Genomic DNA, 288358 nt, shown 5'->3' on the forward strand with positions numbered 1-288358 from the left:
ACCCACAAGCCCCTTTGAGGGCAAATATAGAGTGGCTGAGGCATGCACACTGTGTCACCCCCTTATGTTTCTTCATTCCAGCTCAGCTATCTAGACTATTTCAGCCACAGTCCACTGTGAATATTTCCACCATGTTGCGTAAGAAAACCATTTTTGGGAAATTCCATTTTTGAATAGGATTATTATTAGCATAAATATCGCTCAAAGTTTATACATTTTTAATGAAATAATCACTTTGAGTTGACATTTCCCCCTTTGGTTATTCCAGTGCAACATAACTTCAAACCCGCAGAGCTGTTCCTCACACATTTTCAGACAGACCAGCGGGGCCTCGGATTGGTCACAGTTAAGCTTCAGTGCTTCTGGGTAACAGAGTTTGTCATGCCCAACACCCAGACTGATATTATGAAAACATGGGATTGTGAGAGCACTGCAAATCAAGAAAGAGCACAGTTGTTCTCAGCTACCAGATGCCCTTGAAGCAGCTCGTACACACATATATGAGACGGTGAGATCAATTTGAAAATTTATTTTCATATAAAAAAGACACTATGAAAACATTAGAGGACTACTTTGTACAATCTTATGTATAAAAAAGAACAAAAATGAGGGACAAAAGGAAAAGGAGGGGTTTTCAGTAGTAAATCAACTGGAATGTTGGATGGTTGAAGCAGTCGGCTAACACGTTAGCATCGAAAGCTAAAGGGTGAATGTGAAGGTAAGCGTAGTAGGGTTTTAAATTTGGCATCCGCCTATGTTTCATATCTCTTTATGGGCTTCGGCGCTTGGTGAGCTTTCAACACACACAGGATAAAAGACGACAAAACATATTGAGACCATCATGTGTTAGCATCTGCATCATACTGAAGTTAATTCAAAGAAGAAGAAAAAAAGAAAGGGGGAAATTGCAAGGATGAAAAGATGATCCTTAGTTCCGTTTGTTTGAGTGCAGTGTTAGAAATCTGAAAAAAAAAAAGTAAAACTGCTAAAATGAAACACTGACATTCTTTCCTCTTTCTTTTATGTTGTCTTTCTTTGAATCTCATTTTTAGCATAGGTTAAAGGCTTCTTTGAAGAATTCCTCGAGAGTTCTCTCTCAAAAATGCTCAGTTTTATGAAATAAATAAATTTAGTTTGTTGATGTAAGGGTCAAATCTGTTTCCCCTGAGACTGATGTTTCCTTCTGCTACACCACATGGACTGTAACCGTGTAGCCTTGCCCCGTTCCGTGCAGACATGCTTTACCGTACGATCCTGATTCTTACATAAGGTCAGGTTAAATGTGACCTTAGCGGTGCTACACAGGGGCCTGAACCTCCCTCACTCCTCCTCCTCAGAGAAGGGAGCAAGCTGTAAGGTTTGTCTATCAGCTGATTAGCTTGAAAGGTTAGCAGGGCCGCACTCTTGTCTCAACCATCTGCGCTGTGCTGCACTAGCACCACATTAGGGATCTTTAAACAGATGGTTCGAGGGCTGCATCTGAAAATGTCAGGACAAATCGCCATCCCCGGATAATTGCTGTTTTGAGCATTCGCCTTCTTAATCTGCATCTCTGCCTGCCTCTAGCTTTCTCATTATATATATTTTTGGATCTTTTTGCTTGGCTACAAGTTTCTCATGCACTTCTCTCTCTCTAAATTGTCTCTCATCTTCATCTCAAGGCTGTTAAATTAATGGGAGCTGCTCTGAAAATGGGCGAACACGTTATCAAGATGCCTATTGAATTCATCCTGCACTCTGACACTCTTTTTTACAGCAGTGTGTGGAGGACTGATGGGCTAATGTAGCAACAGAAAAAATATAGTTGTCATGTTTTGGAGACTGAAGTAAGGATGTTGAATATCAAGCAAGAAGCAACATACTTCCAGCTTTTCCTCTTTACTTTTCTACACCGTAGCCTTTTAACCTCCCTCTGTATGTTTTTTTTGTGACACTACATACTTCTGTTGCTAATGTGCTCATGAGCCTGGAATCCAGTCACACGAGAGAGAAAGAAATCCTTGTGATCTTTTAAATGTACTTCTAACTAAACAGGAGATTTATTGTATCTGACATGATGCTATGAAAGTAGGTGGAAGAGAAACATGAGAGAAGTTTTCGATAAAGTAGAACAACTTGGCTAATGTGGTGTCAAGTTTCAACATATAATTGTCTGTAAAAGCCTTTTCAGGTCAGGGAAAGTTTAAGATTTTTCTTCTGAAACTGGTGAAGAGGAAGTTGCCAGCTTAACTGATCAAGTCTTCACTCTAAGCTGTATAAGTTAGCGCTTTGGCGGAATAAGAGATGCTAAACATAGCTAGCACATATTCCATCTGGGCTAAAAATGACTGAGATATCCCCTTTTTATGGTATTACTATGATTGGCGATGGCTGAGATGGATTCAGATGGAGCAATCTTTAAAGGCTTATCTCCGAGCAGTAGGAAGAAAGGGGATGCTGAAATCCGCATGACAATCACTTTTCTTCTTTCCCTCATGGGCAGATAAAACACAGCACACGTCCCCTTAGAGAGCAATGTTGCATTTGCGTGCTGTGTGAGCTCTAAGTTATGCTTTCTTTAAAGTTCTGCATGGGTTAATTCTCACATGAAAATGAAAAAAAAGAGAGAAATGAAAAAAAGGCAGCAGCACAAGCACAATCCAAACCATTTTGAAAATAAATCAATTCCTTTTGAACAGTAAGACCATAGAACACAACTCCGTTATTTCTCTCAATTGTATTATTTTTTCATTAAAAGTTTCAAACCAAAGGGGAGAACATTTTTGAACCAAAGAGTAGAAAATACATAAAAAAGAGGAGTATGTTGTTGACAGAGAGGACGTGAGAGGAATGGAAGGATGGGATTGTTGAACTGGAAACTTAAAAATAAAAAGAAGAGAGGATGGCACATATCAATGAGCAGCTCTTTCCCTGTCCCCCATCCCCCAACCATCCACAATGACGAAAAGAAACAAATGAAAGTTTAAAAAAATGCTTTCGTCATCTGTTTAAAAGAGGAAAGGGATATAAATGAAAGCAGGGTGCCTAGGGGGGCTACCAGTGTGAGAAACCTTAGTGAGATTTTTTTCCCCCTTTGCTATAAAAGGAACTGAACGGTGCAGAAATATTTTTCTCCCCCCCACCCCCACCCCTGAAATCATCAAACAATTGAAAGAGATTTTCTTTTTTTCTCCAGAATAAAATCAAGACATTTTTCTCTCAGAAATAAGTTTTTCATAGTTTTTTTTTTTAGTTCATTTAAAAATTATTCTCATTCACAGACGTGTCAAGCTCCTGTTCTTTCTTTTCAATAGTCTTTGCGAAAATATAGAGTAGAACAGTCTTCTTTCCATGTCTGTCCACTGCAGCAGTAAACAAATAGAGAATGGGATCCGACAGAGCACGTTGCAGGAGACAGGGAGCGTTGTGTGTGAGATCTTTGCGGGAAAATCATGTACGTATGTATAGCTTTTCAGAAGTTCAGTATCTCAATGTGCATCTGGATCTCGGCATCATCGCGTTTGTATTCAAGTGAGTGTGTCCACATCTGTGTGTCTTCACACTTCAGTCTGGAAGTCTCCTTCAGACGAGTCGGGTGTGTTGGCAGAGGAGGAGTCCCAGTTCTTATTGTGCAGCTCCATCCGGTCCTTCTGCTCCCCAGGCACGATGGACAGCTCAGGGGTCATGGTCTTGAAGCTGTCCCAGGAGCTCTGGTCCTCCGGGGTGGACTTGTCCTGATGGGAAAGGAGGACAAGGAAGGGGGCAATATAAGGAAAAATAGGCTGCAAATGAAAGCAGTACGATGACTTGAACAAGAAAAAAAGTTTGGATTTTGACAGACTTGTTCTTATTTTTCATACTGATAATATTTAAGACATTTATGACTAAATAAAGAGTTTTTTTTCCCAACATCAGTCTCGGCAAACCAACCAACCTCTTGGAAGTCCAGAAAACCAGAGGCCAAATTCCCCGGCGACTGAACTGTCAACTTACAACTTGTTGTAAACAACAAATACAATTTTTTCATCAATACAGGGACATCTTTATTTTTATATTCAGTGGATTTTATTTTTTTCACCTTGGATCCTCATTGACCTCACTTAACTTCCAAAGGATTACTCCAAGAACTGCATATTTAATGAACACTGTGGCTGACGTATCCTTGAGCTAGCTTAAATCAGAGATCCAGTAAGCTAACTTCTTTAACTCCACAATAACCTCATTTGTTTCCTCAATACATGTTTAATCTTCAGCCTTACACGGTGCTAAGACAATTGACATTACTTGAGGTAACTTGCCTGATTTGTCACTGGTTCCCTCTTCTTTCATAACTTACTAAACACATGTGACTTCCCAACAAAACATCCATTGTTTGCTGTGTTAAATTTGTGGTAGCTCCTTTTAAAAACTTCAACTGTGCTATTACTGTATTTTTAGTGAATACACTTTCTTCTATTCACATGACAACCATATTAACTTTGGGTTGTCCAAGTAAGGGCCCAGAATTCAAAGCATGCCCTGAGATACCCTTGGGGGTTTACACATCTCTGACTTCCTGCATCTGACCCACTTTACTTACCATAGGTGTGGGAACAGAATGCGTTCCTGTGAATTCATAAATTATTACAACATGCTTTTTGGTGCTCTCATTTTTTTGGTTTTATCTCCAAATAAAGTCAGTTACATAATCTGGCTGAACTGTTGCTTGTTCCAGAAATGTCTGCTCGTTGCCACACTGGACTTAATAGAATTGATATTTCCAAAAATTCTGCTGCTATATTTTGAGAGTGAAGAAGTATCATAATGAATAAATATGAGCCATGTTTTCATAAGCTCTTTTAATTACACTCTTGCAAACCATTGCCCTGAGAAGTTTTTCCAGTACTCAGATTTGGAGACAGATACACAGAAATCCACAGATGATAGTTTTGGTCTTTTGACTCTAACTCTTGCAAATATCAACAAAAAGAGACAGTATGTTGTAATATCTTAACCTCACAAACACTAAAAGCCTGACCATACATACCTGAGGTTTAAAGCACATATCCACCTCTCTATAAGCAACAACAGTCTGCCTTTATCCACCATCTCACCCATTAGTATTTTTTTTGATAACTGGTTAAAGCTTGAAGGCTTTTCCAAATTAGTCAGTCGTCTCTGCATGTGGTCTGCAGATGAGCCCACCATGCATGTAAAATACATGTTCAGGGATTAGCTCCAACCCGAATTAGAGGTAAAATTATGCATCAGATAAGGGCCATTATTCAAATTCGGACTCATTATCTTGCAGAGTTAATGATTCCACAGATACGAGCAGGGGAAGACACGAGAGATCGCAGGCCCAGATGACTCTTGGTGGAGGGAAACATACAGAGATACAGGACAGACGACTTGGAGGTGCGTTTTAGAGACATAATGGACCCAGCTGCTGGATGACATGAGGCCGAGTATTCATAATCTAATAATCACGGGACAAAATATCTTAAAATGAGTGCTTTGGGAAGTCTATTCAATGAAAATACCATCTGCCTCTCCTCGTATGAATGAGTATCTTCATCTTTGTGCATGTTCCTTAGACTGTACAAATAAATGGACAAGATAGCAGCCCTCCAAAAGTGAAACCAAATCATTTAGAGCCCTCTCTACAGACCATAGACTGTAAATAAAAATGGACAGCGTTGCTCCGCCTCTTCCCGTTGTACAGTTCTGAAGCCAAAAAATCCCTCTCCTGGGCGCAGCCATTGTGCAGCCAGAGCCTGCGAAGCCTTTGTAATAAGCTCCGCCCTACAGCGTAACGTCACAAGACGCTGTGTGCCCTTTGAAGTTTCGTTCTACGGCGGCTGTGAATCAAAGGAAACCCGGAAGTAAAACCCTGTTTTTAAACTCTAATAACTAACGAAAAATAAACTTTTCAGAAAAAAGAGGCCTTGGACACAAAACAGTCAAATACTAACTACATATAACCACAGCATACGGATGTGAGAAACATTCGTACGACGTGTATTTATTTTTTTAAAGTTTGACTGCTCCCCCATTCAAATGAATGGGGGAGACGGATTTTTTGACCTATACTGCAGCCAGCCACCAGGGGGCAGTCACACTGCTGAAAGCCTCACCACCAGGGCCGTATCCGGCACGCTTGCTACAGACAGGCTGTGGTACATATTCTAAAAAAACACCCCCTACATGTAAACAGATGGGGTGTGGGTTGTACTTTAACGGCAAAATACACGTCAAATAAACGTTTCCGAAACATAGATTCTGTCATTAAATTTAGTCGTTATCGTAATGATTCATGGCCAAATGTTGATTTTTATGAGAAGTATAATTTTGATGAGTTATTTGATTTTCAAAATATAGTATAATGTCATGATTGGAAGCTCTGTTGAGAGATGCTTCTCCTGTGCACTGGATTGGAAGTTAAGAAGGAATGGTGTGAGGATATTTTAAGAACTTTAACACAAGAGACATCAAAGAGACTGATTCAGATTGATTAAAAATACTTTAACATTTGTATCGTGCCGACCTGAGGCATCTTATCGTATTGGTTTTTTTTTGTCGACAGCTTTGAGCAGCAAGAGGAGGGCAAAAGTTCATGCTGCAGCTCCGATTCCTATTGTAAAAAATGGCTTCAAATGGCATCACCAGCCACCAGCACAAGATTTAAGCAACCGCTTTTGTATGTTTTGGCTTCACTTTTGTGCAGTAAGGAAGGGGAGACGCATTGTCCTTCTTTATAGTTGTACACGTGTTACATAACAAAGAGAGGTCCTTCTTTTATGCTTCCTTTACTGCACCAACTCTTACAAAGCATTCACACATAATTCACTTTGAGTTACTCACACATCTTTGTCCACATCACACACACACACACACACATTCGAGTCATTGATCTGCAGCAGCACCACCACCCCCCTTGCAGTGTGATGATTGTCGCTGCAGCGCTAGGGGGCAATATCTGCCTGATTATCATTCTCCCTGCGTCACAGACTGACAGTTGGTAAAATGAATACAAAAGGCATAATCTGGGAGCCAATTTGCATGCTAAATGCCGGCGAAGGAACATTTTGTAATGCAGGAGTGTGGGTAATGCTGCAGTTAAGCCCAACTTTATCCCTGCGAGACTGGGCTGACGCGGTTGTGCTGCCACTGTGTGTCTGAGCCTTCCCTTTTGCCATTTCTGCCTGCCTACGTCCCCTCCTTTCCCTGTAGCCCTATCTCATCCCCCTCGTTCTCTCTCTTTCTTCCTATTTTTTTGACAGGAACCCCTCTACTTACACTCGACGAGTTCTTTTCACCTCCGGCAGACGAAATGCTCCATCGCTTTTCCCTCTGTGGTGATGAAATGGGAAGGAGAAGACAAGGAAGGAGAGTGACGGGAGAGGGAGAGGGAGAGACAGTGAAAAGAAAGAGACAGAAGAAGGGGCAAGGGAGTTGTGGGGAGTTGAGGGATGGTGGAGGGGGGATCACAGTCACTGACAACTCTGCCCTGAAACAATAGCATTGTTCCCACACCTTTCAGCAGGTGAACAGGCAGTTGTTGCTTCGTGCTTACACCTCGCCTCCTCCCTCTCTCTCTCTCTCTCTCCAGCTCTCTCACAAGAAAAAATATGTAACATATGCACACATGAATAGAAACCGTGCAAACAATGATTGAAACACGTATAATTGAACTGTGTGGGAGCAGGCAGTATTTTTAACATCCTGATCTTAGAGACCAACAGTGGAACCAAAGACAGAGTGACTGTGAGATTCAAAATGCTACACTAATACCAGCTGCAACTACTATAAAAGGGGATAAAAGCAAGGATCGCATGTGGGCGTTGAGTAATCTGATTCTAAAAGCTTTAACAGTGGAATCTACTGTGCAGCGCCAGAGGCTTTGAAGCTCATGTATTCTAAATAATGTTGAAAAAGGATAACTAATCAGGTTAGTAGTGCATGGAAATGCTATCTACACCATCTGCATTATTGATTTGTTACAGTATGTGTTAACACAACACATAAAATAGTTAAAGCAAGGCTATAAAGTGGACATTGCTGACTCTGTATGTTCCGCCTCTGGCTTAAACACATAAACCCTCTTACCCTGCTGTAGCTCTGCAGTGTAATCTATCGGTTTTTTATGGTCTTCTTTTTTCTAAGCAAACTGCTGCTTAGGGAGGCTTTCTAATGTAAGGGTGGTCTGCTGTGTTTTGCTCCCTTTTTTTCAAAATGTACAGGTAGTCAGAAGTCACAGGTGTATTCCCATCAAGCCTTCCTGCTAATGAGTTTGAGAAACCCAGTGTAAAAATGAAGCGAAAAAAAGTCAAAAAATTGGAAGATAAAGGTTTGGAAAAACAAGTATGTGTCATGAAGTATCTGGTTACTAGGGGGCTCTCATTGGTTCTTTCCAAATCCCAGGCCGTCACATGTCTGGGCAAATATTGATTCCCAACAGTGTCTCAAAAACTTGGCTTATATTGACTGTATTGACTGGACCTTTGGTTTCGTTGACTTTCAAATTCCAGAATGTTGTAAAAGAAAAGTTTCTATAACAGTGAGTTGTAAGTTAATGCCTTTTTCCCCTCTATCTGTTCAGAGCAGTAGACAAAAGTCCATATAATTCTTTATTTTTGAGTGAGTGCTAAGAAGTGATGTATATCAAACACTCAAAGTTTTTGGTTGTGGTGTTTTGTAGCATGTCATTTCATGAACACATTTCCCTGTCATTGGTTTTGTTTGGGATTGTGTTGATTGTCAGTCTTGTGGAATCCATAACCTGTTTCTTATAAAAGGAATCATTTGTGTGGTGCAGTGCATTTGCACTTGTAGGCACTGTAGTTTTAGAACTCCCTTCTCGTATTTAAAAATTTCTGTGCTGTAGCACGTTGGCTATTCTTGAAAACCAACTGTGCTTTTTAACTAATTTAACCCACGTGTTCAACATGTAAAAAAGTTTAAATTTGATTTTGGTGTACAAGTAATTTAAGCTGATTTGTTGTCTGCTCTAGCATTGGTAGAGATGAAGCTCAAAATTTGAGTACCGTAAAACTACAAGACGCTGTCTCTTTGTGGAGTCTCTTAGATGGTAAAAAAAAAAGGTTCATACTGTCTGCCTGCATTACGGCTCTCATTGTCTTCAGCGAGTCTGTGCTGCTGTGTAGCTCTTTCACATACCATCTGTTTTTGTCATGTTGGGTTCGCCATCCTGCTAGCTATCAAATCCACTGCTTGAGACCAATTCGCCCCGAGTGGCATCACCTATCTTGTCTTAGTCTTTTTAAATCAAACCAGCACTCCACAGGGTTTACTTACTCAATAGTATGCCACAGTTTTCTTTAAATGCATGGTTATGACTCAATGAGGCAGAAAAGCTGTTAGAAGTTGTGCTGCCAGCCTGGTCAGTGTTGTTATTCATCCAAGCATGCTTTGAGCAGCAAAGCAGCCGTCGCTTAGAGCTCCATCTTTTGGGTAAAATAGCTTAACACAAAAACACCTCTCTCTGCATTTTAAACTGGTGTACTTGTTGCAGTCAAACCTAGTATACAGGGACATGGCGTCTTTTATACCAAATTTGACAGTAAATACACTCAGTCATGAGTCATCTCTTTGGTCAGTATTTTCTTTCTATGTACTTTCCCTGTCTTATAATATCATATCATTTCAGCAGTTTTTGTCTTTTATTTGCTTTCAACATATGCCAGCCTTGGTAGAAGTTTTTTTAAAACCTTGGGAAAAGTGAATAAAAAGATATCAAAGTTGGGCGACAGGATGGAGATTGTCAGTCTGATTTGTGGCCACCACTTTTCTTTTCCTGCTGGTTTCAGTGTCCATAATTAGTGCCTTTATATTTCTGTGGGAGCTTCATCAAAAGCATCAAATAGGATTTCTTTTTAGCTTCTTGAAGTACAGTTGGAGCACCATCAGTGTTGGCACTGGAACTGGTACTGGTACTGTGGCCACATAAGACCCGATACACTGTCTACCACTGGTTTTAGAAGGGTACCATGCAGGCTTCGCTTTTAATTTTTGTCTTAATGCCCCACACTTGAAGTGCTCGGCACAGTACACTGCTTTGGAGAGAAAAGTCTGCAAGTTGTAAGCACACTGCTTTTGGAGAGAAAATGTGGAAAGCTGTAACAAATCTAAGTAAAGAAGACATGTTTGTGGGGAAAGTAAATTCTACAAAGAGAAGCGACTAAAGCCATCTAAAGCAGCCTCCACTACAGTGTTGGTGGAAGAGGCCCACTCTCTGCCACTCACAGTCCCTCTCAATTGGACAATGGAATGGAAATCGTGTCTGGTGGTGAGTGAGCAATGTGTCAGCTTGTTTATTATGGTAGATGATGGGAGAGGACAGGTGGATTGTGGGTAAGTGGGTTAACTTTACCTTTGTCGACTTGGATGCCCATGTATCTGCTGACTGTCTGGCTAGATTCAAACTGGGACATGACAACAAGCATGCAAAACGAAGGCCGGTCAGCCAACAAAGGACAGAAAATAAAACAAAACAGAAATCAATCAAATGGCAGTATGCAAAGAAAAAGAAACAAGAGTGTGAGGCTTACATAGAAACAAACTTAAATCACACTTAAACATGAGAAGATGAAAAGAACACCAGGAATAAGTGGATACCAGATAATGATTTATGTGTTAGAGCTGTCAGTGGGCTGAGAATCGTTCACTGTATTCACATAGCAAACATTTTTCTTTGGCAATATGCTCAAAGTAAGCTGCTCATATGTTACTACAATGTCATACAGCTATGCTATGATACGACAGGGAACGTTTGAAGGTTGAGTCAAACGAGTCTGGTTGATTCATACAAACTGTTAAAATTTCACCGCTTACACTACAACGATAAACAACTAAAAGACAACAGAGCATTGCTGAAGGGACATCTGGTCAAATATAAGTTGAGGCATATGTTGAATAACCCTACCATCATCAATCTTATTCTGCCACTTACATGCTATTTGCATTGTTAGCTGACTAGCTATTATCAATGTCAGCTATTAAGTGGCTGAATGCTAATATTATCTTTTTAAAATGTTTTAGGAATAAACTTCCATGGAACTGTAATGTTAGCAAGGAAGGAAGCAAGCTAACATTGTCTGTTGCCTGATGATAGCTTTGAAGCTAACTTTAGCTGTTGTCTCACAGTAGGCTATGAGTTATCAACATACTTTGAAGTATGGACTTATGAATCTTACTATCCACTGTCTTTTCGAATACTTGTGAAAAAGGAAGCTTTGAAAGAACAACAATTGAAAGATATCCTAATTCTATGGAACTTACAACATGGAAGTAGCAGACGATTATACATTTGAGCTTCCCACCATGAGTATGATGTCGGAGGAAAATGGATGCCATGTAAATATGGTCAGTTGTGCCACATTTGAATTTCTATGAAAGTTCCGTTGTGTTTCTTTCATTACATCATCAACATAATGATAGAACCCTGATTGCCTATTCAGCACCATCACAATTTATCATTAGGGCGCGAGAAAAGACTAACTGGGCATTGCTGGCTTTAGCACCATTTACCCTTTTAGCTGGGAAGGAATCTGTGTCACAAGTAATAAGGCCCTTCAAAGGAGCAGAATCTGGAGAATGTAGGGCAAATAAATTCCATTAGTGCAACACATTGCAAACAAACGAGCAATCAGACACACTGGCTTGGTTTCCTGCTGTCTGGGCCATGCAACGCAAGGCCAGTTCTCTTATAGTGAAAACAGTTTCAGCTAGCATTTTCACCCCCTTTCACCTCTCTTTAATTGGCCCAAGGACACTAAATGAGCTAAATTAGTATTGTGCTTCTTGGTGCACGAAGCCAGTGTTAGGCTCGTTCCGCATGGGCTAACCGTCCCCTCATTAGGAGCCACTGATAGAGGCTGTGTGCTATAGAGCCACACTTCGCCAGCCCTCGGTTTTCATGGGCAATTTGTGAAGAAGGGTGAAAACAGTTGATGAGTTTATACTCGGTGGGGAGAAGGGGGCAAGGAAATAATTAAAAACAAGCTAATGAGAGGAATTAATTATTCAATTAATGCCTCAAACGTGCCACGAGGGCTGAGTTTAGAGGCAGAAATGGGAAAATGAGGGAGACAGTAAGAGAGGAAATGTCACGCCGTGAGGATGAATAGAGGGGGGAGTGAGGTATGAAGAGGTAGAAGAGGGGAGGACTTGCTTTATTGCTGGAATGTTAAATTGAAGCCCCTTAGCTTAATGCCAGCAAATTGACTATCAGGACCTACAGGGGTTTGCGAGTGCCAGCAAATTGCCTTCAGTGAATCAACAAATATGAAGTCTTTGTCATTTAAAATTATACATCTTCATTTTTACATCAGGCATCCTCAAAGCACACACATTACCGTTGCAAAATATTCCTTTCAGTAGCCTGAAATATTGCCTGATATTAATAACAGCCACTGTTGTTAACTGTGAATGCTAAAAAGACAGCACAGTGGTCTCTGTTCTTCTTCATGGAGAAAGCTGATGGAAGAACCCTCCAAGACAATACGATAATATCTTTCCATACGGAGCCTGACAGACAAGGATTTCATCATAGAAAAACATGATCATCCAAAAACACGCCTCAAACCAAGATTGAATTGCAAATACATTCTTCATAATCAAAAAATTTGGTCGCTGTCCTCGCTCTGATCTAACATGAGTGAAACTTGTTTCCTTTGTCTTCTTCTCCAACCCACTGCCTTCCGCACAACTCCTCACTGTCTATCTTGAGAGGGAAGCCAAGCACGCTTCATTTAATCAAGAACACAGCCGGCAACGGGATGGAAATATATCCCATTTGAGAGCTAAAAAATGCATCAGCCAGACCATTACGCAGTGCGAACACCCCCCCTCCCCTCTCTCTCCTCTCTCTCCCTCCCGCTCTCTGTCTCTTTCACACTCACCCTTCATCCCACACACAGAGAAGCAAGACATTGCATCATTGGGCACTGCATGTGAATTTATGTTACGACCTCCTGAACCCTGCAGAGAGGATAGTAAGCGGCAGGCTAACTCCATAGCGATGGAGGCCAAGGAGCTTTTTGAAATCTAAACAGTAGCGCAAACAGTAACACTGCATTACATACACACACACACACACACACACACACACACACACACACATACACACAAAAACCACTCTGTTTCTCAGTAACCCTGCTGACTCCATTTGTATCCTGTCTCCATTATGAGGGACACAATGGAAATGGACTCCATCCCTCCTGCTGGCCATTTGGCCTCTGCCAGAGCATCCAGTGTACTTAAAACAGAATAGGGTTTGAATGTTTTTGCACTAGCATTAATGTAAACCCACTTCAGCTGTGAATAAAACAACAGTTTCCCTGTCAAACATTGCTCTTGTACGGAGGCGGACAGTTATATATATCTGTATCATACACTTAAACGTTTTGGTATAGATTACAATGCAATGTTGGCAGATTTTAAAGAAGTTCACAGATGTTCAACTCAAAAAGAAGCATATGTTAGTGTTACAGCCTGCTAGTGATGTTTGTTGGCCTTAAATTTCAAATCAACCATTTTGCAGAGGGGAACAAAAGATCATATGATAGTGTTTAAAAAATATTGCTGGTATAAGCAACAGAGGGCAATGTGCACCTTTATTTTCAGACTGCTACAATAATAGCTCTGCTAGCATCAGCAGCCTATAACAAAAGACAGACAAGGTGATTTCCAACATTGAGGTTAATGGGGACATGTGATGTAGTGTCTGCCGCCCCCTTTCTTTCTGGTCACGTCTTTCCCCGTCATTTCCATCTATTAGGAGTAACACCGAGTCAATACCTTGTGGAGGTGGTGGCTGAGAGGAGAATTATGGCCAAGCTGTCGTCTCTGATGGACATTTTTTTTCTATATACAGTATATTCTTGTTGGAATTATTGTACTGTACACCTTCTTGTTCGCTGCTGCAACTCTGTGAATTTTCCTGTTGCGGGATGAATAAAGTAGTAGAGTATCCTATCTTATCTCATCTTATTATTTAACAGCCTCCAGTTATGAGGATGGTATATAAAAAGATGACCAGTTACCGGATAACTTGGCGTCAACAAGTGTGAGTAGGTGGAATGGAGAGATATGGAAAGACAAGAAAAGCAGGAATTAGGAGATTGAAGAGTGTAGATTCTGCCCGTGGTGGCACATGTGATGTCCATGACCACTTTAAGCCCACTGTGCTTACACTTAAATTGGATAAGATGTGAAAGTAGAAAAAAAAAGTGAGTGTGTGGGCATTTTCTGGTATCCACTCATCTCCTCAACACAACCAACACATAAATCCTACCTTTCCAGGGAAGTAAAAATAGATCAGGTATCATCTGACCCCATAAGCCTTTGTGATATTTCCTAGAGTCTGTCATCAGCACCCATAAAAAGTGCATCGTGTTTGGCCCTTTTTAGTGCCAATGAGCTGGTTTATGAGCAGAATTACGTGGTTTATGAGGTGATTATAAATCGGTTTGAATGGGTCATTGTCTTTATGAAGTGATTTATCACTTGGTTATGGTTGTTTAGAGGTTGAATTCAGGCACTGAAATGGGCACATTGACTACATGGATGGTCACAACACAAAGTGGTTCTACTGTGAAGGAAACACTACCCAAAAACAGCAAAACAACAACAAAAAAGTCCTGTGGTTTCGATGGTGGAAGGGGAATCAGAATTCATTAAATGAATGAGGTAAAAGCTGTGAAGCACTGAACTGTTACACCATCACACCACTGGGGGAGCAGCTAATATTTAGGCTCATCAAATATAGTCACTTCACTATGAGACAGCGCTGACAGGAAGTGAATGACTAGCTATGTGGAGTGAGCTCATAGCTTGGCGGTATCTGTGTGACTGTAACCACAAATAATTGTAATGTTGCAGGCTCTTCAGTGTCAAATGACCTCAAACAATTAGTGGTAAAAGTAGAAATATACTCTTAATTGACAGTTCTCCAAACCTCAGCCCTCTTGCTTTTTGTCTAGGCCTGTCAAACCTTCCACTCTTGCATACAAGTTGCAAATTAGCAGAGCTGGCATCTAACTTCATTGTAGTTTTTAAAAGTGTGTCCTCAAAATTTTGACAGAGGTAGATAAAAGATGTTTTTCTTTTTTTTGAGCTGGGAACCCTCTACTTTGATTTCCTTTGTGACAACTTTGACTTGCTTTTTTTGTAGCAGAAGAAAGCTTACTTAATGAGCTAGCATAAATGTTAGCTCCATGACTTGGCAGAATGGGCTGTCTAAAGATCTTAGCTTGGCAGATAATTCTTATTGTAGATGACTTTTCGATTTATTTACTAACTTGTTTAAAAAAAAAAATTGTCCTAGAGTGGTCTTAAATGTGTATTCCATGGCTAAATACTACTACTTACAGCATTTATGTTGTCTAGTGGTGGGTTCTATTAGCCAACTGTCATAAATGCTACAGAATGAAAAATAAATGTCAGAATTGACTACAAAATTATTTTGATTGAATTAAACTCATATGATTTCTCCTGTAAAGTCTGGTAAGCATATTACACCAAAGACAAACAATGCTAACCTTGGCCTTCAAAGCATCTATAAACAGCTTGAAATATTAATGTACTCCCCTGCCTTTTGTAAAGGTTAGCATGTTAGCTAGACACGCTCGATTGCAGCATACGCAGGAGCAGCTTAATCCATCGTTAAATCCATTCCTTGCGCTTTTACACTTCTATTTTTGGTTTGACTAGTAAAAAAGGCACCACTCTCTTTCACTTTTAGTTCAGCCTGTTGCACAATGTTTAAAAATGAGGGTTAAATTCCAAACTCTGAAAATTGCTTATTGGGTTAGAGGTTTAGTAAACGGTCAGTGACATGTGAATGGACATTTTTGCAGCACAGAGACACAGATGTAGCAAACTATGAGATACACACTGTGACATGAAGTGGGTCCACTCATGAGCCTTAGAGTGAGTTATAGGGGCTCTACAGCAGGAGCTTTATGTGGAGTTTAGCATGCCTTACGTTGACTCTCTTTGTAAACGAGCGACGTTCTGCGCACTAGTGATGGCTCGGTGTTGTGCCTAGGTGGAGGGGGAGGGGGGACCTGTGGTGGAAGTACACCGGCCAGGGGGTTAAAAGGGGTTAAAAGTTGTTTAGTGTCTTGGTTAAAGTACTGTTTAAGCACTTTAGAAATGCCTGTAAAAGTGAGAGGGGTTGATGAGCTTTTATTATCATTCCTCATAGATGACTTTGTATTACAGGTTAAGGGATCTTTAGCTTTTCCTTCTACTAGTTTTATTCCAGACTGACTTTCCCCTCTCGCCCTTTAACATGTGAGATGCTCAATAGTTGCCTGTCTCGAAGTCATTAAGTAAATTGGCCATTTAAAGTCAAGGCTGCTTATCAACTTTCTGAGTACTTTGTGTGTCCATCGCTGAGGAGATATCTAAGTGAAAAGCAATTATGTTTCCTATTGGATCACAGATATCATGTAGCTGATGTGAAAATCACTGTCATTGTCTGTCATATGGCATAGAAAGGAGGTTATTAAAGTTATTATGAAATTATCCAATCAGTACTCATGCATTTATTGTCTCCTAACACAGTATATGTGCTCAGACACAAGCAGTGCAACATTCTGATCTCAAACATACAACAGATAAACACAAAAAAAGAAGAAGAGTACACAGAAAGATACACATAAACATATCTCCACAAGCACACGCTCTCGCATAGGCATGGAGCCACATGTTGGCACTCCGATATGCAAGTGTATGGACACGCACACCCACTCACACCCTTCTCATCTCCATAATTACTGTATAGTCAGCATGTTCGTGTCTGGGGGTGACTCTCAAAGTGAGATGTTGACAACAGCAGAGCTGAACTCAAGCTGGGTCCTGTCAAAGGCCTGACACTGATAGCATTATCCGTGTAATTATTCACAGTTAAGTGAACTGCCTACTTACTTTTAACATAATGGATTTGGATGAGTAAGCCACATCTATGCTGGCCTCTCATTTCATAACTTATATGACACTGCAAACCCAGAGGAAATGTGCCTTCCAATTTGTCTTAATTAGTTCTAATATGGCCTATCTATTATTTGTGGCCGGACTTTTCTCTCTTGTACATTTGGGCACTATCTCAAAGCACACCTGAGCTCCCTCAGAGCCACATTAGCATGCTGCAGTGCAACTGTTGAGAACTAAGACTTCTAATAAATGGCTCATGCCTCTGCAAGTGGCCTGCCATTTTTCTTCTCTTACATAAAATATTTGCTTGGCCAAATGAATGGAGAGTTGCCCGGCGCTTCTGAAAATCTTGATCAAGACGTGGTGCAAATGAGGAGTGAATGCAAAAAAGCCGGCAGTCTGCCGTTGGGGAAATGACTGCGTTTGCGTGTGTGTACAGCACGTGTGGCTACATGGCATGGGGAATGTGAGAGATGTCAGCCTGGCCGCTGTTCCTCCTCTGGCAGTGTAAATGAGATGTGAACCAGCATGCTGCCCATGCCAGAAGAAAGCATACCTATCGGGGTTGACTAACTCATCATGTTCTCTGCGCTAAAGCTTTGGCAGATGAGAGGAGTGTGAACGAGTGCACATGTGTTTAAATCTTAATAAAACTGGCCCTCTGAAGGTCAGCACGGAGCAAGCAGGGACTCTTTCGTCTGCTGCTAATGGCGCATTAATGATTCAAAGAAGTCTCATGCTCACAGGTGCCCACCCAAGCACCCCACTGACATACAGATTCACCTAACCACCCACGCAGACACACAAGAAAAGACACTGTCACATGCAGTACATAGACAAAAAAATCCAATTAAAGAGACAAATGAACCAGTTGACATGGGCATAGACAAAGCACTTTTGTGTGTAGGCACGTTATTATTGTGCTTGATTTAGTGTTTTACAGTTCTCAAATTGCAGAATTTGGCCTCAATAACCGGCTCTGATTGATAATCCTGCAGCAAACTGCTCATTTGAGCAACTGGCAGACAATAATTTTATACATTTCTACAATTAGACCAATTAAAGCCGGTATAATAAAGTTATTGTTTTATGTTTATTAAAATACAGCTACAGTTATACTTGGTGGTATTAGGTGGTAGATTCTTAATGGATGTGTTGAGTACAAGCAAATAAGGTTCATATAATTTCCACGTTAAGCTTTCTTCTTAGAGCTAACAATGATTTGACATTATGCAGCAGCACTAAAAAGAGGTTCAATAATGGATAGAACTCTTTTAAAAAAATTACCTTATTTTTTTTTTTATAACCCAAAGTTCCTAAACCATAATCATCTAAAAGCTGCTCTTACAAGTAAATACAATGTTACTGTAGTGCTGATAAATGTACTCAACATCGGCCAGTTTCTTGGAACCACATAACTGCAATTTAGATCTGCAGAGACGTCAGTGTTGGCTTTTTAAGGTCAGTTCTTTAGTGATTCAAGGGGTGGGTTTTTAGGGTTGTGATAAAGTGTGAAGGGAGTCTGGAAAGTGCGTGGGTACAGCTGGTTCGCATCCCTGCATTTGGGCAATGGTCTTACCTTGACTGTGGACATGGCTGGGTCCCTGCTATACCTGTCTATGGTGTGGAACTTGGACGAGTGGTTGAGCTCATGGTACAGCTCAGAATGTCTTTTGCGAGTGTGCATCACTTTCTGGAAGGGAAAGAAAGGAAGGGACAGCAAAAATGAACCAAACAGAAAGAAAACAAAAAAAAAAAAGCAAATGGAAAAGGGGCCAACAAAAGGGCAGGCAGGTGGAAAGGGTAATGGGTAAAAGGCTGAAGGACTGCAGTGATGCCAGCCATGAAAAGGGTTAGAGAGGTACGCAACAGATCGATCGATTCTTGGCTCATGCTCATACATCATCCACTTCCTCAGTCTTTAAGAATTCAGCTACTGGGAGAGCTGCAGAGTTCTTTAAGTGAAAATTTGGCGAAAATGACTGACAGAAATGCTATTGCTACAGACGTCTGCCTGTTAGCTGGTGGTCCTGTTAACTGAGGATTCTGTCTAACTCATTAAATGTCGAACAGATGGGCCGGAACGCAACTTTTGCCCTAGCATAAGGATATTGACAAAAACTGCCTTCCCCTGTTCTGAATACGCCCATCTAGAAAGGAGAGCTGAACCCAGATCTTTAATTCTCTGACAGCAAACTGCATTCGTCAGTGACACGGCTGTTGTCTCTCTGTGCTAATGGGCAGTGCGCGAGCTGCTCAGCAGTAGCTAATCATCAAAGCAGCTTGCGAGGTTGAAAGTGACACAGGGGCAAGATGCCAGCACTCACACCCGCACACTTACTGGCCAGGACTGGCGCTTAGCACTGGCACCAATTACTTCAGAGTGGGCACTCTCATCTCTGCTCAGCTAAGAGGGTGCAACCAGTTCTTTCCTTGGTATCTTTTGTTGCTTTGTCTTCGGCATTCTTTTTCTCTTTTTGGCATTCCCTTGTTTGAGTCATGACATTTTAAATTTTTCATGAAAGTCCAATGACATTTCTTTCATTTCGTCCTGCTGCAGGAACTATAAGGTGAGCGCCAAAGATTTAAGTCAAATAACATCCTCCATTTGTCTTGCTGATTTTCAGTTTGATTACCCCAGCTTGGTTTAGCAACTTAAGAAAAAGCTGTCATGTTTGAAAGAAGTGGACATTTTTGAGAAAGGAGGGATCAAGCATTTTAGAGCCACAAGGAAATAAATGTAAGCATCTTAGTTTACAGTCCATTCCAAAGTATATCTTGCAAGTCGCCAAACTTTTAGTGCAGTTGTAAATCACTGGAGCACTTCTTTTAGTTTCCAGACAGTTATTATTTCCCCTAAAAGGCCACATTCTTAATTAAATTAATAGTTGCTTAGAATGCTACAGATTAAGCATGTATTAAAAGTTAATTTTGTCCGTCTAACAGGAGAGGTAAACTTAATTAAAGAAAAAAAGCATGGATGAAAATTGGTTTACCTTCCATTAAATAATGGCAGTGTACTCTTCCCCATTTTAATGGTTCTCCTACGCCAACCACTTTCTCAAAAGTCAATAATCATTTAATGAGTAAGGATTTGATTTCCAAGAGAGCCAAACTCCTTGGGCGAAATTCATGCAGCGGCCACAAAGGACTCACCAGTAAATTTGCCAGATATGTAAAACAATAAGCCATCGTCACTGTTAGTAGCTAGTCACCACACAAACTTTCAATATGACAGATATATCTCCAGGATGGAGGGTGAATGTCCAGTCTTTAAAAGCAGTCTGAATGGAACTGAATTCCCACCAAAAGGCAGCGATGCAAAAGGTGGCACTGGCTTTTATTGTGAAGGGATACCCGCTATAGACTGGAGATTCACAGGACACCAAGGGCCTTCTAACACAAATATACTGACACACTGCCAAACCATGTTGTTCCAACAGATATATAACCAGCCAATCGACTACCGCCACATTCAAGTTGACCGATAACTGAATTACTTGAATTCATTCAGACACAGAAAGCACTCTACTTTGCTGTTTCTTCAACCAGGACCCCAACAATGACATGACAGCATAGCTTGTGCATGTCAGTGGAATGTTTCCAGGCAATTTACTGCAAGAAATAACATATTGAGGCAGCTAACAAGAAGGGATATGTTTAAGGCCATTGTTGGAGAAACAGCATATTATGTAAAGAGGGGCTAAAATAGTTCCTAGTTCGAAATGCAAGGGAGGAACAGGTGCTTAGGAAGGGGTTTAGCGATGCTTTTTGCTCCTCTATGCGTTACTCAAGTCCTGGCAGAAGCACAAGAAAAGCAGAGACAGGCTGATGACAAAGGGGGGGAGGGTCCGAGATCTTACCTCAAAGTCCAGCTCAGAGTACCGTACTCTTTTCCTCTGGAAGAGGAGGGGGGCAAGGGGAGAGAAGAAAGCATCAATGACCGCCCCTTGACCGCTGTTGGAGTTTAAGACCTTAGTAAGGATCTGTGGATCTCCCAGTGCCATTGTTCAGTAACAAGTAGATGACTAATACGCCCTGCCTCCCAAACATGATACAGATATTCTTACAAATGTCAAGGCAAAATGCAAATTATTCAGCCTATTTCAACGTAATGAGATTAGTGAAGTGGAGTAAGGCAGAATTAGAATGAAATAATAATTTCTCGGCTCACATACCCTCAAATACAATCATTACAACCCCAGCATAAATCATCCCCTTTTCTATTTTTGTAGAATTTGTTGGAGACACCCCGATTAAAAAAGCTGCAGAAAACTCATGAGAGATTGGTTTTCATCCTCTAATCTTGTTTGGACCCCTTCCGCTTTCCTCTTAAGTGCCTCCACAGCTATAGCAAGTGGCACGCAAGCCACCAATTTAACAGCTGCAGACATTTCCAACTCATCTGGCTCTGACATTGCATTACGTTCCATCTCTGACTTCCTATCTAGCTATTGCTGTCTGTTGCCAAATTTGCATTTGGCAGGCAGAGCGGCTGCTCTCCACAGTTAGTTAAAAGCTATATTCGTTCCTTGAAAGGGCAGAGTTGCTGATCTGAGTCTACAGCGGCCAAGGTTTTATAAAGGTAAAGGAATGCAAACAGATAGAGTTTCTCTCTGGAGATGTCCTATTTACTTTGTGAAGTTTGCTGCCCTCAAAACATTCTGCAGTTCCAACCCTCAAGCGTGCAGAAATCCTTACCTTACCTGGAAATTCCGTGATTGACTTTGCTTTTACAAATGGCAGACATGCAACATGCATATACAGGTACTGTATATTGCATGTTTTGGTGGAAACACATAAGCAGTCATTAACTCACTCATACAATATTCATAAGGAATCTTTTAGTTTTCCCCTGCTTTGATGGTATTATGGTCCTATAGCCAACCACAGTTGCATCATTGTGTGTGTTGTCAATGATAACCTGAGCTCTTTTTCAGTTTTCTGCTAAGAGATACAAATAATTTAGATTTCAACCTCCCTCCACTGCTTTAGAATAAACTAAGGATAAAAGGCTCCATGGTACTTCCTCACACCTTGACTAAATCATTTAGAGTCTGAATTTATAAGCCTAACTAAAAATCAACAGTGAAATGAGCACTGTGAGTACATTTGTGTGATCCCTCTATTAGGCGTCACCATGTTTGAATTAGGGAATAAAACACTGCTGTGATTTAATCTTGAGAGGCATGCTCTGATATCCATCTCCAAATCAAGCATATTCAAACAGGGTGAAATTACAGCAGTAAATTACGTCCCGCAGGTTCCCGAGCAGAGGTTTTTCAAGAGTGTGCTCGTAGCTTTTCTGGCAGTGATTTTTTATGACTTTTAATAACTGGTCCTTAACGTCCCAGAGTGAAGCATCTGCACTTTTTCAGTGAAAGCATCGTTTCCGTCTCTTTCATCAACCTTGTGAGTCAGCAAGATGCCCCAGAGGGAAGCATGCATGTACACGTGTGTTAATGTGTCCGTGGGTTTGTTATTGTTCTGAGTGTGTGTGTGTGTTAAAATGAGGTAGGCTTAAAGGCCAGGGGTGTTTCTTCTGTCTGTCTAAGTCCATCTGCTAGGCCACCTTGTGCCTTTAGGAGGGGTTTTCACACACATCACACACCATCACTTGTTCTCACAAACTGATCCAGGAAAAAGCTGTCTGTCAGAAGGAAAATAACAAATTTCAACGCTCATTGTCTCCATCAGAGGCAGTAAATACTGCTCAGCTGAAATAAATGTCAGTGGATTTTAACACACTTCTCCTGAGGCACACAACGATGACATTATCAACCTTGTTGGGAATGTTCTCATAGAATATCACAGAAAACATGTAGCAGTGACTGCTTGAATTGTTTGAAGGCCATGCTTGTGTAATTATATGGATATCAAGCATACAAGCTGACTATAAATATTATGAACAATTCATCAAGCCTGATATAGATTATGTGTTTTGGCAACAACATGTCTCTGTTCATGCCAATAAAGCACATTGAATTGAACTGATTATTGCATCTTATTTTTCTTAGGGTAAAAATAAATGTTGATTAGATGAAATAGTTTTTCTCTTTATCTAAGAGGCACATCATTAAATGCAAATGTTCATATTTGCATCTTTTTGTGTTTAAAGTATAGGTGTTTAAAATCCTCACACAGACAAAATGTCTCACTAAGTAACTGAAACCTTTCCACAGAAAACTTTCTTTCTCAATACTTCTCTCTTTGTTACTCCTTTCATGAAGCAGCGCAACCACCACATCCTTAACTCTAAAACTTGTGTGCTCAAGTCAAAGCTGAACATACTGAGGGAGCTTCACCGCCACAGGGAACCCCTCTTATCCTCATCCCACAACCTCTCACCCACCTCCAGGGATCCTGCAGAGAGGCTGGTGTTGGCGTTGGTGCTGCCCAGGTTGCGTGGCAGAGTCCTGGTTCTCTCCACCGTTGTTCCCCCAGTCAGGATCTGCCTGACCGACGGCCTCTGGCCCGGCTTCAGCTGGAGCGAGTGCCCGTGGGAGTGCATGTGTCCTCCGTGGGAGTGTACAATACCTCCCTGAGCCATCATGTGGCCGTGCCCGTGGGGCATGGTTTTAATCGTCCCGTAGGAGCGGTTCAGGTTCATGGCAATGTTCATGTCCCCCACGCTGGACGGCACAAAATCCGCCGGGTAGGCCTCGCTCTCGGCTGGGTGCAGGGTGAGAGGGGAGGGAGGGGGAGGGAAGGGGGGATCATCCACTGCAATGTTGAGGGGCTTGTCCTCGCCCCCCAGTCCCAGGCCTCCCCCTGGGGAGGAGGATGCTGGAGGTTTGAGACTGACCGTCCTACGAGGTAAGACCATGTAGTCTCCCTCTCCGCCTCCACCGCTTCCTCCTCCCCCTCCTCCTCCGCTTCCCCCGCTTCCGGCACTACCGTCCTGGGACGTGTTGGAGGAAGTTGGCGGTCGAGCCCAGCCCAGGCCGCTCTCAGTGCACAGGTAGATGGGAGCACCGCTGCGTTGCTGCCCCTGCTGTCTCTGCTGGTCCACGTTCACCTCCTTCTTTAGCGGCGTCTCGCTCAGCTCGTTTAGACCGCCCAGGGTTGGAACCTTGAAGATGAAAAGGAATATTTCTGCTATACCAGTGTTTCCTTGAAACAAGATAATCTTATTTGGATAATCTAAAGTGAGTTACCTTCTTCCGGCATGATCTAATTTTTCATTTGTGAGCAATCCTGCTAGGCTTTATAATATCACAGTACTTCTGTCTTTCACCTTCCTCTATAACTCAATTGCAGTTTAACTTTAAAGCACTTTATGAATACTTTAATGTAGTTATTGCTTCTATTGAATTTCCCTCCTTCTAAATGAGGAGAATTGTTAGAAATTAAGTTAAAACAAAGTGTTTTTAAGCTTTCAGGCTGCTAAATCAGAATCAAATCATGTCTAATGACTGAGTGTGTTGTTCTTGGTGGTTTATAGTAACCAAAGATACACTAAAATGAACCTTGATCAGAAGACATAACAAAAACTTGAAGGAATTTTCCATAAAATATGTACAATACAAAGTATTATACAATACTAAGTATGGTAAAAGAGCCACATAGTTCCTACTCTGTCTCGTGGTAAACTTCAGATCTGTACCTGTACAATGAGGTTGGGAGGGGGGATGTTCCCAGGGAGGGAGCTGAAGTTGACCCCCACTCCCCCCTCCTGATGGGCCGCCAGCTTGGGGTCATCCTCGTCGTCCAGGGAGATGCGGGATAACGTCCCGGTGATGGTTGCTGGGTTGCAGGTGTTCACCTCCTTGAATATGACTGGAGGAAGACACGGGGTAGACCAGGGAAACCGTGGAGAGGGTAGTGAATAATAAAAGGAACATTAAGAGGGAGAAAAAGGGATGGAGAGTGAACAGAGAGGAGATTACATACTTTATTCCAGAGAGGTGAGAAAAATAGCATCATAAGATATGGCTCAGGTACTGATGGGAGTTTGTTTAGAGCTTTCATGTAGCTCCACAAAGATGTTTATTTCTCATTTTGGACTTACATGCCTCACAGTAACTAAGAGGAGTTGTTTTTTCCTGACACTGTGACCTAAAGTCTTGCTCTATCTCAAGATTTGCTGCATGTCAGGATTTTTATGAGCTTTAAGAGAGCCACAGTGGAAAAACTGTGCTCTTGATAAGAATGGAGCTACAATCCCTCACTCCTTAATTTTTCTCACAATCTTATTGTTTCTTTTTTGTAGAAAAGTGAGATTATATGTGTTTTTATCTGCTTTAAGTCATGTATTAATAATTGAGGTTTTTCTTTTATTACTTAATGACATAAATAAATCAACATAAATGTCCTTACAGTGTTTCTGGGTTTAGTTTTTCATGCACTTTTGAAGGAGAACAACTATAAACAGATACTACACATTTCCAAAACAGGATATCTAAAATTAACTATGACATGCTGTAGACAGGCAATGTTAAATCACATCCTTACATCAATCTATCATCACGCTCAAACACAACTCAAACTGTCTGGAGATTCATGCTTGATTTCATGCTCATTCTGTCACCATCACAGGGAAAAATATTTATTGCGGCCCACAAAGCCAGTTCTAGAGCAAAGCATGTGGAGCAGACCATTTCATGTGAACTGCATTGATGTGACAAAACGTCAAGATACACGTTTTATAAGAAGTTGAAATTGGATCCTGCTGATTCTGACTAACGAGCGAGGACACTGGCTGAGTACAGAACCTAATAGTTTCTCTGTTTTGCTGTCTGTTGGTGTGCAGTGATGTGAAAGGACTGGACAGTCTGACCAATCCGATTCATTCACCTCTGCATCCAACAGAGGAAACACAGAGAGGGACCTGTAGACGGATCCGGTGGTTGTTTTATCTGCTGCTTCCTCAAACACTCCCGTGGTCTGTGTGTAACTGGAAGTTATTGGGCGTCCATGCAAAATGCCTGAAACTGATACTACAAAGCGTTCACGTGAAAAGAAAGTGCACATACTGCTCCTGTTCTTTCTCTAAAGTGTGGATGTCAAAGTGTTAGCTCGCTCAAACCAGGATAGCGTGACCATATACCCTGAGGAACTTTAATTTTGAGTCAACTTTTGCGACAAAAGGGTACATTACACATCTTTGCTGATCTTGTCCTGTACAAATACAATTATTATTCTCTTATTTTACGTGTGGTCTGGTCTGTGTTGCCCTCACTTCTGATTGCACTCTACCTGAGTGCAATCAGCCCTCCAGCTCCAGGAAGAGGATGTAATTAAGGCCGTCCACACATATGTTAATATTTTTGAAAACTTTGCTTCTCCTCTACGTTTTGGCCTTACATCTACAAGTAAAGAGAGTTTTAGGTCACTGAAAACATACATTTTTCAAAAACTTGTATTGTCATATTCGTGTGGACGGCATAAATGAAAGTATTTGGAAATGCTGACGTCATTACCTCAACTTGCTCATTAAATTTGATGATTACATGCATTGCACATGTGCCAGGATGGTGGGCAACCGGTTCACATCTACTCAATATTGTTAGGTTTAATTGCAGGCTTACAAGAAAAAGTAGCTTCACTTCATCAGTACACCACAGTGCAGGGGTGAATAAATACATCACTTAATGGTTCTTATTAAAACCAAAATAGCTGTAGTTGAGTTAATGCTTGTTACTGCCGTTTACAAATGTCCAACTTGTGCTGCAGTAAATGGCAACCTGTGCACTTCCAATCCACAAACCGGATTCGTCTACAGGTCATGCTGAAGTCTAGGGATGGACCAGGCAGTGTGATAGAGGTCAGTTTGGTGCAAAACTTACATGGGTGTCCTCTCTCTGCAGGGGTGGAGGGGGGAAAGTGATGGTGTTAATTTTTCAAAGCACAACACAAACTGAGATTGTGAGACATTTGTAACACATCCAAAAGCACACTGGCACACAGGTCCATTGTGAAACAGGTCTAAACACACGGAGGGGTGTTAGCATCATGCACAATTAAACACAGTTCTCATCCAAACATATGCTCGCTGAACACTCATAGGGCAGAATCAGTGTGATTGATAAAGCTTAATAATTTGTGAACAACTGTGCGGGAATGTAGCGCATCATCTCCTGTCAGTGTATCAGCATGCACGGCAGCGAGCTAAGAACGAAACAGACTCTTTGCTATGCTAATACGGTGTTTGACAAAAGAGGAGACAAAGGAAAAGGGGAAAAGGGAAAAATCAAGTGGAAAGGAGAGCTCACCTGTTTGACATGCCAAGTCCACATCCTTTTCAAAATCCGTCTGAGAGCAGGAGGCATGGTAGGAAGAAAAGAGAGACAATGAGTGTGCACTAGTTATTACAATTAACACCTTAGTAGAGGAATAGGCCTGATTAGGGATTGGCTCTAGAATGATAATGCTGTATTTGATGACGCTGATGGTCTTCTTTCTCCATTTAGAGAAGTACGTGATAATTGTGACTTGTTGCATCTCAGTCCAATAGTAATGCCCTCTACTAACATGAAAAAAAAAGCGACTATAACCATTATTTTGAGTCAAACTTTGCGTCCCTTGTTCTACTTTTATATGAGTAGTAGTATTCTATAACAATAGACTACTACACTTTGAATGTTATGCCTAAGCTGTACTGCAGCCAGGGCTGTAGCTCCGGTCAGTGGCTACTGCCTTAATGCTACAACGCTCCACCACCCAGATGTTAACCAGCACAGATGACAGATAGATAAAGTACTATGGAGGCTGTGTCATATGACCACTTGACCCAGAGCAATGCATAACAAGCACAGGCATGTAGACGTTGATATACAAGGACCAGGGCTGGTGGTGCTTGCTCTGCTAGTGTTAGTGTTAGGCAAACCAATTTGACATCATTGACACCAGCAGATTCTCACCTTTAGACTAGTTGATTTCTTTTAATTCAATTTTCCTCTGAAAGGTCTAACAAATAAAACTATTCAGATCATCCGTTCTTGTAACAGCCAGATATACTGACAGTGAATCTTTACTCCAGGGAATCTAAATAAAGGCATTTCAACTTTGGGATGAAAAAATTATTTACTATTAGTGAATGATCAGTATTTTTGCTGATCTTGTTAGCTTTTTCTTGCAAATATAGAGGCATAAGCAGTCACTTCAATCTGTTTCATATCCACTTAAAAGCTACTCACAGGACCATTTATCCCCCCACAATCTCAATTTTTAAAATTGTTATGCATATTCCCCTGTGTTTGATGGTCCCTGGTAACTCAATTTGAGGCTAAAAGTTGTATTTAATAAAACTGAAATTCATTTAATTAAATTAGTGCTTGTTGCTTGACTTTTCAATTTTCTTTAGTATCATTTTTAGTTTTCATATGCTTCATAAGCCATCAGAATGCCTCACAGGAGCTGTAAGTGCAAATCGAATTGATCATTTTTTCTTTAATTATAGGCAGCTTTGTCCAGTGCATCTTGAAACCACAAAAACGCAGTGAAAACAATGTGATGACATGCTGCTGTTTGGATTATATCTGTCAATCACAGCGTCACATCCAGATGCAGTGTTTGAAAGACAGAGAGAATACTGTGGACTTTTGCCAAGTATTTCATGCGACTGTATCCCTCATTATTCACCTCCCTATCGTCTGGGATGGAAAACAGGGACAGAAGTTTACACAGCAGCAAAACTATTATCTGCTGTGCCAGTCCAAGCAAACTTTGCTGGCTTCTAGCACAGCTTCCCTTAGTTTGGTAGGAGTAATATGCAATGTGAGAATAGAAATACTACTGCTGTTCATTCACACTGGTGACCAAACCATTGAAGAAGCTTGAGCTTTTACCTGCCGTCACTACCCAGGTTTCATATAGATAAGGTTTTTTAAAGAAGCAAAAATAGGGTGTTTATATGCTTGGATGTGGAATTCACTTGAGAAGAGAAGGATGGTGTTTCTCCATGGGGTTTTAAAAATAACCCAGAGGGCAGTGGGTAAAAAGAAGAAAAGTGTTTTCTTCTATACGGCCACCCCTCAAGTTTCCAAAACTTTAGTGAAAGTGAAGCTCATTGCTATGCAGATGTGGTCCTCTCTCTCACGATAGAGCCTCCTCCCGTCCTCGGCGGGATTCACTTACAAAAGCCTTTGTTTGGATAATAAACTACAGATTTTAGACAGTTTGGGCACGCCACAGAGGCAAAGAGAAGGGGAAGGGAGGGAAATGAAAAACTGAGAGAGACAGAGCGAATGTGTGAGGGTCTCAGAGGAGCGGAAAAGCTCTTAGTACGCAAATCACCCGCAGCTCCATAAATGGGTCTCTGCTAAATGGACGAATGCGGTTATGAAAAAAAAAAAACTCTCTTTCTTGTTCTCTCAGTCACTCTCTCATCCAAAATGAGAAAAACAAATCATCTTTATTTTAGCTATGGAACGTACTCTCTCTGCAACGGCCTCACAGGTTAAGTACAGTGAGTCATCAATGTCAACTGTTGAGGGAACAAAAGCACCAAAAGGGAACACAGTCCTTTTGTTGAACCTTAATGACTGAGCAAAGATCCTGTAGCACACAGCAGACTGCGTGAGGTCACAGGTACAACAAATATGAACACCAAAGAAACAATCATCTCCTTCATCAAAATATAAAATGCCCTAAGAAGAACGACTCAAATATTTTGGGCCTGTATTGCTACACTAGAAGTTGTAATTTATATTCATACATCACAGCTAAACCTGCTAATATATATAAAGGTGAAACATGTAATCAAAACAAGATGGAATAGAAATTGGTTTATCTTTATTCACTTTTTTTCCTTTGAGTTAGAAAAAAAGTTAGATTTTACTCTCATGTCTACATGCTAAACATGTATTTTTAACTTGCAGTTGATTAGCTTAACTTATCCAGTAGACAGCAGAAAACAGGTAGCTTAGCACTATCTGTATATATGCCTACCTCAGTATTCATCTTGTCTTGTCTTTAGCTTTTCTTGTTTGTATAATCAATTCCAAAGCCAAAGAATCATAAATCAAACAAATTCTATACACATTTTCAAAAAGCTTAAATATTTAATTAGTTAGCTTAAGCCAACCAGGTGCTAGCCATAGCTACATATTCAACCCATGTGAGACATGAAAGTCTTAAATCCTTTCATCCAACTCTTGGAGAGAGGGAAAATATGCCAATCTTTTACAAAGCTGACGTTTGATTTTATATTTGTTGCAAATAATAGTTTTACATATTCCACCTTTCTACATCTACGGACTTGACTATTCATAACAACAACACTTTATCTTCTATGTTGGACATACTGGTTGGCAGCCGATGTGGTTGTGGTTGTGGCCGTGGTTATGGTTGTGAACATGGTTATGGGTATTGTTGAGGATGGGTGTGTGCTCATGCGCGTAGTTGAGGGAGTGGCTGTGCTCGAGCCCATGGTTGCTGCGTGGCAGACTGTGGTGACAGGCCTGCTGGCACGCCGGTGAGAACGTCTGCAAGTGGCAATTCAACAGGCTTGTTGATGTGCCGTATCGCAGAGAGCCACACTGCTGCCCGCATTGGCTCACAATTGGACCCTTCTGATGGTTTAAAAAAGTCAATGGAAAACATAAAATTGAAATGTTAGAGGAAGACATATTAACAGTTTTGAAGTAGAGGTTAACTAATCTAACTTTTTCAAAGTGGCCTCGACTTAATTTAATAAAGAAGGTGTAGCTAGAGCTCTACATCTTTCTCATGTCAGGGGTTTTACTTTCCAGTGTGAATATTGCAGAAACACCTTTGGGGATGGCGTTCACAGTAATTATGATGGAGATACAACTGGTAGCAGCCATGCTAAATTATCCATCACAATTACCGTCCTCAAGGGTATTGTGTCTTTCATTCAACAGCTCTCGAAGAGTATGTGCTCTCTGAGAAGGTTTCCTCTAAGTCGCGCACATTAAGACAAAAAAATTCACACAAACTTAGAGGTTTAACAGCTGTCTGCCTTAATAGAGCAGCAGTTGGCATAGCAACTAGCGTTCTCTTCGAACTGTGTGCAAGGTAGCACACGATGCATTTAACCAAAAATAATTTGAAAAAGCTCAGTTAGACTGTAAATGTTCCTCTCGGTTATGAAAACAGAGATGGAGAAAGTGTCATAATGACTTCTCTGAGCAGAATGATGGCTCTGAAGTTTAATCTTGATAACCTCAGAGGGGGCGTTCAGGAACCCATAACCGTTACCGCAAACGGGTCTCAGGGAAAAATTGAGGGAACAGCGCTGGGAGAGTCGCTCATGCTCTCATAGTAGTAGTGTGACCGCTCTGACATTGGCACAGCAGTCCAGGTCTGAGTGATTTATCACACTATTAGTCACATTTGGAACACACGCAATAACCTTATGGGTGCGCTGTGCTCTTCAAATAAAAACAAAGAAGTTTAGCTTTAAACTAAATAAAGTGCTGAATGTCCGGTTATCTTAATTCATTAAATGCTCACAGCAAAAAAACATCATTCTTAATTAAAATGAATCCTAATTCCCACAAGCTATTGAGTCTTTAAATCTACCTTATAAAACTACAGGAAGTAGTTAAGTTTCAGGCCGGGAATGAAATGTTGTTACAATTGACCTCATTCACATTTGCTTCTGTCATCACTCTCAAGGTGGGAAGCTATAATCTGTTATCATGTTATGCTACTATGTTACAGGTTGTAAGTAATATCAGTCTTTGATATCTGACATATCAAAATGAGTAGCAACTCAAAATACATTTGAAAGTAAAACCTGGATGCCTTATTAAAAGAGACAGCATTATCTTAAAGCACATTTGCTATTATTCACCAAAAGCTTAGAGCTAATACTCGCACTAACAAGCTTATATCATTGTTAGCGTGATAAGAATATTGAATCCTCCAGCATGGACTGCAATTAATGCAGCAATACAGCAAATTTAATTTAAGTTTAAGTTTAAATTCAGTTAATATTAGTGATATCAGAATGTGAACTAGGAATTTCCTAAGCTGTGGAGTGGTTTAATGCTAACTGTAGCTTTTAGCTAATGGTAGCTTTATGCGCTAAAAGCAGTGAAATGAAAATGTTGATTTATTTTAAGCCTCTGTGTGGAAGTTTTAGCTGGTTATGAAACAGACTGAAATTAATACTGGTGTGTCCTTATGACTTACCAGAGCAAACAGGACCATCAGAATAAAGATTGATTATTTGTATATGTTTGTATTATTCTTAATGTCTAAAGCAGCTGGTGTGAGCAGCTATAGTGATTAACTGTAGATGCTAAAAAAGCCTTTTAAAAGTTTTTTTTATTTATCCATGACAAAGACCGACAATGAGTCTTATATTTGAAAGTTAAATTAAGCAAGGTAAGAAATATATATATATATTTTTTAGGTTTAAAATACTGCTCCCTCATTTACAGGACAAAACCAGGAATGAGATAAGATGCACCGCTTTGTTCACAGGGTGCGTAACAAACCAAAAGTTACTCGCAGGATCTTTTACACATTTAAACAAGTTGCAACCTGGGAAACAGTAGTATAACATTATAACTTACATGCTAGCTTCCCACATTGAGTCACTCTCACTTTGCAATAAATATCGCAACTGTGCTAAAGGTGGATGGTGAAAAAAGTCAAGCATTTGTGGGGAAATAAAATGAGTATAATAAGAGGAGTAATGAATCCCTGTGCAGGAAAACATGGTTAAGGAGAAGTCTGGGCACGTAAATAATGACAATCATGCTTCCTGCTGTTGAAGCTGCAGCTTCCAGAGAGCTCCAGCTGTTTCAATGTTAGTCTAATGGATACGATGTGGGATGAAATGGAAATGCTATTCACCATGATCTGCACCTGTCCATTCTTGCAGGAGTCGGGTGAGTTTTCGCTGTCGTCTTTACATCCCCCCATCCGACAGCGCACCGCATCTTGCACCTGAAGGAGTGGAATAGGGAATGATGGGAGAGAAAGGAAAGGAATGCAGAGAGGGGAAAAAAAGTGATAGGAAGGGGGGAAGAATAATGCAGGGTTGATGCAAAGGAAAGAAGTTAGTGGAGGAATTTTTACTTAAGTTAGTTTGGCAAATGTTGGAGCGTTGGGAGCTCACTCTCAAGACACTTTAAGTTTTTCTTCATCACTGCAATGACAGATGTTCAGTGAATATTAAATTATGTGAAAACGGTAAACAAAGCCGCCGCTATATTCTTCTTACAGTAGCTTAGCTTGTGGCTTACATAACAGACAGCCGAGCAGTAAAGAAAGCTTGAAAGTGGCCTGTTTGAACCTTTGAGATCAGTGGTGAGCAGTCCTAATTAAAACCAACAGCATGGTATATGGATGCTCTAACCTCTGGGCCTTCTTCCCAGTGTCATAATATTTTTCTTTATCTTCCCACATATGGCGCCTAAGCAAACACACAATAGCCCACTTTTAAAGAACTAGTTCTTGGGACGCAGCTCAAAACAAATGGATCAGTGTGGATTGTGTTTCACAGCCCACTCTGAGATGTTTCTCTCTGCATCAGATGCTTTATTATGGATAGCCTGGTTACTTCCTAAGGAGCAGCATCATTCCTCAATGTTGCCGCTGTCAAATCCCATAAGACTCTTGTGGTAGGAAACAAGATCTCTTAAGCAAGAATGAATCAGAGCATCTTGACTCATGCTGGGTGGTCTCATCTACATTGATGTGTCTGTGTCTGTGTGTTCTACACATGGAGTGAATGGGAGAAGCAGCCATGTCTGATTATTACTGCATGAGATGGAGTAGTGCCTCCATTGTCTCCTTACATCCATCTCTCGCTTGTTGTCTACAGTCATACCTCAGTGGTGTTTTTTCTCTGTTTCCTGTCAGTGTGTGTATTGGCACCTGATGCTGCTTATTTCAACTTCAAAGTGAAGAGCCCCACTATGTGTCCATACCTCCCTCTCCATTTCCTCCTCCCCTACTATCATCCCCTGCTACACTAGTGAATCACGATTTCCCCCCCATAGATCTCCACATGCCTTTTTTCCTTCTCTTTCCTAATTTAACTCTATCCTTTCCTCATCTTTCCTCACATTAAACCCTCTCCTTCCTTCACTTGTTGTTTCCTATCTTGCTGCTTCCTAATCGCAACACCTCTTGTATTACATTCGCTCATTCACTAGCCCCTTTCCTTGACTGATCTCCGCAGGCTGCCTTTGCTCGCCGTGGTCCTTTCATTCTCCGCCGCACCTTTCAAACAGCAAGTGCTATCTAGGAGCACTACATGCTACTGTGCTCCCCAGCACATTCTGTGTCTGTTGTTTCTTTCACATAATATCACACTTTGTACTGCCTTCTCTCTTGTTTTTGCACCATAATGCTTCCTCTATCTTTCCCTTTTTTGTTACCCCTCCCCTTCTCTCTTCCCGTGCGGCACTCCCCACTGCCATTGTTCTGCAGCCACACAGGATTTAAGCTCCGTCTCTCTCTCTCTCTCTCTCTCTCTCTCTCTCTCTCTCTCTCTCTCTCTCTCTTCTCTTGCAGGAGATTCACAAAAACATTCAACATAAATAATTCCTGGATTTACTTTACCTTGATCCCTGCTGCTTTTGTGTTGCAGCTCAGCACTCAAAGCATTTCAGTATCACATACAATATGCACTAGTGCATTCAATAAAATTATGATCTCTTGGATAAAAGCAAGGCTGTGTGCAGTGTGCATGCATCAGCAACAGGTGGCTTATTTACAGTTAAGGGAAACAAATGGTTTCCATTAATTGTAGCTGGTGAAAGGATGAATTTGCCCATGGCTAAATGAGTGTGTGTAAATGTCTAGCTCAAGGGCATAACTACATGTGTGTGCACAGTGGGTTTAAAATTCTCAGGGGGGGGGGCAAAGCCTGTGGCAAACAGACACCAGGGGGTATTAGTTAAGGTCTTATCTTCTTATTCCATACAGCATCTTCATAAGCTCCTTAAAGCCGCCTCAGATCAGACGGACAATACTCCACTATTACACTACATTATGAAGAAGTAGTGCTGGACATAAATACCACACTAATCCTTTTCATGTCTGATCTGCTTGTGTTCTGCTGTCGTGTCTCTCTAAACTGACCCGGAAACTAACATGACATTTGCCGACATGAATCCCACCTGTCTCAGGGAGCGGATGTCACTAAGGTCACTGTGTGGTGCTGAATTAGAAACATAAGAGCTCAACATGTCTGGGATCCACACGGCAGCTTATAGGACTCACCTCTCGGCGCATTGCACAGTGGACGGTGATGATGACGAAACCCTGGACAGAGTCAAAGACAGCAAAGAGAACCTGGGAGAAACAAAAGACGTGTGCTTGTTATTTTCTTGCACTTTCTTTAAAGATCTATATATAAAAAGTATTTTCCCTCTACTCACAACAAAAAGCCTTGAGCGTATACTGCTGCTGACATTGTACGGAGTGATTTTAGCTTTTTTTGGCCAGAAGGTTCAGCTGTCTAAAAGTGTGTCAAGGACTGAGATGTATCAGCATCTCTCTGTTTGCATGACAAATCCTTCCATCACTGCTGTGACAGCTCATGTTTCTGACTTCTGTGCATCTGAACTTTTCATGAGCAAGAAAGCATGTTGTGTTACAATGAAAACCAGCAACTGAGTGCACAAAAAAACCTTTTTATTTTTGTTATTTAACTACTTATTCACAAATACTTTTCTTTGTTTTAATACCTTTAATCAGACCCATTCTATAACATTTGATAGATGTTGCATTTTTTCAGTGTCATAAAAAGTTTGAAAATGTTCTGTGAAAGACAAAGAGGAATTTTTTGACAAGCTTTAAGTGTCTTTGAGGCACTACTTTGAGATTGTTGATTCTGCATTGCTGTATCTGCAGAGAAATCATTAGAGAGGCACTGATATGGGAATAAATGAGTCAGCTGAATCATGTTTATTCATCATAAATCATCACAGTTGTTCTTTTAATAAGTCTGTGAATAAAATGAGACTCCCTCTTGATCTTTGATCAACTTTATTTGAATGTTTATTTCATTAAAAAGATTCTGATGTCTTGAAATTGTTTTCAAGATACAGTTATATTTTACTTGACTTTACCCACTTTAAATACCTTAATGTCAGGTCAGATATTGTCAGGCTAAAACCTTATATCTCCAAATGGAAGCTTTTCAGGAGATAAAAAAAAGGCTGTGTCACAAGCTCTTTTAAATGCTTTTCGTTGGCTGATATTTTGTAAAGCACACTGACAAGCACTAAGGGTGACCAAAAAGATTATTTATTGAAAAAATAATAAATAATAATGAAATATGGAGATATGAGGTTTCTGGCTAACAACAGCACTTTTTAACTTTATATTTGTTTGTTTTTTCAGTTTTATTTACCCAGTGTAATGGGTTTCATGTTTAATCTCTATTTCATCTGAATTAATTTTGCTTTTCAAATTTTCAAATTTTCAATATTGTTATTGCATCTGAATGTTTTAACAATTTAACATTATCATTAAATACATTTGACTTTTTCCTTCAAAGTTTTGCACTGTTCCTTGTTTTAATGTTTATTCTGTCAGTATTCATGTTCATATAAAGCACTTTAATCCTAACATATTGCATGGCAGTTGCTGAACAAATTAAGTTGACTACTATTTATGATTCTTATGTTTAACATTATTATCAGTAGCATGGTAAAGAGTAACAAAATCTCACACACAGAGGACCCTTGATTTCAGCAGAGAAAGTTTTAGTGTTTAGGATGTTTGTAATATTGTGCAGCATTAATAAGCAATAATTGAAAAAATAAGTGAATAAATAAAAAATAATATTTTATCATCTCAGATTTAAAGCCTGTTTCAACCGCACCCTGTTCTTAACTTCTTTTAACATGAGCGGCCAGTTTGTGACTGATGTCTCTACATGCAACATCCACATTTTGAAGCCGCACACCCTTTTTCAGAAGATATTCTATGGTGCATCACAAGTCACGCTCTTTGAGCATCTGATGGTGTTGTGAGATACATCACCTGGAAGAGAGTGGAGCGCCGGTCCGTTATGGCCAACACGGCTGACATCCAGGTTAATGCTAGGAGAGGAAGAACGACACAGGAGCTCCACAGAGACGCCCTGTCAGAGAAAGAGAAAGAGAAACAGAGGAGGAGGGGGAGGGGGTAGGAAGGAGAGGGAACAAGGGGTTCAGTCTAAAACCAGACCAGTCAGCTCTGTTAAGTCACATAACTCCCCTTTTTACTTCCTCACACACATACGCACACACACACACATGGATCAGTAACAGGTTCAGTGGTGGGCAATTTGCGGCTGATTGGCACACTGAGGTTCATATCAGACTTAATATTCTAACAGAGAGGTGGAAGATGATGTGTAATCATGTAGATAGTTATGAGACTGACAATTGCTCACAATTACATGGTTGATGCACTCTAAGTGTCATGCTGGTGGACTGTGAGACGACAGGCAGTGGGGCCAACAGGGAGGGGGGAGACAGGCCATTGACAAGTACTGACATGGTGGTTTCTGAGGAGTTTGTGTGTAAGTGTGTGGAGTGAGACACCAATTTGAAATGTTCATGCTGTTTGAGCACATATTTATGGTTTTATGTCCATCAGTCTGACAGATAGACAGCTTTGTGTAACTACACTAAGAAATATTTGCGCCCCTTGGTGGCATGTGGCCAAAGTAAAATTATAAGATCACAAAGGGCAATACAGCTAAAATGTGCTGTCGAACTATTAATGTGGAAAGTTTTCAGCTGTTGTGTGTTTGCTGGTTTTAGCTATAAAATTGGCTGTGGTTCAGAAACAGCCCATATTCTATGTGGAGGCTTTTGAGGCCCCCCATGTAGTCCATAAAAACCCTTTAATGGACAACATTTCAAAGGGAATTATCTTTCAAATACCATTACCACTTGCTAAAGAAAAAAATAAGACTTTTATATTCAGGTTCTTTGGTTTGGGATACAGATTTTTTTTTACGACAAGCTGCAATCTACTTGTCCTGGATAAAACCCAAAACTTAAAATAATACCTGCAATGAAAAAAATAATAAAACCGCAAAAGTTATGATGCAAGAAAACTGGTCGACACTAGTCCAGCTAATAACAGGTCTCGGGTACAACTCGGCAAGATATGTTTCTACTCTGCTGCATTGCTCATAGTGTGTTTGGCTCAGTCTTGAGCTAATCAGTATGCTTCTAAGCCGAAAAGTAAAAATCACTTTGCCGAACAAGATATAGTATGAGGTATAATTGGACAGTACGTTTAAAAGCAAGACTAGGTAGATTGTGCTCAAGCTTGGTTATTTGCCATCAGCTAATGGTATGGAAGTCAGATTAGAACTACACTGAGTAGGTATCATTCAACAGTTTATTTAAGATTCAGGCTAGCCAGCTAGCTTGTGCTTTGATTCAGCTATAAGCTGTTATGAAGCTAAAGGTAGTAATATTAAAATATACAGTAAGTAGAACTTGACAGTTTGTTTAAGGTCAAGACTAGCGAGCTAGCTTGTGCTTTGGTTCAGCTTTTAGGAAGCCTTAGGTATGAAGACTAAAGCAACAAGTGAGTATAAATTGACAGTATGTTTAACAACAAGGTTAACTAGCTGAGCAGAAATGTCATTGTTTCCAAATTCTCATCAAGATTTAATTTAAAGTTATTAGAGTTGATATCACAGACCATAAAAGTGCTAAAGAGTTGCTTTTAGAAACAAGTCCCCTATATCCACTGGTGTGAGTTGAAAAAGCTATCCGACTTAAGATATGCCACAGGTAATGAAAGAGGGTATTATAGTACGAATATGTGTTGACAACTGAAAGCTTGTGTTTTACAGCAATGATACTGCAGATATAAAAATAATTGCAAATACAGGAACAAAAAATGACAATATCATATAACAGACCAAATGTAGATTCAGCAAAGGTATTGCTGGGTCTGAGTTTTACTAAACTGTGTGGAAAAAAGTCAATAATGACTGTTGTTCTCAGTGACAACGAAAAGACAAAAAAAAAGACTGATGCAAAGCTGTTACTGCAAATAGGCAATCTCATCCCATTACCCTCCAATCACAGTGTCCAACGATGCAACAGCACAACTAAGAACAGAGCTGTGGCTTTAAATGGAGCGCTCATCCAAAACAAACACAAAGCCGTAATGAGTGATTTGTACGAGGACATAGTTAAATATGGACAGGATTGTTTGCAACAGTAAAACAGAATGAGGGTCTTTCATTAATAGACTGGCTGCACTGAACATGAAACCATGACAACCAACCCTCTTACTGAGAGCAAAAGGACGTGTCTTAGCAAAAAATTTAGTCTTTCATTTTTTTTTTATTCTTTACACATTCTACAATGACACCAACCTAAAGGTGAAGCACGCTGGGAGATTCAGAGACTCCTTTTGTTCATGTTCAATAATACGGCGCTCTAAGAAAAATAGTGTAGAATTGTAATTGTGTTGCATCTACCCGCCAATGTTTTTTAAAGCTAGAGAAATACAACGCAAAAAATTTAACAAATAGAATATTTAAGTATTTTTTGACTGCATTTGCAAAGTTTGGAGATTTCAAGGAAGCAGAATAAAGCAGGAGTGATAAAAGATAACTCAAAATCTAGGCCACATTCAAACTTTTAGATCTTAAAATGGGACTAAAGTTCCCAAAAACCCAATGAATGAGTTACATTTCCTAAAATACAGCTCATTGAGCTTGTATTCTCTGAGCTGAAGTGTAGTTCCAATATTGTTGTAGTAATTTTTCAGACTTGACAAAGCTCCCTCCAGAGTTACCAAAGACATTAAAAATCTATTTCCACAAGCTGTGTAGCTCTCCACACATCTGGCAAATGAATTTCTGCGGCTACTTCCCAGAAAGTTGCATCCAAAAACAAACAAAAAATGAGTCCTAATAGAATCATTGATATACTTGTGCCTCCCATGTTCTTGTAATGTGATTGTATTGTTGGGTGTCTGAAAGGCTCTACTAGTTTTCTGTTTTTCAAATATGATGCGTTCACTGTCACTTAGAGTTCAAAGTAGGAATTGCTCACCACATGAGATAATATAATGAGACAAATCTAGACAATTACAGCAGTGCATTACTGACATTGTGCTGCCCTGTTGCGTTAAAGCCTCTGCAATAGCAAACTACAAACAAGTTAAAACAAACTCAAAAAACGATTCACAAATAGTGTTTGACACGGGTCAGGTTTGCACAGTGCGACCTGAGGAAAATACGCTTTGGATCAAAACATGCTCTCATTAAACAGTGCCGGCTTGCAGTGCAGGTGTTTTTCTGTTTTTTTTCCTATCATTAGTTTGTTTTCGATTCCAGACAAGTCTGAATGTCATCCTGCATCATTACCCACAGTCAGAGATTAAAAGGATGGAGGAGAGAGAGAGAGAGAGAGAGAGAGAGAGAGAGAGAGAGAGAGAGAGTAGAAGACAGAAATAGAGAGATAGACACAGAGAGAAAGATGAAGATGGACTAACATGGCGCTGCTGGCAGTAGAGCTGGACATAGCGGTGCTCGAGATCACGCCACACTTGGAGCATTTCAGGAGCAGTCGGCTACGCGCCTCCGCTGGGACACTTTAGGACATGTGCACACACACACATAGACACACACAAACAAACAAAATACACCCAACCATGGAGGGGAGAAGGGGGGAGTGGAGATTAGGGAATGCATGGAAAGACCGGTTCCAGATATGGCAACAGGTGAAAGTGCAGGTGTCGGAGTTGCAAAAGAAAAAAAAAGGAAAAGAAAAAAAAAGTGGAGACAACAAAGAGAGGAAGGGGAAAAGAAAAAAGAGGGAAGGGGAGAGGGAGAAAAGAAAGAAAGGCAAATTAAAACCAGATCTTAAAAAGTAGCAGTGATGAATAACTGTCAGATTGATCCAGAGCAAGTAGAAAGTGAAAGACGGACATTGCAATGTTACAACAGAGTCATGTGGATTAACAGATTACAGTGACACAGACAAGGTAGTACACCCAACAGGTGTGTGCGTCATTGTTGTGTGCGTGTGACTGTGCACAATGAAGCTTCAGAGGGGTGTAAAAGGAGGGGGAAAGAAGACTCCTGTGGTTGTTTGCTTACAGTTGAATACTCAGAGAGAAAGTGTATCTGGGTGTATACTGTATATCGATGTAGAATGATGGGGCCATGCATGCGCTATGCTACATTAGTGCCCCATCACAGCTCATTGCCTTAGCACCAGTCACATCCCCAAGGCTTCATATGAAAATACATTACGCTAATGACAGCCCGTCCTGTTAGCAACATCACCGTCTATTATAGCACCGACGAGACGTGCATGTGCGTGGAACACACACTTCTGAGAATTTGAGATGAAATGTGCTTAATAATCGGATAACACTGATGACTTTTCCTGGAACAAAGAAAGGTACATCTGTTTTTGTGTGTGTGCGCGGGGGCGTGTTTGTACACATCGAATGGTTTAATCTCAGTTGAGTCACAGGGAAACAAAAGCTAATTAACCCCCCGGAGAGCAAGTCTGAGCTGTTAACCCTTGCAGCATTACACACATTATCAATTTCAATTTGCGCAAAAGAATCAGACATTGAAAGGTATGGAATGAGAGAGAGAGGAGTGTTTAAAAAAGAGGGAGAAAACAATGAAATCAATAGGTATGGAAATGAAAGCATGGATTTGCTCGCAAGAGCTGAGGAAAACTCCGCTCTGAGGATTAGTAAGGATGATGAACAGCCTGCATGTGCTTGCATAGAAGTAATGGTGAAGGTGGATGCATATGCATGCATGTATGGTATATATGCACACCGTGTGTGTGTGCATGACTGTCTAGAGCATGTTATTGGATTTCAATACTGCATTAGGTTTCATCCACCTAATCCTGGTGTTTATATTACATAATTAGGGTTCCATCTGCAATTGGTTTTCATATCCAATATTTGTCTGTGCTACTGAGACAACTAGATGGAGACTGTATTTATGTGGGATTAGTAGTTAAATTGTGATAGATTTCACAAAAAAACACAACATAACAGATGCCTTTTATTTTGACGCCAAAATTGGAATGTGTTTTTTGAATGGGGCACAGGTGTACACAAAGGTGTGTGTTCACAGACACCAGAAAAAATGGTTCGAGTAACCATGAAATTGCTGTCTCCCTGAGATTGTGTCCGACAGACGGTGAAGTTTATCTAATGCAGCAAATTTGTCGTAATTTCCAACTAAAAATTGAGGAGACGGATGAATGTGCGTTGTGGGACTGTGTCTGTGTTAGGTGCAGAGAGTTTAGGAAGTTAACTTACCCCGCTCGCTGCTTTTTAGACTTGTCTGAGATGCCGTCTCGGGACATGAGCTTGTTAAACACCACGATTCCAATGAGCATATTCACCTGAATGAAGAAGAGAAGAGTTTGATCAGGAGCTTGGTTGCCAGCAGGGATTTGACTCACACACTCTGTAACAGATTTTCAATATTTTTAAGGTGATTGAAGATGACATTTTAATTGTCTTACAGACTTGAGACTGAAAGTGACAGGGTTTTAGCTGTAGGATCCCAGGCTGACTCGCTTCTTCACAGCAGATGCCTTAATATCGTCTCAATCACATTTTACAGAGAGTTGCACATTTATTTGGAGTAAAAAATGCACAGTTTTTCAGCACTTTATACTAGAGCATTTCAACTTTTTGTATGTATTTTTTATACCATGTTCTCAAATGTAGTAGGGTTTAAATTCTCATCACTAACTCGTTTGTATTTGACAGAAACAGTTTTTTGAAGCATTTTTTAAAACATTTCATACACATCCATTTTCGCTTGCTGAGAGTCTTCCTCTTAATGTCTACAGGAGCATTTTGCATTTCTCTGTATACTACTGCCACCAACCCTCCTTAGCGGAAAAGCATTCATCCCCTTAGAGTTCTCCTCAAACCTGCTGTCGTTCTTTAGTTGTTGTAAACTCTCCTCTTACTCCCGCACTATTTAAAGGGGCAGCAGTTGCTCAGTCCAGAGGTCTCTGGTTCAAGTCCCGGTATGGGCCAAGTATGGAGCCTGGGACTTGTTGCTGGAAAGGCGCCAATTAACTTCCTGGGCTCGGCCAGGGCACCAGACGCCACAACTGCTCGATTATGTACTGCCCTCACTCTAACATCTGCATGCCCAAATGATCCTGTTTGCATGTCTGTGAGTATTTTTTTTGGCTAGCGTGTTTAAGAGCAGAGCGGAAATAATGGAATTTCCAGTGTTTCTAAGTTTTCAAAGCTGAAAATGAACAGTTCATTTTCTGGACAATGAACTTGGTTCAAATTTAAAATAACTTTGAGCTAGCACATGCATAGTGTTAACTTGCACAACACTGACTTCTATTGTTCCTATGGGGAAATCTGTCTTGAACTTTGAAATTAGCAGCATAAGTTGAGTTCACAAGCAGGGCAGCATCACCTGAAACGCCCCGCCAATAGGAATCACTATCGTGGCCTAATAGTATCATATCACTGTTTATACCCATGCCAACATTTCAGTTTCACCTCACCAACCTTGCTCTTGTTGTTTTTGCTTTGTTGGTCTATCCTAGATTTATGTTCTTGTTTGCTTGTATTTTATGGGATTAGTTCTTGAGGCAGAGCTCCTATGAACAGCAGGAGCTTTTATTACAAATGTTTGACTTTCTTTAAAAAAAGGAGGGGGGAGAGGTAGATTTTTTGCATCTCATCCTGGCTTCCCTTACTAATGAGGACTCCACAGTTAAGTCTGTCAAACATCTGGCTATAGTGACCCAGTGATCAAGATTCTATTAGATTCACTGACGCACACACAAATCGGAGCCAAGGTTTGCCACATGCGGACCTCTGCCTTGAATTTCTGCCCATTTTGGAGATTTTCCATGCTGGCGACATGTTCCTTCTAATCCTTCCAACATTCACTCATACTCTTTCTGTCACCCTGTGTGGGCTCCTCTGCGGATTCTCTGTGTAGTTATTCATGTGTAAGAAGTAAGGTGCATTGAAGAAAAAATGTCAGTCACACATACATATACTGTGTATTCAATGTATTTCCATTCTAACAAGGTCCTAAAGTGAATGTCTGCCTGGATTCCTTTCTTCATCTGTCACCAAAAGCAGCATCTGGCTAGGCAGGAGGATTTTATAGATTCTGAGCACGACAGCCAGAAATCCTAAAGGAAAGAGCATTTAAAGTCTGACTTTCATGTGGTCAGTTGAATTTCCAGTGCTGCAGAAGCTGGATTTTTTACTTGAAGCCTATTCCTTTGCTACACCTAGAGTACATCTGGCAGCTTTCGCAAATTGCTAAAAACCCCTTCCCTCTCATCTCCTGTCCTCTCATGTGTATGCTGCTGAAAACTACCCACAATCTGCCGGATTGCAAGAGTCTTATTGTCATGCCAGTCATGTCTGGCCTCAGCTCTGATAGTCAGCATCATCCTGCTCTGCTATTTGCCCAAGGCCAGGTTCATTAATTAGAGAAGATTCCTGTGGGAAGGTCTGTGTTTCTCTGCCCGATGTCCCACTCTCATTACAGCTGTTTGTCAGAGTCGGGCCCCAGCAACAACACCGGGGGGCCGGGGACTATTACAGCAGCTGGGGTGTAGATTGTACATTGACATTGTGGAGGTAGTGATGACGGGAAGATGGAAGCACTCCAAGACACATGAGACGCTGACAAACAAACAAATGAGTGCAACTGTGCTTTGATTTATAATATAATAGCTGTGACCTTTTGAACTCTTGTATAAAGAAACTATAAAGAAAAAAGAAAAACTTTTTTCAAAGCCACTGGAAGTTAGCATACAATGGCTAAAACAATATGCCATATCAAAGTATAAAGGCTCATTAGACTTGAACTAACACCAACATGACAATAAATACTTGGAAGTATTCGGAAATGTCAGCTAATCTTGCTGTTTAGACCATTTTAGGGGTTTGTTGTCCTTACGTATCAGATTCTGACTTTTACCTGCCTTGAGTTGTCTGATGACAGAGTAAAACTAGAGGAAAAAGGAAAATATTCACTTGAATTGGTCACTGAAGGGTGTGTTGTAAATGCTCTGCTTTACCTATTATAGTTTGCAGTAAGCATACACACTTAGCTAAGATTAAACTAGATTACAGCTATGTATCTTTAGCTATAGTGCTTTATCATCGTGGAGCTTAACCTCCCCAAGCAGAGCTCAACACCCTCTGGTGAAAAACAGAGCATCAACTTACTGCACTAAACTGTTGCAGCTGTAGAATGGTAAACAACAGTCAGCACTTAATTAATGCTAATTGTGAGATGCTTACTATTGTGTACATTAAAAACCTCAAATTACTGTGTTATGGCAGTACTCACAACAAAATAATCAAGCTGGCTGTGGCCCAATTCCTCACTTCTGACAAAAGTATGTGAAGTCCTGATTTTTTTGATGGTGCTTTATGTTACCTTGACAGATTTCCCTGCTTCCATAATGTGCTCGCAAGAATTGGTGTGTGTGTGTGTGCTTTATGCTATTATGGATTTTGGATTCAAATGGCTCCAGTAGAATGTGTAGGTGTGAGTGTAAATAAATCTGTACAGGTACATTTGATTTCCTAAGAAAGAGCACCAACCAAACTTTTTTTTATGACTAACATTTTAATAATAGTAGCATTTGAAGCCAAAATATTATCATAATCATGAATATTCATCACCCATTAATCCCATGTCACCTTGCACCCACAGGAATGACTTCAAACATGCATATATCTCTCTGCACACCTGTGACGCTGTTAGAGTCACACATCCTCCCTAATATGTGTTTACAGTGAGTGTGACAAGAGACAAGAAAAAAAACACCTTATGCACGAGTAAATACACCCGTATAATGACAATAGCTGTTGCAGCAATTACCAAACTAAAATTCAGTACCCCATCCAGGCTTAATAGGTTAAGCTGTGGAAGTATCCACCCAGGAATTCATTTGGGGGAAATTAGCTAATCCTGGAAACAGCCACACACATCAACAGATGATTAAAACACCACTGAGATGCAATCAATGCGCCCAATTTTGCTGCTGAACAAAACAGCGACATTTACTTGTAAGCATGAGAAAAGAGTGTTTAAGCACAATTGGCAAAAAACACAAATGGACAAAATTATGTGACTTAACCTCCAACATTATTATTACAATGTGACAATCTCCATATTTGGTTGTGTCAAATTTATCAGCCACAGTAACTCATATTATGTAAGTTCACATAAGAGTGAGATGTTTGACTGCTGGACTAAAAATCTGTCTAGTGTTGCATTGCCTGGAAGCTTCTGTCTGCTGGAGTGCGTTTTGTAGTCTTTCTGGCCTGACATTTCAAACTCAACGATCAAAGTGCTCGTGTCATCATTTTGGCGTGGACACCCCAGGGTAGAGGGGGAGAGGAAACTCCTCAGAGGTTGGCTTCAGCTGCTTTAAAGCTTTTGGCTTGGAAGCTAACTTAGCAAAATATTTGCAGAATTATGCAATGTGAACATATAGTGGTGGAGGCTAGTTCGTCTTTGTCAAGGGAGAGTGTGTTTGTTGGAACTCACCAATACGATGACAGCAGCAGGCCCGACAAAGGCATAAAGCAGCCCTCCCTCCAAGGATAACCAGCAGCTAGAGCAAAAACAGAGAAGTGTTTTGAGCACAGAACACGGCAGTCACATAATTACCCCTGTACAAATCATCACTTTAACACATTCAGGTCTCCTGTTTCACTTGCTGCGAGCGCCAGGTACTTAACCACAACAAATACACAACCAATTACAGGGATCACATTTTCTTGAATCCTCTAAAGGAGAGATAAAGCAGTCACTTTTGAGGCTGGGTAAGTGCATGTTTCTGCAAATATTGCCCTCAGTGTTGAACACATTTATTATGTACATTACCTAAAACATGTCCTCAAACTGTAAATGGTCTTGTGAAATTCCATTTAGTGGGAGCTATTGAGAGTTAATGAGTTTAAATGTGTCCTCCAGTGATGTCATCAGAGCGTACTGAATCCCCTCTGTTGTCTTAATTGCAGCTCAATAAAGAGGAAGATTAAAACCACACATCCCAAAAGCTAATATGCAGCCCTCATATTAATGGGATGTTAACTACAGTGAGAGGGAGTTCATTTGTTAACATTTTCAAAGTGCTTTCATTGATTCCCTTATATTTACTGGGTAACAAAGCCCAATAGTAAGTGTTAATACAGCTTTTTTTTAAACATCCTGCTAATAACAGTAACAGTATGATCTTACACATCCACACTTGATGCATAAGCTTGTCGCTGTTCATCATTAGTTGAGAAAAAAAAAGCTTGAAATCCACATCTCAGAAATGAAGGTGGTTTGACTTGTCACCTCTAATAATTTAAGCTTAAATGAGCTGGAAACCTTTTACTTTCCTCAAACAGCTTCTCATCCAGGGACAAGGGAGTTAGAACGGTTAGCTAAATGCAAGATGTGTGCACTTGTGCTTTTGTCCCTGCTGTACTCAGTGTATTAAAGTAGGCTGTGTGAAGTGGCTTAGCTGAAGTAATCATAGTTGAGCACCGTTTAAACAGAAATGTGTAGATAAATCTAAGGTTGCTGCTTACAAATCTTGCCAGCTTTAATACAAACTGTTCAGGCGTAGCAGAGTTTTAACTTTTACTTTCAACAAAATACTCCATGATGTTTATCTCAGTTGAATTTAGAATGTGTAGACTCATCTGCAAGGGAGCGAGGTGGGGGAGTGGCTTGTATAAGAGGGTGTGGCTTGTATAAGAGTTGATTGGCACAGGTGTTACTCATCGACTGATTGTTCTCTTTCCTCCTGCAGTAGCATGCTGGACCTGAGACACACTGGCTGTTCCGAAATCGCCTACTATACTAGCAGTACGTACTGATATGTCCAAAATTCAGTATGTAGTATGTAGTATGTGAACAAGAGCAAAATCTGCAGTAAGCCAAAACTCCCCGGATGTCTACTGATTCGGGAAAATATCTCAGTGTGCATCGGACCAGTCTGCCTCGCGTACTGTTTCCCATAATGCACAGCGCTCGTTCTGCTTTTTCTTTTTCCTCATTTTTGACGGGAGGAAATCTGTTTTTGGGTGCTGTGAAAGTTATCAAATTACATATAAACCACTTCCTAACTTTTTAAATCATAAATGGATGCTAAATAAGCATTTTATTTATCGCTTCGCCGTTGTTTACTTCCGCTTTCCGAAACCGGAAATCCAGCGAAGTCTGGCTCAGCATGCTGCATAACAGATCGAACAGAACAGTCATACTACATACTAAATTCAAACGCAGTATGTAGGAGGCAATACCTACTGCCTACTACATTAGTAAGTAGTATGTAGCAGGGCCGTTTCGGAAACAGCCACTGTCTTTTTTGATACTGCCTTCTACATGCTACCTAGGCATACTGTGTTTGAAGATAGCATTTAGTATGACTGTTCTGTTGAATCTGTTATGCCGTATGCTGGGCCAGGCATCGCTGGATTTTTGGAAAGCGGAAGTAAACAATGATCAAGCTGATGGAAAAACTGCTTATTAGCACAGTGTTTTTCAACCTTTTTTGAGCCAAGGCATTGACACTGATGTAGTTTTTCTCATAAAAAGTTGCCTTTTCCACCACCCATATTACGCTCTTCATCCAGGTCAGAATTTTGTCCAGGGCCCAGTTTGGAGTTTCATTTTTTCCTTTTCGAATATTTATCCATCGCCGTTGTACACCTGCGTCTTATCACAAACACCTCTTGCGCGCATCATTAATTCTATTGTCTTAAATGAACAAGGTCATTAATGGGCTTTATTGCCACCCAGTGGGTGGGTAGCGTAGGTCAGTACATGGACGAGTACTGAATTACTCTGCCAGTCACTACACTGCAGGCACAGACGTACTCCATGGCAAATTGTTTGCAGTATATGAATAACATTTTTTTGGACTAATTAAGTGAAATTGGAAAATGTCCCACGGCACACCTGATGATCTGTCATGGCACACTAGTGTTTCATGGCACATTGGTTGAAAATCACTGATTTAGCATCCACTTATCATTTAAAAAGTTAAGAAGTGGTTTATACAGAATTTAATAATTATCACAGCACATAAGCACTGAATGCTTTCGTCATATACGAAAAAAGGAAGAAGCTGAACATTAGTGCAGTGCATTATGGGAAATAGTATGTGAGAGAGACTGGTCTGCTGCATACTGAGAAATTTTCCTGAATCAGTACGACATCCGGGTAGTTTTGCATTCTGCAGATTTTGCTCTTGTTAACATACTACATACTGACTTTTGGCCAAATCAGTACGTGCTGCTAGTATAGTAGGCTGTTTCGGAAACAGCCATCCCCTTGACCTAGGCAACATCTGAATGCACTATGTTTGCTGACATGGAGAGTTAATATACACCTGGAAATACACCGCAATTAATTAACACGATAGGCATAGTTTGGACTTCAATTTTAGGGGTTCACAGAAATAAAGGATGTGTGATGTGAACAGCAGAGGTAAAGTGATGTAATATTGTGGGAATTACGCCTACCACCATGAAATCCAATAATGAATTAGATGCAAATCCTCAGCTGTGAGTGTTCCTCCAGACATGAGCCTTGTGGGTTCGGTTATAGACCAACCCCTGGCATCTATAAATGTTAGCATATATGGTAAAACACAGAAGGCTCTCTCTAAACGCAGAAGAGAAGGGCACAAAGAGATTGTGCCACCGTGCCCACGAACACACAGTTCACCGTATGAATCATGTCAATGCATTGATTGTAGTTATATCTACAGAGACAGTCACACTGCACTGCATTACAGATTGGGGTCTGAAGATGAGTGTCTTTTTACATGAAGAGAAATGCTGTCTTCACGCACGTAGCACATCAGCATAACTCCATTAATTGTTTTAAAACTATATAAAAGGTAGGGTGTAAACATTTATTTACCTTTTCTGCTGCAATGGTTGTATTTGAGCGTGCGTTTCGGTGACTTCGTGTTTTAGAGTCAATGCACATTTTAGAACTTGGAGTCAGTGTCAGGGCTGTAGAGGGTTGGAGTGTATGGCCCATGTAGGACTGAGGGGAAGCAGGTGTGTGGGGGAAGAGGGATGATGGTATCCTAGTCTCCTGCATTCCCAGATAGGCTCCACCGAGAGAAGTAACATGATGTAAGGAGATGAAGGCGATGAAGGACACAACATCCCCGAAACCTCTGTCCCAATAAAGAAACTCAGTTTTCCATTGCTTATATTGAGATATGGTATTATCTGGCTTCAACTTGTGAACCTTAAATCACAAGCTTCTAAGAATGTGTAAGTAACTAAAAAGGCTACACACCCACATGGGGAGCAGTGTGTGTGTTTCATGCTGAGGCACACCCTGTAGCACAGTCACGTTACGCAAAGATATATTGAGATTTCAAACTTGTTTTAAAGAGATATTACTCATTTTTCATACTTTATGAGCCCTGTTACAACTTTCATTCACAGCATTTACTTGTTTCCCAAACAGGGAGTTTGTGATGCTCTAAATTTTATCGGCTTGTAGTCTGTTGTTCCTTCTTTAATGTGATTTTTTTATACTGCTGTCTTGGCAACCACTTGCCTATAAAAGATTTTGTGTCTTACTGAGAATATTTTGTTAAAAATAAAGGTTAAATAAATAAATCAAGTTTAGCTATTTCTGTCGTCTTTACCTCTATGGTGTGAAAAAAAAAAAAAGCCTGTGCTTGACGCTGATCCTCCTCGCACAACTCTGGAAAGCAGCTAAATCTGTCGTTCTCCAAGTGCATGAGCTGTCGTTTGACACAGTTGGTTTAGTCATATTTCTTTTAGCTGAGTCTAGGGTTGAGTAAATGAAGCAACATTGGACCTGGGTTGCTTAGGTGCATATTTTTCAGCATAAACACAACAGAGTTTATATATTCAGCTGCACCTCTGCTGAATCATTGACCACCTCCTGTAGGTTACAAGATAAGTGGTACAGATATACAAATTTATGAACTGGACCCCTGCTTTAAACCCTGAGGGCAGAGATACTATTTCAAACAGTGAAAGGAGAACTTGGGTAAGCATTAAATTCTAAGCAGCAGGTACATTTTTAAGGCACTGTGCCTTCAGCCTACCCAGGCACATATCAGAAGTAAAAACGTATGATTAAGTTATGATATCCAAATGGAGTCCTGAGGAAGGGGTTTGTAAAGAGGTACTCACTAGCTGGCTGTGCCGTAGCCTCTCGCTCTGGTGAATCCTACTGACACTGCTACGACTAGAGCTGGAAGACCTGCAGACAGAAAGAGAAACAGAGAGAGAGAGAGACCATAAGGGTGAGACAAAGGAGAAAAGGAAGCCTTAATAAGGACGACAGGGCATGTCTGCTAAATAAGGTCCTCTAGTGTGCCATACGCTTTTTCTTATTCAAATGCCTAGCAGTCATGCAATAGAACGTAACATGGGCATGTATGATTGAAACTGACTGTGTGCTCTGTGGACGAGCCCGAGTGCTCCCTGACACAAAGGTCTAGCTACATGCATGAAGACTGGGCTTAGATCCCAGTTTTCTGCCAGGGATTTAAGCTCTGATTAAGCATTTCAGGGCTTCCTTGTTGCATTGGCCTATTGTGTACATTAACAATGCCATAGTTTAACCTATGTGGGGGGAAAAAGTTCATAAGAAAGTGAGGCATAGCTTGGAGCGGTCAATAAGTCATGCATTAATTAGCGAAATCAAAAGATGTGCGTGTCTCTGTATCTGTGTATAAATGAGGAAGGAAAGAGAGTGAGACTGAGCGTCACAGAGCGTGTGCCAGAAAAAGAAGGAAATATGCTCGGCCCCCGTAATGAGCTTGGCGCTGAAATATTCATGTAATTAACAGAGCTGTGATTATGGCTGCAAATGAAAAGCAATTAGAAAAAGTCACATTAACATTAACAAATAAGACGGTGGTGGGAGAGCTAGACTGGTCTGCAAACCAGCTACGCTCAAAGTTTCAATTAGACAGCAACAACATCAATCCGGCGTTTCACCGATGTATAATACAGCAAACACGCACCTTATACATAAGGCATACGCGCACAGCTGCTAATCTTACACAGATCCCGTCACACCCCAAGTCTCCTGTTTCCATGGCAACTGATCCCAATCACATAATTTTGGGGGAAAATTGCAGAATGGACATGCCGAGGATAAGCTGTTTGATCTCCTCAACTCAATGTTTCATGCAATTTTATATGCATTTGGAAGTATGATCATACATCTCACACTACACACACACACACACACACACACACACACACACACACACACACACACACACACACACACACACAGAGTGTCGATATCTCTCTCTCTCTATCTGTGACTGTACAACAATCCATACATTGTCCCTTCTCTGTATCAGGTAAGGGCATCAGTGACTTGGCAGATTAGACTTGTGGGATCGATATGATGTGAAATGAACAGACAGTGTGTGTCTAAATGTGTGTGTGTGTGTGTGTGTGTGTGTGTGTGTGTGTGTGTGTGTGTGTGTGTGTGTGTGTGTGTGTGTGTGTGTGGTGATAGTGTTGGCTGTGGCTTTAATTTCTCTGGCTATCACAAAGCATCTCCCCAGTGCTGTTCTGATCTTATCACATGTTTTGATTATCCTTTAACATCCCTGGTGCCTGCTGCGTCAAGTTGTGGTGCATTGAGAGGCCAGCACAATGGAGAGGTGTAGAGGATGATGTACAGCAGAGATTACCTTGACTCTGAATGCACACTGATCCCATTGTGACTGTGTGTGTCACAAAAAATATTGTCTATCTTAGGCTTTATAAAAGATCGCATGAACATACTTAAAGAGTGTAACAGTCAGTGTATAGCAAATGAAAGCTGTTATTAATGAGTAATGTGCAAAACAAGTCATTAAAGCAGAAAACACTTTAAGCACCACAATATAATATTGTATTAATTTTTCGCATTATAAAACGCATGTGTTGCCGCTCTCCATCACCAATTCATGTCACACAACAGTGGTTCAATCAGCACCCAATTCATTAAAGCGGCTTCATTTGCTATGCTGAAAATCCTCTGGCACAGAAGGACAATTTATTTTTCCAGACACAGTAGAAGCAGGAACTTCCACTCCAGTTTATTTTTAAGACAAGCACGTTACTTAACTGTATCCCCACTAATCCAAATCATACACAACACACAACGTTGTGACTAAATGATAAACTGACCATTAAGCTCTTGTAAGTTACTTCAGAAATACACAATGTATATAAAACTAAACACTAACCTAACAGCACTGTGAAACATGTATCAATGAATTAGCTAATTAGCTTCTGTGTTAGCTTAATTTGTACTGTTCAGATTCTATCCAAAAACATGCACACACCCTTGAATTTAGTTTGTTCTAAATCAGGAAAACTGTATCTTTCCCCAGTAAGAATACTTTTTCTCAGAAGCTGATTTACCTGCTGGACCTTTCAATAATCATCTCTCTTTTTCAGTCACTTTTGCTGCTAGTAATGTTAACTAAAGTTATTTGCCAACTTTGAGGGCAGGATAATGTCATGGACTAAACTTATTCACTGTCCCACTGATAATTAGACAAGAATCAGCGACAGAGGACCAAGAGTTTATCACCAAAAAAGCAATGAAGCATTTCAAACGATGCCAAAATATGCTAGCATAACCGTGGAGTGCAGCTGATGCTAACATAACTTCAAGATAGCTTTCTTTTGTGTTTGTGGGTATTATTTCAGGAGTTATGCAGCCTCTAACTCATCTAAACCTTCTACTGAATATTAGTTAAAGGAATATTTTCAGTTTTTATCCTATCCAAACAACATGTTAATCATTAAGACAGTGAAAGCAGCTTTTGTTCTGTGTAAGTGAGTGTGGGCATGTCGCAAAACACAAAAGTGTACTGACTGAACTGCTGCTCAAGCAGCCTAAGTTTGGGAATGACAACTGCGATTATGGAGAGGAGAGTCAGTTTTACTTCCTCTGACAAGAATTACTTAATCTCTATGAGGACAATGTGTGAACCATTACTGGCATAAACTGGCAGACAGTGATTAAAAAAGGAAAAAACACCTGTAACTTTGGTTGCTGTGATCAAAGATATGCTGTCGCTATTTTTTATTACAAAATGAGACATTTAGAGAAAAAAAGTGTTTTTTTTTGGTTGGCTGCTCATAGCAGTTCTTAAAATCTGAAATTTGGACAGTCATGCATGTTTCCTTCCAAATATAGAATGCCTGCTCACACCTGAATTTTAACAACAATGTTTTTTCTATGATAATAATAATGTGTGCACTCACCCCAGCCGAGGCACAAGAACCGCTTTCGAATGAGTCGTGACCTCATTTTGCCAATAACAGCCAGGTAGGACTGCCACGCCTCCGTCAGCACCCAGCAGAAGGACGCCAAAAAGAAGAAATGCAGGAAGGCAGCGGTCACAGTACAGAGGCCCTACACAGGGAAAAAAAATGTCCGATAGAGAGAAAGGAAGGTAAAACTGTTTTACAAAAAAAAGTCGTTTTGTGAGAGGTGTCATAATGAATCATCTCTTTGGACTAGTCAGCACAGGAAAATGAAAGCTCTGCAAAATAAGGAGGACAAAGAGAAAAAGGGAGTCTGACAAAGCACACGGTGTGGAGGAATTAGATTTGAACCTAGCTCTGCTGTACTGCTCATTCTGATCGATACTGACCAACACACGAGCGAGCTTGCTTAGTCAGAGCACTTAAAGTAGTGTGTGCCAAAATTCTGGCGTGCCACCCTAAGAACTACGCTGCATTACTTTTATGTAACAGATTTGTTTCAAGGCATAAAAAAGGTTTTATTGGAACACTATATTCTGGAATAGAAATACGTCAACTGGGTTTTCTGTTAAGATATGTTTAGGAATAGTATGTTCTGCCTTACCTTGCTAAGCGTTTGAGATTGTCCCACCAAGATCAATAAATTGGAGGCCAAGATGGAGAGGCAAAAATTCACCAGAATGATGGATCTCTCCGAGCGTATATACCTACAGAGCAGAGAGCGAGACAGTGACACAGGGAGGTAGAGGAGGAGAGAGAGGGGGACAGACATGTGCGATAAGTGTTAATGACAGATTGATGGACTGATCTTTTTGGACATTGCAGAGTCATTAGCTTCATTTTGCCATCTGTCATGTGTGTTACCAAAAATCTAATCACCACCCCCTGCTGCAGTTGAACCATTTGTTTCTTATTAGGCCTCATTGGAGTGTTGGCACAGCAGAGGACAAGCATAAATTGCACTTTTTTTATGTACTGGCAGGAGCACCAAACAGAGAGAAAAATCGCTACTGTCTGCTCAGGGGGATGTATGAGGACAAGCATGACATCATTGAGTAAACGTGTGCAAGTACCTCCAGAAGGCAGCATAGATTAGCAGCAGGATGAGCAGAGCGGTGCAGGAGACCCCACAGCCCACCATGAGGGGCACAGAGGGCATGCTGGTAGGACCCATGTCCTGGTGAAGTAAAAAGAAAGGAAGGAGGAGGGACAGGGAAAGAAAAACGAAGTGTTAACATTTACTGCAAGCCTTTTTCAACAGATGAACCTCACCAAGACAAAGCCTTTATTTCTCAGAGCAAAAGGTTATTTCAAGAGAAATGACAGTCAGAGCATCTTCAGCTGCTGCCATGTGAGATACTTTAGAGAAAAATAGAATAAGTTGCGGGATAAAATAAGAAGAGGGATCTAAACCACTACCGCAATCTACAAGCTAACAGTCATGACTGGTATAGTATGTTGGGCATGATTAGCCAACGCTGATCTGCTCATTATAAGCTCACTAGCTCACTATTAGCTTACATGAATGCTTTTTGAAATAAATTTTACTCTTGTTCTGTCTTGTTTGTTTTTCTCTTTGTTCTTCAAAGACATGTGACCATGGCTGGCTAGCTAAACAGCCAGTCATGGTCATATGTCATGCTGTATCAAAAGCTCAGCACAAACACTGTAATGTACCATGCTGCACCACACATGGTATAAAACATGGACCAGACTCAGTGACATCACATGTTGGTTTTGAAGCTGTATCATGAAGGAAATGTTGACTCAAGCTAACTTCTCGCTAACTGGTAATGAGGTGGAGTTGAGGCCACAGCCTTGCTGCCTGGCAAAACTGTCACAATGTGCCCACTTGTCATTCAAGACCGCCACTAACTTTGCCAAATCCTGCTTTACTCTCAGCCTTTATATACTCAAAATCGATGGGTCAACAATTTTCCGATGTAGAATTTTCAGGAAATACAGAAATGACATAAAGATACTATTTTTTTTACCATATTGTAAGCATGTTTATGTCTAAAGTAAATACTGGCATTTTGATATGGAATAAGATTAAAAATGAAATGGAATGTTCTTGGCTTTTGAGTCAGCCTCTGGTGGACGTGCATGTAACTGCAAATTTTTCCCTTCCATATTGGCTTTACTTTTCAACACTGGAGGGTGCTACTTGTGTCCACCATAGGAACAAAGATGGAGGGCAAGTCTCATCCCACCTGAAAGTTGGGGTTTGTGATAGGATAGTATTAGATCATGAAGGATTAGAATATGTATCTGTTCTGCCAATGAAAAGATTGTAGTATCGGCACATTCTATCCAGTGCAGTTCTATGCTCATACACATGATATTTTTATGCGCTGACCAAGTGCTCAGATGCAGACCACAGGGTAAGAAACCTCCACCACATTTAGTGAATCTGGTGCATTATTAATTTGCTCAGGCTGAGTATGAGAACAACGTTCCAAAAGTTTTCCTGTGTTTTTTGATAAGCTGTGTATCCCTAAATGGTGTCTAACAGATTATACATATGGGGTGCACTGCAAAGATGATAAACGCATCAGCTGCATGTCATTCCCTCTCTATCCAATGTTATGTCCTTGTAAAATATCCCTAAAATAATCTTTAAAAAAAGATTTGCACCAACAGGGTTAAAAAAAAACAAAAAAAAATCTTTTTGTATTACTAAGACAGAAAAACTTAGTATTTAAGAAGACAACTGTTGTTATTGATTGTAACAGGAAACTGAGGCTTTAGCTGGGATAAAAGGGAAAACAGTGGGATAGTGACACTCACTTGTTTGGTGATAAAAACTGTAAAAGTTGAAGCTAAGCTATACAGAGCTTTGTGCTAATCTTTGATAAGCTTCATCTTAGCCAGTGGATCAATCAACTTGCTTAAAATGTCAAGGTATTTAACTTCTGGCCATCCAGTGGGATCATGTCTCCAAGAAAAACAAGATAAAGAGGGACACTTGGAATACCAGACCAACAGTATTGAGTTTTTCCATGTATTAGGTCCTCTTTGAAGAACAGAGCATTCAAACAATCCTCTGACAAATACTACCTTCATTTTTAAGCCAGCTGCATTCATTTTGTGAGCATTTCAGCACTTGGCTGCCATTCCTCATGGCCCTGGGGTGCGATTTACAGAGTATGACATGTTTCGCTTGGGGTCTTGAGGAGATATAGTAGCTCACAGCTCCATACACATCTTGATAAAAAGACAGATAAATATCTAGATGTATGAGGGAGACTACTTTCTTCTAGAGGTCTTTTTTTAAGCTGTTGCCTATATAGATTAAAGTAACTGTTGGCACATTTCCTGCTTTGCACTTATATAATCTATCAACTCTTGCACTTCCCTTTGATAGCCCCTGTTAATTACTTTCCGTTAATTGTATGCAATTACCTTTAATTAAAATCACAAAAGTCTGTTTGATTGGGCAGGATAATACCACATAATTACACTATTCTAAAAGTTGCTGCTTGTTAAAAGTATCTCCACAAATGTAATGTCATCTAGGCTATGTCACTTTCAGCTTTATACCTTGTAATTATAATAACTATAGTTTAAATTAAAATGAGGGCACATAAATTACCTTTTCCAGGAAGTGAGTCAAACTCCCACTGAGGTGTAAGTACACTGGGATACTGCTGTGAACCCGTTTACGCTCATTGTATAATTCCTCATGTACAAGTTAAAAGCACGAGACCACTGCACATAATTAAATGATCTAGGCCATGGCTTACAGTGCACCTCCGCTTCACCTCTCTCCTGAGGTGTGCCTTTGAAAGGATGAAGCACAGACAAATTAAGCTGCGGCGGGAGCATGCACCCCATCGTGTCCCAAATGGGCTAAATGTTGGCCTGCTTTTAAGTTCTCAATCACACAATTTACCTCAATTTACCTCCTAGAGTGGCCAGCCTTTCCCTTCAACCCGAAAATTAATCACTTCTCTCACACACACAGGCACGCACACATGTACGCACACACACAGCACAAGGTGTCTCTTTACTGCAAACAAAGTACATACTCACAAACAAAGGCACGTCCAGGAAGATGCGCCAAATAATTGGAAGTCAGGGTATAAGCTGAGTGTGCGTGGGTGTGTGTGTGTCTTTTCAAGTTGAGTGCAAGGCAGAGGAAATCCAAAACTTGGTATGTGTGTGTGTGTGTGTGTGTGTGTGTGTGTGTGTGTGTGTGTGTGTGTGTGTGTGTGTGTGTGTGTGTGTGTGTGTGTGTGTGTGTGTGTGTGTGAACTTTTGGAGGGAGTAAAGAAAGCAAACTGAAAAGAAGGAGTAGGAGATGATTCAGAGAGAGACGCAGTGGGAAGAGTTAAGGACATAAGAGAAAGCTGAGTGTGGGAGGAGAAGGGGGAGAAAAGAAAACGAGGGAGAGTCAAAGCTTCTGTTTTAGTGGTTCTCCCTGGCCCATCAAAGGAAGCCGGTTTCTCCAGAGGAAGGTGGAATAGGCTGGAATACCAATACTGTACTCACACACAAACACTTGAAGGGGGGAATGGGGGTGAGGCATAATTCAAAACACCTCACAGAAAGAGTAAAAAAAAGAGATATGACAAGCTTCTAGTAAAAAAAGGAGAAGGCCCGGGAGAAGAGTCAGAGAGTTTGATATTATGTAGAAGGGAAGGTCAAAGGATACACAGCCGATTGTGTTTTTTGAGCTCTGACTGATCAAACGTGGATGATACATCAGGGACGACAAGCACACACTCACACACATTTACGCAAGCCTGTTGAATTTCCTTTTCCTTCTCTCCTGTACTTTAGCTTAAACAGACAAGTACTGGAGTAAATCACAGTTATTCACTAAACATACATCCACAAATTGTCCCCAAGCTCTTTATTGTGTCACTTTGTCTAATGTTGTTTCCTTAATTGGTTTGACTAGGTTATGTGTGTGTGATAAGATAAGAGTCTAATTTCATAATGTGGAAGGATGCGACAAAGTAGGAAATGAAATAATAAGGGGAACACCCATGCAAACAAACACACACAGCACACCCGAGGCTACAATATCACACAAATGCCTCACTCTAGATAGATACTGTGATATTCTGTTGGAGAGGGTGTGTGATTGTGTTTAGTGTGTGCATGGTGTGTGTGTGTCTGAGAGGAGAGAGACTACAGATTAGAAAGAAGAGTGTGCTGAGGCTCTGCTGTATATGGCCAGGCTCCCCTGGGCAGCTTGGCTACCATGTGATGGAGAAGATAGCTATTTTCAGCTCAGCAAGTTTAACCTACTTATCTCCTCTCACTGACACCCCTCCTCCTCCTCCTCCTCCTCCCTCCACTCCTACCTATCCTCCCTCTCTGTCTGCCTCTGTGTCTCTCCCATTCTTCCCACACTAGCTTTAGCTCTTACTCACTTCTCAGCAGTGGGTCTCATGCTGTTTTTTCTTCTCTTAGTCCATCTGTATCTTACTACATCTGTTACTTTTCTATTCTCTTCTCTTATTGAAGATTTATAGTATGCTGCAAGAAATTCCCAACATGTATTATCTGCATACAAAAAGAAACCAGGGACTCAGAGTAAACTGTATAACAGCTTACAAAGTTTGTACATTTTAGCTCCATATAGGCTTTATAAATGTCTCTTGTGAAAGCCTGAGAATCGTCCATTGAGTTATAGAATGTAACCAAAGTTCTTCAGATTCTGAAATGTTAGCAGTGTTTGTTCCCTTTGGCTAGAAATAATGGCTAAACAGGAGTGTAGCTTACCACCATGCTAACAGCTCTGTGGTGCTGTATTGTAGCTCCAAAGTCAGCCTGCTAGCTTGGTCACAGGGGCAATTTTAATATTATGATGCTAATCAGGTATATTGCTTACCATTTTGTCCCCTTAAGTTTGAGAAATACAGTATGTTAATATTTGCTATCTTAGCATTACTCGCCACATACAGCGTCACAGTTTGAGTTAAATGCTAATGTTGACAAACAAGTGTTTCTCATTTTAATTTTACAATCAATAACTTTATCGTTTTACAAGTGAAGTCAAAATAATTTCAAAAGTAAAGAGGAAAAAAAGAACATCAGATGCTACCTGTAGGATACAGCAAACAAACATGGTCTGTAAGTAGCTAACAGAGCAGCTAGAGGCTACAGAGCCAAATAACTCCCTCAGGAGTCGTTTGGACCAAAACAGAGGAAAGGCACAGTGAAAATGTGTACCTGCATTAATGAGGTGTCGTCTTCAAATGAATGCTTTAGTTCACAAATTTTGGAGCAAGATGTGTAAATAAGCCAATATTTGCTATGAAACTCTGGGGATCAAATTTGAAAATGACAACTGGTGACCTCAAGTTGCCTGAAAGAAATAAAGTGCAGGTTTTAGATTTTGGAAAAAAGGATGGCAGTTGATGCTAAGAAGGTGTCAAAGTCACAATATTGTGACTCATGCCTTCACCTTCAAGTCATAACTTAGCTTCCAAACTATGTTACTACTACCTTTGCTTTTAAGCGAGAGAAGGCCTAAACTTGACTGCTTTAGAAGCGAAAGTTGTTTTCAGGCATTTGTAAACACACCAACGCACCATCAAAATAGCAGTTTTACAGAAGAAGCAAATCTCTGACTATGAGTACTCAGAAAACCATCTGTACACACTTGTGATATTCAGCAACACTCATGGAATGTTTTTATCTGTTTGTTTATCCCCGCGTAGGACGTGAAAATCCTTTGCCTCTTGTAGAGTTCTGAATTCTGAAGATGGCATTTTTAAAACTCCCCATATTTACTTTTAGCGGTCATATGCTCCTTTTGTCCCCACGTAAGTACAAGCATACACACCAGTGTGCACAAGCAGAGTGTGCCTCTGCAGGGATATAAAACTCTACATCTTGCTAATATAGTGTTCCTGCCTGTTTTGCTGTCATGGCACTAGGTAAATATTGCCTGCGATATGCTTCAACTGAATCAATTCATCCGAACCCAGAGGGTTCACCTTGACAGGCTCTGGCTTCAGTGGCCCCAAGACAAACCATAAGTCTCCTGTCAGTGCGTGACAACCTGAAGGGCTGACATAGTGACTTCAAATGTAAAGTCATCATATCAAGTGCCGACCTTGTCTGCTATTTAATACATGTTATTTGAAGTCTGTGCTGCTTGTAGCAGCAGAATGTATCAGCCTACTGCCACACAGAGTTTAAAGTGACAAAGCCAGTAGCAAAAAAAATGAACCTTTCTTCAAGGATAGTGTCAAAAACATCTTGGTCCTATCTTAGATTTATTAAATCAGGCAGTCTTGTTTTTAAAAAAAATACTGCCAGATTGTGGAATGGGTTTACCAGAAGGGCACGTTGCTGTACAAATATTGGCTTAGGACAAAATTTGTTTTCCACATAATGTCAAAAAATGCCACCGCAGACAAAACAAACCCTTTCACACTTAAAAATATGCCATTACCAAGTAAATCTGTCCCCGCGACACCCACACTCAGCCATTATGCATCTCCAGCCAGCAACACACAGCTAAATATTTTCACCTGTTTACTCTCTCATCATCTCCCTTGTCACTGACTCACCTTCAATTAAGTCGACAAGGGATCCAAAGGAATCTAATGTGATTCATGAGTCCCTCTCATAAATTTTAGCAGCCCCTCGTCCTTTAATTACAGTTGACAAGCACAACATATTTGCATACTGTAACCTTGTAGTGGGGCTTCATCTAGGGCAGGCCTTGTTTTCTTTTGAAACACTGTCTTCAGTTAAGTTATAATAGGTTGAAATATGAGCTGCCAACTTGGAGTGCCTCAATCACCCCTTCCGTCGCTTCAAAGACAATCAGGCTCTTTGGCCAGTCTTAATAATTAATGGTCTCAAAAATAGAGTGTCTGGGAGACTTTTCCATTATAATATGAGCACTAATATCACAGAAGGAAATGGACTCAATTTATTTGAGGTTAGACCCAATGATATCATGAAGAAGACTGGGCCAAAAGCAGTTAGCCTCGCAGGTAAAAGAGGAAGTTACTGCTAATATTAGATACATTTCTATAACTTTTATTATTGGCCCTGCAGGAGTGTGTTGAACCAGATGTGTTTTTGGTTTCTCCTGTACATTCCTGCGTCTATTTGCAACCTGTTTTGCTTTGAGAATACACCACAGAACCCAGAAGAAGCTCTGCCATCACTCTGCCTTTGTGCTTTTACATTCAACCCTACAATGGTGTAATATTGGTGTACTAGTGCTGCGTTACGGCATTGTGGGAGCACGATAGGTACAATGTGTAAACAAACAGCATCTGCCACACACACACACACACACACACACACACACACACACACACACACACACACAGGGCTGTTCTCTCCTGCTGACTCTGATCCTCACAGTGACGCCGACTCATCTTTTGTACGCCTCTTGTTGCTGTCTCCGATAATTGCCCAGTGGTGGAAAAGCCTTTGCCCCACCATTTCGGCTCTGTGACTACAGTCCAGTCTTGAACAAGCAACCCAAAATCTGTATTATCCATAGCTATTTTTCTTACTTTGTGTAAGTGTCCTTGTCTGTCTGGTGGACTCTCTCTCTTCCTCTCCCTTTATCCCACTGTCTCGGCCCGTCTAGTTTTGGTGGTAATGAGTCTGGTTCGGCTTGAGGTCTCCGCTTGTTCAAAGGACCTTTTCTATTCGCCACTTTTGCCAAGTGCTTTCTCGTGGTGAATCTTTCAGAGTAATAATAACAGTGTAGAGAGTATACTTTTTAGCATTGAACATTTTCTTAAGATAAGTTTTGTAATGATTTAGCAGTATTCAAATTGAAACTGACTAATCTCTTATTAGATGCAGTTGCTTTTATGCAGGATTTGGCTTTTGGTTTGTGTCGTTGTTTGTGAACTCTGCTAGACTGACCCAATCAAGGTCTCAGGTGCTGCTTGAACCTACAACCTTTCATTTCTGATTACTCGCTTAAGCAAGCACTTGCCACAAATCCAACTGTAGCTGGGAGAGTAAGTTTGGGGGTGGTACTTGAAAGGCATAATTAATTCCCCGTCAACATGGCTAGCACAGCAGCCATATCTGCTGACGAAACTTAAGCAGAGAAGGTAAAAACCGGCTTGATTAACACATGTAAAATATTAAACTGACTTTTATGAAGCCAATACGCCCCTTTTACTTGAAATCCCACGACCCCGGTGAGAACAGTAAGGGGAAGAGTACAGTTGTATCCGCAGGGTTTGAATTCCCACTGCAGTCATTTTAGGAATTAAGTGGTTTGGTTTATTGTTTGGCTTCGTGACCTCCCTCCATCACATCCTCTTTCTTTACCTCCCTCTCCTCTGTTTCTCTTAAGTAACAACCTCTGCCTTGTGTCTGATAGTGAAGGTCCTTCTATAGACACACACTCACACACAGACAGCAGGGTACTTGCACACACACACACACACACACACACACACACACACACACACACACACACACACACACACACACACACACACACACACACACACACACACAGAAATCTCAGAGGCTATAGAAAGTAAACAGGATTAACTGGCTATCCCTCGCTCCACTGTAAACGGCCTGTAATGGCAGCACTGCTTCTAAATCCTTCCATCTCTTTCTCCCCCCCCTCTCCCTCCCCCTCCTCTCTTCCCTTTTCTATTAAACATGGAGGTTAATCCTGAGCCCTCCTTGTCCCTAGCGCCGTGGCCTGGGATAAGCTGTCAGAGCTGGGCTGCTGATACTCAGCTCTGCTCCAGCAGCCACACAGGCTGGACGCAGCATACGAATGTGTGTTTTGAGCTGTGCATGCGGGCTTGTATGCATGCACGGAAATGTTGTAGTCCGTGTTGGCATGTCTGGATGTGACTGGGGTTTTTTATGCCTTGCCAAATTCAATCCGTCTCTCATTCCTCTTTTATAAAATCCAATCTCCTGCTGGAACATAGAGCTAACTCTAAAGGACCCTAAAGCTACAAAGTGCACTCAGCACTGGCCACAGCAGCTCCTGACTGAAAGCCACAGTCAGCAACACTCTGACCCATACCTCCTGGTCCTCTGCACTGGGTCTAATGGTGGTACCAGGGGCTGAATAGTGAGTCACTAATGACTAACCCACTCTTCACAGATGCAACAAATGTCAAAAAAAGTCAATGTGTTTCCTCTTTCACTCTACATGGACGACCTGGTTGCTGTAGCCGGGGGAAAGTCAATATTTTTCAGGAAAAGAGGAGTCACAGGAACCAGAAATAGCAACTGGGATGACCCTTTCAGCTTAAAGGTTGCAGCCATAGGGTTTTTCAGTATAATGGTAATTAACTTTTCCCTGGATTCTGTAATGGGTTTCAGACCCCTGCAATGTAAGTCGAGCTTAGGGGAACAAAAAATGAAAACTTCAGTCACTGAAATGAAAGCCATCACCTTATTTTGACCCTCTTTACATTCAATAAAAAGAGGATGGGGATATCTGGGGGAAATAGAAAAGGGAATCAAATAATAACTCTCACATTATGGCATTGAGATCCAGTCTTACAAGCCACCATAAAATCTGAGGTCTTTGATACCTAGGGTTTTTTTGCATGATGGGTGAAAAGTTACAGCAGCAGTTAGTGAGTCTCACCAACTCATCTCTTGCTCCCAGCTGTGTCACTGGGGACACCAGCAAGTTTCAACATGGCTTATCCAAATTTGGATGGATTAAATGACTTGATCCATCCCAGTGGAAGTTCAAGGCAGTTACCCGCATGGCCTTTCCCAGTACGATCGCCTTATGGCTCTGCGGAACCTTTAACATCCCTGGAGTGCAACCTATGTGACACTGTTCAAGTGCCTTCTGTGTCAAAAGATCATCTAACACTGCAGCCTGCTTCTGTGTAAATTCTGTCTCTGTGTTTGTCCATGTATGATGCCAGTCCTTGCTTTTGGGAAATGAGCATCTAGACATCAAGTATGAACTTATGTTTTGTGCACTGACAGTTGAAGCACTTCAAACCAATCAAACCAAACTTAAAGAGACAGAATGCTAAAATAAAGTTGGCATGCTGTGAAAGACTGTCCTCTTTATTAAAAAATAATCACATTTGTAAAGTGGGAGGCACTATTTCTGACACACTTTGCTCTGGAAGTGACAGTTTTAATCTTATTCTTTTTCAAAATGTCTGCTTCTTGGTTAATAAAAGGCCAATGTTAGGGCAGCAGACAAGTCTTGGCTCTTTATTGGTTCCCCTGCTCACTTCCTCTCACATTTCCTGTCACTTTCTTTGGCTGTGCTACCTAATAGAGGCAAAACTGACCCAATAACAATAAGGCCAATACACAAAGAAAACTTCTTGCCTTTAACTTTGATGGTTATTTTGGAGCAGAACATCCAAATTCTGCTGTCAGGAAAAAAAACGCAATATGAAGCATTTCAAATTGGTTTTGGCTCCAATGTGTGTTGACTTGAATGGGGACAGATGTGTATGTGTACTGCAGTACATAGTAAGTAATGGACAAACAGTATTCCTTATCAAAAAAGCTGCAAAAAATATGACTTATAACCATGGCTTTTGTGTTCTTTGCGATTTGATTGAGGTTCCAAATTTACATCTTTCAAAAAAATGTGTGCTATTTTTTTCCTTTCAATTAAAATTGCAATGAATCGTGATTAACTTTTGAAATTCAAAGATTAATTGCGACAGATCCATATTAGGGACACTGATTCCTAGTTGCGTCTCCAGGAGACCCAACTTTACAGTTTGTGTTTGGAGAGAAAATAACAAGACTCCATAAAAAAATCTGACTTATAAAAAGAGAACAGGCTATAAGTGTGCCTTCTTTAAGAGATTTTGTCTGTATTTAAAACAAAGAGTATGTAAGGACAGAAACACTTTTGACAATAATTTGTAGAGAAAAAGAAAACCCTCAGGAGGAGTGAGTTTAATATGGAAGCAGTGTTTACTCTGAAAAGGTTACACAGGGATAGATGTCCGCATAAGCCTGCAGCTCTTTATCTCAGCAACACTGGTTGTTAATGCATTATTACTTAGCGCAAACATCTCCCCTCCATCTCTCTGTCCCCTCTCTTCTCTTCCACTCTCTGTTATTCTCTCTCTCTCTCCCTCTCTGTCTATCTCTCTCTCTCTCTCTCTCTCTCTCTCTCTCTCTCTCTCTCTCTCTCTATCTCTCTCTCTCTCTCTCTCTCTCTCTCTCTCTCTGTTCCAGCCAGCTGAGACCAAGCCTGCCTTTTCTGTTTGGTTGAACATATCCTCCCCAAAATCCGCCATTCCTCACAATCACTTTCCATTTCTGTGACACCTGGAGTCACCCTCTAGTGCTTACAAGGGATCTGCTTTGCTGGCTCCATTTACTAAACCAAAGAAATCAAACACCCACACACACAGATACACACACACACACACACACACACACACACACACACACACACACACAAACACAAACACACAAAACTCCTACAGATTCTAGTGCGTGACAACAAGCTCTACAATTTACTTTCGCTGCCTCATTATTCATTCGCTGTCCTCGTGGGCATTAGGTGCAAAGTAGGCATAGAGAAAACTTTGCAGCTAAAGCTAAAGGGAGCATTATGTGTCAACAGCAGTCAAGGAGCAAAAAGTGAAGCGTGAAAGTGTTAAAAAGGTGAGGAGTAGTGTGAAAGATGTGCAAAAAGCTACATGCTAAGGAGAGAGAAAATTAGAATTGGCAAGAAGGCAAACTAGGGGAAGAACGAGGAGAATAAAAAGGCAGGAAAGTTAAAAACTGGGTCAAGTGTGAGAAAAGAGAAAGTGTGAAGTAAATAGAGGTGTTAGACAGCAAATGAATCGAGGTCTGTTTGATGAGCATAATGGCTGTTCGAGGAAGGTGGACTAAGAGCTGTCAGGTCATTGGATGTCCATTAGCGCCATTCAGGAGAATGGGTCAATGTTTTAGAACAGGCATTACCCTCCTCTCCTATAAAAGCCGTCTTTAATCATGTCAAACACACACTGCAAGCCACGTGGACTATTTATAGGAGTGCAGGTCACTTGCTGAAGAATCTGACCTGTAGTAGGTTTAAGCTGAGAAAAGTGGTTGAATAACAGGAAGAGTGACAGGTGATCAGCATATAATTAGAGATGCAAAGAGACACTCGTCACAACATTTAGAACTGACAGCGTCTTCTGGGTGCACCTGTTTTCCTTTTGACAGTGTTGCAAAGAAGAAAATAGGTGTGCAACCTCATCTCTATACTTCACCTATCACACCATTCCTATTTCTCTATGAACGCCAATCTTAACAGTCTTGAATGCCACCTTAAATCACGGATTAACAAGTCATCAACCCACTGACCTGGCCCATGTTGGTAGTTGACCTGTCAGCTCCCAAGTTCCCCAAGAGTTCATCAGGCTGTGCAAAAAGTGACTCACCGGGTCTTTAGCTTGCTGCGCTAACACGGCGTAGGTGGATATCTTGCTGCACAGGCATTTGGTGTGGATGGTGGTAGACACGAGCGTTTGGCAGCCTTCTGTGCCCCAGTTTTCTGCGCCAGCTTCCCTGGAGGAGGTAGGGAAAAGGGGGTGGGTGCAGAGGGAACAAAAGCAGCAAGTGTGAGACAATTATACACAACAAATGTATCATATGACATAACGTATCTGTTGGAAGTCCAACTCAAAGGGGGTAAACGAGGGACCGGATGATTTGAAGACATTGGACATCATTCACCAACCATTTTAGTAAAAAAAAATCCTGTCTTAAAGCTTTTATCTGGATATAAAGTGTAAACTGTAAGCAACATCACTGATATTGTCAATACAGTTCATTTTTTTGTTTGGTAGCACTGCCGCTGAGCAGGCATCAGTCAAAGTGAGTTACATAGCAGGGGGAGATCCTTCATTTTATGAGCTAGACATGCACATGACAACTTTGTCCACAGGGGTCGCAAAGTTGACAAAAATCTAAAGTGTCTCAAAGGAGCTTTTAAATCCATGTAGGCAATTTTCAAAAAAAGTCAATCAAAGTTTTCATATCTGGGATTTTTCCTTATATAAAGCGAAATCTACTAACTCTCTACTACAGATTTGAATGCTAACCAGCCAGTGCAAATATATCATCTTTTTGTTTTCGTAATTTCTGTCCCCGAATATTATCGAGTAGCACATATGAAATCAAGTTTAAAATTCAGCCCACTTAGATTTTTACTTTGACAAAACCAAAAGCATTTTTTCCCTAAATCATATATTCTCCACAACAACATGACTGACATAACTGACAGTACAGCATAGCTACAGAACATATTTGAGGGCTACAATTTTTTTGACTCAGCTGACATATATAGAGTCATATAGCAAACCGCAAGAAGAGAACTGAACATGAAATAATTCAGATTTCCAGTGTCCAGTTTTCTGCCTGCTTGTTCTTGAAGTATCTGACAGGAAATAAGTAACTGACGTAAAACAAGTCAAGGAGGAACCTATATTGTCCCAGACTCTCAAGGAAATTTAGTTTGTGACCCTTAAGCCAGCAGAGCCAAGGAGAGTACAATAAATGATTAGATGTTAACATAAGTTTGGGCTCTGTAGTAGGCTATGTCACTGGCTCGCAGACTTATAAGAGGCGCTGGTAAACTGCAAACAGCAAGACACAGATTGACACGGTCTTCCAGGAATTTCGCGGTGCTTGTCTGATACTGGTATTGTTTTCTTGTATTAAATGCATTACTAAACAAGCAAGCCAGTGTCACGAAGATTCCGTCTGCATCTACCCATCACGGGCGGTCAAGATACGACATTCTCACTGAAAAAAATAAGCATGCCCACATGGTTGGGTGTCAGTCCAGAGCGCAACCAGGTCATAATCAGTCTAGCGACAGAAACGCCTGCTCAGAAGGCACCGATGTTGCTGTTATAAGGAGATACTTGCATCCTAGCTTTGTCAGTCCATTGACTCTGCTCTGGATTTCCCCCAGTTTGTCCGCTTTGTACCCAAAGATGGGGGTATTATGGTTTCTGATGACAACATTCCCTGAACAGGGGAAATCAACAAGTGTATATATTTGAATTATATATTTTGTATCCACTGCTGACACATCAATTACAATAAATAAGCTCCCTTGATGGTCACATCCAGCAGCACTACCTCCATTTCAGAGTCTTGTGCCTTTTTGTGTCCACTAGAAGTTCCATGTGCTTACTGGGAACAACTGGCACAAGCTTCTTTCTTTTAAGAGGACATGGTATTCATTGAGTACACAAGTGCAAACCAGATGTTCTGTTTTGTGACTCGGATCCCATATCTGGCTTGGAAATGACTGAAAACTTTATCAGGAAGAGAAGAAGAAGGAGGAACATATCAGTGTTTAAAGCCTCATCTTCACAATAAAGCCCACTAGGTTCAGTCCTTCACACTATGGGTTTAAAATGCAGAGATCACCACTCACACACTGACAGGCTCCTTTACCCTGCTGCCAATTTCACCTAACTTGTTCTTGAGTCCGTGTTTAGCACCCTTAAACACTCTCTTTCTCATCTAACCTTCTTTCTATTCTATCTCCATTTTCTTGGAAGAACACCTCAGGAGACTTGGACTGCCTCAGATAACACCAAACAAAGACCAGTGCGGATTAAATGCTGTATGGGGATTATTCAGCTATAAATGGTCAACTGCCTTGACACGCAACAAGTTGCTGAGAAACAGAGTGCCCAGAATTGCCATACAACAGCGCCTTGTACTGTTTATTGTCCTACATCTTTCTTCTTTCCTTTACATGGTCCCTGCTCTTCCACGTCGCACTAAACGCCCTGAATAGAAGGTTGAGTGAGGAGGTCGATCAATAGGATTCTAAATGAACTAATTACTCTGGCGACTAACACCACACATTAACCTTACATTTAACCCAGGACATCCTTCTATCCCAGCCAATAGAGACGAGCAGAGACATAGCAGGCGTGTAAGATACAGCTGCAGAGGAATTCTGATGGGGTCAAGAAAGGCATCTGCTACATGACTGATCAGCTAAGAGGCAGAAAGAAAGTTTTCCAACTGGTGCTAAAGTCCTAGAAAAACAGGCTATTACTGAAAATGCTCGAACACTGTTTCTAATTTTCTTGTTTTGGTGGGCGAGGCTGTCACAAAAAGACAATGTCATATTCTTTTGTGCACCAATTACGATTATGTAACACTTGAATTTAAATCTGGTGACATTTGTGGGATGTTTTGGTCAAATCTAGAAAAAAAACACCCACAGTGTCGTGATAAAGCAAATTTGATTGTTGTTTTTGTGTAACTCCTTTTAAATAACACCCACAGATGCTTATCAAGCTTTGACTTATGGATATTAAATGTAATAACTGAATATTAAATAACTCAGGCAACGTTTAACTGGCTTTTATGTGGGGAATTAACATCCTTAAATGGGGATGTTGTGTAAGAAAAAACTATTTTTTACTGATTATTTTGCTGACAAACAAAACTACTTCACTGTAATTTTTTTAACTCATGTCTAACTTGCACTTATGATGCTATAGGTATATGGAAGATGGAAGTCTAAGTGAGGTAAATAACAGTTTGCAACAATTTTGGAAAGGATAACATGTAATTATACTGCAGACAGCGCAGTATACACTGGGCTCTGACCGCTAAAGCTGCATGTGGATAATGTAATTACCCCCCTCTAAAGTTAACAGCCAGGAGCACCCTTAATATTAAATGGAGAGTCAATTAGTAGCTTGTTGACTACATAGCTAAAGAGGTGCTTAATTTTAGGATTTGCATATGGTTTGCAATAAAATCACTCTATAAACTGAAAGTATTCAGGCTTTGACTGGCAATGTTTTATATCAGAGTAACAGGAAATTCTCTCTGTTAGCAGTAGGGGTGTGTCCACATCTTTTGATTGGGGTGGTCCATTTCAGGGGCGGACTTATGCAGGGGTGACATGAAGTATGTGAGCACACTGGAATGGTCGACTAAATGAGTAAACATCATCACCCTCACTAGTCAGCACCAGGATCACTTATCAGTTAATCTAATTATCATTTGCATAATTGTAGACCCAACAGCCAGTCATATATTGTGTCTAATGTGTAGCAAAGCCCTCCAGTACTAGCCGAACCTGTAGCCTTGGTTAATGGCTGATGCTAAAATGCTCTACTACCTGGAACTAAACAAGCACAGATGACATATGGCATCTTGTATCAAGGTTTTGCAGTATTTTGATCTATACAATTAAGATAAAGTTGTATGTAAGCTGTGTCTGGTTAAACTGGCATTGATGTTAACTACAGAGGTGGTGGCAGCTCTGCAAATGTAGTTACACTCAGCAAACCAATATGAAACTGGTCACTCATAGACTTCGTCATTCCCCGTCAAACTGTGTTTAATAACTTGCGCTAAAATCTGACTGTTTCTTGAGTGTCTTCTTACCATTAGACTTGTACTACCTTGAGATTAGCTAACCAGAATATGGATTACTCTTAAACAACAAGGAGACTCAGTCGCTTGCAACTTCTCTTGTGCACACACACTAATGAATGACAAGCAATTACTTGCCCTCTCCGTCTCCAATAAGCATATCCAATTTGACTACAGTAAAGTATCTGACCTGTAGTCCTCTGACAGGACAAATAGCCAATCATAGCTTAGGATTTTGGGGTGCCCAATCAAATTTCAAGAGGGGGCGATGCAAGCCCTAGCCATCCCTTTGGTCATGGCCCTGGGTATTAGTTTTACTTTGTGAGATGCAACAAAATAGCCTTTTAGGTGTTGTTTTTAAGGTATATTTCAAAATCACCCTACCTTAAAAAAATAATAACTCCACTCCACCCCCCTTCAATTTGTAAACTCAAACTAATAGACACCACTCTATTTGCAGTATGATTACTGATTTCCAACCTTAATTCTTCTGTTAATCTATATTGTAATAGGATCCAAGCAAGTTAAAATATCACATATGAAGATATTTGTCATGAGCTTATCATTTTGACACATAATTAACACTTAAAATATGCAGCTCAGGATTATGTCTTTGTAAGCATTGTCTTTTTAGGCTGTATTGTTCCCCTCCTGCTGTAATGTCATTGCTGCACACGTATCTCTGATCAAATTATCTCAAAACGTCTTCTCTTTGGAATCTACAATGAAACACAAATGAATAAAGATGCACTTTTGCAATTTGTGCTTTTATTTTGAAGGTTAAATGATAAACCAGCAGTCTTGTTTAAATATTCTTCGCCATCTTTGCACATAGTTATAAATAGAAAAATGTCTTGACTTTAGAAAAACAAACAAACTGATATTGCTTCTTTTTTTGCTGTCAATCAATTAAAGCAAACATACGGTTATGGAATACACAAACCACCCACCAATCACAACACATGAACCAAGGCGCACTAAAATATGTCACTCAAAAATAAATATACTTCCTGTGTGACAGACTACTCAAACAATGTGAGAATGACACCTAATGACAAGGAAGTATTAACATTTATATTTATATTTATATTTATACGTGAATGTGAACATGAGGAAATACACACACGTCAAATGAACACACACATACGCACGCCATTCAATTCATAATGTCAGTAATGAGATGTGAATACAATTCCCTGATGACAATCATCTGCACAGTGACACTTCAAAGACTGAGCATCGGAAAACGAGTCGCAACAGTGAAGGCAGCTTGACAGGTGACAACATGGTGCAGGATGTTGTGTGTTTGTGTGTGCGTGAGAGTCAAGAATAGATTGAATGAGAGGATGTATGCACTTGTTACCTTTCACCAGAAAATCCTGAACACTTTGAGTTTATGTTTCTCACTTTTTCGGTTACAATTACATAAGTTACATACAAAATAATATGCATAAAGAATCCACTGAGTCCACAGTAATTCCATCAATGTTGCATGCATACATGAATACAGAACATGTGAGTTTTCTGTGTGAACTCCCAGGAGATGTCAAGTAAAGGATTGACAAATGGATTTGTTCACACAAGTAACACACAGCCATATGGACTGCGACTACACATGCATTAATGATTGTGTTAAATGGGCAGATAGAGAGGGGATGCTGTGCAGTGATTTATGCATGTTTATAGACTTCTCGGATTGTAGATGCACGTGTGAAAACAGGCATGCAATTCGTTAACTGCCACAAATGGTCTTACTACATCCAACAAATGCCACACACAGACACACAGACACACAGACACACACACACATTGTACGTGTGCCAGTCTGGCTGCAAACTGGAAGTTCGAGTAATGAGAAACTGTCTGACAGCTCACAACAGGGGGTTGATAACAAGCTGAAGATAACACCAACACACACGCAGACACACACACACATTATCTGTGACCTCTTTGTTTTCACTGCAGAATTTCAAGCTTAATTGACTGCTGACCCCATCTAGTTTAGCTGGATTTGATCGCTGGCAAAAGGACAGCTTTGACTTTTCTTTTGTTTCACCCGCAATGTTGGAACTAATCCTGTTTTTTTTGTTATGGCTGTTACACTTCAGCCACAGAGAGCAAGTGCTGACATGCTCCCCACTGGGCTCATTCTGGTGTTAGATTATCAATTGGACTCAGATTAAGAGAATATAACTTTTGTTTTACTTTTGCACTTGAGTGGTCCCACTGCTGTTGCTGTCTACTCCTCTTATCGTGGAAAACAGATACCAGATGTACAAACAGGTGTACATATCAGTATAGTCAATTTTTAGGCTGTGGATCCCAAATGTATACTGCAAAGATATCAGCCTGGCAGAATCCAAACAAATGTTAAGGTGTGTAAATATACACACCCGCATCCAGTTTGCTAGCATTGCGATAATCGATACATCTGTTGTTTGGTCTTGGCTTTGATAAGGTATAAAGTTTGATTTAATGGATGTTAGAATTGGCTTCATTCTGACAGGTAGTGATCCTTGAGTGCATATGAGGATTACACAGTTATATCTGAGCTACCTCAGCCAAAGCCATAAACAGTATATACAATGAACTTAGCATGACTTGGAGTCTAGAGCAGTGCTGCTCTGTGAGGCTGGAGGCAAAGCAGTGTTGGGAGATAAATGCTACTGTAAGAATGCTCACATGCTGACATAAAGAAGGTGTTTTGCTAACATGTTAATTGTCTGTTATTAGCCTGTTAGCATGTTCAAATGCTAAGTGCTCATTAGTACACTGGCACCAAGTGCAGCCAAGGCAAATTGGAATTCATCTATGTTAGCACTCTATAAACCAAAGTAATGGGCAATCTAATTATTTGATCCAATGCGGCCAATAGGCAAAAAGGCAAGGATTTCCAAGGATACAAATTTGTGATTAAAATTCTGAAGTAAAGTCAGAGAATTACAAAATTTACAGGGATGTATCATCTGGAATTATGTCTGAACATAATTATTGGCCATCCATTTTGTATGTCTTAGTTAATAAATTACCTTTAAGAATTAACACTTTTACCTCATGAGACCCAAATGTAGACAAAATGCAGCATTGTTTTCACTCACCAGATGTCATAAATCAAGAGGCAGAGCAGTGATAGGAGCTACAATATGATCACATAAACTCTGCATGGCAGATTCCAGTGATGGCAGATCTAGGAAGCTGGAAGCATTGCAGCACTCAGAGCGAAATGCTATATTGTCAAGACGTTTACTGATATGCTATCCTCCTGAGGGTTAGCAGGTTTAATGGTGACTATAGTTTGTTAGCGTGGTACAATGTGAATATTGGGGCCTTACACAAAGTGCAGCTGGGGCTGATGGGAATGCGACTTTCCAGGATGTGAAGTGAAGTGTTGTTAATTTGAAGATTTGATCTGATGATGTCATTAGACTATTGGCATAGAGGAGGTGAAACAAATGTAATTTAAATTCAAAATGTGGGAGTCACTAAAAGTTTTGGGATGTATCATCTGGAAATCATGAAGGTCAGTACAAATGTTTGGGTTATTCCACTTCGCATATGTTAAAACTACAAGAGCAAAACTTTAACATGCTATTACCAGTAGATAAAGAAGTAAGGAAACCTTACTTTCAGTCTGATTCATCCTCTAGGGTTCAAGAATTTACAAATAGTTCTGGAAATCCACCAAGATGTTATGGACACAGTTCAGTTGGTCCAATATAGTGGCCTTACCAATTAAAACTGTCATCTCTGCAGTCAAACTGTTAAAAAAAATTAAAGTTAAATAAACTACAGTTCTGACCAACAAATCCTGTTCCACATTTGTTCCCTAATTGATTATTATAATGATGTTGCAGCTGTTAAGGAAAATAGGAAAAATACTTCCTAACCAACAGCACAAATTGACCTTTTATGTCTACTGAGAATAAATTGGCACCAACTCTTGACTGAAAGGGCAGCACTATGAAAGCCAATTGCACCCTGTTAAGAAACAAAAAAAGGTTAAACATGCTTTGAATTCTTAAAAGTGGAGGGCTTGATGTGGGGATTTGATGTGGCTGTATAAAAGAAGAGTCGTTGAAAAAGCAACCCCTCCATCTGCCTGGCACATAGACATGAATAGTGATGCGCTGCTGATGTCTTTCTCTAACAGCAACCTTTTAACCTCGGCGGGAAAACATGACAAAACGTCAGGAAGGTGAAGGGACGGGGAATACAGGCAGAGATGAAAATTAAGCCTCATTACACAGCAGCCAGTATACTGTTTGATTTAAGTTCTTAGAAATGACCAGAAATTAAATGTGTCCACACTTTTACATGGAGAAAAATGTTGTCCTACATAACTGTCATCTATGTAATGAGGATTAACATTATCAGCTAATTTTAGCTGCTGGCGAACGCCGTGAGAACTAATTAAGACTAGATGACTGCTGCTGCAAAATAAGTTTAGAAGCAAAATCGCATACCCTACTCTTTTTGCCATCAAATCTGGGTGTGATTATTCTCTTTTGTGTCGACAGTGGTGAGATGTGCAGAGAAGCAAAGCAGTCACACAGAAATGAAAATGCTGATGAGCTAAAGCAAACAGCAAAAACATACTATAAATGATGAAAGAATGGAGGGATGGCAAAATTATTTCACACATAGACTGAGCTGAAAAGCATGTAAATCAGAAAAAGTTGCATCCTCCCTCTAAAGTGAATACTTCTATTTCAAATTGCTATAAACTCAGCATTCAGGTTTGATATGTTGTGCCTGATTTCTAGAAAGACAGTGAGACATTTGCCAAGGTTACTGTCTTCTTTAAGGAAAAGAACAACAGTCCTAAAGAGGTTACACAGCATGTAAACACAGAGTTAATGATGAGGGATGGAAAGGGTTTGTTGTAGTAGAGGGATTTCCAGGATAATGGTCCTAAGAGGCATGTAAGCGGTGTTTTACAAACACCAAAAGGTTACAGGTCACTGTAGGTCAGAACCAATAATACTCCAGGGCAACAATAACAACCTGTATTTTTGATTAAGTATGCAAAATACATAGAGTATTACAGCTGCCCTATTTTTCAATTTTTTTAAGTGTACTGGTTTTCTGTTTCTACCTGAGACATGCCTTCTGCCATAACACGCACATCCTTCATGCACCCAGATACTTTAGGTACTATTTTTAATTTGTCTGAGGTATCTTAGGAGCACATTACAGTTGTTTGCTTGCTCACCGTAACACAAATGAAGCGCCTCAGAGAAAAGCACATATTTCTAGTGCCCTTAGCAACACTGAGGCTTTATTCTGTGAAACCTGTAAATGTCTGCTGTGGAAAAAAGGCCTTTTGACATCTCATATCTTTGCCTCCTTTCAACCTGTGCAGAGGTTAATCAGCCTGAAATTGTTGCATAATGGCCACTGAGCTTTTTCTCCTAATATGGTGAGACAAGGTTTCTGAGTTACTGCCACAAGGCTTTTGGAAACGGTACAGTAGCTCTGACAAGAAAGATTCACGCTCAGTGAAATATAAGTGGTGAAAAACTGGAGTTGTAATTGGGATTTATCGTTTTAAGTTTGTTTTCTTGCACTTTAAAGCAGAACACAAGGGCCGTATTGCCATCCTGTCTGCCCAGCTGTTATATGCAACATCACTGAAACTTTGGCTGGCCTGCATTGTCTACCCATTGACTAAATCACTGGAATGTCCTTATTTATAAGACCATTTTTTACTTGCTTCCCTCTTATTTATGTAAGTCCATTCATTTGGATGAAAAATGCTGGAAGCTACAGTCTTCATTCTATGATCCATTCACAATACTTATTAGATTTTTTGCTCCCAGGCTGCACCTTGACAGGGGGAGAAGAGTTTTAGGTATGCTACTCCTGCAGCCGGGAATCTACTGCAGGAGGATTCAGGTCTGGTGCTGCTGGTCTCCTTAAATGTTTTTAAAAGTAGACTGAAGGTGTTGGAGGAAGATGCATCAGGTTATAGATGCTTTGACTGGTGACTTTCTGTTATGTGATCTAGGATACGTTGAAATGTGTTTGAAATTATATGGCTGTAACTTTGTTGGAAAGAGCCCATAACACTCTTTTTTAAATAGGTTCTTAATCTCCATGAGGTTTTCCTGGTTAAGTAAATTTAAATGAAAACAATGCCAATGCTTGTCTGTTTTTTTCCATAGACTGTGCAAAATATTAATGTAGTCTCACTGATGCCAACCATTGGTCTTGAAGCAGTGTCATGAAGCCCAAAGATGGCCTTTGCCACATTCAGAATGCTGACTTCAACCATCTTATCTAGAAATCGGCACTGAGGTGGGATTAAAGCCATAGCCTAGCCTCTTGGCAAGCAGCTACATTGTGCTAACCTGTCAGTCAAATCAGCCACACCCCTAAATATGCCTGATCATGCATAACTCTGGGTTATAAAAAATGTACCCCAATTCAGATGTGACAAATAGATAAAGAAACCAAAACTGCTGCTTGTACCTTACAACTAACAAAACTTGAACTTATTAAATATTTAACAAGCGGAAATTAACATATTTATTTATGTTGTAAAACTGGGCATTTCATCAGATCTACAGGGTTCACCTTGGCTTCTGGAGCCAGCCTCGGCAGGACACTTGAGGAATTGCAATTTCTTTGAACATTTCATCATTGGTCTCTTTTTCCTACACTGAAAATATTTTTGTATATTTTGTGTTCTTACATTGTTAAAATGTGACATGCAAGGTAAATAGTTATCATTTTAAAGACCTTTTTTCATTTATACCTTGATTTCACATTTGCTAACTGTGACTCTGAGTGTATAGCAAGTCTCTCACATCAGCCCAGATATTTCTTAGCTGTTTATAAAGTGCCACTAGTCTGGCCAAAGACTGAATCGAAATTTGGGAACCAAACTTGGCTAAAGAAGTGCTTTATTGAGTAGTAGAAGTGTCTCTGGCTCACTAAATTTATTATAACCTTTATTTCCCAGTCTGCCTAAATCTGCTAAGTTTAAAGTCCATTAATCTCATAAAACAGTGTTTTCCACACATACTGGATGCCTCTGCGCCAAAATCTTCATATTTCAAGAACCCAATCGATAGTGGTAGGTTGGTGTTTTAGTACGCTCTGTCCCTCTGTGAACATAAATAGTATAGAAGCCTCACTAGAAAGCTTGGAGTTTGATTTTATGATTGAAGCCACTGAAAGAAATGTGAAAAAACATGTGGAATAGAACATCTATTTCTGCTGATGGAGCCTATACCAGTAGACATTACATCCCTGATCACCAGGGAGCCAGAATACACACTCACCAGGAGCTGTGCATATTGGCCTTTTCCTCTCAGTACAGCTAGAAACCACTGAAGTGTATCTTTATATGACACAAATCACCTCTATTACTCAGCCCTTCATAGCACCTATTGTGGGGCACTGACCACATTTAGGTCTCAGTATTCACCGCGATGTGGGCCCATGTTTGCATTGCAGCACATGTGTGTGTGACTGCATGCATAAATGTATTTGACCCAGATTTGAAGTTTGGCTGGACTTAAGCTCTGCTGGCGTAAAGATGGGTTTTAAAAGCACAAGAACACGCTGTGAGATTATCTGAGGCTTGCTGTCATGTTTACATGCAAAAGTACAGCTCATGTTTAAAACATGTTATCCCTGGTGCATTGATTAAAAAATGAACTGTATAATCTAGATGCAAGGTAAATGTGCACTGCTGTGATTAAAGAGAAAATATGAACACATATTTAAAAAAAGAATGCAGAGAGAAGTCATCACTAAGCTAGAGATGTGCTACATGGGATGGTGCAGATAGCTTACAACACCATTACTCCTCCTGTGCACGTTATTCTCTACCTCACTTACACTCAAATTGTATCTTGATTAGGTCTGTGATAAAGACAAGTCTACTGTCCTTGCCTAATCCTACTTGGCTTTCTCGTGGCTCCTGTCATGTGAGGTTGTCACTTCCAACTTCTTGCCTGACTCTCGTGTGAACAGGATGCTTTGTCATTGACCCACACAGCTCCAATCTGCTCTCTGGCGTGGCCACTGGCTAATTTATAAGCTTCTTTCCCCGGGATTATCTTTCTTCCTGCTATTGCAAGCTACAGTACGGATAGTAGGAAAGCAGAGATACACAGCTCTGCTGCATCAGTACATGGCCTCTTATCCTGACTGTTTGCATTTTTGGGATAATGTGTCTCTGAATAAAGAGCTCTCACACCGAAAATGGATCATAATCCTAAAGCTACAAAAAGCACTTTCATTCTTATTGTTTTTTTCTTTAGCTTTTGCAGGCTGACATTTTCAAATGTGACAACTTATGGAGAAATAGCCATTTTAAGCGTCTTGTAAAAGACTCAAACACCTTTAAGGGCCAAGACAACTGAAAGGGAGTCTCATAAAGCACTAACACAGTGCCCTCTCAACCTACTTCCATCAGTAACACAGTAAAGAGGATCATGTGCACGTCAACGAGATAAGCATGAAGCATGTGCACTAGACTTGCATGGTATGTTAGCTCTCTTGAGAATGTACTTAAACATGAAAAAGTTAAAAAATCTTTAAAAAGCAGCCTTAAAGTAGTTACTTACCTAGTGACTCTCAAACTGCAAGGGAGGCAAAGGTGAGATATATTCCAGCAGGGAGTATGTCTTCCTTTTATCTGTAGCTAATCGAAACTTTAAATGCTAATCACTACAAATGCTAGCATAATCTTCTCGCGAGGGAAACATCATCACTTCTAAAGGCTATCCCTGGCCGTATATTAAGATACAATGCTCCATTACATTTCCACTGTTCACATCATGACACTATCAATAGGAAACATGCATTAAAAAATCAGAGATTCAACAGTCCCAGCCTGCTTTAAATAACCACATTACCAGAACCTAAAAGGAGAACTTTTCTCAAATGTCAGCTTCCAACCTATCTATGAAGTCCACTTAGAATTTCAGACTCATCCCCACATGTTACAGCTACTTAAAGCTATCAAAAGTACCCTGAAGTCAGCCATCTTCAACAAGAAACCTGAGCAAGAATCCAAGCCACCATGTCAACGCTCTCTAAGGACTGTTGTGATAGCCGGGAGAAATGAGCTGAGAGCCTGTCCACGTCCGTGCGTAACGCCCGGTGGAGGCAGAGCCCACATAAGCCCTACCGGCGACTCCCTCTTGCCGCTCTGACTCGCTGTTTGACACAGTCTTGATCCCCTCTGCTCTGTCAGATGGAAAAGTGGAGCAAAGCCCTATCTGCCCTCCACCCCATCCCCCGTCCTCCTGGTGGCTACTCTGTTAAGTGTGTTAGTGTGTGGGTGTCTCTGTGCGGGTGTTGTCTGTGATGGTAGGGAGAGGGGAGGAATTAAGCAGTACAGGAAAAATTGTGAAGTGGTGAATATACTTTATACAGGGTGTTCAATCTTACATGGGTTGTAAGATAACCCCACAAAAACTGAAAGTCTTGAAAAACTGATTGTGCAGTAAACCTTCTGCTGAAGTTTGGAAGTTGCCTTGAAAAAAAGCAAAATTAGGCACATATTGATGATGAATGATGCATCTATCATTGGCAATGTATTACCTGCTGCATCCTGCAATATGTTCAGCTTTACCTTGTAAAGACTTAAACATATGGAGAGCTACTTTAAGAGAAACGCTCACTCCTTAGGGATAACATTGTCTGCAAAGCATCAAATTCATTCTATTACCCATCTGTTTTCTGCATCAATTTAGCCTGTCCAGGGTCAAAGTGTGATAAAATATATACTAGATTGCATTTGGCGAACATCATGTGAAGACAGGATGCATCGCACCGCAGGGCAAAATAGACTTATGTAAATCTGCTCTTTAAGGACTTTTCTGTGGAATCATTCTAACTAGAAATATTCTGCAACAACTCAAGTTACAGAAAGTATAATTACAAAACCCCTCAAAATATGTCACTGTAGTCTGGGAGTACAACACCGTTTACCACTGAACTTGAAGTTTTGTGCTCTTCAAATAATCAAAAGCACTATAAAAGTATTCTCTATGATGTTTACAGACTTAGAAAGGTAACGTAAACCAATGTTTTTGCCACAGTGTCAACAGGCAAAACTTGTAAAATCTACTGGACTTGTTCCCACAGATTGGTTTGATTCAGGAAGTCTCTGGCAACACGTTGCTTTTGAGACATAAAACACTGTTGTGACTGCATTTGACCGTAGAATGTATTTTAATATGGATGCCATAAGTGTTCACTGACAGTGATGCCAAAAGATTTAGAGCTCCCCCTACTGACTGGCTGCAGAGTCGGTTATAAACCCCACCTCCTCCAGGTTAACAGATGGGACATGGGTCAAATTATACTACTACCAGCCAGGTTGTGTCTATGTATGACTTGGCTGCACCAATATGTTGACGCCAAAGAAGGCGGTCTTTTGGCTTCAAAGCTTACAATGGGTATGAAGCAAGCGGCAACCTCCGGTCTCAAACGATGAAGCCCATGCGGAAGTGTTATAAACTGCAATACATCGAGAATCCGCTTGAGGCTGGCTGCAGAAACATAGGAAACCACATATACATAAATGGGAAAAAGACGATCTTTGCAGTATTAATAAACATGTTTACAGCCTGGTTCAAAAAACGGCTTGGCCCTATGAAGCTAATCTCTCTAATGGCACACACTGTACGGGAGGTGAATTTTTTTCTAACGTGACGGTTCAGAAGATATTAAGATTACGAGTTTTTGGCCAAATAAGGACATGACTGACGTGACTCCCGGTCGGGAACACGTAGCTGTTGGCTAGGAGGCTCACACTACGTCACACTCTGCCTGGTTGAGTTCCGCATTTCCAATATGGCTGCCGCCGTCGATTGGCTTCAAAACAGCTCTCAGGAACAGATGGGTGACATCACGGATACTACGTCCATATTTTATAAAGTCTATGGTATGAAGGCATATTGTCCATTCTATATCCATGCAATGATGTTTAGTCAGAAAATATTGTTTTGATTGTTTTTGCTCAATCAGAATCATGTGTTAAACAAAACTATGAAGTAACATATTTAATTGAGTTAAACTGTTATACTGTTTTGATGTAACAGTTATGTTTCTGTAAGTCAAATTTTATCTCAAGGTTTATCTTATGTTATCATATGTGATAACCAATGCAAATTCTTTGTAATGTAAACATTTTGAATTTGGTTTATCTCTGCTTGAGGCTAACCACCAGGTGCTGCTGCGGCTAGCATAACACAAATACATCTCAAACTTCCCTGTCGATGGTTGGGTTGCATATTATAAAGTAGTGTGCCAGAGCAAATAACAGGGATCATAAAGCAGGTGATATATTTGTTCATGCTGCGTTAATTTTGATCCTTTTTAAAAGACTGTCAATCGTGAGTTTGACGTTTGTAGAAGCACTATGCTAATTTGATGCAGTACTCTAAAAATGTAAAAGATTCTAAAACCAAGGAGCAAACTTTAAAAGCAAGTATCTTCAAGTAAGTACCAATGAGGATATTGTATTGTCCTTTTTCATTTAGTTGCTTGTTTGTTCCATAGGAGAGTAATAAATGGCATGTAGTGCTGCCAATATGAGAATGAAATATACTTGGCTGAGGTCAGAACTTGCCTCTATGCCTTTTTGTGAAATAAATGTGATTACATTTTGGCCAGATTTGTGTCCAGCTAGTTTTTTGGCAGTGTGTAGAATGTGCCTTTGACTTTTCACTTCATTTAAGGTTGAGACCTGCCAGTGCCAGAGCTGATAGCGGTGCCAGATCAGTCAGAGCCCAGAGCAAGCCTCAATCTAGCGTGTCAGATTGAGGATGTTAGAGCGACTTTCTCTGCACACCAGGCCATTATTACTCTGTGGCAGTGATGGGCGGGGAAAGGAGGGGGTAGGTGGTGTGGGGTGCTTGGGTCTTTTACCACTGATCCCCGATCAGGCTGAAGACCACTGGGGATTAGAAATGGGATTAAGTGACCCTCAACCCTCTGAGAGCTTACTGCCATGCATCCATCAAGAGTGTATATTACATTTATCTGTAACTACTGGGTCAGATTTTTAAGCATGCTTTAAAATGAGATTGCTCAGCTGCATGCCTGTTTGCATGACGGTACGTTGTGTGTATGCTACTTAAATACAAACTCTGGAAAGTACTTGAGCATTGCAAGAAATATTACATGGTGCAACTAAAAGGCAGTTTGTTAAGCAGCTATAAAATCAGTGTGATCTATCTGGGAGTGACACATTTGCAATCTCACCGTTAATGCACCAGACACAAGATAAGTGCTCCACTGTACAGTGAGTGTGTGCATGTCAGTGGGGGTTTCAGCCCAGATTTCCCATGCTGAGGTGAAGTGAGGGTCAAATCCTAGAGATGCCAGGGGCAAGGTCAGTATCCATGAAAACCGATCAGCATTACTTTCCAGAGAAAGAGAAGAGAGCTGGTGTGAGGCAACGGAGAAAAAAGAGACTAAAAAAGATGTATATTAGAAATTACACCTCCAGACAAGGTCCTTTGCTTTCACCAAACTGAACCTTCAGTTCTGAATTTAGTTAAACTTCTGCAAGAGCTTAACATAACAGTATCTATTCAAGCCGGCAAGGCAAAAATGAATGAGAGTAGTCTGAGGAGACAGGCGCGCAGGGGGAAGACAGGGAGGGATGGCGAGCACTGCGATTTGGGTGGGCAGATGGTGCCGACATATGGGCCTGTTAGGGGCAAAATAAATAAATAAACACTCACACATAAATACGGAGATGAACTGTGAGCGCCACAAACTGTTGGCCAACTTAGCCAGCTGAGAGAGAGAGAGATAGCACTGGATTCACTGGCAGATTTCAACGGCTGAGAAACATGTGCACAGAGCATTGTGATGGAAGGCTTTAGAGATTTGGGCCTCTAATCTCCATGTAAATGTACACTACACAAATGTGCATTATGACAATTACAGTATATCATCTTTGTTTGAATGCAGCTGCATCTGTGTGCTCTAAATATAGCCACCATATTTCAATATACAGGTTAGCAGGTTTTTTTTCTTCTTCCATATCAGAACTGCATTTTTTCCACCATCTGTCTGCTTCAGCTGCTGCCGTGTTTACCTTCCCTCCGTCTTGCTATCTATACATTCTCCACCTTTCCTCTGCCTCCTGCCTAACCTCAAAGCCCAGGGCTCAGTCAGAGAGACAGCCAGGTTGAGAGAGGGGATATCCTCCAGCAAACAAATGGCAGCTTTGTACAACATGTTCTCTGGCCATATCAACTGCACACTGGCCGCCCAGCTCAAGTTGAGATGCTGCCTGGCTGAGCAGGATTGGGATACAAGAACTGTAGAGCAGGAGAGTAAATATGCATGCTATTTTGCCCTTTTTTGTCCTTCTATATGTGTGTTTACACTCAATGTGCACCATTTATAGACAATTAAGCCTGTCCGCTTTTGCACCGAAGTCCTGGCTTTCTTTAATTGAAGCACAGCAGTTGGTTGGGCTTTACAGGCAGACACCTCCTCCAAACAGCATCTGTGCACCAAAACATCATGTTGTAATGACTGTAGGCTGTTTACTCAAGTGTCCATATGTAAACAACCCACAGAGATCATGAATAGCATGTCCTTGAGCTGACATGAGCGTTGAAAAATAGGCACATTTTTCAAACCATGATGCTTCTGGGTGTTAAGGCAGCCTCCCTTTTAGTAAATATAACTTCCTGGTTTGTTTGCTGGTGTTTTGTTGCATGATGTCAAGAGAAGGCTCTGAACTTGTAATTCAGTGTATGTCACAAAAAGCTAGGTCCCAGTCAGGGTGAGTGTGTCAGAGCATCTTTATGTTAGCGCCTGTGAGTGTATGCAAACAGATCACATAATCCCTGGTAAACACATTTGAATGTTTCCACATCCCTTCCATTTTGAGTATGTTTTGTAGATAGACATCGCTGCCGTCTTGCCACTTTATATTCCGTTTGGCTCTCTGCCCGCACTATGTCTGCAAATTTAATTTGTTTGCAGCTGTAATCTGCCGGCTAGTTAATTGACTTTGCTGAGCTTTGTTCCTCCCCTACCTTGATGGAGAGAGGTAGTTTGATAAGTTACAATGTCTTATCCTAACACTTTGGTCACTGGAGAGTACTCCTCTCCTCTAGAACTGCATGAAATAACATAATTTCTAGGAGAAAGATGACCGGAATGTTTCTGTCTGCCTCTTTATTGTCTTCATCGACTGAGAGGCTTGCTGTTCAGACCCCATGACGATGCCAATTCTTTTGAAAGCCACTTTCTTTTTAAAGATTTGACTGTCAAATCTGGCTCTAAAGATTTATGTTTGTAAAAAAAACGACTTAACTTAATAAAAGTGATGCAACCAGAGTAAAATAATACATATAACAATGAAATGCTGGGGAAAGTCAAATACTTAACAACTCTATATGTTTGCAGGAATATTGTCTAATGAAAAAACATAACTCTGTCACCTAAATTGCATATATAGTTAACATGTTGCTCTGATTGGCCTTAAACAGAAAAAAATAGGGTACAAAAGGTTTGAAAAGCATGTTCGTTGAACTGTATTGGTCCCACTTAAGGAAAAAAAGTCAGAAGGGGCATGCTTTCTTTTATATCCTTTTTAACCCACTTGTCTACAGGGGATGTGCGTTTTATCACATAAGTGTTTCTTTCTTCTTCTTTTGAAGTCAACAGGAGCAAATTGGTGGTTTTCAAGACATTTAAAGCTGGCTGTCAATGTTTGGAAAGTACTTGTAAAACTAAGTGAGCTAAGCTACTATTTTTTTTTTTACATTAAATCAATAGTTAGAGTTAACTTAACAGTAGTAATGTTCGCATATTGGGGAATCACCTGCATGTGTGTCCCTGTATTAGTTTAACTTGTGTTTGTGTGTCAACCCATTCACTTGCAGCAGGGACATCATACATTAACTGAAGTAATAGACAGGGATGTCACCATCATATCGGAGTAAAAGTCCTCTACAAGTACACATCCATATTGGGTGTCTGGTGTCACTTCCTGATCCTCAACAGTTTGATTTCAGACCACCACAGAAAACTCCTCTATGCTTTAGATATGTGGTGGAAAATTTTGCTTCTATGGACACTCTTCATATTTTATTATTGAAACAGGTGAGCTACTGGGAGGCTTTTTGATTCAGAAAAAACAGCACCACAGAGCTACTGAGAAAATAAGTTAAGCTACTAATACTGCGGTAAATGTGGTACCAGGTTAACAGAACTGGGTTGCGATTGGCATCCTTACCTTCTTGGACCCCGAATGAATCTTAGCTGTTGTACTAATTCCAGTATACTTACATTGACACATATTGGTGATAAGTTGTGTATTGTCTAATTCAATAAATACAAACTAAAAACTGCAGCACCCAACATACAGTTATGCTTCTGGTTCAATACAAATAGTACCATCCTGACTTCCTGTCAGCTACACTTTTCATAGGGTTTGTAATATTTCACCACAACTCTGAGCTTTGAAGGAGACAGGGCTGCATCTGCTCATTTTATGGCGTTGGTTGATGTGGGCCATCTAAAGGCAGTGAACATATGGGTCATTCCAAGATAGTGGCTAGTGATGGTGAAAGCCCAACGGGACCCTGACCTCAGACCACATGCTGTTTTAATGGATCTGCATGAGTTTACATTTGCTATTGACACAAAGCTAATCACTATGTGGGTTAATGGTTAAAACAGCATGATCAATTGTGCTGGTTTACATTATGTAGTTCAGATATGTAGTTCACTGGATTGTCACATTGGATATCAAAGAGTCAGTGGCCTACATAGTTGAATGAAAGGAAACCCATTAGGCAGAAAGTGAGGCTGGTGGTCATTGGTTGCATGAAACTAGATTGTTAAGTTGCACCAAATGTCCAAAAGGATATAGAGTTTAAAAGCTGCTCCTCTAAAGCTCTCTGAGTGATGATCCTTTTAAATTCTGAGCAACACCAGGAGAATGCTGTTTGTTCTCATTGACTAATTTAATTAACACTAACACTGGGAACTTCATTAGACTGTTTGCGCTTCATTAATAAAATGAATCTGACTGGGCACAAGCACACGCAAGATAAACATCACACACACTGGCAGACAGAAAGCATTGCTGCACTGTATACTCGCACACAAATGTCAGAATCATTTAGAATAACTTACAGGTTGCCATAGTCCCAGACGACGCACTGAGGATCCGATGTACCCTGCAAGATACAGAGAGAGGGGGGAGAGAGAGGGGAGAAGATAAGCTGTTATTGCCAGTCGAGAGGATGAGTGAGAGAGCGAGGCAGAGAAGACAGAATAGCTGCTTGCTAGAGGAGAAAGAGTGATGCTGCATGGGCGATGGAGAGAGGTAAACAGACAATGAAAGAGAAGGATTGAGACAGACGTTCGTTGGGAGGGGAGAGAGGGTTAGGAGAAGAAGTAAGAGTCATTGTTACAGGATGGAGCAGTGAATCGCTGCTGCAGCAAAATGAAGGGAAGAAGGGAAGGTGCGTGAGCGATGAATCGGGAGAGTTAAGAGACAAACAAAAGAAAAGCCATTTCATGGACAATAATACACAGCAAGCTGGGGTCATAAACATCCTGTAGTGGGAAAGCATTCAAATCCTTTTCTTCAGTACAACCACTGTGGAAAGAAGTAGAGTTAAAATAAATAAGTACTTAGCAGTAAAATCTGCTTAAGTAGAACAAGTGGCTATAGGAGAGGACAGGCCTGTTAAAGGAGTGTAAAGGCTACACAAAGTCAAGTCAAAAACTTAATACATTCTGTTTCTTCCCTTACTTTTAATAATCCTCTTAAGTATTCCAAGAATTGACTGAAAACATGTCAAAACCCTGAAAATTAAAGTCAGACAGCTGCCAAGGACTCTTAATACTGTTGATTTGCTATCAGCTCGCTCTTAATCCATCGCTACTTGCAAGAAGAACCAAAGAGTCGATGGTTTGGGGTCGGGAGCAGTTGAATCATCTGGTAATCAAAGCTCAGTCATGCCTGATGCCCAAGGAAGACTCGCTATGACTCAATCAGGGAATCAATCACGGGATCAATATCTTTAACTGACTCATCACAACTTGTTCCACCGGAGATCCTTGGTGATCTCGGCATTGATTTCTTTTAAGAATCGTCTGCGCCCTTTCAACCCGAATGCCTCATTTGGAAGGGATTGGATTGTGATTGGCTCTGGGTTGAATGTTTTTGGTGTGGATCAAAGATTCAGTTTGCTGCACTCATCAAAAGAAGTCTGAGAGTGGAGTCTTTGGACTAAGAATGACAGGACAATCACCGTCTGGGAGACATAACTTCCTGGGTCCTTTAGGGAAGGACTGATCAGGCGTCTTGATTAACCTACATTTAAGATTCCCCTCATCCACTGCACTGATGCAAAAGAAAAGTAGATCCCTCTCTCAGCAACAGTCTGTTGGTCCTTCCTGAGTCCTGCAGGAACGGTTTGCCTTTGAGCTCCCCCTTATGGTAAAGGGGATTATGGCATAAATTCCACAGCCATTCTGTTCAGTCCATTCAAAAGCAGGATGATGCCTTCTTCAAGTAGACTCACTCCAGCCTCAGGAACATTTACTGAAATTACCTTCTTTTGAGAGGAGAGCAGACTGAACATTTTCTGAATATCAACCAAAAAGGAGGGAAAAGGAGGTGATTCACATTAAAGCATGCATCATGAGGATTTATTTCTCCAAAGGCAAGGTCAACCCTCCTTCTCTGAACTGTCCACCACTGATCCCCCATGAATCACTGAGTCCTGGGGTCGATGCATGGCTGGGTTTTGGAGGATGGTCTGATGCATTCTGAATAAACACAGGATCAGAGGCGAGATGACACAGATTGATGGATGACAACGCTCTGTTCAGACCACAGCCTGTCACCGACATTAGATGTCCCTGGGCGTGCATCAGCGTGGCAAGCTCTCTTAGCGCTTAACTATCAATCAGCGGGCACCGTGCTTGACTGTATGCTTCTGCCGGAGTGACATCCCTGTACTCCCACAATGTCTGCCTCCTCTTTAGTGCTGAAATGTTGCATAATGACAGCGTCTGCTCGACTGATGCCTCTCAAAGGGAGCAACGTGTGTCTGAATCTAACAGCTGCATTGGCAAATGGTAATAATGGCATCAACCTTAACAGCTCTATTGTCTGTTCCCTTATAAAGAACAGACATTTTCTTGAAAGTACTCACAGCCATGTGCTGGAGCCATTTGGTGGTAAAACTTCTAATGCATATTGCCTGTGAACATGGTAACCTAATCATATCAAATGAGCTAGTGTAACAAAACGAGACTGCACTGGTTCAGAGTCTTAAAAGCCCTCTACTTCACATAAAAGATGATACATTTCAAAGATGAAATTGAGCAACCTGGATAATGCTTTTTGACTGATTAAGGTAAACTAGATTACAGTGAAATGACCAGAAAGGCTCAGGGCTAATTCATAAAGCCTAACCTTAGTGCTGCCTTTTATAATTGAAGAGGCTAGATGAAGGGTATGTGGAGGAGGAGCTGTGGGAAACCACTTGGCATCTGTCCTACTGGTGCACCGTAACGACACAGATCTTTCTGGCCTTCTGCTTCTTACTCACCATTAAAGGCACGCACACACTTTGACACTCGGGGAAATACACGGGGAGTCTGGCCGGAGCAGATGTCATCTCAGTGAAGACATGGCAGAGCACAGAGACCCCCTAAACCCCCTGGTGAGAGTCAAGCCTGAGGCAGCTGTTTTCAGGGTACCGCTTCAGCAGCTGGGGTTTTTCTACACCCGCCAAGGTCGACACCTAGTGCAGCTAAAACCTTGTCAGTAGACCCTGCACTTCTTTTTACTCTCCTGTCTTTTCTGGCTCACACTGAAAAGCTCAGCGTTCTCTACTGAATGAAGTTAATGCCACGCCAAGCAAGGATGAACAAAGGTTAACGCTGCCTTTGAAGTAAAATAATTACTTTTGCATGTGCATGGTGTTTGGGAAAATAAAATTAAACTAACTCCTTTCTTTTTGCAGTGTAGTTTGGTTGCACTGAAAAAATCAAAACACATTCAATACTGCCTCAAAAGTGGTTTGATACTTTTGGAAATCAGGATTGTGCAAGGTTAGTAAAAAATCTGTCTCTCAATTTAGTTCATAATACAAGTCTAAATGCTACGCTAAGCTAATGGGCTACTTGTTATTCAACACAAGCAGACATAACCATTTTGATGATTTTCTCATGTATTTATAGGACAGAAACCAGAGGTAAAAGTGCTTTTTTTCCCCAAAGTGCTGATCATGTCATCTTGTGTCTTGGTAAAGTACCTCAAATATTATGACACAGTATTAGGACCATGTTATAGAAGGGGGAAAAAAGGGTTTGAGAGTAAAATGATGCTATTTTAAGAATAAAGTCAGAATATCACAAGAATAAAGTTTTAAAGGAATGAGGAAAAAGTCAGTTTTAGTCTGTGGTTAGCCTGTGTGTTATTTTGAGGGGGAGGAAAAGAAAAGCAGCCAGATGCCTGCGCTACAATCAGGAGCAACTTGCGACGTTATACTTCACAGGAAAAACTACATAGGTTTCGTAAGTCATCTAATACTCAGTCTTTTAGCACATCAGCAACATGTTGTGATTAGTATTGAGATTCTGAAAAGAGTGTGCATTAAACAGCAACATCTACAGCAGGCTAAAAAGTATAATGATAGTAATAGTATAGAGATATTCCCTCATGTTATTTTTTACAGTTCGACTCAGCCTTTTTCTCCCACAGCTTTATTCTCATGACAGTTCGCCGCAATGTAGGCCTACATCGAATAATGCCAAGAAAGTGCATTTTTTGTGGGATGAGTTCAATTCCTCAATTTAAAAGCCCCAGTCAAAAAATTGTTTCATTTAGTGAACATTATTGAAGTTATTCACGTTGGCGGTGTAGCGTTCTACCTGTCTCTCATTAGGAGGAGGCATCAATAGTCTTCTGTCCGACAAATTTCTTTATGAACCTTTTGTTCAGTTGTGTACAACATATGTCCCAACTTCCAATTAAAATATCCTGGTTTAAATCTTTCATTTGTAGAGAATGACAGCTAGTAAAGACAACAATAAGTCGAGGTGTTTTTTCAGAGTATCAATCATGATGCAAAGAAAAAACAAGTTCAAATAACAAATCATTACCTCATTAAATAGAATGAGGGGTGCCTGAGGTGAAATTCAACTGGACACTTGGAACAGAATTGCTTCCTTGCATGTAGAGATGCTGATTTGAGTAAAATTTTGAAATGGTCTCTGAATTTATTCTCGGAGCTGTGTTACCTGATAAAACTTTCACAGACTGGCAGCATTTGGGAATTAAAAGGTTTAATTGTCTGCACTCGGATGATGTCCTTTACTCATTTGAAAAACTCTGCTGTAATTTCTTTAGTCATTTTGAAAGTCTGGGACTTAAGAAAATGCTGCCCCAGTTTTTCTTTTACCTCCAATTAATCCATGCAAAGTTTTACCAGAGTGCCCGTTAACTGTTAGAGGTATAGCATCTACTCTGTACAGTAAAATGTCTTAAAGGCATTGCTCTTTCTTTCCCTCCTAGAAAATAGGCTTGGAACTTCTTCAAGGTGAAGACAGCAGAGGAACACTTCCCCTGGGAGTCCATTATAAAAAGAGCTCACACATCCTCAGTGTGCGCCCCGCACGGTCTAACCCAATGAATTCTAACTCTTGCCAATACAGCTCTCGCAATGTTTCATTTGTGTGGTTATTTTGAGGAATTTTGGTCTTTAATACAAGGGCTGTCAGCCTTAAGGTGTGTGAATAAGGTGGTAATTTGACATGTCACCTTTTCACCTACAACCCTGTGCTATTTTGTCCCTTTTGGCACACTGTAGTTAAACTGCTGCAGTATTCTCCTGCTTCCTGCTGCTGCTGTGATGGAAAATAACACCACTGCACTTTTGAACGGCCACATTTCATTTAAAAACTCCCAGACTGCTCAGTTGGTATGTCAAAAGTAATATGCACTTTTTGTGATACGGAATCAACATATCTCAGAAGTACTTTGAGTTTGAGCTACCACCACAGCTAAGCATGAAGGTGCAGCTAATCAGGCTACTGTCATACAAGCGCATCACAAAAGCCAGCAGAACACTACTTAGGAGTGTGTGCATCACCATAGACCTGTGGATGACACTAAATTGAAGAAATTAACTACATTTTTGCTTAATTGAATTGTGCTGCCCTTCTTATTTACTCTTAATGTGTAAAGGCTGATTTATACTTCTGCGTTGAATCAACGGCGTACCCTACGCCTGGGGTCTGCGTAGCTCCCGTACCTACGCCGAGGCCTACGTACGTAGCTGACGTGCACCTCCTCCAAAATGTAACTCCCCGTGGAGCCGACGCGGACCGCAAGCCCTGTGATTGGTCTGCTCGGCGGCTTTGTCTTTCCCGCATTCACAGCACTTCTGGAATCCCAGACATCGGCCGCACATCAGCCGTGTATTTCATCTCCTCCTCTCTATTCTTCATGTAATCATGTCTGTATGATAAACAGCAACATGTATCAGCTGTAGATTAACATAACACGCTCTGAATCACTGTGGAAAAGTAAACAGAGATCGTAGCAGGACCGGAATCAGGCGGCCGGCTATCAGAGAGACCACACTGCCCTCAAGCGTTTCGGCGGAGAATTGCTGAGCGACACGGACACATCGACGCACAAGTATGTGGGGCTAATGTCCGTGTCAGCCCCTGCTGTGTAGGGGAGACGCAGAAGTATAAATCAGCCTTAAAAGTGTTATCCTTCAAAATAAAATATATATTATTTTGGAATAGTTTTTCACAGACTAAGCACTCCAAAGCTGTCTCATCTCCAAGGCTGAGGAAAACCATGCCCTGTTCGCCACTTTTTCCTGCCGGATGTTTAATATAGCTCAGATGGAAGGATGCACACCCGCTCGCTTTTGCACACTGAATGCAGGAGTTACTTTATTTTTTTTAAACTAGAGATCACAACGTGTTCCTTGAGAGGCTCCACAGACTTCTAATGAAAGATGGGATCCATCTAACAACATCGGAGAAACACCTCAACTACCTGTAGTTCCATAATCGATGTGATTAAGCCCTGCCCACTTGAATTAGAAACCATCATGATCATTTCCCTAAGAATGCTACGTGTGACATTAGGTATCCTTTTTTATTTTAATCTCATTTCATCTTATAGTATCTTATCATACTTATATTCCTCATAAGTACCTTTCTTTTGCTGGGGTGTTATGTTCCCTTATTGTTCATTGTAATATTTTACATCGTTTACGGTTGATCCTAACCTTCAACCTGTTGTTGTTTCTTTGTTCTTGCTTTTAATAAAATCCTAATAAATACAGTTAAAAAGAAATCACTTTACAGGGAAGAAGAATCTATCAATGAGAGGAAGAAATCATAAAGGTTTTAGAAATTCTGCTACTTGTCCCATTGAAGGAGACTGAAACTTGCAATATCTTTTTTGACCCTCCTTTTTCAATCAAGCATTCTGAATCTCACAATTAAATGGAAGCTCAATATCCAAAGGTTGGACTACTCCTGTAAGAAAGATAAATATAGCCCTTACACATGCATTTTCTCTGCACAGTGACCATCCTTGGCAGGAGTCTCAAGTCAGCTGTCCTGAGCAGCATGCTACTATCTGCATTAAGACATCATCCTCTTGACAGTGTGTGAAACCTGCAGTACCTCAACTTTCCCAAAAGTGTGAAAAAGCTGGATAACAGAGAAATAAAGAGGCAAATAAAGGCGATGCCTTAATGAAGTAATGAATCAGCAGTTTAAAGCAGGGAGATGAAGTGGCCAGGGATAGAAATTAACAATAAGTCTTTACAATAAAACAGCAATAACTTTAACCCTTAGGTCCTGGTTGACACAGCAAGAGACTGATTTTATTGGACGATTTTTAGTATATGTGTGTATATGTGTGCATATATATTTAAATGTGAGTGTGTTTCTTTGGAGATCCATTAAATATTCAACATTATTTTGAAAACTGTGCCCACCTTTGCACAGAAGAATGCCTAATGAACTCGCATCTTATCGAGGTCGTGAAGAGGGGCCTCTCATTAAACTTGCACTTAGTCCTCTCCACTGAAGACACCCCATGAGTCGTTTATAATAACACACTCCACTGTAATATAAACAGAATAGGTACCAAGAGACAGTACGATATAAGGGAGTCAAAGAGGTCTGCATCTATTCTGGCAATTCAGTGCTCGCTATGGCGCTTTATAGCATGCAGCACTTTTTCTTTCATCCAAACTCGGGGAAACATGGGTCAGCTGGGAGAGGAGAAATCCTTTAAAGCCTTAAACAAATTTAGCTTCTCGGCCAAAGCTTGCTGGTGTACAAGTAATGCAATAAAAAATGCAAACTCTTGCATTTTAAGTATTCCTCATATGGAATAATTTCTGTCTCAGTTGCGCATACAACACTCCAGAAAGTTTTTTCTGGTAGTAAGAAGTTGCAGAACAAACTCATTTGATGGAGTCATGTTTGCAAACACTAAAACACCCTTGCTGTGGATATCAAACACTCATGAATCATTTGCAGACTTGTATAAAAGCACATACAAACAGTGTGGTGCTAATAGCAGGGAATTTCAAAGAAATACTTACATTAACAAGCGGTGACAGCTCCACTACCACCATGGGCTCGCTCGGTTGAGGTTCGGGCCTCACTGTGACCGTCAGGATCTTGGAGTTGATCACTGCAGGGGGACTGCAAAGATGCACACAGTCAGACATAGAAGATGTTATTTTAAGATAAGATGAAATAAAAAAGTGCTGCACATTCAAGTCTGGCTTGAGTTAACAGCACATCTCTGATTCTGGACACAACAGGAAAGAAAATGCTGCATATGTTTGTGTGTTTGCTGTTTGTTAGACATCAGAAGAAGGAATACATCCAAACACACTCCAAAAGACACACTTCCAATGCCCTGCCATACTTTGATGGTTTTGGGATGTTTGCAAAGTAAATGCATTCATACATAAAAAAAAATCATGCAAATAAAACCTCATGAGGAAAAGAGAAAGCCAGAGCCAGTGGCCGAGTTAAAACAAATCACTGGACCTATTAGCATTCAGCAGAGCTACAGGGAGAGAAGGGTTTAAACAGATCCAGCTCATCCACAACCAAGAGCACTGACCTGAATAAAATGGCCGAGGGCCAGCGCAAACACCACATCACAGTGGCCTTTTGACAACCTTCTGATTCCTCCTAACTTCTATTTTAGCAACTTGTGTGCAAGTTTCAGGAACTATCAGACCCACACGTGCTCAAAGCCCACTGTACATTTCCCAAAAAAGAAAAACATTGACGATGCAAAAGAAAGAGGAAAAACATCTAGGGAAATGTTCTTTTATGGAGATCCAAGACATTTCTCTGATAACTAGGCAGGCACAAGAAGTGAAGAGATGAGCATGAGAGAAGACAGATGGAGAATTGGAGGTTGTAATCAGATAGAGAGAAGGAGTGAAAGAAGAAAGGGTGCAGAAATAGAAACGTGTTGAGGAAAGGGGCCTAAACAAAAGTGAATACATGGAAGATAAAAAGTTGTCAAGCAATGGGTTGGAAAAAAAGATGCAGAAAGGTAAAAGAAAGGATAAGGAAACAAGGAAGTGAGGTATGACATGAGAAGTACTCACTTTGGAGCGGGTAAGATGACGCCCAACGTCCTGTACAAGATGGCTCCGATTACATAGTACACCGTAGTCTCTGAGTCCGTCTCTGTCTCTGAAAGAAAAAAGACATGATTGCAACTGATCAACCTCAATCCATGCTTTGTGAAAGATGTCTTTTTATTTGAAAAATATATACACAAGACATTTGTGGTAGGTAAGTGTATCATCACTGCAAACTAAAATCTAGCAGTTCACAAAAAATATATCAAAGCAGTTGAATATGGACGAGGAACATTGTGGCACAAGGCGGGAAAATAAACACAGGAAAGAAGATTTTCTCAATCGTCTGCATATGTGACCTTTAATACACCAGCATGTTTGTATTCATCAGTGATTTCATCAAACCATCACTGATAATTTGGTTTGAATAAAACTAAACACAAACCCAATTTATTTGTTGGGAAAACAAACAAGCTTAGACTTCAGCTGTCTCATTAACCTGCAATTTCCATCCATCCATCCATCCATCATGGATGGATGGATGGATGGATGGATGGATGGATGGATGGATGGATGGATGGATGGATGGATGGATGGATGGATGACGACAAAGAAATACATTTTGGTTTAAAGGTTTTTCAATTCTCTCCAGTCACCCTGGGCCACATGTTTTGGTCATGTCCATCATTGGCCAATTTTTGGACTTCAGTCTTCAGTTCACTCTCAGTAATTGGTGGAGAAGCTATTCACCCCAACTTTCTAACTGCGATTTTTGGAGTGGTGGAAGGAGGTATAAAGGTATTTTCAGCCTTACAGAGATGCAATTGCTTTTGCATCACTGATAGCCCGCCGTCTCATTCTGCTCAATTGGAAGAGTAAGACCCCCCCGGCCTTTTCTCAGTGGATTCATGACCTGATTATGTTCCTAAAGTTAGAAAAAATTAGGCACTCCCTACGCGGGTCAGTTGAGAAATACAACAAAACTTGGTCACTATTTCTTTCACATGTCCAAAGCTTAATGCTACCATAAGGGGTGTGGCTATTTTTGTTCTTATGTAGCTGTGTATTGCATCATTAACAGTAAGAGACTGCGTGCTGTAACATTTTGTTCATCTTCTCATGACGTTGTGTTGACTCTGCAGAAGTTTGTGTATAGCGGCCTCCTCTCCAATTGTGTTTGGTCAATTTTGTATTGTTGGTGTGTATTTTGACATGTGGGTCCATGTGTGCGCTTCTAGATGAGGTTTTGGTCAGCTAGGCATACTTTTCTTTTTTCTTTTCAATGGTTGTGATAGGTTGGTACTGTGGTTTTTGATTTCAGTGATATATCGTGAACCCTGACTTTACATCCTGATGGGGGGAGGGGGGGTGACTAGGGAGGGGGGAGGGTGGGGGATGTCCGATTATTCCATGATCACTCAATTGAGTATAATATGTGAATAAGAATGTGAGAAAAACAAATAAAGTCTATCTAAAGGTTCTTCAAGAAACCCAAAGGAGCAGCAATGTGTCTCATGCTACCACCTATTATTTTAAATAAGATTGACGTTTTTTTGTTTAGTTTAGGTTTTTTTTGCCTTTACAGCTAGTAGCTTAACTATTACTCCATGAGACCTTCTATGGAACCGTAATTTGTAAAGAGCCCATTAAAGTTATCTTAATTTGTATCCAGGCTGTATTTGGTACTTAACTCTGGTTGGTCAAAACCCCTTAACATAGCAACACATGGGATAACCTTATCTCATGCGTCATCTCAAATCCGTCTGCAGAAACGAGTATTTCAACATTTTAGCATTTCAACACTGACTGTTGACACTGGCAAAAACACTAATTACCACATCAGGCTATTCTTTAGAGTGGGGAAATAATGACAGTTAACAGACACAGATATGAGAGCAGCCTGGGGAGCTACCGGGCCTCAACCATCTCCTATAAGGAAAAGTGGAGCAACATCCTTTACTGCAATCCAGGCAACAGCAGCAGAGCTAGTGGGAACATCTCTAAGTTGCCAGCTGCTACAACCTAAGTTCAATCAGTGATTATAGAAACAAGGTTGTGACCTTCACCTCAGTTATGTTTAGGTGAGTCAACTACAAAGCCTCATGAAGGAGGATAATTGAATGTTAACAGTAATGTCAACATAAATATTCCTACGGAAGTCCTGTTCATCTTTTCTAGCGTTACCTTCAATGTTCGGTTTAATGTGAATTGTAACAAAATAGCAAGTTGATGTTTTGGCTTGACTTGGGGTTGAAATGTTTAATCTAATGTTAATTTTTCAACAAGGAAGCTGATAAGAAAAATAATTTTAAAATTCTCTGGAATTTGGAGGGACAACTTTTATATTTAGGTGGATAAAGAAAACAAAACCATCTTTAAATCAAAATGTTGTGTCTTTCATGTCTTTCTTCTCTTCAGTACTGACCAATCCAAGCCTCCTCTGTTGTTGCCATTTACCAAACCCACTTTACAACTCTTCCACCCTTTTCAAAATCAGTTTTTATAAACCCCTTGTCTTCCATCCATCCCCTCAGTGTTCTTTCGCCAAAAAGCGCAGCGGCTCCCAAGGAGACATAGTGTCCCTCTGTAAATGTCATTTTCTCTCAAGTGGAGGGAGGTGGAAGGACACAAAGAGGGTAAGTAAGGTGGGAGAGAGTTCATGTTGAGAGGGTGCCACTCCCTTTTTTGCCCTTTTAGGCTTAGAGAAGCAATGGAGGAGCATGTATATGCACAAAGAGGGGACAGAGGGATAGACGGAGGGAGCTGATGCTATCAGACGCATTGGATGACTCATCCAAAAATCTGTCTGCCTGCTGCCTGAGAGGTAATACTCAGGAAGAGAGATAGCTGTGAGAGACAGACAAGTAGAGAAAGACATGAAGACAAAAAGATCTCAACAGTGGAGGGTAAAAAAGCAAATGTGAGAGTGCGAGTAGGCAAAAAAACCAGGAAAAAAACAGATCAAAGTCAGTATGAGAAAGCCTGTGAGTGTGATGGATCCTAATTGGACAGTGTCTGCAAAGGCATGCAAATGAGAAAGGCAGTGTATTGTGGATAAATGGTAAATCAGTGTATGGGGGGTGGAAGTCTTGCACTACAGGATGATTAATACCACAAAAGCACTCAATCACAAAACTTTAATTTCCCATGAAGTGACTTTTTGTCACTGTTCACTTGCTGAACATCTAAATGATTGGTGGTCAGCTGTAATCCAGCAAAATGGCAAACCACCAGTCACCAGCTGCAAACTTTAATATGCAGTTTGTCAGGGAAAGATATGCTCGGAGTTGAAGCTTAGCCATAATTTATGGTTTTAATCAAATATCGAAAGCTCCATCCAAACAGTTCCACGTGAGTTACTTTTCATTCTGTCCATGTTTCTTCTGCAAGTTTGCTTCTTTCACGACTTTATTCACACATAGTAGAGGAAAGTGAAGAAAATGTGAAGACCTGTAGAATACAATTAATCAGCCCTATTTAAACAGACTGACAGGGTAATCTGCTCAAGCGCAAAGAAATGAATTGCCTGCAGTTCTCTGTAAAGAGATTGAGATTTCAATTCTCACACCAAATGTCATGAATAAGTCATCATTACATGCTTAATGTCTTTTAATTCAATTTAACCAATTATAACTCTTAGAAAGGTAATGGTCAATAGACCGTTAGTCAATAGAGGGTGTTAGAGCGCCACTCCACCACTCTCCACGAGGAGAAAGGCAGACCATTACTTATGAGTTCCTTAAAAATGAGTTACAAAAAGCCAGTTAGTAAAATGAATAAGCTGCAAATAAATTGGGTTAAAGAGTGTTCTACCTGTCTAAGGTTACTAATCAGTCACTTATTTCTAGTCTGGGGCTGAACCAATAGCATAGTTCATTTATTTTTGTGGGGTTGTATGAGGTACTAGTCAGAAGAAGGGTATGAGCTACGAGGGATGCTAGCCAGCTCAAATGCTTTGTTGAGAAAGCAAAGCGAGAAATGGAAGGCAAGCTAGGCTATCAACTGTTGCAGACGGGGTCAACTCCTCCAGGTTTTTAAGCTAATTTAAACAAACTCCAACCAAAGCACTCTTCTGGGTGTAAGTGTGCGTATTTTTTCAGCAACCTTCAGCACTTTACTTTGCCATCAATCAGCCCATATAATTGTGTCCTATTCTTGAATGCAACAACTACCACTAAGGCAAGTTAGTCATTATAGCACATTTGGCAAAAGGCAATTCAAAGTGATTCACATTGGACACAAAGGTCAACAAATACTTTTAAAATAAAAATAATATCTTTAATAGTCACTGAAAAAAGCCAATTAAAATCAAAACACAGAAAAAATAAAAACAGCAAATACAGGTTAAAATATTAATATGTCAGTTCATTAGTTAGTTAATAAGACAGATTCAAAATGTAAGCGGAAAAGTTGCAGTGCAGTGTTGTGCGATAAATACTGCAGTTAAATGTATGGTTAAAATGATGTAATAAAAGGTAGCTGGTTGTTTTCTATAACATGAGCCAGTGGAAGAATATAGATGTTAAACAGAAGAGGCTCCAGGATGAATCCTTGGGGGACTCCACATGTGCTTTAGGTAGCCGGACTTTGCTTAAACAAGAACATGTGTTCATCCATAAAAGCTAAAAAAAAAACAGTTACAAATACGAGTCCATATGAAAAATGCTATGTCCACTCAGCTTTGGAAAAACAGAAAAATGCCTTTATTTAATTTATCACAGTGGTGTATGGTCTATTGTTATACTTTATATGGGATACACTGTATGTATGTATATGTATATATTTGATATTGTTATAGCCTCCCTTGAACAAAATGCACCACCCACAACTGAAAGATAGATAACCAGATTGTAAAATAATCTCTCCATCTTTTAATCAAGAGGATAATTTGAAAATCATTAACACTGTTTGTGTCTGTTGGTGAAAAGCTGGGGGAAAAGACTCACAGAAGTCCAGTCTTTTCATTTTAAGGTTGCTAACTACAAAATAACCATTTTTACATTTTGAGTGAAGTGACTGAACAGATGAGATTCACTTAAATTATAGTAGTTGATTGGTATATTGCATTTTTTTCTTTTAACTTGTAGGTAAGCCTTGTTAGCTGCCCTTAGTTGCAGTTGTGTACTGAATATTTAGACATAGGAGCTATATCAATCTACTAATCATAGAACTAGGGACAAAATACTCCTATTAAAGATCAACAACCTTTGTTCTGTCACCAATTAGCCCTCCCGAAGAGACAAATCTCGAGTTTACTGGTGACTTCTCAAACTCAGAACAGTTACAGTTCAAAGTATGAATGAGATGTCAGAGTTTAGAGCTCATGTACTTGTGTTCTAGTTTGAGTAATACTCTTAAGCTAATAGCCCATCACAAATTGAAAATACCAGCTATGGTTTATTACATACAGTTTATTAAGGTAATGCTGGCTTGTAGGTTGGGATATAAGTATGTGCATTTGTACAAATCAGAGCAAGAGAGCAAGAGAAAGAGAGAAAGAGTGGAGAGAGGGAAGGAGTTCGTCACTTTGAAAATCAGTAAAAATCAGTCCCAGCTTTTGCCTAGTCAAGCGATTCATGAACCCACCGATTGGCAGTGTGTGCTTTAAACTGTGTACGTGTGTGTGCACACAAAGGTGTCAATGGTTCTTTATGAGCATGTTTAAACTGTCCATCCTCCATAGGCTTTCATTATGGGGTAAATGAGCCAATCAAACTGATAGCAATCAACCAAACTCACTAACTGCCAATGGGAAGAGGCAGAGTTACCACAGGGGCACAGAGTATAAACTGTGTGTTGACACATTAAGCTACACACAGGTTTGATGGAACAATTAGCCAAATAGCATGTGCTAAAATGTCAATGGCATGTGCTGAATATCATAGGGGTAAATGATCCTGAGAAGATGGTGTGATGCAGTTGGTCACTTTAATTGCTTTCACATACTTCATGCAAAAGAACAACCATCAACACTGCACTAAGAGTTATGGATATAAAAATCGAGATGGAGGGAAAAAAGCATCAAAGTAAAAGCAATGTTCAGCAGGGAGGCATAAAGAATGGTGAAAAGTAAAATGAGAACTTCACAATGCTGTAGCATTTAACAAGAGTGTAGCTAAACTGTTTTTCTCCATTTCTAGCCGAACATTCATCCAAAGAGATGTCTGAATTTGCAGTGCCTTAAAAAACAACTCGAACAAAACAACTAGCGGGCAACTTATAAAAAGGTTCTGTTGCATAAAAGCATGCTGAATGAAGCGATTGTAGGTGGAAGAGCATAAATAAGCATATAGGCTTGTGAATAATAAAAAGACAGCGCGAGTGATTTGAGGTAAAGTGCCCTGAGGTTGGAACAAAGGTTGCCTTGAACGCCAATCAAAGGGAGTCTGTGTCATCAGTGCGAGTCAGAGGTCAGAGCCAGCTCTACCTTCATCAGCCTGCAGCCCCTCTGAACTTTAATTTGGGCAGAGGACGGTGTGTCAGACAGGAAGTCTGCCAGTCTAATTTCCTGTGGGATGTGACCTTTGCCTTGGTTCATAGTCAATCGCATCTGCCACAGTAATTCTGTTATCTAATGTAAATCCCTTTTCGTTCATTCTTCCAAGTCTCTTATTTCCCTTTTTTCAAACTCTCACCTATACTTTCTTGTATCTTCCTTCTCTCTACACTCCCACTGAGCCTTCATTTCTGACGAGCATTTGGACAGTCACTCACGCCCATTTCTTGGCTCCACTTTAAACCGCATAGAAAAAATTCACATCCATTAACGCTAACAGCAGGTAACTTTTCTGTGTTGCTAAAAGCAAAGAGACATCTTTCAAAATGGTTCGAGGACTTGTCGCTCTCGAGGGGACGGAGCACACGTCTTCACAGATGAAAGACCTGCATCTTATGAAAAGCCCACAAGAGCCTCTTTACAGTCCAAGTCCTCTTATGCATTAGCCTTTGACGTCCTTGAAAAGTCGTCTGTCTGCGTGCATGAGAAACATCTCTGAGGGTGTGAATTTGCACTTGCATAACTTCATGGACTGACCTTGATTGAAGAAAGGGTTGAGTGAGGGTGATAAAAGGTCCTCATGTGCCTCAGAATGAAAACTGAGACTGATGATGACACATAAAGTAGATCTGAGCCATGATTCTGAGCTTGGCAACAGGGGCTTGTCTAGCCTTGTGTGACAAAACCGGTACAATGACTGAGTTCATTAGGAATAATGTCAGCACTAATTATATTTATTTTAACAGATGTTAGGTAAGCTATTTGTAAAATATATTGAGTTAAGCTTTGAGTGCATTTAATTAGGCTTCACTCCACCTGAGCTGCCTGTTGTGTCATGTAATAAAGAAGCTGTCCTCGCCGGAAAAACATTTTCAAAAGTAAGGACAGGTCCCCAACATTTTACAGAAAAGGTGCAGGCTGAGAGAGATTCAATTTTGGCATTCATATCACCAATATGTTGTGCCATGGAAGGAAGAAACCGTCTTAAATTAACTTTAATAAAAAAGTCAGACAACAGGGGGCAGCAAAGAGCAGCAGGTAATGTGGCATAATCACTCTCAGTACTCTTCTTCCTTTCCTATTCAAATTACTTCTACTTCTACTATCCGACACATTTTCATGCAGTGCCCACTAGTGGGGGATGTGAAACATCACACTTCCCCACAGAGAAACGTAGCAAGATAAGCTACAGAAACATTGCAAAAGTAGCTTTCTCGGGGCACCGTTGGCCTAGCAGTCTAAGCGTGTGCCCCATATACAGAGGCTACAGTCCTCGTCACAGTGGTTGCTGGTTCTACTCACCGCCTCTACTATTTGCTGCATGTCTTCTGCCACTCTCTACTCCCCACATTTAATGTCTCTCTCCAGCTTTCCTATCCAATGAAGGCAAAAAAAATGCCCCAAAACACAACTTAAAAGAAGTAGCTTTCTACATCAAAGCTGTTTCTCTTTCACTGAACAAGTTTATAGAGATAGATAGATAGATAGATAGATAGATAGATAGATAGATAGATAGATAGATAGATAGATAGATAGATAGATAGATAGATAGATAGATAGATAGATAGATAGATAGATAGATAGATAGATCCAAAGTCATTGTTAAAATGTATAATCTAAAGAAACGTTACTGTATTTGCCGCAAAACATGTAAGCAGTCTGTTGCAACACAACCAAAAAAAGTTGTTTTGAACACATTTCCTGCCTTGGACAATGTGTATAGCCACTCCGCATTCATGATTTAGGGTTAGTATCTAGGGTGGCCATTTGATTTCAGAGGGCACATGCCTTTCCAGACAACCCCCTGGACACGCCCCTGCATTATTCTGAAATGTGGCTTAATATGAATATATACAACTGTTGTTTGTCCTTACAATAACATCACAAGCTTAATTTTAATACCAATGAAAAATGCACCACAGCTTTGTCAGATTTTGGCAGTGTTCCCTCAGCCAGTCCAACCATAAAAAGAAGCTATAAGCCACTTTTATGTGATGAACAGAGTTATCCAACTCTTGTTTACCCAGTAGTAGGTCTTGTTAACTCCTCCAACAAGATCGCCTGAAATAAAAATAACTGATGCTGTATTACTTACAGTGTTGCAGAAACTTTTTAACAAAGCCATCAGCGGATACCTGTCTCAATGTGCGTACCTTCTGTCGGGGTGGTGAAGACCTCTTTAGGGATGTAGAGCTTGTCCTCAGCAGTTCTGGCCCAGTCCTTCATCCCTCTCCGGCCCTTCATGGGGAAGTTGATATCGCTTGAAACTGCTGACACCGGCTCTCGCTGGATGGTTATCACTGTGCAAGAAAGAGATACAGTGAAAGAAACACTTAAATGGAGCAGTGCAAGACTGAGTTGAAACAAAGCACTCTGGCATAAGCGATGGTGATGAAAACGCCCAATCTTAAAGACACACTAATCTTAAATAATTGTCACTGACATCAATATGAGTGTGATTATCTTTAAATGTCTTTAATATTAGACTTACTGAGGTTGTTGGTAACCACCAGGAAACTCTGAAAAGGCTTCTGGGCTTCTCCGATGAGGTGAATAAAATCTTCTAATATCCTCATCAGCAAAGCAGCACCGGGAGCGACCTGTGGAGTGGAGGAATGAAAAAGGCAGAGGAGCATCCATCACCATGTCATCATAATTATAATCCATGGACAACTTTCAATAAGACATGTCGCCCCATTTGACACATTCTTATTCAAAGCATTATCCAGACCACTGAATTTGTTCCACGGCGGTAAATTGTAACCCCTGGGGCTATTATATCATATTTGGTTGCTTGTTTATTGTGTCCAGATGGCAAAGTAAACACACCTAGCCTCAAGGGCATCAAGCTGGGTCACATACAAAACCACAAAAAATGTTCACTGGTACTCAAACTCAAGTGGTAAAATTAATAGATGGCCATTGTGTTTAGTAAACAGGTGTGTTTTTATGACTCTAATGAAAAGTTAATGTGCGATGTGGTCATATTTTACAATACACTCAAATTCACTTGTGCACATGCAAAATAAAGCACTAAATCACTCACCCTTCCTGGTACAGAATATGGTAAAAGGTGCACAAAGACACACTTACAGTAACAGACAAACACACACAAATATAGAGCCATACCTGATGAGCGTCCTCCCATCTCTCTACGTTTTCCATGTCCAACATGTGGCTGATTATCTGGAAGAATTTCTAGACACAAGATGAAGATGTTCTCATTAAGTGCTACAGAAGGCCATTAGATTTTGTTGCCTCATTTGTATGCATGCACACTCAAGTGTTAGCCTTTGTCTTGTAATTTGTAGCTGAAATGCACCCATCAACAATTAGTACTGCAACAGTACTGCAATTTATTCGCTGTCAAGTCTAGTAGCGTAGTCATCAGTACATTGGCATGGTGTAAAACATAAAATAATGGCTGTCAAACAGCAGAATTTTGCTCCCTTACAGGCAGTGAAAAGGAAAAAATGCTGCTAAAAAATCCCTTTGAGGCCACAACTGTGTAGCTGTAGTTCATTGTTATGCACACCTCGTGCAGCAGAAAGTCTAGCTTCCACATTGAATACATTTGCAGGCTTTGCAATAGAATCTGTGTGTGAGAGTGTGTCTGTGACGGCTGTGTTTGGTACGCTTTGCTACTTGAAGGCAGCTTCAAAAGGAGGCTCGGCGAATGTGCTTACCTGCACGTCGTCGGGAGCTGGGATGTAGGTTGCTCTTTTGAAGGTGTCCGTCACATTTCGCAGAATCTCCGTGGAAAAGAGAAGGTCGCCACTGTAGTAGCTCCTCCTCTGCAAGAGCTCCAGGAGACTTCTAACGATCTGAGACATGCCCTCCCCGGCCAGGGTCCTCTGACCCTTCGCGAGATGCTCTCGTAACTACAGTATGTATGTAAGGAAAGAGACAAGAAGTTAAGAAAAGTTAGAAGTTTCACATCTGCTTGTTGCGTCGAGATGATCAAATGAAAGACCATTTGCACTTACTGTTGAATACCTCTTATGTAGCAGATAAAATGTCAAAAAACAACACCAAACACCCAAGATCATTATTTTGTGATTCCGAAGAAATCACAGGAGTGTTTTGAATGCAAGCCAAAAGGGACGTTTTAAGACAGGAGTATACATATATCAGACACGGTTGGATTTCCGTGTTTATGCTTAAAACAGTCGAGCTAAAATGAGGCCTTGCAGCACTCTCAGGCAGAAATTGGATCGCATCACTTCAGAGAAAGAAATGCAGAAAGCAAGACTTTTTGTATGTGAAATGCAACACGAGAGGCTGAGGGGGAGAAAGAGAACAAGCCTGGAAGAACAGAAGATAACAACAATCACAAAATTAATTATTGACTCTGCGTGTTAATGAAAGGTTGTAACAGAAGCTAACAATCAGCTCTGTCATGCATAATCCCTGACCGCCATCTACTCCCGCCCTCATCGCAGAGATTGGAGGAGGTTGAAGTTCACAGAGCAAGAAAACAGTCTGCTGATGAACATGTTCATTAGCTATGTTTATTAATTGATAAGTGTTAGCGCAAAGCTTTGGAGAAGCTAATTAGAGATACCTATAAGCCTTGAGTAAAAACACTCGGAATTCTGAGCAATTTTTGAAAAGTTAAGAAAGTCGACAAAGTTGAACAAAGGTACATGATGGGTGAAAAGCCAAAAAGTAAGACAGGGAGTAACTTTAAAAAACAAAGCCATAACTCTATCATAGATTCGCTAATGAGGCTGACAGGTTGAATAAAGGGGAGTTATGAAAGAGAGTGATTCTGCAATTAACTAGAGCAATTTTCTTTTCTGCTCTTGATGATGATTTTGAAACATTGCACAAAGTTCCTGAGTTTGGGTGTACTTTTGCATTAAAAGTGAACTTACAGATATATGTAAATGTCTATATTCAAGTGAGACGCATCTGGCGAAGCTCGGAGGACCCCAGAAAGCAACTCCATTATTGTCCAGCATGCAACGACGACTAGCAGATCCTAGGAACAGACAAGGGGGACAGTTAATTTACAGATAATTTGTGACATTTGAAGATGGAAACTGTTCAAGAACACATTGTAAATTATGACTGAACTTGGCATCAACTCTTGGCCAAATACCGAAACAGAGGAAGAATTTCAATCCTAAAACCCAGAGCTGTTCTGATTTTTGTATTTTGTTTTTTGGCATTAGGGTCAGGGGTCAAACAACAGGTATCTTTTAAAATAATTTTAATTGGTACAGGAAAACCACCACACAGTTACAGTATTGATCTATGTAAAAGTGAAAAATAAGGTCAGTTCTTTGAATTTTCCTTTCCTGGGGCAAGATAATATCCTGAATACTTCCATCTATTGAATAATAAATTTGAAGCAGGGCTACAGTGTTTGGCAACTTACACCTGCTGGCTATTCTAACCTGGCAGCCAACAAATAAACTGGCAATGGCTGCCAAAATACAGCACTTTACCAAGACAAAACCCATACCCTAGCCAAATAAATAATCACTTACTGACTCGGGCTCTGTCTTTTTATGAGTAATATGGACATAAATAAACAGCAAAGTTTCCCTGTTAATTAAATTTATGTCTATGATCTACCTTAAATGTGATGTACTTTAATCTATAATGTTATCTTGGCAGGGAACCTAATTCAAGCAGACTTGTTTTGAAGATAGAGCCAACACTGTTTTTTGAAAGAGCACTTTTTTTTGGTATGCATCCTGAACCACATCTGCTCCTGGCTTGAGTTTCAATGAAAAACGTACCTAAAGTGACAACATTTTGTTCTTGTTTCTGCTATGGTTGGTACAAAGGCAGTACAAAGAAGAAGGTTGTTCAGCAAGCTGTTTCAGGAGCTCAGCAATACGTTTTACACAGAAGAGGTTCAGCTGCATTCAAGCAGGACATTCCTGCTGTACCAACTAAAATGTTGAAAAAACATCACGAGGAAGTACTGCTCCCACTGTCTTTTTATATCAAAGCTCAATTTTACTATTTAATCATAATTTTGTTGAGAAGTCAACAGTAATTTCAACATAGGGGACACAGAAGTACTATATCATTTTAAGCCTAAACTGTGTCGTCATTCAGCTGGTATATCATAATGCTATTTACTAAATATTTTGGCTACTACATGTAGCTGTGTCATTATCCCACTGTAGTATCAGAGGTTACTTGCCCCTCTATAAATACAGGAAGAGCATATTTTGTTGTTAACCCTGTTTCTGAGGCTTTTTACCTTCTCTTCCTTAATCACTAAGTCTAGGTCAGCTTGCCAATCTTAACACCTGGTAGCTAGCTTGAGCAGAAGCTAACTACCAGGTGGTAACATTAGGGGGGCTGATAATGTTCTGTTTCTCCTGCTGGACACTTTTGGATGCCTGATGGAAATGTTCCTGTTTTTTTTTATGTTTTTACTCTTGATTTTTTTTGTTTATTGAGTGGAGCATCTTGAGGGTTTTTTTCTTTCATTTCAGCTGCTTGTGATGCTAACAACCAGTGCTAACATATGTTCATTAGTAAGAAGGAAGTTAAGAAGTAAAACTGTATCTGTAAGCTAGCTGATAACTATCTAGCTGTTGTGTAAGAGCTAACATCCTGACAAGAACAAGAGTCTTCTTTGGCTCCTGGTATTACCCCCTTGTATTTTCTGAATATTGATGTATTTCATTCATTCTCCCTTCCTTGTTAGAACTGCTCATTATAACTAAGGGTCTGCCCACCTGTGTGGCTAATTAAACTGTTGTTGCTAACTATAGACTCATGTAGGTGCTGGATACTAACACATGTTTGTGTGGATAACAAACTTGTATTGCCCATATTGGGTCTATTTTTGTCACACATTTCTAAATGAATCTCTAAAAAATATTTCTGTCTCTCACTGTTGCTAGCCAACATTGCTCTGTGTAATTATCAATGCTAACTTGGGTGCTAGCGTACACTTGTGAGGCCTACATCCCACCTTTTGGACATTTTTAAAGACATTTTCTAGGCTATTGTTTTGTGTCGTATCAAAATTATTGTTCTAAGGCCAAACAATCATCAATTCACACAACCTCTGGCTGAAATATGCTAGCAGCTAAAATATATTGACTAAAGCAAACCAAGTGACTGACCAGTGGCGTTAGTTGGACACTTGTTGTAGACAGTTTCTCCAGCTGATGCTCTCTTCCATGCCATAGCAAGAAGGTGCTCATCTTTACATATCTCATGAGGAGCTGTAAATGTGGGCGAGAAATACACAGCAAAAGTGAAATGAAGTACATTCGAACATGCACACTGCAAAAGATAAAGAAGAATCCCCACGCACATGCTCCCACAGACACATACATAGTCAGCGAAAAAACAAGGGAGCCAGAAAAGCACAAAAAAACAAGATTCAAATCAATGTTCTCCTACAGCGGCTCCAAATCTTATTCCCTTGTACATTGCTCAGTGCTCTCTGTCAGTGTCACTGCCTCAGTACAGTATCTCATTCCCTCTTCATCTTACTCCCTCTCTTTATTCATCTGTTTTCCCCCTCCCTCTCTTTCATAACCCTGATGAAAAACGGGGGAGAGTGTTCTGAAGATATTCCAAGGGGGGCAGACGAGTTTTGGCAGAGGCGATGCAAAGAGATGAAGAGGGACGGAGAGTGAAAATAGAGGGAGAGACGCAGTGAGACGGAGGGGGGAAAAAAATATATGATGTTCCCCTGCAATGCCAACAGACGAGATCTTAGCCTTAGTGTAAAAGCAGCTTGAGAGCTACTCAAAACAAAGGGGTCATGTTGGAAGCTACACTTTAAAGTTTATCATCTGTAGCCCGGAAGAGCTCACTGCAAGAATGTACATGTGTTTCATTCAGGGTTGCAGAGAAAATAAGCTTTCATATTCACATGCACACTCAGATTCAGTCAAGAGGGATGTTTATTAAAACACACTGTTTCCTGCAGCGGCTGACACTCTGACATTGAACATCTCACCCTCTATCAGGCAGAGAAAGAACAGAGAGCGCGCAAGCGAGATTAGTACGACAAAAACAATGTTAAAGAGGAGAGATATGAGGAGAAGTGGAATATCTCTCAGGTAAACAGAGAGGATAAAATGAAAGCACCAGCAGACAAGGACAAGCAAAATCAATGGAGAGGTAAAGATGGATGGGTATGTGAATCGACAGGATGGCAGACAAGAGGCAGTTAAAGATGAGAAGAATGCAGTTCTAAAATTGCGATAGAAGCCTTTGGCTGTGGTGCGAACCACTGGGAATCACTTCTATTCTGCCTGACAAATAGTGCGCATATGCAGATTGGGCACACACACACACACACACACACACACACACACACACACACACACACACACACACACACACACACACACACACAGAAAGAGAGATGCACAGTCTTTAGTCTCTGTCAGGGATTCACTAGGAGAGGCATGCAGAAAAATGCTGCCACCCAGATAAAAATGTTGGGACTAAATAGACTTTCGGGCATAAATATACATGAGCTTATACATATACGGTATTTCTCCCTACTTTTCTAAGCTAATACACACATCCTGAGAGTCACTGACCTGGGCATTTCTTCTCATTACAAGACCGGACCTCCTCCCCTGAGCCTTCGCAGGGATAGCCCTGTAGTCCAGAGCCTTCACACATCCTGAAACGACGCTGCCAACCAGAGTCACATGTCTTGCTGCAGAGACTCCAGTGGTTCCAGCTGCCCCAGTTACCTCCACCTAGGAGATGGACACAGCCACCAATGAAGTTTAGGGAGCAGCGAGGAAGATTGTGGGATGGTAAAAAATAGGAGGGGGTTGTTGATGATCAGATACAACTGTCAATCAATCCCTTTTTATAATGCAACATGTCACACAACAATTATTGTGCCGTATTCTTACATAAATTGACAAAGAGACATTGTTAGTCAACCAACAATGACATCTTAGCAGTAGTGGTAATGAAAAACTGTCTTATAATGAGCTGAAATGTCATTTTTTTGGTGTGGAATCCAAAATCAAATTTAAAACATCCAACTTGAGGGCCAGGCTCATTAAAGCACAATATATTTTGCCTTCTGGGCCACCGTAGAAACAAACCACCAGCCAAATTGGATCCCAAACCACAAGTTACAAGCATACAGAACATGAATCAAAGAAGACCTTACAGATACCTTTAAATAATGCATGTTTCATGTTTTCATAATGACATTTGAGAGCATGCGAGTGTGAGTATTAAGCATTCATTTGTACGTCTTACCGCTGCAGGAAGGGTTGGTGCAATCTCTGCTCTCCTGATGGGGGCCCTGACATTCAGCCCAGCCGTGCACTGACGCACTGCATCGTCTTTGCCTCTGCTGTGTTCCAGTGTTACAGGTCACGCTGCATCTCGACCAAGGCCCCCACTCTAACCACTGGCCTTCGACTGCAGAGGAGATATAGGTGGATATGCATAGTGACAGGGAAAATGGATGAAAGTGGAAGGTGGAAGATTTTGAGAGACACAGGGAATTCAGGGTAAATTGATTTAGATTTTTGAAGGATAGGAGGGAGGATGTGAGCAAGAAGGAAGGTGCAAAGGGAGAAAAGACAAAGAATGAAAAAGGTGAGTGGGCTTCAAGTAAACAGAATACAGACTGAGTTAGGAGGGAGAACAAATAAATAACAGAGGGTATTTGATTTTCCATAAATAGAAATAAACAAACACACCACAATTCATGTGTTTATGGACATTTCAAAAATTTCAATCTAGAAAATGGCTGATTAGAATTCCTTTTATGCTTTGTTTTTAAGAGTTCACGCAGAGTACAGTCAGTTGGATTTTCCTTCAAAGTGTTATTAGAAAGGAACCACATTTCAACTTTTGACTGGTGTTTGTGCAGAAATAGAAAGGAGAGAAAATCAGCACAATCCAGTACAGGCTGTCAGACAATGTATGAATACCAAATAGCTTAACCAGCGGCTGATAACATACACAGGTGGAATTACAGCTCTAAATGTACTTTTTTATGGGGGTATTGCTGGAGTGATAACAAAAACAGGCAGATTAATCATTTATAGGCAAATGTTTACTCAAAGACTTTTAAATATTCCATCAACTTCAAAACAAGTGAACGTCTAGACAACAGTGAGGATAGAAAGAACACAATGTTCTATTTAAGAGGAAGAAGATAAAGAGCTATGACAAATGATATCAGTAAACTTATTTCAAAGCTGATGCATAGTTTTGATTAAAACTGACAGTTGAGAAACGAGACAATAACTCATATATATTAACAAATACTACTAAAATTACAAGCTATGTTGTCCGAGATATATTTTTACCAGTGGCAGTGCATATCACTAATAAGACATTTATTTCTCTTTAATAGTTTTGAAAGTTTATAATGAGTCCAGTTACTACCTGACTTTCTTACTTGTTACAAGGCTTGTTAAATACGTGATTCTGATTGGTCAAAACATAACAACCATGATTTACTCTCTACAAAAACAGCTATGCTAGGGACAACCTGATCACACACATCATATCAAACAGATCCATAGACAGGAGCTCAGACACATTTCACACCTCTGGCTGTTGACAGTGTGGCAAAAACAATAGTGACCTTTAGCATTCTTGATTTGTGAACATTTACATCTCAGACTGGTCTTGAGGGTACACAGGGCTTTGCATAGGGGGCATGCTAACCCTGTCTCTATTCTAAATCACCAATCCACCTGTTCACTATACATTACACCTTATATATAACCAGTAAGTATTCAAACAGTAAGCTAACTAAGAAAAGTTGATTGTTGTTCACAAGCACATTCTTAGAACTAATCATTGAAATAATAGTGTGTTGGTTGGCAGCTGTGTTGATGAAAGAAATTTGATCCTATGTTTATTTCAGTCTACATACTGACATGAGCTTGAGCTATGCATTGGATGTTTACCCTCATCACATTTTACAAAAGATGTTACAATTCTGTATAAAATGCTAAGTTTAAAAACAGCACACCTTCCCTACTCCAAAGTATACATGAATATTAAATATACAATAATTCTTACAACAGTGATAAGGTGAGCAAATTGCCCTTGTCACAAAAAAGGCATAGTCTGAGTTCTTTAGCAAAAAAGTCAGGCTTTTAAACACCCAATAAAAGAGGGTCTCATTTCATTCCATTTTCCATTAAGGGTTTTTTTCTCTCAGTGCTGAGTCTTCAGGGAAATATGTGGCTCTTCTGTCACCAATTGCTCAACCATCCTCACCGGCTACACTGGTAGTATCAAGAGGTTTCAGCAGAATGTTTTATGACAGTAAAATAGCAGCTGTCTTGATGTAGTTTTACTCTAAGCAGCAAGTAGTATAATACATTGCAAAACCAAAACAATGAGCTAAAATGCTGCAAAACACCTCACACAGCTAAAGAAGGCAAAGCTGGCTGAGAACTCTCTAGTGGTTTATAGTTGAAAGTTTGTTTAATATTCAGTGTCTTTTATGGTAACTATAGCGAAAACAAGCTTAAACCAGGGTCATACTTTTGTGTACAGAGACTAATCTATGCTGGAAAGAAATATATTTTTTATATTCCTTCAGATACAGCAGATACTCTGGAAAATCACTGATATAATTCAACAGGAGCAGAAACCTGTCTCCACAGTGGTTAGACTTATACTTGATGCTGCTCTGCTATTGTGCATGTGCTCTAAGGCAGTACAGTTCCCAATCTATTTGTCACTGTATTAACAAGAACACCAATTCAAAGTGAGAACTTTGAGCTCAGAGTGATACATTGAGGCAACACAATCTACACACAGGGGCTTTGAGTACCCGAGAAAGTGAAATACAGTGCAGTAAGTGTATTTGTCTGCTTCTCCCAAGTGGGAAAGCATTGCCAACTCTCCTTGGTGATGTGGTCAATCACGCTGTGTGCAACTTGTGCAATGTTCCAATGAGCTGGGGCCAATACTGAGTCGGTTGTTTCACAGAGTGAGCTCCGAACGGGACTTTAAGTGACTTTCTCAAATACCATCCCAAGTGATTAGAGTGACAAGTCTCAAACAGCTTCCAAACGAAGAATGATAAAAAGCATTTTATGGAATTGATTTTATGGCTCCAGCAATCTTTCAATCGTTTTGAAAAAGGTGCTTGCTTACTCGCTCCTCAATTGCAACTTGCACTCAGACAATGACACAAAAATGTACTTTGAAGATGCTATCACACAGTGTACTTAGTAACAGTTTTTATGTTGACTGTGAAGAGCTCCAAACAATATGATGTACTAACAATATAGTGCATTCTGTGTTTCTTTATCTGTGGTAATAAGGGCCCTGGCACAGAAATTATCTGTTATCCCTATAATTTCAGCACTGCTTCCTCTTCTTAGCATCCCCAATGGATGGCATTTGGTGGTTTCAATATGCCCAACAACTCACATGACTTGGCACATGATTTATAATGTTTATATTCCATGAGTCTTTAACAGGATTTTTCCAAAAAGACTCAGTTGTGCCCTCTTGACATTTTCAAAAAGAGGTCTCAATTGAGGATAGTTTCACCTACAGTATATGCATGAAATTTGGTGGGAGAATGTGGCTTGATGTGTTCTATGGCACTGTATAATGTACGGTCTGAATATTTCTAGCTGTGAAATCCTATGACTGAAAACATACAAAAACCTACATGCAAACATAAACACAGGCACACACATACACACTTACAAAGCACACACAAATAGACAAGATCCATCAAAGCTTCATTTTCTATGCAAGGCCGTTAGTGCCAACAGGCCCGTGCTGGTATTCATCATTTCAAAGGCCCCATGCCTTTGAACTCCTGAAAGCACACTGAATCTGTTGTGATATATTCTCACAGAAATACACAAACACATACAGCAAAGGAAGACACAAATACACAGATTTCCTCAAGGCCCTTGAAGGACGAGCCTACCTTTCTTTCCAAAAACCCTCTCCTTCCATCACGATTTCCAAAACAGCACGCCAAAACATCCCGGAGGGTATGCTTTACATTACGATGTCTCCTTATTCCTTCCTCTTTGGGACATAACTTTGCAGCCCTTTTGGCTATGGAACCGTTTTGTTTTATTTAAATATTAACCTTATAAAACATCTGCTTTAAAAGACCAAAAAAAAAGGCATATCATGATCATGATAAAAATGAAAACGTAGTCAGTTGGTAGAATGGGCTCCAGTCCATATAGGGTCCAGCAGCATTTACATAAATATATGTATCATTTAACCAAAGGGAAATAAGAGGATCCCTTTCCGTAGCAATGATAAATAAAAAGCACTTACCCTGTGATAATTGCATTGCCTTTGAGTGATTACATCCTATATGAGCACACACACTCTCACTTGGACTGAGATCAATTGGGGGGAAAAAAGCAGCTACCAATTTCGTTATAAGCTGTCTGATGTTTTAATGTCTGTACATTCATTAATGTCCAATGTGATGCAGAAACTATTTATATTCCGCCAACGCAGGAAGTATGGCACAAATTAAACCATGGAAATTACATTTCCTTTTTAATGTCAATCCTTTAAAAGTAAGCATTTTCCTAAAGGAACACTTTAAATGCAAAATGTAAGCAGCACAGTGACGATGCATTATGCCTGAAGTATATGAGTGGACTCTTGTAAGCTATTTATATCATGAGGTAAGCTGACGTCTCAATATAGAAAGTGATAGGCTCCAGTAATTGTTGGTTAAAATGTGCCCTACTTTTCCTTCAGAGTTGGCTCAAGTGTGACTTTTTTTCAATTGTCCTATTCCACTCCAATGGCAGCTTGATAAAGATGTCTCAGCTGGACAGACAGAGCAAGATTGGAGTGAAGTCCTGAGGTAGCCTTGACACTCGAATTAGATGGGGCTGCCATGTGACTTATAGCTGTTCTTGACAAGGTATAGGCCTAACAGGTAATCTCAGAGACAATAGGTAGAGAGTTTCACAGAGGGACTGCTTGGTAGTTGAAACCAAGCCAACCATGGAAGGAGCATAGTCCATCGTAAGGGCTTTGATCTGCTTTGATTCTGCAGAGTGGCTGAGTAAGAATGTTTGAAAAATGGGCATGTGTTCCATGGCTGAAACCTCTAGTACGGAGTTAATGCAATGAACATCAGCAGGCAGGAAAGGGAGAAATTCATGCTGCATTCATGCCATATCAGCACAATAGGAAAACAGTAAAACATAAAAATGTTTCCCCTTACAAAAGTGTCCATTGCTTATCCAGAGTTAAACAGAAATACAACCAATTTCACCTTTTCAGCTACATTTCATTCAGAATTTTTATTACATGAGTGACATGTTACGGTCTAATTCCAAGTGACATGTACAAATAAACAGGGATAAGCTCATCTGAACACACCATACAATTGTAAAGAAAAAAATAAACATGCGTAGGGCAGAAAGGTTTCCTTAAGGTTTTAATAGCCAGTGGTGATTTCTTCATAGTTTGAGACATAAATGCAGCATTGCCCATGTTAAAGCAGTTGAAATGAATGCTTAGTCTAGCTGTGGAGTTCTAATGGTGGAATAAAGAAAAAGAAAATGTATGCAAATGTATGAGCTGTGATGGTAACCCAGTTGTTTTCGGTTTAGATATTTTCAAGAAGACTCAGAGACCAAGAGAGAGCGAGGCAGACTGGGTGTTTATATGTGGAATGGGGATGGTACTAACCAGGACACACTGCTATGTTGCAGAGTTTGGTCTGTATCTCGGGCCGTCCACAAGCCAAGGCCCCGCCTCCGTTCACACACTTCCTGGTTCGCGTCCTGGAGCCGCGCCCACAGGTCACAGAGCACAGACTCCATAACGACCACTCCTCCCATAGCCCATGCACTACGAACACACGCACAAACACACACCACATGGGGATGAGGTATGAGGGAAGGAGAGGGGAAGGGTGAGGGGAGCACCCCGTCGCAGGCAAGAGGGTTAGAAAATGAGAGAAACATAACATATTAAATGAAGCATAGCACATTCCTTAAAAAAACATGAGAGAGGTGACATTTGACCTCCATACAAACATTACAAAGGAAAAGAAACACTGAGAATGATTCTGTACTTACATGTTACTACATGAAAGAAAATGAAGGTCAGGAATGGACATTGAAGTCATGCAGTTAAACAGCTTGAGTCATGAAGAGGAAATTAACGTGGTAAGTTTGCTTCTGAAATTATTAGCACTTTTAGTTAGTGAACTAAAGGATCTGAAGACTTCAAACACTTCAAACACCACTTAAAATATTAAAAATGTTTCTCTTCTTTTTCCCCCTCTTCGTTCCTGTTTTTTTTCCCCTCCTTACTGCATGTCTCATCTCATCTCAGCAGTGGATGCAGACGAAGCAAATCAAAATAGAATAAATGAACTTTGGACTTGAACAAAACTTTGCAGATAATGAACATAACTTCAGACTTCTGTTGTGATTTGGCTCTATTCTTGCTGGTTACGTGATCTGTATTTGAGCCCGGTGACACTGACAGATTGTGCCATTTGAGAAAAAAGACACATTTGCAAAAACACATGAGCAAAAATAATTGCCTAAAGCATTTGGTGACATTTGACCTAAGATTAGAGGGAATAATGATGGCAGACAGATATTAAAGTGAGAAGAACAGTGAGTAAATGTTCAACAGTAGACTCCAAAGAGTACTGAAAGATGAAGGGCAGGATTGGTTAATGAGTGTCAAGAGGGAGGGTAGGAAAAACAGATGAACACAAGAAAAAATATAGGAAATTGAAAAAATTGAGCTCACAAAGTTACAGAAGGAAAAGTAGTGGCCAAGAAAAGAAATACTCTGTTTTGAAGATTCAGGCATGTTCAGCTCAGACTCCAGAGGAGATTAAACTTGTTGAAAGAGATGGGAGAAAGTGAGAGGAGGCCGATTTTAGGGGGGTGCAGGAGGAAAGATAGAAAGCAAGATATGGAGAGAGGGGGGAAGAACAGAGCCAGAGAGGAAAGGAGAGAAAGTTTGAGACAGCAAGATGGAGATAGCTGGTCCTGTGTTGAGCAAAGCTAAATAAATCATGGCGATAAATAATTAAGTCTACTCTGTGAAGGAAGGCTCAGAGGAGCAGGAGGAGAAGGCTGAGAGAGGGAGAAGATTGTGGTATTAAAAAGTTCAGAGAAATAGGGAGTTGGTTAATAGTGAGATATATTTTAAAACCAGTAACACAACCAATGTGTCTTTAAGCTGCTGTGCTGTACTTAGTGTCTAAATGCTGAAATATTGTCCAAGATAAAAAGAAATCAGGTCTGTGCCCACTGATGAGAACTTGTGTTGCTGATTTCCACTGTACTGATAACCAATGATTAGCTTTTGCAAAGGGGATATTTTGTGTGGCTGGCCAATGTGGAGCTAGTTGCATTAGCTGCCCTCAAATTAAATCAAGTCTAGTTGTTATGTATGCTTCATTAAATAGATAAACAACAACTACTTTAGTTAAAAAAAACTTTGCATGAAGCTGACATAAGGTTAAGCTTTTCAATTGCACAAAATACAGGAGTGACTGTCAGGAGGCTAACTGGACCTGCTGACAAAGCTAGCAGTAGCCTGGTATCATCTTAAAATGGTTGTGAATTAGATTAATACCTGATTAATCCTATTTGTATTAGAAATTCTAAAAACTGAGTTTCTTCAAAAAGCAAATCACAGCTCAATTGTATGTGTTATGTTATGAAGGCATGCTTGATGACCAAATGTTGTTAGCTAGGTTAGCATAGTTGTGTAGTTTTCAACTAGTCTAAACTACTTGAACACTCTCAACTTTGAAACATAAATGTTAGTGTGTATCCATAAGTCAAAATCAGTCATAGCTACATTTTCATTTTTATTATAATCAAAAAAACTTTTAAAAGTTTTATATTAGATTGAATAGGCAAGTAGCATTAGCAACATTAGCTTTAATCTTTCTCTTTTTTTCTACTGCAATCAAATATTAAACCACCAAGTGAGCATTTTTCAATTTTCAAATGGAAAGGAGGATGAGAGTTGTAATTATGACAGTTACTTTGTAAAGTAGTTTCCCACGGAGGATTAGAAAAACATGTTTAAAAGACGTCAAAGGCCACCACTGAAAAAAATGTTGAAAACTGGTTCAAAACAGTTTTTTTTAAAAGCCTTTTTTATAATGTGAGTTCAAGGCGCCATATTTACGCCCATCACATCTCACCTTCAACATCGCCTCATGCTGTGCAAGCATCGGAGGTAGTAACAGAAGTGTTACAGAAGGGAAACTGGGTCACTGTAAGCCCGTGGAGCAGACAGAGCAGAGAAGCACTTTGTGTATGTGAGGCTCCTACTGTGTTTTTACCTGTTGTGCTTTCGCTGCGCCATGATGCATTGTGAAATCACACACTGGGACACCAATAGTATGCCATCACGGGGTCAATATTGAAGTACAAAGGTGTGACGTTGACAAAGCTTTGTCGGCGCTTTAGCAGGCTTGCATTATAGGCTAAAGATTATTTGAAGATCTTCAATTTACCTGTGTATTTAGACCAGTATTTACCTGGAAATCTGCTTCAGTCACAAGCTCTATCACATATTCATGGCAATTCTAAAGTCACATCTTGTATGTTGTGGCTAAAATGACTTTATTACAATGCATCACAGTCAGCGACGAAAAAAACAATGAGTGCAAGGCAATCTAACCTCACAACTGCCTGTTCGTTTACATGCACAGATAAGTTAAGCTATGGTTATAGCTTAATTCGGCAATTACACTGGACTACTACCCTTGTTCCAGTATACAAGCACTGGGTATACACTTCCACAACTGTAGGTGGTGATAAGCCTCCTCTAAGCTAGTCTAGACAAGAGGCTAACTTGTTGTATGTACAATACAATATAGCTTCTTCCTCCGGTGAGTAGTCCGCCGTGCGAACATATGGAGCATGTGCAGACTGCATGGGTCATTTTGGATCCAATTGAGGTGTATACATACAAGAGAAATCTGTCCCAGACTGAATTAATGTAGATATTTTAGTCCAACTTCAAGAAATTAAACTTATTGTGATTTCAGGTAGAGAAGTTATCATGTATTTTGAAAGTCCAGGTTTAGTTGGACTAACGCAATGAATAAACCATGTGACCATTTGTAAGGTAGCAATCAACTATGTTAGCATTCAGGGGTCACTCAACCTGTGTAGTTGGGGTTACATAGCAAAAGTACCAGCTCTTCATCTGTGGGAATTATTCAAAACTGCTGCTCTTACAATGTCGGAGCCTTCGTGTCACCATAACAAAGGACCCATTTGTGTGTTTTTATAAAAAGTCAAATACATCGAAATTGCATCATTCTGTAAATGGAGACTGAACTACTGCAGGAAATTTAAGAATACTATCAAAATAATAATTTATGTCCTCCTTAAAACCATAACATGAATAAATATCAAAATTGCAAAGGACACGTTGATGTCAGCTAACTTCAGCTAGTTGAAAAACTGTTGAAATTAGGTCCTGGACATTCAGACAACACTTACAGTGTTAAGTTAAATTAAATAAAACATTATTGTAATAATTAATTATAACAAAAATGACAACACATTTCTTGTGTTTATTTGATTTCATATTGCAAAACTTTCCCAGCAGACTCCCAAACTTTAGACAGGGACATGCTTAAAAGCTAAACAAATACAATGAATCAAAAGTTCTGTTATTAATATTTTCTCTGCATCAGCTCTTGTAAGACATTACTTATTCATCTAAATCGAATCTCCATCTTTTAAACTCTGTACAAGTGCATCTGAAGTCTGACTGTGCAAAGCCAATCAATTAGTCTATAAAATCAGGCTTGAAGCAGCTTTGAGATGAGGACACATTCAAAGGAGAACATATCCACTGGAGATGGGCACAAGGGTAGAAACATGAAGGGTCAGATAAGCAAATGAGGAAAATGTCCTTACATACTAAAACTGGGAGTGTATTACACCACCCATTGACGACAAAAATACACAACGAAACAAGTGATGTTTCCAGTTACAAAAAAAGCTCCATTGTCTTTCCTGACACCAGCCACCACATTTACATATAGTACCACATCGTTCAGTCCAATTGTGCACATTAAAGGGAGCTTATTCCCATCAGGGTTGAAGTCACAGAGGGAGGTGAATGAGAGCGTGTTTACAGCAGCAGCAGCAGCAAAAAAAACAAAGAATACAAAATTAAACAACGAGCTGATCACCAATGATCAAACCTCATGTGACAGATCTGTGAGACACCCAGTCACCACATCAAGTTCATGAGCTCTAGAAATTCAGCCTTTGAAAGGCGGATTAAACATATGCAGGGAAAATGTGTCAAAGAAAAGAAGCACATCACTTTCATGGCGCTGCCTTCTGATGCAACGCAAGTAATATCAAATAAGAGGGAATAAAATCTCCATGCTCATCTTCCTTTATTTAACATATGCACACTCACACACTTAGCTTAACACATTCACAGCCCTCAGAGAATGTGTTTATGCGTAATGAGGATGCATGACTTCGATGCATGTCTTCTAAATCAATGCAATTATAAGATATACCCTTACGTATAACAACGCTGTCTGTATGAAGGTATTTTCAAGTAGCTGTAAAGCCTATTCTACATTTTGAAACATGCATGATATTGAATCTGAGCACCACTGTCATTAACAGCAATTACTTTAGAGGGCACAGCACAGCACAGCAAGGCAACGTTATCAAAAACTATGTGTGCGTTTGAATTTGTGTGCTCGCCATCTGCACAAGTCTGCCATGACTCCGTGATTGCATCCTTGCATGCACCCCCGGTCTCTTGCTTGAGTGGTTACTGGAAGTGTGGTGTTGCAGCGCTTGACTACGCACTGACCCAGACACACTGTATTCATAATGCACCATTGTTCCACTGCATGTTTTAAATGTCACTGCATCTATGGTAAATGAGCAGTAGCTAAGTAAAACAGAAGTAGGGGGTACTACTTTACTTTCCACGCTTTGGGGCATGAAGGCCTTATATATTTCAGCACATATTCCAAAAAAAAGTTAATTTGCTGGACCAATTACTGCCTAGTTTGCTTTGTCAAGAGCTACACCATTACTTAAAATTGATTATCTGTATCACCTTAATTTAGGAGTTTTGGCCATGATAGAACAGGGAGAAAAAATGTCTATTTTCACTTCATTGGCTTTATGTCCAAGCTACTTTTCTTTGATGTTCCCTAACTCGCGCAGACACACATAAAAGCATGCACAGAGTTGCGCCCAGAGACATATCCACCCACACTCACACTCACAACACACCCACTTCTAAGCCTAAACTTGTGCACAAACACAAATAAATAGTCGAAAAGCATGATAGAAGAAGCTGGCAAACACGTCCATAGATTAAGCATGCAGACTACGAATACTCCCCAGCTCTGGATGCCTTGGGAGAAACTGTGAAAGCATGTGCTCACTTATGCTTGTGTGCACAGAATATTTGTGGTTTTGAGTAAACGCATATGAAACAGAATCAAGAAAATCTTTTCACTTGCAGATCTATCGGATAAAACAGGAAGTTGGCACAACTGGTCGCCATGTTCTGAGCAGCTGGTTTGAAAGAGAAAGCTTATGAATGCAAGCATGAGTGCATGTATACTTAACTATCTTTAAAAAATGTAGCTGGAGATGCATCCTTTTAGAGCATTGCATTTTATAGCAGGCCTATGGGCAGCAGTTCTTTGATGTTGGGGGTGTTATATAAGTTTGTCAGACATATTTTTGGTCCAAAATTGGTATTTGAGTGGTTGGATTGAAAGTACAAAGTACTGCGTTACTTGTTAATTCACGTGTGTGTGCATGTGTGTTGTGTGTCTTCTTCTGGGAACTGTGCTGTGTTCTTTTGATATATCCCCAACAGATCAGGGTTGGACTAGGCTTTATCACGCAACAAATATCAAACAATAATGTAGACTTTAACCATAAAATGACATAATTAAAACAAAGATAAACAGAAAGAAATGCTTTCAAAAAAGACCCAATTATATTCAGTTCATTTAACATTTTTATGTCTCTTTGCAACCACCTCCACATTTCCAGTCTGCTTGAATTTGACGTGATCCCATTCAGGCAATCCCTGGAGTGGCCCTGCACCCCTCCAGAGCTGCGTCAGGAAACATCAGAGGAGTAGAGGGAAAAATGAGAAAATAAACGGAACATAACACGGCTACCAATATTCCATCAAAGGAGCAGCTGAGGATATTAATATCGACGCTGAATGGAAAATGAGGCACTTAGACATACAAATCGCGTTGGCCCATTTGCATAAAAACAAGATTAGCATATGCATCAACAGGGATGGAGAATGTTCCCCTCGCTTCCCTTGTTTTTTCACATTTTATTTCATTTAGTTTACGGGGGTCTGACATGCATCAGTAAGCACTGAGTGACTCCTCACTCATATGTGAACGTGCTCATGTGCTACAAAAGTACACAATGACTCATTTTTTCATGGACATTTCAAACTAACTTCAAAAACTCTCACAGAGAAAATGCAAAAAGAACAGCGCAATTATGTGACAAATTAGCAGAGCACTCTAACTAATGACACTTAAATGATGCTTAAATCATGGAGAACAAAGCTAAAACGACACCCACATCTTATGCTGACACAAACATGAACAACACAATCAACTCTCATCAAAACCATGAATGTTTAATGTGTAAGCCTTCTGCCAAGAACATACTAGCTAAGCCACTATCCTGTTAGCTAGCAACAGTAGCATGTCAAGACAAGCATAGGATAAAGCTTCAGTTCAAGACAACAATTAGTGGAGGTGCGTGGCGTGAGAAATGGGTCAGTACCTCGCAACTATGTTCCCAAAGGCCTAACCCATCTTATGTACAGGTGACTGGCAGGTTTTGTGAAAACAGATGGTACAAGATGGTACAATTCCTCTGGGAGTCCCCCAAAACAAAAAAATACCAGTGCAACTTATTTACCCTCATTTTATGATAAGTGTTTTTTTAAAGTAATTGGCATGTAACCTGTGTAAACCTGTAAAAAATGAGTTGGCCTATGTCATTGGTTTTAAGACTCTGGTAGACTCAAAGTCAACATCTTGTTGGCACAGTCATTAACTTTCTTTAAAAGGAGCATTTTCTTATTCTGCCTTCTCAGAAAGAAATACAAGTACCTGGTACTTCTGTCTAAAAATATAGAAGTTAATTTTACCTCTAGTTTTTAAGTAACCATTAATAAGCCTTGTCCTATAACTGGGCTCCACTTTGTAGCCAAATCCCAATGACTACACTCTGACATTTAGAAAGTAGTGTCTCCACTTTCTCTTTGAGTTATCCATCCCAAGGGAAGTTATGAGCCGGGATTTCCCATTCAACATTCTCTCCTCAAACGCATCACTGTCATTAAAATGGCCGTGAATGTAGGACATTGGTGCCGTATTCCTGTGATGCACTCTCTTATGCTACCATTTAGCACAGAGAGGTTTGCCTGGAGAATACCCCTCTGCCTGCCAACCAGAATAACAGGCTATGCTTCCCTCCTTTCTTGCAGGGAAGCGACAATGTAAGCTTTTTTGACATGTTCCTTTGACAGTCGACTGTCAGTCCCCAAACACTGCAGAGTCAGGGTCACCCTCTTTGTCATATTCTGCTGCAAAAAAGACTGGTGGAGTAGACTGTCTGATATCATATCTGGCTCAGGCTTGATTCTTTCGACTCCACTGAGTAGCCCGCAGGACGGATATTTCAAACAGACTCTTCTTACAGTAGTAACAGTGCAGTAGGATAACATTGTTAAACTCACAGTGGAAAGCCCAAAGTATCAAACTGATGTATTAAAACAAAGCATAATGTACTTTTCAGTTTCTGCCAGGAATGGCCATTACAAGCAAAAAAAAACACTATTCCACAGTCACCTGGAACTAATCAACAATATTTCCATCAGTTTTCTCTGATTCTGAATTTCCCGGCACCATAACCATTCGACCAGTGCCTGGCATTAGTGGTTTCTTCTTCTTATGTGATTTAATGGCAGATAACAAACAGCTCTCATATAGGCTATAGCCAACAAGTGGCGGTTGATCCACATTACCAGGCCCAGGAAAATAATGGAAGATGAGAAAAGACAATGCTTGCCTGAATAACTTGATGTATTTTTTTGTATAAATTAGGCAAAAATCATGATCATCACCATCTCTTATCTATATATTGTTTTTCTTGGTTCCACACTGCCCAGAACACAACTAAAACACCTGTAGTTCAGTCAGAGATCCTACTGTGTCTTGCTAGTATTATGGAAGCTAGCTTGAGCTTCCATCTTCAAGCAGGAACTAGAACAGCAACAGAGGCCTCGAAAGGTTAATTTTTTCTAACTTATGGTCCCTTGCCCTTACATATCCCACCTCAGGTGACATCACTTGAGATAAGTTTAGTACTAAGAATGAATAAAAAATAGCAAGTTTTGCTAATATGTGAGCTAAAGACTGCTAATATAGCAGGAAAGGCCAGAAACAGAAAATGAGGACAGAAAAATTGGTTTGCTATCTCATGGGCAATGCATTGACTATGATTGTACCACAAAGGACTACCCTTTGAAAGTCCTATGTATAAGGACAGAAAGAACATTAGCAGCAGGACAAAGGCCAGACAGGAGGGAGGCAATGCCATCCAGGATTTCACTTCAATTGCAATCATTGCAATCAAATCAAAGCAGGACAGACGGCACTTCACAATTTCATCCAGTAAAGACCTACACCAGCAATCAATCAAGAGCAGAGCCCACATTATTCAGGATGCACACGTTCCCTCAGCGACTTGATCTGGCTTGATTGTGTTGTGTGTTGCTGCAGAGGAAAGAAAAGATTCTGGAAGAGACCATTCTCCTTATTTAGTTCTGCCTTTTTAGAGCAAGTAAGTAGAGTGGAATACATCAGCTCTTATTGGCAAAGTATAAATGGGTATGAATTTGTTCTTTTCATATTTGATTGGTTGGACCTGCTATCACATCTGAAATGAAAAGAAATTCTAAATCAAATAAAAAGCCTTGCTGTTAAATTTTGAATGTTTTCTGGGCTTTTTTTATACCAGGGCAGATCAAATCTACATTAACAATAACCAAAAAGTAAATACAGACACAATTTGTTAAATTAGATTCTCATCAAAGGTTTGTCTGCTTATAGTAATTTGTTTTCCTCATATGTAACCAACAATTCAAAATGAAAAGTAGATAAGCATTCTTATAACTGTGGAAAATATGAGAGAAATGAGCAAAGAATTGAAAGAAAAGTCAGAGCAGAGAGGAGCTAAAGATAGAGGAGCCAGGAAGTATGAACTCCTGAGCTCTGACATGTCTAATAGACTTAGTGACATGGGTTCAGGTGTCATGTCTGTCTGTCCGTATTTTTCACTTTCCCTCTCTCTGCTGGTCAGTAGTGTGAATTAAAGTGACAAAATGACACTCATTCTGGTGGGATTTTTTTCTGCTAGACCAAGGATAGATTGTGTTTTGGCTGAGCTTGTGATGTGTGTAATTTTGTATGTGTGTGTTTGTGTGTGTTTGAATACCGCCCACTTCCTTCAGAAGGGAGTTTCACACTATCATTATTTCCTTCAGCTTTGCAGCTTTCTTAACACGTTGTAAATAGGCAAGTAAATGCTGCACGGGTGAGAGAAGTGTTGAGCAGAAAGCTGACGTTTTAAAGCTGCATTTTACTTTTAAAAACAAGGCCTCCAGAACTTAAAAAAAATAATAATATACATATATTTGTTCCACATTTTGCAGTACTGCATAATCTTTTGAGACATTTCATCATCCCTGGGGTAACCATGTCTGATTGTATTTCCCAGAAAGCTCTGCAGGAAGGCAGATATCCTCAAGACGTCACCAGGCAATTTTAAGATCAGATCACAAATTTTAAGACATAACCTCAGATCCTAAAACATTCTGCCCTTGTTGCTTCTATAGAAGCATCAATAGAAGTGCACACAATAGAATAGAATAGAATAGAATATCATTGTTACTGTAAGAGAAGAGTACAATCCAGTCAGAGCCTTTAAATTCAAGCACAATGTTGGGTTAAAATACCTGAGCCTGTGATCCCAGGATCGCCTGGACAGGAAGCGGTGTTGTTGCACATGCGTGTTTCCCGCAGGGCACCGCTGCACAGGGTCCCATAGGGAGAAGAAACACACGATCGTGTCCTCACTTGCCAACCTTGCCCGCATGTTAGAGAACATACACTCCACTGTGACCACTCCTCTGCTGCTGGGTCACCTGAGGAGCAAGACAGAGATGGACATAGTGAGTTTAACTGTTTTTGTGTCTCTACAGGTTTTGGTGGTAGGATAGACACATCTTTTCAGCCCAGCTGTTTAAAGCACACTAAACCAACTGCAGGCATTACTAAATTCTTTAACAATGCGTTGTGAAAGAGGAGGAACAACACATCCACACCTCTCTTCAGGCAGTGTGTATACAAAAGTGCAAAGTGTACAACCTCATAGTTTACATGCTCACTGCCTTATACTCTCACTGTAAAAATGTATCTTATTTTAAAAGGGCTCACATGGTTTAAAAGCACAACAAAGACGTTACAGATACATGATATGTCTGACACTTCTTGGCTATATTTCACTTCTAATTCACCTGTCACCTAAAACATGTTTTCTTTATTGATTCCTGTTAGCAATTCTTGGTTTGTCTTTGCTCTTTATTTACTGAAATAAAATGAAGCTCCCTCAGATGACTGTGACACCATTGCAATATCACTGCAATGAAAAAAGACAAACAAAATCGTAATCTATACAATTGTCGAGGGAAAAGTGTGAGCCTGTCTGACAGATGATGAAAGAGCAGGGTTGTGAAGTAAGAGGACTTATTTTCCTTTTTTAAAGATTGAGAGATTTTCTAAGACTTTAAGACAGCTCAAAATCTTCATGGGGTGGATGTAGGATTGCCTTATTTAAATTCTTGATGTTTGGTTACTCATGATACCTAAGGAAACATGTGATTTTTGTATGTGATTAATTGATTTAGGACGTTTTAATGAAATATAAACCTAATCAAGTTTTAACAGGAATGAAGCTCTCATCATGAACGAGATCACGTTTAAAGAAGGCATAATTATTCATAGGATTATGGTAACACAATTTTACCACTTAAAGTTAAGATTGAAGGTTTTAGATGTTATTATCGTGGTGCAGTTAACAAGCACATCTCTGTGTGTGTGTGTCATTTAAATCTGTAGGCACCCTTAGATTGGGTGTTCAGTTCTGTTTCTGAGCGATTTTAAGTGTCCTGTAGCTCCCTCCTGAGTGACGCCCTTGAACGCAGCCAAATAGTCATTCTGCTTCTCTCCCTCTAAATTGTTTATGAGCGCCGTGTCCTTTGATGGAAGCATCATCACATGGCAAAGAAGGAAATCAAATTAATTGCATGTCCGTTAATCGCATTACATCTTCATTAACATGCCGTGAGTCAGAGCTTAAGCTCATCACACATGCCTGCAGGAACGGAAGACTGGGGAGAAGCAGGGAGGAGGAGAGGGGGAAACAGAGGAGAAGGACAAGATGAAGCCGGGGGTTTCCCTCCTGGTGGGGACTCCCTCCTCCCCACTATGTATGGAAAATGTTTATGGATACGCATGTTGATAAGACTATCACTTATTCCTGTGTGGGTAACACAGTCAACTAGTTACATCACGTATATACAGTATAAGGTTGAGTCATCAGCATAAAGTGACAGTCTCAGTTTATCTATGTATAACAACATGAATAATTCAGTCTTTCTTTTCTAATCTTGTTAATTATGTAAGACTTTAATGTCACACACATTTAGAAGTCATACTTTTACATATTCAAACATTGCTATTGTCAAATAATTAGCTGCCCTGTGGTTCTATAATGCAGCAAATGGAAATCTATTCTAATTATTTGTCAAGAAATCTTTTGTTTTTGTCTTTCAGCCTGTGAAGGTCATCATTTGTACCAGGCCTTGTACTGGGCCACACACACACAGACACACACAGACAGACACACACACACACCTGCTGCCACATTAGCCCCTTTTACACATGCACTGAATCCCTGAATAATTCCTGACATTGTCCAAAAGAGGTGCATATTCTGAATGCAAACACTCAGATCTGTTTAAGGCGATGTGTGAATAAAGCGAGAAACAATCTAGAACATTCACTGTGAATGAGTGGGTGGGGTTTCTAAGTCTTTGCTACCCTTCTTAGTTGTAATTATTATGCTTTTACAGTTGTGTTTGTACTGTGGAAACATACTTTAATATGTTTACAGTGATATTTATCGACTAATAGTCACCAGTGGAATAGAGGCCTCCTCCTCTTGCAGTCAGGTACAAAATCCAGAAGAAAATAAAAATAAAACCAGGTCCCAGATGTCCTGATATTATCCAGAGTTCATGTGCGAAAGGGGCTACACACACTCTCATAACTCACCTGTTTGTGCCTGAAACACACCTGGCTGGTCAGCTGATCTTGGTCTTTGGGTCTTCACCTTCAGGTCATCATCATCATATGGGTCTGGAAAAGACAAGGATAAATCTATTTCCTTTGTTCCTGTTTATTCATACAGATCGCATTTTGTAGCTGAAAATATGACACAGTGAGAGAGAAAGGCAGAGAGAGAAAGAGAGAGAGAGAGTCTAAGTGTGTGACCATATAGCACCGACTGCAAAGTGGATGCCCAGTTTGTTTACAACAGATTATGTATGTATGGTGTTAAATGTAAAGTGCAGAAGCGCTCATGAGCACTCTCTGCTAGTATGTACATCCAGTGAAGTCCAAAAGGCAAGTTTTCAGTACATCCAGAACACGACTCTGGCAAAATAAAATTGCAGACACCCACATTCCCTTGGCTTGATACTTGTAGCAGAATATTTAAAGAACACATTGACACATTTCAGTACACATCGTGCTTAAACAGATTACAGAACTTCAAGTTTGCAGTATAACCACAGAGCTACTTGGCTTAAATAGAAAACTCAAAGTGTAAATAAAAGTCCATACGTGTTAGAATGAAATGTCATGATTGAGCAAAGAGTATAATGTTTAAAAAGCCTGAATAGAAATGTATCATATATTTCATGAAGGCCTGATTTGAAGGGGAACAATTCATAAACTTGAAATCATTTGTACAAACAGAGCAAATGCCTAGAGAGAAAGTATGGAGAAAGGGAAATCATGCAACATATCTAAGTCGGTTTTATCTCCATTGGTACAAACATATGGAGGCATGAGAGCGCACTGTTCTGATCTGTGCAAATGGATTTATAGGCTTAGTTTCAGCAAAACAAGACTTAATCAACTCCCTCGGCAGGGGAAACAATCTTTGATTTAGCAGATCTTTCTCACTTGGGGACGTCGTGCCTGTGGGATTTTTTTGCAGCAGCAGTAGTTGCATTAACGCAAGGCAGCAGACATACAGCACATCAGAGGTACATTATCCACATGGGATGTGACTGTGTGTGTATTGGATTACAGAGTGCAAAAGTGATTGACACTGAAATTTCTCGCATTAGCTTTCATTAGCGGGGTGATTAAGAACATAAACATCAATAACCGCACAGGACATTCTCCACTATTCACATAAATGCACATAAAAGCATGAATGCCTGGGAAGATTGCTATGATTTGGTCATGATTTCTCAAATACCCATTGCCACCAGCCCTCCAATTTGGCCTTTTACAGACACAACACTATCAGTGGGAGAAAAAAAGGCTTGACCGATTTGATCCTCTCTGTCTCGCTCTTTTATTCATACTATCTCATATTCTCACCTGGGCCTTTGTTTCATGCGTTATTCCAAACAGGAAAACTGGAGCTGAATGGCTAAAACAGAACACTATCACAATATGTATGCAACATATTTGCCATTAAAATGGTATTGTTGCAGTCAGCTAGAGCTCTGGGAAGATGATTTGTCTACATGCATTTGTGTGGATGGCTTCTTTCACTTTGTTTTAAAACAAACTTAAATTATCAAGCACTGCATTGATGCACTGGAGATTTTTTGAGAAGAAAATAAAAAGATTAAATATTGCCAAAAAAAGGACGAGCATTGTTGGCTATAACGTAACAATCAAACTGAGAAAGGATGTATACACGAACAACCCGAGGATTCACAAGTTTCATGAGCCCTCCCAGGGTCAGCACACTGTGCGAACGCCTACTCACTTAGCTGCAGGTTTTACAGTAAAATATTTTACATGAAAACGTTCAACCCTGCGCCAGGATAGAGTGCTCCTAGATATATCTGTAGCCTTGCATTTCCACTCACTGCCTTGCTGAACTCTCCCTGGCTTGCTACTACGCTTATATACCTCATCATCAGCACCATATCACTGCACCATGTTGAGTTAAAAGGTTCCAACTAGCTTGTGGGAGGTTTAGAGAAACTGAGCATCAAAGGTTTTGCATTCCAAAAAAAAAAAAAAAGTGTGGAGTCTGCTAAAGCTCCTGTGCGGTACCTCTTATCACTTTGCTGATCTTGTCCTGTGCATTCATAAGTAGTTTTTTTAGACAAAAGGATCTCATTCTGCTTTCTTTTAACAGTAAAACTGTGGTTCTTTGCCCTGGAGAATGGAAAAAAGGCACTTTCAGTGGCAGTGGCCATGAGCAGTAAATATAATTATAAAGAAGTAGTGGCTGTGTTGTGTTGGCACAAAGGCTTTAATTTCAGAATGTTTCATGATCAACTTAAAACTGCAGAGGAGTTTTGAAGTACAATACAAAAAGATTCATTTGAATACGTACAATGTAGATATAACTTTCAAATCCTAATAAAAAGGAAGTATTCTGTCACGTCAACCGGGGACCATCGCCTTCATTTTGGGGATCAAACTCAATGCATCTTCCCAGCTACATATACCCTGTTTATTTAGGTCACTGTTGCAAAGAGCCACCGGCTGGAATTGTCTGACCTTTCCGGACCCATACAGCCGCAGATCTTACTTTAGGCCATTGATCCAAACTTCAAATGGCCACAGTGAGGGGATGCCCTGTTTCAAATCCAGCAGCCACCCGTCTCTGTGCTAGCTCTTAACTCCCACCACATCCACACACCAAAATCAAAAAGGAAAGAGAAAATACAGAGGTAAAAGTATGCAGAGAGATGTTAGATAGAGGAAAGGGAAGGCAGAGCCAGGGTGAGAAGCCTGTCCAGGCCAGGACTCACCACTGCTGGGTTAAGCTGTACACCCTACCTCCCCCTACTCCCCCGTTTTTTCAGGAGGAGAAGAGAGGAGAGAGAAAAAGGTAGAAGGAGTCTGTAGGAAGATGATAGGAAAGAGACAAGCAAAACAAAGTTGGAGGACAAAGCTTGTTTAGGTTAGAGTTCAGCCCCCCTGGTTAGGCTGTATGCTCTACCTCCCCCTAATAACCTTTTTTTTGAGTGGAAAGGCAAGGCGAGAGAGGAGGAGGGACAAGACACAAGACAAGAATTCATCCCCAGCAGACTAGGTTGAACAAAAGGACCAACATTACGAGAGCTCCTCAATGTATTGCCACAAGGGTGGCATAGAAAAGATCCCAATTTGACCTGCCTTGGAGTATCATCAAGAGTCAAACTGGCCAGTGTCTCACAGGCCACTGGGTTAGCTTTGGATGGAGCAGCAAATATGTCTACAATAATAATAAACATGTGGCTTTACCCATACAAGACACCAGTTACTTACAGGTACACGCTTCTCTCAAATGAACAACTTATTTCAAGGCTTGATAGAAGGCGATACTTTGTGTGTTGTACAAGTTCCAGCAACAGCATTAGCATGCCCTAATCATTAGCTTAACAGCTGATGTTTACCTAATGTCTTCACTCTCAAGGGTTAGGAGTGCAATGATTATGTAATTGCAGAACTTGAGTGATGAAAACATAGCTTAAACCATGCAATCACCTTACTTCAAGAGACAAGTCACAGGCATATTTGGCTCTAACATGGTTTCCATCAAAAGACACACGGGGCATGTTTCATGATGGCACAGGCTCTAAAGCAAACATGTTCTATGCACTCATCCCAAGTTTTTTATTACTATGTTTACAACATAACTTGTCCTGTGCATCGGCGAGCCGGATAACATCTAGTTGTTAAGCAGTGAAATTTTGGAGTTAGAAAAAAAAGAATGACAGAACTGTGAGTTTCCAATTCCATTTTCTGGCAGATTCTGACACAAATAAAGCTCAGTGTATCTGAGTACTGTGCTTCAGAGACATAGTGGTCAGTGAAGCAGGAGAGAGAAGTAATGTCTCAAATAAAATGACCCTACGAGGACTACTTTTTCCTGACTATCTTGCTCCTGCTTTCCGTCTGTTTCTTTCTCGGTCTGGTCTGCAGCACGGTAAAGGATTTAGAGGGACACCGGTGCTGGGTCTGGCGGAATCGAAAGGAGAGATCAATATGGATAAACCCTCTCAAGAGTACTGACCTTTAGCAACCCCACTATATTGTTTAATGTTCTGGACTGCACTTTAATGGATACATCATCACACACTTCATCAAATCTTCTTGCCCTCTCTCTTATCCCTACTTTTTTCTACCATTTCAGCTCTTTCTTCATCTCTAAAGGGAATCTATTTCCCATCTATAGTTGCCAGTATCACTTCCAATAGCGGGTAGGGTCGATAATACTATGATTGGTCGGGAGCAGAGGTGGAGCTGTGATATTTTACTTGTAGCAGTCCTGCTGCTTTAGTGTCAATTGACAGAGCTGGGAATGAAGTGAAAAAGTGTTTGAGAATATGCCCCTGAAATGAAGAGATCACAGCTTAAGAATGCAATGTAGTCCATTAAAAGTATAAAATGATGGGTTATCATAAATACAGGAATGTGAGGGCATTTAAGTCAGAAGTCAGGGTCTGCTAATAACGACTCCTATGAACCTGCCTTTATGCAGTTGATATAATGACAACACTTGAGAGAGGATATATAAAACTGTCGAGTAGACCAGTCATCCTTGATCTTGTCCACCCCTTTTAGCTGTCTATCCCTCTTTATGAGAATAAGTTAACCACAATAACCCTGTGATGGGCAAAGTGCAAATGTTGGACTTTGATTCATATGTAAGGGTGTAAATTAACAGTATTAAGTACTGACATTCATACTGGCAGCTATAAAGATTGGTACAAAGACTGTAATGGACTATGTTATGTTAAGATCTGCTGTCATTTTGTGGGATTTACTATATTTTGACATTTATGGACTTCGAAGCTTCTCCTTAAGTTTACCTACCATCACACCGACTCAAACAAGACAGTTTACCATCAGCTGACTAATTTTGAGCTAACAGTTTTAGTAAAAGCCATGACCTCTGCACTGCTTTAGAGATGCACATTCATTTTTCCATTGATAGTTGAAAATCTTTGGTCAAATGGTAATTTCGAGACAAAATGTAAAACATTTGCTAGTTCAAGCCTTTTATGTAAGTAAGTAAGTATGTTTAATTGGTAGAGCACCTTTTTCAGAGTGAGGTCACACAGTGCCTCGCAAAATATTACCATAATAATAAAAGAACAACAACAATAACATAATGACCCAAAAGCACAAAAAAGGAACTGCAGCTGTACAAAAACTAAATCAAATGGTCAAAAGTCAATTAAATAATCAAGTTTTACGCTGTTTTTAAAAGCTTCAGTGGAAACAACAGAGCGTAATTACAAAGGAAGAATGTTCGAGACACATAGTGACAAATTCAAAGGCATAATCACCTTTTGGTTTTGTTTGGACACCGAGAACAACAAGTGCTGTGCTGAGAAGACCTGAGGGGTCTACCAGTGATTTAGGAATAGAGCCAGTCATGGATGTACAAAATTGCCTGATCATGCAGAGCTTTCTAAGTTAATACAAGGACCTTGAAATTAATTCTGCACTTGATTGGTAGCCATTGTAGAGGGAATAAGATCAATGACCTTGTCAGTAGTCTTGCAGCTGGTTTTGGATCATCTGTAGATGGTTGATAGAGGACTTAGCCGGGCTGCTAATAGGGGAAATGCAAGAATCAAGCTGGGTTGTAAAAGCATGAACTATTATGTCCAACTCACCTTTGAGATTACAGATTAGTATTATAGCAAACTGTCTAACCTGATCAAAAATAGCCCAAATATTTTTGTAATTTGATTTTACCAAAGTTGAAAGAGAACCAATATATTTAGCAACCTTAGCAGCGATGCTATTGGAAGCAGTGATAAGGAACTTTGTCTTATCAGTGTTACACAGAAGAAAGTTATCAGTCACTCAATCCTTGATGGCAGTCAGGCAGTTGTGCAGTCTCATCAAGCTTAAAAGATAAAACTGAATATCATCAGAATACCAATTGTATGTGGTACCATCAAGTTTCCTGATAACAGGGTCTAGAGGAAGCATCTAGAGACAATAAGACAGGACCCATGACAGATCCCTGAGGCACACTACAGATGTACAGTTTGTGACTTGTTGAGGCAAAGCACCATAGACACACTATTTTCTGAGAAATAGAGGAGAACTGGTCAAGGGTGCCCCCAGAGATATCCACCATCTGAGTCTGTCAATCAGAATACTGAGGTCTAACACCAAAACTAAACATTCTCCTGCAGATATCGTAATGGCATTGGAGAGTCTGACAAAAGATTATTTCAGTGGAGTGTTTATGACAGAAACCAGACAGCCTGTAAGGACATATTAAACACAAAAATGTTTGTGTTTTGAAAGAAACAATCTAAGGTCATAGCTTTGCTGTGTTTGAATTTGTGTGGGGCTAATTTAGGCAAGCAAATTGAGCAGTGTCATGGGTCATTCTCACAACCACCTTACAAATATACCCAATCTCTCAGTCTATTTAAGCACCAGTGCTGTGATGAAACTTTCAGCCAGACCACCTCCACAGCATCCATCTGCAGGCCCTGGCTGGGGGGGTTTAAGACATTATCTCATCACTTCTGAATTTCTGCATGTACAATAAATCTATGAGGAGTGATGAGGCCAGAGCCAATGTCAGCTGTTGCAATAAACTTTCAATCATATAACGTGAGTTGACTGACTAAAATAGACATAATGATTGATCATGACTATCATTGGAAGATGAATCGTTAAAATTTCAACCATTGGCTACAGCTCTGTACTGTCAGGTATTATTGCATGCTAGTGCAGATCGGAAAATAATTTGTGACAGTTTTAGCTACAAAAATGTCCTACAAGTGCATTCCATGTAAGTTCATCAAATGGAAAATGCAAGCAAAAAGCATCGCATTGCTGGTCCTCAGCTAAACCGGTTCCATTTTTGGGAAGTGCAGTCCAGAAACAGCAACAAGAATCCCACACAGTCTGAGGGTTTGCTGGTTATCTGAGGATAACCGCTTCATTTGTTTGCCTCTATCCAACTGCTAAGAATAAAGCAGTGGCTCTAAACCCATCTCAACCACCTCTTTGGCTCGAGGCAATTTCCTCCCTTTCTTCCAGACAAACAAACAGTTGATAAAGTAGCATGTAGAAGGACAAAGTCCCATTCACAGCCTGCTGAGCGCTATCACTCAGCAGGCAGAGGCTTTTGTCAGCCTCCTCAACTCAATGCAATGAGCAGTGGGATACCCTCAATATACACACATGAGCATGAAGACGTGGACACAGCAAATTCAACATCTAAACACTTCCATTTATAGTGACACCAAAGCTGGAATATACCTTGATGTGGCACACACAAATATGATGAGACACACCCACACACCTTACACAAAGGGAAGTAAATATGGCTGATAAATAAACGTCGTACAGTAAGCGGTTTTGAGCCATACAAAGCAGCAGGCTGGGGAAGGGGATTGGGCTCGAGCCAGTTAGAGCCACAGGCTCCTTTGTCAGACTGAGCCGGGATTTAAGCCTGCTGGGAAGACTTTATGTGTGCTTTTGTGTGTGTTTGTGTGTGGCAAGGGAGCACATATGGTAATACGGTAAAACAGCTGTGTTAAGTAAAAGGCACGCACAAAAACAGTGGCACGGAAATGTTTGCCATCAACTACTGTCAGTTCTTTCAGAGCGGCGTACATGATTAAATGCACAGTGTCCGAAACACACACATACACAAACACACACACACACATCGCTATTTCTCAGCCGTATATCAAATCTGAGCTTATAGCTCTCTGGTGCTGTCTATTTACTCCAGGGTCCATCTGGGAGAGCCAAAACTGATAGAAGTGCGCTATAATGGACTTTTTATAAGCTACTGGACAGACAGACCCACTCCATCTCTCTCTCTCTCTCTCTCTCTCTCTCTCTCTCTCTCTCTCTCTCTCTCTCTCTCTCTCTCTCTCTCACTCTCTCTCTCTCTCACTCTCACTCTCACTCTCACTCTCTCTCCTCTATCACCTCTTACTCTTTCAGCAGCAGATATGAAGAGAGAAGTTGAATCAGGTTTGTGCAGGACAGCATCTGTCTGACTATGGTGGCCTGGAGGTCATTTGTTTGCCCTCAAAATGGATTTAGAATCTAGTTTTCTCAGCCCCACAGGCTGACGGGTGTTTTTGCTTCACACATACACACTCGCATATATACACACCGATCAACTCAAGCCCTGCCATACCTCCAAACTGCCAAATTGGCTTTGTTTCATTTCACTTTCATTCCCAATCTCAAATTGCCCCCTTTTCCCCCGTTTTTCTTTCTTTTATTAGATATTTTCAAATCTTCCAACTCCCACACCGCACAGTCATTCGCTCTATCGTTCCACCCTCCACCTCCTCACCCTCTGTCTTCCACCTCAGTCTTTCTTTCTCTCGGCTCCATAACAAGATGAGAGACAAGATGGATTTACAGTCCAGTGGACTCCCAGCAAAGCAACAGAGCAACAATCAAAGTGAAATCAATGCAGGGGTGGTCAGAGCAATTCATTCAAAAGGGGGGGTGAAGCAAGATTACTTCACTGCGCTGGCCTGATCAATTACAGACAATTACATCCATGGTTTGGCATGTTTGTGCAGGGACATCTGTATGGTGGATTTACATTGAGCCAGTGTAGCAGTGTTTACTATCATGACAGGGACTGAGTAAAATGGATCGATGTGAGATAAGCTTTAGCCCCTGGTGAACTTGTTGCAAAGCCTTCGCACTTTGTATTTCTGTCTCAGTCAGTGACAAACGCTATTTCAGGGTGAAAACATCGGCTCCAGATATACACAATTAACTTTAGGTCAGTTCAGTAGGGAATTGCATTCGGCATTGACAGCCTAAATTAAGGAAGTAGAGTATGGTTTCTTAGTAAGCAGTCTTCAGGATAATCCGCCTGGTCATCAAATAAATGTCATACCAATCCAACAAACAACTGTTCAGATTTCTTAACTTTAAACTAAAATTTCAACCTGTCATGTAGTGAAAAGTCAGGTACAGACTACAAGGTAATCCGATTGCTTTTGTCCTGATTCCCACCTTCCTACGAAAGTAAGCAAGTCATGACTTTTTGATGGTTCTAAGGATTATCTTGTCAGGTTTTCCTGTGGTGTTAGGTATTTCAATAGTGATTTCACTTTGAACGTCTAGGCTTTACCTGTTTGAAACCATAAATATTAAACATGTTCAATATTTTCACTCAGAAATCCTGTTGTGTGGGGGGAAACCCTGAGGGCAGTCGAGCACACACTCTGTGGATTGAAATAACAGCCAACCAGGAAGTGAACTGACTGAAAAGGGAAGCACAGCCAACGCAGCATGGCAATAATAGTAAACGCAAAGTATAAAGTTAGATGGATGTCAGAGATGTAGGACCAACTTAGTCATCTGTGACAGTAACAGAAGTGTTTATACAAAGTGTCCTGTAAAACATACCACAATCAAACTGACAAGGATAGGAGATGGATAAAAAGACTGTGCAATACCATATTTAGCTTGACGACCTTCATAGCTTCCTGCCCATCATCTGCCATGTTTGTTTACTCCAAAGTCACATTTGACTGCAAGATATTTTGTGTGATATTGAGACTGTGGTTGCTGATGAATTGAAATTGCAGGAACAAAACTGTCTATTGTTTGTCGTCATGTGAGGTCTCTCAAAATTGAACATGGTTATATTTTTTAATATTTGAGTCTTTATTATTTTTAAAAGTTGAACTACAGTCGTAACTTGATAAGACAGTTTAATCAGACTACTGTCCTTGTCCCAGGATATAATCACTGAGTGAGAACTGATTTATTGACAAAAGTATGTCAACCTCCGCAACAGTAGGTGGCAATATGCTCCCGTTCAGCTAGTTACTATCAAAACTTCTCCTGGTTAGTCTATTACGTCACATACCAAAACAGCCAACAAAAAAGGTTAGCAAGAAGCAAACTGGATGTATGTTCACATGGACAATTTTACAGCACTTTCACTTTCGCTTGTACGTTGCAATAGCTTGTCTTTTTCACTTCACTTCTTCTTCTTGTTATTGATGATCTTGTTTTTTTTATTTGATTCTCTAAAAAGTCTGTTAAAAAGGTGTATAAATCATTTGAACAAGACCACAATTGATGACCACCAGCAACTGGATGGGAGACCAGCTGAAAGACATGCTAGCAACCTGGCTAAAGCTAAATGTCAGAATTATGTCTTTTAATGTTTCTGTGTCCAAATTCCCCTCTGACAGGGAGAAAAAATGACTTGCATTCTTTTTGTTTAATCTGTGTTTTTGTGAGGTCTGTAAAGAATTTTGCCACTCCGAGTAAAGCTTATAATCCTTAGCACATATTCAAGTCGAAGTCGCTCCACCATGAACTCAGCTAATGGAGTATCCTACAGTATTTGTCACACGTCGTCTCCTTTCCTTCATCCTACCCTGCTTCCCTCCCTCTGATACCGATCTGCCAAAAATACCACCTTAAAGACATCGACTGTGTGAAGCTCCAGATTTCATGGTGAGGATTTTCACATACTGACAGTGATATGTACGCACATGACACAGCCACATAGAAGATCGATTATTGCACAAATTTTGCCTCTGCAGTGGCTTTAGTTGCCATAGCAACACCGTCATGCTGACGCCGTAAAGCACAGGAAGGGACACAGGTGGGGGGCTTGCAGAAGGACAAAAAGAGGGAGGGAGCTGGATTATAAATCAGTGTCCACACTCAGTCGCCGGTCCTGCATCTCATGTTGATGTGAATGAAGGCAACAGACGGTTGTTCAGAACTGTGCTGAAGGGCAGCCGCTGTGCTGTTACAATGAGTCAGGCACTCTTTTGTTTTTTGCCTTAATTTCCTTTTTTGTGTGTATTATGTGCTTTCCTCTTAGTTTTTGAAGTACTATATTTCTTTTTTCATATTTTATTCATGTATTTTTCTTACACTACAATAACTGTCAGTTTTTCCCTCCCACATCTTTCTTCTTCTCATGTTCCTTATTTGTTGTCATATTTCTCTGTCTTGGCATTTATTGTCTTGTGAGCAGGGACGTTTGCAGGGATGGCCTGGGGTGGCCTGGGGTGGCCGGTACCTCCCTGAAATCAGATTGTGATCCCAAGGAGGCCACCCCATAATATATAATAGGTGGGACTTGAGTTCAAATCTAGTTTAACAGGCTGCTTTTGGCATATGTGACATTTCCAAGAGGACAACATTTATGCGGCAATATGTATTCACTCCTGTGATGATGTAATAACAGGAGGGATTTGCATTGGCAGGCATGCAAAACCACTCCCACCCATTAAGCAATTATGCTTCCACCAGCACTATAGTGGCTTTACTTTGGTGTTGCAGAGTCAACATGTCAAAGGTTAGAGCCAGACACACAAACTGCTCTGTTGTTGGTTGCAAAAAGCAACACAAATGTCTATAATCTGTACCAGCACCAGTGGAGGACCAAAGAAAAAAGCCGACCACACAGTTACACACAAAAGGCAAGAAAGCACTTAAATATTAATGTACCATTCTGAGAAAGGCTATTGTAAGCGTGGCTGTAACACTTAAACAGTTGTCACCTTCTGTTTGGGGTCAGATATACTGGAGTATTTGCCATGTTTTCTTTGGTGTTTTTCCGCCTCTGCATCAATCTTCACCATCCGCACCCTCCCCCTCAGCCTACTTTTAGTCAGCAAATCAGCACAGAGCCTCTTTATCATAGCAAACCCCCGCCAACTCAAATCACTGCATGAATAATGAGCTCTTCATACCTTTTCAGAAACCAGTGGGTGACACACAGAGGCTGCATCCATGTTTTCAACAGTCTACGGTGTGCTCACATACTATATGCTGCCCCCCTGCCAGACTTCAGAATGTGCTCTCAATACGCCACCCTAGTTAAACAGACATGCCCTTGCATGTAATCAGGCCTTCACTTACATCTCATGCATGAGCACACATGTTAATTCTGGTCATGTATGTTCATTTATGCATGGCATTAATTCCACTTTCTGGTAATCAACAATGAAAGCATGTGTAACTTTCTAATAAGGGAACTATGTGTGATGTATGATTGCTGCCACATCTGCGCACATTGTGAATGCATGCATGCAAGTGTTGCCTTTTGAAGGCACACACAAACAGACTCACACACAGACTGCATCTGCATGAGCACTTAGCTCACAGGCCTAAACAGCCTTGAGCACACTCTGGCAGGTGTTTTTCATGAATCATGGCAGGCTAGCATGAGAGGGGCCTAGTATTACCAGACTTTGGAACCCCGCTTGGTCAAACGGGCAGAAGGAATGATCCTCACACGCTGACTCTTGCCCTCAACCCCTCCCCAGAGTCTACAAACACTCACACACCACTTACCTCTGCTCTGTCAACTACCTTTCATCAGAGGAAAGGGTCAGCGCAGCAGGACAGCAGGGGCAAACTTTGGGACCATGCACACGGACATGCACCTTAACAATTGTGCTCAGATAAACAAACACACACATACACACACAGACAGTGTCAGACATGCTTAGTTTAGCCAAGCAGTAGCTCCAGTCTGCAGACCTACTTTTTTTTTTTTTACTTTTTTTCGGTGAGAGAGGAGGATGGAACCATGTGAGAAAATGTTAATAAAGCAAGAAATTGAGGTGAAACCCTGAAGAAAAAATTAAAGAGCTGCTCAGCTAGTCAGTGTCACAGCCAGGCAGTAATATCACTGCCTTGAATCATCAAAATCAGAAGATGTCCTAGATTTCCACATTGTTACAGTCTCCTTCCAGCTGCGAATTAGATGACTAAGTATGCATTTGAAAACTGTAAAATACATCATATCGTCTTGGTATCACTGCTGCTGTGTTTTATACATGGGTGTCCTCTTTGAGTATGTGTTTTTCCACATCATATGTACTTTTATGCAACTGTTTTGCTTTGGTGCAATCTAATGTAGCTCCTCATGTACAATGTGTTCGGAATAGTTTTCATACCAGCTTTTTCTTTTGGTCCATTCATTGAGAGTTTTTTAAGATATGAAAGCCTCAACTTGAGCACTGTTAGTTTCCATAATATAACAGTGTGAGAATGTTAATTGTCTCAATGTCTGTGATTTTCTGAGCAAAGAGAATATTCTCTATAAACTCAACAAACATCACACATCATCTATGTTCCCATTTACACAAATACACAACCATGACTTCATACTTATATAAAAAGCATACTGGCTTGAACAAACAGGCTCCCATCCACCCACGCTACCAACTCCTGCTGGGACAGAGTGACCTTGATTGCTTGTGCAGAGGAATTAAATATGGTTGGTATATTGATGATGGTACCTTCAGTAACAGCAGTTCAGCTCCTCGGAGTAGAGAATCTATAAAGTCGGTGTAAATATCCATCCATGGAAACAAACTGCACAGTGACATTTAGGGCTCTCACAGTTTCAGCAGTGCACCTGTGAGAAAATGTATTGCATTTATTTTGTATGATCAAAGCTAAGCATTGGAGTTGAGTCAAGCTTAGATGAGCTGATTTGCATAATTTTTCATTCTTCAAAATCCTGCAAAGGCACCTGATAGTGGCACTTTGACTAAAACTGAGTCACGCCTTGACAGAAATCTGTCTCACTGCAATAGTATGAACCCCAAATACCAACCCTTGTGTGACCGAATAATAACAACAGAGCTAATAGCTGAAGTAACTATCATAACATAGAATACAAAAGACACACAGCCATACATACTGAAGAATTGGGCGGCCACGACTGTTAGTGCAGCCGCCAACATCACCCAGTGAACAAAATGTGACCAATTATTTGATGAAAAATAAGCCAATGCTGAAGTGCAAAAAACTGCAGATCTTTGAGTGTCCACTCAAGGCCCGGCTCCAAAGTCAAGGAAACCCCATTAGGGCCAACATTAAAATACCCGTTTTTAACTTCCAGATTAAGCATGTTAACAACACAATACATCAAATGCTTATTGGCGTATAGCTTATATATGTTTTCCGTTTCAACTGTTTAGGGGGGGATTTTCTTACAAGCCATCTGCTAGGATAATATGTGGGGTCAAAGTTATGCCTAAATGTGCATAATTAGCTAAGTTGACAAAAGGGTGCGTCAAAGCTGTTTGCTAGGAGGCTAAAAGCCTGCCTTTGGTCCACCTCTTTGTCCTTGGTTGATATCAAATTTAGGGTAAATTAGCATTTCCAACATGGTGCCTTCCATGTTTATCTTCAAAATGTCTCTTCAGAGTTCAACAGGTCATGTCTGAGAGACTAAGTCCATCTTTATGAAGAAGTGGAACATTTGATCCCATCCATTGTGAATGATAAAGGGCTAGTTCCTTGACCAAAGCATGCTGGGATACATAGGAAGGGAAATGGACCAGGCTGGCAGAACCGCTTTTTAACAACTTTTCTCCTTTATGAGTTTATAATCATACATTGGAATAAAACTGTGGTATGCTATTGAGAAATGAACCTTGTGGGGTACTGGTTCGATTAAAGTGACTAAATTTAAGACAACAAATGACCAGCAGAGGTGGGTAGCGTTACTCCAAGCAAATTGGTGGTGGACAGTGGGTCCATAGCCAACACCTGTTACCAAAGAACATCTATTGTACTGGAAGACAGCAGGATTGCAAACACCAAAAGGCAAAAAGAGATGCTCTTAGAAAGAGAAAAACAGAAACTGCACATTGCTGAATGCAGTAGAGGTTTTCATACAGAAGGACAGTTTGAACCTTTTTTCTCTCTGAGAGAACCCCCAAAAAGGATTGCATAAGAAAGCCTGGATAAACCGTGTGTCCATCCTCTACACACCAGTGTCACAAAGTTCAATATTTGTGGTTGACAAATCCAGAAGAAATCATGCCTCTTTGCAGTGACTCTGTACCACACCATGAAAATACTGCTGTACTTATTTATTGGAATGCCCTTCACACCTTTTTAAGCTCTATCTCAGATCAAGTTCATACCTATTTCATTGGTTTAATGTAACTGCTTTTTGGTATACTTTTCCCTCCAACATTTCCTCCTAGTGTAGGAGGCGCTTTACAGTACTGCTACATTCAGCCCCTCAGACATCTTCACACTGATGGACGAAGCTGTCAAACAAGGTGCAAATCTTCCCATCAAATCTGATCTAATTCATTCAAGCCCCCACATTCACACACCACTGGCCATGCTATCGCTTTTGGACACTTTGACATCTCAAACACGCGGAACATATGAGCTGAGGATCTTACAGCTGATCTTTTGATTAGTTGACAACACATATCACCCCTGAGCCTGAGTCTAGTAACTCAAACTTGTCAGGCCTTTAAAACCTTGAGGCCTGTCAGGACTTGCATCTGGTGTTCTGCATGTGGGGCGGCTAGGGTTAGGAATCAAGGGCAATAAGGCTTAAATTTGAACAATTGTTGTTTTGACAAGCACTTGTCATGAAATAATATCTCCATTATGCAGGCAATAGTAGCTTGTTTTAAGATATGCAGCATATAATGCTTCTTTAATAATGACTACGTGCACTTAATTTAGTGTTTCTCTTACTGAACCTTCTTTACACAGACTGATGTCCTTGTTCCAGGAACTTCTTATCCAGGGGGACTTAAATGGATCACAGCTAAGATCATGTAAATTTAAGTTGGAAGTACTTCTTAAAATGTATTGAAAAGTTAATCCATATCACTCAGGGGTTTTTGATGGAAAACATTCTGTTCCTCTTCTGCAAACTGTCTCTCATTCAGGTGTTTTAGAAGCTTTAGCTGGCGTATCGCTGTGGATGATCAAGTGCTTTTCATTAGAGTCCATCTAATATGTTACAATGTCTGTTTAGCATAGGCCTTGGACTCTTACTGATGCCAGCGCTGCACTCTTAAAGATTTTACCCTCTTGGACTCTTAAGAAGGGTTCTCTTGCTTTGGGTGCACTTTGGGACTCTTGTTCATAATCATCTGTGATATGCCTGCTGGGTATGGTTGAAGTTTTAGCGTGATGTGATGCATTAATCACAGAGGTCCTCATTCTCAATAACTCCTTCTTTTTTTTTCGGCAGAGAGGAATAATGTCTGGCATTAACAAATGTGACACCAGCTATGCCGTATGCCAACTTCTTTTCCCGGGTGTGATAGAAAGAAGAATTTCACAACACCTGCAGAGGATTGCATTCGGTAAAACTGCAATCGTAACTTTGAGCCCGTATAACGTTTTATGGGTGGTAAAAAAGAAAGGATGGCTGAGAATTTAGAGATAACTCTGACACTGCAACTAGAGGGAAGTGGCATGAAGATAGACTTGGGAGACAGTGTCTTTTTGGATGTTGCAAGTAGACACTTGAGGAAAACATAACAAACCTCAAAGGTTCCTTGAAACAATCTAAAATCCTTCTCTGTGTTATTCTATTCAAAACTTTCAAATACCTTAACAGGCTTGCAAATGCCAGTTAGATACAGGGCTGTGTTTACTTTCATATGTGACCCAGAGACTTGAGACTTGACTTGGACTTGCAAAAGATAATCGTGCTTATCACTATCAGTAAGTTTACAGCGTTTTGTGTACGATTCTTACCTTAAATAGAGGGAATAGCAGTGATATGCCAATGAGGCACACTAAACACGTAGCTCTTGCCTTCCCTCTTCAGGATATTGGGTGAGGAAGCAGAGCAGTATCCCTGAGGCATTACCATGGACTGTGTTAAACATGGGTGTCATCTAAATGACATCCGTTTGGAAACCTGTCAATGGCGATTGCCATATTGGAAATGCTGATACAACAAAACTTTCTGTCGACCTAGCAAGAGGCAAAGAGGTGCAGTTGAGGCTGGGCCTTTAGCCTCCTTGCTGACAGCTTGTCAGTTAAGTCAGGTCCTAATTATGCAAAACTTGACACCTTAATATCTTCAATACTACTTAATTATAATAAAATGTAACACTCATACAATGAGTGCAGATAGAAAACCAAGCTATTCAGACCAAAATAGTTTTTGAATCAGGTTGTAAACAAGTTTACTTTTGCTATAAAGATGGGCTTTTTAGAATTGGTGTGTATGTGGCTTCCAAGGCTTTTGCAGCCAGCCTCAAGTGGATCCTTGAGGAACTGTACTTTTTAGCACTTTGACTGTGTTTCTCTAAACTAAGGGCTGCTGCTTGGGCACATAGACTGTATAAATAATGTACGTAGTATCCGTGACATCAACCATCTGTTCCTGAGCGCTTTTGAAGCCAATCATCAGTGGGAGCTATATTGGAAATGCTGAACTCATCCTAACTTCTATCGAGCCAGTGTGAGGTAAAGAGGCGGGCTTTGAGCCTCCTAGTCAACAGCTACAGTGTTCCCGCCTGTCCGTCAAGTCAGTCATGTCCTTAAATGGGCAAAACTCGTAATCTTAATATCTTCTAACTGTTGCGTTACAAAAAAACGTGTCCTCCGATCTGAATATCTCTCTGTGTTTCTCTCTTTTCTATCACTGACTGTGTGAATTTAATAACAACGTCTAGTGAACATTAACAGAGACTTGAACCATAAATGCAAAAGGTAATACTAAGCAACGAGGGGGAACAAAGTTAAATGGATTAGTCTTGTCTGACACATACAACCTGTCACATTAGCAGTGTGATTTCAGACTGTCAGAACACTTAGCTGTGATTCAGTTGAATGAATATTGTTTTATGACAATGTAGCTACCACTCTACTGAATTAACAAAACCGCTACCCTAATGAAAACCTATTGATTTGAAAACAGTGGTGCTACCATCAAGCTACTGAGAAATGCACAGTTAAACAACTAAAGCATTTGCTATTTGGACTCAAGCAAAAATCATGTGTAGTTGTTTGTGTATTTTCTCATTTTTGGCACTGGTCCCAAAAAGCCACACTCCCCCATCATCCCTCCTCCATCCTCCCCATAATCCCTTTCTCCTCCTCTTTGTGCCCAGGTTACCCATATTATTACCTTCTCTCTTGCTTTCTCTCTTTTCTCAATGTGTCTCCCAGGAAAGTAAAAAAATGCAGACACAGGAGTATGGCCTTGACCTACAGCATAATACTTCCTCTCGCCTCCTCAGTGTGCAATAGTTCACACGCAGCAAACACACACACATATGCGGCTCACATTGAGCTCTGTAAAGGGGAAGATTGTTCTCAAGGACTGTCAGGGCCTCATCACTTCTTAAGATGAGGGCTTTCAGCTCGTTCTTACCTTCCCCTGCCCCTGCTACAAAATGTCTCAGGCAATTTACCTCCAAGGAGAGAAAAGGTGTTGTGCCTCCTGGATAAATAACTTCGGGCAATGACGCCACAAGGCTAATCGAGCGAGCAGTGCAGTCAAACAGCATTCAGGTAGCTCTCTGCTAAAGAGTTAATTCTAGTCATTGAGGTCAGCGGGGTTAATCAGAGTTGTGGATTTTTCCCAGGGAGAATAAGAATGCTGTGTAATACCTAGCAGCTACTAGGCTGTGGTGGGAATTAAAACACCCCTAATTTTCAGAACAGCATGCTTAGCTAAATGATCCTGTCTTGAATCATCAAAATAAAACTCTGTCCTAGATTTCTTTACGGGAAGTCGAGCCAAAGCAAAGGATGTGTGGGTGTGCGCGCGTGTGAGTGCGTGTGTTTAGTGTGTGATAGTGTGCGCATGTTCTGTGTGTATGTGAAAAATATCACTCAGAAAGACGTGACATGAAGCTTCTTTTCCTCTAGAGAAGTTTTAGTGAGACGTGATTAAAATAAATTACATAAATTTTGTAATAATATTTTCTCCAAAAAGTTTGTTCCTCCCTGCCCTTGTTTGCTCTCTGGCATCATTTTTCATGCATTTATTATCACTTTCGCTTGACTTCAGATGATAAACTTTTAGATTTTCACCAAATATTCACATGTTACACCATCTGCCATGACTGTGAGAACAATGATTTCCTCAGTTTTGTGTCCTGAAGCAATAATTTTGATAATAACAGAAGCTAAAAGTACCCTTTAATGTGTAAAGGTTGCTTTGCTGCTAATCCCACGGAGCATCAACCTCCTTGTCTGCTGCAATAGAGAGCTCTTTTGCAGTATCAATATGAATATGATTATTTAGGTTAACTGTTTAAATGGGGTTAAGCTCTTTACTTTAAAACCGTGGGCAGTTGCTCCCTGTACATTAGCACACAGATTTTTGCATCTTCTTCCAGATAATTGTGCACTTGCTGCCCTGTCAGAGTAGTAATAGAATTGTGGAAAATTAGCGCTTGCTTCAGACAGTCTTTGCAGTGAATTTGAAAGAACATATCAAGGTTTACAACACAATAAGATGCCCATGCTGCCTTGTTTCTGCTGAGTGAAACATTAGATCTTCTGTTGAAAAGTGAGAGCTGTATGATGAGATGAAAATTAAGGCTTCTTACACGTACATCAGTCTAATTATAAAACTCACAACAAGAAAAACTTACATTATGTAGTCACTTTGGCTTTGATACAACACATTTAATGAGCAGTGTGGAGAGCAAATGTATGTCTTGTATATAGATTATTTTATGCAGTAACAAAACGTTTATTTTTAGGATTCAGGCGTCCAATGGGAGTGTGACTCAAAGCAAATCCGTATCCCCCCTACTGTGGTACAGTACAGGCTCAAAAAAATGCATAGTGTTTTCTCTTCCTTCAGTTTGCCTTGCAGTACCAGAAGACATTTCAAGCATGTCCCAGTGGGAGGCATAACCCTAACCCCTGCAGTGTTAGAGCCATACGCAATTCACTGAGCTGCATGATCCTGTGCTGTAAAGAATAAACCCCAAGAGCTATTTTGCTTTTGGAAAAGAAAACTTAGTTTTTTCTTTTCCATTCTTTTTTCAGATACAAAAACTTGCAATGCAGGATTTCGTGTGACAGCTAGATTATCTCACTTCAAGCATATCATCAGACCCATGGTAGATATGTAATATATTGAATGCATGCAACTATGTCATGTTATGAATTGTCTGTTTGGACTTCTTTAGCAAAACCAAACTACCCCTTGGGAAAGTGATGATTTTCCAATCCAGATCTAGTCAATCCAGTCCAAAAGAGTTCAGTTGACTATTATTTGATGATACTTTTTCTTTTAATGACAGCAGCTTTGAATCTAGTACAACTTTGATGTAACCAAATATGTGTTTTTAAATAATAAATTGATCAATTTATTTTTATTCACATGGTTCCAAATCATGACAAAGCATATTGCATGATGCTCAACATATCCATCAGAACTAGACTGTGCTCATTGTAAAGCTATTTACAGAGACAAAACATTACCCACAATGAGCAAGCACTTGGCAACAGTGGCAAGTAACAATTTCCTTAAAGTAGGCAGAAAATGGGAGTAGGACTTGAGTCATTGGTAGACAACCATCTACCAGGAGTGAATGGAATTACGTGAAGTGTGTGAATTTGTCTTTATCTCCATTTCTAGATCAAAACACTGCCATGACATGCGGGAAAGGGGCCGCAAGTTGGATTCAAGCTCAGGTCGCCTGGCTTGATTATTATAGCCTCTGTACATGGGGTGCAACTTCACAAGACTTAACCACAAGGCCAACCTGGTGCCCAATTTTGCATTTTTTTCTACCCCTATTTTCCATGCTTGCTTTGTTCATTTCAAATGTTTTCAGTCGGAACATTATCAAATATTTCATCATAATGCAGTGGACTCCAAGCGACCTCTACAGGAAAGTCTGTGGAAATGCAGACACACTAACATTGCTAATTTGGTGTAGCACTAACGCACTTGATGATTAGATTGTAGGACAGTCTCATACATTTACCAGGAACACACTGTGATTGGGCAGATTGGTTTACTTTCTAACTCTCTTCAAAGAACAGCCCATCAGCGATCACATTCTTGTCCTGTCAAGGTATAAACAGGCCACCTCAACTATATCTTCCCATCACTGTCAGTCATTCCTGGCACCTGTCTACTACACACCCATCCTCTTAGTTCTATGACTGTCACCCACTCCTGGCCCCTGTTAGACCCCTTGACCCATTCCCCGCCTTCTTTACCCCAGCACTTTTTTCCATCAATCTTTTCATCTCCTGCCACCCCCTCAGCAGTCATACCTTGGAATGAAACTGGAAATGTAAGGTGCAAGTGAGTGAAAATATCACTTCCTCTGATCTTTCCTCACCTCCCACTCTCACCTCTATCTACCCTGCCTCTGCTTGCATCCCTGTGCCCTACATCCAAGAACTGGAAATATAAAGTGCTAAAGATTGTCATGAGTGTGTAGATGGGATTGTTTCGTGTATTGCACAAAAAATTCACGGCCACAGATGTCTCTTTATTTGGCTACCAGATCAAAGTGGAGACCAATTATATCACAATGGACTTCAAACTATCTATTTTTGCAAGAGTCCAAGACAAATCAAAGCACAACTCCAGCCATTTGCTACCCTTTCAAGGTTGAACAGAAATACTTCCATGGTTGTAGTCATTTTCATCGAAAGTCTTGCATTTTTCTTGAGGACAAAAGAGTAGCATACCATGGAGTACTGTGACCAACAAATGAGGGAGAAAATCAAAGTGCATTGATTCAATCCAGCAAACACTGAGTTATGCCTCTTCGTATCATTATTCAGATTCCAAAGATACATGCATGAGTTTTGGTGTAGAAATAAAATGGAGGAAAATCTCTGAAAACCAAGCACTCAATTTAAAAATGCATGAAATAAAGTTCTTGTGTGTTTCCATTGCAATTGCCTTAAACCATGACAGCTGATAAAAGTTGTCAGCTGATACCACCTATGGGTAGTCAAAGCGTGTTCATGTGGCTGTCATCTACGGCTGCACAGAAACCTGTCAAATACTTCATATCTTTAAAGATGTCTTAAAGAAAGCTGGGAGCAGGGGTGGGCAACAGATGAACTTGCCTTCAACACATTGCATCATCTCATGGAAATTCATACAAGTAGCTGAAGAAAATAGCGCTCTGTGCGCAACTTGTCAAATTAAACTCTGAAGCCTCAGCTTTGACCCTCTTCAACATCCATATTTATCTCATGAAGAAGAGATGACTGTTAACACTAGAATTGTGTGCTATGGATGATTTTGAGCTGATACATATAAGACTAATGATACTTTTTTGTACTTCTGTGTTATAAAATGTGTCGTGTATGCACACCTGACGGTAAGAAAGACTAGGATTTAGTAGCAAGATACACACATGTTAATGTTGTGTGCTTACCCATTGTACGTGCTTTTAACACACAAAAAACAGCTCCAACTCTTTAATTGTCTTTTTCCTTTTTTATAATGTGCACTTTCATGCACGTCATAACGTATTTTCCATGTTTAAGCGTTCATCCATGGAGCTGTCAAACTAAGCATAAACACTGGACTAACGTCAGAATTCCAGTGTTTGTGGTAAAACTTGTCACTGCCGGCATACCGTCAGCTACTGTCAGAATGTGAAGGCTTTTTATGAAGTAAATGAAAGCAGCAGCAAATTATATAATCAGTAAATAAATAAATAAATATTCCCATTATCACCTGATAATAATTTGAACCAATGCTTATTGTGCACCTCTAGTCTAGTCCTGCATGCATGTCATCAAAACCATTTTTATCTTTCCTTATTGTAGACATTCCTTTATCAGAACTAGCACCAAATCCTCCCTATTTACATTCTTCCAATGAGAGTCCACCACTTTTTCTCTCCATACCCCTCTTCTCTCTTTCAGTATCCATAAGTCTCTCTCCAGAATTCCCTGCGTCAGCTGAATGTCAGGCTGATTAATCACTTGATTACTCCTAGCCAATAGTCACATTGATTAACTTCGCCACATGATGGCTTTCTGGTTGACTCCATGGAGGGTTGAAAACTTGCTTTTTGCACTTCTGATGAGAACCAAGCCATGCCCTAGGGAATAAACTGTACGTTTACATGCAAGGCTATGCCGTATAGAGGGTCATCCAAGTCTGAGACATATTTAAGATATCACACGCCACTGAGTAACAAAGAACATTGAGATCCTCTTTGCCATGATAGAATGAGATAAAGCTTCCTGTTCAGAGAAAATCCCCTTAGGGTTGTTAGGGCGACGATATAGAGAAATAAAACATCTTAAAGCCAAAGACATTTTGAAACTGGATCTTTTGCTCAGCCCCTTTGAACCTGAGCTGTTTCAAGTACAAGAAAGAAAAAGAGTGATGCAACATATATACTATCACTCTTGTGCTTGAAGCAGTGCATTTCAATCACTCATTTCTTTAGAAAAACCTCCTGGGCTGCATTCCCCGCCACATCCAAGAAGCATTCAAGGACCTCAGGTGTATCGCCGTCACACTCAACCTTACCACAACTACACTTGAATGCTTCAAACAGCGCTTGATATTGAATGACTACACACACACACACACACACACACACACACACACACACACACACACACACACACACACACACACACACACTGACAAGCATGCACACACAGTACAGGTAATATAACAGCAGGTCTATCTCCAGCTCTGTAGGTGGCGTGTGCTGAGGCAGGAGATCATAAGTGAAACGAAAAACAGAAAAATGTCGAGGTGACAGTGTGTGGATAGATAATTTGACTTATTTTAGGACCAAAGGATTCCAAAAAGCCCAGATTGAAACAGTGAGAGCAAATGGAAAGGAAAAGATGAGGAAAAAGGACAGGGGGAGGGGAGTGTAGTTTAACTGAGCTCGTACTGTCACAAGCTGCGATTTAACACTCAGGAGGTGGAGGGGGTAGAGAGCTTAAATAGCTGTACTTAGGCACTCGAAAAAGTGAATGTACTTTAATGAAGCTTCTATAAAAAACACATGCAGCATGTGCAATTAGCATGGCTGACTAAGAGCACTTCAGAGTTTTTACTATTACCAATGGAAACGTGATATTATGGGTTAAACTCTGGAGGGTTTTCCTTTATGGAGTAGTTTGGGCGTCATTCCTTGGGTGATCCAAGCGCCATTAGGGTGGAAATGCCCCTTCTCAGCTACAAGGTTGATAAGGGACGTCACAGCTGTCCGAGCATGCTAGCAAAAAGTAGCGCTCAGCTCTGTTTCACTGCATCAAAGCCAGCAGCTGTGTGCGTGCAAGAGCTTCTTCTCCTTTAGCTGCGAGCTGCCGCTGCTGAACAACCACGACTGTGTGCGCCTGTGCATGAGTGCGCCCAGGGAAAGGGTAATGAGGACCGCTGGGGCTCGTTTAAACAACCAGGGTTCACTAGCGGAGAAGCGAGCTAGAGCTTCAACACTCCCTGGAGCTGGAGGTAGGGGGGGAAGCAGAGCAGCTCCAGTGCTTCCCTGTCTTATAATCTCCAGCCGACATTGCAACAGGACTGCGCCACATGCTTCCAAACTTGTGCTGTGACCCCCTCAGGCTCTGCAGCCCCCCCACCCTTAGATGCTCAAGGAGTGGAGCTGCACTGTGTGGGTGTTAGCGGCGGAAAAGTCCTTTCACTCCAAAGTGTCTTCCCGCCTCCACATTTTGCCATCTGGGTCCATGTTTTCTCTATTTATGAGCATAAACAGTATGCTAAAGAGGGCTGTTGCAAGGCTTTAATAGTAAAAATCAAGACAGTTTATTTTGATGTTAATGTCTCTTTCGTAAGGCCCTGCCCCTTTAAGTGAAATCTGCAAAATGTTCACTCAAAGGAGAGCCCGAAGTTTTCTCTTGGTGTGGAATTTTTCTCAACATAGACACACAGAAGCACAGGTGCACGTAAAATCACACGGACAAAAACACACAGACACACGCGCACACAGTAGCCTCATCACCTAACATTGATTTCCCGCTGGCCAACCAACTGCTTAGCCATCTTTGTGGTGACAGGTTGACCCATGAGGCCAGTTAGATGCTCACTGGTGCACACACACATACACAGACACATACACACACTCTGGGAGCCATCCTGCAGCCTTTAGGGAACCCCCTGAAGCATTTATTGACCGCAGAGAAAAAGTGGCTATTAATCTGACAAAGGCTTAAAAGCCTGTCACCGTCTGTTTGTGTGTGAGCACTTGCGTGACATGTGAGTCGTGCATGCAGTTGTTTGCTGCCTCCAATTTCAAACCTTTACAGATGTAATGCTTTAAATATGCATGAATGTGTGTTTTAGTGTAAGTTAGCCTAACATTACTGTGTAAACACATAATTAGGACACAAATTCAGCTGGAAGAAAAAGAAAGTCCTGTGTCCATGTTTTGCCGTTAATCGTGGTGTCAAAGGTCTGCAGTTCGGCCTTGTGACACCTTTTAAAAAGGCAAGGTGAGCATGTCTAACCTTCCATTCCAGCAAATTACCGTCACACTGTTACTTCTGCCAGTTCAACACCCCAGAGGCAAAGTTACAGGCTTGACAGAGCAACAGGATAATGAGAGGACTGAGAGAGAGAGAAGTAGAGAAGAAGAGAATGGACACAAAACGACTCATAATATGCCAGTGTGGGCGTGCATGCATGCCTCCATCGATCAATTAAAGCTGTAAGATCCCTCACTTTTTTTCATCCTGGCAACAAAGAAATATCTTATTCATTGAGTGTTAGGAAACACGCTGCGAGAACAGCGGGATGCTGTGAGGTCAGTTATTGTGAGTGAGAGAAAAGATCTGTCTTATGTCTGAGTTGATGTACTTCTCTGCCAAGTACATCAACTAAGAGGAATTTGTCTCAGGAGTCTTGTTATCGTCAACTCAACGTTAGAGGCCATGCGCTCTGAAGTGTTGCAACATCAGAAAGACACACAAACCAGGGTCAATCTGCCTGAATAACTTTAAACTGTCTTTTAGCATCTTTTTTTTGTTAGCATAATAAGCAGCTTCACCTGCAGAACAGCTGTTGCACGTGTGCTAAAGTTGGTGTGTCCTCTTTATGTATGCGTGCGCGCCCGCTTCTGGAAGTGTGTATGCCTTTGGTGTGTCCTTTGTGAATGATGGCTTTGCTAAAGTGCTGTGAAGAGAAACATTGCTTTGCTACGCCTTTGATTCATTGCTGGTGTGGGAAAAATTTGCATAGCAGGCAGACTCGGGGCAGATCTGGGCTCTCGTTAGCCGGGTGGCTAGATACTTCATCATTATCATCAGGCTGTGCGCTTTGGTTTCAGCCACTCTGCACTTGCTCATAATCTTCAAGCAGGCTTTGCAGAGCAGAAAAAAAAAAGAAAAAACACTGTTAAAGTCTTGAACAAATTAGGAGACTTGGCCTCGAGGCAATGCAGTGTGGGTTTAACAACACTAGCGCCTATCTCTGGATGTTATCTCCACACATCAGTGTTTGTTTGCTGATTTGTAGTCACTCACATGCTTAAGGTTTTACCCGTCAAATTGTTGTTCTGTCTTCAGGTACATCACAATTTCCCTCTCTCTCTCCCTCAAATTTTCTATCTCTCTCACCCTGACTAGCTGCAGCGCTTTCGGGGACAGTGCTTGTTATAGAGGACATGCTGACGAGTGTCGATCGATACTGACTCCCAAACCGCAGCATCCGTCTGGGCACTTTTGGAGTGTGAGTGTGTGTGTGTGTGCTTGTGTGTATGGGCATCTGTCTGTGCATATCCGTTGGTGTATGAGCAAGATGTTTGGCACTCGGAGGAGACGCTTGCAGGTGCTGCTGTCATTCAATGCATCGTGCCCTTGAGGCTGTCAGCTCTCATTGCGTGTGTACGCCGGTGTGTTTGCGCCTGCACTTGTGCGGGTGTGTGCGTGATGGATTTAGCTATCAGTTTATGGGGGGATTATATGGGCAGCTTCCACAGCTATTTTTCTCCATGAATATTTTACCCCGTCATATAAACAAAACACAATTTCAAGGCAGCTGTGCACATGGGGCAGACAGAGGTGGCGAAGAGAAGCTGTGGCTCTGTTCCAAGTGTGTTGCCATCAACAGAAATTATGGGTCAGGATTAGAGTGGATTGGCACACATGCAGATGATCTCATTGGAGGACTTTAACCAAATTTGCACTCCAAAATATGCCCCTCCAGTTCCACTTGACTACATGTGATTGAGGTATGTCTGCAGTGGTATAAAAGTACTTGCAGCAGGGTGCAAGAGAAAAGGAAAACGAGACGGAGATGGAGACTATGAGTGTTTCTTCTTCCCTGAGTCTTAAATCCGCCATGGGTAACTGCTGTAGTGTGACAGTAGGCTTATAACAGCCAGTGTGTCGATAAATCCCAGGCACATTTATTTTCTGCAAGACCAAGGAAGCATACCCCGCTTTATGTCCCCAAGAAGGCAAGAAGGCAAGGTGATTTTGTTCTCCCCTATCCACTTATTTGCCCTGTTATTTATATATTAATGGGTTCACATGCATCATAAACTTTTATAGTATTCCTAGTCTGTGTCTAGATAGAGTACGAGCATTACACATGATTTGTTTGTTGCCTTTATTACTTTATATCCTCCATCTCTGTCTTTGTTTAGCATTTAATACATGAAAGTCCTTCTCATTTCCATGATGGCATGCGCATCGCCTCGGTAAAACATTAGGCAGAAATGTTAGCAATTAAGTTCACTACTCCGAACATCACATTAGAGATGTAGATTACTGTACTGTCCAAAAAAAAAAGCAATAAAACACTAATGGACAACTCACAATAATTAACAAAAAGCTAATGGGATCATTATTCAAAGTTACTCAGACAATTAAGCAAAACATGTTTATTTGAAGTGAGAGAAAGCTCTGAATCACCACAACCTCACAGATGGGAAATTCTGTAATTGGAGGCTTACTGGTGAAAGTGGAGACTTTGACATTCCTTTCTTTTGTTCTATTATTTATTTCTTTTTATTGATTTTTACACAAAAGCAACAGCTGGCTATTCCTTAAACAATCCTCTTATACAACTCAGTATATTTACTGTGTAAGAGATAATTCATGCTGATCAGGATGTTGTGGCTGATAATCACAGCTCTGTTAAATACTTGATTCTGATTTGTTAATTGCAGCATTTTGAGGCTTGTTATTTCTCAGCCTTCTTATCAGCCTCCTTCCTGGAGCAATTCAAATTTAACTAGACTTTTTAATTCATGGCCAAGTTGAAATATAAGCCTTCATGTTTGTTATGAGTCAAATTAAATATAGTTCCATTCAAAGTAAGGTTGGACGAAGTGTGCAGGACTTCTGCAGAAAAATGTATGTTTGTGTATCGGTCAAAAGTCAGCTCTCCATGCGTTGTGCTTTGCAAATGACACACCTTTAAACAAAAAAAAGGGAAGTATCTTAGCATTTAACATTGTTGCTATCATCACTAAAGCAAAGTTACTTTGTAGCACTTTGTATGCAACTTAGGGATGCATTTACTGGCTTTGCTGCCATTGCCTGAATTGCAGAACAGGACAAATATAACACTGAAAACATATTCCATGTTGTTTAACATACTGATTTAAAATGCTAACGGAAACTTAAGTGCTTGCCACAGTGTCAACAGGCAGTGGTGAAATACCTGTGGTTACTTTTCAGGTTAAAAATGAATCCCTGTTGTTATAATGTTTTGACCAATCAGAATTAAGTATTTAACAGCCTGGCAAGAATCTGCTACAACAACCTGCTCCCTGTTCTTTATTCTGCTTATTAAATCAGCACCTACTGAACAAATCAATGATGTGGCACCAATTTCAGCTTCGAAATAATTACACTGACTTATACAATTTATGTTTCTACCACCAAAAATGAATCATTTAGAGTCTGTGGTCGTACCTGCTTCCATGGAAACAAGAAATTCTGGAGCCTCCCTAAAAAAAGTTTACAACTACCAGCTGCAACTCTCATTAAACCTAATATTTCCTTTAATGGTGTTGCGAGACTGTGGATGGATTTACAACATTTTATGGCAAGATAACAACATTTTTCAAAGTCTCTTGACATTTGTTTTTCTTAATGATCACATGACCATACAAAGTTCATTTGGTGTTTACTTCCCACGCCTTCATCACAGCATTGATTTTTCTGTCATGGCCTTTATCTGTCGTGTGTCTCAAACCCTCTGAATGTTGTCTAATATTTGTGGTATAATGCAGTGATTAATCAATCAGCCTGAAGTATTCCAGCACCCATATAAGTACGCAGAGATACACACATACTGTTAATGCAGAATAAACACAGCCACACATGCACACACATAAAAACACACCACCTAAGGACACTTGAAAGGAGAATTTAAAGCACTTCTTGAACGACCACACCCTGTCATCCATTTCTGAGCCCTCTTTACACACACACACACAGGAAATTTTGTTGTTGACCATGGCTTCTCCCCCACAGCTCCATTAGACTCCCATGCAGATGATATCATCTCCACTCGGCATGCATAGAGGAGATCAGGGATGGAAGGAAGGAGGGATGGAAGGAAGGACGGAGGGAGGGAGGGGAGGGGAGGATTCACTGCGCCGCTGGAGTCTGTCTGAGGGGGAGACTTATCTCAGAAGCAAACAGCCATGGATGAGTGGAACAGAATGACGGATGGCAGACGTATAGCACACACACACAAACACTCCCCAACACACACACATACACACATACACACACACACACACACACACACACACACACACACACACACACACACACACACAGAAGCGGACACAGAAAGCTTCCCATGTGTTTTTGCTAAACTCGAGGGGCAAGATTTCCATGTCTTGTAATGATTTCTAAATAGGGCCTCATTGCCCAGGGATATATTTAATTGCCACACACCGGCTGGTGATGCTAATGCGCACTGACAAAAAGAGTTGGAGAGGCAGAGAGAGAGAGGGAGAGGGAGGCTAGTCACACTTGTTTTGAAGTTACTTTGACTCAGCAAGGGCATGTAAGACTGTCAGAGAGCGGTCAGGGTTACCCATCCGTTTGTCTAATCACGTTTTTTAACGGCTTCTTCAAGAGGTTGCGTTGTTGTATCTACTACTGTCACATGCCCGCTTGTTCGCCCACATCACCCCCACACGTGTCCACCTTCATGCCAAGGTATTGTCTTTTTCTCACAGCGTGTTGCCAGAATCCCTCGCTGTGACCATTATGTCTCCATCTGCTTTTGCCATCATGTGAGTGTTGAGAATATACCATATGTGTATGTGTGATTTCATTGGATGTCGTCACTACCCAGTGAGACCCTGCCCCAAGTGCAGGCCAAGAGAATGTTTTAACTTCCTGTTACTGTCGTGTTACAATCTGGATGATGCATTGTTTGCAACACATGCAAGGATGTAACATGCACACGCTCATGCTCTCTTGTGGTAGGTGTGTGGGTGTTAACATATTGTACAGATGCTTTTAGAATGAATATGACCACCTTTCCCAAATACAACACACACATATATGAGAGAAAGAGCAAGAGCAAAACATCTCTGCACTTCATAACCGGGAGTGATTTCATAACAAACCTTAAAATAGCTTATTGTGGCTGCTCGCATGAGTGAGCAAATCCCTGAATTTTTGCCTATGAGTTAGTGTACGAACAATGCCATGCGAGTGCGTGGGTGTGTAAATGTGTGTGTGTTGGGGAGCTTCTCTTCCTGTATTAGGATAAATAGCCATGTCTATCATGTAAACCCATGTCTGGCAAACAGATTCCCCTCACGTCAAGCCAGATGAACACAAATGAGTTCCCCAGAGGAGGCGTTTCAGAGGGGAAGAGTGTCCCTGTGACACTTATCGTGAAGGACATCTTACGGGTGTGGGTGAAAACCAGAAGGTAGGCATGGCTGCACCTTGCGTCAACCTCATTTTTAACCACATATATCCCTCAGGACAACATTAACATACAGGCCTTTGGATTAGATCTGCAAAAACAGGACAGGAATTTATTTTGTCCGGTGATGTAAAAAAAAAATGCATTTCCATAATGGCAGGCTGTCATTTGTCAAACCTTTCACTGCATGGAATCAATAATTCCAACCTATCTCAGTATGTCTCTCCAGGTGACAATACCATCAACTCACTTCTGCCAATGGATGGAAGCCTGCACATATAGCACCCTGAAAATAGCATTAGATAACCACTGGTTGTCAAAAGCAATGGCGCTTTCAGTATCATTCCACCTCCGAGGTGACAGCTTCCACGCACGCTATATCACCGTACTGTACCAAAAGGTAATTAAACTGCCGCTGTAAATCTTCCCAACGGCTACGGTAAGTTAGATCATCTCCTCACATGCCTGTGTGCACACATACGGTCTGGGATGCACACATGCTTTATGGTATGCATGCTAGCACAGAAACATGAAAAAACACCCTGGAGTGTAAGCGCTGTGGGCTCAGGTGGCCAGTTGTTTTGTGCATGGATCACAACGTTGCACTTTTTATGCACAATTGCACCCTAAGTGCACTTAGATATACTGTAACTCACATGCTAGTCACAGAACTTGTTTTTTTTTTTTATTAATCATCTCAGTTCTCATCTAATGTATTGCTGCATAAGTGGATTAGCTCACAAACGTCTTTTCTACATAATTTAAAGCATCGCAGCCCGCCAAAGCTTTTCTTTAATATCTTTATGATTAGCAGCTCTTTGAAGTAAGCCAAATCATATTCAGGAGTCATTTAATTCTCAGTGACTCAGACAGAAGACAAGATGAAACAAACAGATCAGTGTGCTAAATTAAAAGCTGGATGTTTTATGAGATCAACTAAGTGACCACTATGAAAGTAGATGGAACAAGTGTAATTAAATATCATGTTATCTTCTCTCCAGTCTTAGATGCTCTTAATCAGTCAGAGAGATTGATCCTACCATAGTTTGAAAAAGTGATACAAGAGTTTGTTTTGCCCAGTTACTATTTCTGTGAGATAAATAAACTATACACAGGGAAGTGAATCCTACAGGAGTCTGGGGATAAACTTATCTGTTTTTAAAGGTACTCTGTTGTGTTTACGACCACTGGTGAAGCTGCTGAGCAGTATTTTTACCAGTGTGTCCCTGCATTGTTTATATTTCATGTCCTTCAAGCACACATATACATAAAGCACATAAACCAGGTTAATAAATCCTTACACATAATTTCAAGTCAGTTTGTTGTCAACAGTTGTTTTCCCTGAGATAAGGACACAACAAAGCATACATAGCATTGCAGAACAGAAATCAGTGATAAAGGTAGCTGTTGTTAGCAATATGAACAGAACCATGGGGTGGAATACAACACATTGTGTTTTTCTAAAAAAAATAAAATAAAGATTGCGTATCAGTAAGTGTAAAAGTAGCTGTTTCACTTAAATGTACAATGAAATAAAAATAGCTAGCCATTTCTAAGTACCCTGTTGTCTTGACCAAACATGAAATGGTACACACTGTCAGGGGCAACATCAGAGATTTTTGACTTGAGATGAAACATCAGAAATTTCACTTAAAGTTAATGTCCAACTTATAAAATATAACATACATGTAGGGATAATGAATAGTTATGGTCGCTTATGCAAATTAGAATACCAACAGGGTGAGCAGGACTCCTCACACTCAAGTTAGCACATTAGCCTACTCATCTGCTATATGATTCACATTAAATTAACCATTTTCATTAAAGTTAATGTTAGGTAAGGGGACATTCTCTTCTCAGGGCTTATCAGTTGACACACCTTTAAAAATAAATAGGAAAATGTCACAACTTTTAACATGGTTGCTCTTATCACACACCTCTAGTTTAAGTAACTTTGCAGTGATCAGCCACTTATAGATGTTCTCTCCAGCTCTGCTACAGTTGCCTGGATTGCAGGACAGGATGTTGCTCCACTTTTCCTTATCAGAGATGGTTGGGGTCCAGCAGCTCCTCAGGCTGCTTTCACATCTATGCCCAGAAACTGTTGTTATTTCTTGACTGTAAAATCAGCCTGAGTCAGAAACTTGTAGTTTTTGTCAACAATTTAGAATGCTATGAAAACCGTTTCACAAAGGTTGAGGTTTGGGTTTTTGACCAGTCAGTACCAAGTTGTTGTTTTGTTTTTTTTAAGGTTTTTTGTCTTGGAGAGAAAGTGGGGAATGACATGCAATAAAGGGCCACAAGTCACTCAGACCTGCCTACCCACCACTCAGGGACTCAATTTTTCCTCTCCTGTCTTTCTCTTCTTTCCTTTCATTTTCCAAGATCATTTACCTCAGGAATTTGAGACATGATGCTACAGCCTGCACTGGCATTCCTAACTCACTGAAAGCAAGAAGCACTTGCACTAGGAGGAGTGGAGGGCAGGACCGAAAAATGTAATATATATACATAGGGGAGTACAGCAATATAGAGGCTGTGTGAATGTTACTGTTTGTGCCAAAAGAAATAATTATTTTTATGAGCACACTGCAAATAAAGTAGTCCCCCATTGCGATAGAAAAAACAAGAAAACAAAAACGAATGTTGAAATATTTTAGGGTCCCTGTCAGTCATGGGCGCCTAGAATTGCCCAAACCTAGTCCTCCTAATCTAGTCTTCCAGCTATAATTGCTCATGCATATACACTGATCAAGTGCAAAAGTTTGATGTTTTGCTCAACACAATGTTAATTTCAGGCACAAGGATTAAACCAACTGTTTGAAGGGTGATCACTACTACCTCCCACCCACAGCCCTCCTTTGTGTTCTCACCCACAAGCCTCACTAGGTTTGTAAAACAAGTGTATAGCCAACCACTGATTTACAAGGCTTTAACTTTAACCTATACACATGTTTTGTTGCTTCAAAGGCTCATTGTCGGTCATTTTTTATGTCTGAATTCAATTAAAGCCAGACTATAAAGGCACCTGTTTTGTGGGGTTATCAAAATCCAAATTCAATTATCCATAAACTTGTGTTGTTGTGTCCTCACAGTATGTGGCCTGTATTCAGTCACAGACCAAAGCACTGCAGGACGCAGCTGTCTGCCTGTGCAAAAGCAGGGTAACAAAGGGATCTTTTATACACTTTAAACATCACTCAGTCCCCACAAATAAATCAAATACTTTGCTCTGAATCGCATGTCAAGGCTTTGTTCGCATAAAATGTCATTGTTGCCACAACAACAACACAGGGGTTTGAGAATCAGTGTGCAGTGTCGCGCAAACATATTCTTTTTTTTATATATATATAGAGTCACAATGACTGATATTCACACAAAATGTCAAACCTGTCACTGAGATTTTCACGGTCCGAGTTTGAGGCTGTAAAATTTCCAAATCATCACGCAAGCACGTCTTTGGCAAGCAGATGCACACGCATACACACATAAAAAAAAAAACACATGAAAACACAGGCCTGTAGGGATTGTATCACATGACCATGGGCACAGCTGCACTCTGTGATGCCTGTCTATTTTCTGCAGTTAATCGATCACATGAAGCCACTGGAGCTTGACTAGGAGTCAGTGGGCCAGAGAGTGATATAGACTGCATGAGTATCAGTGTGTCCATGCGTGTGTGTGTGACTGGATGTGTGTGTGGTGCAGTAATACATCTCTGTACTCCATTATCATCGAATTGCTCTACGACCACTCCAGAGCTCTATGAGCCTTCTGAGACAGACTGTAGCTGTAGCTTTTTGTCATCCATTCACATGCACACACATATTCACTCACACCTTCTCTCACACCCACACACGCACGCAGAGGATACGCACAATCCCCCACGGCGGGTAGGCACGGTGGTGGGGGGTCTCTAGAGGTTAGCTAATTTGGCCCACTGGTGCCTTAACCAGGGCTCTGTTTCCTTACTTCATTTCCTCCTCCTCACATGTCGCTCCAAACTTCCGCTCTCCTTCTAAAATATCCTGCTCACAAATCTATTCTGCCTTCACGGCCGCTCTGCACTGAACATCATACAACTTTCATTAGGTGCAGACTCAGTGATGGACCTAATTCAGAGCCAACCTTAAGACCTCATCCCATCCCTCCTACAGTGAAATCCCCTGTGATCTAAAGAGGGTTTGCGGGGCGCTGGTGGCCCAACGGTCTAAGCGTCCCACATACAGAGGCTATGGTCCTCATCGCAGAGGTCGCAGGTTCGATTCCAGCCTTGACCATTTACTGCATGTCCTCCCCATCTCTCTGCTCCCCACATTTCCTGTCTCTCTTCAGCTGTCCTATCCATAAAGGCAAAAATGCCCAAAAAATATAACTTTAAAGAGGGTTTGGATCGGAGGAATAGATTTTATATCCTGCTCTGCTGCAGTCTAGATTTATATGTTGTATATGAGTATGTGAGTAAGACCATCCATAAAAGGAGGTTATTATTTTATATGATTTATGCTGCTGTCGTTAAATATGTGGAATGTCCCACTAAGTTGCTAAGCTAAGTGTTATGTCATCACTCATATCCTTACTCCATACTCTGTTAATGTCATAAAGCGGCTTCATATTTTCTTCTCATAGGGCCTGATTGACAAATGAAATGTGCCACTTTAACACAAAAAGACACCATCAAGTTCACAACACACATGCTACAGGTAACATGCACCCCAAACTGCACCAGTGTTGTTAGATTCTTTTTAATCACTTTTAATTTGTGTGACTTGGATGCCCCCTGTGGACGAAGGGACACCTCTTATCTCTTTGCTGATTTTGTCCAGTCCATGTGTAAGTGGTGTTTTCTAATGAATCTCAACTATGAAATGAATTGTTCATTCTGAATATTTGCTGTGGTAAAAAAACAACAACAGCTGTTTCTCCAGCATGCTAATTGTCTGACACCTACCCCCTCACTGCAATTTCAGGGCATTTAAAAGTATAACCAGAAAATTGCTAACCTTGTCACTCATGGTCTTGTTTGCTTTTGTAGGTCACGAAAACGACATCACTGTTAATTTCACTCTGTTTCATAACCAGTGAAAAACTCCTCACAGTAGCTTTAAATAATTGAATCAAAATTGCTCCCTTTCTGTGCAAATTAGTCTCATTGTAAAGGACTTCTAATTCACAAACACTGGTCTTAATCACAATGCACTGGGGAGTTAATCACCCAAACTTTCCAGGAACCATGACAACAATTTCACCTGTGAATGACCCTAAAATAATACATCTGCACATAAATTAGATTACTTTGACATCAATTTTTCTAATATAGTCAGGGGGGAGTCAGAGGGATAATCAGTATGGAACCATCTGGGTTCTTACCCCAGCACATACAGGAACATGTTTTATCACAAGTGTGGGGACACGCAACAAGAGCAGGAACGAGTGTTTTCATCTGGACGAGCTGCTTTGTTGGCTTGCTCCAGGGAGCACGCTTTGTTATAAAATACAAAAACTTGTATAACATCTGTCATTAATCCACATTACAAAACACTAGTAAGAAGTGTCCTCTACCAATTCCGCTCATCATATGGAGCACAAGAACACAACCCAAAGCAGAAGAGACTGGAGACGCTGACAGCTTATTAGACTCAAAACAAGAGCAAAACGCACCGAGCTACAAAACTGTATGGGCATGATTGGGCTTGAATGTGTTCCGTGAGATGGAGTCAGAGCTGATAGTGGAGGGAAATGAGGGTGCTATTGGCAGTCAACTGGGGGGACTTGTGTCCTTAGATGTGTTCTTACATAAAAAATGTACCATGTAGAAATAATTGGTGTAGATGCTGATGGTCTCATTTGCTTTTGTAGGTCATATTGAGGCATCAGTATCAAATTCAGTCTGTTTTATAATTAGATTAAAACTCCTACTAGGAGCTTTAAGCTATGGCATATTATAATTTAGATCTTCTGTAACACACTTTAAAGCTCATGTGAATGATGAAGTCATTAACTGTACATTACAAAAACATGCAATTTAAAAAAAATCCCATGGCAAAGACATTTATTAAAAACAAGCAGGATGAGATGTATTGTTAAAAACACTACTTACACATGTACAGTAAAAAAAATAGATAAGAGGCACCACTTTATCCAAGTGGGGCACCAAAATCAGATACACTACCTAGTTCCATCTAAGGTTTACTGTACTTTTTAAGAATCTTTCCAATTCTGTCGAAAAAAATTGAAGGTATAGAGCATATGATGTAGTTGGCAAGTATGCAGTATTAAATTAAGTATGCCTATCTGCAAATATATCACCATTCAGAAGAGGAGCCTTTTTCTATCGTGAGATGTTACCAGTCCATGGTACAGTGGGATAAAGAGGTCTGTACACACTATAATTTTTCCTATATTTTTGATTTATAACATTTATAATAGCATCAGCAGAAAGTTGGCCCTGCGTTTCAGCGCATTTGAAATACAGCCAGGGCAAGTCAGTCCACTGTACACCAATCCATACTGATCCACGGAGATCTGTTGAGAAAACAGGAATGGATATAAATGACAAGGTGTGAATGTCTCTGAATGTGTGTGTGCGTGCGTGCATGTGCGTGCGTGCGTGTGCGTGCGTGCGTGCGTGTGCGTGTGTGTCAGGCTTTTGCCAGAGCATAAAGGGGCTCAGTGCTCTCACAGAGAGAGCCATAGCTCATGAGCACTGAATACTAATCCTGTTGCCACAGTCACCCTGAGCAGACAGTCCTTCACACACACACACACACACACACACACACACACACACACACACACACACACACACACACACACACACACACACACACACACACACACACACACACACACACACACACGCACGCACACACACACACACACGCACACAGATACGCAGCTTTGCTTCATTCATTTTAGGAAAAAAATCACAGCGACTGTGTTGCGCCGCATGCAATTACTCTTTGTCGTACACGGTGGCATGTGTGCATTTTTCACGGTGTGCATTTGCTGTGTGTGTGTTTGTGTGTGTATTATAAAGTTAAAGGTTATTAAAACACCTGTATGTGCTGTATGGCAGCTCTGTGCGAAAATAAACACCTCTCTCATCCATGCACAAACACACAAAAACACACACTTCTCTCTGCTCTAATTACCAGGAAGCAGATATATTCCATGAGGACAGGATAAGCTGTGTGTGTGTATGAGCGTGTGCATGCATGTGTGTTTCTAAGTGATGGACCACTGGCTCCTGCTCAATACAGGGTGATCTTGTCCCAAGAGTCCCGTCCAAATCCCCATCCTCTCCTTTGGTTCTTCTCTCTCTGTCTTTGTCTCTCTCTCTCTCTTCCCTTTCACACATATAGCCCAATTCACACATGTATATGAGTGTGTGTGTGCAGGGATTAAACCACTGGGAGGTTTGAATGCCGAGGGGACCAAGGCAGGTGTCTGGCTACAAAACCTGCTTGTGGGACAATTTAATAATGGACCAACTCCTAAATCAAGACAGAACCAAGGAAGAGGTAAAAACATGATTAAGATGGCTGTATTTAATATGCAGACCTGTCATAGGGTGAATTATTTGTGGCACTGCAGCATGACATATAGGCAGGGATGTAATAGAGTCTACACTCAGTTTTCACATGATGTAATAGAAATGCATCGCTGACATTTTTCACATTATATAGAAGCAAAGTGTTTTATTATGTAGATTGGACTTAAGATTTATTAACATAAACTGAAGCTAGACTATTTTGCAAATTAAAACAATTACAGGCTGATGGATTAGCTCCTTTCAGTCAATATATGTAATAGCAAAATATCAAAGAAAGAGGAAGAAATACTAGGGTTAAAAAAACCTGGCCTCTCTTAGACTGCTGCTCCCCAAACACTTTAGACATTACAGCCGTGACCTGAATGTGTTGTGACAGCACAGAGCCAGATTGCACTTGGGTGTTGGAGACATTGGGCATTGCTTTGAGCCTCTGAACTCTTCAGTTTTCTTCATTGCTTAGCCTTAAAAACAAACATAGAATATATGTATAATTGTGCTCATGCACTACATTATCTCCAAAACTGTGTCTGAGATGACTTGAAAACAAGTGCTTTTGGAGGACAGATTGTGTATGTTCATTTTTAGAAGCCAATGCATTGTCTCAAGCCAGCTCAAAGTAGCTTTATGTAACTCCTTAATAAATACACACATATTATGCATATACATCATTAGTATTTTAATCTAGTACAGTTTTTAATTAAGGCATTTTAATGAAATTGCTAAGCATTTTTTAATTTGAGCTGCAGGTGGTTTTAATTTAGGTTGTGCCTCAGTTTTACCAAATGTTTCAAATCATACCATGATGAGTAAAAAGTCAACAATGGATGCATGCCGCATACAATCTGCAAATCTGAAAAACATTAGAATAAATATACAATTTATAAGCTTCATTTGCAGCCACACGTTAACTCGTGCAAGCCAACTAATTAAATTACAAGACAGCAGTGGTGGCTTGCAGCATGATGGATGAGCCAACACAGTAAGGATGGTGTACTGTCCCACACGAATGACTGATGCAAAATGAGAACAATAATGTTAAACAAATTCTTTGCACAAATGACGTGTCTTAATAACCTATAACAGCTGATTTCCTTAAGAAGCCTATACTAAGAGAATACAATAAATATAATGTTGAGTTCAATTTGTAGATGGGTTTAAAAGCTGATGAATGGAGCAGAAGGGGAAAGGAGATTCAATAACACATTCAATATCGTCATATCGCAGATCCAGCCCCCTCATACTGTGTACTTCTCAGTCTTAAAAAGAGAGTAGGGTGGGAGGCATCCATCATCCAGCATGGTGACATATTTACTGTTGTGCATTTGAAGATGGCTGATATGCAGATCATGGGCTCATTACATCAACACAAAAGTGCTTGATCTCATTTTTAACTTAAAATAAAAAAGACTGCAGTGGCATAGTCTAGCCAGTACACAAATGTAAGCTGGTTGGGGCGTAGCTAATGTTTCTCACTTTAACCGCAGAGGCCTAACATTGGCTATCCCAGATGTGTTGATAAAGGACTCTTGATTGGCTCCATATGAGGCAATCTTGGGAAGGAGTGACTAATATGAGACCAATCTTATACTCTTGTTTCTAAGATCCTGTATATCGACTGTCGGCCCAACATCAACTCACTTAAAAGCCCATTTTAAACCCAGCAGAAGCCTACCTAAATAGGTAAAGCTCATGATGGCATCATCTGAATGTGTTGCTGAAATTGTGTGCATTAGCTTGATCTTTATTGATCAATTTCTGATTTAACACTTTATGTAGCCAGCAGATAAAATGTTGGCCCAATGTGGATACCTTACTGGGACCTAGCCAATTAGTTTCCTCTGTTTCCATAGAGGCCCTCCATTGGTTATTCAAGACTGGTATATGAAGGATTCTTGATTGTCTCTCTATATGACTTCAACATTGGGAGAACATGTTTTAAAGCCTGTACAGGAGAGAGGAGTCTTTAATACTGCCAAAGACACTGTCAAAGTCTAAGAACGTTTGTTTGTGGAAATCTATCAGCTTAAAAGAGGTGGTCCTGGGAATTTATATGGCAGGCATTTGGTTATAAACCAAAGTTTTAGACTAATTAAAAGTTTCTCTAAATGATGGTGTTTGGTTACCTCTGTGTATTATTTGAGTGATTTCGAGTGGAACATTAGTTTCTGCGGGGAGTTTCATGGCAATGCCTCTGATGGTGCGGTATTCGTCAATGAAACGTTGTCAAAGTGCCTCCAAGAGAAAGCTATTGCAGCCATAATACTCAAAAAATCCTCGTCAGTTGCAGCAAAAATGTTTATTCTCTTCCATCAGGCAAAGAGAACGAACAAAACTTTAAATGGAAGTGAAACTGGAAAATTACCTTCTTGACAGTTGACAACTGTTACCCTCTATGGAGGTTTTGATTGATTTGAAAAACTAAAACAACAAAAAACAATCATATCCTGCAGGAATTTGATTCAAAAGCTGTGAACATGGCCTTCAAACATGATCAGCTGACTTGCCCTGAAAATGCTGACTCAGCTAAATAAATCCAGTTGTATTTGGCTTGAGAGACTCTCTCCCTTTCTTCCTTAGCATATTCTGTCTGGGCATTTCTTGGTTATATTCCCCCTTCCCCACATGATAACAGATAATTGTCCTACATCTGATTCTCCTGTTTCTCCTCTAAACTTATGTCTATGTCTACACACAATATAGAGATTAATATACTGTAGTTTCATTCACAGATTTAATTGAATTGTATGTTGTATGTTTTAACACTTTTTACAATAAACTATAATTGATTTTGAAAACTGGACTTAAATGTGATAGCCTGAGGGGTGTTTCAGACACCTAAACCTCCAGTTATAAATCCATGAATTCAAGATGGCGCCATACTAGGTGGTAGCCTGGAGTTCATATTTCCACAAGTCCCAGTTTGGGATCAATACAGAGCATCCAGTCAACCAATCCAACCATCTGACTTTTAATGTCATCCAATATTTCGGTCCACTCGATTCAGTACGTATTTACAGGAGAAACAAACAGAAACACTGAAACAGTCTGGATTTATTTTCTTCTGTTGGTTTTAAGTGTTTGTCTCAGTCTATCCAATTATATATGAGATATTTCAGTGTTGACCAAAGCAGTGGACAAACCAAAAGAATCACACTGTCATCCCTAAAGTAGTGAATGAGCCACCATGCACATTGAGCACTGGGATTTCAAAGTCAAAATGTGGTTAAATACAGGGCAAAGTCAGGTTGGAACATCAGTTTTCAACTAGCTAAAGTATGGTTACATCATCATTGCGTTGGATAACACATTTTTGTCTTATATTTGCCATAAACTGTTCATTCTTGAGGTAGAAGGTGGACATAAATGATTACTGTGGTGACATTTCTTCAAAGTAATATACCAGCCGGAGCTTAAAACAACAAAGCTTATAAACAACATCCTTTCAACGTCATTCATTTTCATATAAAATCTTTAATATTGTGCTTTATTGGCTGTGGGATGTTAACAAGAAGGTTCAGAGACATTGTAAAGAGAGCAGTTTTTAACATTTCCATGCTGACGTTTATTTTCACAAGAATATTGACAGTCTCAGTAAGATCTAGAAAGCTGGTGGCTTCAAGGGGCTGACCGTCATGTGGCGATTTAAACTTTTGTGTCCTGCTGCCCTCTTTAAAACTTTGCATTAGTGACTGTGATGCACGACTAAAGGCTGATATATACTTCTGCGTCGCCCCTACGCAGCAGTGGCTGACACGGACATGAGCACTACACACTTGTGCGTTGTTGTGTCCATGACGTGCAGCAATTCTCCGTCGAAACGCTTGAGGGCAGTGTGGTCTCTCTGATAGCCGGTCGCCTGCTTCCTGCCCTGCTACGATCTCTGTTTACTTTTCCAAAGCGATTCAGAGCGTGTTATGTTAATCTACAGCTGATGTTGCATGTTGCTGTTTATCATACAGACATGATTACATGAAGAATAGAGAGGAGGAGATGAAATACATGGCCGATGTCCGGGATCCCAGAAGTGCTGTAAATGCGGGAAACACAATGCAGCCGAGCTGACCAATCACAGGACTTGTGGTCCGCGTTGATTATACGTGTAGTTACATTTTGTAGGAGGTGCACGTCTGCTACGTGTGTAAGCCCGTAGGCTACGCCGTTGATTCGACGCAGAAGTAAAAATCAGGCTTAACCCAGTCATTCTAGACGTGACTAAAGGCATAACTTGCAAAATTTTTGAAGTAATTTGACCCCTATATCAGCTGCAGCTCTGGCTTTATTTGAAGCTGCTTCAACCAACAAGTCTCCTTTATAGAAATACTTTAAAGTGAATGACTGTGACAGATGCAACGTCTTTTGATCCATTCAAACAGGAAAATTGCTGAACCCCTACTTCTATCGAAACCCCTTGGATACTATGTATTTGATGTGAGAGTGCTCTTCTCAACGATTTTTTTCGGCTGCCACATCAGTTGAAATTACTTATCAACATCCTGAGACCCTTTTAATCCTGTTTTAATATGACCTTATACCTGTCTTCAAGTATTTCTGGATGTGTGCCCCTTTTGGTGTTTATATGAAGGCTACCTGTACTTCTTTTGCAGTATGACCCTGTCAGGTTTTATTACAGCAGAAACATACAAGGGCTGGCTCATACAGCCAAGTGAAACAGGTTAATGATTGCTTTCATTTTCACTGAAGGACATTTATGGGTCTTTAATTAAATAAACTGTATCTACTGTATCGTTAGAAAATAGTCCTAATTATCAGTACCTGCTGCATGCGCATAAACAGACATCCTGTTAGGCAGAGGAGTTTGGTGGAAAATTAACCACCTACTGAAAGTGTAGTTGATGGCTAATTTAGTCTGGAAGAAAAGCGAGAGAATTTGAAGAGAGAGGGGGAAGGTAATGCGGTGATCAATACAATGGAAATGTTACCATGCTGAGGAGCAGAATATTTGTGAAAATGAGATGGTGATACACAGCGGTAAGTTTGTTTCTGCTTCAGACGCTTTCTGTGTCAGTTCTGATGGGGTTTGATTGACAGCTGAACCAGGGGGAGCATTTTTTTCTCCTTAATTTTTTTTCTTTCTCACAGACTTGACACTTAGTCACACATCTCAAGAGCTCACAAACTGAATATGTGTGGTGTACTGTATGTACTTTCTTGGACTTGCATCATGAGCAAGGCAGAATTTGGATATTCACAATGTGGGTCAGGCATAGGAATGTGCTACAAGCTCGCCTTTGTGCTGATCTAAGTAATTATGCAGCACAGGTCACGTGCAAGCACAGTGCTTGATACTTTTCTTTTGGCTTTAGCAGCAGAGAAGAAGACATATATTAGATGTGCAAAAACTGCTCTGAGGCATGTTTTTTCTGCTCCTTCTGAATGTGACTTAGTTGGACTGAGCTAACCTTTCAGAAGTTTTAATAACATATCATTGTAAGTTTCCTCAAACTTCAAATTTGGCATTCAACACTGCTTTGCACTTGCTCCCCACTCAGTTGTTGCAACTGTAAAATATACCAGGCTCTCTTTGGCCTATTATCCACTGATCCGTTTACCTGTAGTATAATTCATAGGCAATTTTTGTTGAACCTGTCAGGCCACAGAGCTGTTTGAAGGGCGGTTTAGCATATTGTGCGTAATATATAGTGTGTAGGATTGGCAGCTTGTCAGATACTAAGGTGCTTTGCTTTCAGGCGTCTGTGAGGCTTCAGAGTAAAGTAGTTAAGACAGATACATGTATATACTTAAATGTTTAACTCCCATCCATAAAACTAAAATAAGGGAATATATCTTTACGAGATAAATAAGTAGGAATGATATAGCAAACTCGTTTTAAACAGCATATTTTGGCTTGCAGTGCCCCTTAATACCCAATTTATATGGAAATGAGACAACATTTGTTTAACCCTGTTTAACATAGATATGTGGTTGAAATCTGTTTTGTGTCATGAGGCAATACATTCCTATACTGTACTTGATGGACAGAGACCAAAAAGGACCTCTTGTGCTAAAATTAAAAAATATACATATGGATTGCAAATACAATGTCCCAGCACAGACCACAGGAAGCAAATGATTTGCATGTATACTTTTAAAAATGTGTTTTACATTCTCTCCATTGAGGGATAAGAAATACAAATAGGCCTCCCCTTAATTATTGACAGATTCCATGGTGCAGAAAAATGGTGTCCTCGCAGGTCACTTAATGCCATGCAGGGTGTAATTTGGTCACTGTTCCTGTCATGCAAACCCGTAATAAAGATACATTATCCTCAAGAAAACCATTCCTCAGCTGTAGGCAGAGAAAGCAGTGGAGGTTTAAGCCGATACAGAAATAATTTGGCGAGCGCAGTGAAGGTCAGTCAGCCAGTCGGTATGGGGAGACGGATTTTGGTCTCAATGTCAATGAGCAGATGAAAACTGAGATGATTATTGTACAAAATGAAGATTATTTTTTTTATCCAGTTTGGAGGCAAGAAACACCTTCCAGATTAGATTAAAGGTAATTACTTGCTTATCGCTATTTCTACAAATGAATTATGTATAATTAAAACCTTCCACACACAAAAGATTACCTATGTGCCTTAAGAGGTGATGATACTTCAAAAAGAACATAGAGTAGAATATCAGTAAGCCAATGCTGAGGTTATTGATCTACATTGTGGGTTTTTTGCTATGTGAACATAGCACATATCCTACTTCTCCTTCTCTCTCTCTGTCTCTCTCTCTCTTTTACAACTTCTTGCCCTGTTCTCTTTCTAGTATCTCTCTACATACTCGTTTCTATTGTCTCTCTCTTCTCTCCTCTCATCCCTCATTAAAATAACAGGGTAGAGGGACGGTAGAACATACAGTCTAACCTGGCAGGGCTTATCTGTACCCCAAACAGGCCTCTCAACCTAGCTCTGCATTCCTGTCCTCTTTTAAACATCTCTCTTTATACTATTTTCTCTGTTTTCTCTTTAACAACTTAACAAAAACATTAGTGAACGGTTAGGTGCCACTCGATATCCCAGGTCATGTGTTGGGTCTCGCTGCTTATTGACCATCTATCTTCATGCTTAGATATTTAGAGCCAAATAGTCAAGTAATGTGTTGGGGTGATGGCTCAATGGGATGGGTTTATTCACTTGGTGCTTGTCATTGTCATCAAAGCAAGAGAACCATTATATTTATTTTAAAACTTTGAAGCGATCAAGATCAAATGTAAAATGGTGAGCTTCTGTATTAAACAAACTCGGCTATTCCATCAATGGGAAAGAGTGAAAACAGGCAATTATTCTATGGAGATGTCTGGCCTTGAAATGTAATTTGCTCTGTTAAAGGCATTTACTTCATCATGCTTTATTTCAATTCAGTTCAACAGCATTTGACACATGTTGCTTTAGCACAATTATACCCAGTCATTCTTAACATAAGTGGAAAATTGAATCAGTGCTTTCAAAGCAACCATTAATACACATTATAAATGTTAAAAGTAATACCTTTTCAACTACTCAAAGGCTTAACTTTATTCAATGTTAACAGGGGTTCATGGCATCAGGAGCCTACAGTTGCCAACCTTGCGACTGGTTAATGGCCCATATACCCTGTGTAGTAGCTTTGTAAAATTTAAAGCGGTAACATTTGTTCGATCAGGGTGGGTTTATTATGCCTTAGGGAACTTTCTAAATTAGGTGATTTGGAGAAGTTGCTTCAAAACAGCGGGCATTACCTTCCTTGGCTGGGGTCGTTTGGACATATGTGAATACAGCAAGCACCTCTGATGTGGAGTAAAACAAGCAAGCTAAGATCGCCTAAAAGAGGTGGTCTCGGCTCGCCTCCACTCAAAACCCGGAGAGATATGTTTGCAATGAGAACACAATTCGCAACCCAGCAATGGGACCAAAACTGCTTGACTCATCACTCCAGTTGTACGTGAGGTAGTTAGCATAAATATAGCCATTGGCTTACTTTACTCACTGTCTCCATCTAATTTTACATCAGCAGAAGAGCTGGTGCTAGGTGAAGAAGCATCACAGGACTCAACAACATCTACCAATTCAACAACTGTTTTTGTTCCCAGTATTTTGTCCAGCTCATCAAACCAGGGGTATGTGTCCTTCTCATCACTTGAACCTCCACTTTTCCTTGGCCTTCTTGCAACACTGCCTGGCGCAAAGAAGGGGTGAAAGCCACTCATGGTCATGCCCCAACACACAGGTTTGTAAGTTCCTGTAGTTTTGTGTTTGTTGTCCAACATTTGACAAATATGCTAATCTGCCCAAAAGTCAATGAGTCCTATGCGGTGGAAAAAGGTGACATAATGACCTAAGGATGGCCCTGTGATAATGTGTGTATCGGAACAAAGCAATGACCTTCATTCACAGAAGATTTAGACAGAAAATATGGAGGAGGTGTTCCAACAAAAGCTCCTTGCGAGAATTCCTGGGATGTTGTTATTTCAGGGTATGTGTCTTAAGGGCAACACATGTTTCCAAAGTTTTACTTGTGTCAATAAGAAAAACCTCTATTATCTAATGCAAAAATGAGGAGCTGCAGGAATGGGTTCAGAGTAAAAAAAAATAACAAAAAGATTGAAAGACGTAGAAAGGGAGAGATGTGGGAGGCATTAAAGCTTTGTTTTCAAGAGTCTCTGACTTAGCGAGGGCGCAAGTGTTTGTCTTTTCGTGAATAGAGAAATGGGACAGTAGAAAAACAGGATGGGAGCAAGATTCTCTCCCTCCCGCTTTCTCTCTTCTGACAGCGAGATGTTGGGTTTACAGTAATTCTGATATTATAGGGTAATTAGGACTTTGGGGAATTGGTTGGAAAAAGGAGTCTTTGCACACACAAAGCCTTGAAAACACTACTTCAGGGTATCTTCCTATCAAGGGGCTCTCTGTAGTTCATAACAAATGTCTGTGAGTCATCTCTTATTGAGTGACCAGCAGCTAAACAATATGTGTGCATCATCAGTGTCTTTGAGGTGAGATGCAGAGAAGCGAGCGGGGCTCCCAGGCAGTCAGCATATGTTTAGTATCATCCTGACACCGAGGCATCAATTTAGAGAGTTACACTATTCATCAGGCGTTCATCTTTGGAAACAATGCCTCAGTATGACTCATAATCGAAGAGCTGTTAAATCTCCCTACGTTGATCCTCCACCACGCTTCTTCCTCTGCCCCCCTGAGTTTATTAAATCATAACCAACGTCCCTCTGCTGATTAGATCCTGTGAACGATAACCTTCTTGTCAGCAGGTGCCACTCTCCCTGGAGCTCTCAGTATGTGTGTTAGTGTGTTTTCGGAGGCAGGACTTGCCTCGCAATAAGACTACCAAAGCCCAGCCTTTAATTAGTGTTGACATTCCGCAAACATGCCTTTAATCCACCCAAAGGAATATGATTACATAATTCGGTAAACTATGAGAAGAACACATACTTCCTCTACTGCTGTCACATCAAGATTGATCTAATTAAGTTTCGGTAAAGGGAACACTCTGGTGGTAATGTGACGAGCTGGTGTAGTTCAAAAAGCTTTGGTTGAAGCACTTGTCAATCTTTGTATGAATAACAAATGCCTTTGAAAGGCACAGTACACACATTCAACACACACAGATACCTACAGTCGCACATAACCACACACATATTCCCATGTGTAACTGTGCAAAAGGGTTGTCGTGTCCAACCAGCCCAATGATGTATGAATGACCATGTGCACATATGTGGGCATTGGTGTCAAATCTGATCTTGTCTTAAAGTTGTCAACAGATGGTTTCACTCACAAACAAACACACACATACACACAATTATGCACAGCGTGGAAACTGAGGTCCATGAGCCACACCTCTTGGCCACATGGGGAATCTTAAAATATAGATCAGAAGGCTGAATTACTGACAGTCATTTACAAATCTTTTGATGGGAGGTTTAATGGCCTCCCTTTGAACTGCATCGCTTTTTAATTAAAGGCCAACAAACAAAATTCAAATCTTAAATTCTCTGTCAAGCTGAGGCCTGCGACCCCCCTGAGGTGGCATCAAAGAGCGGAATAACATGGCAAAGTTTTCTTGTCTGTTTGCAGTAACTGTTACCACAAGCTGAGTACACAAATAGACAACAGTGCATAAGTGGTTGAATTGTTGTATGGTTTTCATAATTAATGGGCAACCACTGAACAAAACACAAGAAATTTGTGTGCAGTAAAGTGTGCTCATGTGCCGCAGTCCTACCTTGTCTGACATCTCTGGGTGCTATGGCGATTGCATCATTGGAGTGCAACTCGGTGACACAGCAGTCATCAGGAACCACTGATCCGTTGCTGAAACTGTGAGGTGTCTCCGGAAGTAATGGAACAGGTGGCGCCATGATGTTGTGGTTCGGACATATACATCCCGTCTGGGTCATCCCGCAACCATCTCCATCAGAAATCTCCTGGTCTCCATTGTTTTCTGTGCGTAAACACTCTTCGAACCATCGGCAGAGCACGCCGCAGGTAAACTGACTGGAGTTCTCGTTGTTAATGAGTAGGACTTCCACCAATCTTAGCTCCAGTAAATCTTTAGAAACCTGAGGCTCATCTGCAGCTGGGTGATTTGTTAGACATAGTTGGACAAAGTTCTTATCAAACTGTAGGAAGGAGTATGGTCCATCTGAGTTAGATTGGCTGCCACATAGATCAATGACTTCTTGATCTCGGCCACCTACTGTCTGTAAATTTGGGGGACAGGTTTGATTTGCTTGGTGGTGGTCAAGGGACAGTAGCATGGGGGAGTGTGTGTGGCAGATGACAGGGTGGCGGGTGAAGCGGAGGTAGAGGGAGTACTTGGTGGGATCCGGGTTTTCCAGGGACCAGGAGCAGCCTGGCGCCCTGGAGGGGAAGAGCTCCCTTAGGGAGAAAGAGCCATAGAGCACCCCAGCTACAAGGCTGGAGCATGATGAGGAGACGTATGATGGGGCCCCCTCTGCCCCGGTGCTGGGGATGCCGTTGGCAGCCCCATAGGCAGCCTCGGCCAGGGCAGAGAGAGGAGCTAGAGCGAGGGCAGACAAGGCAGCCAGGGCCCCAGCCACAGCCAGGAGAGAGGACAGCACAGACAGACACACCCCACCAGCAGTGTTCATCCTATGACATTCGTCCTGGAAGAAGGAAAAAAATAAGAGAAGGATTAGAGGGCTGTACATAAAACACATCTTGAAATATCTTTAGACACTGCCAAACAAAACCAGCACAACATGGACAAATCATGACCTTTTCAATATTTCTGGGCCAAAGAACCTTGTATGGTGGGAAATAGTTCTGGACAGCTTTATGACTTGCCTCAGAGTAAGGCACAGCCGAGTTTATGGCAGCAGCTGTCATGAAGTTCTTCTTCAAACACGCACACACACATGCACTGTCAAAAACACAAACACATCCCTGCTGGGCTGGATTAAAAGGGTTGATGACTTGGCTGTTGAGACATGCACTGTGGGGCCTGCTCTACCCTTTCCTGCTGTTATGTGCACACAAACACACACACACACAAACTCCTGCCGAGCAGCTCCCCCAAGGCTGTGGCAAACTATTACCATCACCGACACAGTGAGGGTCCGCCAACAGCCTGATTTTGACTCACACAATGCACACACACACTGATGACAAAAAAAAAATTATACAGCAAACACCGTTTTAGTTTAAGGCTTCAAGCCACTTCAATACCCACTCAATTTTTTGTACACCTCTCATGTCTGCTCCATCGCCCGATATTTTGAGTGGTTCTGCATAAATGCAGTTTGAGGAGGATGTGTGGGAGATAGGAAATGTTTGAAACACTCTACTGATAACCTTGTTACATGATACCCAGACAACTTTCTCCTAAGTATCACCATGCTCTTAAATTCAACAACTGCCTCACTGCAACATTTAGTTTTAACAAGGAGAGTCCATTTAATAAAAAACATCAATTAAGAAATATTTAAAGAAACTACCACAAACACATTTTCAAGGTTTTAAGTTGTAACAAGCAGTCATTGGGTGTTCTAAACCAATGTATTCACAGTTTGTATAAATTGAAATTACTGCACATAGTAGCTTACTTTCTGTGGACATACTGGCCAAATCTGTGCAATAATAATAATAATGAATTAGCTAGCATTACCAGCACCATCCCTACATGGTCTCATCTTGTTAACGGGCTAAATATACACATTAAAATGCATGCAAACCTGTTGGACATATAATCTAGAGATATAAACTCAATCTTCTCATTTAATAAAAACAGACAGCAACACCACCAGTGTCAGGCAAAATAGGCTAAGAGACAGGCTAATACACTTAGCTCAAATTAGCTGAATACACTTATTTTGGCCTCTTTATGTTGTGTTAGTGTGATTTAAGAAAGTGCTGGAAACACAGACACATTGTTATTTATTCAACATATATTAGCATTTTGAGACAATGGAGCAAGAGGTTTGTCTAGCCCAACCATAGAGGAATGGGATATGAATACTCACTTAACCATTTTTTCCCAGTTGTCCCATTAACTGACGAAAGTGAATAAAGCATAACATACTTGTTGCATAACTAAATGCAGTAAGACTAACATTAGCAATAGCTAATCTTGAAGACCCCCTAGGAAATAAGTTTGCCAGCTAGCTAGCTTAAAATGGTAAAAAGGTAAATGTGAAAAATCTGGAGCTAATTTCAACTGAACACATGATTTTATCAAGCTAACATGCTACACTGAAGTAGGCTCAGGTCGAAGACAAGACCTGCTTTTTGTGTTGCATCAACAAAAAGCTGGAGGGAAATGTAACAGCTATTCCCTTTTTGATGCTAGCGAGACATCCATTTCTCCTTTGCTTGCCTGGTTGTGTCAATTTAGTCTTCCTGCTTGCACCAGCCAGTGTTATTAAACCTGTGACACAACAGAAAGAGCCATCAGTGTGAACCATGTGACTTCAGAGCAGTTTCTATGCTTCCCTATAAGGCCTAGGTTAATGACACACAGCAGTAGCCTGCACTTCACAGGATTTATGTGAGTCTGTTAAGGCTCTCCTGTATTGGGCACCGAGTCCACAAGGCCTAGGTAAGAGGCTATAGGAACAGTGCTTACTTCACCATGTCAAGAGGTGACCCTACAGCGGTCAGACAGGAAGAGGCACTGAGGCTTAGGGGAGGGAGCTGTTAATGATGGTGACAGACATGGGGATGCAGACTATTAATGGGCAAGGTACAAAAGAGAAGCTGCGCAAGTGTTGATGTTGGAGGGAGCAGAGTGTTATTATCATTATCATTTTACTGTATACCAGGGGTTAGGCTGTTCCTTGCAGAATTAGGTGCACAAACACAGACACACACACACGCTACAAAGCCTCTCTCAATTAATTAAATCAAGCCAGCTAGGTGATCCAATGTTAGCCTAGCTTGACTCAGCAAAATTTTCTTTACTTTATTTTACTTTTCCTATAGCCAATGTGGGAAAAGCACACAGTGTATTTTGTTAAAAGAACAAGGACTTTTTCAATTAAAAATACATTATTTATTTATTAGGTTAGCATGTTTGTGAAATACCAGTTGTTAATTACCCGCTTTGCTTCTGCTAATCTTGCATTTCACTGTTGAAACTAGGAATGCCAAACAGAAGCAAGGCATGGCTGACAAGGAGGACCTTTTTTTTGTTTTCCATCAATTGGCAAATTAAGGATTGTTAAGCTTTTTAGCTTTCTATTTTTGCCAAAAAAAAAGAGAGATGTGGAGCTTTGAACTTGGCAAGCACAGAGACATCTGACTGCTTGTTAAACTTATTGCAGCTCAATTGATGAGAGGCTAAAGACTTAATCTAGCCAATACCTCTGGTAAAGTATGCTAGAATTCAAGGTCAGAGAAGTTGTTTCTAAAGTTAGAAAGTAGTCCAAATGTCTTATCATTGGTTGTATGAAAGCACAGATGCTCTATAGTGACAAGTAGAACATCATCATTTAAAAAATGGTACATGTTTATCACCCTTTGCTTAAATTGATAGTATTAAATCAGACGTGCTCTGCATAGTCAGTATTTCATGCCAATTTGCTTAATCCTCGTTTAATTTTAAAACATTGTTTAATGTATCTTGACAAAGAAATCAACTTGAAGCTATGTCATTAGACCAACAGCTTACAGCCAATAGATGGCTGTTACTGGAGAATTTGTCCCACTCGCTCATAGTTGATGTACTGTATGATGTGTCACACAGAAAATGAAGCCTAACAACATCACAATCTGTTTTGCAACTTTACGTTTTTAAACTACTGCATAATCAGCACATCACAAATGTGCTGATCACATGGTTAAGATATCAAACTTTCTAACCTGTCAAGCTAAAAGCATTCTCCGAGGTACTGTAGTGTTTGAAGCTCAAAAATGGTCCATGCAACAACAGCTTTTCATAAGTGAAGCCAAAATATTTAGAGCTACCCATTGTGAGTGGCTGCAGTATAGGTCATAAAGCCTGCTTCCTGAAAAATAACAGAGGGGCATAGGTAGAACTAGAACATCTAAATACATGGTTTAATTACATTTTCTCAAACAAGCTTTCTTTCATCATACAACTCAATAATCTGTTCTGCTGTGGACTGTACTGATCTGAGGGATCTTTGACATTCTATTGTTAGGTCAGATGCTTTATTGAGTGCAGGGGGCATGACCTCAAGTCAGCAACTCCACCAGCCAGATTGCTTAACCAGCACGGTATATCAACAACCATCGCAACAGTATTTTGGCTTGATTTTGTTATGAAGGGAGGAGATATGAGCATGTGGTTCATAATGATTCAAATAGTGTGGTTCACCCAGGATAGTGGATAGAGCAGGAAGCTGGGATAGAGAGTGGGGAATGACATAGTGTAAAGGGCCACTGGGCGGAATTAAAGCATGGCCACCGTGGCTTACTGTCAAGCTTCAGAACAGTTCACTTCCTCAAATTCTTTTTTTTTTGCAGACAGTAGGCTAAATCTGTCACCATGAAGTCATGAGGAGTTCTTCACTGCCATTTCACCCTGCTGTGTAAAATAAATAGCAGCACATCTTTGGAGTGAATAGAGGAATATTATAAAGAGGTACAGTGCTGCTAATTTAGTTGGAAATAAAGATAGTGTAGCACAAAGCAGTATGAAGGCTATGCTTCACATAGATTTATATATCATGTTTTTCCTTCTCATTTATTTTATTTTTCAAAGTGGGTGGGAGCTTTGGGACCTCTGTGTAAAGCTAAAGTTAAAGATCTGCTCTTCAGATAGTATCTATAGTGATTGAGATGTGGGACTGTAGCCATAGCAACATTCTATATGTCCTGGCCTGGAAACACATTTTTCACCACTCTCTTTATCTTGGCCTCTCTCTTTGGTTTCTGTTTAGATCTAGTTTCCTTCAACAGACTTTTTTCATGCACAACATCTGACATACAGTGATTTTAAACAGCACTGGCTCTGACTGCAATGACACATTGACAAATGTATCACACAGGAGGGCTGAGGGAAGGCTAACAGAGCATGTTGTGAAATATGCTCAAGGACATCATGCTGTCTGGTATATGAGAGGGTTGTAGATGCTGCCACTCCAGGATTATTGCATACTTACAAACATATATTGTGTAATGTAACATCCACACTAGCTGCAGAAGGTGACAAGTCTAGCTAACAATGCGTCACTGGACTGTGAAATCTGCAAATCCATATATTCTGTGGCATAGAGAATAGCAAAAAGCATGTCTAGATTTTGAGTAGAACTGAGGTGAATTGAATGATATGTGTGGTTAGCATTTATATTACTGAAAAAAAGAATTTTTCTGAACTTATTATGCAAGAATACAAAGTTTACCTCACCACAAGTGCAGATAATTAGCATTATAGGCCAAACCGTGCATTGGTGAACCCTGGCGCTCATTGTACGGATGAAAAGAAGTCCAAAGCGTTAAGCAAATTGTTTTTGGGACAATGAACAATGAATATTCATAGAGCTACAGTCTGTGCAAGACTAGGCCCTAAAGTGCTGTCTTCATGAGGCCATTCTGTCCCACTTCACTCTAAAACAGCACTTTACTGTGGGCATCCATAAATATTCATTAGCTTTGATGTCTTCCTTCCCCCTTCCACCTTGACATTAATGTTATCACCAAGGATGGCAAAATATGTAGATCCCTCACTCCCTGTCGCTCTCCCGCCCCACTCTGTCTCCCTCTCTCCTCACGGCCCCATCTTCATTTTTTAATGCACTGAAGTGACAATATGACTCATCTGATTTTTCTTGCCGTTGTAAAATTCATGCAGGAGAGAGAATAGCGCTGGGACACTCCCGTTTTCAGCTACTATCAAAGCACTGAAAGTATCACCGTGCCCACATAAGGGATAATTTCACCAAATATTCATGATACTCTAGGATGGCATCAAGATTTTATGTTTGCTGAAAAGTGTCCTGTGTGTTTTAAGAGCTAGATTTCCAAATATTCAGGAGGCAATTCACAGAACTTTGTTCCAAGACCAAATCTGTTGATTTTAAGACAAAGTCCTTTTGCAAAAAATACTTAATGTGTGTCCTGTCACACATAACTTTCCGCAGTTATTCTGTTCTCTACTGTATGTCTGTTTATGGAAGCCCTAACGTCTTGAAATGGGCCCTAAAGCCTGTCATTTCTTTGGTTCTAGCTACAATTAAATGCCACTCTAAATCGACAGGATACCTTAAAAACGGTCTTCAAATGACTGAATTATAAAGCCCACCATTTTTCTATTGGTATTTCACTTACCAGCAATACTTGTTTGAAACTTCATTTCTACAATAACAACATAATCACCAATGCCTAATCCCTGCCTTGGGATATACCAAAAAGTTAGTATTCTTTTAATTTGTGTGTGTAAAGAAAAAAAACTGAGGTTAAAATGATGTTTTTTTAATACTTTGTGCCAGAAATGAAACATTTTCAACATCAGACTCAAGACAAGGCCTTTTTTTTTTATAATGCTGTGAACGTGTTTCATATATAAGGTACTGTTAGTGCATCAATTTAAAAGAACCTATGAGTCATCCTGTGTAAAGAGTCATAAAATCATTTTAGCAGGAGTATCTTTTGCTCCAGTGAAAAAGCTGGGAATAAAAAGATTACAAAACACAAACATTGTAAAGAAATTACAGTCAGGGGAAATGTCACCATTATCTAACAAAGTGGTAAGAAACTGCTCAGACATTTTCTCAGAACAAGCAGCCTCTGAATTGAGTGGATATATTAGATATAAAGTTCCCAAGTTCCTGTCAAGTTTAACTGCACTCAACTTTTGTTTCTACATCAAACCAAGCTGTGACTCTGTATTGTGATTGGTATTTCTTGTCTGAAATACCCAGAGGCAGAATGGATTTTCTTGAGACTGAAATTCAGCCATTAAACCCTTCAGTCCACATACTAAAGTGTCTTTGGGCAAGATACTGAAGTCCAAAATGTCCCCAGATGCAAAGCCATATGCTGAATGCTTGTGCCATCAAAATCTGAATAGTAATCAGATGAGCCTTTTTGGCCAGGTGTTTGTGCACAGAGTGCATAGTGTAAAGAGCCTTGAGTAGTCAAATTCTAGAAATACATTATGGTGGTTTAAGTTTGTCAGAAGTTTCCATTCCTTTAGAAGTCTCCATTTTAAAAGGAGGTTGGAGTTGGAGAGGAGCAAGGGGTCGGTAAACAGCAAATCTACACTATGACTAATTTATTATCAGATAAGTAAGCTAGTTTCCCTTTGTCTTCAAATTGAGCGAGATTCATAATGGTGGCTGATTCCAGCTTTGTATTTATCAGATGAAAGAAGTCAATACGACTTGTGGCACACTAACTCACCAAAATATTTGGCGAGGGATTGGCGGGTCACCAAAAGGTACCATGTAACTTAAAGTGGTGAGTCTTTTTTTCACTACCCTCCACTCTGTAGGGAAAAGCCATAAAAAAATTTGGCTCTTAAGTAATGCCTAACAAATATCGAGCTGAAAAGACATATGTCAAGAGTAGTATACCTGCTTCTTGGTGCCAAAATATCTATTTCCAAGTAGAAGCAATATAATTGGTCCAGTTTGGATGAAAACCCCCAACAATTCCATAAACACAGCCCAGAGGTCTAGTAAAGTCTGTGTTGATGTCTTGCAGACAGCAGAAAGTATCCACCTGTCACTCAAAGAGTGACTGACTGACGCCTCATAACCTCAAGGTGAGTTCTGTAGAAACTTCAGCCCCGACAGTTGTCATGATTTGAGAAGTGGAATGAGTTTGGAGGCCAAAAAATATTTTTTGATCACAGCTTTCAATATGTCTGAATATGATGTTAAAACAAGCATTTTAATACGATGCATAAAGAGGATTTTTTGGCTTATGGGGCCAGCCTCAAGTAGACACTCAAGGCAGTATACTATAAACACTGGAACACTAGCAACACTGTCATTTTTGACTATGACTGAATCAAGGACCTAGAACATTGGCTGTTATAGTATATTACATTCATGTTAAATTAAAATGTGTGATATGAGAGGCTATTCATGAACACATCCTCAAGTATCTTCCAGTTAGGGTAGTTGTTCTGGTGGAATAATAGAGTGAACAGCTTTTGGGCACTATAGACTTAATAATATGCCCGACAGGGTGCTTCTGTTTGGGGCAATGCATTTCTGCAGGGTTACAATTGAGAATCATGCCACCCCCTCTTATCTCCATCAGCCTCCCCCCTCTCTGCCTCCTCCTGCACCCTGATTTCTCATTCTGAGCACAGACTAAATCTAAATGCAGAGAGAGTGGTAGAGAATGTTATTGTCTGATTTATTGATGTGGAGTATTTCTCTCATTTTCAGCCCTCAGTGGAGATCAGCATGTGGGCCTGCTGTGAGCTTTCACACACCTACCAGACACTGCTCACTAACTAATCCATGCACATTCAGGCAAACGCTGCCCATGTTTGAATGCTATCTCGGCTTTATCAAAAATTCAGGCCTGCGCCCTGACAGCAAGTATTTGGAGTTTCCCTTTTTTTAGCTGATAATCAAATCATTACATGTTCGTCTTAGCTCTCTACCTTCCAGCGGCAAAATCCTCACTTCTAAGCCTTCTCATCTTTGACTTCAACCCTTCAGAAATCTCAGCCATGCTTTAAGCAAAACTCAATTTATTTACCCCCATCTACACACATTCAGTCTTTTTATCTGGATAACATCTTTGGGTGTAAACCAGGAACTGTTGTTGTTTGCGTGATTTAGCCCGGTTGACATTTTTAGAAGTCAGTATTCTATTTGTCCTTTTATCAAGCTCACTCCAGTGCACCATCATGTCAGCGCTTTCACTCTGCCTTATCAGTTATTAACAAATGGCAGCCAGGCAGAGAGGATCTCATGCTGTGAAAAGAGACAGCGCTACTAAACCCCTCAATCACTGCAAAGGGCATTTTTTTCTGCAGGCTATTGCGTGCGCTAACCACTCACACATATAAACGGGCAACCATACATATTCATACACTCATGTCAGCATGACATGTGACATGTGTGGTGATGAGAGAACAAGGCATAAATCATAAGTGTGATGAAACTGCTGGGGGAATTAATCATGCGTATGAAGTCCAGTGCAGGAGTGGGTTAACAGATGACAAACATGAGATTTACAGGGGGAAAAGAGCTTCTCCTTTGCAGAAGTTTAACAGATTTCAAGCTCATGATGGCAGGTTGATATGTCAGTGCAACGTTGCTGAGACTGCAGAGGAGTCTGAATGCAGAACATGCATTCTAATACTGAAGAGGAAATGTGTGCGTTGTCTCTTAAAGTTAGTGGTGGGCGATGGATTTGCATAAGCGTCATTATTCTACCTTCTACAATTCAAATATCAAGTTGAAAACTGTTCATAAAAGTTTGCTGACAGAATGAGAAAAGGCCCAGAACATGAGCCAGAAGGCAGAGTGATTAAGCACTCTACAAACATCTAAACAGATAGTCTCAAACAGGATGGAAGTCAAATAATTTGTCAACATAACACATGGAGAAACATGTAGACAGAACTTTGTTCGTATCAAAGGAAAATCTTGTGCCTGATTTCTCCAAAATTAGACTACAATACATACAGTATGAGTTACAAGCAAATGTAAAGTGTGCAAGTGTGCCTTAAAAAGAATGTGAAGAGAAGAAAGATTAATGGAAAGTTAGCTAAGTTAGTGAAGTAGAAAGTACGGTGGCTGACAAGGTCAACTGATCTGCTAAATGATCCAAATCAGAAGAAATATGCTGCAAGTCCAGAAACAATGCCCATCCATAAATATCCAACCACAGAAACGCACTCCATAAAATAATGTGCTGCAAACCCAAAAGCGCACAAACACAGAAAACATATGCAAAAGAAAAACATAGCAAATCAAGATATCACATCGTAAGAGATCCAGGTCTGCAGAGGCGCTCAGTGGAACAGTTTATTGGTGACAGGAGAGAGTGAAGGAGTAGAGGTGGTGGTCATCAGACTTGGTGATGCACTGATCTGATATTATTAGGTATTGGTCAGATATCAGTCAAAAAGCAAGATTGGGAATCATGACAAAGGGCCAATCCATTGGGCAGATCCATTCAACTCAGGTCTCTGCTATTCTGGTTTTCAATAACCATGTGCCCATACTTCCTCATCAGCGCCCTTAGGTATTTGCATTTTACTAGGTGGAGAGCTAATGTAGCGAACCACAGATTGGAGGTATTTCATGCATGTTTCCGACTCCAGAAGTTCATGCTTCAAAGGATGGCAGTACGTAGTGACATATAATGCAACCAAATTAATCAAGCGTCTGAAAATTATCCTGCCAAAGAATAGGAGTTCAACCAGTCAAAAATGGAAGGGCCAACAAAGCAGTTAACAATGACAGCTGTGTTGCAGAAATGCGAGAAACTTACCAGTGATTATTTGCAAGTGTGAAAAATAACAGAGAAGGTTTTTAAATAAATTTCTTCGGATATGAATGCCTTGAAAATGAAGGATTAATTTTGATGCCATCTGGGTTTCTTAACTCGAATAATTGGAAGACAAGATGTTAGGGGTCAAGTAGGTGAAGAGGAAAGAGATAAAGGATGTTAGGAGAAGCAACAGATCAGAGAAGCTGTGCAGTATTATAACAGGTGAAATGTGTTGAAGTGAAACGAGCAGCATGACCAAAACAGAAGGTAAATCATCTTTTTTTATGTTGTCAGTATGAATATCTTTATGATTGACAACTCCGTAACAGCAAATTCCATCCATATAAGATGCATAATGTCTCTAATCAGCAGCAAAACAGAAACAGACAGTAGAAGCTATGAATATGAGCACTGATTAACAAGGACAGAAATGACCAACACTGCTGCCAACACTATCAGGAAGCTATTTTCCGGGAGATTATAACACCCAGTAGCAACCGTTAGCTTGCTGCATCTCATTTTCCATATCAGAGCTGTATTATACTGTGCATTTTGTCTCATTATCCATACTACATAAACAAACAGAAGGAATGCCAATGCCCTTAGTAATGTGATATTGAAGTAGAAATTCATTGACATGTCATCTCACAATGCTGCAGAAAAATTACACCTCATATATCAGTGTCTACGCTAATATATTTACACTCAGAGCTAAAGATTTATTCAATACCTTCACTGGTAAAACATTTAGGCTCATTATTAGATGGTCTAATAGCCTTTAAAAACAATTTGCTGGCACTGTAACATTTATTCAATATTTTCCAAATCTGAATTTCAATATCGATCCATGTTGCATTCACAGGGAGAAATTGATAATGACGGCCATTAATTTCACATGAGTGGTTAAATGATTGTGTTGGAGATGGGGGCGAACAACCATAAGAAAAGGAAATTGCATTGCAGAGTAGCAATACCTGCAGTGTTTCACTCTTTTCTTCCCCTTTTTTTCTACAAAACAGAACAGATGACGATGGTAAATGAATCCCGTTTGTCCTCCAAGTTGTATTTATAAGTGCAAAGCTGAAGGCTTATTCAAGGGCTTAAGATGAGCAGTAAGTAAACTTATACCACTCTGCTGTTAGCCCTGTTGAAGGACTAAGTAATGAAAATAAACTCTACTACAAGTATATGTTTTAAAAAGAAAACAAAGAGAAAAGCAACAACAACGGAACAAAAATCAATTCCTGCTTGAGGGAATTCTGGTAGAAAGGACTATAAAATATAAAACACCAAAAGGCATGCAACTAAATATCTAGATTTGTTTCAAACATTTTAAGCTAGGTTGAGGCCCAGGTACATTAATGTGACACAACAATAACCCTCAAATAAAAATGTTCTTTAGTCAAGTGCAGCACAGTATTGTTTGTTGAAGCAAAAATCAATCCCAATGCAATGTTATGCACACTACAAAAGTGTAACAAATGACATATGATAGTGGCTACTGTTAGCAAGGTCATGAGTTATTACCCTTCAAGGTTGGATTATTTTTTTTTTTTCATTTAATGTGCCGTTGTAAGTTGACCAGGGACTTGAATGTTTTGTTTAGTATATCAGCCTATGTGCGGACATACTGTATGTAACTTTTGCTGGTTAAGCTAACTGCAATCTCACGGTAATCTATGTCAAGGTTAGAAACTTCACATTGTTGTTTAGTACAAACAGGTCAAGCTAGCTCACAGCAGAACAGTTATAGCTTACAGGCTTATAATAGTATAACCCTGACTTTTTGGTTATAGGTAGTGTTAGTAACGTTCCTTTTTTACTTTAGGCTGGGGTGATGAATGGCTTATAGTATTTCTCAGTGATATTATGAGCTCAGTGACGGCGGCCATCATATTGGAAATGGTGACTCAAACTAACTTTCAGCTACCTGATAAGCATGATACACACTAACATTAATGACATGAACCACATGTGATGTTTTTTAGTGTGTATTTTCGTTTTATAGTTTGACCCATGTTCCATCTGTTAGGGAGGCAGAGTCTTTGACCTATACTGCAGCCAGCCAGCAGGGGGACCACTGAATCTCTTGGCTCCGTAGTCAATGAACTCTTATTGTGCTAATTTTAATATATAGTCTATGGACTAGAGTCCGGCAACCATCTTTCTTCTTCTTCACGGATCATATTTTAATCTCTGCAATGATGATATATTCAGATAATTTACAGAGAATTTTGTCTGCTTTGTCCTATCAAACAGGGAATTCTAGCAGATCATAGATCTGCAGATGCAGAAGCATATGTCAGCATTGACCCTGAAAACCCCAACACACCCACTCAGGCATAACACCCTTAACCTTGTAGTCATGGTGGAGAAAAAAAAAACTAAATGTCACCATCTGTTGAGTGTTTGGACCGAAATCTGATGTGACACACATGCTCAGGCAGTCATATTCCATTTAACTGAAAATGAAGCAGACCAGTCCTTTGTGTAGAGAACACAGTGGGATGTGTACATGTGTATATATCTGCATAAATCTGTGATAAAGGGTGAATGATTTTGGGGGGCTTGGTCCAATAAGGAGTTGGAGAAGGGCCTTGGGAGGAAATTTGGATTTCATTATGAAGTAGGAAATTACAGACTTTACAGAGAAAGAGGGTGGTTGGCTTTCCTCTGCTGCAAGAACAACTTACACTAGTTTAATTTTCTTATACTTAGAATGACATAAAGGTATGGTATGGACAAGGGGTAGACAGAAAATATTGGTTAAGAGACGCAGACAGACAAAATGTTTGGGTGGGAACTTGATTTCTGTGTTCATATTTTTCTGTGACTTGCAGATCTAGCAAAGTTTAGTCACTCTCTTTTAATAGCAATGATAGCTAGAAACCATCTATGAGATCTATTTGTCAAAATATCAATAAAACAAAGTAAATACCCTGAAGATAGTCATAAATAAAAATGAACATGTCCAATTACTCTTAGTGACAGTTGCGAATGAAAAATGACCAGATTGCCACGTTTAGATTTCAATGAACTCGTCTCGATACTTGAATGAGTATATTAGAAAACAACAAAGGCAAAAGAAAATAAAGTTCACATTGACGCTCCTAATTTCAGTTGCATTAAACAGGTATTCATCTAATCTGAGTGTCATCAAAACAAACAATATAAAATGTATTGACTTAAGACTGTGAGCATGAAACATAGCCACCAAAATGAGATTTTTATTTCCTCTGTGACCCTGTTAAGAGGAAATCTTGCAAGCAAATGATTAGTTTTCAAGGCAAAAATATGTGCAGGAATTGATTCTCGCCAATGTAAATAGGGAAAGCTGCGCACCACTGCTCCGATTCCCCTGCTGCAAACCTGATCCTCAATTTGATTAGGGCCTAAAATATTGAAGAATATGGCGCACCACTTTAAATGAGAAGCAAAGTCATCTGAATGAGATACAGGGGGCATTAAGGAAGCTTTTAAGTTCCAAAACTCATTGATTGAGCTGAGAGTGGGATGTGTGCGGGGACATTCATTAAAAAAAGACAACATGTCTCACAAAGCAAAAGTGTATTTAATGGAATTGTGGCCTCAGGATGAGAAATAAAAACCAGCTGGAGCAAAATCTGTTGTCCGTGTCAACAGACATATTACAGTCAAAGGGGAAAATTGAGTAAAAATGGAGAGATGGCTTGTGTGAGTCACAATGCATATATATGTATATATTTTTTTTGTATATATATTTTTTGTCTTTTTGTCTTTTTTTTATAGAACAGCTGAAGAGAGACAGGAAATGTGGGGAGTAGAGAGTGGGGTAAGACATGCAGGAAATGGTCGCGGCCGGAAATCGAGCTGGCGACCCCTGCGATGAGGACTGTAGCATCTGTATGTGGGGCGCTTAGACCACTAGGCCACCAGCGCCCCGTCGCAATGCATATTTGATAGGTAAAGTATACTCTGCAAGACCAAATGTATCTATCAGTGTGTATTCCCCAAGGTGTGTGAATTGATGGAAGATGAAAACAGTAGGTGTAAGGCCACCAGGAAAACAGCTGGAATTAAATATTTAAAGAATATGATACACAAATGATTAGGGCTAATTTGTCCCTACAGCACACCGTAGTTAAACCACCGAAGCTTCTTCCTGCTTCCTGCTGCTGCCGTGATGGAAAATAACACTCCAAGATGACTCAAATGACATGTCAAAACTAGCAAGCTTGGTGTCACAGGGAATATCACCACCACCAGCAAGCTAAGCATACAGGTGCACCTAATCAGACTGATGTCACCAGGCAACCACACCACAAAAACCAGCAGAAAACAATTTTTGAGTGTTCAAATCCCAACAAACCTGTGGATGAAACTAAATTGAAGGTAACTGCATGGCTACTTCACTGATGTACTGAACTCCTGCGTGTTTCTAAGGCCGGATATATACTTACTGTTAACTGTGCGTACATGAATGTTTCATTGCCAATGCACAGCAACAAACATGCCAATCAAAATAGCTTGCAACAGGTACTGTTAGATCAGTTTCATTAGTGGATAGCCCATAGTTCATTGGTTAAACCCCAAGTAAATGTCCACCCTTAATGTGTAACACTGCACTTCACAGGATAAGCACTTTGAAGCTGTCTTGTAACCTATGAGTCCTGGTTTCAGACCACACTGGCTTAGCACCACACCTTTAAACATCTGTTTAAAAATTAAATAATCATGATTAAGTATTTAAATCCATCTTTCATAATGATTTGTAAGATAATCATTTGACAGTGTTCATTTATATACACGTTTTCCTCATATGTCCACTAACTTTACATTTTTGATAAATGTGCAAGCTGTTTGTGAGAATTGTTGCTTTTATACTACAACTGCTGCAAAAAAGATTTGTCTCTGTGTATGATAAGATTCATTCTAAGTGAATTATTTATTGTTCTTTTTTTTCCTCACTCTGAGTAGTCTGCATGGTTAACCACACCTGCCATCACAGGACTTCTCAACCTATGAGTTTAAATAATGCAGGAATATGTGTGGGTTGTGTTGGTTATTTCATTTTTAACCAAAGAAGAAAGAAGAAAATGTTTTATTATGTATGTTTGTGGGAATGAATTAGGAGCCGACGCATTCTTTGTTTTCTTTGTTCTGATTTTATAGATAATACATTTTCCCTTTAAAGTCCTGAAATAACTGCCTCTTTTTATGCTTACAGATACAGAGAATGTTGGTTTACAGAGTTGTGCAGTTGTGTGTAACATGTTGGCCTACATGTTAATCACGACCACATAGTGAGTGCAGCGTTTCAGACAGCAGACCAACAGTTACACATACGGGGTCCTGTGGACATCTGAGAATATTTTAAACCATCTCCTGCCCGCCTGCATGCGCATATTACATGAATACATGAATAATAAATGCAACGACATGAGGGCATGATGCTAGAGAAAAACAGATAGAAATGTGAATCATGGCTTTGCTTGCCTTTGACAGCTTTTCCATTCATAGTATAAGGCTAAAGTGGTGGAATAACGTGCTAATGTGAAGGCCATTAGGAAAAATGCATAATAAAACTAACTAAAGCCGATGAGTAGCTCCATAACACTGCATATGATTATCAACTAACTAAAGCAGTCAAACCTTACCGTTGTGTTTCTCTGCATGGCTGTGTGTGTGTGTGTGTGTGTGTGTGTGTGTGTGTGTATATGTGTGTGGAGGTGCTAACCACTGTTATCTCCCATCTTTTTCTCTTTATGTAACATCTCTTCCCCTCTCTCGCTGCAGTACAGCACATCAGGCTCCCTCTCTCTTTGAAGTGTTGCCAGGCAGGGTATTTATTTCATTATCTCCTCTCCTTCTCTATTTCCTCGCCTTGTTTTAGAGCTCAGTATCAAGGGGGAGACAGCAGCCGAGGCAGGGAAAGCTGACGCTGCAGGTGCAGGCCTACAACTCAGGGTTGTGTGTGTGTGTGTGTGTGTGTGTGTGTGTGTGTGTGTGTGTGTGTGTGAGTGTGTGAGTGTGATTTTTCGTGTGTCGTTCACATCTTTATGTGGCTTATATGTTCTCACATGGATGGAAAGATGGGAATTTCCTGCAAAGTGAGGACACACTGACAAGCTCTTTTTTCGCTACTTAAGGATTTTTATTGCAGGGAGGGAGGTGTTATTGTCCCTTTGGGCCCTTAAGTCAAAAGTTCAATAACCCAAAGAATTTGTTTTGTATATATTCCTTCCATGCATTTTGCAAAAAGTCATGGAAATACCTTTTGGGCTCAGGAACAGTTGAATATATTCTACTGAGCATGCTCCACACCTGCAGTTGTCCATCATGTCAGCAACCTTGTAGGGAACATACATTTACTGAGAACCCTCATCTGTGTCTGACCTTTCTGTCTGGGACTGTGACACATGTCCCACCTCCTGTGGGCTCTGGGGTTAAAGTCGCCCGTGTCCACAAAGAAGCTGTACCACCCACAGAGCCTCGGGGGAGAGCTGACCTTTCACACAACGCTATTGACCAGCCTACAATATGTCTGGATGGAGTGGTGTTGCAGTTTTTCTTCCAAGTAATTGAAACAGAACTCTGAATTAATTTCACAATGCAAAATTGTATCTAATGTAATATTATGCTTAATAATAAAATTGGTTCTTGGGAAAATGTCCTATCTTATATCACTCACTGACTAGAGAAAGCATATATCAAGCATGCATTATTAAATATCTATCCTCTAGCACTAATTACACTAATTGCATCCAAGTATATAGTCCCCTTTAACCCTCTATATTTTTCTACACTGATATGTTCTTTGAGATAGCTAACAGCTACAAACTAATTGCAGTCATGGAGGCTCAAATAAATGATCTGCATGCCTGTGAGGACCTTATAGATCTGACCATAAAGTGAGTGGGAGGTCACATGTTGTACTTTGGTTCAAAGGTGCAGTCTGGATAGAGTCATTATCAGTTTTTAAGAAAATAGGATCTGTGAAGGATTGGCTGACAAATGAAGTCTGTGTCCTTGCTGCAGTTAGTAGAACTAATAGTAATGTTTAAAGTGGATTTAAAATAGTATTACTCATATTTGTGTTGTTAGATGACTAAAATGTATCATAATCTTTTTTTAAAAGGGCAAAATTCAATTTACACCAATATATTTACAAGAAAGTAATCCAAACTTGCCGTCCTCTCATCCTGCATAGATCCATACCTCGGTCTAGAAATAATGTATATGTGATTTCTTTATTTCATTTGTTTAAATGTCTATAATTATTTTATCATGAGGTTTGTTGACCACCGTGAGCCAAGCCTTGTTACCACCATACAATTGAAATAGGCTATATATTAATTATTTTTAGCTATTCAAAGAGTTATTGTAGTATAAATTCCAAAGTGTAGCAGATACCAAATCAAATCCTTAGTGATCCCTTCAAACTAGCCAGTGCAAACAAACAAACAAAAAAAAGCAAACTGGGTTTCAATCGGATGCAGCCCCTCACGGGGGCGGCCATTTTTTCGGGCTACAGGTGTACCAGCTTTCTCCATGTGCAGCAATGTTTGCGCTCCGACTTGTAACTTGAAAGAAAGAATGGAGTTGGGACAGAGAAACACAGTCCAAGAACGGATTATTACCTGCGTCTGTCGGTTATATGGATAGTAGGAATGAAACAAAGCTGAATCGTGGTTTAATGAGGACTGAAACCGGGATTGCGTAAGGCGGATCACTTACACTCATTTTGCTCAACATGGACTGTTTTACAACAGGTGATTCACGCAAAAATGCCAATTGAACCCTGCTGATTCCAAAAGGCGTATCATATGCCTGCTGATTCAGAACTTCAATGAGAAACCCGTGGACGGAGATGTGACGTGAGTTAATACATGTCTTTTTTCTAAATGACGATGCAATCATACCTGTCAGCCTGGGTTGCCAGACCACGCCACTCATTGAGACACTCCAGAGAAGACCCAGAGAAGAAATGTAACAGTCAGACTGTCACAACCTGCTGCATCAGAGTTGGAACTAAAGGAGGATGAGGTGGAGCTTGATTAAACGGAAATATATCTGGTGAGAAAAATACGCGTTCTACCCCGCGTTGCGCTTCACTGGCTCTACTATTCATCTCTCCAGCTGAGACAACTGTTCTAACGCGCACTGAGCACCATGCTTTGCTACAACAATTGGCAAGTGAAAAACCCATTTCTCCACACTGAAGTTTATCAAGCATGAGTCAAGAGCAGAATCACACGGGAGATCGAGGCCTTCAGGCTGAACACAACGGGAAATAAGGGCCAGCAGGGACTCCAGCGCGAGAGGACACAACGCAAATTCCAGTGCATCAACACAAAGGTAAGGCGCATTTACTTTTGTTTTGTGCTTTGGTTGTAAGCATTGCTCTTTTTGTTTTCTGGTGAATTGACTGTTAAATGTGCCCTTAGGCTATACACACTGACGTTGTGCAGTGCGCTTTTGTAATCCATGGATAGTTAGAACTTATTTTAACAGTCTTTAGGGCTGTGCAGTGCTTTTTTTCATATTCTCATGAAGCTGGTGTTATATGCTCTCTTTGCTGTGCGCAGCGCTCCTTTTCACAGTCAGGTAAGTTATTTGAAACATGTACCTTGGCTGTGTGCAGGGCTTATGATGGATTCCGATGAATTTACCATAGCATGTTCCGTGGCTTTGTGCAGTGCACTTTTCCTATCCAGGCTAACTTGTTGAAATATCCTTTGTGGATGTCTGCAGTGTGCCTTTCACAGCTAGGTAAGGGCTACTATTGTATACATTATGGCTGTGTGCAGAGCATTTCTCTTTCTTATATGGAAGTCAAAAGGAGCTAGATAAAGGCAAAGATGATCTGTTAGGCTTGTAAAAACTCTGCGCGTTGCTGCTATTTGCTGATGTCAGTTTATCTTTTTTCACAAATGCATCTATGACAATCAGCTTCCCCTGCAAAGTTGTGTTGACCCTTTGATTCACATAAATGGCAAGTGAAATAAGTCTCTTTGTAGCTTGTTGTCAACATAAAAGTAATTTTTATGATATGCTGTGGCTGTGTGCAGTGCTCTTTGCATAGGTGAACTTACTACAATGTTCGCTGTGGCTGTGCAGCGCTTCTTGCATTGTCTATGGTTACTGTTTTATGCATCCCAGACGTGCAGAGCCGTGGGAAGTGGCTTTAAGTTGGGGGTGCTGTAGTAACAGGTGCAATTTTTTTTTCTTTTTGCATTTAGGTTACTTATGCAACTGATAGGCTATAGCGCACATACATTTTATTTTTATTTATCTGGTTTGAATACAAGCTTTCAAGAGAACTTTTCATTATAAATTCACAAATTGCAACTTCCATTCCCTGTTGTACAGCAAAGAGCATACAAGCCAAACCTGGTAAAACAGGCCCAAAAAGCAGTAAAGCGCATTGAACAGAACTTATCCAAATACGTTTAGTTTTTAAGCAGGCTATAATTATTTCTCAAATCTTCCTCAGGCATTACATTTTCAGAAAATAATACAATAAAAAAAAAACGGATTTATTGTGTTAATTAATGTATTTGTTTCAACTTATTTATGCATCCAGAATAAAATTGTGTGATGCCTTTTCCAACAGTGGGTGCTGCAGCACCCTCAGCACCCCTACTCCCCACGGCCATGCAGACGTGCGGTGCTTTTTTACATTCTTGTTCGGTTGCTTCATATATTTGTGTTCTACCATCATGAGAGTACTTTGTACTGTGATTCTGCATTTCATCTGTCACATTCTCATGAATGTGCTGTTGCTTTGTGCAGTGGTCTTTTCATATTAGGGTGAAATTACTGTGATTTTCTCAGTGGTTGTGTAAGGGCCTGTTGTTTTATATTTTACGAAGGACAGATGGAGTTGGTGGAAGAAAATAAATAATTTGGTGAACAAATAATACACAGCATTTAACAACTCTGCACTTTGCTGCCATTTGCTCTGGTTGTGGTCGGTCTGTTTTGCAAATGTAAGATAAGGCTACAACATTTAATTGGCCTTTTCAGTCACATGAGTGACTGTGAAAGAAATCTCTCCACAATTGAGTTCAGACCCTGGCAGCTTGTTGACAACATAAAGGTAAGATACTGTTTTAAAAATGTGATTTTCTGTGGTTGTTTGCAATGTCCTTTTCTATGCTGGAGACTGTTTGCACTGTGACTGTGCAGTGCTTCATTCATACATTGGTATACAGTTAGTTACTATAATATGCAGCCTGACTGTGCAGTACTTTTAAAAAAAAACAAAAACAAACCTTGTTTCATGGATGCATGTGTTGCTGTTGATTGTTTACAACAGATAGTTGTTATTTGTGCTGTGGCTGTACATTGGTCTTTTTATCTTCTGGAAAAGTTGTTGTGATATTCACAGTGGTTGTATGAAGGTGTTTTATGAATGCTAGCTGGAACAAGAACCTTAATTTGATGAGCACTCAGGAACTCTGTACTTGATACCTGCAGTTTATATGCAAATAACACACATTTGTTTGCATGTGCAAGAAGCTCCTTCACATTTAGGATCATCAAGAAACTCCTGCGACTGGTTTACAACAAAAAGGTAAGGGGCATTTATTTTGTATGATACGCTGTGACTGTTTTGCAATGCTCTTCTAATGTTCTGATGAAAGTGTTGTTATTTGCACTGTGGCTGTGCAATGCACCTGTCATACTCTGATACAGCTGTTGAGGTACACACCTTGGCTGTGTGCATAGCTCTTTGCATCCCCTTAGGGAGTTACTGTAGTATTTTCTTTTACTGTAGTACTGTTTCTCATATAAATTATGTTGTCATAACATGCACTGTGGATGTGCAATGCTTCATTCTTATTCTGGAGAAGTTACAGGAAGATGCACGGTGGCTTTGTGCAGCAGTGTTATCATACTAAGGTGAAACTATTGTGATGTGCTCTGTGGCTGTATAGAGGGCCCTTCTCTGATTCAGGTCTAGTTTCTGTAAGATGCACAGTGGCTGTGTGCGGCGCTCATTTCTTATGCACACTTGTAAAACGCACTGTCTGATACTCTCATGTTCCTATGAAGTCATACTGTAGCTGGGTGCGTCTCCCTTTTAACATTCATGTGAAGTTACTTTTATAAGCACTGTGCTGTACAGGGTTGTCTTTATATTCTTATAGAAGTAGCCACAGTATGAACTGTTTAGAGTGGTCTTGTCACTTTTCTACGTATATTTTTGTATGCTCTCTAGCTGTCTGGCTGTGATACAGGTGAATTCATTGTAATTCATGCTATTCCTGATCATAGCCTTGTCATATGTTGTGCTTCAGTCATTTTGTTACAAATTTTCACCTTTTAAGGAATTAGTCATATATCCTTCATCATTCTGAAATGACTCAGATTGGATTTGTGCTCTTTAGAAAATCCTTCTCATTTCTAAACAGAACACATCCATACTTCTCAAGCTGATACTTAAAGTATTGATAAATAACCATTACCAAAAGACACCTCAATGATCCAAAAGTTAGCCAACAAGTGTTGGCAATGTACACGTTAAGCTCTCTGCTGAAATTCCCCATGAAAACAAATCAGGAGGAGATCCTGGAATAAACCGGAGGCAACACAGTATTTATAAGAAAAAGTAATCCCATAACAGGGGGAGGCTGAATTTGCCAGAGTGAAGTCAAAACAGAGGGTCTGCCAAGTACATTCTCATTAAATACAGTTGCAAACAAATAAGGATGACTGCCAGTACTTTTGTAAAGAACAAGAATAGCCAAGTTGTAGCTTAGAGTCTAGTTTTAAAAACGGTTCCAGTTCTGTCAGACATAGATAGAGCCCATACACTTTAAATGAGATGATATCAGAGGAGTGCACTCAGATGTGATATTGTTGTTCAAACAGTTCGGAAGCATTATTATGACTTAAATCTGAGCTATTTGTTGGATATATTTGTTTAACTGATGGACTTATAAAGAGCTTATCCACCTCTGATATCTAACACAATACACACATTTATTAAAACTGACTTTCCACCTCTGAGATTTCCCAGGAACTGTTAGAAGGGCTACAATTTATTTTAGCCCATTGATCCAGGGCCCAGAGACCAGTCAAGATGAATCAAAATTGTCAGCTGACTTGTCAGGAACACATGTACTCCACCATCACAAACATTGAGCTCTGCAAGGAACCAACACAAAGATCCTGAACTTCATATTTCCTGTACGACTTTGAATAGTAATAACTCCTCAGCAGGAACCATTTCTGGGTTAAAATGAGGACCCTTTTCCCCTTTTTTTTGCTTTGGGAATGCACTTTTCAAGTCCTTAGTTCTCAGAGGTGCATCTTTTAGACTAAGGACTTGAAATATGTGCCTGAGTGAATAATTTGCAGATGATACACTTACATAACTTGTAGAGAATGCTGTTCCATGTTGGAGGAAGTCAAATAAAAAGCTTTGATTCTTCAGGGAAGCTGTTATGCTTGTCTAAAGGAGTTACTCTAATTTAGTCAGATAAAGACCTCATGGGTTCACAGGATTTAATTTTCATCTTCAGAGTTTCAATTTCAAGAGCAGTTGGGACTGAAGTAGATCCATTTAAGAGTCCAGAAAGTGTGAAGTAAGTGCCCATTAGAACATTGCAAATGTGAAATATCATGGCTGTCAGGTGAAAATGAAACTTGCTATTGCAATTTTGGGTTTTCCAGTTTTCACTTTCACTGAAGAAATTGTGCTTCTCAGTAGGTTGAGGAGGTAGCCGTTGGGTTTGAACACCTTTTCAGAACTGATTTATTAAATAAGAACACTTTCCTGTAGCTGCTAAAAAGCTGAAATTTTGGGGTTAGTTTTTTTTTCTACCCAGCAAGAGTATTGTGCAAAGTATCAGTCAATGAGGTCAAATCTGACATTTCTTTTTTGCCATACATCAAATTTTGGTTACATAGTCTTTGAACAAGTTTTGATTCTATTTATATTATTATCTAAGAATAAATTAGTACACTTATGACTATTAGACCATTTTATGCACAATAGTAGCTAACACAACTAATGCAGTGCAACAAACTCAACTCAGCGTCTTTCCTCATGCCTCTAGATGCCATGTTTCATCCAACTCCATCTCCTTCTCCAATGCTGACCTTGACCTTACCTCTCATTATCCCATCCAGCTACACACATCTCCTCTCTAAACACCGCTCACCACAGCTTTTCTTGTTTTACCTTCTTTCTCCCCTGTTCATCGTCCTCTCAAATTCTGACAGCTGCCTCAAGGAAACGAAAAAAAAAAAAACCCTCAAGCCTACCCTCTTGGGTAGAGCTGAGTATACCTCTTCTTTATTTATCCAGACCTGTCTTTCACCAGGATGTATTTCTTGTCTGCTTCAGTTCTTCTCGCCTCATGCTCTGACAGATATATAAAAGTGAGACGTTGGTGGCAGGGGTGAAAAGACAAAAATACGAATGAAACAAAGAAAGAACAAAAGAGAGACAGTGAGGGCAAGGAGACAGGGAGGAGAGAAATATTTAGCCTCGTGTGAAAGGGGGAACCCTTGAGGGGCGTTGACTTTGATTTTAGAACTTAAAGGTCAGATAAAATTAAACAGTCAAATATAATGATGCCCGAATGAGACACTGTGGTCATGGTGTAACTGGTAAGGCAGTAAGGAAAGGGCAGATACAGAGAAGAGACCTAGATGAGCCGGAGTGATGTCACATTTCCCTCCGTCTTCACATATCTCTGCTCTCACACGTTCATAACCCTTGTGTCTGCAGATGACACATTTCTCCCATCCTGAAAACTGACCCATTCTCTCTGCTCGGACAAGTTCTAGCATGTGTGCAATGTTTAATCTCTGTATATCATAATGTTATTGCATACTGTGTTTTGTGACAGTCATTTTGAAAAGCTCTAACCATATAATTTCCCACAATATTCTAAAGATGGCAAAAAAGACACACATAAAACAGCAGTCATCATGCTTTACAGGAAGGAGATTATACCAGAGAGCATCAAGAACATATCTATTATATTAATGCATCTGCAGCAAAGACAACCCTGAACTTTGACCTTTGAACACCAAAATGTAATCGGTTCAGCCAAGTCTCCAAATTAATGTTTGTGCCAAATTTGAAGATATTTCACTGTTTCAGTTCAGACGTGTTTAGTTTGAAAATAAGAGATGTATTTTGATAAGAAAGATGATTTCCTTGGGCATTTTTGATATCACAACAAAACTACCTTTGACCTTTTCCTATAATGGGTTGAGGGATAAAAATGAATGGACCATCAGTCATTTATTTCTAAGATCTTTTTAGTTTATCCCTGAGTACAAGTTACCTTGGTGCCAAGATTGAAGAGACTGTCTTCAGTTGTTCTTGATTTAATGTATTACCAAGCATGTGACAGACTTGCATACAAAGGTAATCACAAATTGAAAAACTTAATTAGTCTACAGCAGCTAGATAATAAAAACTCTGAGAATCAAAGACAGGAAACTGAATTTAAAAAATGATTGAGAGAAAACAAGCAACAGGAAGCAAAAATATTGATGCAATATTCTTAAGCAGACAAAATGAGAGCATTACACAATGTCTGAGTCTTGCTTCTGATGAAGAGAAACATCAATAACTGTGGATGTTTGTTTTGAAGCAGAAAGGAAATTGCCATGCTGAACCACTTACACCGCTGTTGGTGTTCAATCAAGCAAGGACTATTGAAATGCAAATGTTAATGACAGTGGCAGAGGACGATCACTCTCACGCAGGCACAAAGAGACAAAATATTTAGCTTACAAATCACTCTAAACAATCCTCCTAGATTGTACATTGTAGTCTATTCTGGACTCATTAATCTCTAATATGCTCCATACTGGTCTAAACTGTCCTGATATGGCACTGTCTGCTTCAGTGTTATGGAACAGAGTTGCGCAAACCATCCTTTATAGACATACATTTGAAGAAAAGCAACATAATTCAAGTGAGGTTGGAGGTGTGTTGGCGCATGAGATTCATTCCAAATCTTGAGACTGCAAATAGCCAGAGCTGAGTTCACTGATAAGTCAGGGAGAAGTGTTGATGTCAGTCGAGTCAATGATGAAAAATATGTGCCTGAAGTAACTACAGTCCTTGATGTTAAATCTCAGCCTTGAAACAAATTAAAGAGCCACTTATCTTAAGATAAAACAGCCCACTCACTAAAACTTGTAAGTTTATCATGGAACAAGACATTTCAAATTTCCAATCATTGGTGCCCATTCAGAAGGCAGTAATATGTATTTTTATGATTGCACTGATTTAAAAAAAAAAAACACCTGGAATGTACATCAAATCACACTAAGTTGGCTTAGTCAAAGTGTTGCAAAGTAAAGAAGTTGTATATAGATTCCCTCTATAAAGTGCAATTAAAAAAAACTCTTGACAGCTTGAATGATGGCTGCCTACCAGCATTGCATTCAAAAGATCCTGCTGTCAGGATGAGCAACCATCACCACCAGGAAAAGGATAATATGTCAACCACTTGCATACAGAAGACGACTGTTTGACATATGCCTCTCAAAGTTTCTTTAAATGTACCAAAAGACAGAAATATGTGCATTTGCTATAATCAAAGAGAAAGTCTAATGTGCACCCTCAGTGTCTGCGAGTTGATTTCATACTTGTGAATAAGTAAGAGTCTAGCGGAAGAAAATCAATCCAAACACTTAAAGCATGCTCTAAAAAATGGTGCACTTTCTTATCAGGCAACAGCAGTGCCCAATTACTTTCAATAAATGTATTTTTAAATGTCTGTGATATCTGGAATGTTCCTCTGCGATCATTAAAGCCCTCCAACGCTTTTAGCTGTGGAAATTATAGAGCTGTTTCATCCTCACAGGTACAGAGAAGGATTTTAGAAAGAGGCTCACACAGAATGTGGTGTCATATGTTGCCTACTCTTTTCTCAAGTGCCTTTATGTTTGACATTGCATTGTAACCGATGGAACCTTGCAAACAGTGTTTCAAACAGTCTACTACCACCATCACTGTTCAATATGTTTTGTCTGTAACATTGATTCTTTGCCTTTTCTTTGAATATTTTACAACACGTATCCTTCACAATATCCATTATTTATTATTTATTCTTTTTTAGTGTAAGCTGCTGTGAAGGCACTGAATGTTTGCAGTCCAAAACCTTAGAAATACACAAGCGGCAATCTGGTCGACAGAAATTTTACGACAAAATTAGTCGCTGATGAATTTACAAGAGGATGAGTTATTGGTGACATCATTTCACACTTTCATGCTGTGCCCGTATCCTCATTATTCAAAGTGAGACATCTGACATTCTTACTATCTTTACTGAGAGTGGAACATTCAAAGCTGACCGGGTATCAAAATAGCAACATGGCGGTGACGATGTGTCATAACATTTCTGAAGTCGGGGTGTATTTGACTCAAGGCTGCAACACTGCCTTCAAGATCTGTAAGCCGAAGCTTGCTTTTCATTGGAGCACGTCAGTTACGGTTCAAAGTTAGAGCCCCACTGTTTTGAGTTTTCATATTTCGCCTCCTTCTCATGTCTTTTTCTTTCTCCTCCTCTAGCAGGAAACCGTGCAGCAAACGTTAAGCATGCTGCTAAATGATTTGTCTTGCATGAACAAACATATTTTAATGGCATGTTCAGAGTTTAAAAGCTTAGCCATGTAATTGTTTCAGTAATCGATGACTAATCAACTTCAAAAGTAGCTGACTGACAGTTTGGTGTATTATGACTGTTGACCAGGAGGCTAAAAGCACACCTCAGCTCCACCTCTTTGCCTCTCTAGGTTGACCAAAATTTAGGTTATGGCATCATTTCCAATATGGCGACTGCCATTTTTGGGCTTCAAAATGCTTCTTCAGTATCCATTGGGTGACTTCACTAAGACAACATTCATGTTTAATGCAGTCTGTGGAAATATATCAATTTAGCAAAGATTCAATACTCCAAGAAAGAGAGAGTTCCAGTAGGGCAATAAAAATAGCAACAGCCCAACCGACTCTTTTCTGTTGATGCCTCTTAGTGCTAAGTCCAAGAACTCTGCGGGGGAGCATAAGAAGATTACGTTTGGAAGCTAGACATCTAAAATATCAACAAAAAAAAAATCTTTGTTTGTTTATGTCTTTCTGTCTTACATTAAGTAAATAAAAATGCAAGTTCAACCATTTTAGGCTTTTTCTTGTACATATTTTAGTTTTTCAATAAATGTGGTTATCTGAAAATTAGGATCCGACACACTTCTGTTACACCTCTGTTGATTGACACCAGGTCAAGGGTAAATATTGTTGGAGGACTGACAATCTTTTGAGGGAATCCAAACAAAACAGGAGAAGAAGAAGCCAAAGTCAGATGAGGTAGATAAAAGAGGACTGGGGGGGAGGAGAGGCTGGTTTAGAAATGGTCTAGCGAGGCAGATGGAAAAGGAAATAAAAATAAAATGCAGGAAGACAGACCAGAAGGACGGAGCAGCAGGAGGAGACGCAGAGAAAAAAAAGCAAGGGGATGAAATGATGATAGAGAGAGGAGTGTGGTGTATTGAAGGACACAGGTCTGAGAGGTGGTAAGCAAGAGGAGAGATAGCAAGATGGAGTGAGGGAACAAGGGAGGGGATGAGAGGGAGAGAGGGTGGATTAAGCAGAGAGAGGGTGGATGTGGTTTGCCTTCTCTCCTTTAGGCCAGAACTTTATCTCCAGCTGCAGACTGGCAGCAGAGCGCCAGAGAGGCCCTACGACACAGCCTGATTCAGGAGCCAGGCAGAGCCCGTAAACACACACATACACACACCGCTGATCAGAACGAGCTGATAACATGAGCCCAAGCACACTCTGACACACAATTTTGTTCACATATACACCAGCTGTACATGCACTGCAGTTCATTTATGCATCATGTGAGCCAGATTGGAAAGAAGGGGCAATCTCGAATCTATTGCACGAGAATGAATACAGCTTGAAATTAAGGATGTGAAGGTGAAACATGCAAATGCCGAAACACAAATAAATGTAAAGGAATAGGTGTTTTCATGATTCTTTATGTGTTTTTTGTTTTTTTGCATGTTTGTATTTACTCAAAATAACAGTAATGCATGATTCAACTAACCAATCCAAAGTGAAAGAACAAAGAAATTGCTGCCATCGTCTGTTGGTTTTCCTGCCATAATTATTGTAAAGTAGCATCCAGCAAATACAAAAGCAAGGAGCAATTGTTTTTTGAGATACATTATGAGTGAAAAGATGAGGAAATTGTACCATTGGAGTCATATCAAACCTCTTAACCTTGCAATAATTCAGTGATCTATGTACATTGATTTCCATTTTGGTACATCTTTAGCAAAGACACTTATCCAGCCAATCTTTTAGACCACTTTCTATTAAAATTAAGTCCAAGCAGTTAATTATTTTTCAGATTTTAAAGACACCACGCATATTTCACCTTCTAATCACCATAAACTTGACTTATTGTTTTTTGTAGCTGGGAAAAAGTGATAGGTCAAACAATAATCCAAAGTGGAAACAGAAAACTAGGACACTTAATCTAAATCCTGTATTTTATTTGGCCTGGATTATCTACTCAGCAACAACAGAGCTCTCTGGGGAGTCCAAAACAATGCATTAAAGCAGTGTTGATCCGGTAGTTATGGTGTCTAGAGTCCTTGTAGAGAACAAACTGGATTTAGCGCCATGAGACAGCAAATGTAAGCTGGACTGCTCGATATATGTTTTACTCTATGTTCTATTGGACCGCTACATGTACTACTGATGTAATTAACATACCCTTTTAGATCATATTTGCAGCTTACTGCTTGCTGCCCTCCATTACATCAGTTTTGGCTTCACAGATTTCCGGCAGATGTTGGTGTCACCTCTGAAAAGCATCTGCTGTTGACCTTGTGCGAGCATTAGTGAAGTCAACCTAAACAGTTCTGTCCATTTCTGCTGTTTTACATATCTTAAGTTAGAGGATTTGATTTCACTAGTGTTGATTACAGCTTGAAAAATCATGGACTGTATAAATCATAGACGTAGTATCCGTGACGTCACCCATCTGTTCCTGAGAGCTGTTTTGAAGCCAATCGGCTGCAGCCATATTAGTAATGCAGAACTCAACCAGGCAGAGTGTGACGTAGCGTGAGACTCCTAGCCAACAGCTATGTGTTCCCGTCAGTGAGTCAAGTCAGTCATGTCCTTATTTGGGCAAAAACTCATAATCTTAGTATCATCTGAACCGTTGCGTTAGAAAAAAAATCACCCCCCGTACAGTGTGTGCCGATAGAGAAATTAGCTACGTAGAGCCAAGCTGTTTTTTGAACCAGGCTGTAAACATGTTTATTAATGCTGCAAAGATCGTCTTTTTTAAATTGGTGTGTATGTGGTTTCCAGTGTTTCTGCAGCCAGCCTCGAGCGGCTTCTCAATGAATTGCAGTTTGTAACACTACCGCATGGGCTTCATATTTTGAGACCGGAGGTTGCCGCTTGGTTACAATTGATTGGATTTACATTCCTAAGCTGGGACTCCGGGAGTCCTGATGAGTATAGGTGTGCTGTAGGTTGATTTGATTTGGTATAAAATGTAATCAATTCATTTGTTGTAAAGTTAATGTCATGATGCGGGATGTGCACGTTTAGTTGAGTTTAGATATAAAAGACACATCTGAGACAACAAGTGATGGACAAAGCTGGGTGTACGCAAGCGAACTGCAGTTCATTGAGTATATGCTTGAGGCTGGCTGTAGAAACACATTCCAATATGGCACCCTCTTACAATTGGCTTCCAAACAGCCCTTCGGAAACAGATGGGTGACGTCATGGATAGAATGTCCATTTTTTATACAGTCTATGGGTTTACGCGAGTTCAGGCCAATCGGTTGCATGCAGTGCATTTGTAACTACAGAGTACAACAGGAACTGCACATCATGTCATGTTGGAACATGTTGGACATTGTGGTAAGAATAATTTTCCCGCCAGGTGGAAACCATTGGAGCAAGTGTTTACATGGATAAGAACCCAGGTAACAAACAGCATACACCGCCCCTTTCAGTTACGATGACATTTATTTCCAAATCAGACCAGTTTTTTCTTATTAAGGTGTTTACATGAATTGTTTTTATTCAGACTGGGCTATTATTTTCTCCAGTATTAGTTTTTGAAAACAAAGTAAGTGACTATCCATAAACTGCTATCTGTGATCCCTCCAAACCTCCCTGTTCTGATAAAAATGCATTCAGATTCACTGTGATATAGTTCACTAGAGAGCAGCCCACATAAATCAAGTGGAACATTAGTTTACGAGACGCTAAACCTGTTTGGATTCCCTGATCATTTACACTCAGCTGAAACAATTGAATTATCTTCAATTGAGAAGGTCACTCAGGATGCAATTGCCAATTTAAGGGGGGGAATGCAGAGATAATATAAAGGCTAGTGTGATAAATGCACTCCTTGAGGGAAGTAATAACTTAAACAATATTCATTTTAAATTGAGTAATGGGCGATGTGTCACAGTCACACTAGTAACAGCCAAAAGACTTGACTTGAGTTCAGAGGTTGCCAGATCAGCGTCAATACCCCCCCCCCCACCCAGTCCATTGAGTTCTTTTCATTGGCTCGGAGGGCTTTCTTGGCTGTGACAGGCAGTCTGTCGATACCACAGGCTGTTCAAAGTGTGTGGCTAATCCAGCAACCAATCAATGACGAGATAAGGAGACGTGGACTGGTGGGGGTCGGATAAAGGGGATGTCTTTGTTTTTCTATATTTTATTTCATCTCATCGCATATCAACAGTACAGCTTAGATGGATACAACTCTTTTTGTACGAGCACAGGGAGGTTATCTTTGCTGCTGTGATGAACACAGAAAGTGGAAATGTTAAAATACAAACACCTCACTCCATAAAGAGTTCATAAACGCCACAGTCCCTCGAGTTGTGAATCTAGCCAACCGACGTGACCCTTCCTCTGCGAGCCAAACGACCTGGTGTTGTCAGCTCTTTGTCTGTTCTCGTGGTTGCTGTGTATCCTGAGTCAGCACTGGCCAGAGGAACAGAACGGAGAGAGGAGGTGTGAGTGTGCAGAAGTGTGTGTGTGTGTGTGGGGATGGGAAGAGAATGAGTGGATATTACGGTAGTGCTGAGCAGAGCAGTCTATGACGGGCCGCAGATGATGGGGATGAAGTCTGGACATTTATGTCCACTCACACACACACACACATCTTCAAGCAATATTTCAGTTTTCCTTATTCTTTTTTTTCAACCGCTTTGAATTAACCAAGTGTTGAAAATCCAAGGAAATAGAAAAATTCTCATCGGGCAACAAGACCTGCATGGTTTTCTGTGAACGCAAGATGGTTTGCCATGGTGTCTCTCTGGAAAAAATACACTTCAAATAAAGATCCTGAAGACATACAGATTGATATTTTTCCATTCTGCTAAAGAAAGCTCTGAGACACTTTGTCAGTTTGCTTTCGATCTGAAAGCTTATCCTACTCAATCGACTGCACATCTCGAGATTGCTCTTGTGACCCTGAAATGACACCGTTTCAGAAGTTGAAACATTTTCATTCAGTGAATCTTTGTAGGAGTGACTTCAGAAGGCACAAACATCTTACGCATCAGTCCTCGCACATTATCTAACTAGATTTTATCTCTAAACACTCCCCTCACTCCAGTAACCTGTAAATGCACTGTTTTTCTCTGTCACCCAAATGGTACAATCATGACTCCATTTTGTTAACGGCAATTTACTTGACTCTGTGGCAATTTTGTCTGTGCGGGTTTCAAGACAGGCACTCCGTTTGATTCATTATTTCAATGCTTTTCAGACAACATAACCTTTCAGGATTGCCACGAAAATTACTATGTTTATGCTCGAATCTCAGATTGCACCCTGGGGACAAAAATCAATCACACTTCTGTTGCTGACTATTTTTTGGGGGAGTCAAGAGCTTGGGGTAGATTCACTGCTTTGGACCATGTGGAACTGTAACAACAGGGAAGGGAAAGTCGAGGAGAAGTGGCCTGAAACTTGACAGGAAAATTGTTTTTCTTTCCTTTCTGTTGCCCTTGTCTCCAACATGCTCATTCATTCCTATCTGCACAAATCAACATAGGTACTCAACACTACCTCAGCAACACCCCTTTCTCTACTGCTTCAAATTATACAGTAGGAGTCTCTCTTGCTCCAAGCTTGAAAATCTGCAACCAACAACACAAAGTCAAGATTTGAAATATACATTTCCATACTTCAAGTATGGCGCTGTATGCTAGCTCTGACGGCACCTCAGCTTGCATAATGATCTTGTTCTGCTGGTCATTCAGTGCCAGACTTAGTGTTATGCTGTGGGCGAAGCACTGCCACTCAAGTTGTGTGGGTAGCAGTGAGGAGGGCAGTAAGATGTCAGAATGACAGCAGCAAGGGGGGAAATAGCAAGGCAGTTTCAAAGGCAAAAAGAGACAGGAAAAGAAGGAGAAGTGGTGCTGCTAACCCAAGCTCAGCTCAGGGCTGTATGCGTGGGCTTGGACAATCATGTGGGGAAAATTTAAATAAGTTGGAATCAGCACCCAAATTTGATCTATGACAGTGAGCGAATGCTGCCGTCGCTCGAGGCTAAAGCTGAACAGTTAGGGAGGAAGTCGCTGAGTTATTTTTGTGGGCCGAGGAGCTTGACTGATTGTGGTTACTCCAAAAGCTCCCAGCGCTGATCTGAGCAGTTTACCCATAAATAATTGTTTGCCACTCTTCATTGTCAGTTGAAGCAATGCAATTCAACACCAAACGGGGAAATAAAGGTCTAATAAGTGATTGTTTAGACCCTGAATATCAGGTAGCTTTGTTCTGAAGACCACCAGTCATTCAGCGGACATGGAGAAGAACATTTTGGTGGGTATCATTCAATTATCGAGTTTGAAACTACTCATCCCTTTTGTTACTTCCTGTTTGCAAATTTATTTGACATGTCTTTCAGTGACTCCTTGTGACACTTCACCAGGCTATTTTCATTTCCTGTCTGGACACATAATCAAAAAAGAAGGTGAAAACCATTATTGCGACCACTCAGCCCCCTCAGTCCCCTCAGTCCCTCTTCACACACCCTGTCCTCTCTTGTCCTTGAGATAAAATTTGGTGCTGTCCAAAGAACTTGACCTTCAAAGTACCCCCAGGGTTTGGAAGCATTGTTCATCCCCCTTCTCCCACTATCTTTAACCCTCTTTCTCTCTACGTCAGCCATCCATGAGGGCGGGGGTTGGTCCCAACAGACTTGGCCCCTGCCACTGCAGCTGCCTTTCATCAGTCCATGAAGGCGCCACGCTAATAGACTTCCTCCACTCTTTTCCTGTCAAACAAATGGCTTGACCATGAGTTCCCTTGGGAGGAAGGCCATGTCATAATCGATGCAGCCCCTTGCATACATCTCTTCCTCCCTTGCCTCAGTGTCACTGTGGAACTGATATACTGGATACAAAACTTAAACTTTCTATACAAACTGCTTCCACCTCTCAAGAATAACTAACTGCAAACTGATAAACACCCATATTACCAATTAACTTTACCCACTTTTACCAATTCACTAATCACCATGCAGCCTCTCTTTGGGCATCATGTAGGTCTTTCTGCTAGTCTACTTGCCTTCAGTGGCAGCGTCACCTAATTAAAAATGGGGTAAAAGCAGGGAACGCAAAATCAAATCCAATTACAGCCATGATGAACCACATGTGTCCCCATTGCAACATGCTTGGCCAGGTTTACCCAAAAGACAACAACAGCTGAACAACAACCCTGATTGAAATGGCATGCCTTCAAACAACATGCGCTCCCATTGGAGCAAAGCTAAACAAACATGGCTCCCATTGGGTGCACAGTAATAGGCAGAGCAGGGTGTAATTTAGAAAGTTGAGGACAGGGTCGTATCAAATACTAAAGCGAAACCCTGGCACTGTTGGGCCTGGTAGAAGAAAGGAGGCCCCAGAGCATTAAATAGATGTGCATTGTTCTTGAATGTGAACTTCTACTGTCTATACTCAAGACAAATCAAACCCATGACAGTTCTGATTAAATGAGATGAAGTGGGATGAGTTTCCTCAGAATTGTGTCTGGGCTTAGCCGGAGGGAGCTTGGAGTAGAGCTGTTGCTCCTTTGCATTGAGAGGAGTCATTTAAGGTGGTACAGGCATTTGATAAGGACGCCTCCCTTTAGAGGTGTTCAAGGTGCATCAAACTGGGGGAAGGCACTGGGGTACCCAGAGTTTGCTGAAGGGATCATATATCCTAGCCGGCCTGTGAATGCCTTTAGATCCCCTGAGAGTAGCTGGAAAATGTTCCTAAGGAGAAAGATGTCTGGGTTGACTTGCTTCGACTGCTGCCTCCAGATATAAGGTTAGCAGTGTTAACAAGGCTTATTGTGACCTAGTGTATCGCATCAATCCTAAACAAACATAGTGAAAAATGGTGTTAGCAGCAACTGGCTGCTCATATCTTAAGAGCAGTATAAACAGGATCACATTCAAACATTTGAACAGGACATGAGGCATTTCAGTCAACTCATTTACGGGAGGGACCTGTTAGAGTATAAATTCTCAACCTCGTGGTCCAGACCTTCCCTCAGGAGTCGCAAGATAGTTTCTCGGGTCACCTACATAGTTTTTATATTACATTACCTGTACTAGTGACATTTGCTTAAGAGTGGTACTGTCATTGCTGCGACAGTTGCAAGGGATGGCTCTCGCTCTGGTCATCATGGTATTCACACACGGCAGTGCAGTTGCTAAGGTGGCAAACACCTTCGGTTTTACTCTCACGTCACCTGAAGCAGAGGATGTCGGTCACCACCTGCTACGTACTCAAGGGAACAGAGTGATGGGAGATGATGACGCCACTGATCACAGAGGGCAATCTCCAACAGGTAGAAAGACAAATGGTAAAATGGTGACGATTGTACTGACAAACGCTGGTATTGTCTGTGTTGGAAACTGACTTGTATACAACCAATAGTGTCCTATCTACTGTATACTGTATCTACGGTTTCTCTTTTGAGACAATTCCTACCTATTGGGAATTTAACATGATTGTGATTTATTTATGTTGTTGTATTATTTTTAATGTATTGAAATATCTCGTCTTAATAATTTTTCATCATTGAAAATTACATAAAGCCCTAATTAAGTCATTACCTCATATCTAAAGCACAGGTTGAACCAAATGAGATGTGTTTATTCATCAAGCAATCAAAGGACTTCAACCCAGCAAACTCAATCACCAAGAAAAATAGTTCTGGCTTATGATCAAGTGTTGATAGTGAAGAACGTGTTTCTTGACAGTTAAGGCCTGAGAAAAATCTGCTCAATCCCCATTAAACATAACTTATAACAATTTTGGATCCTTATTACTTCAGGGAGCGTGTTTGTTGCAATACTGAATGCATGTGTGCGGAGCACTTTAGGAGACACTGTGCAAACTCACCAGAGGGTGTGTGGAAAGCTTGCTTCCTTAATTTAATTGCCAATTATATTAGCGCCTCGGCTCTTCTGAGTACAACACAGCTACCGAGTCAAAATAATCACAGGCTCAAACTTAATGTGTAAATACTCCCAGAGGGACAGGAGGTGTTCACATAGACAGCCAGGCTGAATGCAAACACACTGGAACGCACACCAGCACGCAAACACCAGAAGGAGAGCACATGACACTTGCTTAATTAATCACTCACACACAAAAAAAATGGAAAACAAATGAAAAACTTTTGTCCATGTATTTCTCTTTGGTTTGGTGTTGGAGAAAGGGACACAAACAGAAAGTGTGTGGCATGAAAAGGGCCATACGAGGCCAAAAAAGAGCAAGAGAACAAAGAGAATGCAAATAAGCTACGGATGAAGTGCTGCTATGTATACCATATGAATAACCCAGGAGGGATCTGGAGTGAGTGTGAGTGTGAGTGTGAGTGTGAGTGTGAGTGTGCGAGTGCGAGTGCCAGTGAGTGAGTGAGTGAGTGAGTGAGTGAGTGAGTGAGTGAGTGAGTGAGTGAGTGAGTGAGTGTGTGTGTGTGTGTGTGTGTGTGTGTGTGTACCTCTGCATTCAACTCTCTGCCTCCACCATGCACAGAAAAGGATAAAAAGAGTGAAACTGTATTCATAATTCATAGCCAAAGTTGTGAAAAGAGAGGACAACCGAATGACAGGTGCACTCAACTCTCGGTTGCCCTTTGGGGAATTTCAAAATTGGCCCCCTCAGAGTTTAGAGACTGAGGAGTTTCTTACTTTTTACAAAGCAATGGAAGTGACAGGGAGTAAAAAAGAAAACAACAAAAAAAATAATAATAGTGCCCCTCAAGGTCAGAAGAGACAGCAATGAAGAAAGGAGCACTATTGTTAAATCTCAACTCAGCGAGAGTCGTGCCAACCTGCGGGTCACCGTGTGCCGACTCTTTCAAAAGGGGGACAGTGGGAGAGGCAGGCAGGTAGCACTGACAGGCAGACTTATTAAATACACTCCAAGTGAGTAAGGCATTTAAAAAGAAAGCGTTCAAACACTCTTTTCCCCCCAAGAATGCCAAAGAACATGAATAAAAGGAAGAAAGGAAATACAGAGGTCTTTTGTGGGAGAGGGCAGGCACGCAGGAGTGGCACCTGAAGCTAACAGATTAGGCGTACAGATGCTTATAAAGGGAGGTGAAAAACATAGAAATAAAAGAGACTTGATGTAGGAGAGATACATCTGGGATGGAAAATGACATCAGCCTTTTTTTGTCATTGTCTTTTCTTCCCCCTTGCCATGGTTCTTTAAGCGGAGAAAAGAGGGAAAGCGAGGGGAGAGGTCACCAGCTTTCATGCCAATTTGGCTTTATTAGCTGGGTAAAAAAGAGGAGAGAGAGAAGAAAAGGAGGATAGATAGAGGAGAAGAGGAAGAGGGAGTTCTCAGAATTAAAAGGAAGCTATTGATGTCTCTCGCTCCGAGGCCCTCTTTCTCTCTCTCTCTTTTTTCTTACCCGACTTCTAATTTAGCATTTCACACAGCACAGAGAGAAAATAAATTAGAGAGGCAGGGAGAGAAGAAAATGCCATAAACGCAGAGAAGAAGGTAAAAAAAATGAAGGTAAAATAATAAGAAAAAAAGGAATGAAGAGATAAGGCAGATAAGGAATCACACGCGAGAAATGTGAGAGGAAGGAGCAAAGAGAAAAAAGGGGAATTATTTTTTTATCAAGGCATCCTTATCTGTGAAAGGATTTGAGAGCAACCCAATTAAATCAGCTTTTTCAAGAAAGAGAATTCATCAACCAGAGGCTTCTTTTAACTAGTGTCTCGGCACAGGCTAATCCTCACATGAAATTGAACACACACACACACACACACGAAACGCCTTGAAGAAAACAGGAATACTCCCACACCTAATTGTTACTAATGTTGTTTTACTATAAGTTAGCTGAGGAAAAGCAGAGCATTTGAGGCCTTGCTTTATTTTAACTACTATATCACTTGCAAGCACGCACACAAGCACAGACATTTGTATGATTTATGAGCGCTCGTTCTTCACGCCGTGGATTCATTTTCGTGAATTTTATTCCGTCCACAAAGTCCTTTCATCTCAACGACAGAATATCCAAACATAAACAGTTCGCACCTGGGCTCGAACACACTGCTCTTTCACACAACTCGCTCACACACACACACGCACACACATGCACACGCACACGCACACACACACACACACACACACACACACACACACACACACACACACACACAGATTTATGACCGTCGCAAATCCCCAGCCTGGGCAGATAGCAGTGACCGCGGACGCAGCGAGACAGAGAAGGGTAATTTCATCCACTGTAGTGTGAGTGAATGCTGATAAGACCCTCTCACTCCCTCCCTCCCCTTCTCTCTCTCTTTTGTCACCCACAATGCTTTCCCTCCGTCCTTTTCTCCTCTCCTCTCCTCTCCTCTCCTCAAACCCCTTTAATCTCCCTCTCGTCCTCCCTCCCTTTATGTCCCTTGTGTAAAAACTGCCGAATCCGTCAATCCATCAATTCCACACCATTCACTAGGTCTCTATGTCACCCAGCCTTTAATGCACATGTGTAAGATTTCACAATGTAACAGGTGAGATAAGCAGTAACAGGTGACTCACTCCTTATATGGGGGAAAAAAAAAAAAACAGCATGGGTGTGAAAGCTGGAGTGACGGGGGAGAAAGAGACACGGGGAGAAAAGAAGGAGCTTATAAGAGCAAAAATGTCATCATGGATCTACTCGCTGTGGATTGAATAAATGTATTATTGTGTGAGAGGATTACACTTCAGGGCAGCAGCAAGCCCCCCCCCCCCCCCCCTCCCAACACAGAATGGAAAAAGCATTGTGACAGAACGGCGTGATATCAGTTTGTTCAAAATGAAAAACCAACAGCTTAGAGTGATAAGATCAAGCTGAGTTATTATTATTTCTTTCCTTTTTTTCTTCTTTATTCTTAAGTAAAATGCAGACTTTATTTCACATTGAAAGATAAAGGCACAGCTCAGCACCTTTTAACCGCTCTCCTCCTTTTACTGCAGAACAGACTGACTGCTGGGAAAAGGCCTCTTTCACTGTAATTTGGCGTAATGCTTCCACTTTTTCACTTCCAGTCTGCTTTGATGTTGTTCAGCAACAGCTAAACCACTCCAGTTAGCTACCCAATCATAGACTCATCCAATCTTTTCGAATAGAAAGTACGTATTTTCTGTCTTACTTAAAGGGCTATCGAATTATGTGGATTTTAGTTTTAAAGATTCCCACCTCCCAAATCCACGTAACTTTTGACAACTGGCACGCAATCATATCATATAACTGCATTGTCTTATAGTGAGCATAAAGACAATATGCTGTATCAACAAGTACCCACTCCCAACTCAGTCTGGGTTCCATGGTCAAGCAACATTAGATATGCAACATACAGTTAGACTTCAAGCTTTCAGTGTAACAAAGTTCAGATAATTATTTTAATTTTAAGGCACTTTGATGTCCACAGTACAGTGTTAAGTTCCATCCATCCATCCATTATCTTGACCGCTTGTCCCGTTAGGGGTCAAGGGGGGCTGGAGCCTATCCCAGCAGGCTTCGGCGGAAGGCAGAGTATATCCTGGACAGGTCGCCAACCTATCACAGGGCTAACACAAAGAGACAGACAACCATTCACACCCATACACACACCTACGGGCAATTTAGAGTGATCAATCAACCTGGTAAGCATGTTTTTGGACTGTGGGAGGAAGCTGGAGTACCCGAAGGAACCCACGCATGCACGGAGAGAACATGCAAACTCTGCAAAATCACCAGCCGGGGATTTGAACCAGGAACCTTCTAGCTGTGAGGCAACAGCACTACCTACTGCACCACTGTGTTAAGTTCATTATTGAAAATAATGATAATGTTCATTAACAACATTTTTTTCCATGACAAAGATGAGACCATAACCAACTACAAAATACATTGCTGATAATAAAAAGGAGACAAGACAAGAACAACATGTTTGTGAACTGTTGGACATTCACAATACATTATATTTCACTTCACTGTGCATCCAATCCATCTGTCAAAATACCAGCATTGCATTTCTGTAACAGCCTGAATAAGCTGAGGATAAGGACACAGTGCTAATTGTGTTACATATCTACAACTGTAGATAGTGCCATGCAGGTACATATTCTCACTGCCTTCATGCATCTTTCTCATTTCCATTGATTATATTTTCCTTATGACAGTGACATTGACGATGCACCAAAGAAGTCAGAAAGGATAACATAATAGTATTTCTTTGAATCGAGATATGGAGGTATTACACAAGTAAAAGTGTTGAGAGCGAGATGTGGCAGATTTAAACACTTGGTACAACTTTGATAGTTTCTAAAATGAATTGGTTTCAAGGGTCGACTAAAACTTGACTAACATGTTTTAAGTTTTCATTGAGCAATGCTAAAACATTAAGGGGCAAAAAAGACTTGAATGTGACTTAATGTAGTAGAAATTTTCCTCTTGGGTCTAAGATTACTTGTGCCAAAATTAAAAATGCTACATAATACAACGGATGGTCAATGTTTTGTATTTTGGTTCCATTCAGGTTCCAAAACTACTTAGAAAGATTCAGAAAGAACATCTTGGTTTTTGTTTAGATGAGTTCTCATGCACATATATTACCAGTAAAGTCACATGAATTTCATATGAATGTGTTTATGTATGCCAACTCTCCAAAGAAGTCAACATGGCTGCTTCACTCACTGATAAATTTGTTCAATGCATCTGTTGACCTGATGTCCACATTTAGCATGTTTTAACACAAGTCACCTGACTTTGAAAATGTGTTCAACAAATAGGCTCAAGGACAGCGTCAAGATACGTTTCCAGAAAGGTACCCACAGTGTTGTAATATGACATGATATGCCCCATTAAGAGGTGTTATATTCTATTGGGAATAGGAAGATTGACAGTATACACGGACAACAGAACTAGGATTCAGCTGTGTTTTATCTGTCCAACAAATGAATCTGTGTTAGATATAGTCACGCTGATAATACCAGTGTTCCATCAGTCTGAAACATTCTAGGTACTCCGGCTTGGTGCTGTTCTACAAAAATAACTCTGTTTGGAGCCCCAAATGCAAACTGACTCCTTCACTGACCTTACCCAACTGATCAATACCAAACTTTGAAGTAACTTCAACTCAGTGCAGACAGTATTAGGTCATCTCTGGGTCTGGCTGCTGACTGCTTGACGGTGAGTTATTGACTGAAACATCCCAACCTGAATCTTACTGACTGGCTCGGCTTCATTCTTTGTTGCTTATACAAACTTTGACAGTTTGACGGTTCTCTTTTTCCACCACATTGTGTCAGCCTGCTTTGATTGATCACCTTATAGTGGATGTGCAAGGTGATGTTTAATCCTTCACTGTCACCTGAGATGATTTTATCTCATTAGGATTCAGGGCGGCATTATCATGGTCAAGATGGCAAGCACATCCTAAACAGGTTTAGGGGAAACTCTTTCTTTCTCTGCTCCCCCCCTCCCCCCAAACAAGTAAGATAAAAGGGTCAATCAAAGTTGATAGAGTGCAAGAAAAGCACTTTACTTACCAATGAGCCCTTGTAGATCCAACATGTTGTGTCAAATAAGCCTACATGCTCAATATTGATTGGTTCAAGCACTTGGCTTCTAAATGACACCTGCCGAGTGTAATTATGTTCAGAAATACACACATCAATGAGTATTTCATAACTCTTATTCTGCAGTGACGTCAGGTTTACAGACATTTGGTTCCACCTTGAACTGGAGCTGAGCTGTTACACAAAAAAAAAAAAAAAGTCCAGGAAATCTGTGCTTGATATATTCAAACACAAGATAAAGAAACAAACTTACATCATACTTGAGCAGATCATTGACGGGTCATGTTGAGAGAAGAGAACACGGCACATAAGGGTAATTTTATTTCAGGTCAGAGGAGAGGTGGAGGAGAGTGTGTCCACTGAGGGAACATAACAGCTGGAGTGTGTGTTCTTGTGTTTTGAAGAGTCTATGTTTGTGCAATACCCATTCCTCATGCATGCTCCCTTAGTGAAAGCCTTCACAGACTGACCTATATTCTATTTACTTCACTTTCTCCTGACTTGCTTCCTTGTAAACATTGAAAATCCTTAACACTTGTCCTGGAATCAGTCATGAAGCTGTGTTTTTGTTCTGATTAATCACACACTTCAGGTGGAAAAATCTTGCAGGCTCCTGCCACATCATGTTTTCTATCAGCCTTTACACCAACGCTCCACCCAAACAGAGCTAATAAGACAACCTAGAGATATTTTGGGGTGCAAACATCAAAACCTCTTGCTTCTCATGAGGTGTGACATTTTGCATCGCCCTAACTTGTACCTGCCAAACACCCACCCACACACAAACACACATGTGCGCACATAAAAGGCAAAAGCAACCATGTACACAAAAGTGTACAAATTCCATTTACCACTCTAATGCTCTCCTCCTTCCAGCTGTGACATTAATAGCTCTGTTAACTCCCCATTAATGTGCCTGTTTGCAGACATGCATATGTACTCACAAACTAACTCATCTAGCCTCAGAGCTGCCCTGAAGTCAATTAAAATCTCTCACAGCTGTGTTCAACCCCTCGGATTAGTTTTTACATGGATGCACTACAACATAAATACATACACAAGCATGTGGAGCCATATGCAGATTATTAAACATCAAACACTGGCAGGTGTTTTGCTGGTTTTAAAGGGGGAGACATAACAGAAAAAAAAACAAATAATGTCCAAATAAATTCCACTTATTTCATTTGAGACTTTATTTAATAATATATATTTTGTATTAAATGGTCACAGCAAATGGGCTTCCACTTATTAGTCTAGTTTGGTTTTTAGTCTTGACTGCCAGAAGGTTGTTTTTCCTTCCAACTGTTGCTTAGTTGCTCACTTATGGTGGATTTTTTGGATCTATTTTCACAATATGTCAAAGAAAATGGAAGATATTATTTTAAGAGTTTCAATATAACTTTTTTTATTGATTTAGTGCACGACATAATCATTTGATTTATTGATTGATCTATTATCATCCCACCCACTACTTGTCCAAGCCTTGTAAAAAGTCCAAATGACTCAGAGATTGAGGAGCTCTGTTGGATGGGTTTTTGGTGGCCTGCCACCCTGCCTTGTTAGAAATTGGAAAGCAAGTTGTAGACAACTTTACTGTATCTCTCCCACCGCAACTGTTTAATTAGTCTCGGTAACAGAAAAAAAATAAAGAAAACAGGAGGAAAAAAGCTTCATATGAGTCACGACCAAGTCAAGTTGTCTGCGAGGCCAAGCTAACAAGCACCTCTCATGTAAGAGGTGCTGACAGCTGCTATTATCAACACTCCTTATTATGGTATCCTGCTGGGTTTTTTTATTAGTTTATGTTGAAACAAGGAACTTTTGAAAGAGGAAACACTCACTCAACCTTAAAGATAGTGAAGTTGAATTCATTAGCAGTTAAGCCTAACATTTAGAAAGTTGTATGATGCTCTGAACAGTGGCAGTATCCAAAATATCCTACCACTCACTGTACAGTACACATTAACTCTGGAATTCGCCACTTTTAAAGGTTGGCTGAATTATGAGTGAAAATTGTAACATCCTTAGTGGACTTCCCATAATGCATTGTGAAAATAGTGTTGAACTAACCAAGCAATAAATACAATCATGCAATAATTATTGGCATTTTTACAAAAAATATGGAAGCTGTTTTATAAACAGTGAGGGATTGAGGGAGTTGTGGCATGAAAATGATAAATTTTTTTATTATATTACATACATTATGTATTGATTTATATTCAATACATTTGTTGAAATGATTTCAATATAGTCTTAGTTGGGTGTGGTAAACACTTAATTCTGATTGGTTAAAACCCCTGTAACAATGGTAATTAATTCTAAATGGCAAAATCAAGATATAACCTGATGACAGATCATATGGACTGGACTATGTTTTGATATAGCTCTTTCTGTAGTCTTCTGTTCAGTCTAATGTAATAATAGCAAATCAGAAAGCTTATGTTTTTTTTTTTTAATAAGTTGATACTTTTGGGCTTTTACAGCTTGTATTGATAGAGGGAAGGACAGTGGATAGAGTAGGGAACCAGGAGAGAGTGGGGGAGTGACATGCTGGAAAGGGACCACAGGCTGGGATTGAACCCGGGCCACCCCCAACTTAACCATTCGGCTATATCCGCACACAGCAACATCAAACTGAAATGTTCTGTTCAATGTTAATTCTACCCGGAAGGAGCCCTGGTAAGGATCTGTTGTGATGGAATCAGATCCTTATCAGATAAACCATCCTTCAGTTAAAATTTTGTGTCACATTACTTACGTTTGAGATTGGTGTTAGAGGGATAAACAGGATTCTGATTAGTGATTGGGGTCCTGCTCACCCTGTCTGTATTCTAATTTGCATAACCATCTCTTCACGAGACATTGTCCCTTGCTTATAACTGAAATTCATGCCGCTACTTATTATTGATCCCCTGTCAGTGTTGAGCTGCACTTTCTGTGCAACAGCAATGACATCATTATCGTCTCTGTCATCTGGAGAGACGGTGAGTGGTGCCTTTTGTAGTGTCAATTAGCTGACTATGTAGTCACCTACAGAGAACTCCCTGGGTATGGAACAGAGAGGAGTGAATGAGTATGTGATTTTGGACACAGCGTGTGACTGGTGGCGACAGCGCTAGATATTTAGTAAAAGTTATACAATCCCACTGTAAGAACACTTTGTTTGGTTTGCAGTAGACAAGACAATCCGTTCCCTCTTTGGGAAAATTGAGTTCGTGTACTGACATGAAAGACAGAAACCCCCTTAAGTTTGAATACACTTCACAAAAAACTGATGTGAACTTCTTACAGAGTCCAGAAGAAAGCTGTGGATCCAGTGCAGAGTCAAATGCCTGCTCTATGGCCTGGACTTCAAAGAGAGGAGTACAAAATTATACATATATCTTTTAAAGATTACTGCATAACCTTTATTCATCCCTGAGAGGAAGCAGGGTAATGGAAAGCAGACATGGTATGGCGCATAGACCCGTCTGATATTGCTATTTGCTGCGGCTGAATGTGAGTAAACAAGCCACATATGAGTCAATTCAGATGAAGCTCGGGGCATTGAAAGCTGAGCCATATACATAGTGCTGTTGCAGGGTTTTTCTGTGGCAGATAGCCTCATTTCCTCATATTGACTCCACACAGACACCAGTAGTCTCTCAGCACATTGAGGTGCTTCAACGAAACACTGAAAACACCACAGCAGATTCATTTTATGCATTGTTTTTTACATTGACACACATTCCAACATACGTATCCAGTGTGAAGCAGCAGTAAACCATTGAACTGGTTGAAAGAACAGTTGGCAAGGCTTCCATACTATAACTGGAAAGAGTAGTAAAGGAAATGCCCTGCCAGCCACTTCCCCAATTCATCAATCCACGAGCCCGGTCCTTATCCAGACTAATGGAAGACGGATGGGACAGCAAAGACAGACATGCTGTGATTCATACACTTTCAATGAATTCCCATGAGCCCTCTCAACTGAGTGATATTGGGGATCACAATTTGCAGCTACGTTGATGGCAAGGGATGAGAATAGAGAACTCTAGGTAGCAACAAGAGCTAAATCTGTGCCGCAGTGTAATGAGTTGCTTTGTTCCACTCATCTCTTTAAAAATGGGTTTTGACTGCAGGCCTTCAGGTCAAAGTGGGCCGTGATTGGCTGCTCTGCTAAGTCCACTGTCAGAGCAAATTATAGCAATGATGATTATTCATCGAACAGATGGGGAGAATTATAAATATTCATCTCTGATTTTACATAGCAGGGACCCGGTGTGTTGTTAAGCATTTCTGACTACTCATTTTCCCAAGGCTTGTCATTCCTGTGCACATGCCTAATGTAGGCAAATGGAAACTGAATAACCTAAAGTGTTATGCAAATTAAAATCAACTACTTAACTTTAAAAAAAGAAAAGGATTGAAGGGTAATGTGAGGACAGAACGAGCACAAAAGAATGCAGAACGCAGATATTTCACAGTTAAGCACCCCCTACATACTTGGACTTAATATTTTTTCTAGGCACAACACTGTGGCCCAATCTGTTCAAGGCGAGTATGAAAAATGGAGAGAATGTGGTGGAAGAAAAGAAGGGGATGTTGAATAAATGAAAGGCCAGGAACTGATGAATAGGATGTGACAGGGACGATTTGTAAACGCAAAGTCAGGGATAAATGGAAAAATTAGTCGAGCTATTCACAGGATCTGACTCAGAACAAAAAAAGTACTGCAGTCAGAGCATGCACACACACACACACACACACACACACACACACACACACACACACACACACACACACACACACACACACTTTTCACACACCCATACAGCCTTTCTACTTTGCTTCTTTACAAGTCTTCCAGCATGCCAACAAAAGCTAAAGCATGACACTGGAAACAACAAAAGAGGCAAGGACATAAAAATAGCGGAAATCTGCGCTAGATTGTGACTCCACAGAATTCACACCTGTGTCAACATCAGGTAAATTTTAATAAAAAGGTTTATACAGTAAATATCTATACACTGCAAGGATTATTTATCAGTTACTTTGAGTCGGAGCCTGTTATTTATGTGAGCAATCTGCACCATTGATCATGACTTAATGCATCCAACAAGAGCAACTGCTCTCAGAAGCTGGATATGTATGACTGTGATAATGGAATATTAATCAATATACAATTTCAGCCCAGCAGGGGGGGAACAAAAGGTGAGTGAGAATGAGAAGGCAAGTGCCCATACCGCATGAGCTCGGTGGTTCAGAACACTTAAGACCTCCAGCATTTCTACAACCAGTAAATCAACCAGCTGCTTTTCAGTCAAACTTTGGCAACTTAGCAAGCGTGTGCCTCCACTTCATCTTCAAACTCCTGCAGCTCTGCAGAGAAATGAGACCCTGTGCAGATAAAAGTCAAAGGAGAGCTGGATCGATATTTATATTTCTTCCAACTCTTTGAAAAACGCAGACTGTCAAGGGCTCTCGTAGTGCAGTTTTACCCGTGGGCATACAGGCAAATGTGTAAAGAGAAACTGAAGTGATCAATAAACAGTTGGAATTTCATATTAATGCAAATCAGAGTAATATGTGGGATTAGAGCATGGAATCAAGAGGGGAGGAAAGATGCAAGCGTAGGCTAAGGAATGTTTCTAACATGCTTACAAATTCATGCTTCATCCTTTCCTCCTTAAAATAAAAAAAGTACATGCACAGCCTGTCAAAAGTGAAATTAGAATATCCGCCATGCAGTGGGAGGAAGCCTGCCGTCCTCACCAGCTGCATTTTATCATATAGATTGAGCTGTTATTGTAACGTCTATATTTCTGTCATTTTCAAAGGAGAACGTAGACATAGATTATCCTGGGCTAAAATTCACTCTGCATTTGTTTCCTCCAAAAAGCTCACAGCAGTGTCTGAAAAAGAGCGGCCGTACAAAGCGAGATCAAACCAAAATAGCATTTTGCGGAAACAACATCCAGCGACTTCCTGCTGGGGAATGTGGCTCGCCTGTTTGCAATGGAACATATGGTTAGATCGCACATCTCCAGCACATTTTTGTCCCGCTGCTTTTAAACCAGGTAAAAAGAGCGCATTTGCAATAAACAGTCCGATGATTGATCCGCCAGATGCTGAAATCACTGAGTGGGAGGGGATGGATGTGCCGCGATGATGGTTTGAAAAGATGAGAGCAGAATGGAGAGTAGTGTGTTTTTTTATGTTAATTCTCTTACAGGTGAATAGGAAGCCACACAGACTACCAAATCTCATTATGCCGTGCTGTCATAGACTCTTTCTGTCTTCTCTCTTCCAGATGAGTTGTTTTCATCCTCTCATTTTCTCTCTCCATCTCTGTTTTTGTGTCTTGCACTCTCTCCTCTCACTCCCTCTTTTTTTCCCTCTCCTCCATATCCAATTTCTTGCTTTAAATAGCTTCTTTCTGCATGGATGGACTGAAATCATATCCAGGGTGACACATCGCAGATTTGTCTTCCGGAATTAATTTCCTTGACAGAACATAGAATGCCTTAATGAGTTTTTATTGCATATTGATCACACATTGATACCACTGGCGGAGCGTTTGGTATACATTACAGCGACTAGTCCTTCATGACAGCTGCTGTCGGCATGGAGGTTTGCTAGAGCTACTAGAGCATGCTATCTGGAGCCTGGATACTCATTTGGCTAAATTGAATTGCTCAGTACAAGATATGCTTTGGCATGTGAGCTTATAATGGGAACAGGCAGCTGAGGCTCAGTATTCAGGATGAAACTACAAGCTGAGGTTTCAAGTTCCAATAGTGCTCAGGGAATTAAAATCAGCTGTAGCTGCCAGGTTTTTCCTTCTTTTTTCCCTCTTCTGGCACATAGGACTAATACACGTCCAATTGTGGGTTTATCATGTAATACTCCTTTGAGCCTTGCTTTATAATTGAAGCTTTACTTTTATTTGATATGAAAAAAATTACCTTTTTAGGCATGAGAATAAAAAGTGAATGTCTGAATCTGACCTCAAACCCCTCTCAGGATAAGACATTTCCGTTTTCCGTAAAAAAAATAATATGTACATCTAAGTTATACCGTTATGCAAAACTCCATGCTGGTTGCTCTGTAAGGCTATCCTTTTCAATTCCTGACAAATATTTGTAAAACGCTAAACTATGCAGATTTCTGTAATAACTTTACAAAGTTGTTTCACTACTTACTCTCTTCATTATGTAACCTAACTTAAAGACAAAAGTAATGCATTATGTATCTGAATTCAACTCTGAATTGTCCAAATGTGTGTCAGTCATTGACGTTTATCTGTCAAGGCTGTTGCCAACCTGAGTCTCATGATGCTTGAGGCTCTTTTAGTACCATTAGCATACTGATAGGACCTGTCAGAATGCTGATATTCATAGAGAGAGTTGGTCTTTTCTAAAGAGCTCCAGGAGGTATACTCCACTCTTTGTAAATGAATCAGCGATGAAAAAGCTGCACTTTCCTAAGGTGGCTTCATCAAGACATGGAAGTGCAATGGTTGGATGGTTGAATGCACAGTACACAAATGGGAGAAACCATTTTAGCATATAACTCTAAAAGTAAGAATGTTGTTATAGTATTATTGGACAGGAAAAATAAGTGAATTATGTTGGTTATTCTTGGTTATCTTGGCTCATTGGTTATGTCAGTCCTTCAATCACAGGGTAGGGGATTTGACCCCAGCTTCTGCAGTCAAGGAACTGTCCTTGTGCAAGGTGCTGAACCCCAAATTGCTACCAGTGGCATGTTAATGATGGTTATTTAATACTGATGACACATAGACGCCTTGGGATTGGTGTATAAATAAAAGTGCTTTGAATTGTCAGATTATTAAAAACTCTACAAATACAGTCCATCTACCATTTAGCTTGTTAGCATACATTGCTGGTGCATGCAAATTTTCTTTTGAAACAAAGTACATGTGAGGCTGATGGGAAAGAAAAGCAAACGTTCAGTCTTGTATCAGTTTCAAAGCTAGTTGGCTAGTCCCCCTGAGTCATTAGGCTTCAAAAAGTTTACAGTAGGCTCAATTATGCTGGACCCAAGTGACGAACCAACAGATGGATTAACTAGCCAACCGAGAGACCAACTGACATCACCATCCCCAGAGGCCATGCAACCATCGCTGCCTTTGTAATAATAACAAAACGATGGTAGTAGGTAACACTATTTTTTGGTTGATCTACTATAACATCATTGGCAAACATACCCAACCTGGACCAAATATGAAGCATCCTAGTGAAGTGATAGCCCGATAAGAAGTCATTAAGCAGAAGGAGGGGGATGTACAAATGTAAAACAGCTCCACAGTTTGACCGCTGGCTACACACTCAGGACTTAACAACATTTTTGCCCCAGGCAGTGAGGACCCTCCAAGAGAAGAGGGATTAGTGAGAGGGGGGATTAAAGGCACACCCCTCACTTCAGCGACTAATCAAACATGTACCCTCTCATTCCCTCATCCCTCCATGCTCTCTATTACTGTTTATTCAATCAGGACAAGCTGTTAACTGACATCGACTGACATTGGTTGAAACGCCTCAATCACAATGGTGTCCTCTTGCATACTAACTAACACTGTACCACCTGGTTGGCATAAAGCTAATGCGTCAGCTTCTAAGATAAACAAATATAGGTTTGCAGTGGTGTAGCAAAGATGCAGAGCAAGGGCATTGGAGAATAAGAGCAAAAGCATCATAATGCAATTAACAGTATCAGAACCTGCTAAGCTCTAAGCCATTAATCTGTGTATTATGTGCCAAATACTGAACAGCATATAGATGCTGACAGACAGCAGACAAGAGGGTTGAAAAGTGATCCAAAGGACGGGAAGATTTTATTTTACAGAGCATTCATAGCTCAAAGCTCCTTTCTGTTATCTGCTGTTTGGTTAATAGCTTTTCCTTGCTAAGCAGGAGCTGTCTTACTGCACTTACTGTAGGTTTAAAGAGGATACAATTTCAATTCATTAGTCAACAATTAGCAATAAACAGGAGTGGAAATTAGATCAGATGCATCCCAGTGGCGTTGGGAGGGAACTAGTTTTAAAGGAACACGGTTTGGTTAGAAGACTTTATTCTGGGCAATAAGCATAAAGTTGCATCTTTATTTTCTATACTCCACAAAAATTCAATTTGCACAGAGAGTAGTTTTTCTATATCTTTTTAAAAAATGCATCCAGTGGTAACCTCTTGAAACTCCTAAAATGATGAATTATCAACTGGCAAACACTCAAACATTCTTCACTTTTTGAGTAAAAGCTGCTTTCAACCATGTTCAGTCACTGGGGCAGACACACATTCGAACATAGAAGCAAACACAACTATAACATATCTTTGATTTTGAGCTTGTGCTTGCCAACTGCCAACTTAGAAAGCAGGACAACTTTGTCAAGTTATTAATGTAATTTCCTAAAAAGAAAATGTATTCCATTTGGGCCCCCCAAAAAGAAGATGTGCTAGCACTCTCAGTCAATACCACAAAAAGTGCATTAAATCACAAATTTTTGCTGTTCTGGGTTTCATCAGGCCATAGTTATTTTTACCTTTCACATAACGAAGATGAGTTCTTTGAGACAATGTGATTTACTAACCTCCTTATAGCATTTCCAGGAATCATAGGTTAGCTAATGTGAATGTGTAGGGGCATCATTACTACCATCAACTGCATTCCCTAAAGCAGTTCAAACCCAATTATGCAGTACCTATGAACCCAGCCAGCCAAATGAGGCTACACAGCTCTGTAGAGCTGAGAGGTTGGCTGTGAATACTATGATAATGCTAAAACTATGATTTACAGTGGGCACTTGAAGTGACCCCATTCCCATTACACATGCCATTTGACTCAGTATTATCAAAAAATGCTCATTAATGCAAATTGAGGGCTTGGAGATCCTATACCAATGATTTCTCAAACAAAGCATGCAGTCCAAGGACTAGAATGGCCACTCTGCTCTTTGGATCTAAACTATATTCATGGATGTAATGGGGAGTCTAAATGGTCCATACATCCTGGAGATAAGCCTGCCTTCATCACTGAGCTATTACACACTCATCTTACATGAGCGAGCTGGTATCTGGGTTCAAGCATGTGTGTCATGAATCTGGGAGCACACAAATTACAGATGACATTCCACTTCTGTCTGATGAACAAAGGTAATTGGTTCATATAAGGAGTTGTCCCTTTTAGTCTGGCCTTAAACAGAGGTTGAGATTTGTTTGAGTATAGAGCCTAATGGCTCTGAATGGGAGAGATGGTGTCATGTTCTGCATGGTAAATATCCATCTCTGCATAACCATATTCTCATTGCATTCACATGTGAGTGGTCACTGCATTCCCAGAGGGCAATGAAGATGGAGAGTGCAGCTGCAGCGGCAAATAAAGGCAGCATAATAAATCAGTGGAGGTAGCTGGAGAGTCTGCGCGATATGGACTATATACTCTGCGGAGCTCCATTCAAGGAGATGCATTGCATAAAACGCACCACCAGAATTAAGTAGAAACTATTGAAAAAATTAGGCTATTAAAACTTTTAAAATGCTATCATTTTTCCCAAGTACTGTATGTCAGAATCAGGGATGTGTCTTTTGAGTCGACCAAATTATTGAACATTGTCATCATTGCTTGTTGTCTTGAAATGCTGGTCAAATCTCTGCAATACAGACACCCCCTACAAGCCAGAGCTGTAGCTCCAGTTAATTGTCATAATGATTTAATGTTGTACTACACAGATGTAAATAAGCACATTAAACTGACACCATATTGTGGAGTGGCACAGTTTGGCAGTATTTTTGATCCAAAAAAACTGAAATGAAGTTGTACGTAGGCTAGGGCTGAACAATATATCATTATCGTATCGATATCGGGATATGAACATTCAAGATATTAATTTCGCAAAATCAACGAGATTTTCCCTGCTTGCCCTGCATGTATGCTTGCCCTTACATGTACAGCTAAGGCCAGTTAATCGCAAACCTCATTTCATGCTTGCCGTTGATTGACAGCTGAAGACAGCCAATGACAAACATCAGAGGGAGGGCGCGAGGGAGACGGAGACACACGCTCACACATATGCTACACACAGCTGAGAAACCGAAAGAGAAACTTAAGAAACATTTTTCAGAAAATGGTTCAGACGCTGGACAGGCGTTACAAAATACCATCCTGAGCATATTTTAATCAAGTGGCCATTCCCAAACTCTACAACGAATGTAAAAGGAAAGTTTAATCCGAGCTCTGTGAAATCGATCATTTTGCCACAACCATAGACCTGTGATCGAGCCGGACGACCCAACCTTACATCAGTTAACAGTTCATTTTATAATAACAAAGACCCGATGTCTGCAGACGTCCTTCTTCCCTGCGGAGCATACTGGGATAATATAGCACATGAGATGAGAGGTGCATTAGCGGACTGGGATTTGAATGAGGACCAACAGGTTTGCGTGACCACTGATAACGCATCCGACATGATAAAGGCTTTGGAGGTGAATGGCTGGACGCGGCTAAAGTGCTTTGGACACAGGCTTTACCTGGCGATAGGTACGTTTAACTATGTTTATTTTAATAACTTTGTTTAGAAGAGGGCGCGAGAGAGAGACAGGGTGTGTGTGTGTGTGTGTGTGTGTGTGTGTGTGTGTGTGTGTGTGTGTGTGTGTGTGTGTGTGTGTGTGTGTGTGTGTGTGTGTGTGTGTGTGAGAGAGAGATAATTTTGATAAATGCTTAGTTTTCACTGAACCCATAGTCTTATCGTATTGTATTGATATTGAGATATCTGGCATGAATATCAAGATATGAAATTTCGTCCATATCGTTCAGCCCTAATGTAGGCTCTGTTTGGCTGAACTGGCATATAATCAATCCCACTGCGTATTGTTTACTGCAAGCGGGACCAAAGCCTGGTGGTGCTAGCTCTGCTGTTGTTAATGTGTGTGGGTAAATGTGAAGCATAATATTAACAGAGCTTGGCTGGGGGCCTGTGTTTAGCTTCGTTCAATTGAATGTTTTCTTACCTTTTAGACGAGTGTGATAGTCAGAATTGGAATTTCATGTCAAACAACAAAGAAATAACTCTTTGGAATATCCCGAGTCCAGCTAATTTGTCTGTTTATACACCAATTTCTTACTTTTATCCCAAAACAGGTCAGACGGGAGGAGGATCCATTCATGTTCGGGCCAACTCTTTAATCAAAAGGCAATAGAGCTATTCAACTTGAAACAGACCTAAATAAATGTAGCTTTAGCCTCCAATGAAAACCATCTGGATACCATGTGACATAATCATGTTTTGACTCCATAATTCTGTCCCTACCACTGAAACCCATGTTTGTGATCTGCTATTTTGGCTCCGTGAAGAGGTCGGTATTATTAGTGCCATGATATTAAGTCGTTTCACTTTAGGGAGGCGGGTGCAAGTGACAGCTCTGAAACAAGCATTTGACACTAAAACCGTCACTAATGCTAATTCCTTCGGTGCTCGTGAAACATTAATCTGTAATAATGACACAAAGGCCCTCTGCTGAGGGGAGGAGGCTGGTTACTTTCTGTCCCTTCAAATTCCTTGACAGCAAACTTTCTGGCAAAACTCCCTTTTTTAATCATTTTAGAGATATTAAGAAAATAATTTGTTAATTTGATCCCAGTAGGGTCAAAAGAAAAGTAACACGATGTAATCCATGAAGGAGACTGCATCAGTGTTTGGTGTGTTTGGACCCACGTGCATTGTGCAAATCCTCCGACTGTCTGTCTTCTATTCAACATGAAAATAATTATGCTTGGAAACAAGAAAACATTTAACACAGCCTGAAAGAAAGAAAAACAAAAAAAACTATTATTAAAAGGTGGAGGTTACGGTGGCTTGCAACCACGCACTTATAATTAAACACAAGATCACAAAATTGATTTTTAGTGTCTACTTGTGTGTCTGCCTCTGCCTGTGTTTGAACATTTGGCCAAAGACATTTCTCACAGTGCAATTTACCGGTCCAGCGAGACATTTCTATTTCAACTGGAGGGTTTTGTTATTCACAGACTCCAGCATGTGTGTGTGTGCGTGCATGCGTGTGTGCGGGCGTGGGGTGCACGTGCGCGTGCACAGCAGCAGGCGAACAAGAGATTTAAAGAGAGAGCTTCAAACTGCAGTGAAATGAGTCAGAAGGGGGGGATTAGTGAGGGGTTATAAGCCTGTTGTTGGAGTTAGGGCCTTTTTAGCTGAAGATCAGACAGACGGAAGCACCACAGCCAAATCAGACTCTGTGTTCTTCCCACACTCTTGCTTTTCCTTATCATTGTTGCAGTATAATGACAGCTGCATGTCCTTGGTTGTAGTTCCAGACTCTCAACATAGAAAGGAAATGTGTTCTTAAACTGTTGAGCAAAGTCAAAAAGACAAACCAAGCATCAGTCTGACAGTGATGACTGTGCACACACTGACGAACCTCTCGTGGAGCTGAAGTGAAAGGTGTAATAAATAGTAAACAAGATGCGTTTCATCACAGGGAGAAAACCCAGTGGACTCTGTATCATGTATGTACAAATGAATGACAGTCACAATGACTCACCCAGTGGAGACATGTGTCTAGCACATAATTGACAGGATAAATGACACTCATGTGAATGTTTATTCATGTTTAAAGCCTTGCATTAGAAAACATAATGAATCTGTCTTGTTCCTCCTGTTAGCTCGCACAAGTAAGATCCAGCTGGATGCATTTCCTACACACACATGCGTAGACACACTTGAATGAATGCTGTCATGCATGTCTTCCCACATGGAAGTATTGATAAATGCACATCACGGCTCCCGTTTGAGTATGGAAATGATATTATGTAAGTGTGATGTATGAAAGTAAAGCACATTTTACCCTTCTCTCGCCAAAAACTCTGCATGTCTCCAGGTCTAAAGCCGAATGACTAAGTAGCCACTGTAGGATTGGTCCTTTCCCTCTAATTAGGATTAGTTATTTTAGACATCTGCCAAAAAAAAAAGCAGCATCCCAGGACATATTTCACACTGTATAAAAGCTTGCCTGCTTGCCAAGATAATTCGCTTGCATACTGTCACAGTTTATGGTGTTTATGAAGAATTAAAGTCAGCTAAACGACTCAGAGCCTAGTCATAAAAGTGGACACTTAGGCCCTGTTTACACCTGGTATTAAGAAGCATCCTGGGTGAACCAATCACAAGTGGACAGCTCTTCGCACAGCTGTTCACAGCTGGATTTAAAATATTTCCAGCGATCAGATCTCACTCCACCAATTTATATGCAAATACCCATGTAGCCTCAATCACCTACATTGACCAAAAAAAAAGCAATAATCTGATAAAAAGCTGAGATGCAAACTAGCGATGAAGAGAGTGCTCGTGTAGAGAAGTAAATGAGACAGAATGACTAATTACTAACAAAAATGTTGTAAAGCCAGCTCCCCTTCCCTGTATGGCATCATTCAGAATAAAGGGAACATTGATTTTTATGTGGTTTTTACATATATTAGGATTTTATTTTATTTCATTTTTGTCAGGAGAGACAGGAAATGTTGGTATAGAGTGTGTTAGACATGCGTTGAAGGGTTGAGGTTGGGAGTAAAACCTACGACGAACGAATAAACATAGTCACCTTCTCTTGATACCAGAATTACTAGCCAGTGGAACAAATGATTAGAATTATTATTATACTCTGCTTGAAATGTCTTTCAAATGATGTTTCTAAGGTGTAGCATAGCCAACTCCCACAAGCTGGAGCTGTAGCTTGAGTTAATGGCTACCCTCATAATGCAAGGTATAAGAGATGGCATCTCGTAGCATGGCGCAAAAATAGTTGTATATCAGCAGTGTCTGGTAAAACTGGCACATTACCACTCAACTGGAGCATAGCTCAACCAGCACAGGCATGTGGACGTTAACCTGCAAAAAGGAACGAAGGCTGGTGGTGCTTGCTCTGCTAACTTTATCTACACTCCATATATGTGGCTTGCTCTAATAACTGAGCTGAACTGGCATCCTTGCTGCCTGTCTTTGAACCAATATCAGAGTGATTTGTCCCAACTTCATGCAAACATAAAAGATGCACTGCCAGATTTGACATAGAGAAAATAAAGCCAAAATGTTCTTATAATACATGGCAGAGAAGCCTTAAACTAAATAATATTAAACACTGAACCAGGCCCTAATCATTGCCCTGCATAACTGTGGCATAGATGGTCCTTCAGAGTGGTCCCATGTGTATTCAGACGGTAAAAGGAATGTGGATAAGTGTACCAGAAAAGGGGCAACCTCTGATGATAAATAAAGCCATCAAGGGAATGCAAAAAATTGCAGTTCCTCAAGTGACCACGTGAGACTGGCTCCCGAAGCCAAGTAAACCCAAAATAGGTCCAATGTTGAATGCCAATTTTTACAGCAGAATTAAACATGTTTACAGCTGGATAACAAAAAGCCTTTTGCTCCCCGTATCTCATTTTAAAATTTGCTAAAAACTAACTCGGGCATTCACTTTTTCATCGTGTTTTGGTTTTTGTAAGGGCAAGAGTTATGCATGGTTAGGCATAATTAGGGGCGTGGCTTATTTGACTCACAGGTGAGCAGGTTGTAGTTAGAAACCAAGATTAATTTGGCTTGTCTCAGCTCCACCTCTTTGCCTGTTTGTGGATTTGCTGAAAGTCTGATGGAGTCAGTATATCAGTGAGGTCACCTATCTGTTCCTGAGCGCTGTTTTGAAGCCAATCAACAGCGGCAGCCATATTGGTAATGCAGATCTCAACCAGTTAAAGTGTGACATAAAGAGGCGTCATGTGAGCCTCCTAGCCCACAGCTATGTGTTTCCGTCCGGGAGTCAAGTCAGTCATTTCCTTATTTGGGCAAAAACTTGTAATCTTAATATCTTCTGAACCGTTACGTTAGAAAAAAATTCAACCCCTGTACAGTGTGTGCTGATAGAGAAATTAGCTATGTAGAGTCAAGCTGTTTATTGAACCAGGCTGTAAACATGTTTGTTAATTCTGCAAAGATCTTCTTTTTTTAAGATGGTGTCTATGTGGTTTCCGGTGTTTCTGCAGCCAGCCTCAAGCGGATTCTCAATGTATTGCAGTTTGTAACACTTCCTTATGGGCTTCATATTTTGAGACCGGAGCCTGCCGCTTGGTGTAAACAGAGTCTCAGAGTGGTTGAGACACCATGGACATTAAAAATGTGGTCCCTTGACTGTAATCTAAGGTGATTATACTTCCTGTGATTTAAAAAAAGAACTAAGTCAGATGTGAAAACCAGGTAGTATAAATAGTTTTGCCTCTTTTCCTTCATTGGATTGATGTCACAATTTGCTAAGGGTTATAATCAGTGTTGTGTGACTAACAGGAACATGACTGTGCATTCTCTATTAAAAGGTGCATATGATGAAAAATCCTGCCAGGAAAGAAACAGGGATGGTGATGACAGATCATTCCACTTAGACAGCAAACACAAATTCTCTCTCTCTCTCTCTCTCTCTCCCTCTCTCTCTCTCTCTCTCTCTCTCTCTCTCGCTCTCTCTCTCTCTCTCTCACTCTCTCTCTCACACACACACACACACACACACACACACACACACACACACACACCACACACAAAGTCATCCTTATACAGACATGCACACAGATAAACACACGCACACACCTTTAAAAAGTGTATAGAGATGAGATTTGGCTTGCAGCCAGTGGGAGATATTACAGCCATAATTCATTACTCACTGGCCTGGGCTGATCTCAGATTTTACTGGTGTGAATGAATAGTAAAATATTTAAATAAAAAGAAGAAGTTACAGCTGTAATAGAAGTGAGAATACTGTAAAAGATAGTAGAAATGTATTGGAAAAGAGTAAATGATGCGTGGGTATGATGAGAAGAATATAATAAAAAGAGGTAATAAATGATGAGAAATTGATTGAAAACTACAATGCATTAGCAAACACTGTTCAAACACAGAAAGAGGCAAACATACGTATAAGTCAAGGTTGGAGTTACCCTCTCAAATTAAAGAGGAAAAAACTCAAAGAAAGTTGTGAGCAAAGTAGTAAGGTTTGACTTATAGTAATGAGGTCAATAAAAAAGGGAAAAGATATCTGCAGAAACATTTACGGTAAAAATAAAACCTCTAGAAAGTAAATCCCCAGTCGTCTTCATATATGCCTAACACTGCCTATATCCTATATTCAAAGGGTGAGTGCTGGCTTAGTGCTTTTAAATGGGCTCCGGAAGAGTTTTTAAGGCTTTAGAGGCTTGTTTTTCTTTTCATTAAGAAGATTAATCCCACTATTATCCAATAATGCAGAAGGTCGTCTTGAAACACATGCACTTTACCTTAGTACCTAAATACCGACCTAAACAGGGAACATAAATAGTCGAACATTTATGTTCTTGAATGGTAAATGCACACAAAATACTGGGGCCAGGCTAATGGTTAACTGCTGTGTGCCTTGATTAGAGCCTGTTCAGCCTTTAATAAAAAGGATTAAACTCTCATTGAATACTGTTTAAGTCTAAAGGTTTACAGTTTTCTTTTTAATGATGCAGATTTTGGAACTAATTCCTACTGATAAGCTTTGGATAACAGCTGCTAATGCGAGGAGAACATTCCCCTTGCTATAATCCAGACCCACTCCACTCCGTTTTCTTGTAAGCAGGGCTCATAGACACTGCACTGACACCAGCAAATATACATTGTTCACACATGGTTGTCCTTTATTACCAGTGTTATTATTACCATATGGTTTCCTGACAGACACGGGTCTTTAAGAGTTAGTGGCCTTATGTCTATAGGCATTGTTAAAATTAAAGTGACATTTTCTGCTTTCAGGGGGGCATAACCCTGCTGCATTGTTCTCTAGTGCCCAAGCATGCCAAAAGGAACCAACATTTTGCCATTTAAAGGATCAATCACAGCAATTTGATCATAACCATAACTGACATTTATTATTCATCATGTACTGGGAGAGGAAGCAACAATCTGCTCCAGTGAAAGAAGGCCAAAATCTGTTAAATGTGGGCTCATTTTAAACCCAGTGTATGAGAGGGTGTCAATCAAAAATCTGATCAAGCAATGGCAATGTGTTTGTCCGCCTATCGCTCAGCCTTGATTGAGTTCATGCTTTGGCCATGTCATTAGTCGACAAAGAGAAACCTTACAGGACTATAAGTCGTAGGGGAAATGAGACGGAGGATGAGTGCCAACAAAGATAAAAAAACGTGGAAAGGATGAGTGGGATAGAAAAAAATAATCTCTTTTAGCACCACGCCTCCAGAATCAGAGTGCATTTAAGGGCTGCTCATAAATACATGATGATTGAATCCACAAAGCCAGCACTGAGTCACTAGGCAAAATAAAAAATGCAAAGTTAGGAAACACGTGGGGGAAAGGGAGTGGTGTTGTGAGAGAGCTGGCAGAGGAGAGTGGAAAGAAAAGTGACGGACATTAGCACAGTTATCTGGACAATTGCTTTCTAGTCATATTTCAGGGTTTTCAAATAGAAAAAGCAAATTGGCACTGTTTTTCTGACTTGCGCATCCAGCGGCCCAATTTGATGAGTTCAAATAGAAGTCCTTTCATTTTCTCCCCAGTCATGTTCCATGTGTCTTTTTGACAGCATTATACTCAAATCTAAGAAAACACATGCACTGCTTGGAAGTAGACATTTGAAAACATTTTCCTCACACTAAAGATTTTGACAAAGTAGCCTTGATGCTTTGCTTGAGTTTGCATGTGGGATGTATCAGAAAAGTTGTTCCATCCATTTTTCCCATTGGCTATTCCAGGTTAACTATTTGAGCTACAAAGCTTAACTTAAATTAATTCATTCAACTTTATCCATGATGCTATTCCAGCTAGCTAGCAAAGCTATTTCTTCTGCTAATAACTTAACAAATAACTCATAATAATTTGTAGCCTACTTATGAACCATATTAACTATTCCAAATTTACAATATGTTAATGAATTTTATTTCAATATTGAAGTCATTTTAGCTAATCCATTGTACTGGTTTGAAAGGTAATTGCTTTGAGGTTTCTCACTTATTCAGAACATCTAGCTATCTAGCCTCTTCAGTCTTTTCTCTGCTAATTTCCATAAATATGCTAATACTATCAAGCTAGCGTAAGTTTTTTGCTAACTGTATCAACTACGATCCACAACATCTTAGCTAGCCCCTTGTTTTGACCATCTACTAAAAATATCTAGCTATCCAGCTTGGTGAGTCTTTTCTCTGATAATTTCCCACAAGTCTATAACTTATAAATTTAAACACTTTTTATTTATTTGTACTTAGTCACCACATTTTTCACAGTTAGGAATGTTTGATATCATAATGTATTATATTTAGTTAACTATTTATGATATTAATCCATTCATTTAGCTAGTTTACTGAAGTAGTTAAGTAGCAATTTATCTAGTAAATTTAGCTTACTGTTTCCGTAGTGTTTGTAGTCAAACTTATGAGCAGTAAAACCAATAGCGATCTTATTTGAATGTTAATTTTTCACACAACATAAACTTTAACCCCGTAAATGTAATCAAATCTTAATTTTACTTTTTATTTTACCCTGTCACACTAAACCATTACAATGGCCCATTGGGTACAAGTTGACAGGCTTACCTAACATAAATGTTTTCAGTGAATGCTGAAAAATGTCAGTCAAAAAGCAAACCAGCAAAAGTAAAGCCAAATCTTAAACCCTTCCTTATACTGCAGAAAATAGCTTTGACAACAGTAGGAGATGGAGAGAAAGACAGAATGTAAGTGTTGGGTATACAAGAGATTGTTAAAACCGCACGTACAAAAACAAGCTTTTAAAAAGGCAGCTAGTCCGTAACCATAAGCAACAGATCCTCAAAAAGAAAATTAAAAAAGAGGAAAACATTATGTGCCAGGTAAGACAAAAATATGCAAACAGACCTCTAATGTAAGCCAGGCTAAGAACACAGGATGAGATGTGGGAGGGGGGCTGACAGGAGTTAGAGTGACGGGACTGGACAGCAATACACAGAGGTGTGTGTGTGTGTGTGTGTGTGAAGACAGACAATGAGGAGGGTCTTTAGATCTCAATAAAGAGCTAAAACAAAGGCGGCACAGATCCCCACTATGCTCATACTGTGTTAGCCTCCTGGCTGACTCATGATAAATGGTAGGGGGTTGGGTGTGTGGTTTTTTTTGTTCACACTGCTGTGATGGGACCGGCTGTAGTAATGACATACTGTGGCTGTTCAAGTTTCCCTAACTAACAGACGGAGCTGCACAAAGAATGAAAACACAGAAGAAAAGGAGGCAACATTATAGAAAAAGGGGAGAGAACAAAAGCATTGGAACAGAAATGCAGTAACTACTGACCCCTCTGCTCACAATCCCCCCCACCTCCCCTACACAACAGAATCATTCTGTATGCCTCACACTCTGCAACCCAGATAATAATAAACCTCCCTCGACACAAAGAAAGGAAGATTCAAACATCTAGGGGAGTGAAGAAGGGATCAGTGAACAGAACAAAAAAAGATTGAGTTCTCACAGAAGATGCAAATACATTCTGTAGAAACTGAAAAGAATGGAAACAAAGGAGAAAACTTTGATAGGAATGAACAGAGAGGAGAAAAAGATACTTTTGAGAATTATGAGCATCTGATAGACAAAGCAGTGAAGGCAAACATTGAGAAACGGCTGACATTTGCTGATGGTTTGTGAGGTAATAAGACAACTCAATCTGTTCCCTTATTGGCCCTATACGGTGTTAATGGAGACCTGAAGGGAAGGCAAGCGAGTCCAGTCAGATCTGGTTGGCTTCCTCAAGCTTGCAACACTGATGGATCTGCTAACACCTTATTGAGGTGCTGCATGGCAAAGCCCGCTTACTGATCTTTACTCCCCTCTACCCATGATAATCTTTCTATCTCACACAAATGTGACAGACCTGGTGGATGTATCGCCTTCCAATCATCCTATCATGGCTTAGCGGCAGTCAGAAATGAGAGGAAAGAATAGGAAAAAGTGTGAGAGAGAGAGATGGGTATTGATTTGATCAGATATAGTGCTGTGAGCCAGTTCGGGCTATGTTCAGCAGCCTAACACCCTGAAATAGAACAGGAGAAGGAGAGAGTTAGTGTGGTGGAAAGTGTTCACAAGACAATACAGTGATGAAGAAAGGAAGCAGCATTTAGGATGGTGCTTTAAGAGAGAAGATGAAGAAAAAAACAAATGTTATGTAAGGGAAAGCCTGTTACAGATGTTTATGTTTGCAGTAGTAGAATGAAACATAGGAGTGGAAATTTGCGTATGTTAATGACTATACATCCAGTTCAATATAATGATACAGTAGTGTTAATGTAACCTCTTATTAGCATAATTAACACCTTTACTTTTGAGCTGTGAACATATGCTGCTGATTATGACAGTATTGAAGCTTATGTAAGTGCCTTTACATTAATATTAATTTTGGCTTCCCATGTGCAAAAAACAGTCTTTGCTGATCTTGTACTGTACATGTGAAAGACATGTTTCTGAAAACTGAACAAGTTTAATGTTTGAAATAGTGCAAAAGGCAAATCAAATGTCATGAAAATTTGGCAGACAGGGCAGCACAGGGCAGTGAATGCCTTTGTTCTATGACAGGATACAACTAAATTAAGCTACCCCTACATGGGTGCATGGAAGTTGAAAGCCAGTTTCATACAATGTTAATAACAGTCATACAGATACACGCTACATGTCCTTGTGTGTGCAAAAGAGGAAAGCTGTCGGTGTGTCTGTGCGTGTCTGGTTTGGCAGGGGGGATGACTAGAAAATGTGAATTAAAATTGGTGAGGGGATATCTGAAAATGTTACATCAGAATGTGTGAATACTAAAATTAATTAGTGAAGAAAGTACAATTAATATAAACTAACCGATAAAACTTTTGATAGATAGATGACATAACTTAATATAGAAAGGGTAATTTATTTTATTATTTTCATTCCTAAAAAAAATAATTGAGGCATATGCTAAGAGCTGGCTGCAGTCATATTACTCCTGTCTCACCAAATAACCTCAATTCACTTCAACGGATCCAGAATGACGCAGCCAGACTCATAACTAACTTTTACAGCTCACCCGGGGCTCAGCTCCAGACTACATTGATGACCTCTTGACTCCCTACAAGCCATCATGTGACCTCAGATCCTCCGGTAGGTCATTACTAACTATTCCACGCTCAGACAGAAAAACAAAAGGTGATCAAACATTTTCTGTTCGGGCCCCTAAGCTGTGGAATGACCTGACAGAGGGTATCAGGAAGCTAACACACTGTTGCTTTAAGTCGCTTTTAAAACGTACGATTTTAGACTTGCTTTTTATTGATTTAGGGTTTATTGCTTTGATCCTTGTTTTATTACTACTGCTGGATATGATATGTTCTTAATTACTGCCTACTACTTTTACAATTGTTTGTAAAGTGCTTTGTAATTTGTTTTGAAAAGGGCTATATAAATAAAGTTATTATTATTATGTTATTATTATTGTTATTGTTATTATTATTATTATTATTATTATTATTATTATTATTATTATTATTGTTATTATTATTATTATTGTATTCCAATGTCCAAGAAAGTTATTGTAAGGTTCAGTTATTCCTGTGTAGAAAGATGTTCGTAGGGGTTGTGAGAGTGCGATATGGATGGTTCATGTTGAGCTTTTGCTCCTCAAACACTGGCAAATAAGAAATAAAAAAATGGCCTACGCTTCTTTACAAAACTAGTGCAAAGTTCTGTGTAAAACTGTTTGATACCTTCCCAGATCCATGGCCTTTGGTTGTACCTCTGTAAAAGTTAGTCCCCACCCTCTTGCCCTCTATGACTTATTTTTTAGTTCTCATGAATCAACACTTGATCCATGTTTTAATAGGAAAAATGTAACCAAACTGTTAAACACACCTATTATACTTTAAACATCTGATAGTGTGTGTTTGTGTGTTTGTGTGTGTTGTGTGTGTGTGTGGTTGTGTGTGTGGTGTGTGTGTGTGTGGTGTGTGTGTGGTGTGTGTGTGGTGTTGTGTGTGTGTGTGTGTGTGTGTGTGTGTGTGTGTGTGTGTGTTTTACAGCTGACCCCCTCTGGCAATGTGACAGCCATATGACTGGTAGTAATTGCCTGCCCCACTCAACTCAGTGAGGGGTTAATAATGCCAGCAGCCTCGTATTCCTGCCATCACCTTCTGCTGTCCGACTCTGACAGCGTCTCTCACTACTGACGGCACATACAGCACACCCACACCCTTACACCCACTCCCACATACACATTGTTAAATGTAATCCAGTTAGTGTGTGAAATGGTAAAGATACAGGGTATACTGCAGACAGAGTGCTATCGCTATCACTGCACCGCCAGACGCTTGTAGAGACGCTCGCGTAGGCAAATCCATAGTGAGAGCGACTCCCTAAATCACACACACACGCTTTTACACACTTGCACAATGATTCATGTAGTTGGACTTGGACTCTCATTTGCTCAATAGGCATTTACAGCCATTTAACACAGCCTTAAGGAACAACAAAGACAACAAGGCCAGAGCACTGAAGTCAGTTCTCTACACCAGACCTCTACAGCACTCATACATGCAGTGAATTAGCATGTCTGGACACACCACCCAGCATCTCCACTGTCTTTATAGCGCCAGAAAATTCAAAGTTTTAGTGCCTGCTACAGGTTAATCTTCCACTAGAAGGCCCTTAATAGCGATTTATACATTGTCATATCATAAGTACCTGAAAAGCTGTCATGGAGAGCTTAATGAAATAAATTTAGTAGAGGCAAGAGCCCCATAAGCTACATCACAGCTTAAGCTCTGTAGGATTTTAACCACATTTATATCAGGGCTTTAACACACCATCAGCGGCTGTGATTTACTGATAATCATACCGGCCATCAAATCTGTCTGAGAAGTATAACGAGACTCTACTTGTAATATTATAACCAGGCTATGATATTTATTTTCAAATGTTGTAAAATAAGTGTGATATTTAATGACCACGCTATGTTCAGTATTCCAATAGATGAGCCCTTGTTTGGGGAAAGCAAGCAAACAACCCGGCTCTCCTAATTATAGAAAGTCTAGCTGTGTTAGGAACCTCTGAGTTTGTTTTACAAGACGTGCAAGTTTAACAAAGCATCGTTGAGCAAATGCAAGCAGATCCAACGGGGGACATTCATAACAACGGGCATTTAAACAAGATACTTTGATGTCAAACAAGCCAGTTTGAGTTCTGCTCCACTTGCGAGGGATATGTGCATGCAGAAACCGTCTCCATTAAGAGACCCACAAGCCCCGGTCCCATGCGATTGAAAAAGATTGGCAGCATCTAATACATTCTGCGGCGCTCTATTCCTTTAAGGTACCAGGGTGCTACTCTGAGAAGAGCACTGTTCTGAATCTCGAGGGCCTCTTGCGTGCTAGTTTTAGGATCACAGACTAAATTGGGTCCGGGAGAAAGGTGCTGATGGTGTGGCGAGGGAGATTGGGCTGCTGTGATACTGGAACCGCAAGGGGAATTAAAATGCTGTCAGGCTGCGAGCAATGAAACCTATCTAAGCATCTCAGAGGATTTTCTTCTTCACTAGAGCACATATAGAGGAAGTCATGAGTACTAATGGCTGGTTTTAATGTTCATAGCGGCCGGACGCAGGTTTAGTCACCATATGTATAGGAGAGGAGATTATGTTTCAGTAAGTCTACCACAGCCGAGTACATAAATAAGGTCATAATATCGTCCCTTGAAAAGTAGATATCACATTTAAAATGGAGAATACAGAGTCCTTTACAATTTGAGTGGATGAAAGTGTTCTCTTTTTATGCCTTTCATATTTCTAATCTCTTCTTTTCAGAGACCATGTTGATTGAAACCATACTCCTGGACATTCAAGTGTCATCTTGAGGTTATCCTTGAGGTTTACACAATGCAGTGAGCACCAATGTACAATAGCCAGAGGATACATTTTGTAGTAGTAGGTAGGCTCAAGATGCTTTTAAAGGTCCCATAAGTGCACAGTATTTACATGCTGCAAAGAGCAAAACAAGAAAGCCTTTGGTAAAAAAAATGCCCACTTAAGAACCTAGGACTACTTGTACACTAACAGTACAAACCTGGCTATGATTTCACTGTTAAATGAACTATTCCTTTCTTATTTAAATATTTCTTATTTTGTCACAGTTTCCTCTTGTGTTGCTGTGCTTTCTGTATTTGGGTGGTTTCACTGCTGTGTGAGTGACCCAAGCCGCAGCCTCAGGTGTAGGTAAACTGAAGCTAATGCTTAAAACTGTAGTTCCTTGTGTCCACTTGAGGCTGGATCCAATAGTTAAGGAATACTCATTGAGCCCCATTTTAAAAAGCCCTTCTATACAGGAAAATTTGCATTCTTACAACCTAGTAGATAAAAAGTGTGGGTCTCTATAGCTCATTACTTTATTCATACAAACTTTACTGGGGATGAGTTTTTTATAACACATCAATTTTGATTGCATTGGGGCTCAGAGTCATGCATATTTAGGCATCATTAGAGGTGTGGCTGTTTTGACTGATGGGTAGACGCATTGACGCTGGCCTACCAAGATTCATTTGGGCTCCTCATCTCCATCAATCAGCCTGTTCAGAGTTTGTTGGATTTAGTATTTCCAATAAGGCAACCTCCATCATACGTACCATACGAACATGTTTTACACATTCCATGACCCCATCCTAATTGCTTTCATGTGTGTCCTTTTTAGCCCCAAGATTAACGTGTGTATTTTGTGCCAGCTTTTTTTTGGTCACATTTTTTAACCCTGTTTCCTTATGGATGTTTCTTGTGGCTCTTCCTGTCTTTTTTCACCAGTTTTTGGACCTTGTAATCATATTTCCCTTATCTCCGTTAACCTTTTATTTCCTTTTAGTTGCAGTAAATATCTGTAATCGTCTGCGTACGGGTTTGTTGTCTTCGTGTTAAACCTTAATGTGACATGCTTTGGACCTTGACCTACAAGGTTGAGCACAAGCATGGTCTCAAACAAAAAATGAAATTTCTCACAATAAGTTTATTTCACAATGTACTTGAATGCATCACAAAATGCATTCTTTGGCATTGAAATGCATAAATGAACACATATAACCTGACACAATGATGCATTAGTTATCACTATCTAGACTAAATACAGTTTACAAGAAAAGTAATAAAACTACACAAGAATGTGAATGCAGCTGTATTCACTTTTTGAGATCAGATGGTTACACCATGCCTCTGCACTTTGCAACCAGCAGGAGGGAACACACATCAACAGGGAGCCCCTCTGGAGAAAAAGTATGTCTCTGAAAATATTTTCAGATAAGGGCATCTGCTGAGCTGTAATAGTAATATACCAAGATTTCATTTGTCACAGTGTCTCAGGTTGTGTATGTGTGTGGCTGTCGCAGCTGAGCGGAAAGCATGCTTATGTGTGTGTGAGTATGCAAACAGAGCGAGGCTCAGGAGAAAAGTGCTAATTCAGCAGAGGAAGAATTTAAAGATGCCAGGCACATGCATGCAGTTTTGTTCCTACACACACAACATCTCACTGTAGGGATGTTATCTGTTGGGTATGGAAATACAGAGCTTACCTTGGTTAGTATTAGTGGAAAGATGTGACGAGAAATAAGTTGATTGGCAAAGATGGCTATAATATTTTTCAGACTTAATATGGCCAAGTAGAAACATTTAGATTACATGTATTCAATAGAAGATGGAGGAAAGTGTGCACATGCTCTAACAATGTCATGGCAATTTGCATTCTATGTCAAATAAAATCCTCAAGGTGCGTTATGAAAGAGGAAAAAGATAAAGCACAGCTTTAGACATGCAGTGCAAAAAGAATGAATGTATTACTGATTGAATTCAAGTTGTATGATAAGATAACTAGATGAACAACATTTCCAAGTTGGGTTCTTGATAAAATGGATAAAGTTGTATAACAACCCTCCATACACATGTAAAACATTTGACTCTAACTGTGCCATCTGCTGTTTGAGATGTTTTATAATTCTGCACCACATCTTCACTGGAGATAATGCATTCACAAAGTTCAAGGCTGGAACAATCACCCTGTACTTTTCAGAATCCCACCAAACTCTTTAGACATATGAGGTTTCTGCAAAAAAAAACAAGGCCACTCATTATAATTCAAGCGGGGAAATGCAATCTGATTAACAACTCAAATTGAACTTGTATGGCCAAGTTAGTTTCCAGTGAGCACGAGCAAAATTTGTCCAAGCAGTATGTCACAAACGTTAAGCATAACACTTGGCCAACAAACAATTCAATTTGGCCTTTTACTGCCTCTATTTACTACAAGCCAAAACACCTCCGTGTCAGCTGAGCACACTCAGGGGAGTGTTCCTAGCTCAGACCAGATATGATGAAACAAATCAGAGCTCCAACTAAGGTTTTTGTTGCACTCACTGTCTATAAGCCACATGACCCATCAATGGGGTTGTTTTTATGACTTAGTTTATCTGTTTAACCAGAACACACCCTGCTTTAATATCACAGAAATCAGTCCTTCTATTCAACACTGTATAAGATTTTATGAAAACAGTTGAACCTTTGATTTACACTGGAGGCTTGCCTTTACGGCCAATCATTTCGTATCTTGTTTGCTACATACATGTTAAACTGTGGACTTGTTTTATGACTGTTCGGTAACATTTACACAACTTGCCTTTCTACAGATATTTAACTTACTTCCACTCCTACTACCAGTATCTATGCATGTTATCTGCACTGCAGAAACGGAAAAATTATCAAATTATTTCTTTTTTATGATATACATCAAAGTTTGGCAAGTAAACTGTCTCAAAGTTATGGTTAACATTGTAAATGATACTAGTACAAAGTTATTTGCCCAGAAATTACAACATACAATTCCTTGTAGATTTTCAACAAACAAAAAAAATGTGTATAATGTCATTTAGTCAACTGTAGAAATGTTAAAAGCACATTCTTCTTTAGCACTGCCAAACCACAAGCTTGCTTTTGCCTCTGATCTAAGCAAACCTAAGCTGAGCCAACTGATGTTAGCCTAGCAAGACCACAAGCTTGACTTTGCCTCTGATCAAAGCCAATCTAAGCTAAGCCTACTGAGGATTGCCTGGCAAGACCATAAGCTTACATTTGGCTCTGATATAAGCCAACCTTAAGCTAGGCTAGCCGTGGCTAGCTTAATTCCAGCTCTTTTCAACCTCAATTGTATCTCTTTGTTTTAAAGGAAAGAGAATGCAAAACTCAGAAAATCAGCAGTCTTTCTGGAGGTTGGCAGGGGGGTTCTGTGCTTGTTTTGGCTTTGCATGTTGGATATTATGGTCTCATTTGGAGTAAAAGCCAATCTAAGATTTAAGGGTAGAGTTGAAAAAACTTCTTATTAACAAGTTGCTATCATGGCGACCAATTAGACAGAAAAGACTTTAGTAATCTCTATCCACTTTGATGTCCAAAAATGGTCAAGTCTGGCACTAAAATAGTAATCACCAATCTTGAGGCTTCATAAAGACAACAAATCACCAACAGTTGACCTCACAATTTCTAAATTCACATGTTATACAAGTTATTGCATCAACTACCATTCATTTGGCTATATGTTAGCTTTTAATCTTACATTAATTAATGATTGAGCTTTTACTCTAACCATCTGTTTCATATTTCAGTTTCAAATCTTGCCTAAAAATAATAAATCAATATTATTATTATTATTATTTTTTTTAAACAATTACCAGTTCAAACTAAAGCACCTGTATACAGGAAGTGTGCTTGTTTTTGGATGTTGGTTTATTTTCTAGGGCAGACTCTCAAAATATTGTTTATTATTAGCTGCACATATACAAATTCAATGGTGTCACTGTCATTGAAAGGTTGTTAAGTGAAATATACTTGCCTTGTCAGTAGTTTTTTCTAAATTTCAACACTTTATCTACTTTATTAAGAACCTTATTGATGAAGAACACACACTCAGGCTTTTGTTGCAATGCCTGTAGCTACACTACGTGTGTGGGCAAGCAGGGTATTACTTCATAGGAGCCCAGTGGCCTCTCACTCTGAGTTTAATTACATTGCTGGCCTCTGCAACCCTCTCATTTCATCTACCTGTCTAATTGCTTCGAAGGTAGCAGGAGGGCCACATGATGACACAGCCTCCGGTCACGATGTTTAGAGGGGAGACAGTAAATTACGCAACACATCTGTGGAGGGACCTCAAACTGGCTTCAAAAGACCTGCATGGAAATCAGAGTAATTTTATTAAGTGCAGTAACTCACTTTTAGAGGTTTAAAACTGCAAAGCTCAACCTGATATGCCTTGCAAAAGTTGTTATTTGTTCTCAGCCTTTATTGTTTCCATGCGCATTAATATTCCTTGGCTCCCTTGATATTATAAAATGCTAACACTGGGACCACGAAGATTCTTTCATGCAATATTTCCACCTAGCCGCCATAAGGAATTGGTTTCTTTTTAGTTTTGTTTTAATTTAACATTTATTTAACCAGGTAAGTCAAATAAAGGTTAAAATTAATAATAAATTAAAAATAAACAATTGTGGGAAGAGTTCATCTCTTTTTACTTTTTAAAGTGATGATTTTTAATTTTTTTGAAGTAGGGTTGTATATGGTGGTTAATAAAAGTGGCTGGGGAGGCTGAGTGACTATTTAGCATAGCACTTAACTGACAGAGTCTACACACACCTGGCACTTTCCACTTTTAGCTTACCAGTGAAAGTCTAAATTGGCAGTAAACAGAATGTCAGATGGAATAGACTGGCTAAAATATAGGCAGAGTGGCCAAGTGGTCATCAAGGGTCAATCGTAGGATGGAGATACAATTACTGGTTGCAGGCCAATGACAAGTGTAGCCACTGCAAAATGAAATGTCATCAAAATTTGGGCGTTAGTATGGTACTGATGGGGGCCCAACTTTCTTAGGCGATTTTAGTCGCCAAAGAAAAACTGTTGCCTGCATTTGACAAGAAGCAGACGCTAATATCAGACCCTGTATGGGAGTGTAGAAAAAGTTGTATAGCATTCCTAAGTGCGTGTGTTAACATTAGCTACTTTGTGGAGGCACTCCGTGCTTGTCAGTCTCTCTTTTTCTTGATCAAATTTTTATGTTCAAAAACATGATTGTTCATATTTGGTTATGTGATCGTGCTCCAAGTGTTGAAACAGGTTGGTGGTATTACCTTTAGTCGTTGACACTGTTTTGCTGAAGTGTGTCCAAACAACAGACATAGAATTTTGTTTTTGGTACAAGCTGTTCAAGTTTAGTTTGCTTGTGGTTTGAGTTCTCCTCCATTTTGCTTTCTTGTCGCAGACTGGAGGAGGTGGTGTCACACACCTGATGGTATGTTCATAAGAGGGCAGTGTACCATGGGGAAAGTTTTAACAGAATTTGAATGGAAAAATTAAAAACAATAATAACCAACATGGGCAGGATTACAGTGGTTAGAGGTTCTGAATGTTGGTTTTGATGTATTTTTGATTAATTGGGTTTGGAAACTGAGCCTATTACTGCTATTATAGGCACACCAAAGCAAATCCCTACTTGAGTGATGAGGATGTAAGGCGTAAATAGATAAATTCTCCATAAAATGTCATTATATTTTAGCACACATAATCCCACGGTTTGTGGGCACAGTAGAATGGGAGCAATTCCTCAATGCTCACAACAGTCTGCATTTACTCCCTCCCCAGCTGCTGTTGTTTTTTAATATTTGCCGCTTTCTGCTTGCTTCCCAGTCATGCTGGGAGAAATCTGCTGAAGTCCTCTCCATAGTAAATATGCTGAATGCTGCCCCCTCAGCACAGCCCAAGAGTTAAAGGAAGCATATGAGCACATAATGTATGTAAAGATGCAAAAAGGGCACAAATGTCCAGACTTGCTGCAGCAGCCGGAAACTGTGACAAAAATTTGTCAACTCAAGATGAAAATCTTTCAACTTGAGCACATTTTGACATAACCCAAAGCTGTAAAGTGCTGTAACTCTTCGCTTGATGAATGTACAAAGACAGACCAAAGATGGCAGTCCAAAGGGAAATAAGAGAAATAAAAAGCTGCCTGTAAGTTCTGAAATCACTCAGTCTGAGCTGTCACGCATGCAAAAACAGTCACTTTTCTTTAGTCAAAGCAAACATCTGCCCTGCCATGTAGGGACACATCCGCTTGAAGTTGGTGGCCAAGAGATAAAGACCGAGAAAGTACAAGAGCAATCAAATGTGCTCAGAGGGAGTAAGAGAAAAAACCAAAAGCATGACTTTCAAAAAAGCTACTCCATATGAAATCGCATTGCCCCACTTGCTACCACTCTGCCACACTTACATACCCTGCGAGGTCCCGGCCCCTATATGGGTTGAAAATTGAAGTAAATGGAAGTTGGCGTGTGCTATTACGTACATTTTGTGCCTTTTCTGGCCCCACATGTAACCTCTGAAGGAGTTCTTTCAGGCTGTGGAGAATTGCTACAAGCTCTACCTATCAAACACATTGGGCTGTAATAGTTCAGGTTCAGGGGAAGGGCATGGTTGGAACTCTAGCTGTGGAGATGGATATATGCGTAGCCTTGGAGATATTGTGGCCTTGGAAGTATTTTGAGGACAGAGAGTGCAGGGTTTCCTATGTTGGACATTCTGCAGAATAAAACAAAGTTTGTAGTTTGTGTCCAAGTATTGAACCAGGATAAATCTTTGAGAAGAAATACTTGACCTCATATGCAAAATGGTTTTGTAACTTGTCCTATACCCCCTTTAAAGATTGGCAACGATTTTCACAAGAGTGGTGATTTCTGTAAAACAGTTAATCATCAGTGGCAAACAGTGGGTTGAAAATATATTTCTTAGATTGGCAAAAACAAAGTATTTCTTTTTCTTTTTTTTTAAAGAGAAAATTTTAAGTTTAAGAAACTAAAAAGAACCCACTCATCACCTCAGTTTGAAGTGTTATCTGCAGGCTACATTTGCTGATAGCAAAACACACTTAAAGCTCCAATGCAACTTTCTGGGTCCACCTGTGTTGTGTAAAATGTGAATCCAGTGTTAAAGAGATAATTTAGAAACAACGGTGGGCGATATGGCCTTAAATCAATACCACAATAATTGAACATTTTAGCTTAATTATGATTAATAGACTATTTATTTTCCACTACAGGTTTTGTTCTTTATTTTCCTGCAGCTATTAAAACTAGGATATTTTTTTGTGATTGTAAAATAATTTAAGGAAACACACAAATTAACTATTCAGAGATCCTGCTCATCACCCATAAATCCCTGAATAATCTCGCCCCCTCATACCTGACCGACCTCCTCAAATGCAACTCCCCATCTCTTCGCCTCAGATGCTAACCTCCTATCCCCCACATCACCAAGACCAAGCACTTTGGGGGATAGAGCCTTTGCCATTGCTGCGCCAACTCTCTGACTATCTTCACTCATTTAAAAACCAACTACAACACATGACCTCTACTCCCTCCTCCCTCCCCATCTCTGTATTTATTTATTTATTTGTATTCATTTCTATTTTTCACACTTTATTTAAAGTGAATTTGAGTACTTAGAAATTGCTATATAAGCATTATTATTATTATTATTATTATTATTATTATTATTATTATTATTATTTATCAGGAATGTGACTGGCAACAGACAACAAAGAAGGAAACCTCACACACACACACACACACACACACACACACACACACACACACACACACACACACACATACACATTTAGCATACAATTTTATGTCTTGTAAATTGATCATCTCCTCTTTTCTTTTTTCATCTCTTTAAACAAGCTTTGGGCACCTGCTATTAATAGCTTGACAAACTTCTGCTTCAGCAATACTTCAGAATTACTATAGCTGAAGGCTCTAAACATGTGGCCTATGTTCCGTGAGGGATAATGTATCGGTAGCCTTTGGTTATGACTAATGGAATATAGACAGAGTGAGACGAGACCCTGACGCAAACAAGAGAATGCATCTGGTTTGATAAGCCTTCTTTTGTTGTGATTCAGACAGTATTAGAGCAAGTAATGCTAAGTGGGGGAGAACTGTTTTAACAGGATGCTGCCAGCTGCATTTGCATTGCTTTTTTACTTCACTCCTTTCTCTTCTCTCCCTCTCTGATTTAGTCTGTTAAACAGTATCCAGAATGACTTCATTAATTTATTCAGACTTCTAAACACTGTAAGAGCTACATTAGCATGAAACTTTTCCTTGTGCAGTCGGAAGCTGTTACAGCAGAATTTCTGAGCAACTCCTTCGCTCACTTCCCCCTCCTCTACCTCTCTTTTTTTCTTCTCCGTCTCTCAGTGGAAATCAGGAACAAGACAGTGAAGGATGCACGAGGCATACGTGCTGGAAGTAATGGAATTAAGAAGAAACATTCAATCCGTCTCCATTATTGTTATTTCAAAGAATTCATCGTGCAATGGAAACGTGATGATGCAGTATCCAGTGCAGAGATACGGCCACTTGTCTCCTTGGCAACTCTGAACTGTCAAATGTACACACCTGGCACACCGTGATTCTACCCAGCATGCCCCTTGGCTGGAAACCCACCTGTCCACTTTATTTCCTCCAAAAACACGAGGAAGCTTTGACAGGCCAGTGGACCTAGGGAGCTTCTCTGCAGACTGACACACACGCACACACACACACACACACACTCTCAGACACACACATACACACACGTCATGCATGGATAATTGCACATGCATCAACGTGCGCATATATAGCACACGGACTCACAGAGAACTAATGAAACATGAAAACTGGCAGCACAGAAAATCACAGCATGTTACCCCTGAATGCCTCGCGGATTTTTTTTTTTTTGTCTTAACCTTTATTTAAACAGGCAAGCTGAGCACATTCCAAGAACACATTTTATTTACAGCAACAGCCCGGGGAGTTTTAGAAGCACTTTTCCAAGATAATTTGAGCTCATACTTTGTCATAAATGTCTCTCTCTCTCTCCTTCACCGAGAATTAGTGTAAAGATGTTCGGAGTTGTCTGAAGTCCTAGGCCTGTGTGTTTCATAGAAGAACTTTAAGACCAAACGCAAAGTGTGGAGCAACAAATAATTGATTAGATATATCACATTAACCTCCTCAGAACTTCCTTTTTTATCTTTTCTTTACCTTGTCTCCAGAATAAAACCCTGCACTGTTGTGATATTTCGTTGTTTTTCCACTAAAAGCACTCGGATGCACGATATCGCTTTTTACCTCACACTGCACATGCACACATCACATCCCATCAGATCACACCACAAAGGAGTGCAGGCTCCTTCCATCTGCTTTCGGCTGAGAGCAGGATTCCACTTGTTGGCCTGCAAACACGAGGCGTCCTCCTTTTTATAAGGAGCCATAATAGAGGCCGATGGGTGTCACAGCGGGGCGCTCGGCTGATGACGAGGCCAACGTGTGAAGGCAGATGAGTCTGTGGCCTCTGAACGGCGAGTTAAGCAGTGAGAGTCGTTGCTTGCTTGTGCAAGAGCTGCAAAGGGTAACAAGTCTGTGTGCGTGTGTGTTTCTTTTGATGTGGGGAGTCTGGGCATTTTCTGTTACATAATACAAGTAAGCAAAAAAGAGAAAAGATGGTGAATAAGAGGCGAAATGCAGAGATGCATAGCAATGAGATGGGGAAAAAAAGGTAAGCTGTTGAGACACAGCCCAAGAAAAGCAATCATGAAAACAAGTTAGCTAAGGTGATCCTTGCAGGCCCTCCTGTACCGCACAATAAAACAGCAACTTTAGATGCTTTGAATCAATACAATCTGCCAGCTCTTGCTATTTCTCTGTCCCCAAGGGGCCTGCATTATGAAAAACATTACATAAAAGGGGGGGATATTACTGCTGGGACACACAGGCACCAAAGAAGAACAGACACATACGGTAAAAAAAAAGAGAGACAATAATTCATAGTCATTGCCCTGCAAAAAAGTCCTTGTTCATGGTTCCACAAAGAGAGTTATTAACAAAAACTCATCGTGTTAACTGCTCTCCATGGCTGTATTGTGGCACTTTCTTATCTCTAGTGCGATCAATATTAATTAAAGATGTGAATTATCCCCCCAATTCAAGCCAATTAATTTGTTTTGTTTTCTCCTCCCACCCTTCCTCATCCTACTGCAACTCCAACCCTATCTATTTCCAAAGGAGCTCCATCCTTCCACTTTTTCTTGCCAAAAGGCTTAATTAATTGTAGAGAGCAAGTCTATAGGGCTTGATTTTTCCTCTTTTTTTGGGTTTCCTGTTAATTTTTCCCTTTAGCTTTAGCTCAGTCATGCTCATAGAGAGCCGCGAACCGAAATGGCACTCGCCACAAATATTGACACAGTCACCTGGGGGCTGCGCCAAATGAATGCTGCCCCAGTGACGGAGGCATCTGTGGCTCCAAATGGAGCATGGCAGAGCATATGAAGCAGGAAAGCATAGTATATTACGCAGAGGAAAGTTAAGGATACTAAAAAATCTGTCCCTTCTCATTCCTTTGACCTTCACAGATATTTTTGAATCAAAGTTGACCTCATTTTTATGTTGATTTTTTTTTCTCTTATTCACCGTTGTTTGCCCTCTTTCTCTTGCTGAGTAAAAGCCTGGGCAGTGAAGGCTGAACCTCTACAGTGTTTTAACCTCTGCCTATATTTCTGACCTAATTTCGCCCTCATTTTTCATGTCAAATTAACTTTTTTATTCCCCCTCGTTTGCCCCCTCTACCTTGCTGAGCCAAGGCCTGGGCGGTGAAGGCTGATGTGCAGCGAGCTGACAGCACAGTCTCTAGATGTGACGATGAAAAGTCTCAAGCCCTGTTGTCGGGGCATGTTACTTGTACAGGCTCACTCAACCACATTGATGGAAGAGGACAGGCATACCCAACTTAAAATAACACATCAACCTGGGCCTTGCCAGTGAAAAAGAAGGAAACCAAGATTAAAATCACAGGAGGCAAAAAACAAAGCAAATCAGACGAAAATATAAAGATAGACAGTGACTAAAGAAGGGAAAAGAATGATATGATGAGGAGAAATGAGAAGGACTTGTTAAGGAAAGAGAAAGCCAGAAAAGATAGGAAGTGTGTGGTTTGTGTGTAAAAGAAGGGGGGTGTCGGAGGAACAATGGCCCAGCCAGGGTGCAGTGATCCAGGCAAGACCAAGCTGTCGCCTGGCTCCAGCTCCATATGCAACATTTTAACAGCATACATCCGTGCACAAACACACACACAAACAGACATGGTTTGACATGCCACTATGTATCCACTCTCTTGTGTGTATTGATGTACATTAACCTATCGGAGTAGCCTGAGTGAACGCGAAGCAGGAAATACTGAGGGATGGTGAGAGAGGTGTGTGTGTGTGTGTGTGTGTGTGTGTGTGTGTGTGTGTGTGTGTGTGTGTGTGTGTGTGAGAGAGAGGGAGGGTATAGGGGGGAGAAGGATTTAGAATTGCCGGTATTACTGCATGACATGTGGGCGGATATTGAAGATGTTATTAGTATCACATTTACAGGCCATATAAGACTGCCACAGAGCCGACTGCTTTTCATACATCTTGGGCTGATACGTCATGCTGTCATTCGTGTTGCACTTGGAGCAGCTGCTGGGATGATCATTCGGTGATAGAGTAGTCATTACGTGCAGTCTCATCTGTCCGTCCTGTTTAACCTTCCTGCTGTGCTTCAGTCAGAAATGACCAGTTTTATAATCCAATTATGTAATAGTCATTGTTTCCTGTCAGATTGCAGCAAGGCTTCCAGACTTCACACTCAAAGATCAAGTCAAAGTATAATGATCACCGCAATTATGAAAATGTGACTTTTTATAGTGTTTTTATGTTACAAGCATGAAGATCTCGAAACTAATTACAACCACCTATTAATTCCTGCAGTTCCCTCTTTCTTAGGCAGCCCACACTTCCCCACATGAGACTCAAAACTAGTCACAAAATACACCTGAGCAGAATTCTTTTAGTCTATAAAATGACCTAGTTGTCAATATTTATCCAGGATTACATACAAATGATAAAACTCTAGCCAGCACAACATTTTGCTCCCCATGCAGTACAACGGCTCTTCTGAAAAGAGCAAGCGTGATGTCCATGAACACTGTCTTCGGACATTTTGGCAAGAGAAAAACAAACCTAGAGCTGAGGGGGTTTTGCTTTTGGGACAACTCTACCAAAAATAAAATAAATGACAAACAAAATATGGCAGCTCTGTACCCTGAGAGATATGAAAAGTAGCAACTAAGTCAGTATGCTCTTTTGCAAGCTACATGCTAGCACATGTTCAAACGCAAATATGAACAATGCAGATTCTCACACATTTAAAGACATTGAATTGGGCTGCCTCATAGCAAACCAAATGATGCTGTTGGGTAGTGCTCTGATGTCATGCTTTGAAGATATATAACACATTTTTTTATATCTAAATTTAAAAAAAAATCCCAAAAATGTCTGGAACCAGTCTTTGCCAGTAGCATTTTCAAAGTTTGGGATGTCTCTTTCCTCTTCCATGACACAGGATTGGTTCTACCAAATTTATATAAAATCACATTTTCTCTATCACACAACTGAAAAACAAAATAATTGATGCAAAAATAATGGCAGTCTTACTTTGGATAACCCGAATCACATGCTTGTGAACAGTGAAAACATGGGAGTGCATTGGGCTTTCTATATACAACACTTCTAACATATGTTAGAAGGAACACAAATGTTCCTGCAGTGATATTATCATGTTTGAAGTGCTCTGTGCATAATCCAGAATACACAACATTGTCCGTGTTAAAATCATTGACTGTACATTAATATGGACATTGTACCTCCATCTCCTTCCATTGTGAAAATTTAAGCCAAATTAACAAAGGTTCTAGTTTGAACCATGTTCTGTCTGTTATAATGGAGGACACAGACCTTAAATCTTTAGACCTATACTGCATACAGTCACTACGGGGAGCTCAAAAGGTTTTAGCTTCACCCAGGAAGCTGTTGTGTTGCCCTTGGTTTTACTCCCTCTGTTGTGAAAAACATGTCCCCAGTGCTCTCCATGGTGCTGAATCTGAGACTGTACTGGCTGCTTGTCCAACATTCACTCCATCCCATTGGTGTTGACTGGCTATAATGGGCAATATTCAGTTTATATTTTTAGCCTCAACATTAGCCTCACCTCTCTAGCTGACAGTATACTGCAAACTTTATTTTTAAAGATGCTGGTGGCCGGGTCACAACTAAGGTTTGCAGTAGTCATTCATAGGAGATTTATATAGCTGATTATTTTGTAGTGTTGCCTGTACACCTACTTTGTGCGTGACCTGTCTGATCTTACATTTTCAGGCTTTGCAACCAAAACAAGCCAAATAAGGCAACAGTAACCAAAGTGTTTGGCCAGATGTCACCATCGCTTTAAATGGTTTAGAGGCTCTAATGTGAAGTAATATAAGTAGTTTCATTGGTTTGTAATGGACCTGATGTACAGGATCATTGGATCCTAAATCAGGGAGCTAAGCAGAGCCAGAAAGATTCCAACTTTTATTTTTTTGGCCCACGACAAACACCATAAAAACCCAGGACTCGATCCATGCAATATGAAAAAGGTTGTAGCAGGGTAAAGTTATGAAAAAGTTATCTAAGCTCTTAAACCTCAACACACATGTTCAAACTGATACCTGAGGGTACTCAAGTTTGATTTTTTTTGGTCACAAATGTTCCTGTTTTTACACACAGAGACCCTGCTCCACAAACCACTGCCCCTGTTCACCCTTTCCCCCACCTATCTCAGGGTTAAAACTGAGACTTCGCTCACATCCAGCTCACTAGCCATAATCCATGGGTTGCTCATTTCTGCTAAAAGAGGACACGGCCCTGCAGGCTCCATTAGCTCCGACAGCAGCAGCCCCGAGAAATAAAACAAACAAGGTTATTCAGTGCGTTCCTTGAAAAGAAGAGGTATGGCTATTCACTGTGCACAGTCAAGGCGGAGGCAGACACTACACTGCCACTACTCGGTAGTGTTTTGTAGAGTTCCCTTCATATCCATTACATGAGCACAAAACTTTCTTTTGGGATTATGAGTAAGACCACAGGCTAATTCTGACCTGTTAATCCAAATCCTTAATGTGCCAAGACCCAAAGAGACAGCTCATGAATCAGTGTCCCTGTTACACCAGTCCCCCCCCCCCCCCCACACACACACACACAGGCTGCCGTAGCAGAGTTCTGCTCATTTTTGTAGGGAATTGTTCAACATGCCACAGATGGCTACTTGGGGAATAAGATAATGGAGGTCGCTGCACACAGCCATGTGCGTTCCCTTCCATTATTTAAGGGGATTTTGATAGTTAGGATGGAAGTTGGTTTTTTTTTTAGGTGCGTGTGGAGAGAGCGCCAGAGCTGCACGCTCAACAGATGGGTAAAAGAGAGAGAGACAGAGAGAGGGAGAGAGAGGGTGCTCTGAGGCTCCTTTCCACTCTCGTTGTATCATCCTGGGTTGTCATTCCCGTTCAGCGTCAGCGAGCCACCTGCTCGCTTCTGAAGGGAGGAGTCAAGGCCAGAGTCTGAAGAACCGCTCTTCCACACACACACACACACACACACACACACACACACACACACACACACACACTTTATATTTATCATTAAACTGAAAACAACCCGGGATAGACTGAGGCGGAGGGACGGTAACGAGAAGCGGCACTGCGGCAGACAGTCAGAGGCGCCCGCATATAAATCGGACCTCAGTGCGTGATCAGGTAGCTTTCAAAGGGCTTTCTGTTGCGTGGTGAGATGCCAGTACGGATGTAAGTCCCCCCCCCTTCCCTTTCTTCCAGTGCACGCTCACTGGCGTCTTTGGTACATCCTGGCTCTTTAGCATTCAGCGGGAGAAAGCACCCACTCACCCAGGCGCACCGTGCGCACAGGCAGGGAGAGGCACCGCTATCAGAACTCCAACCTATATCGCTGTGTACGTGAAGCAGACATCCACCTGCCATGAAAGATTTCCAGTCATTAAAAAAACTGTTAAAGGAGCCCTGGGTTATAGATTGTACTCTAAACTCAAAATTGGCATCGTGGGGATCACTGGCAACGTGTTTGTGCGCGCGTGTGTGTGCTGAATGGAAAAGGAGAGCAGGTATGGAAGGGAATAAAAGTCCGTGCAGTCTGTGTGCGCACAATGTGGTGAATGTGTATGTGCGGTGTGTATGTGTGTGTTTCTTTTGGCCACTGCGCAAAGTTACAGGTCTGCCAGCGGCTTCAGAAGCAACCACAGAGGGATTCAGCATTCAGAAGGCTTTTGCTCTCCACCTGTGCTCAACTAATGGGCTCTAATTCAGCTGCAGAGATGGATTCGGGTTTTTTTTCCGTGATTGGTACCTCTGCTCATGTTCACACATCATACATTTTCGTGGAAAGCTGCCGATTTATAGGCTAGTGTGTGAAACTGGGGATACTGAAGGTCCAGTTATCCTGCTTCCCTAAAACCGATACACATGTCAACTGGGATCTTTACACAAGCATGTCAAGACTCAAATTAATGAATCAGCCAGCAGACTGCAATCAGGACTACATGGCGCAAAGAAACAATCCCACCGCTCTTGACAGAGATGTTCAGTTTAATAGATATGAAAATTACCTGATCGCTGTCAGCAGCAGTTATTCGATGTGACGGCTATTCCCCGCTCGGTTCCGTGGGTACAAATTAAGTTTCCCATCCATGGCACGTCTCAGATGGAGAGGGGAGACTATCACTCATTCATTCCTCGCTGCTGCGCGGAATCTTCTCCCCACAAATGTTCTTCTCTACGAGGCATTCCACTTCTGCGCCTCCCAAAACGGTCCAAAAAATCATAAGAGTGGAAAATAAATACACACCAAAATAAGGATATGAAATCATAAAGTGGCCATAGATCTACAAAGGGGAGAACAGAACAGAAGAACGCAAGACAAAAAGGCAATGCAAAGAAAAGATGAAAAGAAGAAGGGACGTTGCTGTAGTAGATGTCCAGTTTTGTTCCAAAGATACATCCACGTCAGATAATCTCCATGGTTTTGCGCATATAGGCACCCTGTATATTCCAATGCAAAGAGAGAGGACGCGCTCACAGGCAGCAGCGCCGCCGCAGCAGCAGCAGCAGGGGCAGAGTGGGATATCGGTTTTTTTTTCTACTGATGCGCGGTACTCCAAGTCCAAGGAAGCTCTTCATTTGAAGCAGAGATTGAAACAGAGACAGCGAGAAAATATGTTAGAAAATAAACAACAATTCCGTTCACTGCCCGTCTCTTCTTTCCACGTAGGCTGTGTGTGTGTGTGTGTTTGTGTGTGTGTGTGTGTGTTTGTGTGTGTGTGGCTGTCGCTGCGCTGGCATTCGGGACGGGTATCCACAGGCAGCGGCTCACAGTCGGGCATCTGGCTCCCCTGCAGTCGCTTCACAAGCGGAGGACAGAGATGCGCGCCCTCGCCTGCCCTCCGCCGGGGATCCGTCAGGCGCGTTCACAGTGGAATCCCTCCTCCCCTCCCTCTCGTTCCTCACTCGCGCTCGTCGTACCCCCGCTTCCTTCGCCATTAGTGACGTCAGCACGCGCAGTTTCCAAATACAGAGAGTGCACATTTACAGACATAATCGAAATGATTGCATAGTCTTTAAAGGATAAGTCTCTTTTCTTGTAATTTGGGCCACTTTCTTCCAGTATGACTATAAAAAAGCAGTGAAGGTAAACATTACTGCTTAAGCATTGATGTTTTTACAGAATTACACACTTAAACCACCAAATTATGTGTGGAATGGCTTCAAATGTATCTGTAAAGCCACCACGAGGAGTTTTTCATTGTAAATACAACGGCTTGAAATTCAGATGGATGCCTCTTTATGACCTATAAAAGCAAACCAGATCATCAGCAAGAGGAATTAGTGTTTCCTTGATTTTATTGTCAATGTTTGGGAACAATCCACTGCAAGGTGACAATCCCCAGTATGCTGGATCTGCTTCTTTTACATTTTCCACTGCAAAGTTCCACTGTGAGTGATACATTTGACTTTTAAAATAAAATGAGTTGCATCTTATGTCAGAAAACTACCTGGTCATGTACAGGATGATACCAGCAAAGACACATGTCACTTTGTCCATAGAGGGTGCCAAAATTATCACAGACTGAGTGTTTCTTACAGGAGATTTAAAAGGACCCCTGCATAAAAGGACTAGCTGACCCAGTTAGATCAACATTTTTATCTCCCACATTTAGGGGAGACCAGGTGTGGTTGTTACAAAAGGGAGAGCTACAACACCACCATTTACAACAAATGAGTATTTATCCATTTTCTCCCCAATCCTAACCCTGATCCAACATGATGGTATTCGAGGCTAGAAACAGGTGCTTCTAGATTCTACTTAAAAAAAATATTTGAACATAACAAAGTACTTTTTTTTTAATCAAGACTATATTTTGTTTATATACTATTTCAGATTAAATCATATGACTTATATTGGATGACATTTTTTCCCCAGGCAAAATGTAAGGTAATTGGTTTTTCTAATTTCAAACCACTATAATAATGCAGCTAGTTAAACTATAGTTGACATTAGTGTAGTGTTAAAACCACCCTTAGATGACACTTATTATATTATATGAATTTTAATATTTTTTATGTATGCAGAGGTCATGAAACATATGGCAGAGGCACACCTTCCAATGTTTCAACAAAAGCAACTGATGAGGTCACAATAATCAAAATTTATTCGATGTGCATTTTGATATATAGTTTGACCCATGTCAAATATGTTTACACAGAGGAGGTGTTATTTATGACCAGTCAGTAGGGGAGCTCCAAAGACTTTTGGCTTCACTTGTGAGCTGTTATGTCATCCAAACAGTGTTAACATACTAATCAATGTCCTCACTTTTTATTTTATTTTATTTAACCAGGTAGGTCATTAAGAACAAATTCTTATTTACAGTGACGACCTGGCAAAAGGCACAGCCACTGGGTCATGTGACTACAATCATTAATTACTGGTCCAAGCTATGTTGGCTAAGCTAGTACACTTTTCAGGCCTTTCATGGAATTCAACATCACTGTGCAAACATTTGTAACCTTTTACAGCCCTGCAATTATATAAATATATCTATTTATTACTCGGCTTTCTTACTGATCTTACGGTTGTGTAAGATGCTTGATTCTGATGGGTCAATACCCCTTGACAATCCTTTGACAACAGTGATTAACTTTCACTCACATGAACAATGCCAGAGGCAAACTGATCACACGTCACGTCAAATCGATAAACTGTTAGTTTCCGTTCGCACCAAAACACTGGTTTCGGTTAGCATGCTGAATCGGCAGGCTACAAACTTTTTCATATTGGATCCTGTCCAGATCTGGTCGCGACAAAGAAACTTAATCCATGAGTGGTGGTGACAATAGCAGTATTAAAAGTTGTGACATTTGCATTCTTTAAAAGTGTGTCAACTGCAGAACTCAGAGAAGGAGAGCTGAATGAGGACAGTAAAACCTTAAATCGGCTGTACAGATAAGAGATAAGAATCCATCGCTATGGGACGCCAACTGTGGAATCACTGGGAATATTTTTTAAAAACTACATACATAAATCATTTTAATCAGTAAAATAATATTTTGACCAAGTTTGTTTCCAACATGTTTGGCTTTGCATCAGGATTCTATTTCCCATAACTACCTACTAACCATACATTATCCCTTACATATCATTCATCATGCATGTAAACCATCAATATAGTTTGTTCCTGTAAACTGCTATCAATTAGACAAAATAATCAAATAAAGAGGGAACACCATGTGATATACTTTAAGAACAGGTTTGATTGTTCTAGATTGTGTTTTTTTTAATTATTATTTCAAAGTCTTTTTCTAGGATGTGACTGAAACTCAACTCTCTGTCTCAATACTGTGTGTGCTGCCCAGAATGTGTAACGACCTACTTCAGCATTGTAGTAAGTTGTGACAAAGGAACACCAATTCACAAGGTCTATGATATTCTTGCAGATGTTTGAATTAGTTACATTTGTAGTAAACAAATGTGGGTACTCTTTATAAAAGTTTGAGAGCTCTAGTTAAAAAATTCAGTGAGTTGCACATGCTGAAGCAAAAAAACGTTACAACCGTACTGTCCCATGATGTACAACAAACACACTGGACAGAGGGGCAGGAAAGACAGAGAGTTTGAGAAAATCTGAAAAAAAAGTACTTTATACTGCAATGCATGCTGGGTAGTGACGTCAAATAGTCGATGTATTCTTCTCCTCAGACTCTTTTCCTTGTGTGGGTGACACCGGTTAGGTTTTTTAAAAATATATAATAACATACATAACAATAAAAACAGTCAGAAAAGTGAGGAGGTGAGGGTGGAGCTAAAATGATGAAACAGCTGATATAAATAAAGTATCCTGGTGTTCCTTTTCAGAGATCACAAACTGCTTACCCAACTGCTTCAATATGTTGAAGGAAATTATTTTTTACAACTGTATTTTAATTCTTAAACAGTTTAAATAAGAAAGTATTAACTTTATTTTTTAGAAAATTGATTGAAAAAACAAACAGCTATGCAACTTATCTGAAGCTATAATATTTTTCTCACAAGGAGAACAGCATTTTTTATAGACAGCTTAAAGAAGCAGCCACAAACATAAATTAAAAGAACACAAATAGCAAAAGTCAAGTATAATTTAGAATACCATTTAAAGACATTTCCTAAATCCTCAAAACCATTAAGATAAATAAAAATATGGTATTTGGGCCTGTGCTGTTGTACGGCGTTGTTTGTGCTGGCAGCACTAAAGCGTTTCTCACCAGCGCTTCATGCTGCTAGGTTATGAGAGTTGTCTTGCAGAACTTCCACTTCCATTGTTAGTGACTGTTGAGTGTTTTTAAATTGCTTTTGATGATTGAATTTTGTTTTTATTCTCTACAGTTATACAAACAAAAGGGAAGGAAAAGGACAAAGAGAACCTAAAAACAATTGAAAGGAATTGTTTCCTTTCATTAGCAGCAGCTCTTGAACTGGAAATAGTACAGTTGGAAAAAACAAGTCAGAGTGCATGAGATAAGCAGTGGTAGTTTCTGATCAACTATTCTTGTTGATAAAGTTAATAGCAAACTCCCATCCCTTTCTTGATTTTGAATATTTAGTCAGAGAGAGGTTACAGGGATGTTAGCGACAATGTTCTTAAAATTGGACTGTTTTCAACTGAGGGCGCTGAAAGTGTAAGGATGAGAAGCAGCTGACACAAAGTGATGACAATGCTGATCTTCACTGGTTTTGTATAGAAAATAGTAGGAGAGGACAAAAATGATTCAAGAACCTGTGCATTTTATGGGACAATTGTAATCTTTTTTTCTAGGATCAGTATATTAGAAACAAGGAGACAGTACAACCCCATTTCATTTTTAAAAATGTTGTGTGCTGAGTAAAACAAAAACAGATTTTGATGGTTTTCAAATAATTGAAAACCAATAATTCATTGAAAGTACTGCAAAGACCATATATCAAATGTTGAAATTGAAAAACGTAATGTTTTAGAAGTAATATGTGCCCATTTTTGATTTGGTACTAGCAACAGGCTTGAAAATGTTTGGACAGGAGCATATTTGCCATTCGTCATATTTTCTGTTTTGAGATGCATAATGATGTTTTCAACGGGTGACCAGTCAGGACTGTAAGCAGGACAGTTTAAAACCCGGACTTCTCTATTGCTGAGCCATGCTAAGGGTTGCAGAATTCCCTACAAATTATAACTGCTATCCACAAAAAGTGGATTGCAGATATTGGTTTGTCAGCTTGCTAGCGTTATCTATTTTGCTGCTTGCTAGCTATATCTCATTTTGCAAAGATGTTCCCATGGAGGAGAGGATAACCGGTAACGTGCAGGTACTTAGAGAGAAACTGCAGTACTTGAATCTTTTTGTGTGGTTGGCTCTTTTGGCGCTACTATACTTAAACATCTTGGCCTGTACTGTTCAGAAAGCTGGTGCCGTAAGTGGACACAGGCCCTTATGAAAACAAGCAAGAGTGGTTGCGAGGGGAAAAGGAAAGTTGTTTGAAACATTTCTTGAGACAGGATTTAAAAGATTGCTAATCCCTAAAAACAGTATGAAGCTAAAATAGCTAAATAATCCCTGAAAGTTTCACAGGCTTTGCTTTCAGTTTCAAACTTGTATCACAGGCGTCTCCTACACAGTAGATGGTGTGATTACTTTTTGGAGCACCATGCTGCATATATTTGCATATGGATGAATAAAAGTGGTGGGACCAGTGCTTCTTTGAACGCTTGATGGTGGAGGAGGAGGAGGAGGAGCTGTATAGGTGGAACTCATATTCATCCATCATCTAAATTTGCATTCTTCTTACTAGTTATCCGTGTTTCTTAAAAATTACATTATTATTAAATTCTTCTTCTTTTTGGTCACCAACTTTTCCAGAGGCTGAAAGCTTTCTATTCAATGAAGTCCCTCTCTTTTTTTAATGAACAGTCAACAACTAGGAAGTACACTTGCTGCCAAACGCAGAGGAAGCTGCAGGAACACTGTGTGACAATGAAGTCCATATCGCTGACGACAAAAGTGGACTGTATTACTTTCACAACCCAGATTTGAAAATTGCTGCACAATGGTCTGAGTGAGCAGAGTGGCAGATGATACCGAGGAAATAGATGCTATCATGGGAGGGGGACTGTGTTGGCCAGATTACAGCATGTAAGAGTCCATACATTAAACCCCCGGGCACGGCAAGGCCATACATTTGGCTAGAAAGTGAAGCAACCTTTCTCTTGAGTCTTAAACCTTCTTCTGACTGAGGTTGATGTAGAATTCATTTCTTTCTAAACAGTTATTTATGTAAATAGATCAAATGATGTGTTTTCTAAATATTTAATGTATGGCCATTTGCTACTTGCTTTCTGCAAGGCTTGCAAAGTTGCATTAGTTGAGGCACGCGTGCATTGCACTCATGCATTTTTAATCCATGAATGAAGATATTGTCTTATTGGTCGTGACACTGTTATACAAATATTAAATAGCCCTATGCTATCTTCATATATGGATTGCAAACATGTGTTGTGGTGCCGTAACTCAAGCTTGTTATGGAAAGCCAGGGTTTTTTGGAATAGAAAATTTAAAAATATCAGCAAATTATGCTTTTTCTGCTCTACAGCTCTTTCTAGGAACATGTTGCCATCCGCCTGAGAGGACTCTGCCCAGAATTGAATCTGTGGGCTCCCAAATTGGACCGAATGAAAGCACAAAGCAGATCAAAAGAAAGACTGTGCAACTGTGATAATCATGCTCATTTATAAGCATTAGAACATGCCATTGCATCTGATTTTGCAGCTACATACAATGATGGAAAATTCTCCATTGGCCACCTTCCATTCACTGACTGACTGATTGGAATCTCTCTTTACAATTTATCATTTCCAATACTAATTGGAAAAAGGGATTCTGATAAGGTTGAAGACTCTAATAGAAGGCACTGTGCAGATAATGGTCAGACGGTGGGCTCCTCTACATACCAAATGTCCAGGATGGTATGTAAGCATTGCTCAAACTTCTACATCAATGTGAATGATACTACTCAAGTTGTCTTGCACAGAATTTGACTCAGCGGTCTGGATTTTCAACATGAACAGTGTTCTGGTTTCCCTTCATAGTAAGTTTGTAGTCCCAGTAACATTAACCAATCATGCATCAACAGGCTTCAGTGTATGCAATTTATGTGAAGAGCAAAAGCAGGTGGAACTCACACTGTGGTAATGACTTCTTAATCCAGACTTCTACTGGTGGTAATGTCACAGATTTTTTTTTATCTATATAGAGACATACTGTCATGCAAGTGCAGCTAACAAAACATTGTGGATACATTTTTTTAACTTGAGCAATGATTAGTAAATGTTAATAAAAATATGGACATATTAAAAGTAATCAACCAGTTGGTTGGACAGCATTTTAGAAACCAAGAAAACCACACAGGGACATTTTTCATCGTGTACAACAGCCTACTTTGCAACATTCTTGGCAGAGACTTTGAATGTTTCCTTGTGTTGTATAATGGAGATGGTTGGCAGGGGCTTCAATCAAATCATTCTACAGTGAAGTTTCTAGAATCCAAAGTTATGATCCAGCACCTTCAGTACAATGCATGATTTAATACAGTCATTCATGTTGGACACATTTTGATTAAAGCTATATCAAAAGTGCTACATTACAAACTAATTCCTAGACTTAGCTGCCCTGGTTTGACTCCATTCCTGTATGTTGTTATGCCCCCTCCGTCTCCTTACTTATTTCCCATTTGTTTCTGCTGTCCAATCTAATAAAGGCGATGACTAAGAAAAAGAGATCACACGTCACTGACTTATTCCATTGTTCTCGTGTCATCTAACCCCTTATTGTACCTTCATAAAGCCAACTTCTCATACTAAATTAACCATTTTAGCATTGGCCCAAATTATACCTCTATTATTGGTTAATTATGCCATTGTCCTTGTCTTCTTCGAGAGCTCTGGCTGACCAGAGCTGCTGGTGTGTAAAGCCCACTGAGGCATTCAAATAACTGTGTTATTGGGCTGTGGACATGGATGACTACTCTCATTATCCTGCCTGGTTATACTCACTAATGATGACCTTGTTACCGAAAATAAACAGTGAAAGGGAAGCCAAATGGTGATATAATGAAAGTTGGATGATTGAAAGGAGTGCTGAGCATCTGCCAAGTTTGTCGCAATTTCAGCACCATGGAGAGCTCACTGAAGCTTTGGGGATCATGCTTTTAGGTACACAAACACACACAGACACAAGCACAAACACACGCAGACAGAGAAACAGGCAGGGACAGAGTAACACTCACACATACACACAAAGCACTTGGAAGATTTCAGCACCATGGAGAGCTCCGCCAGTATCCCAGAGAGACATGAAGGGTGATTTGTAGTCTACTTACTGTACACAATTTTACAGACAGACAGACAGACAGACAGTCAGACAGTCAGACAGCCAGACAGACAGACAGACAGTTTGAGCACAATACAAAGATTGAGAGTTTCTTTTATCAGATACTGTGCAAAACTTTTTCCTCGTAAACATAGTTACAAATAGGAATGTGGGTTGTTGACAAAATAAAAAAACATTTTGATATTTGGGGGATTTTGCCAATAATGATAATTGATATTGAATCCCTGAAAAGCTGTGTGAGAACACTAAAAACAAATGTATGTGTGTGTGTGTGTGTGTGTGTGTGTGTGTGTGTGTGTGTGTGTGTGTGTGTGTGTAAAAGTCTTGCAACGTTTCAATGTGTTACCTCACTCTTGTTAATAGTATATTAGATGTTGTTTATATTAATAAAAACAAATTATTTAAGACAAATAGATCTGATTTAATAACTTGGAACAGAGTCCATGTTCATTCCCTGACAGCATTTGTTATTTCTTGCCATCTGCTGCCCTTCTTGTCATTCGGGAGTCATTTGCCATATGACTCAAACTTTGCTGAATGTTTTTTTTTTGTTTGTTTTGCGGTACCTTAGCTGGTGAGTCATAGTTGACTTTTGACCCCTGAAGTTTTTCCTATTCTTCATATTCCATGCAATGGATAATTTGTTGATGAGCTGTCAAGTTGTCTTTAATGGCAACTTCTTTCTGACATAGTCTGCAGTTTAACATCTATTGAGCTCTATCTTACTATGTTGATTCTGAGGCTAGTGGTGTTTGTGTTTGTCTCCTGGTGCTGTTTGTTCACTAATTTAAAACTTCAACATTAAAGGCAGCTCCACCATCTTAGCTTGTCGGGATTTGTGAACACTGCATGTTTTCTTAATGCCCATTTGCCGTAGTCTGTCCCATGAGGTTTGGTCATAGTCAGTGAATGTGTTTTGATTGCTTCTTGGAAAATTAGCGACATACTCGATGTTATCACTTAGCACATAGATAAAACAAAAAATTAAGATGTGATCTTGGAGAGTATACTGTATATCGAACACCCCTGGTTAGAAAAGAGTCTTTTTTAGAAATCCCTTTCAAATGTCAGTAGGATTTACCTTGATTTTGTTTAGTGCATCCAACAATGTAAAGCACTGCTACAGATATTTTTTTTCAGATGATATAGCAGAATGACATCATCTTACTTGTTTTCCTGTTGTTAAATAAAAGATACATTCTTACACAATTCACTATGTAAAAATATTGATAAAGGAAATTATCATGATATTTATTTCTACGATACAACATTCATTTTCCCACTCCTTACCTGGATACATTTAATGAATTCAAAATGTCGTTTTTTTTCCTTTTTGTGTAAAATAAGAAAAGGACATTTTTGTAATGACAACACACTCTCGGCCTGTTGTCTCTGTTCAGCTGTTTAGTATGGCTCCTCGATGCAGGAGGGAGCTACTTTTTTTTTATGTACAGTTGCTCATCTTATTACCTGCTGTGTGTCTCTGCTCTACTCTCCATCAGGCCCTGCAGCTTTCAAACAGCAGTAACACTGACCATTCAGTGTCACAAGTCAGAAAATATCAGATTCTTTTTTGATGCATCCCATTAAGATGCACAAGTTACATTTGGGTCTGTTGCAGACCAGCGGAGAGTGCATGAGAAACAGCAATGTCACTTGATCTCTACATTTCCATTTGGTCTTATATATGGACTGTCTGTGAGCTCTACACCTCTGCACAATAACTGACACAACGGAACATCCCAAACACAGTCTCATAATAACAAATCCATAAATACAAACCGAGGCCATGGTCTGTGTGGATGCAGTAATAACATACACATCAACTGGATTATGAGTGATAATTGAGCTATCATTATTTGCAAAGGGTGTCAACCATATTTTTGATACTGTCAACAATATTTTGAAAGATTTAGCTCTGGTATGGAATCAAATATTGAAATTTATGTTATTGGTATCATAATGAAGTTTACAATGTTGGCTCTATGACAATGTTTGAATAAAGTAGAGAAAAAAGTATAAATACAAATTTGACACCGTCACATAATTGTTTTTATTGTCAGAGTAATTGTTACCTGTGCATTGTGATGTGAATCCACAGACTACATCAAATTACTTGCCTTCTCAACTGCTGCTTCCTTCATGGCATATTTCTTAGAAATGTTTTTATACACAAAAATAACAATGCTTGACCTGCCACTTTGTAGCCATGCTTCAAGAAGCAGCTAGGTCAAGCATTGCATTGTCCAATGCAGGATATAACATACACAATGTGTACCATGTATGTACACGTCAGTACAAGTCAATGGGGCCTCTTGACCTGATTAGCAGACATCTGCTATTGCCATGGGGAGTTTTTCTGTACAGACACTTATAGAAGAACTCTTCTTCAAAGCAGGATTACAACATCAGAAGATGATGGGGTCAGAGGGATATGTATTTAATGTGGTCATGTTTATGGATGTTGCATATTTGTGAAGTTTAAGATTAGTAAGTGATATTTTCCCCCACAAGTCCAATGATTTTTTTGCTTTAGTCTTTTTTTAGTTTCCCACATTAGCAGCGTCAAAACGTTGCCCTCAGTGACAGATTTTTAAGACTCAAAGTGTACACATATCGAGTTCTTAGGTTTTGTGTTTGACCTTAATATTCACATTAAATGAAAGCACCAAAAGGCATGAAGATAACCATGACTCCACTGCTAGGCTGCTAATCAGAACAAGTGTAATTTTCTACCCTTCCTCTGTCCATAATTTTAAAACGCCTGCCCTGCTTAAAAATTGTATTGCCCCTGTTTGATTAATTTTGTAGAGGCTAAACGGTTTCCGAACAATGGTGTGTTTGATTTGCTTCTCATAAATCAGGGGGAAAAAGGACCAGAAAGGCTTTGGGGTTGAACTCATATTGTCAAAATTAGTTTTATGTCCCTTTTTTTCACAAAGCTGGTTGTTTTTCTTTAAAGTCATGTACCCAATTCAGCCACAGTCACGGACGCTTTGACACCTAACCACACATCCACAGACAGATGCATTTTTAAAAGCACTATTTCATTAAAGTTCAATTTTTTTTTCTTCAAGACCTGTTTGTGAACCATCACCAGCATGCAAGTCCACTTATAACTTTCGTCTGGGATTTATTCTCTCCTTTTTCTGATTCATGTTTGCAAGAATCGCTTTGAAGTTTAACCGTGTGCTGACTTTCCATCAAAACTAACACAAACACCATGATGTTTTCACTCTGCAAATTATCCATTCATGCTTTCCAGATACACTTCAGTAATCCTGCCTTCTTGGTATTAATGCATCTCCTCAAATCAACACACAGCAGAGTGTTGAGCTTTGAAAATGTTGCATTGAAGGAAAACTAAAGTGCTTAAACACCTGAATAAAACATCCCTCAATTGCTTCACATGGCCCTGTATATTAACTCAGTTTTCTTATTTATGTAAATGTGCAATTGTGCATGCCTGCATGAGGATAATCAAGTGTAGCTTTGCACACGTGTGGGTTTTTGTGCGGCTGTATACGTAAATGCCAACATAAATTTGTGTGTGTAGGTGCGTATTTGTGTGTGTGTCTAATGCTCAGCTCACTGAATCCTCTGTGGGGTGGGAGCTGGAAAAAAAGCAGTGGTCCATGAAGCTAACTAGAGTTCCTCCCTGATCAAATGTGACAATTATGATAGTGCTCCTTGGTACTAAACTCCCCGCTGACTCCCTTTCCATTCCTTCCCCCCTCTCTCCTAATGCCACCTCCTCTTTCCATCTCTTAGTGTGCTGCCCTTTTCTCTAACATGCGACCGGTACTCTGTATTTTCTGAATTAGTGTTTTTGTACCCAGCCTACTCAAAACCAATATTTCTACCCCTCTCAACTCCTTTAAACTAATTCACTCTCAGACCGGCTTTCCTATACTTGTATTAATCTTTAATCAAATTTAAATATTCATTTCTCAAGCGACTATCTTAGCGAGTGAAGTTTGCAAACAAAAATACACACACGTAATTTATTTACATGGATACAGCAAGTAATGTAGGAAAAATGCTGGAGCACATGAGGGCTATATATTCTACAGTACAAATAATCTATGCCGTAGACCAATATGCAGCTCTGCAAACATGTTACTGCACATCTGAGGGACAGTTAGTGCAAGACTGCAGTTTTTTTAACTTGGTAGCATGGCACTGGATATTAGACATTTCCCGAACCTGAGCTCAACTATCTGATCGTAACCAATCTGGATGTTTTTAATTGATTGGTGATCAGCATTTGAGCCCATTATCTGCACTACAAAGTGAAAGCAGCCCAACTGCCACTTGCAATTTATGCAATATGATTGTTTCTCAAGGCATTAGCAGTAGAGCTGTGTTCAATACAGCCAATTATTATTATATGTTTTTTTTTAAGTTGTGTTTTTGGGCATTTTTGCCTTTATTGGATAGGACAGCTGGAGAGAGACAGGAAATATGGGGAGTAGAGAGTGGGGGAAGACATGCAGCAAATGGTGGAGGGTCAGAGTCAAACCTGCGGCCGCTGTAACAAGGACCATGGCCTCTGTGTATGGGGTGTACACTTAGACCACTAGGCCAATGGCACCCCTAATTCAACCAATTTGACACGAGCAAAAAATGAATATGGAATGAAATCCACTTAAGCAACATAGGAAAGGCTGCAAAGTAACAAACTCTGGATGTTAAAATGACAGATAAATATATTTGAGACAGCAAAAACGTCAAAAAAGGTTACAGTGTAGAAGAAAATGTGCAACTCTGTGATCTAGGCAAATACACACATTGGATCAGGACTTGGTATCAGCAGTTACTCAATATTTCAGAAGCTGATGGGGACATCCCTTCTGAATATACAGAGGGGGTTCTGCTTGACTCTAGGATGAAGCTACCTCCCAGTTGGGGTGGGCATTAAACCACTTTCACAAATATCCCTACTGTCTTGTTCTGCCATTACATGGGTATTTTCCTATAATGTCATTACCAGTTTACCCCCCCCACACACACACACCCACACACACACCCACACACACACACACACACACACACACACACACACACACACACACACACACACGCCGTTCCAGCCATAGTATCAGATAAAATAGCACACTAAAGTGATTTGTTTCTGACAACCATGTACATTGAAGCCCAATCTCCAGTGAATAACAGCATTATTAAATGTGTGTGCTTGCTTGCAGAGCATCTATTTGGGTCTGTCTAGGGCTTTTAAAAAGGTTTTGTGCTGCAATGGCTTTACTTGGTTTGACATGAGCCTGGCACAGCAGGGATTTGGTGAACCTGCATGAAGGTGTGTTCCAACTGATGACTCGCTTGTGTCAAGTCCAAGATGATTAAACGTAGCAGAAGCTGTGGATATTGTAACTCCCTGCTATGTCATTGAGAATCCCCGCTAATTTTTGCTCTGATAAAGCTTGGTTATTTATGTGATGAGCACATTTCATTTCTGACTCATTCTTCACAACAAAAGTGCCCAGTTATCAAAGTATTGAAATACCTTCACTGTGAAACAACCATATCAGGAAGTGGTGTGTTTTTACCATTGTAAACTTAACATGACTCCTGGCACAGTTAAATAAAGTAGATGCCAAAAATTCCAAATGGGGTTGCGATAGAAAGTAACCCTTCAAACCACAAAGATTCAGTTACAACTTAGCACATGTTGGCTGGTAAAATCAATATTACATAAACGGCACATTTATTTTGTTTATCAGCAGACAACCCCCACAGCAGCTTTACAGAGTGTGATTAAACTGCATTAACTTATGGAATGTGTAATTTTTAAACAATTGATTTTAATTGTTTTAAAAGCCCCACCACATATTTTTTTCAGTTAGAGTTATGTAACAGGACATCACTGACAGCAGGAACTCACTGCAGCCAACATGCAGATTGTATGAACACAATGATGGCTCAAGTCGCGGCAGTTTAGAGCCACAGCCATCACATACTGCTTACATTGTGTGTGCAAAGCAGTTCTTACATACAAGTAGTTCAAATATCACAAACTATGTTACTTTGGGCCATGCAATGCCTGTTGATCTAGGTCTAGATGCTAGACCTGATTGTGAGTCAACAAAGTCAGGCTCATCAGAAAGCATCCAGGTTCTATTTCCTCCAACCTATAAATCACTCTCGTACAGAATAACATGTTGTGAAATGTGCATTTCCTCAAACCTATACACAATCATCCTTACCTTCTGCCACGGTGTTAAATTCAGGATTATCTCAGGGTGAAATCCTTTCCTTCAGCTGACAGAGACTGATGACAAGCTGGAAATGGCCCTCCCCTCGGCCCACCTACAGTATAACTTCTCTGTGGTCATCTCAGTCTGTCTATCCCCTTCCTCCTGCTCCTCTTTGTAGACATTTATCACTTCTCCTCTGCCTTCTTCTCATATATCTCCCCCGGTCCCTCCATCTCATCTCTGTCTGCTCCATTCATCCCATCCCTCCAACCTTCTGCCCATACATTTAAGAGCAGCTGAAGCCCACGGCGTACCATACTGCGTTGGCCCATCCATCATGGCTGACTGTAGGCCAAACAGGTCCGAAAAAAAGGCGCTTTGATTTAAGTGTACCCTGCTCTCGGCTTGGCGGGCTGCTCTGTGGTGCCCCAGATGGTTCTTAGACCTAAAAACCTGGGAGATAAGTGATTTAAGTCCATCTGGAGATGAGCTATTAGAGCAGCTTCCTTACCTATTCCAAAGCCTTGCTCATATCTGTCTGCATAATAGGGATTTTCTTGATTTATCAAGAACAATAAATCAATACTGGCATTTTTTGGCCCCCTTTATGAACATGTTTGTTAAAAACATGAACTGAGACAAGCCTTGCTATTTGGTTTCACCTCTTAAAATATTGGAATTAATTAGTTCTGATTTGCTTGAAGGTACGATCAGTGTCTTCGTCTTGTCAGTGGCCCTTAGGTTGTAAAGCCTCATACAGAGCATTTAAAGCCCTTTAAGTCCATGAGTGAGTAGTATGTAAATAATCCTGTAAAGCATCTTAACACTCAATTTTAGCTTTGATGAAACTACTTCAGAAATTCTAATTCTAGATACTGAAAATACTATTCAATTGTTGCAGGTAATTCACTTGAGCTTAGATTGCAGGTAGTGAATAATGTGTATGATGTTAAAAGACTTGAGTTCCATTAAGATATAAATAAAAGTACTTTATTTTCTCTCTAACTGCAGTGATATAAACTAACACAAAGGCAAGTGGTAAGTATAGATTATATTTTGTTTCGACAAATATTACTTGTTTGCAAGCACAAGCAATGACTCATTGTGTTTTTCCTCACAACAGGTTTTTTTTGTATCTCCCAATGTGTTTGGTACGTTTTCCGGCTATATCAGACATGCTGTGCAAATACAGTGGGTACGGAAAGTATTCAGACCCCTTAACTTTGTTTTACATTTTGTTATGTTACAGCCTTATTTCAAAATTGATTAAATTATTTTTTCCCTCAACAATCTACACACAATACCCCATAATGACAAAGTGGAAAATGTTTTGTAGAATTTTTTGCAAATGAATTAAAAATAAAACACTCAAATGTCGCATGTACATAAGTACTCACACCCTTTACTCAATACTTTGTTGAAGCACCTTTGGCAGTGATTACAGCCTCCAGTCTTCTTGGGTATGACGCTACAAGCTTAGCACACTTGGATTTTGGGAGTTTCTCCCATTCTTCTTTGCACTTCCTCTCAAGTTTGAATGTGAACCTTCGCTGCAGTCTGAGGTCCAGAGCACTCTGGAGCAGGTTTTCATAAATAATCTCTTTGTACTTTGCTGCTTTCATCTTTCCCTCAATCCTGACTAGTCTCCCAGTTCCTGACCCTGAAAAACATCCCTACAGCATGATGCGGTTACCACCATGCTTCACTGTAGGGATGCTAGTGGCCAGATGATGAGCGGTGCCTGGTTTCCTCTAAACATGATGCTTGGCATTCAGGCCAAAGAGTTCAATTTTGGTTTCGTCAGACCAGAGAATGTTGTTTCTCATGGTCTGAGAGTCCCTTAGGTGCCTATTGGAAAACGTTCATGTGCTTTGTACTGAGGAGTGGCTTCCGTCTGTTCACTCTACCATAAAGACCTGATCTGTGGAGTGCTGCAGAGATGTTTGTCCTTCTGGAAGGTTCTCCCATCTCCACAGCTCCGCTGGAGCTCTGTCAGAGTGACTGTTGGGTTATGGTCAACCTCCCTGACCAAGGCCCTTCTTCCACAATCGCTCATTTTGGCCAGGCAGCCAGCTCTAGGGAAAGTCCTGGTGGTTGAAAACTTCTTCCATTTATGTATGATGGACACAACTGTGCTCTTTGGGACCTTCAATGCAGTAGAATTTTGTCTGTGCCGTTCCCCAGATCTGTGCCTCGATACAATCCTGTCTCGGAGGTCTACAGACCAATCCTTTGACTTCATGGCTTGATTTGTGCTCTGACATGCACTGTCAACTATGGGATCGTATATAGACAGGTGTGTGCCTTTCCAAATCATGTCCAATCAATTGAATTTACCACAGGTGGACTCCAATCAAGTTGTAGAAATATTTCAAGGATGGTCAGAGGAAACAGGATGCACCTGAGCTCTGTTTTGAGTTTCAAAGCAAAGGGTCTGAATACTTATGTACTTGAGATATTTGAGTCTTTTATTTTTCATTAATTTGGAAACATTTCTACAAAACATCTTTCACTTTGTCATTATGGGGTATTATGTGTAAAATGTTGAGGGAAAGAAATAATTTTAACCATTTTGAAATAAGGCTGTAACACAACAAAATGTAGAAAAAGTGAAGGGTTATGAATACTTTCCGTACCCACTGTACATTGTTTCTGATCATCATTAAATAATTCACAGCACATAATATTCATTTTAATGAACAACCCAGTTTCCAAAAAAATTGTGACACTGTGGTAAAGCATTCTATTCTTTTTCTACTCAAACATTAACAACCTGGATGCAATTAAATTTAGTACAAAGAATATATCAACAATATTTTTATTCTTTCATGAAATAGATTGCTGGCATAACATAAAAACTGGGCATAATCAAAAAACATTAACATTGTTTCAAAATCTGTGTGCGTGGTCCGAGTCTGATTTTTGCCAGACCCAGAATTTCTGGGTACCCTCTTACTAGGGGTGTGCGATACCACAAATTTTGGATTAAATCTGATACCAAGTAATACAGGGCCAGAATCGCTGATACCGATTCCGATACCAGTACCGATACTTTCTATAATTAAAAGTACCTTATGTACTTTGATGTATTACATGCGTTTAAAACAAAGGACAGTTTTTAAGGCAAATAAATACTCTGGTGAAGCATTTCCCTCCTCCTCCCATCTTTTCTCTTGAAACTTAGAGTTCTCTTTGACGTGGATTTTTATATGTCTTAACAAATTGGTAGTGTAACCACAGTAGGAAACAGCCTTCCTACACACGTCGCAGTTTGCTACATTTTCAGTGACAGCTTTAAAATAGCTCCACAAGATGCTCCTCTTAAGGCTGATTTATACTTCTGCGTCTCCCCTACGCAGCAGGGGCTGACTCGGACATGAGCCCCACATACCTGTGCGTCGATGTGTCTGTGTCGCGCAGCAATTCTCCGCTGAAACGCATGACAAAAGTGCGGTCTCTCTGATAGCCGGCCGCCTGCTTCCGGTCCTGCTACGATCTCTGTTTACTTTTCCACAGCGATTCTGAGCGTGTTATGTTAATCTACAGCTGATACATGTTGTTGTTTATCATACAGACATGAGTACATGAAGAATAGAGAGGAGGAGATGAAATACACGGCCGATGTGCGGCCGATGTCTGGGATCCCGGAAGTGTTGTAAATGCGGGAAAGACAATGCCGCTGAGCGGACCATCACAGGGCTTGAGGTCCGCATCGTCTCTACGGGGAGTTACATTTTGGAGGAGGTGCACGTCAGCTGCGTGCGTAGGCCTCGGCGTAGGTACGGGAGCTACGCGGACCCCCCGGCGTAGGGTACGCCGTTGATTCAATGCAGAAGTATAAATCAGCCTTTAGTTTCAGCCATCACAGCATGCAATGCATGTGTGTATGAATGCGAGGCTAGCAATATAATTTTGTTGTGAAACACCACTGAAGCACCCCACAAACCTTCACACAAAGATCTTCAATAGAGTGATGAGTCTTTAACAAACATAAAGATGATGGCAAACGTAGCACATGTACGCTTTGCTGAAGAAGCATTAATAAACTCAGTAGAGATTTATTAATGAGCACAAACAAAGCGTTGTAGTCTGCCATTGTTGTGATTGTCCTACTCACACATGGCTATTGAACAGGGAACCTAACACACATGTGGGAACGAGGCTGTGACATTGCCGTTTTCAGAGGATCCCTGTATTGCTAGTTTACACTGAGACGGATGGGGTGGTGTGTTTAAAAGATTCCATTCTGGTATCTTGTTCCAAAAGTTTGCATCTTCAGCTGCCCAAAACCCTGTTTACGTGCAAGCAACCCCTTAGTCATCCTCAGTTTGAGAGTCCCTCATCACTATTCAAAGACCAACAGGGATCTGTCTCTTTGGGAACCAGGGCACATGTTGTGGGGAAGCCGGTAGTTCTCGTAACAGTGTCAAGGTCCACCTTGACCTTTGCCATTACTGTTGCATAATGAAATACAGGCATGACATATACAACTTACAGCTTCAAGATACTCCCTGCTAAATACTTTCTTTTTATACCACTGTAGAAGAGAATTACCTACCTTGCCATAACTTGCACTAGTTATGGATACTATCTTAAAGGGATATTTCAGTATTTTTGAAGTCGGATGGTATGAGTTGCATGAGTCACTAGTAAGTGTACCAACCACAAAGGGTAGTATTCAGCTAAGTCCCTACAATAAAAAACTGCTGAGAGAAACAGCATGCAAGCTAGGCTACAGTTTTCTGCAGATGGGGCCAAGTCTGTCTCATTATTCAGCTAGGTTTGAGAGGCTTTGTCCCAAGCTCTAATCTTGATTTAAGTGTACCTTTCATTGAGAAATATCTCAGCCACCACTAAACTCCTGTTAGAGTCATTGCATTGCTTTCACATAGTATAGGAACAAATCTGTCAAAGGGATAGTTGGGTGTTTATTTGTCTTATTAATATTATTATTTTTTTGTTAATAGAGATTGTAGGAAGGACTTGTAAATAGTTGGAATATTAGCCATAGGGGATCCTGGTCAGCTCAGCCACTTTGTTGAGAAACCAGGTGGAGAACCAGAACAGAAGATAGGCAATCAATCACTGCAGAAGGGGTCTGCTCTACCGAGTTATTTTCACATAGGAACAATAACGGGTACACGAGAATACTGCAAAAACAAGTGACGGCGGGGTAAAACACTGACATTTATAAAGTGTACACTTACACTGACTTAAATCTTTGGGTTGCACTTTTCTTACTGTAACAGGATGAGCCCTGCAACTTATTACCTCTGTGTAATACTAGCCTATCGCCGCCTGGTGGCACCCTATAAAAGGGAGGTAGAGGCTAGTCTGCCCCATCTTGCTCTTTGGTAGGGGGATCCACCCCATCCTGTTGCCTCACTTCCACAAGTGGTCACCGACCCAGGTAGGTTGGTAGCAGCTGTCGTCTTTTTGTAAATTGTCTGTTAGCATGCTCCATGGTTTGTTTGTGCTTTGGCGATATTGCAGCTCCTTGCTTTAGGAGCAGGAAGCTTGCCTCTCCCTAGGTTCATGCCGTGAAGCGCCTATCTGGTATGTACGCCGAATGACGTTTGATTCATTTATGCCTTTAATCATGTAGCGCTCATTAAGATGGCTGTTGTTATTTTATCTGCTATTTAGATGCTATTATGGCCGATTGGCAAGGGGAGCTGGGATCCCCTGCTGTTTTGCGGAGCCCTTGTTTTGCCTCACTTCCGTTGCCCAAACTACTGTTTGGCTGTACTGCAGCCTTTGCTGTCTTGTGACACTGCTGAGCTTTGCCTGTCTGTCTGCCTGCCTGTAAGCCATCTTGCTGCTTGCTGCTGCCTGCCTGTGAGCCGTCTGGCCTGCCTACCTGCCTTCTACGCGCCTCGGTGCGGAGCCCTGCAGTTAAGCCCAGCTGTTGGTCCAGCGTGGGCGCTTCAGCTGTTGGGTCGCTGTGGCAGGCTGACTGATTCGTGGGACCGCTGCATGCGGCTGCTCTTCCTCTGCGGCAACCAGTCGAGCTGGGACTATTTTACCACTTTTTCTTGATTTGGAATGAATGGACTCTGGGGGTTTGGGATTTGAGTATTCTGTGTTACTGACATTAGTATTGTTTTCTAATTCATTTGCTGACTTGATTTACCATTTGAATAAGTTATTTAAGTTTCTTATTTTGGGGTTTAGTTATTGTGTCTTTTTCAGTCCTATTTAACGGTTTCTGTTTGTTTCTTTCTTTCATTAGCTGAGAGCCTGGTGGTGGCGCTGGTGACCTGGGTGGTGGTTCCCTCCTTCTTTTGAATGATGTGTGCCCCATTTGAGTTTTTCCACGAGTGTGTGTGTAGGTTCTTCACCTGTGATTGGGGTGTTTTCAATTTGATTTTTCTCACTGGGATCCCTCCCCATCGCACCTGGTGAGCCTCAACCACATCCCCCCTATCATCCCCCATTTTATGAATGGATGCTTTTTGTTTGTTAAGTAATATTAAAGAATAATTTTAAGAATATAGTAATAAAATAATTGTCTTATCATAAACCTCGTCTCAAGCTATACACATATATATCGAACCAGTTTGCAATTTGAGTGTGTTAAGTTGTCTTTAATATTTCCCTGGGTGAAATTCCCAGGGTGGCGTTGACCTACCCTTGTGCTGCGACATTACAATTAACTAAATTACGTAGTAGAGTTGACCCTGTCTGCAGCGTTTGATAGCCTAGCTTCCTTGTTGGCTCTGTGGCCAGTTTCTCAACAAAGGAGCTGAGATTAGTAGGATTTGATGATTACCAGTGTGTCATGGATCACTTGTCTGTACAATTGTGAATAACCATCATACTTGTCCCTGGCTGTAAATTGCTATCCAATCATGTCTTTTGACACGAGGAGAAAGGTGAATTGTCAGAAGAAGCAAAATCTGAGCACACAAACTATGATTGAATTTCCAAAGGACCCTGTCAAGGATGCCACTTAGGAGGATTTTATTCTCTTAAATCTTTTTTATCATGACACCAAGGCTTCAAAGGTTGTTCACTCACAATTCTTCTGTAGTGAAAGAAACTGATTTCATTAATTTAACACCATTGTTACCCATTTTTTGGTGTACCTTTTATAGTTGTTTTTTGACCACAGGAACTTTACACCGGAACTACGGACTTTACCCCAGAACTACATGCATTTCTACTGGTGGACCCAGGTTCTAAATTTTGTTTAGGGGGCAGATAATCTCCCCCCTAAAAAGGCCCTGCTAGGGGTGTAGTACTTTTCAAAGGTCCCCGGCCTTTTGGGGGGGCAGGGCCTGCAATGCTGAACCTTTTAGTTCAGGGTAAAGTAGTTCTGGGGTCTGAAAGACCCTGGAACTCTTGGTCGAAATGCACCTTATGTATTTTAAGCCAAAGAACACGTCATGTTAGAATTTTGTTTTGTCTTTGTTTTTATGCCCCAATCTCAATGAGTGAACAAATTATGCCAACTCTTCTTTCACATGTTGTTAGCTGATGTATATGAACACAATAAATGCTTTTATAGCCCCATGTTTTTTGTTGTTTTTTGGTTGGGGGGCATCATTAAGTTATTCATTTACAAAATTGGGAGAACCCCAAGCTATTTACGGACATGTGTTTACACTTACCAAAGTTTTAAAAGTTGGTATACTTACAAAAAGAACAATAGGTCACAGTGCAAAGGAAAAGACTTTCCAAGAACATCTTGATGCCAATATGTCATGTCAGTCTAGAGATTGAATGTATATAAACGTCTACTTAACCTTAAGCTCTGGACCCTAAGGAGACTAAATAATCGACAAAACCAACATCAGGTTTATGTTGAGCGTGAACACCTTATAACGTTACTGGAATTGACTTGAGCATTATAATTGATGCACTTACATCATGTTGTTTCATTGTGTTCAAAAATTGAATAGGCCAACTGTCCATTACTTTACCAAGCACTCTTATTCTTCTGCTGCAGTCAGCCACCATCTGACAACATAAGGACGTGTTCTTCCTTTTCTTGTCCTTTTGACGTCACAAAAGTCCTACTTTTCCTGCAACAGAATTCATCTGTCTGTCCAACAAAAACATGCAACATACTTCTTTAAATATTTCATGACCCAATGAACACTGAGAATGAGTTGCATTCAGTGTTTGCAGCATGTTTTTTTTCTGTGTCAGTGAGCAACATGCTGTGACTCCCTTTTTTCCCCTTTTTTGTGAGTTTGGCTATTAAAAGATAGCACATGTATGAATTATGGATGGACTGTTAGAGGCTAAATCTGAGCCAAAATGTGAGGTTCTTTTAAGAACAGTGTATGAAGCTGGAGTGTTTGGTTTGGTTGTTTATGGAGAGATTCAGTATGTGCTCATTACTCCAATGTAAACTATTTATGCAACACTGTCTAGCAAAGTAAAAGCAACAACCGAGGGTACTCAAGGTTAAACTTTTAATATTTGTGCTACCGAATACATTAAAACATCTCAAATGTACTACATGTGAAACATTATTGATAATTACTTCTGCATCTCCTCTCCAACTTTCTCTACCTCTCACATACACACACTCTCAACAGCCCTGGGACTGAAGGCCACGGCCTTTACCTTTTAGTGTTTGCAGTGCTTATTGGAGCATGCAGTCTATGCCATGGCCCAGCTCTCAACAATGGCCTCAGCAAAGATCCCATTTAGTTAAGAGCCCATAGAGGACCTGTCTTGGGGCTAAACACAAAGTAGCACAGAGAGAAGAAAGAGGAAGATAGAGGGAGGGCGTCTGAAGAAGACAGAGACGAGTCAAGTTGTTGAAATCATTATTCACATCAGATACCAATACCAAAATTGGTGTTATAGCCTCCTAAACAAACGTAAGGATACAAAACAATGGAATGGGTGTCTCTTAATATATTTTAAGTTCATTCCCATATCATATGTTTATTAGAATGAATGTAACACAAAATTGCTCAAAAATAGGAGGCAAACGAATGGAAACAAAAAAGGGCTGCATACCCAAGACACTGAGGAACAGATTGGGGGTGCTGGGCCAGCAATGTAATGGAAATCTCTCCCGGCACCGTCCCTTGAATTAACCAAGAACAAAACTAACCTAAAAAGAAACATGACTGGCAATACATTCCAACCCAAACTTAAACAACAAAAACATCAGAACAATACCAATACCAACAATGCATTGCAGGTACCAGCGTCAGTATTTGCCTCCCAAATGACATAAAGCTGGACTGTGGCAAATTCACACCAGTGCATGTATTCAATCCCTGGCACCTTCTCCTAAACAAATGAAGAACAAAAACTGACCTAGACCAGAGAGAGAGGCGGAAAACACGATTGAAAGTGGTCTCTACATTGGAAATACAGCTGGGAACAGCTCCAAATTTACTCACCAATAATAGAGGGGTGGCCCATGTCTGTCTTAATATAAACATAACCATATCTGATTCTAATGTAGCTATATGTTTAAGGTATTGGGTGGTGGTCCTATCAATCAAATACCGTAACATATATCCAAACCCTCCAAATTAAAGTTTTCTGGTAAGTTATCGGGTCATGACGGCAAACAAAGCAGTGCTAGTAAAGTGTATTATGTTATTCAAAGTTAGCAAAATGACAGCAATTGGTGATATATTAAAAAATGGTAATTTTTCTATGCTGATATTTTTGTATTGTATTAAAATTAGAAACAGTATCTGAAGGAACATATGGCATCTAACCACCCACAGATGAAATATCAGTGATATATTGTTGATTCTTAATGGTTAGTAACTGGGGGAAAGCTAAGCTAACATTGTCGTCAACTCTTTTGTTTTTGGCTATGAACCTTTTTTACTCTTTATATTAACGATTAACCAACAACAAGCCCCCACACTCAACACCTTTATCAGTCACTTAACCGTTCCACTTCACCCCACTTCACCGTTAGCCAGCATTTGTCATTTTACCCGCTTTCAAAGTCCAACTTTCCCCTTCCCAGTTCACCAAGCAATCTCTCTCTCGTCTTGATTCCCTTTTGGTATTGTCAAAATGATCGAAATGGCAGCAATTCCTCAGTGAGTGCAGCTCTCTAATGGTGATGGGTGTTTTCTGCTGGCATGAAATTGCTAACTCATCTCCTGCAGGGCAAGATCAACCGTCATCACTACTGTCACGACAGGGTTTATTCATTGCCTCGCTCTGCCCACCTTGTGGTGATGGAGTACAGCAAAGCATCGTATTTCATGTGCCGTAAACGCTCAATTAGAATCATGTCTGGGGAGGAGAGCAGTCACAAGTGGATGTCACTATCATGATGCAGCAATAGTTTGATGAGCTTGGGTGAGCTTTACTTCTGTTTCATAGAATTTCCCAGGCAAGAGGGGTCACAAGGGGTCAGAGGTAACTAAGCCCATGTCTTTTGGTGGCAAATTACAGGTGAAGTAACTTTCAACTCAACTGGACTAGAGCCCCAATCTGTTGTCCTTTGTACAACATAAGTACAAAGATGCAAACTATTGTATCTGCTGATAAGGCCTTGGGTATAGTTTTATCATCAGTCCAGACTCCACACCCAGTGGTGGTGGTTGTTGATTGCACCTCCTTTGACTGATAGGCTCTACTGATAAATGATTCATTAGCCAGTTCCATTTCCATCCAGAGAGAACAGTTATTAGAAGTGTTTCTCATTCAAATGGAGTTCAATTTGTATTTATCCTTTGTGTTGATAAATAAAAATGAGATGATATGTGCCATATTAAATAAAGTGATAAACTTTATTTTCATTACATTAGCATAATTATTTGCATGAGGTTTATTTATTTGTACTTAATTTGATTTATAATTCCCTGTTGTTGACATTCCTTTGACACATTGAAATAATATGTGTATGTTTACACTCCTTTACGAAGGGTAATTGCCAGCTGTTGTCGTCCAATTCTATTTATTCTATTTGAATATAAATGACCAGTTTCTGTAAACATACCTGAGTTAAACTCTACCTGTCAAAATACATCATTTTGAATAATATATTGGAATTGGAAATTAGTTTGCTGATCTCACTGAAAATCAAATAAGTGACACCAATCTGTCTGATGGGCACAGGGTTCTTTTATATTTGTGGTTAAATTATGGTTAAATTATTAAAAGACACCTAATGGTTCTTAGGCTTGGAATTATTTAAGTTTAAATACCTTTAAAGACAGAGGACACTTTGTTTGTTTTGTTTTTTTTGTTTTTTTAGAAATAACTGGACATAAGCTCCGACCACACTGTAAGATGGGCACAGGTCATTTATAATATATTTACTTATAAGAAGCCCTCTTAATGACTTTATTTTATATGTGAAGCCTGTATGTACAACTTCATATACAAAAAAAATCAGATGTTGCATAATATGTTGATAAAACCATTTTTTATTGTTTGAAATGATCTCAACTCTGTTGAAAATAGGGTAATATCATATCATATCAAATGTTGCTACAAAATAAATGTATGGCTTTATGGAAAATATATGCTAATTTTAAATTTGATGCTAGCAAAATGTTTCAAAATAGGTGAGACAAGAACAACAAAACACAGAAAAAGTAATGCAATGCTAAGATTAATGTAAAAAGATTGTTATATAGAGAGGCTGGGTCTCTCAGAAGATGGAAATTGGGTCAACACTTCCCAAAAATTGCCTGTGCAAATAGTTCAAACATTTCAGAATCATGCTCAGAAGCATGAACTTGCAAATAATTTAGGGATTATCATTGAACGATTCTGAGATTCTGGAGACATTTCTGTACTAAAGGGACTAAGGCTGAAAACCTACACTTGATATATGTACATCATCTTTGGGCCTTCAGGCGGCACTGCATGAAAAACAGACACAACTCTGTAGTGGATATCACTGCATGGGATCAAAATCACTTCCAAAAAAACTATCTGTGAGCACAGTTCATTGCAGCATCCATAAAACTGTACCATGCAAATAGGAAACCATGTAAACGTGATCCAGGAACATTGGTGACATCACTGGGCCCAAGCCCAATAGAAATGGGCCGAGGCGAAGTGGAAAACTTTCCTGTGGTCTGATGAGTCAGAAGCTAACCTTTTTTTTTTCCATGTCACAGTTCACAGTGGCTTTGTCATGTATTGATAGTGACTGGGATTATGTTACTTTAATAACATTATTACTTGGATCTAGGTGGAAATGTTCTCATTACTGTTTTGGTTCTGCCGCCATGGCTGTGGTAGTGAGCTTCTGTCTTCAGTCAGCTTGCTTCCCAGATGGCTTTTGTTTAGACAAAAGATAGAGTTCATGCTCCGCTGTTCTTTTGGTTCCCCTCACACAGTGAGATATGGCATTATAAATTATGAAAATGTTTGATATTTTCTAATTTAAATCAGTGAGGCAAACATGTTCTCATAAACTTGAGAACCATCAAAAAGTTGGGACACTGCTCATTTTTGTCTGAATGGGGTAGCCCAAAAGTAGCTTGATTATGTTGTACCTTACCCCATATTGGTCCGCTGTTATTACCAATGTGGCAGGATGGATATTGAACAACTAAAATGACAGATTTCAACATGGCAAATACACAAATGCAAATTATATATCATCATGCGTTACTTCTGTATTTATGATATGCAGATGGGATTCTGTTATTTCACCATTTTACACATATTAGATCACTCAGCCATGTCATGACTTCCAAAGACCTCTTTAGTCATGCTTGGCTGGCTGGTGACTAACTTTAAAATGTGTTGTAACTTGAACTTGATGAACTTGTTACCATATTTCAATTAGATTTCTTTTTTATGTGTTTTTTCTTTCTCTATAAGTGCAACAAATCCTGTGCTGGTGTTTGACAAGGCGCAGAGCTCCACCTGTTTTCCTCTGTCACACACATTGTGTTTACTTGTTGATGTGATAAAAGCATCTGCTTTGTGACATTAAATGGAGTTTTATGACTCCACATCATGTATCATTAGCTTGGTGAAAGGCCGCTGATGCTGCAGTGGCAACTTTTTATTGGATGGAAAAAAGGAAGGGATTCATGCATTTTTAATACTTACAAATGTCAGAACACAGAAAAGCAAACATGAATCAAGAAGCCTCTCACTGAGGCATT

General features: G+C 40.3%; 1 protein-coding gene across 1 annotated transcript; it reads right to left on the reverse strand.

Annotated features, from left to right (window-relative positions):
- Positions 1-514: 514 nt before the first annotated feature.
- Positions 515-197216, reverse strand: adgrb2 (adhesion G protein-coupled receptor B2). The gene is made up of 36 exons (XM_034705611.1): positions 196868-197216; positions 178303-179206; positions 129971-130054; positions 127591-127779; positions 117220-117381; positions 111802-111966; positions 111117-111281; positions 109677-109778; positions 107454-107560; positions 106263-106457; positions 105706-105774; positions 105068-105176; positions 104730-104876; positions 96105-96192; positions 95073-95175; positions 87598-87641; positions 67476-67602; positions 55188-55291; positions 54719-54821; positions 54112-54262; positions 51016-51085; positions 46373-46439; positions 42121-42206; positions 40318-40416; positions 36841-36940; positions 35071-35142; positions 32692-32784; positions 30168-30434; positions 27135-27174; positions 26709-26723; positions 24527-24699; positions 23273-23992; positions 20784-20819; positions 18500-18613; positions 7258-7311; positions 515-3713 (listed from the first exon to the last, which is right to left on the reverse strand). Exons 2-36 carry the CDS (start codon positions 179189-179191, stop codon positions 3537-3539), a joined length of 5286 nt encoding a protein of 1761 aa, XP_034561502.1. The 5' UTR covers positions 179192-179206; positions 196868-197216; the 3' UTR covers positions 515-3536.
- Positions 197217-288358: the final 91142 nt, after the last annotated feature.

The sequence above is a fragment of the Notolabrus celidotus genome, chromosome 16 (assembly GCF_009762535.1).
Source record: "Notolabrus celidotus isolate fNotCel1 chromosome 16, fNotCel1.pri, whole genome shotgun sequence".
In the NCBI taxonomy this organism is placed as follows: domain Eukaryota; kingdom Metazoa; phylum Chordata; class Actinopteri; order Labriformes; family Labridae; genus Notolabrus; species Notolabrus celidotus.

Excerpts from the sequence above, each read along its gene's own strand:
- adgrb2 (XM_034705611.1), bottom strand. The coding sequence starts at position 179,191 with ATGAACACTGCTGGTGGGGTGTGTCTGTCTGTGCTGTCCTCTCTCCTG. Across the intron at positions 51,086-54,111 it reads GTTCTTGTGCCTCGGCTGGG|GTCTTCCAGCTCTAGTCGTA; the intron begins GTGAGTGCACAC and ends TTCTGTCTGCAG. Across the intron at positions 27,175-30,167 it reads ACCACATCGGCTGCCAACCA|ACGGATTTTGAAAAGGATGT; the intron begins GTATGTCCAACA and ends TCCTGCTCTCAG.